This window comes from Passer domesticus, chromosome 18 (assembly GCF_036417665.1).
Source record: "Passer domesticus isolate bPasDom1 chromosome 18, bPasDom1.hap1, whole genome shotgun sequence".
In the NCBI taxonomy this organism is placed as follows: domain Eukaryota; kingdom Metazoa; phylum Chordata; class Aves; order Passeriformes; family Passeridae; genus Passer; species Passer domesticus.
The window spans coordinates 6,009,256-6,283,339 of NC_087491.1; the positions used below are offsets into that span (position 1 = coordinate 6,009,256).

A 274,084-nucleotide genomic window follows, 5' to 3' on the forward strand; every position below is an offset into this window, starting at 1 on the left:
GCTGTGGCATCAGCAGGGCTTTCCTTTGCCACACATCTCCCTGTGCCTCTTCCTCCCCAGCCCCAAGAGCTCAGAATGCAGAGTCACCCCAGCACAAATCCCACTGTGCAAGCTCCAGAGTGGATGGATGCTCTGACACAGATCTCAGATTTCTTTGTTGGCAGCTCCTGGCATCTTTCTTTTTTCCTATGGAGCAAAGCTGACACTTTCCCTGGGTGGGATCATGGAAATCCACCCCTCTGCCGAGCAGGGGTCACCCCTGTGGTGAGTGGCAGGCTCAGCATCTTCCCCGTGCTCAGTCTCACTGGTGCTGCACAGACAGAGCTGAAAAGCACCGCAGGGAGCCCAGCACTGCACACTTCACTCAGCAAAGCTGCTGCACGGAGGCAGTTCCTCCCCACAGCTTCAAACCAGACCCAGGTTTACTTCACATCTCCTTCTCCTTCACTCCCAACACTGTGGTTGCTTGAGCAGAGAGATTTTTCTCACTGCCCTCCCTCTGAGACATGGGGATGCTGAGATCCCCCTGATTGCTTCTTTGTTTTGCTGTACTTGTCCCTCTGTGGGAGCTGCTGGGGGCATCTCTGGGCATGGGGCACCATTATATCAGGTGGGATAAGACACAGGCAGTCCAGGAGTGGCAAAAGTTAGGAAAATATGCTCCCTTCCTTCTCTTATGTTGTACAGTTGCACAGGTATTTTGGGCATGGTATAAGCCTGGACATTGGTTTTAAGGGGTTGCTGAGCATTCATTGACATCCTCCACGAGGGGTAAAGCTTCAGTGCAGTCCTCATCTGGGAATGCTTTTCACTGTTCCTATAATACCTAAATTTACGTGCTGTATTTGCAAAGCATCTATCACCCCAGGATCTGAGTGCTGCTACTGAATTCCCCACCATACACAGGACAAATGAGTGCTGGATCCCCACAAACAGCCTGTGACAAGTACTGACCTCTTCCAGGCTTTGTTTCACCATGCACGTCACCGGTGAGCATGAAAAGCTGGAATAAAGCATGAGGGGAGAGGAAGGCAGGGCTTTGATGGGAAAGTTGATGGAGTGGGAGGGAGCTTGGTCCCAGTTCCCATGAGCTCCTCCAGCAGCTCCAACCCTGGCTCTCCCACCCTCTCCAGCACCCTGGCTGGTGGCTGCACACCCAAGCCACTGCATTCAGTGGGTTTATGGGGGTGGGATAGAAAAGATCCCATTGTTTAAAGTCACTTCTTTCTCAAAAATGCAAATCTCAAGGTTATATTTGTTTAGCAGCCTTGTTCTGCAAGTTGTGTGACAGCAGGAAGAGTTTGGCTGTGTGTGAAACCATCAGCAGCACTACCTGAGCTTGGACCCAGACCATTTTTCCAAGTACTAAGATAATAAAGAGGTTGAAAATAAAAGAACTGATTCCCCAAAGTAAAGCCAAATCCATCTCCTTGGGAGGAAAACTGAGCCTCAGAGACAGTCTCCAGAGCTTCTTCATAAGCCCTAGTCCCACTGGAGTGTGAGTGCAGCAGATTCCCTCAGGCACAAGGTTTCAGCCAAAGTGGGGTTTTCTTTTTGACTTAAATAATCTTGGCTGACAGATGCAAGTTTTTTCAAGAAGTCATTTCCAGGTGACTAAGCTCCGTCCTGGGTCTGCTTCTAAGTTTTGCTTTGACACTCCTTACAGGCACAGGATAATGGAAAGAATCTCGACTGGGTCTCAGAATCCCCACACATTTGGTCACATTTCTGGGACTGGGTTAGATCTGTAGCCTGTCAAAAGGAAGATGAAGAAATTGGTGCACAAGGGAGCTGTGCAGCTGCAGCCAGGCCAGATCGAATGCCCCTCCCAGGCAATGTGCCTTGCTTAAGTTCAGTGGCCATTTGTGAGGGATTTCTGGACACCACCCACAGCTGGAATGATGAGAAATCCCAGATTTTGATAGAAGTGTGCAGGGGTTTTGTGGGCAGAGGAAATATGTCATGGTTAAAGCAACAGGCCACTGGCCTTCTCGGAATACCCAGCAGAACAAAGCAGAAGGGCAGCTTGATTTTTATATCTTAAATAAATAAACCTTTCTGATCCTTCAGGCAGCAGAGCCTGTGATTCTGCAATGTATCCTTGTGAGCTGTTGTTTTACTGTAAATATCCTTTGCTATATTAAATCATACATCACTTCCCAGTGCAGCTAATTTTCCATTCACACTGATGCTCGTGGGCAATATCCTCATGCCCTGATGTCCCATAAAGCACCCAAGCAGCATCCCTCAGTCACGTCTCATTTGCATACTCCCAGAAGCTCTGGGTGAGCATCTCAGCCAAAGGAAGGAAAATGAAATATTTACTTTTTGTTTCCACATGCCAGTAGTGAAAAGATATTGATGTGGTGAGGATAGGACATTAAAATCAAAATTATGTTGGGAATAAAAAGCAAGGCATAAATTAGCACTGTTTGCCTCATCTCTGTTTTAAGAGAGTTTGCATTACCCCAGTGCCATATAACATGCCAGAGATGTTTGGGGAAATCTGCAGCACTGTATTTCAAGAAAGCTTTGGAGCCAAGATGACATTACTAAAGGCCACAGCGAAATTAATAAATGGCCACCAAAAAGTCTTTGTCAAGGGCTGGCTGTGGACGTGCCATGTGAGAAAGTGGAGAGGAGAGCAGAGCAGATCCTGACAGTCTGTCAAGACAAAAGGAAGAAGATCAGCAAGAGGGGAAGTGCTTTTTATGTTTCCCTGCTGGTGCCATCCTTCAGCTGCTCATTTTCTTTTTCTCACTGTCTATCTTGGCATTGTTTCCAGGGAATTTCTGCCACCATCTTGCAAACCTTGCACTTGGCTTGACACAAAGGTTTTGGGTTGTCTGCATCCACCTTAAATTGTGAGCTAGAGGGGATCATCATCCTTGGTTAATCAGTCAGTGCAGTTGAACACTTCATAGCCCAGAAGGTGACTCTCACATCAGAGGAGTTCATGGCACTGCCTGCCAGCTGTGCTTCTTCAACCATGGTCCAAATCAGCTGCCACTGAAGGCATCATCCTTCCTGAGCTCCCACAAAAATTGGGACAAAAAGGTGAACGAAATCTGTTGTGTCATCAAATCCAGTTCTTTGTGTTCTCAGGCAGTCACACAGAGAAGCCTGAAATCTGAAACACATTGAACACCAACTTACAGAGATTCCTGTCCCCTTCCCCTTATTCCAAGAGTTACTCCATTCCTTCTCATAATACTCCTTCTCATAATACTTCTCTTAGTCCTTGGTCTACCTGTGACATTTTATATCCAGGAACTACTGTGCTACTAATGCTGCTTAACCTAAACAGCTTTTCACTCTCCTGTATTTTTATACCTTTCCCATTTTACTCTGAGGATGCAATCATATTTGCTTTCTGGTTCACTGAGTTCCCTCCATCCTTAATCCCTAGAAGGAAATATAACCGGCATAACTGGAAAATATTTATTTAAAAAAAAAAAAAAACAAAAAAAAAAACAAAAAACCCCAAAACCATACATATCTCCATAGGGAGGAATGAAAAGTCTCCATTTCATAGCTCTCCTTGCAAGATAATGGAGGATAAAGATGTTTGCTGGAAGCCCACACTTCATGCAAGGACTGGCACCTGCTCTTGTACAGACAATACAGTAAAAAAAGTCCTTGGCCCAACATCGGCTCACTATGGCAAGGAAAGGGAGAAAATCTGGAAAAAACCCACCCAACAATTCATGAAGCATAAGATGGCATGGAAACACTCGTGCTCAGTGTGACAGATGGAGGGAGCAGCCCTGATCAGAGGCTCACTCCTGCAGCTGGGCTCTCTGAAGCTGGAGGGGGGCTGAGGAAGTTAATGGACCTGCTCGCACATGTAAAGACTCCTGGATGAAACCATCAATTTTCTGTAGGTCACTGGGACCAGACACAGCTTCAGAAGCAATGAGAGAGCAGAGAAGTAGAGCTATTAGCACAAAACCTGTCACTTTTTTTATTAAATCAGAACTCATGCCAGAGGGCTGAAAAGTAGCCAGAGTTGTATCCATCTTTAAATAAAGGTGGAAAAGGGGGTGAAGGAATTACAGGCTGGCAAACCTTTCTTCAATTGAAGAAAAGATAAGAGGAAAACTATTGAAGACAGAATTACAATGGCCCCAAATGCTTGGGACAAATCAGCATGGAGGCTGCCACAGTAAATCATGACGATAATTTTAATGCATTTCAAAATGTTAGCAAAAATAATGGCTATCTCTGGACAAGCAGAGGTGAATTATTTAGGTATTCAAAAGATTTTTTTTTGAGACGAGCCCTCACAAGGAGCTATTAAGGAAAGCTTAGTGGGCTACCTTGATTGAGATGAGAGGTAAAAGTTCTTTCATGGATTGAAAACAAACTATGACATAAAAATCAAAGAGCTGTAATAAAAAGTCCAATTCTCAGCATGGAAAGAGGTTAATAGTGGGAGGTGCTCCAGGGACTGCTCCCAGGACAAGCATTGTTAAAGAGATGTTTCAAGAGCCTGAGGATGTGGCAGAAGAAGGGCATCATTTGTTCAAAGAACAAAATTTCCTCTCTCCCCCATCTTCCTTTTAGGTCACTCAGGTCTGGGGAAGATGGCAAGAAATTAATTTAAGAGAGACCTCAGAGAAGGATGCAAGTGGGCAAAAAACCCTCCTGCTAAGGATTGCATACACAACAAGAGGTTTTGGGAAGAGCAATTGGAATTGTTCACATCCAAATGAATTGTATCCTCTCTGAGATGAAAGAAGATGTTGGCTGCTGTGGGGAGTCCAGCATAAGCTACATGTTCAATGCAGTGATCTTCAAAGGGCTGGATGAAATGTAAAGCTGTTTGGAGAGATATTGTATTTCCTCCCTTGTTTTCTAACAGCAGCTGCATGTTTTTGCCCTGGGAAACATCATCACATGGAAGCAGCAGCATAAGGAAAGCATTGTAGAAATAGAGAAGGGCCAAAGGAGGTAAGGGAAAGAAAGGATTTCTGCAGATATGGGGGGAGGTTTAGTCATCCATAGGAAAAATGTCAACACCAGCGTGTCACGCTCTTGCGGGGGCATCCAGATGGTGAAAGTACAAAAGAAAGAAAAGGTAAAGAATTGAAAAGTGCTCTTGTTGTTTTTCGTTTGGGTTTTTTTTTTTTTTTGTTGTTGTTTGTTGGTTTGGTTTTTATTATTTTTATTTTGTTTATGTGAAAACAAATAGGCTGAATTCCCAGAGAAGTCAGCTGAACTGTGTGTGAGTGAGCACCTGGGTTCAACAGCTCAAGAATAAAGATATTCAGGTCAATCAACTGCTCTGTTTGTCCTTTTCAACATTAAATGGAGAAAAGGTCACTTGAGAAAATTAAGAAGAAAACAGAGTAAATAAAAGAAAACAATTTTCCTTTTTAAACATAACTAACCTGTGCCATTTCCAGCTGCTTGTTAGCTTGGAGGCAAAGAACCACAAGAGTTTCCTGAATTTCTCTGAGGAAGAAAGCACAGGCAGCAATGACAACCTGAAACCTCAGAACAGTGGGCACATAAAGTTCCTTCTCATTTTATTGCTTCTGGACCCACAGCATGGAAATGGGACAATGCTTCCCTTGGAGGGGACACATCCAGGTCTGAAGATTTGGGATAGCAGGGAAACTAGGAAGGAACTTGCCCAGGCGATTCAAAGAGATTAAGTACCCTAAGCTGTACTTCTAAACAGAGCCAAAATTGACCTGTAGTTCATGCAGGAGGCAGAGACCCATATAACCCAAATAACCCTTATAGCCTCTATAACCCTTATAGCACAAATAACCTGTGTAACCCACACAACCCAAATAATCCATATAACCCATAAAACCCCTTTAGCCCATATAACCCATGTAACCCAAACAACCCTGCAGTCTATATAACCCTTATAATATAAATAACCCATATAACCCAAATAACCCATATAACCCCTATAACCTCTACAACCCATATAACCCAAATAACCCCTATATCCTCCATAACCCTTATAACACAAATAACCCAAATAATCCATATAACCTCTGTAACCTCTATACTCCATCTAACCCAAATAAACCCTGTAGTCTATATAACCCTTATAATACAAATAACCCAAATAATCCATATAACCCCTGTAACCTCTATACTCCATCTAACCCTAATAACCCCTGTAGTCTACATAACCCTTATAACACAAATAACCCATATAACTGAAATAATCCATATAGCCCCTATAACCTCTATAGCCCATATAACCCAAATAACCTCTATAGCCTACATAATCCATAAATCCCATATAAATCCTATAACCCAAATAACTTCCCCACCTTCTGGCTCTGGTCCAAATGTCCTCTGTGTGCTCCAGAACACCACTTTAACAGGAGATGTTGTCCTGAGGGATTTGTATCCATGAAGGAGCACTGGTGATGTGAACTTTTAGAATTAACTTACCAACCATGAGATTTAAGGTCTTTTAAAGCCTATCAGAGACCCCAGTGTTCCAGGTGCCCGACAGAGTTAGAAATCAGATCTGAGGTGTGGTGTTGCACAGCTCTTCTCCATGGGCTTCCCAATTCCACCACCTTCCTTGTCCCTCCTCTTCCTCCAGACTTTTGATCTGACATGGGAAAAGTCTAAAAACTCCTTTGAGCAAGGACAGTCAGCAAGAACCAGAGAGTGACTCCTTCTTGCCTTTCTGACACTAATGGGGGAAGAATTCTTGCATATTTTCAGCCTGGATCACAGAGATTTTCTCTTTCTCCAGCTTCTTCCACAAAAATCCCCAAGCTTCCCACAAATATTAAAGGTTGGATTCTTAGCCCCTTGCTCCTGATGAGTAATTCTTTGTTCAATGTGAATGCACTCAAGTCGATGGGATTGCTCATGGAAGAAATGCTCCTGACTGTAAGTGCAGATATCCCAATACAATTTATTAATTTCGCTTTACGGTGCATTTGTGAGGCTTAACAGATGGGAATATTGACATTAGAAGTTCATGTGATTGGCTCAAGGTCAGAAAGTGACAGGGCTGGGAACTTGGCCAAAGCCTTGATTTTCTTTTCTCTAGTTTCAGTCGCGAGAATTAAAAATATAGAAACCAGCAGCACCAGCAAGTCTGGAACTCTTCAGTTTGCAGAAAGGAACTGCCAGATTGAAGGAACAGCCCCACGTGTGGCAGGCAAGGCTATCAGGCTGAGCACAGGGAGGATGTGGAGCAAAGTTAAATATATTGAGGAGCTGGGAAGAGAGAGGAAAGTCAAGCACTGATTTTTTTCCTTATTTCACCCCCAACACTTGAAAAAAGTCTGAGAATGTGCTTGGGATGATTGTCAGGGTACTGAATTTTCTGTTTTCTTGCTTAAAAACTGTATTTTAGAACAAACAATGGTTTTTAAAGCCTCTAAAGGGATGGAAGAATCTCTTTGCTCCTATCAGAAGACTTCACACCATTGTGTTTGACCCTTCTAGGCTGAAAAGAAACTCCCTGAAGGGACAAATCCATATTTGACTCAGGGCAATCACCCTATTGTGGGGGTCTGCACAAGCCTAAGACTTCCCTAGGATCCCACAAAGGCTTTCTGTGATATCTTTTGGTTCCAGAGGGCACCACTTTCTCATGCTCACTCCTCCCTCATCTCTCACCTTTCCCCCTCCATTTCTCTCTTCTAAAAGGATAAAAACCAAACCTCTCAAAGAGCACTTTTTTCCCCACCCCTCAAAGGCTTTCTCACACCAGCCTTGATACTCCAGCCACCACATCCATCCTGCAACATCTCCATCCTAAATGGTTTGGGAACTCTGTAGCACCTGCTCAAACACCTGCTCCGGGGGGGTGAGGACAGATAATTAGCACCATTTTTCTAATGACCAATTTGTAGCTGATGAGGCAAAGCAGAGTAAGGATGGTGTCCATGAGCCCTCACTTGGAGCCATGGCTGCAGGAACTGCCCCAGATGAGCCATCCATTCATCTCCAACTCACCAGGCTCCTGCTAAAACCTTCATCCTGCCCGTGTGAGACCTGGAAAGTCCCTGCTTCCATCGTGTGCGAGGCTTTCCTCTTGTCTCCAGTGGCACGAGGGCCAGGTTGTCATTTCTCCGAGCAGCAGGGAACAGAAGGACCCAAATGTAGCTGAGACAAATCCTCAATCTGGCATTAATCACCTGCTTGGAGCTGGCGGCAGGCAGTGACATTTTCTCAGTGGCACACAACCAGACATCTGCTGAACGAGCCAGCAGCTCAATCCAAGGGGAGGTGGATGCCTTTTTGTCTCCTCCCTGTAGGAAAGGAAAGGTCATGGCAGTCCCAGGGAAGCAGGGAAGGAAAGGTTATCCATGGAGTCAGGGTCCCTTGGCAGCCAGAGGTTACTTGGTGGGGAGCCCAGTACCTCCATGAACAGCACTCAGCACACGTGGGGGTGAATCAGTGTCACCTCAGAAGTTGTAGGGAGAATTAGATTTAAATAGAGAAGTTAAGGAATGTGAATGGCTCTCCAAAGGAAGCAAGTGTGGGAATTCACTCAGACCAGAATCATGGAGACCACAAGACCACTCATGAAACTTCAGCTGCATCATGGCTGTGAAGGAAATTCACCCAGAGAAGGAAACTCCATCCTGTGCTTCTGGTGATGGATTCTGAAATGACCTCTCTGCTGCACTGTCAGATGCAAAATATGAATCCAATCGAACTATGGATCTGAGCCAGCACAGCAATTCACCCGTTTCTGAGGCTGCCCTGCAACACACATTTCTCTGAAATATAACACTGATCAAAAATAAAATAAGAATAGGCAGACAGATTTTCTATTGGAAAATGCTGATTTATTGGAACCAAGATGTTTAATAGGGATACATTGATTTCTTAAAAAAATTTGAGGACTTTTATTAAAAGTTACAAGATGCAAGGTGGGACAAAGCAAGAAGCCAAATTTAACTCCTTAGTGTCATTTAAGCTGAGCCTGAAGAATAACATCTAAATAAGGATTTTGAAGTGGGTTGGAAAAATACTGATTTTTCATTTCCCAATCCAGATCACTGCATCTCCCTTGCATATTGGCAAATTTGTGATCACATCACATTTAACACTTCTGTAGTATCTTCAGCTGAAAAGACATAGAAGGATTCAGCTTATGGAAGGCCACAAAGATGATGGAGGGACTGGAACATCACTTCTGAGGAAGGGCTGAAGGAGCTGTGACTGTTCAGCCTTGAGAGGAGACAGCTGAGGGGACCTCATTAATGTGTATAAATACTTAAAGTGGGTGCCAAGAGCATGGCTGAGGCTCAGCCATGGCACAAACGGAATGGGCAGGAATTGATGCCCAGGAAGTTCCACCTGAACATGAGGAAGAACTTCTTCCCTGTGCAGTGCCCAAAGTCTGGACAGATTGTCCAGAGAGGCTGGGGAATGTCCCTCACTGGGGATATTCCAGAACCCTCTGGATGCACTCCTGTGCCATGTGCACTGGGATGGCTCTGATGGAGCAGGGAGGTGAGACCAGATGACCCACTCTGGTCCTTTTCAACCTAACCCATGTGTGATTCTTATTTGTAGGAAAAAAAACCAAAACAATAAAAGAGCACTACAACTGTTATAAATCCTGTTTGCCAGAGCTGGTTGAAAGGCCCCTGTTGCTTTGAGGGTGCTGGTGCTGTGCAGGTTCCTTACAACAAGAATGGGGGTGGCATGTAGTGACACAAAGTCTTTCCATCCTTGGGCTTTGCCCAAAATCAATATGGAGTGTCAACCAACCTGGCACCCCTTGCTAAAGAAGACTGTTTCATGTCAGCTCCTGTTTTTATATCATCCAGTTTTCCTTTTGATTTTCAAGGGACATTCCTGTTGATTATTTTTTTTTAATCACAGATACATATCATGCCAAACGTCAGCCCCAGCCAAAGAAAACCTTTTTTCTGGCAGGGTTTGTGGATTTTTATCACTCTTGCTCTGTTGATCAGATTAGATAGGATGGGGCCAAGATTTCTCTTGGCTCTGGTACTTTCACATCATTCAGTGCACCGCTGGGAAGGGAGCATGAGGGACAGGATGCAGAGTGTGCCAGAGGAAAGCTGCCACCTCCAGGATGGCTTGAGAGGGTTTTAATGAAAATCTGCACAGTCCCACAGGCTGGGTGCAGCCCTGACAACTCTAGAGAAGATTCTCTGTTTACAGCATTCCTCCCTTCCTTCAGGAGCTGGATAAAATGTATAATATGGACAGGGAAGCAGAAAAGGGTTTCTTTATGAGCAGCCATCTTCAAGGAGCAGCAGAAGGATGATGATCCAGTAGCTGGGAGCAACACTTTGTTGGGCAGCTGGGCACAAAAGAGTGACAAATGTCATTATGCATTTTGATTACATGAGGAATTTGGGGATTTGGAAGGTTAAAACTTGGCTGGTACAAATTAAAATTTGGCTGCTACAACAGCATTGTCAGAGTCTGTTCTCGGGAGCAGTGGAAGCATTTCCTTGGTAGTTGCAGTTGGTCAAGACTTTGATGTTCTCTGTAATTTCAAAAAAGGTAAAATGGAGAGTCAGGCATCATTTAAAGCAAGATGAACCACAAACACATGAGAATGAGACCTCATATTCCCACCCATGAACAACATATGAATAAGTAAGTGTGTGTATATGTAACTTTCTTTATATATAGTTATATGTATAAATATATATATACATATCAGAATCAGAGAGGTGAAAACCTTGGATAGATTTCAGATTCCTGGCTTCTTTCCAACAACACTTGAGAAATACAGTACTAAATTTACATTGGTTTCAGTAATGCAAGACTAGAATTTGCCCCTGGAGATCCCATCTGCTCCTCACTTACATGAATCCCCCAAACTGGAGAACAGCAGGGCAGACATCCTATTAAATCACTGGTTTTATCACACCCATTCAGCTTTTCCCCTGGATCAGATGATCTGCCAGGACAGAATGCTGCATCATTTGCTTCATCAAAATGTACAACGTGGTGTGCAGTAATCCAGGCAGCAGTGAGGTGTAGGCACAATGGCTGGTTCCTGAAGGATGCACCCCTGTAAAGCTTTAACTGCTGAGTTCCTGGGAGCTGACACACGCTGGGGTCTCTCCCTGATATCCAGGCATTAACAAATTAACTATTCAGGCTAGTTGGGGATAGGGGAGGGAGTAGCTCAGAAGTTTTCTTGATGGTAGTGGAAGGAGAATAAACTCGTGAAAAATAAGTGAGTCATGGATGAGACATGGCCAGGCTTCCACAGAAATGGGAAAATCAGAGCAGACCAAGGTGGATGCCTTCCAGGATCTGAAGGGCTGGAGAGGGACTTTCTACAATGGCATGGAGTGACACAGCAAGGACAAGGGGGAATGGCTTTCAGCTGAAGAAGGGTAGATTTATGTTAAACATGGGGAAGAAATTGTTCCCTGTGAGGGTGGGCAGGCCCTGGCACAGGGTGCCCAGAGCAGCTGTGGCTGCCCCTGGATCCCTGGCAGTGCCCAAGGCCAGGCTGGATGGGGCTTGGAGCAGCCTGGGATAGTGGGAGGTGTCCCTGCCATGGCAGGGGTGGGATGGGATGAGCTTTAAGGTCCTTTCCAATCCAAATGATTCAATGACTCTGTGATCAATATGAGGCTTAGGTGACAGGAGCTCATTAAGGGGCCACACTGTTTCTTATAGACTCTGCCTAAATAATTACTCATTTTATCCCTTGACTATTACAAGGGATCCCACAACATTTTCCAAACACTTAATTTAAACTATTAAAATACTGTGTACTTGGCACCGTGCTTAGCCAAGAGCAAAGCAGGAAGAATCAAAAAAAAAGAAAAATCATTGTCTCTGCATGTCTTGGTGAGGACACCACAGCAGCGCAGGGCTGGTGGAGACGGAAAACACCGGGCCTTACAGCGAGGGTGGGAAGCAACGGAGAATCCTTTAAAACTGCCCCAAAGGGCCGTTTTCCACGGCGCAGAAGGCGGAGGAAGGCGGGAGGCTGCGGCGGGCGGCGATGCCGTCCCCGGGCTCACGGGGGCGGGTGCGATCCGCGGCTGCCGCTCCGCACCCGCGCCGCTCCGGCCGCGCTGCTCCGCCGCTCCTCCTGCACCGAAAGGGGACTCAGCCTCCAGGCAAGGCTGTACCGGAGGGGGAAAGGCCACAGGGTTCTTTTTATAGATGCTCATATCCATAAAGGTTTCCCAGCATCATAGCCCAGCCCTCCCATAGCTCCGCGTGCCTCTCGAGCAGCTGCCCGGAGAGTGTTAAATTTTCTTCCAGCATCTCCTTGACAGTTTGATTCCTCAGTTCAGCTGAGGATCCTCAGTTCAGCTGAGGACCCACCCTGGAGGAAGTGGAGGAGACCAGGTCCATGGCAGCCATGGCTGGCACCCCACAGGTGCCCTGAAGTCGTATCACCCTTGGCGTTCTCCTGGCAAAATCCATAGCTTTGCCTGAAATAATCCAAAGGCAAAATAATTGGAAATACAACATGTGAAGAGCTCAGAATGTCTCCACCTAAGCCCAGCTCTGTTTCCTGTCCTACCACACGTGGATGTCTGACCTTGACCAAGTTGGTTACCTTCTTCTTGTCTTCAATAAAATCTGCCTCGTAAAATCTGGATAATAGCATTAATCTTATCTACATCAGATGAAGGTTTTGATGCTTAATCAATAAAGATTTGTAAAAAGCTCTGAGATCCTCTTTAAAAAATGTCCACAAAAGGTTTCAGCATAACCAAAACTAATGAGTGAGTGAGAGGAGGCACAAGCTGCCCCATTGATAGGTCGGTGCTGGCAGGGCTGGGTGTTGAAGCACATCAGGGAAAGGCAGCCTTGGCCATGCCATAGGAAAAGAGAGAAATTTTAAGCTCCAAAGGGCTCAGCTGGAAGTGGAAGCCAAGCTCAAAGTGCCAGTCTTGCAGCAAGCACAGGCTTCTACTTTTGACAGGGTTTGGATCAGCTGCTTTTAATTTCTGACACACCAAAGACTATTTCTCTCCAAATTCACATCTCACCTCACCTTTTCTTTACTTTGCCCCCTCAGGCTCTGGCAGTCTGCTGTAGAGTCGAGTGAATTATTTTTTTGGCAGCATAAGAGTACCCCCAAAGCTTGATGCAGTGCTGGGTGATCACCAGAATATAACTTTATAAGAATATATAAACATTGTGTTTACCCAGGGACATTTGGAGAGCTATCCCTAATTTTTTGCCTTTGAAAATAACAAGAAACTGAAGAAAAGGAAAGACTTTCAGATCTCAAATCCTAGCAGAAAAAAAAAATCTGCAGAGCAGAGAAAAGGTCTATTCTTATCGTGTCTCTTGTCTGAGCAGAATTAGGAGATCTCAAGGCAGATACCAACCTGCTGAGAGCAATTTCAGCTCAGTCTGAGATGCTCTGCTGAATTTATACTATAGAGAGTTTCTGATTAAAGCTATCTGAATTAAACCTCTTATTCCAAACCTTCCTTTCAGATGCCCATGTCTCCTGTACCTGGGTGCCACCCCTGGAATGGCAGTGGTCAGTTGCCAGCCTTGGATGCCCATCAGTCAGGTCCCTCAGGTCCAGGACAATTTCCCGCTGTAATATTTCACTCCAGTGTTTTCTTGGAGGTGTAGGAACCAGGCAGGTGATGCCCTGTTCCTCAAACAAATGAGCCCTGGGTCTGCCGAACCTTCCTGCCAGCAGCCAGGGGAGCTCTGCATGCTCTAATTCCCAAAGATGAGCTGGGGATTCACATGTTACTTACTGAGGTATTACATGGAATTTTAATAGGCCTTTAACAGGACTCCTGTGAGTTCCACAGCTGATCCAAACAAGATCTCTGCTCCAAGGCCTAATCCCCTCATAGCCTAAAAGGATCTCCTTCAGAGAAATTGTTTTGTCTTCAGGCAGTGCTGCTGAGAAAGAGGAAGAAAGGGGTGGACAGAAAGAAGCAAAAGAGAGGCAAGTTTAAAGAAAAAAGTTATTTGAAAAGGAAAAAGTGATGTTAATGCAGGTAGAAAATGCTAGAAAGATTTCTTTTTTAAAGAAGTGTACAGCTCTTTTTTTTTAATCTCACTAGTTAGCACTTTATGTCAAAATCCCCTCATCTTAACAATCACTAGAACTGAGTGAATAATTTAAAAGGAATAATTTATTCAAAGAACATGGCATACTGATGCATATCCACATATTGTCTGAAGAGATCACAAAGTTCTCCAAATTTCATATGTTACTCAGATCTATTTGCCAGTTCCTGCAGCTGACAACTCTTTGCTTCCATATACTTTGTGACTTAACCCATGAAAGGAAATAATTTATTCTAAGCACAGATTCCTTTTGTTTGTATACAAACCCTCCAAAATCAATCATTATTTCAGTAACCACTCAAGTTATTCTGCTGTACAGTCAGGAGTGTCTCATAAGGACTCTGCTGCTTTTCTTCTCCTCAGAGGTTAAGTATCTGAATTTTGTGTGACTACATGCAAGCACTTACTTGCCCATACAAAATTGAACGCAGCAACTGCATTTCTTACTCACAGAGTTCTCAAATCCAGCCAAGAATTCAGACAAAATCTTGTTGTGGTGTTTAAAGGTGGCACAAATGTCAGTGTGCTTTAGGAGGTGGGCAGGCAGCAGAGATCTGTGCTCATGCTCCTTCTTTCTTTGTGGTTCTAACCCAACCTGATGGAGCTGGTGCAGCACCAGAGCAGCTGCTTGGATGAACAGATGTCATTCCCACATTTCCCAGTGCTGAGGAGCTGGGAGCTTTGCTCTGATGATCAGGCCAGTTGTCCAGACATCTTAGGCACAGCAGTGTCTGCACATACTGCAAATGAAGACACTTTAGTAAAGAGTTAGAAGAGCAAAAATAGATTTGAACCCACAGGAAAAGTCATGGACCTGAATAAAAATGCACATATGGCAAAGGTCTGGCCTGTAAATGATGTGCTGCACCACTCACCCCTCACACTCACAGGTTTCATGGCTCCTGCTTTGACTCTGGTGCCACAGAGGAGCATCCCCAGCTGATTCCCTCTCTGACACAGCCTTCCTGGAGGTGCAGCTCCAGCACATCAGAGCTGGTGTTTCTGGGGCTTTTAGGACTGGCAAAATGCACAGATGACAACTTGGGATAAACTCCTTTAGGGATCATTCACACATTAAAATAAAGTGAGACATCTTGGCTTGTTGGATTAACCTACTCACAAATCTGTGGCTGAAGGTTTAGTCTGTAGGTAGAAATAACCAAACTGAGTGCATTTGTCCAGAATCCTTTGTACATCAATAAACCTGCAAATGAACCCACCCCAATGGAAGCCAGTATGGGAATTCAGGTCAAAAATAAGCTGAAAAGTTCCCTGGTGTCAGGAGAGGCATGATTTTTATTTGGCAGGCAGTAGAAGAAAAGAAGGTGAGAGATTTGGGAACTGAGTGAATTGAGTAGCAGATGGGCTTTTCATTAAGAGAAGTTCCAAACCTTAATGAAATCAGTCAGGGCCATTTTTTACTGGCTTTGGTGGCCTTTGGAGGAGGCCTTAATTCAGGCACCCCGAGCTGCAGGGGTGAAATCACTCCCTTGATCTGGAGGCTGGATGTGAACAAACACTTCTGCCACACTCAGGGGGCTGACAGGAATTTGGGCATCATTTCTGAGTCGCTTTTTGTTCTGAGACTGGCTTGAGCTTTGAACTCCAGCCTCAGGGCAATGCATAGAGATAATGGATTTCCCTTCATCTGATAGACAGAGGTTGCTGCTAGTTTTCTGGCTGATGTGGTATTTGGTTACTGCAGTGTCCAACCATAATGTTTACAGACTGCAGCTCAACTGTACATGCCCAAAAAGACTGGAGCTGTTTTGGAGTGTTACTATGATCCGTGGGCTTGATTTTGTTCTGCTGGAAATAAACCCAGTTGTAAAACTAGCCCAGCTTCCTAAATAACCACATCTAAATTTAACTGAATTTATGAAAGTGCACAAAAATCTCCATCAATGTCATATTGTTCCCATTGGCATTTCTGAACAAAAGTGGATTTACACTTTCTGTTTAGAAATTCCAATTTACAGCACAAAACCCCCAAGCTAGGATGAAGGTCAGCATTGGTATGGAATGCAAAGTTTCATCTATCTTGATTGTCCATAACCTATGTACCCTCTCAATGCAGGTGTTTTTTGTTCATGGTTGAGGTTAAAAGGCTGAATTTTCAATTTACAATTTCTTTTTTCTTTAGAAGAATTTTCTAGAAATAAACAAATTATTTCTCTGCTATCCTAATTCAGATGCCACTTGATCTTCTCACTTCTCCACATTCTGATGTCTCAAAGTAAACTTTTGTTAAAATGAGAACAGCAACTCTGGAGGTGATCTTGGCCATTGGAGTTGATGAGGAAGGAAGGGAGCAGAAGAGGGAGGCTGAAAATAGACTGAGATGTCCCTGCTGCTGCAAGAGAACAATGTGCTTTGTCAGAAACATGGAGCTGTGTTCTATTTTCATAAGAGCCACGACCATCACAGACACTAGACTTGATTTTTTCTGACTTGCAGGGAGACTGGAAAATAAAGGAAACCCAAAAACCTCCCTCAACACAACACTACAGTAATTGCTTGGTGTAAAATAGTGTTTGAAAAGAAAATTAGCAATAGCAGCAGAGAGAGGTGGCCCATAGACCCTCCTGTTCATCTGTTGACTGAAAAGAGAAAAAAAGGAAAAAGAAAACCCTAACAAAAAGCCAATATTACATCCCCAAGCTGCCAACACATTCCACTAAGCATAATTTCTTGCCTGAAGTGAACACAAGATGGATATTCACTGTGTGTCATCACCTTCCCATCAGCCCTTCCTCCGTCTGGCAGAATGTCTCAGGGCCCAGGGACCAGGAGTGACACGTCCCAACAGCTGTTGTATTGATTTTAATTCCAAGTCGAGCTCTCTGTTACATACCTGATCCTACTGTAATATTAATTACAGAGCCTCCCTCGGCTCCAGCCCCACTCTGTCATCCGTTATCAAAATGCAGCCACGCAAGTGGCTGTCACCTGCAATCCATTTTTCATTAACACGAGTGACCAGCCCCGTGTTCAGCATCTCTGGGTTCTGGATGACATTGGTTAAACGCTGCCTGCTAGATCGTAAATCACTGCAGTGTTAAAAGAATTCCTACTCTGAGCAGCAGGGAGCTAATCTGTGTCTGCAGGTTTTTAATTGAGTAAAACAAACGACGATGAAACCCTCTTTAGGTGCACTCGAGCCCTTTCCTCTGGATTAAAAGGAGCTGAAATTGTTCCCTCTGGGACCACGTGCTGGCTGCTGAGGGAGGGTGCCATCAGCTGAGAAGGGGCACATTGCAATAATTCTCTTTCTGTCCATCACCTCTGCCTGTTCCAAGGAGCAGAAGATAGTTTGGGATGGAGTAGGAACAGAACCAAGAAACTCAACAGGTATTTCTGAGGAGGCAGTCCCCAGTACTGAGCTCCATGGATCCTTCTCATGATCTTTCTGAGAGCTCTTCTCCCCACAGCCCTGAGTCCCAAAAGGACATGTGGTCATTATTCATTCTGAAAATTAAAGCAGTGCACAGTGACTTTAATGTTAGGAACTAAAAACTCTGGGCTAGCACCATTGTCCAGAAAATGAACAACTAAAGGTGTTTTGTAAGTGGCCCAAAACTGGGAGAACACCTTTGGTGCCTTTGAGTGGCCACTCTGAGTCCCAGCACACATCTAAAACACCACACATGGACTTCTGCCTGGGCTCAGAAGCTTTCATGGCCTTGCTGAAAAAAAATATTGCTGAAGTGGAATAGGTTGGAGGAGGACAAGGTTTAGATGCAGAGAAATTGGCAGAGCTTGGCTCAAGTAAGGATGGGGATAAAGCCTTTATTTAGGAAAAAATTACCAAGTTGCTCTATCGTGCACTTTCCAATTGATATTTAGGGCAGGAATTAAAACTGCATTCCTTACCTGTCATCCTGCATTCCCAGAGCCACAGTTTCACTAACAGGGCCTGACAGACCCAGACTCTGAGAGAACAGCAGGAGGTGCTTCCAAGAAGTTATAACCAATGTAGTTGGGAAAACCCCTTTTCCTCCACTCTGGAAGGAAATTCTCAGAGTAATGAGAATCGTAGATGAGCCAGGTTTGTTGGATTTTTCTTCATGTTGTCTCTGCATAATATAGAGCAGTAGGTGCTACAAGAAATAAATATGTTTGGCTTTCTACACATCTTTTTGATATTAATGTGGACCAGAATGATGCCATGTGGGGAACCCTGAGTGTGTAAGGTGCAGTTTTAAGACAGGAAATTATGAGAGTAGTTTGTTTTATTTTAAGCCTCAAATTCCATGTTCAGAGATACGTAGCACAGCTCCTTTTTATGATATAATTAATCATCATTGCATTCAATGGAGTGAGAGGATCTAATGGGATATATTGTCCCATTTTAATGATAAGCACGTCAGATAACATAAATAGGTCAATTGACGTAATTGCAGTAAATACAGAAAAAAACCCCTCAATATTTCGAGATGAATTATGCAATTTACATAATTATGGCTAAAAATGGCATGTCACCACTCAGAGTGCTTATCCAGCCCTACCCTCTGCCTTCCTCCTTCCCGTTTGGCAGGGGTGCACTGCTAGACCATGTCATATGTGACTGGAGGTTTCTCCAGCTTCTGCAGCTCTGTCAGAGCAGTTTAATGTTGTTTGGACAGCAGCGCTGGCCTGACTCACTGGGTGCAGGAGAATTGCAGGCTCCCCAGCTGTCCAAGGCATGCAGGAGGCACGAGGGAGGATGGTAATGAGGGAAGGCACAGGGCTCAGCCAAGAACTGCCTCTCCTGGAACAGCAGAGCTCTTGTAACATTTTATTTTCCCCAGCCGTGTCACTCAGGATGATGGGGGATGAAAGAAGGTGATGCCACTGTGGGATTCAGTGTATTCTCTTCACAGGGCAAAGGTTTCAGCAGGAAAAAGTAATGCAGTCAGGTTAAAACAGTAATTTGTTGTAAATTTAAAAATATAAATATTCAAGTGGATGACCCCAAGGTGCCCAGCAGGAAAGATTTCACTGAGTGTATTTTGTGGACAACATTCAGGCAGCTATTGGCAAACTTGGGGTGCTGCCAGCCTTGTGTCCCTTGCAGCCCTATTTGTTCCTTGATGGTTTCACTAATCTTAAGGCTTTTCCCTAAATGATTCTATGATTTGCAGCTGGTTACAGACACAAGATGTCCCTGAGCTAGCAGGAAAAACTCTGCCCCAGACTTCAGTGTCTCTGCTCAGGTGAAACTGCCTTGAACAGAATAGGGAGAAAAAGGCTGGTGAGTCTCTCTGTGTTGAATTTATAAGGACAAATATTTTATTATGGGAACATCCCCCAAGTTATTCCACACATCAGTTTAACAGCACCTCCATGCAACACCTCCATTAAACCTGGGTTTGCCTCCTTCTCCTGCCTGGGCCATACAAAAAGAATTTACCCCCATGGATGTATTTTAGCTCAAGTACATCCTTAGACCCAGAAATCCAGGTTCTGCTCCAAAGGGACACTAATGGGGGAAAGGGGAAATGTATCACCTGTGTAAGAATGAGGATAACGTGATCCAGATCTCAGGCTGTTTAGGGAATTAGTCATTTGGGGGCAAAATAATAATTTAAATCATGTTTAAAATTTAGGCAGACAGGTTGACACAGGTCTGCTCTTGCAGCACATACAGCTGGAGTCTCCTTGCTGGGGGAGGAGAGGGGGGTGAGGGGGCTGGGAGCGATCCCCCCTCCCTGCCTGCAGCTCCTTTTGACTTTCTCCTGCTCTGACAGTCTCTGGGCATGTCCTTGCTCAGTTAGCTGTGCACAGAAAGCCATTTCCATTGCCCCTGTACATTTTACCCAGCCACGTCTGAAAATCAGGAGAGAGAACTCCAGCTGCTGAAGTGCACAATTTGCTTTTAGCTACAGCCCAGTAATTGAAAACTGTCATTCTGCAGGAAAATGGCAATGGGAGCAAGAGCAGGAGCAGGCTGGAGTTTGTCACACTGCATCTGGAGGTTTTGTAACTAGTTTCTGCTGAACTTTTCCCCCTCTGGGCTCTGATAGCTTGGCTGCTATTTACCAGCCCCTCGGAGAATTGCTTTAGTTATTTTGTTATTGAAATACTTTAGAGGTTGTTGTGTTTGTTTACACTTTCTCTTGTTCCAGGGCCAAGGCAGGGGAAGGGGGGGAGATGGAGCTGGGGTTGAAGACAAGGAATATTGGGTTAGTTCAACATCCTTGGGAACTATTTATGGGTATGAGGGGGCAGAATAAGGGGGAATGGCTTGAAACTGAGGGTAGGTTTTGATTAGATTTTAGACATTTATTAGATATTAGGAAAAAAATGTTCCCTGTGAGGATTGTGGGGCCCTGGCACAGGGTGCCCAGAGCAGCTGTGGCTGCCCCTGGATCCCTGGCAGTGTCCAAGGCCAGGCTGGACAGGGCTTGGAGCAGCCTGGGACAGTGGGAGGTGTCCCTGCCATGGCAGGGGTGGGATGGATGAGCTTTAAGGTCCCTTCCAACCCAAACCATTCCAGGATTCTACAATTCAATGATTCGTTGTTTGTTTCTAAGTACAAAGACAGAGGGACATTGGAGGGATCAACATCAGCTTGTTAAAAACCAATATAGATGGCATCCACAAATTAAAATTTCCTAATTCAAAGCTGAGATGGAGCAGAATTATTTTTGTTATCTTAAAAAAATAAACTGGGAGATATGAGTGGTTTTTTTTTTCTTTTTTTTTTCTTTTTTTTTTTGGTGTGTGTGTGTGGTTTTGTCTGGAACTTTGTTTCACAGCAAAGTTTAACTCAATTTTTTTTTTTCAAAGTGAAAAGAATATGGCAAAACTTTAAAACTGGAATAACTTTCCTACCTTTAAAGCTAAGTAGCAACCTGTCTGGAGAGCTGCCAAGCCCTGATGGCAAATGCTAGGTGATGTCTGTTCCATTCCATACAACACTAGTGATAATGTCATTTCTCCACGTTGAAATGTTAATCATAATTGACATTTGTTACAAATTTTTTTTAAATTTTTCATTAAAAAGCAGAAATTTATTGTCTAATCCAGATTTTTATTCAGGCACTTATTTTAAGAGAAAAAAAATACCAAAGAGGAGTGATGAAAGAACTACAGATCTTCTCAGTACAATTCTTCTCAGTAGGTGACCCAAGACCCTGGCTGGAGGTGTTTGCTGGGCTGCAATAAAAGAGTTTGGGCTGAGATTCTTACCTTAAATCCCTTCATGGGGAGGGGGAGGAAGGAGGGAGCTGGAGATGTGTTCCCATTTAGGACACCGGGATTTGATGCAAGGAAGAACGTAAGCAAGGAACATTAGCCCTATGTACAAAAACTGCTCAAACCCTGCAATTTTCAAACGTTGACAGTTAAACTTCTGGCCCTGCAAGAGAACAGGCTGAGTTTGGTTAAAGGTGCTGTGGGCTGTGCAGGGTTGGGAGCCTGGGGCAGCTGTGCAGATTTTGAATTATCAAAAATATATCCTTTCTAAGCCAGATATGTCAAAACCTGAGCTGCTGCAGTTCCTTACTTGTTGGTTTTTTTCCTATCTCTCAACAACTGTTTTCTCCTTGCTGTAGTCAAAATAAGCTTCTCAGAGCACACTTGTGGCAGATAGGACTGGGATCAACAGGTTGCCTTCTGAAGTGTCATTCAGTGTGAAGGAGAGATGTGGCTGCTGACGTGTGATAGCTCTTCTCCTCTGATGGGAGGAAAAGGCCTCCCCAGCTTGCTGAGCAAAGATCAGGGAGAAGAGCTTTGTACAAAGAGCTTTGTACCCCTATCTCGAGAGCTGAGGGGGCCCTGCTGTCTGCCACAGTTTTGTCATCCCCAATCCCAAATCTTCCTGCCAGGAGTAAGGATTGCTTTTACTGCTGTGTTTCATGTCCCCAGGCAGGTGAAGTTTTTTCCTCTATAAACACCTCCTCTCCTCCAAACCTGAAGTGGCTCTTTTGCCCTCCAGTGGGACACTGAGTAAATTTTGCAATGAGGGGCCATAGACAAGGCAAAGGGAAAGGCTGTGGCAGGAGCCTGGGAGGAGCAGAAGGTGATGCACTGTGACAGATGCCCTTTTTGATGCTGTTTGTTAACCTTTTTTGATACTGTTTGTGAAACATGCTGCCACTTCCTTCTGTTCAATTCCCCAACTTGCCTGTGTGCTCCTGACATGTGCAGGGCCTGGGGAAGGAAACTTTTCCAGAGATGGAGAAGAGATAGAGGTTCCTGCAATCACTTCTGACCATCCCATCCCAGCAGCTGAGAAAATGCAAACTTCCAAAACCCATCCCTTTCTCACTGCTACCTTTTGTGGTTTGTAGTGAGATTAATCCCTTCAAAACCTTAGTGCTGTGTCCAGTTCTGGGCTCCTCTCTCTAAGAAGGACATTGAGGGGCTGGAGCATGTCCAGGAAAGGGAATGGAGCTAGGAAAGGGGCTGGAGTCCCAGGATAGGCTGAGGGAGCTGGGAAGGGGCTCAGCCTGGAGAAAAGGAGGCTCAGGGGGGACCTTGTAGCTCTGCACAGCTCCTGACAGGAGGGGACAGCCGGGGGGATCGGGCTGTGCTCCAGGGAACAGGGACAGGAGGAGAGGGAATGGCCTGAGGCTGGGCCAGGGGAGGTTTGGGTTGGACACCAGGAGGAATTTCTTCACTTGAAAGGATTGTCAGACATTGGAGGGGGCTGTCCAGAGAAGGGATGGATTCCACATCTTTGTAGGTGTCCAAAGAATGCCAGATGCACTCAATACTGGGTGACAAGGTAGGGACTGGGCACAAGTTGGACTCAATGATGTTGGAGGTCTTTTCCAGCCTAAATGATCTGTGATTCTGTGAAAATAAACTGCAGAGCTCTCTGTCTTGAGAGCATCTCCTAAGGATGCTGGGCTATTTACCTCTCTACCTTCAGGAGATGTTACATCTCATGTGTAACCACCTTCCTTCCATCCATGCATCTCCTTGATCTCTGCTACCTTCACTCTGAGGATGTTCAGTGCCTCTTGCTGTCTCTGAAGACCAGACAATCCCCCCTTCTCTCTGTCCCATCAGGAGAATCCCTGCCAGCTGAAACAGAGGTGCTGGGAAAAGCCCAAGCAGCTGCCTCTGTCTGTGCTTTTCTCCTTCTTCCTGCTTGGGGGAATACAGAGGGAAAAAGCCATTGTGGCTGGCACCAAGGCAGATGGCAGCACTAAAACTAAGAGCATTAATTACTACTATTATTTTTAGTAGAAACATATTGGAAGCAGTGTGATTCAGAGCTGTCCAAGCCCCTGCAAGAGGCTGAGCACTCCAAGCTGAGCAGGAGGCAGCTGGCAAGAGCAGGGAGAAGGGGTTGGATGCTCCTCCAAAACTTTGAGACACAAGCATTTATTTAAGGTGCATCCTAAAACAATTTCAAGAAGGAGGTGTGCATTGGATCTGAATTCAGAATTTAATTCCCAGAGTTAGGAATGGAAGCTGGGTGGGATCACACTGTTGCTTTCACTGGCACGGTTCTGTGGGCATCAGTGACGCACAGCTTTGGTGCTGGAAGTGGGAGACAAATCAGTCCATGTATTTAAATTTCTAGCATTTTATTGGCCTCATAAAACATGGAATGAGGTGCTGTGTGAACAAGAATTGAGCAACAGTCCTGGCTTAAAGAATTTACAAGCAGGAAGACCAAACAATGGTTGGAAAGAAAGGGAATACTTTTAGAGCTGGGGATGGTTCAGAGACACTTGTGCAGCTCTTGATCCCAGGAAACTTGGAAATAATTTCAATTTTTACTCCTAATATACATGGAAGGGTTATAAAGAGGCAACTGCAAGAAAACTAACACTTCAGTGATTTAAGCACAAGGTTCACCTTACTGCTAAAGCCTGTGGTCCAGCAAGGTTTCTCAGGTAAGATCTAAAGGTGGGCTTAAAGAAAACACTTGTTCAGGTGTCTTTCTAAAAAAAAATAAAATTAAATGGAGTTATTGTCAAAGTTAAGTGTGCTCTCCATGAGACAAACTGAAACCCAGCCTTGTTGTTGGAGTCAAATAAAGTACTGAAAGCAAATACTTGTCAAATATATTATTATGAGAATTCTGTGCTCCCTCATTAAATCATTTATTAATGACTCCTGAATAAAAAAAAAAAAGAAAGAAAAATATCACCAGATGAGTTATTTAACAGAGCCCTACAAATTCAGCATGTAACAAATTCATCAGAATCTATTCAAGCAGCTTCAATGCTTGGATAAACCACTGTTTTTTAATCTAATTTCCTAGGCAGGAAGACTGCCAAAAAGTGCAAATGATGCTGTAAGAATGAAGGGAAGCTTTTTGTGGCCAAATACCTCAATGATGTTTACACAGACACTCAGAATCTCACTCCCTAAAAGTCGCATTTCTATGTGTCATTTGGACACAGGATTTACTTTTTTTTAATGCTTATTTCAGAGTAGGGGGGAGTTAAGGGTGTATTTGTCCACAGGACTGAACATATCACAGTGGATTCATTACAGAGGGATGGATTGGAGGCAGCAATTCCTCTGTGCTGAGCTATTGAAAGTGAAATGGATAATTGCCACAGTTACAACGAGACTGATCAAGCTGAGAGAAACAAGTTTCAAATTGTACCAATCAGCCCTAATCCGAAGGAGTTATTAACAGAGCTCTACCCTGGTGAGCCTGCATCTGCTAACTTGAGATAATGATTTGTATAACCCTTTATGAAAGTTCCAATTTATTCTAATTCAATAAGTGAAAGGCAGCGATCATGGAGGGAGCTGGGGACAAGGATTCAGTGGGAGCCCCTCTGCCACTGTGCTCCTCCCAGGCAGGGCCAGCAGCTCCTGGTGCCATCCTCTGGAGGACAAAAGGAGAAAAAAAAATCCAGCTTGGAGTATTTTTTTTAAAATATGTGACATATTTTAAAAACTGTCAGGTGCTTACAAAGATCAGTGTGATGGTTTAGCTTTCAAACCCCTTGAATAAGACCAGCAGTGAGGATGTGATACAGAAAGGAAAAGGTGAAATGGCTTCAGGCTGAAAAGGGATACGTTTAGATTGGATATCAGGCAGAAATTCTTCTCTGTAAGGTGGTGAGGTGCTGGCCAGAGAAGCTGTGGCTGCCTTATCCCTGGAAGTGTCCACAGCCAGGTTGGATAGGGCTTGGAGCAACCTGGGATAGTGGAAGGTGTCCTGCCCATGGCAGGGACGGGATGATGATTGTTGAGGTCCCTTCCAGCCCAAACCACTCTATGATTCTGCAAAGGACAAACAATGTCCCTTTCACAACAGAAGAAACAATCCAGAAAGCTGGGACAAGGGAGATTTTCCTGGGTGCTCAGATGCAAAAACCTGCTGCTACCATAGCTGTGGGCTCACCTGGCACCAGCACCCACATTTTTGCGGACACAAGGCTGATTTGAACATAGTGGGAGATGGCCATTGGGGCCACACCTGGGAGGTGGCCTTTGGAGACTCAATAGTGTCAAGGACACAAGCCAGGCACTCATGAGAAGTCATTCCCTTGAAATAACAGATGGGATTTTTTTCTGTTTGAAAAGGGTGGTGACACCATAGCTTCGCCTATCCCAAAACACACTTCAGTAATCCATGGCTTCCTGGAGAAATCCTCCTCACAGCCCAATCCAGAGCTGCCATGAGGCTGCTACAGCTCATACAGGACAAATGTCCTCACTGCCTTCCCCCCGTCCCTTCCAGGTGCACACACAGCCACAGAACCCGATTCCCTCAGGAATTTAAAGGTGTTTAACAGCTGGACACAGCCATTCCCATTCTCTGCTGGGCCCTGCACTAAGAGAACAAAAGCATCAAGATTTCTGCATATTGTTCTTCTCCTGAGGGGAAGCTTTATGTTATTTGCTGTGTTTGCACAGTTCCAGTACCTGAGATGTTTGCTTGGCTTTCTTTTATTCAAACACATTTGTTCCAGTTGCGTTTCTGACCTATTTTACTGTTACTCTGTGAACACTCACTGAGTAATAGTTTTGCCTTTGTTTCAAGTAAATGCCAAGGAAGTAAAAGTACCACAAGCAATTCAGTGACTGCTCTTGCAAAGTTCCATAGGCTAAAGGGCTTTTCTCCTTTTTTTGTCCTTTTAATTATGCCTTAATATTTGACAGACTTCTGATTGTAAAATGTTTGGTTATCTGCTCAGAGCAGGAACACCACCTGAGAACAGAGATGGTCAGCAGTGCTTTTTTTGGGAGTGACAGAGCTGGATACAGAGATGATCACAGACAGCCTGGTACATGAGATTTATTTGCTGACCTAGGAGTTCCTATTCAGTCTTATGCTCCTAAAATGCTCAATGAACAACGTTTCAATGGGAGGCACTGCTGATACCCATTAGTAGGCCAATCCCAAAGAGTTCCTGCTCCCTTCTCTTTCAGAAAATACAATATTAGTCATAATTTCATATATAAGCTCTAGATTTTCTAGGTTTCACTGTTTTATACTTTATCTATATATCTCTATATTTTATGGCTACAGCATCTGCCTTGCACCTCCCTGAGGTTACTGCCTTGACACCATGGGAGTTCATTAGCTGCTGAGCAGGGAATGTGCTGCCTTTCAGGAGCAATGCAAGTTTTCAGTGTGTCTTCTGAGCAACCTGTTAAAATATTGACAGAAGACTATTTTAACTTGAAGTTAAAACCATCAGTCTTCCTTTTCTTTCTTTTTTTTTTTTTTTTCTTGTTGAGGACTTTAAACAATATCTGAGTGAGTCCTCAGCTGCCACTGTGGCTTACCCTGTTTGTGTCAGGCTGTGTGGGAGCATGATATGCTACCCCAAAGCTGGCACCTCTTAAATTCACACATAAAGTCAGTCCTGAATTCCAGCTGAGCCTGGTTTTCTGCCAACTTCCACATTGTGTAGCCTGAAAAATAGGGTAGCAAAGTTTCAACAAAAGAAAAAAAATTGAATGTAGCAATGGAGAGTGAAAAGAGTCACTGTCAGATGTTAATGACACATTCCTTGCAGTGTGAATGAGACAAGGACTGGATTGGGTCAGGGGGAGGAGGGAGGCATGCACAGCTCTGAGTGTTTAGAGGCATAGGCTGAAAGGAAAAAAAAAAGTGAACAAAATTCATTTTTCTGAGCAAAGAATATAAGAAAGTTATTTGTTTTAAGACCAGTTTCTACTCAGGACAGAAATCGCATTCTGGAGGGTCTTTAGGCTGCTGAGATAGGGATCCAAATCCCTGGGCTGCCCATCCCAGAGCAGGTCTGATTGCTCCAGCACTCAGGGGGGGTGATGTATTGCCAGGCCACTACCTTGGCATTTCTCATCTGCTGCACACACTTGGGTCATGCAAAGCAGTGAGTGTGGAGCTGGATTCTCCTCCTTTTGTCACAGTGATTCATTTCTTAATCAAGGTCATTAGTTCTTCCATATGGAGATCCATTACTGCCAGCCATTTGCAGAGCCCAGCAAAATCCTTCCTCCAGGTTCTCCATGCAGTGAAAATGAAATCAAGACCTTGTGCTGCACATCTCAGAGTTGAATTTGCCTATGAAAATGTGCTAACCATGTTCCTCTTTCTCAGGGCACCCCAAGTTTTGTACTGATCACAATGAATCAGTGCATGGAAAACTGAAGAACTTCCACTACATTTTAAGTGTTCATCTGCTGGGGAAAGACGGATGATTTCTTACCAGCTACTAGGAGGAAATGTCCAGCTCACTTAATTGCCAGCAATCCTTTAAAAGCACAGCTTGCATTTGCTCTGCTATAACCACCTGGCTGGCTGAGAGGATTCTGAGGTCAAAAATATCACCACAAGTCTCATTTAATCTCCCTAACACTTGCTGCAGCCTGGAACTAGTCCAGAAAAACCCACCAGGACAGAAATCCATCTTCAGTCCTGTGATAAACCCACTGAGCCAAATATTCCCTGCTCCTCTAGAGGATAAAGGCCCACAGTGACCCCAAAGCCACCAATCCTGACTGTAGTGCATCTTATTTACCTCTATGTCATTAATTAATCTGGTTTTTAATTAAGTCACTCACAGAGGGATGAAGGCACCCAGAGGCCTGAGGGTGATTTACTGGAGCTCACCTGAGGCCTCTCTGAGTCAAAGCAGATGGGTGTTTGCTGGAAGCAGCTGCTCCTGTGCAGCTAGGGGGGTTTTTGAAGGAACCTTGAACAAGTTAGAGCTGGGACCTCTGAGGTTTTTAGATGATGCAATTTATTTTTCTTATCTTATACATAGGCAGGAAAGGTGAGTTTGGCTCACATCTCTACTCCATGGCTCAGAAGGTCACAAGCCTCCTAGTTACAAGACCTTTTAAGGTTTTATTGACCAATAAAACATTGCCAACAGGGATATTTCTGGTTTTGACCCAATCCTTAAATATTTCATCTTATGGACCCATGGTACAGAATAAACTTTCTTAGCCAATCATGTTGTGACATACAAACCTAGAGTATTGATTTCTAAACTTCTTGTCTACCTTTCTAATTACTTTTATTTCTATGTCTTAAAGTCTAAAACTCTAAACTTTCCTCCACTTAGCTTAACATGACTCTGCTTTAAAGTACAAATTCACATTCTCGCTTCTAGCACCTAAGTTTGGAAGCCCTTTCCAAGGTCTCAGATCAAATCCTGGTTTAATTCTAAGCTTTGGCTTACAGACCCAAAGTTCTGAGAATTCCCTGCATTTTGGATTCCAACATGCAACCAGCAGCCAGGCTCTGCAGGGAAGTGGAGGGGGCTGAGCTGGTGGCATCAGGCTACAAGGGACTGTCGCCCACCATGTCCTGCTCTAGGTGAGGCTGTGTGTGCTCCCTCCCTGATGTCACCAGTGTTAGACATTCAATCTGTGGCAATAAGGGAGACGTGAAACCAGTAACTATTAAATATTTATCAAGATTATCAGCTCGACCTTTACTTTTACTGCTATCTGCACACCAGGGAGGAGCTGTGGGGGCTGTCTGTAAAGAGGGGCTGTGGCAGCAGCTGTGCCATGGCCCAGCTCTTGCTTTTACCTCCTCATCTTCCTCCTCTTCCTCTCACCTTCTCTCCTTCCTCTGGCTGTGCTGGGAATGAGCCCAAGGCTCTGACAAAAAGCTGGAGTGGCTGCTGTGGTTGGCAGCAGCAAAGCTGAAGGAGATTTCATCTTTATTGTCCAATTTAACCAATGCACATCACAAGCCATCCAACAAGGCACCACTTCCCAAGCTCATTCCATCTTAAGGAGACAGAACAAGAGCTGAGCAGGACTGAGGAAAGATCCACCCCCATCCTGCTCTGTATTCCCCTCCTTTTCTCCTGTTTTCCTCACTGTAGTGAGGGCCCCTGTGTAAGCACCCTCCTTCTCCACATCCTCACCCCACAAAAACTTCCAAAGTGAGGATGGACTTTTGCACCTCCAGATTCAAGATGAAAATAGAGAGGAAATGGTCAGGAGGAGGAAAAAAGAGATTTCAATTGACCCTCGGTTTCTGTTTGACCGTCACAGCTAATTGAATTGCCTTCAGTCAGTGCCAGGATTTGATGGCTGCTGTAAGAATAGGGCTGGCAGAGTAACAGGGGATGACAGCTGCTTTCTGCAGCTGGTTCCAAACCAAGGAGCAGGTCAATGAGCATGGATGAACTGGGGCTTGAAAGCAAAGGAGTACATGTGCACTCTCCTCCCAGCACAGGCTGAGAGATGGGAGGAATTGCCATTTCTCTCTTTTTTCCCAATTCAGCACAAAATATCTGGACAAATGTCACTGCGTTGCGGAAGCTGTTGAATTTTTGAGCATTTTTTTTACCCCTTTTTCCTGTCTATAATTTTCCTAAGCCCATTTTTCTGCCCAGTGACTAGGATGGAATCAGTAATCGAAAAGCAGCACTGCTGAAATCAATTGAAAAAGCCATTAAGCAGCTGTGGTGTAAAAAAACCTCCCCTGCCCTGAACTCTGGAGCTGGTCCCATTCAACCAGTTCTCCTCCTCAGCTTGGTGCAGATGCCCAGCTGGGACAGCGTGTCCTGCAGATCCACCAGCTGCAGCCAGGAATGGGGGGAGCAGTGGCCTGGTAAATTTAGATTTCTTGAATCTGCCACCAGGCTGACACATTGATAAACAGCCCTGGTTTTAGCAAAGGTTTGGAACACTCACTGCCCTGCTGTGGTGCTGAACCACAAAACCTGCTGTGACTCAAGCTGAGCCACCTCCCTGTGATGCTGGTGGTGAGCAGCCCTGGGAACATCAAGGTCCCTCCATCCCTCTTCAGCCACTTGATGGTTCTCAGCACAAATCCCACCTGGATTTATGGCTGGCCCAGCTGCTGTGTCAATAGAAACAGCAGCTGGGGCCACCAGGCTGTCACCAACAGCCAGACCTCGCTCCAGAGGCCACCAAGGTGTGGATGATTCAGTGCCACAGGGCAGAGGTGCCCTGGGTGTGGGGTGTGCTCAGCTGATGGAAAAGGAGAGCAGAGCACTGTGGATGTGCTCTGTATGTTGAGAACTCCTCGCTCAGGCATCTCAAAATGAACCTGTGCTGTGAGCTCAGGGAGGAAGTGAAGGAAATAAAGCAGACTTAGTGGTTGGCTTTCTGAAAAGGAATAATTATAATAAAAAATGTTGTCCTTGTCCAGCTCTGAACTCTGGCCCTGAATGCTGAAAAAGTTGGGCTATTTTTTTAATCTGGCCACAGATATTTTGATATGTTATGTGAGGACTATAAAACACCTCACTATGACAGGCTGTTCCTCTCTAAGCTGATGCTCAAATACTTTATGGAAAACAAAGGCATAAAACACAGGGAACTGATATCTAAAGAAAGAGAATGACCTAACTTGTCAGTGAAAGTTATCATGGCTTTTTTCAACAATGAGTATTTTTTTCCAGCTTTCATTAAAAATGGAACAAGAGCAAACCCACTCTTAAAGGAGACAGCTTCCTTTTTTGCCTTTTTCCTTTTTTAAAATGGGGTATACCACACATTATTTCTGATGGATCCAATCTCATTCTCAAATGGAAAAAAATTAGCATGACAACAAGTGACTTCTCTATAAATAGAGCAATTATCAGGAGAAAAATAAGGTCAAAATGTATTTACTACTAATTCAAAATCTTAGTGAGCCACTGAACAAGTGATTTGCTATAACATGGAAATGTCCTGGGGGGATGAGTTGAGAAGCAGAGTTGTACATGTGGCTGCCTGCAATTTTATGAAGTGAAAGTATTTGAAAATGCTGTTTTTCAAGGCTGTGGGCACAGGGCCAGCTGTCTTTCTGGCATGTAAATCATATCTATCACTTTAAACTTTACAACCCAAAGGTACCCCTTTCATCAGGGGTAATTAATTAATGAGAGACAGAGATTAGGCAACAGAAGATACTGATATAAACTGAAGAATGTCTCAGCCTCGTGTTTAAGCACTCATTACTTTTATTGTCACAAGAAGTGTAACAGGCTGGCTGAATTTTTGGACAGCACTAACACATCTCTCACTAACAAATTTCCACCTGGTCCAATGGGGTAAAAGGACAAATCCAAGGAGCCACATTTCACTCATACTATTCATAAGCTACTCTTGTATTTATGGGTTCAAGCACTGTGGTTACTCATTCTGTTGGGATTTGTAAATAATGGAGATTGATCCCAATACAGGGCAGATTTCTGTCATGACACTGGCAAGGATTAAGCTGTACCTGGGTTTCTGTCCATGCACACACAAAAGTTAAGGAGATGAGCAAGAATAGTCTAAAGTCAGCCAGAACACTCGCTCTGCTTGCCTCTGAGAGTGAAAAGTGGTTTTGCACCAGACACTGAGTTTTTGGAGGTGCCCTGAAATTTTCTAGAGCACATTCAGCAATGAATGATATCTGGGAAAGATTTAAGATGTGGATGGGGGGAATAGAATGTTCCTTCTGCTGAATAAGAGGATGAATTGTTCCTTTTAATCCCCTCTGGTAACAGTGGGCTCCTTGTGGTGAGAGAAAAACCATCCTGAGCATCTCGTGGGGCTCAGCAAAGGCACTCCCTTGTCCATAGTGTGTGTATCCATGGCTCCTGTGAACCCCTGGGATCAGAGGGTCCCCAAACCTTCAGCAGCACTGCTGGGCTGTGAGCAGGGCCTGTCTTTGTGCTCAGGGTGAGGAGGCTGCAGCTCCACCACAGTGTTCACGTGGGGGAGGGAACTTTTCCCTCTCTCTGTCCTCCCTGTCACCGTGCCAGGTCACAGACTGTGCATAGCCCCAGTAATTAAGCCAGATAAATAAAATCACATTGCTCATAATTACTGTGGACAATTTTGTATAATTAGATGTTAAGTGTGGTAGCCACTCTCCTTTATGGCCCTAGATAAGTACCTGCACCTTGACTTAGAAGAAGCCTGGTAGGAAATATAACTGCTTTGTTGCTCTCTGTGTAATTAACTACCATTAAAGCCACTAATTAGATCATAAGTTTTAAATAAGATGCCCTAATAATCTTTGGTACACAGTGAACTGATTTGCCAGGGCAAAGCCTTTCAAAAGTAAAAAAGAAAAATAAATCTTTTGGCAGCTCTCAGGGTTATTTTTCTATATATCTGAATCTGCATGCTCCAGGTGCAGAAGGTGATTTTGGTGGTTCTTATCGTACTAGAAAACCCAGACTTGGGGAAGAAGGGCAAAGCAATGAGTGGAAGCCCCAAACATACAGCAGGTGATCTACAAATAGGTGCAAGAGTGTGCACATGCCGGGGACATTCTTTTTCCCAGGAAGGAATGAATTTTGTAGTGATCATGTTCTTCATCTGTCTATTTTGTTTTTCTTGGTGACACTACACTATAAAGAAAATTTGGAGGATCACAGTAAAGTAAAATATCTCTTAACTCTGATGTGTTTTAGGCACTCTTTGAACTGCTCAGCCAGCAAACTTTCTGATCTGCCTGCCCTGGGAACAGAGTCCAGTGTGCACAGCAAAGAGAGTATAATCCAGCAAACACCTGCATCTGAACCCTGATTATATAAAAGTTTTGCCTGGTTGAAGAACAAATATTCCATGTGGCTTAGCATTCAAAGCTCTCTGACTTTGCATTTCATGAGTTTCTGCTGTTTGAGCAAAGGTGAGGCAAAGCCAAGGCAATTCGTGGGGTGAGAACCTGCACAGAGATTTCCTGGTGTAAATTCCAGCCATACAGACCCACTAAATATTCTCCCTAAGCTTTTCATCCATTCTAATTGGGAGAGAAATGTATTCCAGCCTGGCACTCCACTGTTAGCTCAAGGTTTAAGTTCAATCCCATCTTGGATTTTGAAGAATGACAACTGTGAAAGCCAGAGAAAGCTAAAGCAGGGGCTGAGAAGGCAAGGGAGGGCAGGACAGAGCAGCAGGAATGAGGGAAGGCTCAGAAAGAGCAACCACATCAAGCCTGCAGCCCGTTTGCTGTTTCCCAGGGTCAGGTGAAGCTGGAAAATCCTCAGGGTGGGACTGAGTCAGGGCAGGGTTGGACTGCTCTGAAAAATTAAAACCCTGTGTGCAGTAGAGTTGGAGAGAAACTGAGATACAGAGACAACTCTAAATAGTTTCATAATTTTGTGCCTGTAGGACTAACCCTGTTCCTGGCCCGAGGTGAGAAGAAGAGCTGTGTTTGACACCAGCAGTGTCCCCAGGGCAGACACAGAGAGCTGCTCAGCCTTTGTCCCAGTCTCTCACAAATTGGGCTTTTCCAAACTCCTTAAATGAGCCAAAATGCTGCAGACCTCAGACTACTGACCCTTTCCCCAGGCAAGTGCCCTCTCCTTACCCCCCCTCAGTGAGTGTCAAATGAGAGGAGCTCCTCTGCTCTCAGAAAATCATGGAAATCACTTTCCCCTCCCATGGCATCCAAGCAGAGCTGAAGTCCATTCTTTACAGAGCCTGTGCTACAGTAGATTTCACTCCTGCCACAACCCAAAGTTTCTCTGAATAAGAGAAATATGAGGAAAAATTTTGATCCCTTTGCAGATATAACTCTGTGAATGCATGAACCTTCAGGTTTTGAAAGAGGCAAACAACTGAAGATAAATGAGTCTTTCTTTTCCTTACAGGCTTGTCCATGGTAATGGACTTGCTTGGACCTAATCTGTTTATACTGAATTAAAAGCAGTATTTCAGCTTTCAGAAAGGTCTGAACATCCAGGGCCATTTCTGAGAGTCTTGGGTATTATTTGCCTTTGCTTCCTGCAGCTGCCAGACCCTTTTAGGGGTCTGAGCCATGGTTGTAATTTAATGTTTCTTTCCTGTGCACACCTTTGGCTCCCAGGAACACTTTGAAAGGTGAAAGGAAATTTCAAGCAGTTCTTCACATCTGTTGCTGCACCCAAAAATAAAAAAAATAAAATAGAAAAATAGAAAAATAGTCCCTAAATAACAATATTTGGTCTTATGCCTTCAAGGACCCAACAGATTATGACATTTCCTCTGGGGTGGGGAAGCTTCTCCCCTTGATTAGCTGTGTACAGATGTCTGAGATGGTGCTGTTCTATTATTCTTAAGGCAGCTCCAATTAAAGTCAAATAAAATTGCTTCTTGCCTACTCCAGAGTGGAACAATCTTCCTCACCACTCCTAATTTTGCTTAGAAATCTTTGAGTGTTGGAAAAAAAAAAGAAAAAAAATACTCAAACTCATCTGGCTGTTCTGTTTTTCTTCTCGCTTGTCATTTTCTCCCTCATCTTCTCTCCTACAATTTTGTCCTGCCAAGATCTCTCCTTTACCTGCTGCTTGAGCACAGGGAGAGCAGAGCCAAGGAGTAACTTGTGCACATAGGTAGCAGGAAAAAAAAATCACTTTTGGTACAATCCGAAGTCTCAGAACAAATAGTTATTTGCTACACCTTTAATTTCCTAAATTAATCAAGAGAAAAAATAGTCTTGTGTTTTTATCTTCTGGTACTGCCCAGCCACTCAAGCCCAGCAGCTTCATGTCTTTCATAGAGAGCTAAAATAATACAAGAGATGATGTTTTGTTTGTGAATAACCAACAGGTGTCTGTGCCAAGCACACAGAGCAGCAGCAGTGACTCCAGCCCCTCCTGCAGGACCCTGAATTTCTGCTAGGAAAGCTTTTGACACCCTCTCTCCAGGCTGTTGCCTCCTAGAATTTCAATATAAGATTAAATTTGAAAAGTGCAATTAGTTGGCTTAAAAAAAAAAAATCCCATTCTCTACAATCAACACCAGTCACTCGGGCCTTTTCTGAACTGCTGCAGCTCCTCTTTATTTGGGGATAGGTTTTAGGACCTTTTGAAAAGATACTTTTCCAATATCCCTGTGTGCTAATAATAGGCATCACATTATTAGCAGAGTGTATGGATGGGATATTCAGTGAAAGGAGCTTTTACAGGGATAGAAGTCAGGAAGAAGCCTCGGAAATAATATTAACTTTTGGAAAACTACTTAATAAAGCATTTTCTTAGAATAGATAGGGCAGAGCTTTTCTGGAAACTCGACTTGTAACACAGAAGCTGAACCTCTGTCTTTTTTTTGAATAAAGCTTGATATTTAACAAAAATGTGCCACTTTGCAGAATTCCTATATGAAACCTACCATTGAAATTTGGCAGTGAATGAGATGAAAATCAGAATTTTAAAAGTTGAGCTGTTGAGGGTTTTTGTCCTTTTTTTTGTCTTTTTTTTTTTTTTTTTTTTTTTAGTCTGGGGGTTTTGTTTGTCTGGTTTTGAGGGCTTTTTTGGGGGATGTTGGTTTGGTGTCTGGTGTTTTTTTGTTGTTGTTGTTTTTTAGGTGTTTGGCTTTCATTTTGAGGTTTTGGGGGGATTGTTTTTTTATGTGGGGGGTTTTGGTGGTTTTTGGTTTGTTGGTTTGGGGGTTTTTTGAGTTATTTTTGTTTGTTTGTTTTTGTGGCTGTTTTGGTGGTTTGGCTTGATATTTTAGGTATTTGTTTTGTTTGTTTGTTTTCTGGAAAGCACACAGAACAAAACTGAATTGAAAGCAAGTTCATCCCTGGCCCAGGGCAGTTCTCCCCCTGCATGTCATCCTCAGCAGCCCAACCACACCATCACTTTTTGTCCCCCCTTCCCTTCCTGCCCTACTCACATCGGAGCTGGTTGCAGCTTTTGGGGACCAAACTGATCCCTTTGAAGTCTCCTTAAAAGACTCCCCAGAACTCAAATATGTGGCAGCAGCTCTCTGACCACAGAGAGAAACAACTTTCCCAGGCATTGTCCTGGGGAAGGCTGTGAGAAGATCAGAGAAAAGAATGAGAAACAATTCTTATCTTCACTTGCTGCACCTGTTGTTGTGAACATGTAGAATGTGTTATGGAGATTTCTTTACCAAAGGATGGTTTCTTAATTAACCAATAGTATTTCTGTTTGGATTGGAGGACTAATTAGGTCTAGGTGTATCATAGCTGTCTATAAAAGCAACAGGTTTCTTAATAATAACACATATAATAATAAAGAAATTAATCAACCTTCTGGAAATCATAAAGTCAATACTAATTATTGATTAATAATCAATAATTATTAATCTGGGTGCCCAGAGTGACGACACAAATAGATGTGGCACCAAGCTCCATTGCCTCTTGCTGTCACCAGGGCAATCACTGAGTGGGAATGAAGGGAGGTGATCCCTGTACCTCTGGTTTATAACTCCTGCAGGAACAGGCAGAGCAATTACACACAGCTCAGCCCGCTGAAAGGCTGGGCACTGAACCCTCTGCAAAGCACTGGAGTCTGAATATCCTCCAACAATCCTCCTGTGCTATTAAACGTCCACTCTGCCCACTGCCCGAGCAAGATAAGGATGTGGATTGCACGGGCAGCCCGCCCTACTGCGAGACGGGCTGTCAGCTCCACAGAGCTATGCTCGCTGGAGCAGCCCCAGTAATTACAGAGGAAGGGTAATTGAAATAAGGGGAAAGTAACACTTGAAAAGGAAGCAAATGATTCAGAACATGCAGAGCCATCCACCCACATCAGCAGGGTCGGGAGGTCTATCAAGCTTGGAAGCAGAAATGCTTTTGTCTGGAAGGAAAGAAAAAGAAACCTAATAGGATGCATTTATAATCTGGAACTTTTTTTTTTCCTTTAAAGCAACCCCTCTCACTTTGTAAAATGAGAAGCAAGGGATGTATCTGAGAGAGAAAAAGCCTCAATGAGCAATTACAGAAAATGCTGGACAACAAGGAAGGGAGCAGGAGAGGGGTCTGGTGCAGACACCTCCAAAGGATCTGTCTCTGCCCAGTCCTCCTGCCTTTCAAACAGACACTTAGTCCTACTCTTTTACCTCCACCCAAATAAAACTCAATAAAATATCTTTCCTTCTGCCTCCACCATAACAAGCCAGAGCTTCCTCTGAAACCTATTCCTTCAGGATTTGCAGTCCAGGTGTTGCAGCTGCTGTGCCCCAGGTCTGCAGACTAAGCAGGAGCCTCAGAAGCTGTAAATTGACGTTGCTCCGCTGATCTCAACAGAGCCAAACCCATTTGCACTTGCAGATGATCTGGACCACTGTTTTATAGGCCCATTTTCCCCTCTACTGCTTTATAATCACACTCATGCCAGAAGTGTTGTAGACTCCTTGTCTCTCTTGGAAAGATTTCAGAGCACCTTCCATTCATGTGACACTAAAAACAGGGAGAGAAACTGGAAAGGTCCAGGTTAACCAGATGAATTTGACAAAGCTGGAGAGCAGCACAGACCTCCCAGGCCATAGCATGGCACGTGCTTCAAAAACACTGGAATATTCTCAAATTTATCTGAAATAATTGGAACATTATATTTACATTTTTTTGGACCTTCAAATACTGCTCTGCTATCAGCTTCAGATTGAGCCAGAAGAATCAGCTATCAGTCTGATTTACTGCATTTTGAATCCAGTTTTCCCATCCATCCCATCAGAGAACAGAGGGAAGCCTCTCAGAGAGTTCAAATGTTAAAAACTCTGGAATCAAAAACTCTTATGAGACAAATCCAGAACACATAAACTGTGAATTGAAAATCTGCTTCTAGTGATTTTGACAAACTTAGTTCAGACATTTCCTCCTGAACATGGGTGTCCCAGACAATCTGGGATGGATTAGATCAGTGTCCATGCTTACCTGGACAGGATTATTTCCCTCTTCATGAGACTCCACATTTGGGACAGTTTCCTACCACACAGAAATACAGAACTTGGGAGAAAATTTCCTTGTCAGATAACACTTGTAAAAAAGCACTGATGTAAGTTTGGGTCAACCAGCTCATTTAGTGCCTTGTGAAGTATTTTATGTACACCAGAAAACTTCTGGCTTTCCAATCACGCCTTTTTCATAGTCTGATAGTTTTTGTTTTTAGAAAGAACAGATATTCTGGTAACATTTTTTCTTTTTCTCACTTCAGCAATTTTAAATACATCTTGTCACAGGCCAAATATTTTTCCCATCATTCCACTTTAATAATTTGACAGATCTGTGGGGAATGTTGCCCTCAAGTTAGATTATTTGTCCCAGGAGTTAGAAATAAAACTAGAAAGTACCTTCAAATTGTGGATTTTTTCTGCCCAATTGTTTTCTCAGCTGGCACCATTTTGCTCATCAGCCCTTAAAATCCAGGAGGGATGGGCAGCAGTGCCTCTAGAGAAGCAGGGAGTAGCAGATTTTTTCACTTGGTCTTTTTGTTTTAGTGGTTTTTAGCATTTATTTTCTTTAGGGTTCTATTTTCTATAAGCAATGAATTTTAAGACTTTCTTGATGTTCTTTCTGTGTCTTTTAAGAAGAGTTAGATTGCCTATTATTCAGTTTATTTCTCTAATATGCAAATTTATTTTTTCTATCAGGTTTTAACCTGGAACTAGGAAGTGTTTTATATAGGCTTTGTTTTGTTGAGACCTGAAAACTGCAGGATTTGCTGGAAGAGGGTGCTAGGGAGCAGGAAGCTGGGAAAAGCAGGTCATGGTTGCTCATATTTTGTTCATTTTAGGGGATGTATCAAGATGAGCAGTGAGGTTTGTTAGTGCCTAAACAGGTCACTCCTATTAATGACTGCCAGACCAGGGGCTTCCAGTGCACATTCTGAGCCCATCACTAGCCAGCTTGCTTCTTCCCTGATCTTTAGAATACTTTCAGCAGCTGTTACAAATTTGAGGGGTTATTAAGTTGTGGACTACAAGCCCTTCCCAAAGAACAGCTCCTGCTCAGGAGGGATCCCTTACTCTGCTTCCTGAAGGGAGGGGAGGTGGAGAGTCCCAGGGCTGTGCCTCAGGGCTGGGGTTATTCCCCTTCTGGGGCTCTTCAGGGGGTGTCAGGACAGTTCTGAGATGGGTGGCACCAAGAGCTGATGTCTAAGAAAACTCTCTCCAAGCTGCAAATGAAGAGAGGAGGCGGCTGTGGCACAATCCAGCCAAATTATATTGATAATACGTAGTAATTATGTAGCACTTCACACAAGCAGAGCACTTTACAAACATTAACTAATTTACAGCATTTACAGAAAACAGATGTGCTTTTTCTGGGAAAACAGAGGGAAACACTGGCTGTGCTGGCAGAGGGGAGCAGTGGCCAGGCTGAAGGCTCTGGTTTGTGGTGGTACAGGGCTCCATGGAGCACCTTTGTGTCTGCCTGGACCTCCTGCTGGACCAGGAAAGGAAAAATATCTTCCTTTTCTGTAGTTACTGAGAATGAAGGGTCATTTCATTCTGCTGGGTGATATTTTAGTGACCAAGAAGAACACAGGCTGCAGTTGAAGGCAAAAGAACTGCTCTGCTGTGGTGACACTCAGCCTCTGATAACCATGGAGCAAGCAGGTGAAGGAGCACACTCTGTCCCCTGGGGAGCTACAGACAGGTAGGATTGCTTTGGTGAGCCTAAGGCTGTAATCTGATATTTGAGTCTTAATTTTTGTCTTCATTCTTGGTTTTGTTTAACACCCTGTGTGCACCTGCCCAGCCTTCTGTGCTCAGAACACCAGCAGCTCCTCTGACATGGTGCCTTTTATTAAACCACTGTTAATTCAGCTATCAATGACACCATGCCAGGTGTCCTAGAGAGGCACAATAAGGATGTGACTTTGCCCCTTTACCTTGTTTGGTCACCAAGATGAGAGGCATCTATAGGGAATCATTTTAAAAGGTTCTGGAAGAAAAACCCTACCAGCCATGGGTATGGGTGCACAAATAGCTGAAGTTCCTGTGATAACTTTCTTTTCCTGTTCTTGTGATCAGCCACTGTTTGCTTTGCCTCCTAATTTCTTTGCAGAGTAATTAAAAGAAAGATGTTTACATGGATAAGTGTTTTGCTACCAATGCCATCCATATTAACCTTATAAATTAGCCTTTTATGTGGTACTGTATCAAAGGGCTCTTGAAGTCTGATTGAATTATGCTTTATTTCCTTGCCCAGTCCCTTGTCATTGTCACCTCCTCAAGGAAATTAATCAAGTTTGTTAGGCATGACCTCCCGTTAGTAAATCCAGGACAACTCTCTAAAGTCTGTACTTGCCAAGGGTGCTCTGATGTCCCTGAGCAGGGAATGTGGACTTGTGCACAAATATAGAGATTTTGAACCTGTGTTTAAGGGGTGGAGGGAGGGGTAAAGCTCCTGGGACTGGAGGGCAGGATCTGACTAAAAGATGCGGGTTGTCTTGAGGTAGGAGGGGAATCCTTGTAGAACCATAGGTGTGGGTTAAAAAGCATCAAAGATGGTCAAAAACAAAGCTGTGGGATTCTCCAGCCTGGTGTTGAACAGGGAGAGCAGTTAGAAAACGGGAGCTGTGATGCTCCAGGGCTGGGCTGTGCCATGGAGCACAGGACAGAGGTGGCAGAGCCTGGGGATTTGGTGGTGCTAGGGTGGAAAAGCTGAACCCTGGAGCTGAGATGAGGGAGATGGAGGGGATGGGTAGTGGAGCAGGACAGACTGGAAGGCTCCAGTGTAGGAGAGAGCATGAAGAAGGGCTGGGAGTGCTGGGTTTGGCAGTGCTGCAGTGCAGAGGAGCTGTGCAGAGCCGGGGGAGGGAATGCAGGGAGGGAGCCTCGTGGAATGATGCAGCGCAGAGCAAGGAAGAGGGAAAGCTGTGCTGCAGATCTTAGAGCTCAGGTAGGATTTGGGGAAAGAGCAAGGACTGGCTGGATGCTGAAAGGATGGAGCACAACAGCTCTGGGCATTCTTTTGCCTCTAGCAAGCACAGCAGGAGGGAAACAATGTTTTTTAGGGAGGCTCAAAAATAATTTCTTTCCTAAACTAGTCTTTATATTTTATTTTTAAAAATAATTGGGGTTTTTCCAAGCCTTTTTTCCTTCCCTGTGAGAGTGAAATTTGATTTGACATGTGACTCTTGTGTCATCAAATGATTGCAGGATCTGGGGCTTTAGGAAAAAGATGAATGATGGGATCTGCAGATGTGAGCTTAGGAAGCACAGCCACAGTGACAGCAGGAGCAGAGCTGTGTTCCTTTGGGACTTGAATGACTGCTTCCTTTAATTCCTTTAATTTCAGTTTTCACTTTCATTTTGTGTTTTGCTCAAGAAACTTTTTTTTTTTTTTTTTTTTTTTTTTTTTTTTTTTTTTTTTTTTTTTTTTTTTTTTTTTTTTTTTTTGCTTAGAAGTGCTTTCACCCAGTCTTGTATAGCATTCTTCCATCTTAAGTCTGCTGTGGTAATGGCTTTACTGGACAAGGAAACGTTCAGTGTTGCTACAGAACTACAGGAGGTCCTCATCAAGCAGATTTTTTTTTTCCCAATTCCTTATGTATTTATCTTGCTTGTTGTGTGTTCTGTTGATGTTGATGCTTGGGTGGAATTTCAGCAGAACTTGAAGTTAACCTACTTGAAGTCAGGAGAATGTGATTATTCTTTTTTCTTTTTTACTTGATTTCTGTTTCCTTTCAAATATCTACAGGGTTTTTCTGCTTTAAAGACTACGGGGTTACAAATTCCGGTTTAGGAGAAAGGCTCTACTTGAGGGACAGGAACAGATTTTGAAGCACAAGTGTGTTGGTTCCTCCTATAGCACTTGTCACAAATCAAGACATTCACTGAACAAAAAATGCTGAGCCTTGGAAGTTACTTGGATTTTAAACTTAGAAGAGAAATGTGTTTAAAAATATCACATGAGATCTGTGTGAGGATATCTGGTTGTGTGGTGGGCAGGAGCTCTGCTGAGGATGCAGAAAGACAAGAACTGCTGATGGGGCTGGGACTGTGGGCATCAGTTCCAGGGGGGCACCTAAACACCGAAAGGACTCCTGCCTTTCACACGTGGCCCAATAAATGTCAACCCATCCCAGAAATCTCATCTTGCACCTGAAATGCTCTTCTAAATTTTGCCAGGAAGTGCCTAGCCTCCCTCACTATGTTTCTGGATAGGAAATGGCTTTTCTCCTAATTATTTCCAATGTTTTAAAGTTCTAGTTACTCGTGGCTGAGACAGTTTCACCAGGAATCAGCACAGGAAATCAGCACTATTCAAGCAACACCCTTAGAAGGAAGCCCAGTGCTGCCTGAGAGCAGGTCTGCACAACCAGCTGGGAAAAGTGCTGTTATCTGCTGTCACCTCCCAGAAATTACAGCTGGAGCTGTTATTGCTCCCTGCCACAACGTCCCAGATTCAGAGGGACACCTCCCCTGGAGCCCTAGGGCTGTTCTGCAAGGAATTATCCTGGACGCTTCCAGCAGGTTGGAGTGTGAATTGCTGTCATCTCACTCAACCCCTCCTGAAAGGGGAGCAGGAAATGCTCAGCTCTTTATCCCGTTGGATCTAGGAAAAAAGCAGGGAGGTTGATCCCTCCTTTGATTATTCCCTGATTTAAACATTACCCAGGTCTTTCCTCCATTCTGCTGCCTGCTTTCCCTATTCTCTCCTCACCAGGATTAGCAGATAAAAAGATGGAGTGCTCAGTGAAAACTGAGAGGTTTTGTTGGTAGATCTGTTCATCTATCAAAGTCCAGGCTGCAGCCTTTTTTAAATTGACTCTGCTACTTTTCTTCTTTCATAAATTACTCTAAAAAAATAGAGACAAAAGGCTGCCAACTGTGTTAGTTCCCGGAAAAAATCCTTCTTCTGTTTAATATACAACTCTTGAGAGACATTTAAAAGTGAGATGCAGCCATGTGTGAATGCCTGCATATATAGAGCCACATCACACCAAAGAATTTCAGCTGCTCACATGCTGACTTTGCTGCAGATTCCAGCGTTTTTGGTTTTGTTTTGTTTTGTTTTGGCTTTTTTTTTTTTCTTCCCTCAAAAATGCTGGTTTCAGTTTGGGCAGGTCTTTGTGGTCAGCCCTTCAGAGATAAGGCTCTTTACTCATCCACACTGACTGCATCATCCAAGGGGATGTTGGCACCCAAATCTACCACCTCTTCCCAGTTATTTCAGCTTGTTTGGGCACAAGAGGTTTGCAGACACGTTGTTGCCACATCTGCAGCCTTGTGGTTTGGGGACTTTGCTATAATGACCAAAATTCAGAATTTCTTTTTGTATTTATCTATTGCCATTTCCAAGAAGCTTTCCCTAGGTCTTGGGAACTCTGCAGAAGAATGGGTGTTTCTGCTGGTTCTATGCATGTGCACACATCTTCGAAGTCCTGTTGCAATGGAAATTTCATTAAAAATCCCACACTTCCAGTGCCATGGTCCTGGCACAGGAAGTGTGGAATTGTTGCTGTACTTCAAGTCCTTTTCCAAGTGTGGTGGCAGGAATTCAGCTGGGAGCTCATAGGGAAAACCCAGAGGCAGCTGTTATTCAGAGCAAGAGCAATCCGGAGGTTCATTGATATAAAAATCTTACACCTTCTGAATGGCTAGGAACCACTCTGACCTCCAAAATATCACCCAAACTGGTAATGCCATTCCACAGAATTTTGTTTTCTTGCTATTTCCTCTTTGTTTTTCCCCATTATTAAGTCACTGCTGCTGTCAAACATCCACAGGGAGATGGGAGCACTGAACAGCTCATCTCTCTGCTGGAACAGGTGGTGATTCACATGTTCTTTAAAACTTGAACTCACTATTTCTGTGTTGCTTTTTTATGTCAGAGGATTTTTTTTTTATACCTGGCATGTCCCTATTAAGACTCTTCATTCACTGTCATGGCACCACCTCTTAATCTTTTGCTTTAACACATTAAGTGTCTTTAACTGCTCTGAAAACAGATCTTCAACTGAGTACTTTGACCTCTCTGTGCCTCCATTTGTGCTGGGCTTTAACATGATGCAGAATGTCAGTGGGAAAGCACCAGGAATCCATGATGTGAGGCTGAGAACCCAAATGAGGTGAACAGAAAAAAAAACCAAAAAAACCTAAGCCAAAGTATTTTAAATTCTTGATTTCTAATGTCTCACAGAATATATAGGAAATATTAATGAGAGGGAAGCAGAAACAAGAATTTCTCATGCAAAAAACACCTTAAAGTATTTGCAGAAACTGGCAGGGCTGGTCCTAGGACATGGCTTGGTTGATGCTGAGCTGTGCATGAGAGCAGCACCTTCAGCTGAGATAAATTAACTTAGAAATTTCTGAAAATCAGTGGGATGGGAGCAGAGCCTGAACCAAAACTTTCCAGCTGGAACAGTTGCTTCTAATGGTCACCAGCTTTGTGCCAGCACTTCAACCCCCCTTCTCCCAAGCAGCAGTGAGAGGACGTGTCCAAGTTTTGTTTTGTCACCTGGGGGAGGCAGAGCCCTGTTCAGCTCCCCATTGCAGTGGAAAGGAGCAATGTTTGGGCTCACACTTGATTTTGTTCTGATTTGAGAGTACAGAGCAAAAGGAATAAAATAGGAAAAAGGACATCAAATATCCAAGGTGTCCAAAGGAGTGGGGAGTGGTCATTACAGAGCAAGAGATGAGAAGAGAAAATTCATTCACCTTTTGCCTTTAAAGAATAAATTAGAGGGTTGAGTGTTTGTTCCCTCAAATTTTGCTTGCATTATAACCCACCATTATAACCCAAGACAGATTTGACCTGCAGCAGACACACAAAGACAGACTGGCATTGGACCCGACTGAAGAGTTGGAGCCCGACTCTGAACTCTTGTGGATTCTCCTTCTGAGCTCTCCATAAACAAGTTGAGATTTTCCTCTTCCCAAAGGAGTTTTATCCTTCAGAGATGCTCTGTGCCCTAGAGGCAGCAGCCCAGGCTCCTGGCTGCCAACCTTCCCTCCGTGCCCACGTCACAAGATTGGTCCCCTCCATCACATGGTGCCACCTCACCCCTGCCCTGCCACCACTGGGGACTGATGTCTGCATGCCGTGGATTTTGTCACAAATCTTGATTGTATTTTATGCTCCAGTGCATTCAGTTTACAAGGGCAAACCCCCGCTTCTTTTGGCATTTTGACCAGGCAGCCTTCCCTTACAGAAATGGGTTTTCCAACAGGAATAAACAGATGCAAAGCCAAAGTTGTTCTCTGCTACTTGCAGTGCGAGAAGATTTTATTTTTCTTGCTTTTTGCCCAGTCCAAGGAGAGAGATCAACAGAAAATATTTATTAGGCAATTCTTCAGAATATTTCCTTTCACTAAACACTGAAAAAATTGCAAAGGTGAGCATGAGAGTCAGGAACTCATCTGTGTTACCAATGAGGAAGACTCATCCTTTTTAGCTGTCATGAAGTTTCCAAAGTTGCTTATGTCGGCTTTGGTTTCATTGTCAGACGACTTAGTTCCAGTTGAGCTCTTCCATTTAAGCTGTTAAACAAATGAAAAGTAAAATTGTCACTTTTAAATAGAGTCCGCACATAATCACATTTTGAAAAGGTCCTCTGTGGTAGGAGCAGGAGTTGTGTGCATTATGATATTGAATTTTAAATAATATATTACACAAAATAGCTTCCAATTTGATTTGGGAGGGATATATTTTCATGAATTATTGAGTATTTGATTATTGTAGAAAGCCTTTGCTGTTATGCACTGAAACTGTCACTCTCCCAGGCCTATGATAGATGAGTTTGGTTATCAATATTTAAAGTTCCGGTCAGCCCGTGTGCCTGGCTGCTGATACTGGTGACACAGACTAATCAGTAGTAATGTATATGTGCCTCCTGTCTCTTGTTTGCCAGGCAGAGCTGGAGCAAATTGAGTGGAGAAGATTCCCAAGTGATTTGTGGATGGGTTTGTCATTCTGAGCAGAAGCCCCTTTGACACCACTGCATAGAAATGAGGTGGAGAGAAGTTTGCTGGGCTCTGGGAGTGGAGGTGAGCAGAGCCCAGCAGGCAGCAGATAGGAGCCTTTCTTTTCTGGGGTGATAAGAGCTGAGCAGCATTTACAGATAGGAGTATTTAATGTGAAAAAGAGAAACTGGCAAGCATCAAGGGAGTAAAATTTTACTGTCATCTACCAAAATATTCTGAGTTGCTGAATATGAGCCCAAACTTCCTGGAGGGTTGTTAACCCCAGGGACACCTTAGAGACTTGTGCAAGTAGGACTGGGACTTTTTAAGGTGTTTGAAAACCTCATGTCTTTCTGTGGGGAAGCAGCCTGCATGCACAGGACCTTTATTTTTATTGCTGTGTCCACTCAGAGCATTTTGTCAGGGGAATTGCTGGCACAAATACTCCTGCTGCACTTCTAAAGTATTGTGCAAACCAAATATTCCACAGGAATGAAGAGATTCATCATCTGCTGCTTGAAAAGCAAAGCCTGGTACTGAGTGACCTCTGTCCCTTGCTCTAGATAGTGTGGAGATGACAATGACTCCAAACAGGTTAATTAAATCCAAATTGCCTGGCTCCAGTGGGAATGCTGCAGGAGAAATCTGCACGCAGAGGTTTGCAGTGTTGGGCTGTGGTTGCAGGCAGGAGAGAGCCAAAATAAAAGAAGCACTCTTGCAGTTAATGTGCTGACTTGTACTTGTCTAATTAAGGCTGGATATGCCAGTGGGTAACAACAAAGCAAATGACAAATATTGTGGTAACTGTCACTCTGTGGAGTCCCTGTAAGAATTGAAGAGCACTGTGGTTTGGCTACCTGCTTTACAAAAGGGGTATTTAGCTTTAATTCAGTGATTTAGCTGAGATCAGAGGCCAGAGGAAAACACAACAGTTTAATTTCTGTAGCTCTCATGTAAGAATGGCTGACAGTTCTGTTTTCAAAAGGGAAGAAAGAAGTAGAAGAAGGGAGAAGTTGCTGCTACACAAGTATTTAAAAAGGTGAAAAGAGCAACACAAGTTTGTTCCCTAGAGCAGGATGCAAGGCTTATATTATGGGCCAGAGGAAGCCAAAGAAGACCCCTGGCTTGGACTTGTGTTACTCCTGTATTTAGCAGGTGTGTATTAATCACAATGAACAGTAAACTGCAGCACACAAAGCCACCCATGGCGAGAAGCTGTTAAAGGCAGCCTAATCAGACTGGTCATCACTGCACCTTGGCAGCCACTGAAAGGCAGCAAAGATGTCACAAACCACATCAAAATCACCAAGGCCACTTCAGTTCCCAGGGGCCTTTCTGAGCGACCTCTTTCATTCTCCAATTCCATGCAGGGGCAGGAGGCAGAGAAGGTTTCAGAGCAGGCTGTGCTCTTTCATTTGTGGGTGAGCAGAGAGCTGGGGCAGCAAGGCAGAAGCAGGATGGTCTAGAGGAGAGGGTTGGCTCAGGAGGGTAAAGATTAATTTTGTTATGGCCCCATTTCCCCCTTCTTTCTTCTCATTTCTCTTTCAAGAATCTCATCTTCTCTCCTGGAGAAGGGAATATCTTTGTGTAGAGCTGTTAAACCTTTATCATTTCTGCTGTCTCTCTCCAGAGATGTTTTCCCTCTCACCACTGATTGCAGTGACATTCACAAAAGTTAAACATGTTTCAGGTTAGGAGATATAATGAATCAGAAAAGCTTGGTGTGGTCAGAGAGGATTCTCAGGGCATCCTGTACCACAGATGTTTCTCAATAACTGCACACCTCCCTAGTCCAGATCCTCCCCTTCCCTCCCCCTCCTTCCTTGCTACTATTAGATGGATTTATTCTGTGTCTGGGGTCAGTTCTGGCTGTATTTATCCATTTGCATAAGGCTGCAGTAAGGCAAGGAGCTGACAGGGAGGTGTTCCTTTCGTTGCTCTTAGTCTCATAATTTAGCTCAGAGCTGTGCTTGGCCTTTGGGGATGGCAGGTTTCCAGCTGATGTGCTGTAATAACATCCACACAGGTTTCATATTTAAAAATTCACAGAGGCTGAATAATTACAGTGTCCTGCCCAGCAGTGGCTGGTGACATGTCCTGAAGAGCCTCGCTGACCTGAGGTGTTTTAGAGACCAGGAAGGGCAAAGATGCCGTGAGCTTTTGTTTCCTATTAACTTTGTGCACTCAGAAGAGGTCAGGTTGTGCCCCCAGGTGACTAGCAGGGGCACAGTAAAATCTAGAATTTCTCAGTTTCCTTGCTCATATCCCTTATCTTCAGGAGGGTTTTAAATAAGACCACCTGCATTTATAACCTGCTGTGGTTCCTGCCTGCCTTCATCAATAATGTATTTCTCACCCGTTCTCCTGACTTTGGGGAAATGTGAGATTTGCCTCTTGAATACTTGAGATTGGACTCATCTCTGATTCCTAGACAAGTTCTGGAGCAGCTTTTATCTTTACTTCATTACAAGGGTTGTCATTCATGCCTGAGAAATGACAAAGCCATCCCTTTCCCTTCAGCAATGCCTGGCCTCTGCTGTCAGAGCTTGCCCTGAGCAAATCAGCAGCTTCTGGGAGGGGATACTTTTCTCCTATGTTGCTCTAAATATTTTTCAAGAAAATTCTTCCTCCCCTGCTGAACTTCCATGGATATACTGGGACTACTGGGTTAAAACTTTACTTGAAAGTTTCAAGAACATCTGAGGAGAATCTTAGTCCTGAAGTCATGGTGCAAGGACATGCTCCTAGAGCAACTGGGGACCCTCTTAGCTCTCCTCATTATCAACAGCCAGGTTAAAAGGGCATCCCTTGATGTACTTTGGAAGAAGAATTCCTAAAGTTCTGTCAGGAACATAAATCCAGTAAGAATTTGAATCCATACACCTACTGTCCTGCAAAATGCTGATGCTGCTTTGTCTTGGAGTATGGGAGGACTTGGGCAGTAACTGTGCAAATAATGTTGTCTAGTATTGTTCTAATCGCTCATGTGCACTCAGCTTAGTGCTGTAGCTATAAATATTTCAGCCCTGTTCCTCTTACCTGGGTTCATTAAGCACTTAAAGGCTCATAAGCGAGGCAGCAGTGAGGGAAGCAGACCCCAATCACGCTCTGCAGAGCAGCAGAACTTCTGTGCTGCACCACAGCCTTCATCAAACACTGCCTGGCTGTGGGGATGGCAGTGGCTGAGCAGTGTTTAGGACGCCTTAACTCCACTTCTGTGCTTTAATAGATCTTGCTTTAGTGAACAATTTCTCGCTGCATTAAGAGGAATTTTTGCTGTTCCTTTTGTCTTGACTCACTTCATATGTGCAGAACCTTAACCACAGTAAAACCAGGGCTTTTGGGCTGCCTGGCTGGGTACCCAGCTCTGTGCCCACATGATAACTGCAGAGACTGAAACACACAAGTACCAGTCGTGTTTTAATGGTCCAGGGCCATTTCCTAGCAATTAAGGGTGAGAACTGAAGGCATGAGGCTCTTCCTACAGGATATTAACCCCAGCTGCCCTTTGGCTGTTTGGGAAGCAGGCTGCTTCCCACGCACAGCTGCAAAGGACAGGTGTGGCAAAACAATTGCAAGAAATATCTCCTAAAACATGGGGTTTTTTCCCTTCATTTGTGGATGTCTGGAGTGATACTCCCTTATGCATTTTGCAGCCTGGCTGTTGTCATGGACCCCTTCTGGTGGAGGAATTTCCTCGGGTGGTCTGGAGGGTGAGGCTGTTGCTGGACGAGTCATTCTGGTTATGATGGTGGTGGTTGCAATGAAGGAAAAACCTCACTGTGGATAAATCACAGCCATAAATCCTGTCTGTGCTGCAGGGATCACATGGGATCTTCTCCAGGGAAGAGTCTCCTGAGGAGCCTCCTGTGAGAGATCAGGAGCAGTCCTGATGTTTTCTCTGTTTGAGATGGGACAGTCTACTGATGGCACAAAGTGAGGAGAGTTTTATTTGCTGGGAAAGTGCTGACTGGGCCATCAATCAGCCCTCGTACAAGCCTGGAGTTATTAATAAAAAACCTGGTAATCTAACACCTGCTCTCAATCTTCCTTTCGGAGGGCATAAAAAGCCACAAGATCAGCCTCAGCAGTTTTGTGCATCTCCTGGACTTGTTAAATCTCTCTCACTTCCTTTAACTCACTTCCTGAAATCTTAAGCATCAATGCTTTATGCTCTGCCTTGTAAATGAAGCCTGTTATTATCATTGAGATAGTGTTTTTATGGCATAAATAATGAGCTGAAACAGGGGAAGAGGCGTTGTGTGGAATTACTGCCTGAACTGAGATGGAAATAATCAATATGTCCTCACTTACAAATCTCATCTGCATGTCGGCTCCATCTCCCTGCCTGTCTCACTCCCAATTCATTGCACAGGAGGCCCCATAAAACATGCTGGTGTCATTGATCTGGTTTATTCATAGCTGGAGATAGAAATGCATCATTCAAAATTAATGGAAGGCCTTCTCCTTACTGCCCCATCCTGATGGGAGTATCCTACACCCCAGCATGGCTGCAGGGTAGAGGTGAGGTTGAAGATTCAGGATTCATCTCTGCCGCTTGGAGTTTGGGTCACTGTGTTTGGTCCTATCACATGTGGTAGAGTAAAAGCAAAAGGGCTTTTCTTTAAGTTACTTAATCCTAAAATCTTAATTTTATTGAGAAGCTTGCAGTGGGACCTGGGTCTGCAGTTTGAGTAGTTTGGTCTGGAAACATTTGAGAATCAACACAGGGCAGGACAATAATGGCTTAAATTGGGTATTTTAGTATCCATAGAGAAAATTTGACTCATGATATATTGAACATATTTAAAAAAAACAAACTCATGGACATTGTGGTGGCAAAGGATGTGTTTATCAAATAGTAGGTTTGGACGTGAGCAAGTGGAGAAAAAAAACCAGCACTGAAAATATTCCATTGGGAGGGAGAAACTCTTGTATTTCTCCACGCTTGCAGCTCCCTCTCTCTGTGACAGAAGGTTCTGGTTCTATTTCTATAGGAACACCTAATTCTCTTGAAGAAATGTGTCTGATTTGAAGTTCAGGTGGATGAAAATAATTATTTGGGATTTGCCTCTAATGGATTTAGGGATAAGTGTAATTAAAAAGTGAGAACCTGAACTGGTCTTCCATTTCTTCTGCAGTCAAAATGACTGATCCACCTGCAGCACTGCCTCTTGTCTCTATTGGTTCTTTGGCAAAGAAATTGCCAATTATCTGCTGAGGAGAAAATATTCCTTAGAAAGCAGTTTTTTCTTTTTTTGGGTATCTCATGTGTGACCTAGTTAAAGCCTGCCTATTGATCTTGGAGGTGGAGAGCAAAGAAAATCATCTATTGGATCTTTTGCCTCCGAGGGGAAGGAAATTTGGTTAGTAAGCACAGCTCTGGAAGAGTTTCCACTCTTGTTTGCTTTGTCATCCCTTTTTCTGTCCTCAGCTCTAGTCAGTACAACTGCTGAATCCCAGAGTGTCTTTTTACTCTGATAATCCAATATTTATCCAGAGGAAAACATGGTCTTGCAGTGTATAAGATCTTCAGTCACTATTTTGTCCTTTGCAGCCAGTTTTGAGATGCTGCAAAACCGAAACCTGTCCAGCCATAACAGTTTCACAGATGGAGTAAAGGGAAAAGGAGATCAAGGGAAAACAGCTGAGGAAAAGCCAGTTATCTCTTAATGATAGAGGGGCTGGAAATGGTTCAAGTTGCTCTTCCCTCTGAGAGGGAACAAGACCTGAAAATAGTACAGGGAGCTAAAGACTTGAGTCAGATTTACAGGACTGAGCTGGCTGCCAACAGGCTCTCACAAGCAAAGCCTAATTCCCTTGGCAAACAGCACCACCAGGACCTGGGTTCTTCCCATCCACACCAAAGCCCACCCTGACCTGCCTCACAGAGCTGTTCCCAGGCTCAGATTTCCTGGATCACTGCAGAGAAGCAAGCCAGGCCCTCTGGCATATTGGAAAACCAGCTCTCAGACACAAATAGAGTTCAATAATTGCTCAGCCAATTGTTATTTTCTTTAATTTACTGTGCCCAGTACACATAGAGAGTATTTTAAGAGTTTTTCTCTAAATATCTGCCTTATTAGGAACCAAAACCTCAGCCTCTATGGCAGATCTTAAGCTGGAATAAAGCAAGGGATACAGTTCAGCTGCTTTCATGGAAAGTGTGGCATGAGAAGCTGATAAAACACTTTGGTACCCAGACAAGCTCTTGTTTCTTGGATCTCAAAATATTTTCTAGTTTAATCTCATCTCCTTCAAGCTCCACTGACTTTGATTTCTACTGAACTTTAAAATTAAGTGGAAAACTAAGGGTAAGGAGTAGCACTGAGAATTTTCCCATCTCCATTGTGTGAGAGCTTGAATACAGTAAGGCAAGAGGAAGGTGCAGGGGAGAAGGGAAGGAAATAACTGTGAATCACAAAGTTTGTTCTTTCCCTGTTTTTGTTAGTGCTTGTCAGAGTAAATCAGTGCCCTTGCTAGGTCTGCTGGAAGGCAGCCCCCTTGGCAGGAGCCTTCCCCTGCTCCCTGCAGAGTGCTCAGGATCCATTAAGGAGCTGAAGGACATGTTTGGAGGGAAGTTTCATCCTTTAACATGTTTAATATTGTTGAGAGTCTTAGAGGAAAGCCAAGTTGGGAATCTTGCTGCTTTGTGTAGCTTTCTGAGCAGTTTTCTCCCTTATTCCCTGATTTAGGTTAAATTAACCTGTCATCCAGAAGGGGCCCACTGCCAGCTGGGACTTCATCACAGATCAGGGTGTGTGCATTGTGTTTCTGAGGAGTTTTAGCAGAGGTGAGCAGTGCCTAGGCACTGGTCTATCTACGACTGACTTTGCATTCCAGCCTGGCACAGCCTGCTCTGTGCCCTTAACCTGGCAGGATGTGCTCCAATCTAAGACTGCTCCATAGGAATGATGGAAGAGTTAATCTAATTTTTTTTTGAGGTTACAATTAACAAAACGTAAAATTTTCATTGTGACAGATCCTGTATTGAGGTTTATATATATATTTTTTTTTTTTCCTACAATTTCTTTGAAATATTTAGAATCACAGAACTCTGGGATGGTTTGGGTTGCAAGGGACCTTGATGATAATTCTGTTCCATGGGCAGGGACACTTTCCACCGTCCCAGGTTGCTCTAAGCCCTGTCCAACCTGCCTTGAACAGTGCCAGGGATGGGGCAGGCACAGCTTTTCTTGACAGATTGTGCCAGGTCCTCACCACTCTCACAGGAAAGAATTTCTTCCCTGTATATTTGGAGAAATGAATGCTGGCAGAGATCCTGTTAGATACCAGAGTGAATAGGACAATTAATGCTGTGGATTTTAGCCTTTCTTTTATGAACCAGACTGAGGAAATAACTTTGAAAACAAATCTTTTTGAATCATTTCCCTATTTCCCTGAGTTAATTTTTAGTATTAAGAGAACTGCCTTTTATAAGTGTTTGAGCACTAGAAAACATCAGGTGGGCTTGTAGAGATATTTTAAGGATAATCCTTTGGGTTATATTTTGCTTTCATGAAGCTATCATAACCCCTGTAAATGTCAGTGGAAATTAGGTATTTATATTAATGGAGGCTCTCCCCTCCCTTCTTCATTCTTAAAGGTGGGATTTTTGCATCAGTGATTCAAAAGCAAGATTGAATTTCATCAACATTTCCTCTGAAGGAGCTTGTGCTTGTCTGAGATCTGCTGGCAAGCAGCAATTGTTTAGAGGGGCTCCTTAGAATCTAATTTACAATGAAACAAACTCAAATAATATGCAAAAATAAAATTAAAAAGTGCATCAATTAACATACAAAAGTAGAACTACAACACATTCAGCTTTAACAACTCCTCAGAGGGTACAGCAGCCCATGGAAGGGAAACAGCGCTGAGCATACCAAGTGAGCAGGGGAAATCAATGGGAAAATAAACTCAGGGGTCCTCTTAGACAGCCAAAACCAAAGATTTTGGAGTGAACTTTGAAGGTGAGGTGCAAAACCAGGGTAATAATCTTTGGAAAATAGGCTGTGCCTACAAAAAAAGCTTGGGTTGGCTGGACAGAATGTTGTCTGGAAGGTCTGGGGCTGTCCCTGGGGACAGCCTGGTGTTGGCAGCTGAAGTCACAGCTGAGTGTAGATCCCACTGTGCTGCACATCTTCAAAGTTGCCATCATTGCCCTGAGCAAGCCAGGGACTGGAGTTTTTACAGATTTTCTAAAAGCCAACATGAGACAGACAGACAAAACTATTGCCCCACTGCCCAGAGGACAGAAGGTGCCTCAGAATCACAGAGTGGCTCGGGCTGGAAGGCACTCAGTGGGGTCACTGATCCAACCCCTGCTCCACAGGGCCACCCAGAACTCCTGGCATGGCATTGTGTCCAGGTGGGTCTGCAATATCTACACTGGGGGAGACTCCACACCCCCTCTGGGATCTGTCCAGAGCTTGGTCACTGCAAAGGGAAGAAATTCTGCCTCCTGTTCAGGTGGGACTTGCTGGGCATCAGTTCCTGCCCAGTTGCTGGGCCCCATGGAGCTGAGACTCGTCCCTGTTCTGAGCCTTCCCTGCAGACATGGATGGAATCCCCTCTCAGCCATCTCTTCACGAGGCTGAACAAGCCCATCTCTCTCAGCCTCACCTCTCCCCAGCCCTGAACTAGAAGCAGTCACTCACCTCAGCCTGTGCCTTACCATGGGGCAAAAAGCAGGGACACTGTTCTCCTGCAACCTTAGAAAATCAAAAAAAATTCTCAGGTTTGGGGTGCATCCCCTCAGAAAAGCTGACACTAGGTGGTGTTGGCCATGACTGCAAAGCACAGGGGTGACATTGATCTCTGGATGTTGTGCAAATGTGGGATACCTGTGGAGGTGCTGTCATCCTCACGTCAACTCAGCTCTCTGCACCACCTTATCCCAAAATGAGCTGAATCCACCTCTGGGTGGATCAGCCAATTAGTTAAAAATCCTCTGCTGGATTCAGGAGGATTACAAGCATGGGAGCACAGGAGGGCTGGCTTTGCAAAGTCTGGGGGAAGGCAAGGGGGGAAGGATTTCTCCAACGTGTAGCCAAGCCCCAAAGGAAGTGCATTGGTGCTTGTCTGAATGTTAAGTGCTTGATTAAGCACTTTGCTGAATCAAAGCTTTAGATCATTCCTGTAGGCAAGGATTGTGGCTGTATTTTTATCTCTTGCACAATGCATTAATACATTCATGTGTTTTTCAAATTGCAGCAGATTTTTTATTGGATGTTTTGGTATTAGAGCATAGCTTCTAGGGATGCTGAAAAGTCTTGGATGGCAGTAATAATGTCATTGTGCAGTGCATACAATTAGTAAGGAAGCGATAATTAAGGTTTATGCCACGTTTATATTTCCTGTGGACTTCACTGACCAATTTGGACAATTAATGACCCAATACACGTTTTTAAAGGTTCTGGGAGCATTTACTCAATGTCAGATTTCATCTTGGAACATTTGTTTTATTCATTTCTTTCTTCTATTAGTATTTCAACTCAAATTCTACTTTCTTTTTTTGCTGTATGGAAAGTACAGAAATGGGGTTTCTTCTTTACTCACAGGTGCCTGCAATTCAATGAATGACTGAATGGTCTTTATAGGAAAGGTTTGCAGTAGGCTTTAGGATCTGTCTGCTTGAGAAGCACTGTGTATTATGTGCTGTTATTAATATTGCTCATCATGCTGAAATAGTTACCTTTTCCAGATGAATCACCACTGGCATAGCATTATTCAGGATATTGAAACTACCAGAAAATAGTGTTTTTCTAGGAGTAATATTCCCTCAGCACATTAGTTAGTAAATGTCACACACAAATTGCTCATGATTTCCCTTAGATCAAAGGAATATTTCATAACAGGTGCAATATGCTTTTTTGCCTTCAAAAGAGAATGTGAGAGTCAGCATGTGATACATCCTATGGAAAAGCTGTCTGGGATAAATCAGATTATTATGAGGGATGTGTAAAAGGAAGGACAGTTTCTATTTGAGATCAGGCATGTTGTCCATGGTATTGAAAGATGAAATATTCTGCTCTGCTGAAGGGCAGCTGAATGCAGTGACTGCAGACGTTCTTGCTGGCAAGTCAGGAAAATGACTTTCCATCCTCTTCACACCCAGTCACACAACAACACAGAACTGATGATGCTGTCGTGTCATTCATTCCCTTTTCTTTCCTTCCACCCCATCAGCAGGCAGTGCTAAATTGCTCACCCTGCTGCATTGTGGGGTGCAACTGAAATGGGATAATAAATAAGGATTTTTCATAGTGAGACTGGAGGTGTGCACTGCTGTGTAAAGGGTCTTTAAAGCTGAGGATTCATGGGATGGTTCTAGCATCTGTGTTTCCACATGAAGCCCTGGAATGCTTCAACACAAGGGCAAGAAAGGAAGAAGATGGTGTTTGGGTCAAGGTGTGGGATGTTTGGGCTTGGAGCAAGGTTGGATATTCCTATGGATAAAGGGAAGGTTCAGCAGTGCATTTCACCAGCTACAGAGTAACAAGTTAAATTTTTGCACGTGATACAACCTGGTCTGTGAGCCAGCAGGACACATCCACCTGGAGCAGATGTTTGTTCTGGATGAGATTCTTGGTTTTTCACAGGTTTGGGGGTTATTGCTGCCAAAAAGTGTGAATCCAGAGTGAATGGCAGTGTCTGCAGTCCAGGGGCAGTTTGTGTGCTGATGATGAGCAAAGGGCAGTGAAAAACCGGCAAATCTGATCATTGTCTGGGCTGCACAGGTGGGGAAGCCCCAGTGCTCAGACTGAGACTGCCTCAAAGCTGCCTAGTGAGGGCACGGCAGGGTGGAATGGAGCCAGCAGCTTCTGAGACCCAGATCAGCTCCTTCCTCCCACAGCAAAAATCTTCCTCCCACCCCACTCCTGGAGTTATTAACAGCTGTTTCCAAACTGAAAGCGGCTTTCTGAAATTGGAGCATAAAAATAATCTTTCTCCTTCTACTCAAGCTGAATGCAAGCCTCTGTGGATAAAGGGTAACGGAGAATTAGGGAAAGCGGAATATTCCTTTTTATTTAATCCTAGCAAAAATACATCCTTCTTAAAACCACCCAACAAACAGAAAACCTGTGCTGCCATAGATCTTGTTGCTAAGAAGGAGTCTATCCCAGCAATCTGTCCTCCTGCCTTTCTTGCTGTGCTGGTACTTTTCTGAAAGTGTTGACTCTGCATTTTTATTCCTCCTCTCACACTGTACCCAGAGTAAATGATGCCAGACTCTATCAGCTCTCTGGACATCTTTCCCATAGCATTTGCAATCTTGGCTGGGGGAGAGGGATGGGTAGTTATCTGCTTCAGTTTAAACACTACAAAATAAAACAATTCTCTCCAAGAAAGCCACAGAGATCATCTGAATTTACATAACTTAGGTGGGAAAAAAATAACTTTACTGTCATTGAGATTGCCTATTCTCCCTTCACACTTAGGTTTGTTGTCAAGGGATCATTTACCAGCCTAAAATGCAGGTGGAGCAGAGAAACATCATCTGAAAGGCTGGCGGGGAGGAAATGAGCATCATTGCTTGTATCTCAGTGTTTTCCCAGCCCTCTTCCTTATAGCTTAGCTTTGATGGTGAGATCCTGGCAATAGGGCTGTTTATAGGGACAGTTTTAGTATTTTTAAAAGTCTCAATCCTGGGCTGGACCTGGGAGGTGGGGCTATTCTAACTTGTAACAAGGTACCAATTAGGCAGGTCATAGATAGCAAAATTTGCCTTTTCTCTCCTCATTTTTCTTCAGCTGCAACAAACAGCAAATAGGAGATCCTAAAAATAAAGTTTAGGTTGATTTCTCAGCAAACAGAAGTAAAAGTGCTGTGCAACATGTTAATATATTACTGAGTGTTTTGGTGCAAATAGTGATTTACGTTCCCCCAGTACCATGGCACCACTGAAACTCCTGAACTTGGTCAGCTGTGGATCCTTGAACCCCTGGCATGGCAGAAATCCCCTGTGTTGCCTCCTTCTAAATCAAAACATAAGATCCTGATATTTTCCTAAAAGGAGGAAAGACACTGTCCTTTATTTAATGGTAACTTCAGACAAAGTTGCTTTCCTTGAAGAGCAAATGTTCTTGAGCACATCATTGTTAGAGCACAGTGTGCTTTTATAGCAGGCACAGCCTGTTTGTCCTTTGCATTTAGCTCTCACTTGGCTGATATCAGTTAAGGAGGAAATTCATAAAGGTCAGTTCATAGAATCCCAGGCTGGTTTGGGTTGGAAGAGACCTTGAAGATCACTTTATTCCAACCCCCTGCTATGGGCAGGGACACCTTTCACTCAACCAGCTTGCTCAGAGCTCCTTCCAACCTGGCCAATAGGACAGGTAGTGGTTCATTATTCATACAGCCCCAAAATTGTGAAACTATGAGTAATTTCCAGCTAGAAAAACTTACCTCACTGTAATTGTTGGGGCTTTTCTTTTAGCCAAGGGTAGGTTCTCTCTCATTTTCATATGCAAGACCTTCATGACACCCTCCTGGAAATTAGCCCGTATTCCTATCCCCTTCATTCTGGGAAAAGTTCCCCATGCCACCTTGAGTCTTTTATCATCTTATCTATAAATCCAAATAAAATAGAAATATCCAAATAATATTTTCCTGCCTGCTAGTGGGCAGGTGGCACAATCTTAAGGCGATTAAAGGCTTTGTCTCCTCTTTAGCAATAGTAATTTCCTTCTATTTTTAGAGGTGGAGACTGTCTCTGTGTGCCTCTACCCGGAGAGTTGTCCTTTACCCAACGTACGCAAATAACAGTGAGCATTAACAGGAAAATAGAACCAAACCTCTTAAGTCCTGCACAACTGGGACACTTCCACAGCAGTGACCAAGCCCTGTGGTGATGTGTTGTCCCCTCCTGGCAGAAGGAGTGTGGCAGCAGATCTCTAGCCACAGAGAGCAACAAGCACAACTTTCCCAGGAATTGTCCTGGCTGTGAGAAGATCAGAGAAAAGAATGAGAAACAATTCTTATCTTCACTTGTTGCAGATGGTGTTGTGAACATGTGGAATGTATTATGGAGATTTATTTACCAAAGGGTGGTTTCTTAATTAGCCAATGGTGATGGTGTTTTAATTAAAGGACCAATTAGGTCAAAACTGTATCAGACTGTCTGTAAGGGCCATGGCTTTCTTAATAAGTATAGTATAATAAAGTGATTGATCAGCCTTCTGAGAATCATGGAGTCAATGCTAATTATTATCCAGCTGGAGATGCCTGCTACAACAAACAGGGTCTTGGGGACATGCAGGGCACCTGGAGCATCTGTGGTGTGCCAGCTCTTCAGCTGGAGTCCCAGGAAACGGGCAGCCCTCGTAGTCATTCGGCTCACGCCACATCCCTGTCTGGGAGTCCCTCATTTAGCGATTTATGGGCCATGTCAGCGTAATTTAGTGTCTTAATACTGCTGGTCAAGGACCATCAGCATCTTCAAAACCCCCGCTGTCCTTGGTAGGGAATGGAAGCAGAACTCGCCCGGAGTCAGCTCTCTGGGCAGCTGAGGGACAGCTGAAGGCAGAGCTGATATACACCCTTAGAGATAAAATTATTTCCCTGCTGGAAAAAAAGGGCTTTAAAAGCAGCATTAAAACTAGTAGCAAGGGAGAATGGGCTCTGAAAGATCCACTTTGTGGGGTTGTGCTCTGCCCTGAAGGCAGCACAGCTGGGGGTGTTGCAGGACAGGCACAGGAGCAGGTGGCTGCTCTCCAACTGGGCTGTCCCCAGACCCTGCTCCCTGGCCAGCCATCCCTGCTGGACAATCACTGCCACACTCTAGGACAGGAGATGAATGCTGAAGTGTTTCACACCTGCACTTTGGGGTAAAATATTCATGGTTTTATACTTTTCATGAACCCTCCTTTCAAGGCAAAGAGGTGATGCCTGATTTCTCAATCATCTGTGTTCAAGACTTTCAGCATTTCTCTAAATATAGCAGAGATATTGCCTGTAATTCAGAGGTTCACTCACCAGGAAGAATGCTAGAGGTGACTTTCTATTGGTGAAAAGGGACATTACAAGAAAGAACGGCCTAAAAATCCATATTAAAAAAAGAATAATAGCTTAAATGAGATATTTGTAAGCAAAAAGTAAGGACACAGTGGACTGGAGCTAGCCTGGGTGTATGGCTCTGGTGGAGTATTGCAGGAAAAATGAGATTTGATTCTCTTTCTGAAGGTTTTGTGGGATGGTTTCATCCATTTTGTCTCACACAGAGTGTGAACACCCTGAAGTCTCTGCTGGTGTAGTCAGGTCCTCCAAGCCCTTCTGCCAGGTTCCCAAGGGTATTTATTTTTTTTTTTTAAGAGGGCTTTTTTCTGTTCAGATGCTGAGTAAGTTCTGAACAGGATGTAGCACAGTGGAGATTCACGTGTGATTGTTCTTTCTGACTTCCAATAAGGAAAATACAATTATTGTCCTTATTTACAGCAGTAACATCCTATGATAAAACCTTTCTCTGTCTGATCCCTCTTCCAGCTCCTCTGCTCCTGTGCCCCTGCTGCTCTTCACAGAAGGCCCCAGAAGGAATCACTTTGCAGGTTTTTAGATATGTTTTTCTCCTGTTGAAGCTTGCTGCTCTTCTCTTGTCTTTTTGCAGGGAGTCCAGGCCAAGGACATGTAGTGAAACTGTTTTTCAACCAAGGTTCTTAAATGGGGGTACAGGGAGAAAATAAACAACTCTGGCTTTGAAATTCCTCATGCAGTGAGAAGTGAGAGCAAGGCCTGTTTTTTGGTTTTTTTTTTAGTTTTCTTCCAATAAGAAATGTTCAAGGAAAGGAGTGAGGAGCATTTTATCTTGCTGATAGGAGAATATTAAAAACACAGGAGGATGCCATGAGAATGTGAAACCTTCATTGCTCTGAACCCAAAGAGAGGCAAGAGATGAAGTGCTAGTGCCTTTGTCCTATTAGCTGCTCCTGTTTACTCCACTGTGCCAGTCTGCTGAGGTGTTTAATGACTTTTCACATCACCATGGGGGCACTGAGACAAGAGAAGCATTCATTTCCAGTCTTCTCTCTTTCTCCTCCTTTTTTTCACTCCTTTGCCTCAGCCTCTGATGTGACACATTCTTCCAGGGTGTCCTGGCTCCCCCAGTTCCTGTGTCACCCTTCTATTTGCAGTTTATTTATTGCAGGCAGCACCTCTGGGGCAATGGTGCAGGTAGGGAATAAGAAAGGCAAGGAATTGGCTTGGAAGCCAATTTGAAAGCAAAGGAAAAGGTGCAGGTAGGAGTAGCAAGCAGAGAGAATTTCATGGTAAGAGAAAGGAAATCATGAGCTGGTGTTACTGCAGCAGAGACATCCTGGCTGAGCATCGCCAGCTCCCAGGGGTTTCTCCAGTCCTTCTCCAGTCCCTGCTCCTGGTGAGCTGCCTGGATTTGCTGGTGAGAGCACCGGGCTGGCTGAGCTGCTCTGCAGTTTACAAACAGCTCTGCATTGCAAAGTTCAGCAGGATTTATAACGTGACGACGCCGTGTGAGTCACCAGTGATGGGGACTGAACTCGCAGACCTCACCCTCTAAATTCAAGAGCTGCCAGAGCCTGAGGTAAAAGGCCACGTCTCTGAGATGAAGGAGAGCCATGAAATACCCCATGGCCCCTCTCTTTGGTGTGGAGGACAGTGCTGGCTGTCCCCTCAGAGCAGTGGGAGATGTGGGGCTCCATGCCCTGCAGAAGAATAAAAGCCATGTATCGTAGAAACAGGCGATCCCCCAGCTGGGGAATAATGTGCTCTGACTCCATGATTTCAGAAGGCTGAACAATTGCTTTATTAAACTATTCTATATTACACTAATACTATACTAAATTGCATGCTAAAAAGATACAATACTATACCAAAAAGATACTACACTAAAGAGCTACAAAGAAAAACCCATGAGTGTCTGAGACAGCCAGGACACAGCTTTGACCCAACTGGCCAAGGAATCCAAACAACCCTCACCAGTGTCCAATAACCAAATCACTTTGGGTAAACAGTCTCCATAACACATTTCACATGTGCAAAACAGGAGCAGCAAGCAGAGATAAGAATTGTTTTCTTCTCTGAACTTCTCACTGCCTTTCCCTAGGAGAAATCTTTGAGAAACTTGTGCCTGGTGCTCTCTGTGAAGAGAGCTGTGGCCACAGCCACATTGCTCATGGTCCATCCCCTGCCTTGTGCAGGGCAGAGCAGTGACCAGGAGGGAGCAGAAGGGCAGTGAAGCATTCCAGAGTGAAGCTGGAAGAAATGTGCAGAAGTGGCAGTGAGGGCAGTTCTGTGATGGATGTGGTGGTGCCTGGAGCTAAAAGCCCTGGGGATGTTTGTTGTCTCAGCAGTGGGAGCTCCAGCAGGCAGGGCTCCCTCCCTGCAGCACCCAGGAGCAGAGGGCCTACAGTGCTAAAAGTGGCTTTAGGGGTCTTCTCACTACTGACTCTTCAGTGGATCCAGGCAAAAATGTGAACTCACTGCTGTTACCTCCTTGCTTTGGGACTGCAGGTGAGAAAGGCAAATGAAGGCAAATGCTGAGAAGGGTTTACTACAAAAGCTATTTCCTTCCCCCTTTATCCTGCCCCAGACAAACAGTGCTGGAGGCACAGAAACACTGCTTGGCAGTCAAGCAGTAGCAGTCTGTAGCCTTTAAGTTGTGTGGGGTGTGGATGCTCCTTATTTTTTCTGCTTTTGGATTCTGTCAGTGTCCCTGTGCTTAATGGAGAAACTGAGGATGGGAGGGGATGGGAAGTGAATAACCCCTCAGGTTTTGCCCTCTGGGAAAAAAGAAAAAAAAAGAGCTTTCTGTTGTCTTTCTCCACAATCAAAATATAAAGGTTTGAACCTTTGTTTTCATTCTAATGATGTGGGAAGATGGAGAATTGGTTTGTGGCTGAGCTTTGCCCTTTCATTGCCCAGAGATGAGCCATCTCCAGAGCTTTGAACATCTCTGCATTCCTGATGGCATCAGACAGGTCACAAATGACTGATCAGTCTACCAAGCTTAAGGATTGTAGAAATCCTATGCTGAATTTGATGGACCAGAATTAAGGGGATTTCCTCAAGGATGCCCATCCCAGGGCACAGAATCCCACAGAGGTGTGGATATTCCCAGCCTCTATTAGTGCACTCCCACTGTAACCAAAGGTAACAAAACTATTGATTTGACTCCATTTTCCTTTAATCAGAGCTCAGATCATGGCCAATATCAAAGATATTTTTGGTATCTTCCACTCTGCATCTTGAGAAAATAGTATGTGGTCCAAAAATTTTTGTTTTGTCAAAACCAAAATATTTTGCTGGAAGGATTCTGTTTCAATGATAGTTCCAGCTGGGAACAGTTGAAACAAATCATTTAGATTTTGTTTTCATGCCACTCCACTGTTTTGATGAAATAAAAAATGTCAACTGCATTTATTATGACAGTTCACACTGTAATAAATATAAATGTCTACGGCCAGAGTTCTGTAATATATTATGCTGCTTCAATGTAACAAAAATGAACCATTTCCCTATTAACATGTAATGTTGCAACACAATTGAAATAAAATATTTTAAGCAACAAATCATCTCTAAAATTTTAATTCAATAAGTAATATAAAGATTTCAACTTCTTTCCCTGAGTCAGATATAAAAAGACAGACAATTTTCTGTATAATTCGTTCTCCCACCCAAGTAATTTTGGTTTGGAGAAAGAGGTGAGAAATAACCTACTTGACAATTCTGAAATAATTTATTCTACAGATTAGAAACTGATGGAACTTGTGCTTCTGTAAAGTTAAGTGGTATGGTAAGGCCACAAGTGTTTGTGTGAATATGGGAGTGGATATATATATTATCACTTACTGTAACTGACATTTGCTGAACCCCTTCTGTGCTAAATGTTCCATGGTTCCAGTGTTTAAAATCTCAGGAGATGAGGCAAAGGAAAGCTGGAGCTGCCAGCCAGGTGCAGGTATGTTTGTGACAGCCTAAAGGCTTAGACAACATATTGCCATTGAAAAATGAATTTATTGCAGGTGCTAGGGATGAGTTTGCTCGACCCTTCTAGGTGGCAGCAGTGTGTGGAGCACTGGTGTCTCATCAGCTTTGCAGCAGGTTAAAAGCTGTCCTCACATCATCCAAGTTCTTGTGGTGTATCTTGGCCATGACATCTCTCCTGCATGTGTGGTTAGAGGCTGCTCTCTTGAATGGAAGAGGGTTTGGGAGTTGATTTCAAAAGCTGCCTTTAAATATTCTGAATTTTTGTTGCAGGGGGGAAGCAAAGGTGCAAGCCCTTTTCAATGAATAACCTCAGCACACTGTGGAATGTAGAGGTTTCCAAGGATTGTAGAGTGGTTTGGGTTGGAAGGGGTCATAAAAATCATCTTTTTCTGACCCCACTGCCATGGGGGGGCAGGGACACCCTCCACAATCCCAGGTTACTCTAAGCTCTGTTTAAAGTGGCCTTGAACATTTCCAGGAACACTTCCACAGCTGCTTTAGGTGAGAGAGGAAAGGAAAAGGGTATGAATCCTCCCACGGCTGTGTAAAAGCACAAGTTCTGTGTGAGCACGCTGGCTCAGCCAGTGATATTCAAACACAAGTGTATTTTGTCAAGTACATTGCTTCAAGGCCCTGAGTCAAAACAGGAGTTATTTATGCACACATAAAATTAATCCTCAAATGATTAGCTTGGAAATGCATGTCCTGCAAGTAATCGCTGGTAGTATTTTAATAATGAGAAGCTAAGTCAGGAGAAATTCTGCTCTTAGTTATTCTGCTAGAGAATGTGGCTGCTAGTAATGAAATAATTCAGTGAGTTATACATTTGCTTTATTTATGGATGTACTCTTTACTTATACATATTTTTATTACTTAATATTTAAAATGCGCTAAGGGCATGGAAGATGCAGCAGCAGAACCCTGGTGCTGTTTCAATCCTATGCCAGGATTCCATGGAGAAACAGCAGCAGGAGGGCTCAGATTCCCCAAGTTGTTGTACCTGCTCTGTGGTCACCTCAGGGATGTCCGGGTGGGAATGATGGTGAAATCTCAGATCGCACAGGAGCCAGGAAAGGAACAGAACACAGCCCAAAACAAAGCTGCTTGTCTGGGCTGACAGTGACACATCCCTGCTGCAGCACTGCCAATCCTGAGCACACGAAAATCGTGGTGTAAAACATCAGAATCATGAAATGTACAAAAAAATATAACAGCATATGGAAGATTGCTTTTATTTGGCACAACACGCCTTGGTAAATGTAGGAGCTGCATTTTTAAACCTTTCCCCTTCCTCTTACTGAAGCAAGGAGAATTAGAATTGTGCTGTTATTTTTGCAAAAGAGACAGCCAGAAAATCCTTTAATGCTTTGGTTTAAAAATACCAGGTTATTACCCAACATGTGGCACAAGGAGAACTTTTTGATCATTTGCACCTCGATGTCCCCAAGTCTTTGCACAAGCAAAGGGTCAGCCCAAGTAGATTTTTTTTTTCCTTTTGAGATACAAGGAGGTATAATCTATCTGCAAGAATTGAGAGGAAAACAGATGATTTCTCTTTTCCCTTTTTTCATTACCCCAAGAGGTTTACAGTCTGGTCTCTGTGTAAAAATAAATGGGTGAGGCCAATAGTCTGAAAGCACCAGTGAATGATGCAATGATGTGTCTTAAAGCAGTAATATTTCATGGCAAATCATCTTGCTTTAAAACAGAGACAAGATGCTTCTGTTTTTCTCCAAAATACATCTGTTTTCTTTTTTTTTTTTTTTTTTACCCTTCCCTTCCAGAAACGTGGTTCAAATCCAACCCATGGCTTGGAGGCTGTACTGAGCTCATTTTGGAAAGTGATTTTAGCCTTGGTAGCATGAGTTGGGTGGTTGCAGTTCCCTTGCATGATGGGAAGTCATTTCTGGCAGAGAAGAGCAAAAATTTGGGGTTTTGGATCCCAAACATCCTCTCAGTGGTGGATTCAGCCTTAAGAGCTGATGTTTGAAGGCAGAGCTGAGCTCTCTGATGCACAGGACACCAGGCCTGGCTGCTGTGAGAGGAGCCAACAGTTGGATGGTATGGCAGGAAGACACTCCAATATTTTCCAACTAAGAAGATCCTGAGAACAGTGCCAATTGGGATGGGCAGGGAAAACACAAATATTATTGCAGGGTTTTCTTCCTTTCCTCCTTCCTCCTTTTTTTCAAATACAAAAGAATTGTTTCAGCAGCTTATGGAAACACCTATAGGTTTGCTTTTGGTTTTGGGGTTTTTTTTTTAAATTTCTCTTCAATAAATCATTTGATTTTGAGATAATTGCTTTGGAAAATTATCAAACTCTAAAGAATTGGAAGAATGAAAATCAGCAGCAATGGAATTTTCTTCTGTTTTTGTTTTGTTTTTTAATAATAGAAAAAACTAAAAAAAAAATCAATAAAAACTTTAGAAAAAAGTTGCTTAAATAATTATTTTATGGTAGAGGGAAAAGAAGTTCAAACTCTCCCAAATTCTGCCGATGGGCCCCTCGGTGCCTCTTGCAGGTGGACAATGCATTTTGACGAGTGAACTCAGAAAGGTGGCAGTGGCTGCCTTTACTGAGGTTTGCTTTCCTCCAGCTGCAATTCTCACAGGAGTAAAATCAGACACAAGTCTCCCAGTCTGAGCCCAGGTGGCTGAAGTGCACTACAGGTTTATTTTCCCTTCCCTGTCAGGGTCAGGTGTTGGCCACTGCCCGTGGCACAAACCCACCCTGAGCTGCCCAGCAGTGAGATCCTGTGGCTGTTCCCTGGCTCAGGAGTGGGATTGGATTGCTCCAAACCCTCTCCTTTATTATTATTGCTTTTGGATGGACAGAGAGAGGTGGGTTAGGAGTGGGCACTGTGGAGCCACTAATCTGTGGCTGCAATTGGGGAAGAAGGGACGGGCAGGGGGTGACACAGCCCCTTCACAGAGCTGTTGGCTGTGGGGGGATTCAGCCCTGCAGTGAAGTGCAACTCATGTGAATGTGGATGCAATGATGAGTAAATATGACTGGCAAGCTCCTCACTCAGAAATGTTGGTGCTTTTATTTTCCTTTTCCTCACCTTTCTGTGAGTTTGCTCCATTGATTGTTCTGTTCCAGGGGTTCTTCACCATGCTGCCCACGTCCAGAAAATTACCATGGCACCTTTCAGTGCCTCTCTGTGGCTGCTTGTTCATCATCATCCAACTTGTGAAGGGAGTGAAGAAAACCAACCCAGCCCTGCTCTGCACGAGCACTGGGGGCTTTATTGTCTCCTGCTCCACCTAACACTGCTCATTAGCTTGGATTTTTGCAGTGTGTTTGGTAGCCTGGGCAGAGGGCATTGATCTTTCTGCTGCCAGGCAGTGGAAAAGGGGGAGAAGCAGAGAGGCATGGACTGGCCTGCAGTGGTGACTCAGCTGGAACTGCTTGGCAGGGCTGTTTATGAGCTCAGCAGAGGTGATTGCAAGGCACGTTTTCCAATGAAATTTGCAGGAGGGCTTCCTTTCAGCCCGGGAGACCTGTGGCTGTGCTGATTGTTGTGGGGTTTGGGTCAGAGCTTTTGCAAATCTGTCTCGTCTCTAAATAGTCCAAAGGGTTTATTTTGCCTCCCCGCTTCAGCCAGAAAGGGTCTGGATATTTGTGTGTGCATGTGTGTGGTTTTATCTCCAGCCCTGCAGTGGTTTTCAAAGCTGAGCGAATGGTAAACACAAGTGCTAAAAAGGTGTTGGGATTTTTAATGTCCCTCTGGTTAAAAGGGAAACAAGTAAATGGGAACAAAAACAGAACAGAAGAAAATGCTCTGTGTACATGGGAAAGAGAAAATGTAAAGAAAATGGATGTTTAAAATGAAGTGCCCCAAAAGAGTACCTCTGCAGACAGGAAAGTGTCTACACCACAAGACTCTCTTCTTCCTTTCTTTTTCTCTTTAAGAGATGTTCCATTTGTAGCTGATGGACTGATGGTCCATTATCCTTATTTACACTCTGGCAGAAACAAGTCAGGGTCACTCACAATGGTACCCCCATCAAAGGCCCTTAGAACAACCATAGCAGTACAAAAAGGATGTGGGGGTACAAAAGGCTGGCTTGAGAAGTGGCACTGCCACCATAACACACCCCCAAAGTGTCTGAAAGGCCTCTTCAGTGGCTCATTCCTGTGATTCAGTGCTGCTGCCTCCAACAGCCATTGCAGCCCTTGAGATTTATGGGTTTGAACAAGCTTGAGGTCTCCATGCCCTTGAGTGAGAGTGAGAGAAGGGCCATCCTCCTCTGGCTCACAGATCCTGACTTTGTCCCCCCTATCCCACTGCTCTGTTTGTTTCTTTCTGACCCACCAAGGAGGCTCAAAGGCAATGATTTGGCCAGGATCTCATCCCATCCTTCCCTTCCTTTGGCTTTGTCTGATGAGCCAAGGCTGGGGAGAGGGCCTCCAGCAATGTTGTCTTTTCTCTCTGGTTTAGTGTTTCCTACAAGCACTGCAGAGCTCCTTTGCCATCAAAAGACTTTTTACCACAGGGAAATCCCTCTGATACCACTTTGGATGGGGTTAAGTCTCCTCTGCACTGCCAAGAGCACTGCCAAGTGACCAGATGGCACTGGAGAATCAGGCCACCAAATATTAGTCAAAAAGCCCATCTCCTCCTCCCCTTCAATTCCTTATTTGGCTGCTGGCACAGGGAAGATTCTGTGTTCCCAGAGTTGGACATTTGTCAGCATCCTCCCTGCCCACCCATCCACCCACATCCACCCCCAGCCCTGAGCAAGCTGCTTGCCCTGCAGATGTGATGTGTCTCCAGCCACGGAGTCCCCGTGACTGAGGGATTTGTATTCAAGCAGGGTTATACATCTGTGGAGCCTTTCCCCCCCGTCCCCTTTTCTTTAGCGCACCTTGTATTTAATTTGGCAGAAAGCTCTGTTGAAGCTGCTTTACCTTTCCTACATTATTATTCAATTGTATTTCCCCTGATGAAAAGCCTGGCAGTCTGCTGCTCAGTGACAGATGTGCTAGCTTTGGTTGAATCACCACCACTAGGCTTATTATGGGTTTTACTAATGTTTGCTGTTTTACACTGTAACAGGTAGGGTGATTCACTCAGTCAAGGCAAACACACAGACACACATATGCACACACAATTTAGAGACGCCCACACACACACAGAGAGGTGAATCAGCCTAAAATGATCCTTCCTTTTTGCATCTCTTTGACAAAATGTTCCTGAATCCCCTGCCTGTGTGTTGGTTCCTCGCTGAGCAGCCACCTACCAGGAGTTATCACTGCCCAGAGGGGCTGGGCTGCAGGGGCTCTGAATTTTAGTTACCAGCACAAAAATTATCCTGACTAATCACAGGCAGCTGTGACTGCTGGTTGGGTCACCTGTGTGTAAGATTAATGGAATGCTTCCTCAGTTAATACAGGTTGCAGGAATTCATATTATTCAATCCAGAAGTCCTGAGGCTGGTTTTAGCAAAAGGCTTATCCAGCAGTCCCAGTGCCTGGCATGGGCAGCAAGGATTTGTGGCTGCTGAGGTTAATTGTGTGGGGTTAGAGGGGTGTGAGCCTGAGCCTGTTTGAACAGAGCAGATCCCTGTCCCTTGCAGTGTAAACCCCAAAGTCTCTGTGAATGTGTGTTAGCAGCCCAGAAATGCCCCCTGCCCTGGGCTGAGCCCAGCGTGGGCAGCAGGGCAGGGGGATTGTGCCCCTGTGCCCTGGGCTCAGGTGAGACCCCACCTGCAGAGCTGCCCCAGCCCTGGCCCAGCACAGGGAGGAGCTGGAGCTGCTGCAGAGATCCAGAGGAGGCACCAGGGGATCAGAGGATGGAGCAGCTCTGGGATTGTTCAGACTGGAGAAGAGAAGGCTTAGGGGTGACACAGTTGCAGCCTTCCAGCACCAAAGGGAACCAACAGGAAAGATGGAGAGAGATGGTTTACAAGAGCCTGGAGTGCCAGGACAAGGAGGAATGGCTTCTCACTGCCAGAGGGCAGGGATGGATGGGATATTGGGAAAAATCCTTCCCTGGGAGGGTGGGCAGGCCATGGCACAGGGTGCCCAGAGCAGCTGTGGCTGCCCCTGGATCTCTGGCAGTGCCCAAGGCCAGGCTGGACAGGACTGGGAGCAGCCTGGGACAGTGGAAGGTGTCCCTGCCATGGCAGGGGTGGGATGAGGTGAGTTTTAAGGTTCTTCCAACCCAAACCATTCTATGATATGCCAAGACCTCTGGAGAAAGTGATGCTGCCTGAATATAGAGCCCTAGCATCACTCCAAGCTTTCCAATCCAGCCATGTGATGAGCGTGCAGGTTACAACCCAGTTCAGTGCTCCAGAGAACTGCCTTTTTTATAGTGATTTTCTCGACTTGCAATGCCAGGGAGCCTGAAGTGTTTGCAGATTTAATTCTACACTGAAATCCATACACTGAAATCTCCAGTGTTGTCCTGAATTATGTAAATCTCCAGAGGCTGCAAAACTGGGCCAAGAGTCTCCCAGGAATAGTGTTTCTTGAGGGCCTGCACCCTCCAAACTGCTTTGTCTCTCAGTTTTCAGGGTAGAGTTGGCCATGCACTGTGCCACAATAGAAAAAAATGTTTAAACTAGGAAAACTTTGGATTCATACTTAGTGAGATATTAAGGTACCACATGAGGCAGTTTATATACAAACTGCCTGGTCTTTTTAATTAAAACTCACAGGGATTAGTTGTAGAATAATGAATGTCCCACTCTGCAGTACTGAAACTTTCTCTAATGAATTCTTTGCCTTGAGTGCCTCTGTTCCCACCTGACATCCTGTATTCATTCACAAGGTGTTCCTCTTAATGAAAACAAGGTCACTCTTTCAGCATTTGATGGCCAAGAAAGGAAAAGGTGATGGAGCTGCAGCCTTACAGAGTGTGTTATGTTTTTTTCCCTCATTCCATAATTGCAAAAAGCTTCCATTGATGTCGACGGGACTTAGGCTTGAATAGGAAGAGGAGAATAGGTGCCAGATTGGACACCAGGACAAATTGGAGCTCAGTCCAAATATTCAGTTCCTTACATCGATTTTCCACTTTTGTCTGTCAGTGCCTTATGGGACAATAATCCCAGTTTGTATGAAGGAAGCATTTGTTCTCCTCTGCTTACAGGCTGATGTCTAATGCTTATTAGACAGTAATATTGATGTCACATTCACAGACTAAATTTGAGTCCTGCACCTTGCAGAGCTGCTCTCTGTACAGAAACTTGATAGCAGGTGTGGGCCCTGACAAGTAGAACAGCCAAAGCAAAAGGAGAGGAAGAAAAGTTTTATAAACTTCTCTCTCAGGCAGGGAGCTGGGGAAGGAAGGCAAAGTACTTTTTCATGCTTTTCATGTGGCACTAATAGAGCCTAAATCCCTGGCCCCCTGTGCCTGAGGGTACAGCCAGCACTGACTGGAGAAAGAGGGGTATAATTAACCCAGCAGTTTCCTATCACCTCCTTCCTCAGGGTCATTTCTTCCACCACTTCTTGGTGCAGAGTCATGCTTTGAAGCAGCAATGTGCCAACTCTTCACACCGTGGGGTTTCCTGATCTCTTGCCTGCCTCTGGCCCCTGTGAAGCTCCTGAGCATCCCCCAGGCTGCTGTTCTGCTGGGTATGTGTTCTCTTTCCCAGCTCCCCACAGTGTAAAAGGCCATTCTCACCTTCCCCCCACAAGGCACGACTCCCAGAGTGGTTCTCCACTCAAACAGGAGAGGATGGCACCTGAAAGGAGCCCACAGGAAAGGTGGAGAGGGATTATCTACAAGGCCTGGAGTGACAGGACAAGGGGGAACGGCTTCAAACTGAAAGAGAGTGGGTTTAGAGTGGATATTAGAAGAAATATCTTCCCTGTGAGGGTAGGGAGGCTCTCACAGAGAAGCTGTGGATGCCTGGAAGTGTCCAAGGCCAGGGCCTGGGATGGTGGGAGGTGTCCCTGGCATGGCAGGGGGTGGGATGAGATGGGCTCTAGGGCTGTTCCAACCCCACCAGTGCATGATGGCACTGTGAGAGCCCCACGATTCTTTGTTCCAGGTCCCATCTACCAGAGTGTGTGTGAGGCTGTGGCAGAGAGCTCCCACTCTGCAACCCCACCTTGTGTCTGCCCCACTCAGCACTTAGGAGTTCAAGTAGAAGGAGTTTCCTGTTTGTGAGAGTCAAGGCAAGTTTTTTCCTACTTCCTTGCAAACCTGTGCTTAGAACAGATTATTTTTTAGCATAAATCCACAGAGCTCCCTGATCTGTTTCTAAGAAAAGTAAACACCTCAGCACACGTGGCAGCTGCAGGAAGAGCTGGCCTGCACTGTTTTCCCCAGAAACACCCTGGAAAATAACTTTGAGCAGCACATGATATTGAAGATTGGAGGGGAAAGAGGGAAATCACAGTCTGCTCACTGATGGCTGGCAAAAAAAGGGGGAAATTAATAAAAAAGTATCATTACAAATTATTTTTTGACCTCTATGGGATGAATACAAACACTTTGGCACCTCTGGAAAAGCCCCAACATGTAGCCCCTGCCCACTGTAACAAATCTGGGAGCTAATCTGTCCAGGAGGTGAGTGTCACTGCCAGGGGGACACATCAAACTGCAGCTTTTAGTGACATCCACCTTCTGGGGACATTAAGCCAATTTACCTAATTCCAAAGAAATTTCAGTAATAAAAGTAAAGGTGGCGAGCAGAGCAGAGGCTGGGGAAGGATTAAAGGCATTTGCATTAATAAATAGAGATGTTATCATGGAGAATTAATGTTCTTTGATCTGGATCTTGGCAGCATTAGGAGATGCCAGGTACAGTGCCTCATTATCTCTCAGAGGTTATAGGGTCAGCCTGGGACAAGGGGAAGTGATTTATGCAGTCTCTCTGTCAGAGGGATGAGAATATGTATGAAATAATAAGACTTGCAGAGACCATTAGTGAAAATCTCCCTGGATCCCAAGGTCTCACATTGCACTGGATTCCCTCTGTGCATCATTCAAGCACTTTCCTCCTCAGCTGTGTCCCCTCTCTCTCTATCACCATTTTCATATCTCAAATTAGGAATGTTCCTTCCCCTTCCAGTCTCTGATGGGCAAATGTCATTTTTAAATGGGTGGTTAATCCAGAAGAGAAAGCAGGATTCCTTAATTTGAAAATTCTCCCCCTTCTTCTCACTCCTTAGGAGAGACTGGTTTGGGAGGTGACATTTGAATGAAAAGGACAAGTGAAGAGGTGAGTGTTGAATGCTCCAGGTACTAATTAAACCATCAAGGACAAATGCATGGGTGTGTGGACCTCTCCTGTGTGTGTGGGAATTGAGAATCCTGCAGGTGGACATGGCAGGGAGAGTCCAAACCTGCCACATCTTGGCTTTTACTAACAGAGCAATCTAAGCTCCTCACTGAAAACAGCTTTTGGGCAGGATGAGCAAAATTTATGATTTCAATTCCTGTCTTGCAGGGGAAAAAATTAATAAAATATGACTTTTAAAAGCATGTTTCTCAAAGAAAATGAAACTTATTTGAAAGCATTGTTTGGCCATGTTCTTCTCCTGATTATTGTTTGAAAGAGTCCCATTTAAAACAAAAAAGGACTGGAAGATGGAATCCTAAAAGCTATTGATTTCTTTATTCATTTTGTACAAAGAAACAAGTGAGAAGAAGAGAGATATCTCTAAATAAATAAATTTACTGGAGGAGAGGCTGAGACTGAGCTCAGACCCAGAGAAGCCGCAGGAAAGAGAGGAAAACTCCTCTTTACAAGGGAGTTCTTGTGTGCCACAGGTTTCCCTGGAGTGCTCAGAGCTAAGGGTGCTCATTAAACAAACACTGCAATGATCTGCAGTTCTGGGCTCCAGAGACACCAGCGAGCCCAGGCCCATCCCAACCCTCCCTCCTCTTCTTACAGCAAGAACCACGATGGATTTCAAGCACCACCATCAGGAATTAAGCATTTCATTCTCATTCATATTCTAAGGGAACTGGGCTATGAACTGCTCCAGCTGCTTTGGAGCCTTCTCATCTTCCCTACTCTCTCCTCTACAACATGAGATTTGTCAATAACTTTCCCCATGCAGGATCAGGGTAACAGGTGAAGTCAAAATTAAATTGGTGTGTGAGAGAAATGGAGCAAAGAATCTGGATCAAATCAGATGAGATCTTCTCTTTGCACCTTTCCATATTTTGTTCTATTTTCTTCTCTCCACTTCTTCCCTACATTTCAGGAGGCTTTTGACCAAAACCACCTGAACTTCTCATTTTTAAAAATACCCTTCTCTGTGCTCCCATCCCATTCAGTGGCATTTGCCTGTCAAAATGTGTAATTGAAAAGTTGCTGTCCAGACTCATAAAAGTTACCATTTCTGTTAGCAACTATATTTGGGGCTGTCTTGAGCCTTATTTATGGACTCCTTGATTTTTCAAATGGAATGCTGTCAATTGAGTAGTATTTTTTAAAGTCAGTGAAGAAAAAATCATAAAGGAAAATAAGAATGGAAGCTATTATAAAGTTATAAAGGCAGAAGGCAAGCACGGGACTGCATAGGAGGCAGGGAAAATACAGCAGAAGGTTTTGTTATAATATAATGAATGTCCAAATAATTTGGCCAAGCCATTATTTTGTGTGGGTGAGGGTGTGGAGGTTTGGATTGCCTTGGTTTGTGCACCACTCTGGTTCAGAGGAGATAGGAAACACAGTGCCAGAGTGAAGGAAATTACATCTTTGTACCTGTTCTCAGCACATCTTTGTGCAGGAATGCACAATGATCAATAAAGTATGTGTATAATGAGCAGCCTCCTCTCTCACCAGAGAACAACTGTGTTACCCCAAAAAAGATAAATTGGGTGACTTTTAATCCTCCTGAGGCTGAAGGGGAGGGAGTTTCCCCAGCTGATTCATCCTCCAGTGGGTGCTGGCTCCAGGCTGCTTTGCTGGGTGCTGGGGCACAGCCTCCCATGTGGGGAAACACCACCCTGGCCATTGCTGCTTCTCTGCAGAGCCCTGAGAAGGCAAACGGGCCTACAAAAACTGCAGGTCTGCTTTCAGACATCCTTTCAACACCTGGCATCTTCAGGAGCTAAGAACTTCTTTTTACACTCTGGATTTTTTGTCTGCCATGTTTATGCATGATGAGCTTGTGCCAAGGACCCAATTACGATTTTCTTATCTCTCTCCCCTCCTTCTTCTCCACTTCTTCCTCCACCCATTATCAGGGACACCTGGAAACAATAAAGAGTTGTTTGTTTGGTTCCTCCTGCTCCCCCTTATTTTCTGTTGTATTTGATGTTGTGAAAGCAGGGCTGTTAGAGATCCATTAAGCAGTGTTTGTAACGGAGGGAAGAGTTCTCTCTGGTTTGAGGAAGATAAGGCACATAAATCGAACTCCCCCTACATCTAAATATTTCTGTAAATAGCTGAGAAGGACTACAAACATGGAGCAGTTTTTTCCTATATGCTGCGTGTCCCATCTTGTCACCACTGGAAGCCAGGAGAGCTGAAGAATTGGGATCAGAACCTTCAGACAAGACTGATGAACCATTTTCCAGGCTGGAATCAGGTATTTACAATGAGATAATGAATTTATTTGCCAAGGTATTGTTTATTCAAGGAGCATCCAGCATGTTCACCCAGCCAGTGAGGTCATTCTGCAGTAATGATCCATTTGGGAATTGCCTCCTCTGGGTTTAGGAAAGGCCTGTGAGTGCCAACTACCTCAGTCATGGGGCTGCAAAAACCACACAGAGACTTGTCTTTGTTCTGTGAGATTCTGCAGTGCAGGGCTAGAGTCTCCTGCTCTAAGCAACCCTCTACTTTGTGTTTTGTATGTGTTCTGCTGCAAGTAGGAAACCAGTCGGATCCTATGCATCCCTGTGGGATGTCCATGCCATTTTCCCCTTCCACATATTCAAGATTTTTCTCCCAAGAGGTACTCCAGAACTTTTGCTAATGATGCAGTTCACAGCTCATAGGGGAAGGAACACAGAAAGTCTTTTTTTTTTAGAGCTCTTTCATCCTGGATCCCTTGGCTTAAATGATACTCTTTCCTTTCAGCAAGCTTAATACGGATTGGAAAGACTCCCAGACATAAAATGTGTAAATTAAAACTCCCCTGGAATGATAAGGAAGGAGAATATTTATTCTCACTCTTGTCCCAACATCTCAAAAACCCAGGTCAAGAAGATGATCCCCTGCTTCTGGAGGAATGAAGAAATATGGGCAATAGCTCTTGACAGACAAAACCTTCATGATCTGAGCTCAGAGCTGAGGCCCCAGGTGGATGAGTTCCCTGCCAAAGGATAAACAGTCCCTGGATTTAATATGTACTGGAAAGGTTTTGTGGGCAGTTCACAGGTCAAAGGCTCTCACTGAGAACTCCAGAAATCTTTCTTTTGGGTCTTCTGGTGACATTGTTTAAGGAACATATTGCTGTTGGGTGGACAATCAGGTTTAACCCTGATTAATTAGGAACAACACACCTAATCATTATGGAAGCACTGAAAAGCTGAAGGAGAAGGGGCCAGAGCATAATGAAGCCACACTAACAGAAGTCCTGTGGTTTTTCTCCAGCTCCCACTCCATGGCACTGAGGATGATGGTTTTGGACATCCTTCTACAAATTATTTTGTGTTTCCCTCCAAATACAGTCCCCCGTGGACTTTTGTGGCCCTTATCTGATCCCCCTGAGTGAAAAGCAGAGGCCACAACATTAGCAACTCCACATTGCCAACTTCTCTGTTTTATTAATAGGTGGGAAAAGATTTTGGAAGGGAGGAGGGAATTGAATGATTCTAAATAAATATTTCAGCAAAAGAAGAAAGAGCTTGAAAAGCCGAACCAGTCCATTAATCCCTTGCCAAAGACAGTTTAATACCCATTAGGAGGCAGACACAGGGTGTGTTTCCCTCCATGGACACACAGATTTGGCTCTGGAGTTAGAGACACTGACTTAGTATTTCAGGGACTGACACAGGACTGAGGACTCCATTCCCCTTTGGAGTGTAATTTCTTAATATATTAAAAACAAAAGACACATAATGTTAAAGATGACTTTAAAAATGTTACTAATAACTCCCTGGGGTCAAGAGATCTTGAAGCACTCAGTTATTTCTGACTTTGAGCCAGAACTAGTAGGGTTTTTCACTTTAATATCTCTGGTGTTTGTGGCTGTGATGTGCTGCCTCTATTTTAACAAGAGATTTTGACAATTTTGCCCTCTGAGTCTTACAGAAATCTACTGTCCCCAGGGAGTGTGGCCTTGCAGGCGGTTTATACTTAATTTGTTTTTCTCTTTAAACAGAAACACTTTCTCAGAGACATTTGCTAGGCAACCACAGCGTAACTGTTCTTTTCTCCAGAACATTTCATCTAGGCCTGCTAGAAAAGCTTTAAAATCCTGTGAAGAGCCACATTATGCTGCTGTTCTGTAATTTACATGGTGTAGGTATGTGAAAAATCAAAATTAAATGTTACATAACAATTTGCTAAAGGGAACCAAGGGAAGTTCCAAACATCATGTTCCTGGGATATTTTCCCTAGTTTTGAGATCATTGAATTGGTCTTGTGCTTTTATTTTTGAGAGTTACATGAATTACGCTTTTTCAAGTTTTCTACCAAAAATTTGGAATTCAATCTGTGTGTTTCTTTTCCACTGCCCTCCAGCTTCTGATATCAGCTCCAAATTCTCACCCTGTTTGCTTCCAAATCCATATCAGATGGAGAGGATCCATTTTCATTTCACAAGAATTTTGCCTGCTGTTTTAACATCCATCTCACTAAACATCATCTCCACTTGTCCAACACTACTGAGCTCAAGCCCGGGTGAAACAGCACAATTTAAAACCAGATCTGTCATCTTGATGCAGCTTAGTCCATTTAATGATCACAAATTATATTCTTTAAAATTAAAGATTAGTCACATCCAGCAGAAAAAATTATTTCCCAATGGATTATAGGTTGGAGAGAAAAATTGTAATAAAAATATACAGGATTTACATTTCTTGGTTAATTTATATGTTAAGAAAAAATTATTTTTAAACAACTCCATGGACATTTTCCTTTTAACACCTAGTTCTGGACATTCTGTATCCTGAAAACATGGTTGCCTGCCCTTAGTGGGTGTTAAGATGTGGAAATTATAAAAGTTATGCCACATGCCAGGATCAAAGACTTGGTTTCTGATCCTGGTTTCAGGGGCTGGTCCAGCTGTGAAGGTTCCCATGGGAATCCTTGGTCAGACCAGGGAGAGTCTTTTTTCTCTAACTGCTGCCTCCAATAGGGACTGAGCAGAGTAGATTCAGATCATCAGCTCCCCTGCTTCATGTCTGCATTTTCCAGAGTGCCCTTGCTAAAGGTTGGGGTTACACCATCCAACAAGGTCCTGTGAATCCCAGCAGCTGTTCTTCCAATGTGAAGGTTATTAATGGGCATAATCCATCAAGCAGGAGACTTGAGGAAATGAGACTGCAGAAATGCAGCTTTATGACTTGTGGAAGCTCAGTTGGCTGTTGACGGGGCTGAGGAGTCTTAATAAGCGGGGTAGGAAGAAAAAAAAAAGCCCTTTATGAGGAATTAATTTCCTGTCTCCATTATGAAGTGCTGGGATGTTCATTTAGCATGCAGGAGGTGGGTGTTAAGATTAGAGCTGGGAAGGAAATGGATATCCAAACGTGCTAAATCTTCCTCAGTGCCACAGCAAGAAGCTCTGAGAACATGCTGATGATCCTTCTTCATTTGAGCCAACCCTAACAAGATCTTCCTGGAAGCAGGAGGCCACTGCTTCCCATTAAATCTATTCTTCCTATGTTTCAAGCCCTCAAAAGAGATGTAAAATATGTCAAGACCCAGAAGAAGAGACATGCAAATGTTACTGATGAGAAAACCTTCAAGAAATCTTTACAAATCCATCCTTGGAACTTTGGGATTCACTCTGTGAGATTAAACCTCTTTATAACTTCTCTCTTAATTATATTGATGCATTTAGTCTTAAGTAAGAAAATGGAGGGGCTGAATGTGTGTTAGAAGACTTCACATCTGCAGCCCCCAGAGCTCTACTGATCTGGTCAGCAAACCTAAACTCACCTGATCTAGCAACCTTGGTTCCTTTGAGAAATCTTACTCTAAATCTGATTTCAAATATAAAAAGTGCCCCTGTTTTCCTCAGGCAAAAAGAAAACAAGTTTGGGTCATCTCATGGAGAGCCATAGCATGTTTAGCACTTTCATTTCTTTCTGAGTGCTGGAAGAAAAACTTATCCAGGTGATATGTGAAGCCAGAAAAAGACAACAGAGTTGCCCATGAAGTTGATCTTTATCAAGGTTTCCAGCACCCAGCTTTTCCCAGCACTTCAGTCACACTCTCTTTTCTGAATACAGCAGTACCCAGGGCTCACCTATGTGAGAAAACAAATACCACCTTCAGTGGGTGTGGAGAGAGCATTTTCAGGAACTTTGAGAGCACTCTCAGTTCTCAGTGGACTGGATGTTTGCTCTTTGTGAAACACTCCCCCCCTCCATAGTCTGTAATAGTTTCTGCTTTGATTTTCATGAAGAGTTGGATATCCAGCAACTCTAGTACAATCTCACTCCTCCTTGGTCTGCCTTGTCTGTTGATGATATTCACACACTGGGAGATTTTAGATATTTAGGGTGAAAGCTCTCTAGAGAAGACCATTTATATTCCAGAGTGCCCTTCTCCAGTACCTGGCACAGTCCCAGCTGGAGATGATAACAAAGGACACCCCTCTCTGCAGCTGCTGTAACATCTTGTCACCATCAAAGCCCTGTCCTTCACATCTCATGCAGTACACCTGCTCTGCCTTGTTCCCCTCTTGCACTGACAGATATTGTTTGGTGTGATAATGGAACTTAAGGTCGTATTTTGCCTTCAGCCATCAGCATGTGCAAGCGCTGTATGACTAATGAGGCAGTCCCTGATGACTCCCTGTGCTGTTTGCCTACAAGATGCTTTGTTGTGTTTGCAGTCCCTCCTGACTGCTGCTGAAGAGCTGTCTTTTCCCTGGGCTTCTGACTTGAGCTGGAAATCCAATGGCAGTGCAGGTTTCTGCCCATAAGGGATTTCCTTCCCCTGCTCTTCCAGAAATGTGCTGAAAGGAAAATCTGCTTTTTGGTTAGTCTGTCTTGCTTTCAATTTGTTTTCTCCCCTTTTCCTCAGGGGACTCTTCTGCTGGCTTGGGGAAATTTTGTTCTCTCAAGGATGTCAGGTGGTGGCTTGGCCAATGCACATGCTGGGGATGAGTGGGACAGATGTGGAGAAAATGGGGCAGCAGCAGGATTGGTGCATGGCCACAGTGCTGGGAGATGAAATAAGGTTCTTCTCCCTTCCTCCCTGTTTCATGGGCAGAAATGACTCAGCTTAACACCACAGAAAGCTCTTGGACAAGAGAGGTTCAAAAATGATGGATTATAGGATGCAACTCACCAGTGACTCAGCTTGTCAGTGTTCATCACTAGAACTCTGACCCTTCTTCTTCTCCTCTGGGGTTTGCTAGCCCTGGATCATCGATAGGGATTAAAGGGGAAAATGGACAATATTTTCAGATGCTGAGCACTTTTGGAGAGTGCACTCCCAGTGTGTACTTGAACATAGACACTTCTAGAAAGGACTTGCTTTACATGAAGCACTGATTGCCTTCTTGTCTGAAAAGCCAGGTCTCATTAAGGATACCCATACTGGGCATCCTTGAAATGTGAAAGGTAAGGGGGGAGAAGGTGGTGAGGTCCTGGCTCAGAGTGCCCAGAGGAGTTCTGGCTGCCCCATCAGTGGAAGTGTCCAAGGCCAGGTTGGACAGGGCAACCTGGGATAGTGGAAGGTGTCCCTGACCATGGCAGAGGGTGACAACAGATGAGCTTTAAGGTCCTTTGCAACACAATTCAGTTCATTATTCTATGATTCTATGAAAAACTAACTCCGGACTCCATTTGGAAAAACACTCTAAGGAGCTGCAAGGGACTTTTCAGGATTTTTAGAGAAGTCTCTGCTGGGTCAGACCAATGTGTCTGGTACACATTGACCCAAACAGGCAAGCAAAATTTCCCTTTCTCCTTTCAAATGTAGTTTGCAAAACTTTCTCATTCCACCCTACATTTCCACAATTTGTTCCCTCCCTGACATCTAAATCCACACTCCTGCTTTGCTCTGAACTAGAGAAAAAAAAAGCACAGATACGATTTTGTTTTGATCGGATACCTGACCCTCTCTCCTCATCTCTTTTTTTCTTTTTACCCATTGAAGGGGATCCATCAAGATAATTTCCTGTTATTAGGCCTGAAGTGTTTTGAATTTGGAATGGCTTCTCACTTAGAAAGAATTGATGCCTATAACTTGTAATGTGCTCGCAGTTGCGTGCAGTGCCTGACAGCCCAAACTCCATTCCAGGGAGCTAATCCCAGTGGCTGAACTCCATTAAAGCCTAGATGGTATCTGTTAATACAGCCCTGCAGTTTGGGTCATTGTGCTGATGTAAGGAGCACAGCTGCCTGGAGACAGATTATGATGTGAAAGGACATCTTTATTCTATTTTAAACTGAAAAAAAATGGATGGGAGACACACTAGTCATGATTGATTAAAGATACGAAAAGGACTTTATGAGTTTTTTTGAGTGCTCTGTGTTTCTCATTCTGTTTGTCATTCCTCTGTGTTTGGTAAATAATAAATACATAAACCCAAACCTTGAGGATAATAGCAAAGAGAGAGACTCCTCATGTTCAGTGGGTTTTGTCATCATGGGCTGAGGACTGTGAGTCTTAGGAATCAACTCACAGCTCTGGCACTGCTCTGTTATGTAGTCCTGGGACAACTTTTCCCCTTATATCTTCTCCAACTATTATTTCAACCAATTTGTTTAAAATTATAAATACAACATGGTAGTGCCTTTGCTCTCCTGGGTGTGTAAGCAGACCCAATCACACTGGCAATCCAGTTCCTGCTGGCTTCTCTGGGTGTCATCCAAGCAATGTCTCATTCTCCATCTACTGAGTTTCAGAGCCATGTGCCATTTTACCAAATAAATATTGATCCCTCATTTCCCAGCACTGGTTATTCCAGGTACACTCTGAAGCCTTCAACCTCCTTATCTTCCTTCTCACTGCATTATCAGTAATATCCAGGGTTGGAGAATGGAATACTTTTGTTCTTCATCTCTCTCTATGTGGAGTGGTTCCTGTGTATTGTGCTCACCTGACTCCCTTATCTAGGAGAGGCATAAACTGGCCTGGCTCTGCATCTGGATCCATCTCACCACTCCTGCCACGGCTGCTCATGTCTGAGGTTGTACTCTGACAGCTCCATGTACTCCTTGGCAAGCTTGGAAAGGAAAGAGTCTTATTAAAAAAAAATCACATTAAGCATAGCATGTGTTTCATGCTCCTTTAGCATCTTATCCTGCTCCAGAGCATTGTAATTCCCCTGGCTGCTTTTGAATTTCATGTCACACTTTTAAATGTGGTTTGGTACATTCTCTACATGCTCTGTCAGTAGAGTTCTGCCAATAACCTCAGCACATGAGCACTGGGAAAGCAGTTCCTGGCTCTGCTTCCCTGCGTGCTGGAGTGTGGGGATGTCACAAATGGGGATATTTGTCACATGGGAAGAAACGCTTCCTCCTGCTGGGGCTACACAGGAGCGTCTTTCAGCAAGGCAGGGTTTTATTAACTGGGTCAGTCATCTGAAATTCTGTCCTGAGCAAGGAGCATCCACAGGACATGGCTACAAAGGGTTGCCTGAGTGTGTTAGTTGGAATTAACTTTTAAAGCAAACAAGTCAAAACTTCTTGTAGCAGTCTTAAACATTCTTGCATGAATTATATAGACTTGTCTTGAACCAGGTTTGACAAATCCACTTTGAACCTTCATTCAAATAAATGTTCAGGAGTATCTTCCAAGGAGACACAAAAGCCTTGGCTGTTCTTACACTAAGCCAAATCAACAACTACATCTTTGCTGGGAAGCAAGAGAATGAAGACTGTGGAAAGAAACCTTTGAAAACCCTGAATTACTGGTGGAGTTGGAGCTGTGCACTGAGAGACAATGCCAAGACACAGAGACAACAATAATCTTTGGGAAAAGATGAGAAGGAAGGGGTGAAATTCTGCTTATTATAAGTGAAAATTGAGGGTAACACAGATCTTGTATGAGAGCAATAATGTCTATTGACTTCAGCTCCTCTTGAATCAAGGGTGGGTTTTTTTGCTATTTGTCTCACAGCAGCCTCATTTATCCTGTTTTTCCTTGCTCCTCTTGAAATTTATTCATCGTTTATATATGTGCCCAGTGTACCGACATGTTGCCTTTAAATTGATCATATGGGTTTAAAGGAGCTAAAGTCTACTTTTCCCAGGTACTTAAGTTTATGTTTGATTTGAGGGCAATGTAAAGGTGAGATTTCAGACCAGACTTTCTGATGTGCATTGATTCTTTAAGCCAAAAAACAGCAATCAGAAATTTCAGTTTTGCCAAGAAAGGCAGCAGACACTCTTCCAAAGAGGGAGCGAATGGATTTTTAAACTGAGGTTTTAGTTTAGCCACATCCATTCTTCAGGGCAACATCACAGCTGCAGATGCAGTTTAGATACTTTGAGGTGTTTGCAAAGATTAATTAGTTGCCTAAATGGGAACTAAGTTCTGATGAAAATCTGGCCCTTGTGGGCACTGAGCCTCGGGCTCGGTGTGCTTTTGAAAAATCTCACCCTAGAGGACTCAGTGGATGCACTTTCCTGACCCGAGCTCATGCATAGAGAAGAACCTCAGAGTTATTTCAGTGCTCGCAGGAGTTCAGCTTCATTCTTTAAAGTGAACAACCTAAGGCTTCCCAAGTTTGCTGGGAAGTGGTGAAAATCCCCAGAGGGTTCCCTTTTTGGAGAGAGTTCATCTGAGGTAACACCTCTGGGAAGGCAGCAGACTGTGTGGGTGGAGATGTGTATTTTAATAACTACAGAGCAGGATCTGAGCCACACCTCACACCTCCCTTTTGGTGCCACCCTCCCTCTCCTGCCCACCTCGTCCCTCCACAGCCACCCAGCCCTCTCCTCTCCTCAGGCAGTGGTGGGATCCAGGTCCCCTCCCTGCCCATCTCCCACCTTGCTCCTGTTCCCTTCCCCTTGCTGGAGCTGCTTTTCTGCTGCTGCTGACTGAGTGTGTTTTGCAAACTTGCAATTTCATGCTGCATTTGTTGCCACGGCAACATAAGGGGGAGTTCAAAGTAGGGGAAAAGAGTAAAAAAACTCCCCAAAAACTCTTGGATCAGCCCCTTATTTTGTGCCTTGCCCATATAAATTTGGCCATGCAGCTACATCAGCAGTGGGGTCTGCCAGGAATCTTTTTACCCCAGGGACTTCAGAGAGTGGAAATCCAAATTTCTTGTCCTGCCCTCTTCCTCCCTTAGAGCTGCCTTCTCCCATCTCTCTCTTACTGGGTAGCCAAGAGATTCCAGCAGCATCCCTGGACATTCCTGCTCTCAGTGGCAGCTTTTCCAGTGAGTCCTGCTGTCTTTGCAGGGAATGGTCAGGCATTTGGAAAGCTGGCACAAGACTCCAAGAGCACAATGGCAACGCTCAGTGGCAGCACAGTTTCACCTTTATCTTTCATGGCAGCAGCAGATCTGTCAGCAGAGATGATGGAGCGCTGGTTTCAGCTGGCTCCCATCCCTCCACCCCCTCCTCTTCCCCGTGACTACAGCCCTTAAATGAAAACTTTATGGCTAAGAGCTGCTGACACTTCTTCATGGAGAAGATACATGGGGTGGCTGGTGGCTAATGAGTGTCAGTACTCCAAAGGATAATCTCTGCTTCTCTCTGATACAATTTAACATCGTATTTCCCTAATTTGAGGCTGATTTAGTCGCTGGGGTATTTGGATGCCTCTTCTATGGTGCCGATAGTTAATTAAACAGATGTTGCAGAGGGAATCATTAATTTTAGTGCTGCAGATGGGAGCAGAATGACTTTGTGAAGTTAATGTTTCAGCAAAACAATAGGCTTCTGTCATCAGTTGCTATAAACCGAGTAAATTAAGAGAACAAGTAGAGTAAAGGAGATAGCTTTGAAGGAATATCAATTATTCATTTTAGAATTGTACTTTCCCCCCCATAAATCATCACAGGAAGAGAGGAGGGGGAAAATCTGCAAAAGCTGGGAAGTGGGAAAGAGAGGAATGCCCAAGTCAGCAGTCTGAGAGTTTAACCCTGCTCCCATTGGAGCACTGCAGGGTCCTGCAGGAGCGCAGAGAGCCAAGGGCTGGGGCTGCAGCACCTGGGACAGCACCCGGCTCTGAGCCCTCTCTGAATAAGGAGAGATGTCCATCCCCATGTTTAAAAAGCAGGTGGGCACAAATACCTTCCTTTTTTGAAGGCTGTGACACTTTCTGCACTCCAGGCTGGGTGTCCCATACCTGTGGATGAGGTTTGCTGGAACAGCTGGCTGGATTTTTGGGGTATGGTGAGAGGTTCTAATGGCAAATTGGCATGTTTTTATACCTTTCAAAAACCTCAGGGCCAGTGTAAAAAGCCCCTAAAACTCCAAAAAGACTTGTAGGGCTGCATCTCTGTATCAGCTGTGGCTGTTCTGACCCAGAAGTGGAAACAGTTTAAAAATTCAAGGTTTTTACAAGTTTCTTACTGGCATTAAATATCAGTAATTTCTGCTGAACAGAAGTTGCTATTTTTGATCTAAAAGGAACAGAGGTAAAATCCAGCCACCTTTGCTCCATAAAAAAAGAAGAGGATCAAGGAAACAAATGAAGTCCATCCATCGTGCTGGAGTGAAAGCACTACTGACTGCTGGAGTGCCTCATAATATGAAAATTATGTTTCTTTTTTCAGATAAATGAGTCATTTGACCACTCAAACTTCTCCATGAACACATCTCTGACCATTTATGTTATCTTTCTCTTTCTCATATGTGCATGTTTTTTATCTTATTACCAGCTACTCCTTTCTCCAAAAACAATAATCTCTGGTTATTCTCATTTGTTTGGTAAGGCCAAACAATTTCAGTGCCCAGAAGGTAATTATGAACTTGGCAGTTCTGATTAATAAATCTTTCAAGAAGCATGCTGCATTTGGTCTATAAACAGCATCTTCCAGAGATTCATTGAGAAAATATGAAGAAATAGAAAGACACAAAGTGAAAAAGAATTTTTATTCTTCTTGTCAGTGAAGGCCTGAGGTCAATCTCAGATATATAAGGTGAATTTCACCATTGGATCTATTTCTTTTGTACCCACTTTGTACTCACATTTTATTTTAATGGATGCTGTTTATATTTTATTCTTTCTGGCTTTACAGTGCCACATACTCATGTAGATCCAACTTCAAAATCAAAATATCCCAAATTAATTCCAGAAGATTATTTCTGTCCTCAAACTGCAGCATTGTACAGCCCTTGTCTAGCATAAAAACTGAACAAGTTTTTTGCATCAAACATCCACCAAACTGGCCAAGTGCTGGTTATTTTCAACTGGCTAAGAAGAGGTGTCCAGTGCATTTTAGGAAACATCAAGTACCCCAGATAGCTGTAGGGATACCATGCAGGTATTAGGATGCTGTAGGGCCCCTCAGATTGTGCTACTGATCTTATTTTCAGCCAGCTGAATTGGCCCTCTTAGGCCTTGCAGAGAAATCTCTGCAGTGTGGATGTCAATAGTCACTGAAATCACTCAGAGCCAAGGAGAATAAATTCAACCCCTCCCAAAGTGTCCTTCTGAGGGACATGGAGGAGCAGTGATTTCTGCCTGGCAAAGACTGAGTCTCAGGGTTCTGAGAATGCAGGATCCTGAGACCTGTCTCCTGTTGCAGAATATTAAACTGAATTGAAGGACTTTGGCTGCTTCCTTTAGGAAATATAATTCTCATTAAAGGCATGAAATTGAGCTACTTGGAGACCTCAGTTTTGCTCTGCTGAACAATCTGTACATAAGATTTCAGCAGCAGCAGCTCCTCGGTTGTGTGCTTGTCTCCACACTGTGCCATGGGGATTTGCTTCTCTGAGAGTCCTTGGGATTGCTGTGTTTGTTCACTGGCAGCTCTTCAATTCCAGATCCCTGGCATGGAACTACAAACACAGAATTCTCCAGAGATCTGCATCCCAGCCATGAAAGTGCCTTTGTTTCCCTCTCCCTCAGGACAGGGCACCAAACACCTACAACACAACAGTTAATGGGTTACCCCAATCCTGCTCAATTAAGGAATAGGATGTCTTGAAGGGGACTAGACCCCACCAGAGCTGTGGGAAAGGATGTTCACAGAGCTCTCTGTCAAGTGTCTTTATCTCCTTCTCCAGAGCAGATGATCCCATAGGACAACAGAATTACAGAATCCCTGGATGAACTTGGTTGTAAAGACCTTTGAGATCATAAATCCAACCTATGACCTTAACACCTCCTCATCCACTAAACCACAGCACCCAGTGCCACATTCAGGCTTTTTTTAAACACATCCAGGGATGGTGACTCCACCACCTCCCTGGGCAAAACATTCCAGTGCCCAATCAGTCTTTCAGTGAATAATTTTTTCCTGATGTCTAACCTAAACTTCCCTTGGCACAGCTTGAGGCTGTGTCCTCTCCTTCTGTCAGTTGTTACCTGGGAGAAGAGCCTGACCCTCACCTGATTACAATCAGCTTCCTGGGAGTTATAGAGAGTGATAAGGGATTGTAAAGTTTCCCCAGGCACAAGGGCAGCCCCAAGGCAGGGTGGTTCAGCAACATTTGCCCCTGCTCTTGTCCTTGTGGGTGGTGTCACAGTGCCATTTCATGGCAAGCTTCCCTGGAGCCACCAAGAGCATGTGGCACACAGGACTCCCCAAGGAGCACCCCGGCCTCTCCCCTTCAGGGAGCCTCAACATCCTGCCACAGCTATTTTCTCCACACAGCATCATCTGCCAGTGGTGTCGGCCCCTGTGAGAGGTAATTGATTCCCTTCCCCTTTCCAGCCCTAATTAAAACACACCATATTAAACCTGAACGCATTGGAAACAATTAGCTCCCTCTTTTGTCTCCTCGTTCGAGCCGGCAAGGCGAGGCAGCCAGGTGTCACGTTCAACAAATCTCCATCAAGTGATTTCTCTGGAAGGAAATGAAGTTTGAAGAACTCCTCTGCTGCTCCTGACGCTTTGGCTCTGACCTTCTCCTGCTCCCAGCTTATCTCCATGGAGATGCTCATTTTGCAGATTGGCTCCATCTTCTGCCAGCAGCCGCTCGTGGAGGCAGGAGGCAGGGCCTGGGCAGGGGAGCGAGGCTGTTCCAAGGATTCAATCCCATCCTTTTCCACACTCCAGCACTTTAAAATGGACTGTGGTATTGATCATCCTGCAGGAAAGGTGTGGCCTGGCCACTCTGACCTCATCTAAACCCCGAAAAGGAGAATTTTAGCTTGAGTTAGAAGCTACCACTCTACCACAGCAGTGACCCTCACAGCCTCAAGGACAGGTCTGCACTTTGTTTTGGTAAAGCCTGACCACATCCAGGCTCTTGCCAGAGCTGGGAGAAAAAGGGGGTGTCTGTTCCACCCTACACCCAGGAGGATAACTCGTGTCTGCAGGAGAAATTTGCTGTGGAAGCACAGCATCCCTGCTGGGGTTTGGGACACAGGGCTGCCTCCACTGCTGGAGCTGGTCATGCTGGAGGTAAAAAATAATGGGGGAAAGGGGGGAAAGTGAAAAAAAACATATAACAATAGGTTACATCTGCAGAAGTCTCTAGAAAATGGGAAATCCAGTACAAAAATCCTGCTCCAGATCTCATGCAGACTTTATCTGACCTGATACCCACAAACATCTCCTGTGAGGGCTGAGGGGGACCCACACCCTCCACATGGAAAGGAAGCATTAGCAGGACTAAGCTCAGTGCTCTCAGGAAAAGCACTTGTTAGGAAATTTCAACAAACCATTTTTCATTGGAAAATGCTGATTCTTTGAAACAGGCTTTTTGTGAGAATAAAAGGGCAATTTTTCCTCATTTTAGCAACTCTAAATATTGCGGCAGCTTTAAGTGAGAAGAGAAACTAAGAAAAACCCTGCTTGAAAGTTGGTTTTTTATCCCCTTGTTTCAGGTTGTAACTTTATTATGATGAAAACCAAAAGAAAATCAAAACAAATGTTGTTAAAGAAAAGGGAAACTTTTAAGACTGCTGTAAAAATGAAATCCATTGATCTGACTAGAGGTATTTTTCCCCAGTGTTTGTTCCTACCATTTTTATTTTAACTTCAGGTACTTGAGAGAGAAAAGGGATGGAGAGATCCCAGGAGAAGGGGAGAAGGCTCAGCTGAGCCTGTGGGCCAGGCTTTGTGTCTACAGCAGCAGCTGTGGTGAATGACAAATTACAGCTTCTCAGGACTTTGGGTACCACAAGCAGAATTCATTTAGGGGCCAAACCACTTCCCTGGCATGGCTGGGATCAGCTGCAGGGATGGAATGGGGTCAGCAGGGCTCAGGGCTTGTTCCCCAGCTCACCTGTGGGGTGTCATGTAATGTGGGAGGAGGGAGAAGGTGGTGCCTGAGACTTTGCCTAAGTTTCCCCTGAATTTCAATGCCAACTCAAGTGCCAGAGCACTTGCCAGCCAGATGGCACCTTCTGAAGCTCTTCCACCATCACCCAGGCTCCAAGGGGTGCAGTGAAGCTGCAGGCAAGTGTCTCTTCCTTCTGTCCTCAGGGATTTCACAGCCCAGAGCAGTTCTGTTCTGGAGTGAGCTGAGAGCTCCAGGGCTCTTGCATCTCCTTTTCTGTTGGCAAGGGCAAATCTGAGCATTGACATGAGGCCCCCTCCTATATGCAGAAACCTCTCTCTTTTTTCTCAACACTACTTCTGCTTCCTTCTGCCTTGCTTATGCTGTCACATCAGCCATCCCTCAGGGAGTTACAGCACTGTCTCATCTCTCCATCAGTCCTGTGCAGTCGTTGGTAGAAGCAACAAGGACTTTCCTTGTTTATTTGTTCTGCAAAGTTTATTTGGAGATGGATTTGTTGTTGTTGTTGGTTTTTTACAAAGACTTATTGAAGAAAGTAAGTTGGAGTTGGAAATATGCACAGCAAGGGGGAAACTTCATTTCCCATGAACTCAGCATTTGGTGGAGTTAAAACAATGAGTAGCAAGATGAAAAAGCAGAATGTGTTTGAATCTTTAGGATACAGCTTCTCTGAGAACAGGCTGTAAGGTGGAGTGGGGCACAACCTCAGCCCTTTTGATGCCACTCACATCTGCCAGTCCCTCTCCAAGGCAGGTTCTCACTACCCAGTGGGATCAGTGAGAAGGGATCTCGTTCAGTACAAGCCAAAATCAAATGTGTTGCTGTTGTGCCAGGAACTGTAAGCCTTGCCTGTTGCAAATCAGCTCTAGTTCTTATGATTTATGTTTTTCTGGCAATTTCTGATCCCACATAAAGCTGAGACTATGGCTGCAGTCTTCAATCCCCTCTGAAGAGGAAGTTGTCTCCTTTTTAATTAGCTTTTCATGTCAGGACAACATGGGCTGGCAATAAAAACCATAGGAGAGATCCTTCTCAGTGAAAATGTGCTGGTGATGGAGTGAGTTGAAAGAGAGGAGAGGGATGGGGAGTGAGGGGAAGGAGGGAATAAGAAGCAGGAAGATCCTAGTGAAGAGGCAGAAAAATGCAGAGTTCCAGCTCTGACACTGAAGAAATGCTGGCTGGAGACCCAGCAGAGGGGACAAGCCAGCCCTTGTTAAAGGTCTCTTTGCAGGGTGATAATCTGGAAGATCAGAGCCTGGCAATGGGGCCTGGATGGGAGCAGGAACATGCCTTCCTTCCTCTCCAAAGAGCAGAGGGAGCCACAGAACAACCATATGGAGCTGCAGCAGAGTTTGCCAGCACCTTCTGGTTCCTGAGGTCAGAACCAGAGTGAGGCATGGAGCTGTTTTCTTATTAAGCACATGAAGTGAACTGAACTATGTATTTTGAACTTGGATCTAAAACACCGGTGCTAAACCAGGAAACCTGTGAGCGGGACCAAAGAATGGGAATTTCTGGTCAAGTTTAGAGAATCCAAAGGCCTCTTTGGCAATCGCCCTTGGGAGTGAGGGCCAGAGCTTTGTGCAAGGCTCTCTCTTTTTGTTTGAAAAAGCTTTTGAGACCTCTTTCCTGGTGGAAGTGCTCCCTTGGGAAAAGGGAGCCCATTGACAAGATTGGGTATGGAGATGTGTCCCAACAGTAAATTCTCCCTTCCAGGCAGGATCCTGGGCACTGTGCAGAAACTGGAGTCTCTCCATCCTTCCTGCTGAAGCCAGACCTGATGTGCAAAGGATGTGGGAGTGAGGGACTTGAGTGAGCCCTCACAGGGACTGAATTACTGTAAATCATGCAGGAAAAGCATTGATGGATTCTGGACTGTGCTCCATGAGTTCTTTATCCACATTTTTAGAAATTATTGTGTTAAACACCAGTGATGGAGAGGACAGGACTCTCAGGTCCCTTGAGCACCCAGGTCCCTGTGCACATTTACCTGCTGCAGTGCTGCTGGTGGTGTGGGGAGGGATTTACATTTATTTCAGCTTTGTGCTGAAACAAAGAGCACTGTGTAATCCATTTATCACAAACTACTCCAATTCCTATCTTAAGCAAGAGAGGAGTCAATTAACAAATGAAAACAGAGTGCCAAAACACTCTCTCCATTTAGATCACAAGATGGTCTGTAGTGGCACAGCATGAACACTGTTTTCCAGAATGTGAATTTGGAGATCACAGGGGAAAGGAATTCATTCTGGGATTCAAGCTTTGGAAATGGACTGTTATCTTTCCAATGATCTCCCTGCTTTTGTAACTCCCTCACCAACATTTTCTGGCTTCATGGATTTGTCTGCCCAACAGATGTGACAGAAAGAAATATTAGCTTTACAAATGGGGATAAAAATGACATATACTGAAAGCTAAAGGCAGTTAATGAGAAAGGATTTTCAAAATGTCACTCATCCTGTTTTCCACATTCAGTTTATATTTCTAAAAACTGGTATCCCTTTTCTTCCCATGGAAAGTCCATTTTCAACTCAAACTTCCTTCCATCGACTTCTAACCAAATAATTATCAGCTTCCAAATTAATTTAACTTGTTAGTCAAATTACAGCCCAGCAAAAAGGAAACCACAAATGTATTTATGGCTTTATTTAATCTTTATTAAGACTAACAAGGCTTGAGCAGAAATGATCTCTTGACAAAGCCATTAAGAGCACAGACAAGATCACAGGTCTGTAACGCATCTGAAAGGGTACAGCAGAAAAGTCAAACGTTTGTCTTCTGGGAGGCAGTCAGAACCAGACTATGCTGGAATTAAAGAAAAATAGAGGAACTGAAGGACCAGTCCTGCAATAGTTTGATAATTATTCATTGCTTTTTAAAGAAAGGCAACGGGTTTTTCAATGCCATGACTGATGGCCACATTTCAAGGCACAGAGAAATTGTGCAAATCAGAATCTCAGAGTGGTTTTGGTTAGAAGGGACCTCAAAGCTCATCCATTCCACCCCTACCATGGCAGGGACACCTCCCACTGTCCCAGGCTGCTCCAAGCCCTGTCCAGTCTGGCCTTGGGCACTGCCAGGGATCCAGGGGCAGCCACAGCTGCTCTGGGCACCCTGTGCCAGGGCCTGCCCACCTTCACGGGGAAGAATTTCTTCCTAATATCCAATCTTCACCTCTTCTCTGTCAGTGTGAAGCCATTCCCCCTTGTCCTGTCACTCCACACTCAGGGTTAATGTTGGCTGTGCCTGTATCAAATCCCAGCAGTTCAGGGTCCCTGGGTGATTTGGGCAAAGCCAGCTGTGCCAGCAGGGTTTGGTGGCCCGAGGGGGGCACATCTCCTTGTGTGGCACCAGAGAGAGAAGTCCTCTCTAGCCCAGTTCCCACCAAATCACCCCCAGATCCATATCTGACAGCACTTGGACAGAGGTGTCCAGGAAGGAAAGTGTCCCATTCCAAATCCCACCTGGCTCTCTGGCTCCAGTGTGCACAGCCTTGCCTCTGAACCTTTGACTGATGGGAGGAGCTGCCAGCTCCTCTCAAAACTGAAGTTGTTCTTGCACTGCAGGGACTTCCAGCCATGTTCTCTTCCAGGTGCAAACCTGGGAGGTCACCGTGTGGGGTCATCAGCTGAAGGGTTATAAAAGCTGCTGGTGTGAGCACAGTGCTGGGCTCTGAGATGCCATCTGCTCAGCTGCTTGTCTTCAGGGAGACATTAACACAGCCTGAGGGTTTCCCTGTGTCTGACCTCCCTTCTGCTCTCTGCACAGAAACACAGCCCTTGGGCAATCTCTGCTGCCTCAGTGTAAAATGGACTCAAATCCAGGACAGAACTGCAGTGGAAATCAAGCAAAAGCATGCAGGCCTTGCCTCAGCTTCAAGGGAATCTAGATCTCTGCAGAGCTTCCAGAGCCTTGGCTCCTCTGCCTGATCAAGCCAGCAGGAGCTTATTGCCTTGACCATCACAGGATCTCATCCTCTCTGCCAGCTCTGCTGCAGGCCAGTGAGGATGGGAAGATGTGAGGTCTCTGCAGGCCCACAGGGAGGGCTGAGATCAGAAGGGATTTGGGAAAAAGACAGGCATGAGCATGGGGCTCAGGCAGCCAGGATGTTAGCACAGCCAGAGCAGCCCCTTGTGAGTCTGGCTCCTTTTTCTGCCATGCTCTCTCTGCTGATTTTCACACTGAAAGCTCCAGCTCTGCCAGCTCTTCAGCAGTCTAATATTTTTTCCAGTCTCAGCTCGTGCCTACTAATGTGTTTCAGGCAAAGAAATTTCATTAAGGCTGCCCTGATGTCCACAGGCTTTAGCCATGGACTTTGTATTAGGTGGGTTTCATTGCAGCCAGTAAACAAATCACCCTCTGCTCCTGGGTGGGAGCGGAGGGTTGGGAATAGAGGAGGCACAAAGAAGGAAAAGAAGGAAAGAAAAGTCCTTTCCATCCACCCAGGGCTGATACAGAATAGCTACCCCCATCCTCAGAAAAACAGATCACAGAGCTACCTTTGAACTCTTTTGGAAAAACCCCTAAAGTCTTCCCTAAATTTTTATTGTTTTTACTCTGAATTTAAATCCAACCATGGTTTTCCAAACAGTCCTGGGCAAAAAGAAATCTTTTTTTTCAAGCAGCAGGAGATCTGCTCCCACATGGAGTGTCCTCAGTGGAGCCTACAGAGCTCTGTGCATTCCCTACGTGGAGGGCCAGGGGTGAGAGAGAGCACCTTATCTGAGGCTAATCAGAACAGCATGCAACAAAAGGAGCAGCTGTCATCTTTTCCTTTCCCTCAGCCACTGCTTGATGGATCAATCAGATCAAAACATTTTCAGAGTCACTTTTTAGGAAGGATTTTTGAAGTATTTTCTTTTCCTCTAAAATGCTCCCATTTAGAAAGGAAATATGTAAAACTGAAACAAGTCCTGTAGGCTTGTAACAGAAATAAACCTCATTTTTCTCTCTGAGAGGACATACATTTGGCAATGGATGCAGCTCATCTGCAAGAGACAGAAGCTTCCTAAACATCCAGAATGAAATTCTTTCAAAATTCAGACAGCGTCAAGCCACTGAGTTCAATTTGCTCTTTGTTAGTATAATCCTGGTTGCATTTCCTCGAGAGCTGGAGCTGCAGAGCCCTGTTCAAGACCAGACAGTCCCAAAATAGATTTTGGATTATTATTGGGAGCAGGACACACTGCTGGGGCTGTGGTACCCCTTGTAGACAGGAGGCCCTGAGATTTTTGTCTCTGTGTCCCACAGGAGAGCCTGAGAGCTGCTGGCTCTGGGATCACTCCTCTGGCTCTGGGCACTAAATGCTCTCGCTGTGACCCTCTGGTTATCAGAAATGCCATGGGAATGCTGGATGCAGGGATGCAGTGGGGCTCTGATGTGTTACAGCCTTTAGAGGGAGAGGAGAGTGGGTTTTTTGCCTGAGCTCTGCACAGTGCCCAAGGAAGAGAAAAAAAACCCCAAAATTTGTCTTGCTTTTTTCTGGCCAATTGTAACTCCATGCCTGGGCCAGCTTACTCTGTGATCTCCAGATTTTATCATTTAATCACACAAACTTTGTTTCATCTGCCCATCCTGTGGGCTGGGGGTGCTAATTTATAAACTGAAACAAGTGCCTGTATTTAGCTCACCCTCATTCTGCCTCTCTGGGGTGTAACATCCCGGCAGCATTCCAGCCTGGAGCTGCCTGAAGGTGCTGATCACTCCCAGCTGGAAAATAAACAAGGAGTCTGGGACTCCTGGCTTAGGCATCTCACTGGGAGGGAGAAGGGGCAGACAGCAGTGCTGGAGGTGCTGCTGGAGCTGGGAGTGCCTTCAGGGAGGAGATGGGATCATCCTTTAGATTTGAGGAAAGACAGCAGCTCAGCTGGGATGTCCCTGGTCACCCCCTTGGCATGGGCAGCAGAGGACCCTTCACATCTGTCCATCAGCTCTGGAAAAGTAAATAAATATGTATAAATCCCTCAGGATGCTCCAGTGCCTGATGCCTATCAATTAAATAATATTTGACCTTATAGTACAGTCCTTATACCCTAGTCCTTATACCCTAGTCCTGCTCCCTGGGGGCCCACAGGGCTCATCCCTGCCCAGCCCTGCCTTGCTCTGCTCATATCATCGGGATTTTGCCTGGCTGCTGAAGCTGTGCCAGTGCAAGCCGCTGTCTGCAGGCAGAGACTGTGTTTGCATTGATTCTTCCAGCTGCCAAAGCAGAGCACGGCTTTTCCTTGAGATGTTTCCCCTTCACAGAGTCCCCTTTTTGCAGAGTTAGAGCCATGGAAGGAGAGGAGGGATGGGGGAGAGAGGGAGGAAAGGGAAAGAAATGAGCAGAGCAGTGCTTGCTGATGGGGAAGTGCCAGACAAGCTCTCCAGAGCACTGCCTAATGTGACCTACTTCAGTGGTCTGCAGAGAGGTATTTGTCTTGCAGCAGTTCTTTTTGGAGGAAAACAAACGATGATCTCAAGCAGCTCCAGAGCAGGAACTTGATTTCCAGAGGAAACTCTGCGTTTGTTCTGTGTTCAGCAGGGAAGGGAGGGATCAGGGCTTACCCTGGTTTGTCATTCCCCCCTTCAGCACTGCTCAGCACCACAGTGACACACACAGGAGTGCAGGAAGTCTCTGGCTGTGGTGTAATCCCAGTGCAGTGACATTTTTGAGTTGCTGCAGTTTTGTAATTCACAGGCTGTGTGTGCATAGAGGTCTCCTCTGTTGAGGGTCTGCCCAGTGACCTCAAATCTCCTTCCAGACTAAGAAAAAGTGAAAACTCTGAGGTAGCTGGGTCAGTGGAACGTTATCCTGTGTTTCCAGCACTCTGGGAGACCTGGACTCAGCTGGAATTTTTAGCAAAATCACTGTCTTTCTACCCTCTCTCCAAAAAATGCCGGGACAGTGAAATGGGTTGTCCCTGACCCACAATTTTAGGGAGATGTGAAGAGGACCCAGGACTCCAGGGCTTGTGTCTCAGCCTGGGGAGCATGGTGAGGCTCTGAGAGAATCTCAATGCTCCTCAGTCAGGCAAAGACTCGTGGCAGATGTCCTGGATCCAGCAGGATACGAATCCCTCCAGCTGCCAAGAGATTTTGTCAATGCCCCTGGCCAGAGATTTATTTTAGCCTTTTAAACTTCCTGCATAACATTTTGTTACCCTTCTTCCTCTCTCTGTCTATTTTTTTTCTTTTTTTTTTAATTCTCTTTTCCTGGAGCACTTTGATGTGCTCTCTGAATAGAGCTCCATGCAGCAAATGGCATCAGCAGACTGATAAATTAGGGATGAATTGGAGCCTGGGATTAGCTCAGGCCAGTAATTTAACCTGATACAGGAGATGTTTGCATTTGTTCTGTTCATGCACCAATAGACAGCAGCTATCCTGGAAACCTGACACTTGTGGGCACTGCTCTCCCCATAAAGCACCCCTGTGGCAGCCCACAGTCGCTTCCCATTTGTCTCACCCCGGGCCATGCCGGGTGAGCCAGCTCTGGCAAAACCTTTTAGGAGGGGAGGGAATGGGAAATGAAATATTTACTTTTTGTTTTCGCTTGCTGGCGGTGAAAGGGTATTGATGTGGTGTAGATGGGACATTACAACCAGAATTATGCTGGGGAATAAAATAAGTAAAAACAGAAAAAAGCCAGGCATAAATTAGTTTGCTTCCTGGGTGGCTGAGGGCAGTCTGCCTTACACCAGTGCCACATAACACACCAGCATGTGCTTGGGAGCTGCCGGGCCATAAATCACAGGTGGCATTTAAATGGACAGGAGGAAAGGCCACAGAGATGGATGGGTGTCCGAGGAAGGGACTGCCTGAGGGGCAGCTGCAAACGTGTCAGGAGGTGAGGCAGGATGGGGAAAGGGGATTTTGAGGACTGGGGGCAGAGGTGACTGCTGGCAGGGTGAGTCAGGGGAGAAGCCGACCTCCAATCCTCGGCTTTTCAGGAGTACAGGCTGAGGATGGCAGCCCTGTTTTGCCACACTTCAGGATTTTTAAATTACCTCTACGTTTCCCTCCCCTGTGAAACAGCAAAATGTTGTAGTATTCATTTTTCACTAAAAAGGTCAAGTTTTCGATTCTGCTTTCTCTTTCTGACAAGAGCTGACCAGAAAACCCAAGGCTAACATACTTTTACAGGATATCTTCATCCTATCCGAGGTGTTGATACAAAATCTTTTCCCTAAAATAGTCTGCCAAAAACTCTCAGTGATGAGGTTCATGCCTTGTGCCAAACCAGGATGACAACCTGTGATCTTGAGAGGTGCCAAATTCACCCCAAAGGGGAGAGGGGCCTTTTCTTCACCTCAACCTCTGTGTGGGACACAGAGATGATGTTGCTGTGACTCCGAGCACTGTAGGACTCCAGGGGCTCTGTTCAAGGAGCCCTCTTGACTTTAGCAGGATTATTTCAGGAACAATGTTGTGAAATCACTCTCAGCTTTCCACCCCCTGGATATCACAGTTCAAATGTGCCTGCAGCCAAGGGAGAAAGTCCTTGTGTGACGGCAGCTTTTTGCAATGTTTCACTGTGCTCTACAAACATGCCACTGAAAGGTTACTGATTTCTTTGGCATGGTCACCACGCACTTTCTCACACTTCCAATAACAAGAGAACAACAAGGGCATTTGCTCTTTAGTGAAGTGCTGCAGTCGTGCTCTTTAGAAAGAGGACTTGAAAAAAGGAGTGTGACTCGAGTCAGACTTAGGATCAATAAACAGACTTAGGGTCAGGGCTGGAGTAAAACTGGGGGATGGAGAAGGCAGGAAAATCTCAAGGAGAAGGGATTCAAGGACAAGGACAGATGGTTCTTCAGAGGAAAAGTGAAGCCTTTTGGCAGAGCTGGTGGGTGGCTGGTGATGAAACAGGCTCAGGACAGGGACAGCCAAAGTGCTCCAAGTCGGGACTGGAAGTGTTAATTCTGTTTGGAAAAAAGCTTAATCCTGGCAGCTGTCAGCCTGGAGTGTCTCAAACTCCAGCACAGCTCTTGGCTCTGAGGTTTCCCTCCCGCAGGAACACAAGTCCCCTGCTGCAGAGGCAGATGCACGGGAGCCTGTTCCAAGAGTCAGGACAAAGCAAGGGATGTGTCACAGCACCAGAGGACCCTGACTCTCTGCACAGGGAAAGGCAGAACTGCTTCAGAGAAAGACTAATTCATCAGTAAAACATTAATTATCCTGGTGACTCCCTTCATTAACCTCTGAAGTGAGAGGAACTGGTCCCTCTCCCACTCTGGAGAATTTTAGCCCTTCCCAGCTTCAGCACAGGAGTTCCATTTCAGACATACAGCTACATGAACCTGTTAAAAATGGGGCAATCTGGGGAGCAAATATCCCACAAGGTCAAAATCCCCCACAGGCACCAGTGTAACACCATTAATGTCAGCAGAACTTCTGCCTTCCCCAAGCACTTCTGACTCCAGGTGTGAACATCAGGCTTGCTCTCCAGCAACTGTGCTTGTATGCCCCAGTTGTACTCTACCAAAAAGAAAATCCCATCTTTTGGCCAGCAGAATAAATGGATCAGTCCCACTGGGACTGCAAATAATATTCTGTTTAAGAGTTGGTCTGGAGAAAGGCTTAATTATGTGCACAAATATTGCTTTGGCAAGGAGCTCCTGCTGTGAAGGCAGTTGATGTGTACGAGCTGATCCTGCAGTTCCCCCTGTGTTTGTAAGGGCCTGCATCTGTCAGATAATTTATCTGAGAAGCTTGGAAATGGATGGAAACTCCTCTTCTTCAAAGAGGCTCTGGTCCTGCTCCTGCTCTGACACTGGCTCCCAGCTCATCCTGTCTCCTCTCTGCCTGGGTTTGCTTCCACGCAAACTGCTTTATGGTCTATTAATTAGAAGTGCTGCATGAGAGCTGGAAATCAACATTATTTCTGGGATGGAGCCCACCTCTGCCCTTGGGAGACTCCATGGCTGCTTCTGAAGCCATGTGCTGATTAAATTCAGCTTCATGGTGTGCCCAGGTCATGAACCAATGCAGCCTGCAGCTCCAGGGGTCTCTGTAAGGCATTTCCAGCTGGGGCTGACACTTTGTACTTAACTCTGAGCTCCTCATACATGTATAGGAGCCTGTCCTAGGCTCTTCCAATGTCTCTGTGATCCTTTCTTGGACATCAGTATCTCCTGCACACTGCATGTCCATGCACCTGGGATGTCCTGGGTTGGATTCTTTCTCTGTTGAGTGCCAGGATCCCCTGCCATCTCTGCCTGCCTTGCTGGATTGCTGTTGAGTCACTGGAGCTGTGACAGACCTCTCCTCAGTGCTGGATCTGAACTGGATCCATCCTGGATTTAAGATGTTTTCCAGAAGCCTCAGCAGAGCCATTCCAGAGTCCAATAATTTTATTTTTAAAAAGCTTTCAATTTCTTTTGACAGGGCTGGAGTGTTTAAAGATGGCAAAGTGAAGGAGATAAATAGATTATTGATCAGACAGGCTTGTAATTCCTTAGTGAATTGGATTTAGCTCCTTCACAGAGATCAGGTCTCTGCCATAAATCTCCCAATGAATCAATAGGGTGGAGAGTGCCTGGTGAGCAGGATTTTCTTTGTTACCATGGCCACAAGAAGGGACTGGGAGCAGGTGTCCCATGGGAGTGGAGGGCAGGAACGTGGATCCACACATTTCTGCTGAGGCAGCCTTGGCACAGCCTTACCCTGGTGCTCCAACACAACAACTGCTCCCAGGGCTGCACACGTGGCCTGTCTGTGCCATGTGGAGGCAATTCCAGGTACAGTCAGTGCTGCCACAAATTATCCTGGCATTAAAGAACAGTTCAGCTGCAGGGGCTGGAGGTGGGAGTGTGCCCTGACTTCCTGGGGGCAGGAATCCAGGCACAACAGGATGGAAAATTCCCATCAGGTGCCCATGCTGTCCATTCTTTGTCCCCTCAAGGCTCCTGTGTGCTCAAGTCCTTTCTCACTGCTCACTGGAGGTAGCTCCAGAGCCTTCCTGGCTGAGCTGGGCAAAGATTCAAACCATGATTAGAAAATCAGCAGGAGCTGTCAGCAGTTAAAAATGCCAAAACCCCAAACTTCTGTTAACTCCCCAATGCAGCAATAGTGCCAGGGAATAAAAACTGGCTGCTGGAGGAGTAAAACCTCCCTGCAGTCCCTCCCAAGGGTCTGTGTGTGCTCTGTGCCTGTACCTGGCACCAGCTCAGCATCTGTGGCTCCTGAGAGCTTTGAGACATGAAGGACTTTGCTGTTTGGAATGGCAGGAGTACACTTGGAGCCTGGGGTCCAGAAAAGCCTCTGTGGCCTCATGTTGTGAGCTAACTGGAGATCTGTGTCTGGAGGTTTGTGGGTATCCAGACTGAGGGTGCATAAATGTCCTGTACACGGGGCTGGTGTGCAGGTCAGCCTGTCAGTGCTCCTGCTCTGTGCTCCTCCTCCTCTTCACCAGCAAATTCAGAACAGAGACAACCATGACTTCCCTAAAATAATTTATAATCGTGTTTATCAGCATTCTCATAAATGAACTTGAGCATGACCCTCCAAGAATATATAAATTCAGATCTTCTGGACTAATATTTTTTTTCCCTCAGTCAGGTATACACTCTTCCAATTCCCATCAACCCTGCTTTGCTGAAGTCTTTGGGTTGTATGTGGCATTTCCCAGAAGTTCAGCCACTCTGCAGAACCTCTGGAGCCTCAGGCCCCGACAAAGTGGGCTGGAGGTCTTCCAAAGCTGGACTTAGTTGGGAGACTTCCAGTGCTTCCCGGTTCCAACTGAGCTGGCAAAGAACAAAACAGCTTTTTTCACTCATTTCATTCTCCTTCTGGTGCTGGCTACACCCCAAAAGGCAGAGACAATGAAAGGGAAAGGAGGAAGGAATCAGCTGCACCTTTTCAGTGCTGAGCAATGGATCTGTGGGCCCTCAAGGTGGGATCCAGCATGGGGAATGTGGAAAGGGGTGATACCTACACACCTTGGTCAGTTGTGGAAATTGTGGGGAATCTTATTTATAGCCAGTGAGAAAAACTCGTTGGTTTCCATCCTCCATGGAAAACCAACACAGAAACTGGTTGTGGCTTTTTTTTAGTTCAAAGAAAAAAAATCCCCAGATATGTCATTGAGAGCCTTTCAGGGGAGGGGACAGAGAGCGTTCTGCTGAAAAAGTGCCTTGAAGTTTGAGTTGAACGTTTTATAGACTGATTTTATTTTAGAACAACTGCAATCCAGGAAGAGATTTTGAGCTGAACAGATCTGTTTGCAAACTTTTTATCTCGCCAGAAAATCCACAACCCATGAATCACATTTTCCATCATGAAAAACTTTCCAAAAACACGAGCTGCTCAACCAAAACTCATCTTGTTTGACCATTCCCAGAAGCGAGTGATGCAGAAGAAGCTGAGCTATCTAGAGCTGCAAACCCACAGCCAGTCCAATTTTGTCATTGTGTACAAACCACGGAGCTGCAGTGGGGTGTAATCCAAGCAGGCATTGCTCCCAGCCCTTCCAGCTCACCCAGCAGAAAGCTGTGTTTGCATCCACCACACTCAGCCCTGTCGCCATGATATTTTATGAAAAATCCTTTGCTAGGATTTTTCTCCTATTCTAGCTGAGAAGCCTCAGAAAAGAAATGTAAACAATTAACTGTCTGATGGCTGTGCAATGTGGTCTGGACATTGTTTACCAACAGGTGCATCTGTGATTGGTTCATGTGAGTTTTTTCTACTTAATAACCAATCAAAGATGCAGCTGTGTCAGAATCTGAGAGTCATGAGCTTTTGTTACTCATTCCATTCCTCTCCTGTCCTTTCTAGCCTTCTGACGAATCTTTTCTTTCTATGCCTTTTAGTATACTTTTAATATAGCATTTTAATATAATATATATCATAATATAATAAATCAGCCTTCTGAAACATGGAGTCAAGATTCTCCTCTCTTCCCTCGTCCTGGCACCCTCGAACACAACCATACAGGCCTGGCTGGGGGGGGCAGAGGCAGCAGCAGTCAGGCTGCAAACTCTTCCTGACAGATCAGGTGAGGCAGACTCAGGAGCTGGGTGGTTCCCTGTGGTTAGTCAGGGCTTACACAGTTATCCCTGGCTCCAGAAGTCCTCTCCTAGCCCGGATTCCCATCTCAGCAGCCACAAGATGCACTGGGGACAGTGCTGGCTGATGGGGCTGGCGCCTGGGAGAGGCCAGCAGGGAAGGTCTGGAAGGGGCCAGCTGGGATCTCCTGGGCAAAGGAGGTGCAGAGGGAGGTGGAGATGGATTACAGTGTGGGTTGTGTGCTCCAGTGCAAAACTGAAATTTATTAACAGGAAGGGGAACTGTTCCACCCTAAGTGGAACTAAAGTGGAGAAAGTGGAGACTGAAGGGGACAGAAGACTCCAAGGCAGGCTGTGTGATCACCACAGGCTCTGTACGAGCTCCACACCCAGTGTCAGCGTGAAGCACTGGCACCTGGCTCTCACGTGTCCCTGCAGTGGGTGTCACCCCTGGGCAATCAGAGGTTGGAATTTAGAGTGTGCGGGATGGTGCTGGTGGGGAAAGAACTGTTCCCCACCTTGCAGAGGGGAGGCACAAAGCAACACAACCCCCTCTGAGCTCTCCTGAGTGCTTGATAAGCAGAGCTGTGAACAGTGAGACAGGGAGAGCTGCCAGCCTGGCCTCCTTTGCTGGCTGGGATAAACCATTCCCAGTGCTCCTCCTGAGCCCCTGCACCAGCCTGCCCCTGTTCCTCAGCATGGGAGCCAAAGCAAACATTTCCCTTGCTGGTGAGGCAGACTTCCCATGGCTGGAGCTCTCCAGAGCTGCCTTCCCTCCCCTCATTTAGCACCTTCATTTGTCAAGCACCACATGAACACTTCCCAGGCTGCCTCTCCCTGGAGCCCCAGAGCTCTGAAAAGGTCACCTGTCGACAAGGAGAGGTGCTGAAAATGAACTCGTGTGTTTTCCCTCTTTTCCAACATCCAGTGTGATGTGGGAAGATGAGCCAGCTGCCAGGGCCTCTCTTGGAACATGAGGTGCTCTGCAGGGGTTTGCCCAGGTTGCACCTCCACAGACCCTTGGCTGTTCTGTTCCCAGGCTGTGCCTCTCCAGGCTCTGGACGCCTTATTTCTCCTTGGAAACAAGAACCTCTGGGTGCATCTGAAACCCAAAGAACTATTCAGATGCCCAGCTCATGGATCACCTGGGAGATCTGACCCATCCAGACCCACAGGTGTGCACATGGAAGGAAAAGTTTTGTTCCTCCTGGGGCACTGAGGATGCTGAGCTGTGAGAGACTCCCTGTGACAGGGAGAAGCAGCTCCCTGCCTGCACCAAGGGCAGCAAACCCAGCCTGAGCTGTTATCTTCGTGTGCTGTCAGAGCTCCAGGGACTATGACCTTGCTTTGAAAGGTATTTAATGTCTACAAGGAAGATACAGTCAAAACAATTCTCTTCCTCCAAAGTGAAACACAGCAGAAAAAGAAGTGAGGAGAAGGAGTGAAAAGAGACTGGGCAAGTTCTCCAGTGAGGCTGAGGAGCAGCTCTTTGCTATTTTGAGCTGATGTCTGCTCGAGGCAGCTCTGGGGGCTGAGCTGGGCCTGGCTGCTCAGCTCTGGATGCTGAATCTGAGCCCCTCTGGGGATGGCACAACTGGAAATGGATCAGGAGCCAGAGTTCAGAATGCTGGTAGTTCTGGCATTCCCCCTCCCTCCTCACCAGGACATCCCATTTACTGTTTGCACAGTCCCTGTGTGAGACTGGGACAAACTCTGTGCTCTACAGCAGCTCTAGAGACAAGCCTTGCAATGGCCAGGTGGCTTAGGAAAGGAATAAAACAAGGGAAAATCAGGAGTTAAGACAGGCCTGAGCACAGGAAGCAGCTGTCCAAAGATATTTGAAGCTGCTTTATTATGTCCTTCCTAAGATTCATCCATTCCTCCCTCAGCAGAGGAGTTTGGACTTGTTTCCTCTTCTGCATCCAGTACTGAGAGGAAATATTTTAACCTTTATCAAAGATGAAACTGCAAAATGTCTATGTCCACTTGACAAAATCAAGAAACTCAGTTCTGTTAAAGTATTTAATTTTAAAACTTTAAATCTTTAATTTTTGTTAGCGGTGGAACAACAGCATTTTGAACACTCAGATGTTCCTTTGAAAAACTAATTAAAATATTCCACTTTTAAATTTAAAACAGACAGAATAGGAGCAATGCTTTCCAGAAGAAGGGCAGTATTTGAGATCATCTACTTTGCAATGGACCAAGAGAACAGAAGTGGAGAACACAGCAGGAAAACTGAGGCACAGCAGAATCCACACAACTTGTCAAAGACACAGAAGAGCGTCTTTGGGAGTGACACTTGGGAGCCACAGTTCAAATCCATGAGGACAGAACTTCTGGAGCAGTCTCAGCTGACTGGAGCATGCCAATAAGAAGCTGCTGCATCTGATGCCCTGTACACACCTTCAGCAGGGTGTGATTTATGTTCCAGGGTGTGGGAATAACCTCTGGATTTTAGCAGCTCTGCAGTGACCCCAGTCCCACAGGTCTGTCTGTGCTGTCTAACCCCCAGCAGCCTGTGCTAATGAGGGGATGAGACCCCCAGGCACTCACTTGTGTTGGGGGGGAGCTGTTTGCCTGGGCATGGCAAGGGGACTCACTCTTTTCAGTCCCTGGTGGCTCATTTCACCAGAATTTTTCTGATTGCTGTGTCCTCTCTGCCATCTCCCAGATTAGACACTGAGTTCTGCATAATCTGTGTGGTGCCTATGATCATTCTGCTGTTTGTGGAAATTAGAAGTGCTGAACACACCAAAATTTTATAGATGGGAAGGAGGCTGATAGATCCATGAGTCCTTGACAGGTTTCTCTGAAGATAATTTGGATTAAGAAGGGAGGGAAGAACTGGGGTTGCCTGGAGACCCAGAGATGTCCACCCAATCTCCTTGAACAATCTCAGACTGAGGTAGATGCACTGTTAGGACATCAAACTCCTCAGACCCACTTTCCACCTGTAACAGAGCCCCTGAGAGTGGCTGAAGGGTGGAGTTCCCATCCCTCTCTCCAAACTTAGTGTGCAGCTTGATGACCCATCTGGCTGCTATCCAGAATGGAGGTTTTGGGATTCCCATTCTAAGCCCTGAAGCCTTTTTCATCTGCCTTTAAATAGAACAGGGCTTTGAGGGAAACTGGAACTGGAACAAAGCTCCTTCCCCACTGTGGGGCCAGCGGGGTCGATGAAGAAGCAGCTGAGGGTGAAATCAATTAATTCATTCATTACTGAGCTACTGCAGTCACAAAGATATTTCAATTGTGCTTGCTGAGAGGTCCTCATGAGAGATACATCTCATTTTCAGAGAGGTTCCCAAGGGGAGGGCATCGTCAGACAATTTCATTCCTGCTGACTTGAGGGTAACAGACGTTCTAAGGAAAATGTACCCTCTTGTCACCTCAAATTTTACTCCAGAACAAGCAAGAGTTTGAGTGAAATCAGATCTCGCTTTAATCTAGGGAGATTTGTAATAGAAAACCACAAAAACTTGGGGAGATAGGACATAGTGAATGCTATTTTCAAGGTTTAGAGAACAAGAAAGTGAGGCAGAGAAGTTTGCCGTCAGGCTTCTGTTGCTGGGCAGGACTTCTGAGATGGCTCAGCACTCACAGGGAAACCTTCCAAGCCTCTTGATGATAATTCCACCAGAAACCAAATGCTGTGGACTGTGGCCTTGTGCCCCAAATTCCTCCTGCTGGCTTGGTGGGCACAACCTGCAGCTGTATTTGAGTCCATGCCCATCGTAGCCCTCCCTGTGCTTCACACAGCCCTGTACTGTCTGATCTTGTAAGGGAAATTTAATGATTTTAAATATAAATTTAGGTCATTTTAAAAAGACTGTGAGGTCTGATCACTTAACAGCTCTTATAACAAGGTATGGCACTTTTTCCATGCACTTTTGTGCCCCAAACCAGAGAACAGGATGTCAGTAGCTTAATCACAGTCGTGATTTCAAACCCTTTGCTCCTTACAGAGAGATTTTTCAAGAGTCCTACAATCAGTATCTCAAAATCTTCTGAAGATACAGCTATTTATTGCAGGGTTTGGCTGGGTAATGTTTCAGAGAAAAAAATGTCATCCTGTCTGGATATTCCATGTTAGCAAGAGAGAAAATGCACCTACTGGCAGATGAATAGACAAAAAAAGAGCCTACAATTCTGGAGAAAAAACAGAGCTTTTCAATCATTTCTATGTACCTGACAGAAAAGTTCACCTGCAAAGCAAGGGCACAGTCTAAACACCTACAGCATAATCCAAAAAACACTGAAGGGAGCAGGGCTATGGGGTAAAAAAGAATAAAGTACTGATGAATTTAGTCCAGTCCTTTAATATAGTGAGGATACAGATGGCACAAGCTGTCCCTTCCCAGGCTGGGCTGAAACCATGGCAGGAGCAATGGATCTTAGGAGGGAAAGACTGAAATCCATGGAAGGGTCAGTGACAGCAATGGAGCAAAGTAATAACTGCTAGTTATTACTTGTCTTTCCAAACAGGGATCATTCATAAAGCAGAATCAGCTTTGTCAGCTTGGAAGATGGATGGATGGATGGATGGATGGATGGATGGATGGATGGATGGATGGATGGATGGATGGATGGATGGATGGATGGATAATGGATGGATGAGGGATGTATGATGGATGGATGGATGCACGATGGATGGATGGATGGATGGATGGGAGGAAGGGAGGAAGGGAGGGAGGGAGGAAGGGAGGAAGGGAGGGAGGGAGGAAGGAAGGAAGGAAGGAAGGAAGGAAGGAAGGAAGGAAGGAAGGAAGGAAGGAAGGAAGGAAGGAAGGAAGGAAGGAAGGAAGGAAGGAAGGAAGGAAGGAAGGAAGGAAGGAAGGAAGGAAGGAAGGAAGGAAGGAAGGAAGGAAGGAAGGAAGGAAGGAAGCCTTGGTTTTGCAATTCTGTGTAAAGAAATTTCATGTATCTGATGTCAGCATAATGTGAAATTTCATCAGGAGTTTGGTTAAGTATTGTGGGGTGTGGTGTGAGTCATACCTGTAAAAATACTTCTGAAGGGATAAAGATTTAGCAGAGTCTGGAAGTTTCATGTTTCCGTGTCCCACATTCAATGCTTTTTTATTTCCCCTTTTTTTCCAAAGCTTCAATATACATATAGAGATATTTTCTTGCTTCCATCTCCATTTTCAGGCCTCAGCCAAGAACCAAAAGTGCTCTAAATACTTCTGAGGGCTGTCTGCATAGCCAATTGTCCAATTTCACAGGCTTTAATGGCTTTGAGTGGAACTCACACATCCCTCTCTGTCTGCCTGCTCCAACCCAGACACAGCTAATGACAGTGACAGAAAGCCAAGTGGCCAAAACAAACCCTTTGATATACAGGAGGCTGAAAGGGATCATTATTTTTACTATTTAAATTACTTTTCTTTTTAAACATTTTCAAGATATTTTGTCCTTAGTATAACTACTTTTTAGTGATAGAAGAGAAGACATCAGAAGTGTGACACAGACAGCTCTGGGGCTGATTTGAATAGCTCTTCACTGACGTATGTCTTCACATGAAAATCCCAGATGGTCACTTGCTCAGTTCACTAAATTTGCAAAATTCAGCAAGATATGGGGGAAAAAAAACCTTCTCCCTAAAACTTATTCATTTGTAGCTCTCTCTGGACTGATTTTTTTCAGCTGTTCAGACACTTTGTCCCCACAGCCAGATGCAAAGCCCCTCTGTGAGGAATGGCTCCTTACCTCACTTCATTGTCTGACTTCTAATTTTCAAAAAATACACAGAAAAAAAAAAAACAATTAACAAGAGAACCTGAGAAACAAGGGGGATGATTCTCCTGTTCCAAGCCTATCCTACATTCCCTGTGTCCTGCAGTGGGGACTGCACAAGGGAAGACAAGTGGGAGTTGCCTGTGAAAGCCTCAGTCTCTGTGTTTATTTAAGCAAAGCTTCAGCTGGCTGATGGGGATCAGTGTAAAATGAATGATTCCACATGGCAGCACAGACATATTCCCCCCGCTTCCTTGATTTCTTTCTTTTCTGCAAGGAGAATGAAATCCCCACACTCTGCTGCTGCTTTCAGAGGTTGGGTTGTTTTTCTGCTGAGTTCAACTCTCATGTTCTCAAACTCCAGAGAAAAAGTGTAATTAAATTACCTGAAAAGGCCTTCTGATTCCAACATGTGGATACATTTTCTGAAAAGAGAGTGTTATAAAAGAACTTATTTTCTGTGTTCCTGCTGCAAGATTTAAACCCTCTCTCCTGGTGGGATTCTGCTGTGTCCCAAAATTCAGACTAATGTTCATGACATATTCACTAGCTCTGTGCTGCATTATCATTGCCTTGCAAGACTGTGCAGGAGTCTAGATACAGGAATATGAAATCTTCCTCCTCATTTTCTTTATTCCCACTTCCAGCTGCTCTGATTCTTTTCCAGCTTTGCTCTCTGCTCATTTCTGGTTTGTATTTGGTTGCAAAGATGGGAGAGCAGTGGGTATGTGCCTATCACACAGAGAGAGCACCAGGGGTAGGGACAGGTCCCTTTGGAGCCCCAGGAGCCCCAGGTCAGTAGGGTTTTTCCCTCTGGCAGGTTGTCCCTGGGGCTGCAGCACAGCAGCCTCCAAAATCCACATCCTGGGAGCCAGGTGTGTGGCCAGGATGTCTGGAGAGGCAGCTCTGTGCCCTCACCACTGTCAAACATGTAATTTATGGGAATAAATTGTCCAGGCTAAACCCTACAGTTAATGACTAAATCAGAGAGGGAGAAACCCTCCAGCACCAAGACAGAGATGTAAGGAAACCAGCGGGCCACAGGAACAAATTCAGGTAAGCTTACAACAGGGAAATAACCAGAAAGGCAAAATTTTCATAAGCTTTTAAGAGAATTTATCCTACATTTAGAACCATAGAAGAGTTTGGGTCAGAAGGAACAGTGAAAGATCATCCAATTCTACCCCTGTGTTTAGGACTGCCCTTGGCAAGGCAGGACAGTGGCAGTGCAATGGCTTCTTAGGGGCTGTGCTTGCAACTTTTCCTATTGAAATACTCTGCTTTTAAGTGCTTTTAATTATCTGGACTCTGGTGTGTCGTGCTGAACAGCTGCTGCAAGTTGGATTCTGCATGAACAGTTTGAGATAAAGTGAAGCACGGTTCTGTTCTCCCCCACCTCCACCTTGGAGATCATGCTCATCTCCTACCCATTAAAAGGAAAAAAAATTCTCGGGTAAAAATAGCGTGAGATGATGTCATTGACAATTATCATAATGCACCTGGAAAGAAAAACCATTGGGGATACCTGGGTGATCTTAAATCTGACTTTTTATTATTTTTATTTTAAATCCCTGATTTATTAATTTTAACTTGCTTCTAGTGGGAAAGAGGACGTGATTTGTATTTGCAGAGGTCTGGCTCTAACCTGAATAGCGTGGGAGAGTGGGAGAGGAGGGTGTGGCCTTGTGTGATCATTTCTTGTCCCCTTCCCTGTCCAAGTTTCTCACAGGTGAGAGCACTTTCAGGGGTTCAGCATGCCCTCCTCAAGAAGGAAAGTAGAAGCAAAAAGATCACCAGAAGCTTCAGGCACTGTGCCATCCCCTTAATCCTCCCCAGACTGAATGGAAGGACCGGCAGAAATGAGGACAGGATGTCCAGGCAATTTATATCCATCCTTTCCCTGATAACATCCCTGCTTCCTCAGGAAGGCCCCATTTCTGTGCTAAGAAATAGCCTAAGCTGGTGGCTGTGCAGCATCTTTTCCTCCTGACGAGCTGGGGCCATTCCAAATGAGGATAATAAACGATATAAGGAACAATATAAGCGCTGCTATAAATAAGAATGCTGCAATTCCACTGATGACTTATGGTGGCATTATAAATGATCGGAGCAAAGTCAGGAGGTCTCCTCACACCACCAGAGCCTCATGGTAGAATTATAGATCTAATTTAAGTGCATTTTGGGGGTAAATTATTTATTAAAGTGTAAAGCTTATGGAGACAAATGTTCAAGTAGTCAGTCTCCTGGACTAGGTGAGCATTCCTGGTCCTAATAATTACAGGTAGAATTTGCTCCTGGGCAAAAGGACTAGATTAAGATTTTAGCAACATTTTAGGTGTCCAAAAGCCCTGCAGAACACTTCTTGGCACAGGGCTGCAATCTCTAAACTTAGAATGAAATGGGCTCCTTGTACAGGTGATCAATCCAGAGCACCTACTGCTCATAAATCCATTTTAATGATTAAACTGAAGCTAGGAGATGCGAGCAAGAAGAAACTTCTCTCAGGCTCATGAAAAATCACAGGTTGTTGTCTTACAACTTTTGTTCTAAGTTTTCCTGCATTTCAGCCCTGAAAAGGAGTCCCATTGCTGGTGTTTTCTTTCATATTTCACTCTAATTTCAGTCAGGATTTGTCACTGTTGATAAACCAGGAAAGTGCTTGTAGCAATTTCACCATGGTGAAATTTCTTCACATGAGGGGCTGTGAAATACTGGAAGGAGCTGTCCAGGGAGGATCCCATCCCTGGGGGTGGCACTCAGTGCTCTGGGCTGGGTGACAAGGTGGGGATCAGTCACAGGCTGGACTCGATGATCTTGGAGGCCTTTCCCAACCTTAATGATTCCGAATGGAATTTGCTTTTGTCACACACTTCTTGAGTGAAATCAGGCAACTCATTAAAGCCTCACAAAAAAAAGCCACCTTAAAATGTCTAATTTTGTATTTAAATACAGGTTGCAAGGACCTCTCCACACCAGGCTGGCTGATCTCCCTGTGCCCAGAGCCTGCAGGTCCCACAAGGCCGAGGCAATCCCAAGTGTAACATGAAGTCTGCTTTTGGCAGGGGAAGTAGAGGAAGACTCTGCTTATAAATCCTCCCCAAAAGACTGAATTTTCTGGAGCCTTCTGCACCACAAAATTAGCCTATGGAGCAGGAGGCTCAACACTCTTGCACCACTGGGCTGCATCAAGGATAAACACATTAAGGCGAGGCATTAAGATCCTGTGGTAATTAGGAGCCATATAAGTAACTTAGATATAGAATGAAGCTACTAATAATGCATGAATGCAAAGCCTTAAGAAGTTTGCTTCATATAAAGCACCCAGCTATTCGCTGGCTTAGCTCAATTCTCTGAAGCTGCAAATTCAGGCTGAAGATCTTAGGAGAATGTGCTCGTTCTGGGAGGTTTTTTTTTTCCTTGTCATACTTAAAATATTGCTGAGCCCAACTTTTTGTTGTAGGCAAGGTTTCTCCCATAGCTGCCAGCCAGACTAGAAAATGTAGAAAGGCAGGGATATTTTTTAATTTTTTTTTTTTTTAAAAAAGCACATAAAATTAGGCATAGGGCTTGGGGGAAGATTCAGATTAAGGGAGTGTATCTAATGGTCAGGCCAGGGAGATGGAATCAGTATTCCTGCCACTAATTCACTCTGTAACCTTGTGCAGTCGCTAAGCTTTTTCGTGCTCTATTTTCCTCGTCAGTAAAATGAGTATTATAATAGTTACCTTCCTGATAAGGGTTTCAGTTAATCAATTTCTAAAGTCCTTAAGCACAGAGAGACAAAGATATCATATCAACAAAGTCCAGCATTTATCTGTGCCTGAATATTCCCTGAACTGCACCAGCTGTAAAGGAATAGAACCTGAGCTGTTTAAACCCAAAAAATTCCCATTGACTTTGATGAATAAACACTATTTCTTGCAACTACTACCTGTGTTTTTTTGGTCACAGGCAGGATTTGCTGCTTAAAAATGTGTTTGAAAAGCAAATTAAAAAGGTTTCATGTGGGCTGGAAGAATTAAACTCCCCCATGACTGAATTGCTTGCACAGTTTACCTGTGCTGCTCCTTACAGTAACTCGAGTCAGTCTTTGTGCTACTGCTGGTAGCAGGAGACAGGAAAAAAAATGCTCAGAGGTTTTGCTCAGGATTCTGAATTTTTGCCAAGGAAAGAGGAGGAGGAAATAATGAACATTTGACGGGTGTTTTTCAAACAATAGAATACTAAATTATGGTCTGGGAAGGAAGATCTTTTCTTCTAAGAGCTGACTAAGGAGCTTAGCAAAACTGAAGGGTGAAAGAGAGGAGGGATTGTTGTGTATAAGTAGATCAGGGTGTAGCAGCAGGGAAGGAAAAGAGCCATTAAATCAAAAGGACAATGCTGAAAGAACAAATGGGTATAATAAACAGACCTTTAATAAATTCAGGTATTAATTAGAAGAATGCATTTAAATATCAGAAGAGCTGGATTATAGCCAGCAGGCACGGGCAGGAAAGGAGCCCAACCAGCTATAAGCTGGGCAGGAGAGTGGACCTGAATCCAACCCCATCCCTGTCTGATGCTCAAGCAAATAAGTATTTCACAGTTTTTCCTTCAGTTTGCTGCATTTCCAGGAAAATGTAGAAGATATTCTCCTTTCTTCAAAGTACCTTCCTACACACATCACAGCAGATTTTAAATAGAGGAGGTAGCTACATCACCCCTGTGTCATACATACCTTCCTTCTATCCCACTCTTTGCTCCACACTCAGGGTTTGTTGCCTTCTCTCACTTCTGTTGCTGCCCAATCCTTATTTCCTCTTCCTCATTTATCTTGCAGCCCAAACCCTTTCAGCCCTGTCCTTCATTAAGACAACAAACAGCTGCAGTTGATGCTTATAAGCTTCAGCACATGTGGAGCAGCTTGAACTGAAAACGTGTTTGTCTCCTTTCTTGCCCTGCTCACTTTGGGCTGCCTTGGCTTTCAGTGCACCAGCTCGACACTTGAATAATTGAAGTGATTTACATTCCCCAAAGTGCATCCAAACAGGTTTATTATGAGTATTTGTGACTTGTTCTTTTAAAGCACTTCTCTGACGTCTGTTCTTCATCAGAGTTCAGCACCAAAGTCAGTTCACAGTGCTAGTAGCAAGGTAAGTGCTGTTTCTTGAACTTTATTGTGGGAGCTAAACCATCCAGGTCGGCTTAAATGATGGGTCTTTGTGTTCTTTGAGGCTGTAGAATGTGCAGGTATGATAAAAACAAAACACACTAGAAAAAAAAAACTAATTTCTCTATGTGGACTTTCTCATTTTCTACCAAGAAATTGCACATGCTACTTCATGAGCTTTTACCTTCTTTTGGGGCAAAGTATTGTTATTTATTTGTTTGTTTATTTATTCTTTGCCAGTTTGTCGTATGCCAGCACATCCCTTGGGATACACAAATCATCCTTGTGCCACTCTGGTCTGGCAGAAGAGGGTGTCCCTTTCTGCAGGCCAGCAGCTTTCCACTTGGCAAAGCTTCTGCTACCCTGAGTTAGTTTATTTTTATTCCCCCAACTCTCCTCTGGTCTCCTCCACACCAAGATGGGGCCTCCTGCAGCTGCCTGCAAAATTCCAACAAACAAATTTTATTCTGCTGCTGGAAAATCTTCTCTTTTCACTTTCTGACCTGTGTCCAGAAGGTATCAAGTCCTCCCTCTGGATGTACCTTAGGGGCTGTAGTGTCCTTGAGGGGGACAAGGAAAGCATTTTTAGAGCTGTTGTGGAACTGAGGAAGGCTTTATCCAAGGCCATGTGGAAGTTAGTAGAAGAGTTTGTACAGAACTGGCACTCCAGACTCTGTCCTATCATTCAGTCCTAAGTTTGCCCTTCCTTTTGAATTTGTGCGGGTTCCTCAGGTTACTTTGTCAATCTCAGTACTGTGTAGTCAAAATTCCTCTCTATGCTTTCTTCCATCCCCTTCTTCACCATTTCCCTGCCTCACTGCACTGTTGGTCTCTCAGCTTTCCCTGCCCTGCTTTGTCCATCACTCTGAAACTCCACTCCCTGTCAGAGGAGTCTGTCTGCTCACATTTGAACACATACCACTCATGTTAAGCAGCAAATCAATCCTGCATTCCCTGTCCTAACGTGGCATGTGGGAATCTCTCTGGAGCCCACAGTGAGGGTTACAGCTTCCTCCTTGACCTGTGAATTCCCTCCTGCTGTGGGGACTGAGCACTGGTCCCTCATCCACTAAAAGAAGATTTCAGCCTCATTTTTCACTGGCAGTGACCAGAATGACCAATCTGCTGCCTGCTGAGGAGCAAAAGGTCAGGCCAAGTCCACTTTGTGGCTACTTGTTTTTCTCCACAGTGACCAATTTCAGGCAGTAATAGAAGCATCAATAATGTCTCTGTCTTCCCTGACTGCTTCATTTCTGCTTTTTCTTTTTCCCTATTGATTGAAATATTGCAGCCTCCATTTGTTAGCTGGGCTCCTGTGAGGAAAGCTGAGGCACTCACAGCTCATCTTCCTCAGGAGAAGGATGTGAGGAGCTGAAATAATTTGGTATTGTGAAATGGTGGCCACAGAACACAATTTGTGATCTCCTTGGCTTAGGCTCTTCTGTGGCTGAGCTTTTGGTGCTCTGGGGAGTCACCTGGCAGCAGGAGTTGGTCTCTTGTGTTTGCATGCTGACAAGTACAAAGGAAAGGCCCCTCAGACCAGAGGAAAAACCGTCTCCAAGGGTTGATCACTGCAGTTCCTGCTGCCAGAGCTGCAGGTGAAGCTGAGGGCAAGAGGGAGCCTTAAGGACAGGAGCTCTGTGGCACATGTGTCCCCAGAGCCACCCCAGCTGTGTCCCTGCTCAGCTCCATGTGGAGCACAATCCATCTAGTAGGAATTCTGTGGAAACCAAGTCTTCCTTCCATCTAGGTGGGGAAAACAAACCAAAAAAAACCCAAAGCAAACAACCCCCAAAATCCCAAACTACCAGAGAGCTTAATCAGAGGCCATGCTTCTTCCCTGAGGCTGGGTCAGGACTAGCAAGATCCCTCAGCCAAGAGCTTTCTTGAATTTCACAGCTCCCTTTTCTCAGGATAAGTTAAAATTCAGCTGTGTTCCTGCACCCCCAGCCCAAGACTCGTTTTTTTGAGCCGTCACCCCTGAACATCTCTCCTTGCACAGGCACAAGGAATGGGAAGATGATGCACTCATTTTGGATTTTGCCAGGCAAATCCTGCATTGCGCAGAGTCAGACCCTGTTTCTTGCTATTTTCCTGTAATTCTACTTCCAATTTCTAATTGTAAATTAGAGTTAAATCCAATTTCTCATTCCCCACCTTATAACTGCCCCCACAGCCTGTCCTACCTCACCACAGACCCCAATGGCATCCAATTGTCACTGGGATTGCCTTTGGGTGGTGTAGGACATGTCCTGCTTCTGCACTGACCTACTGCTCTGCAGACTCTGTATCCCATCAGAATCCTCCTCTGGAATACAGCTCCTTGCTGTATTCAGTCCTGATTGTTGCTGACAGCTGAAAACTTGATGGAATTTGGTGGGTTTAAACAAATCTGTTTCTGCAAGCACAGGCTTTTGACTGCAAGGGCTTTGTAGTTTAAAATTACTGAAGTTAATTGATATTCAAGAGTGATTATTCAATGGTAATGCATTCATAAACAATGTCAGTGCTCGTTTGAAAAATTAAAACATTAATTTAAATTAAACTGTAAACAAGGGAAAGATGTTGTGTGAGTAAGGATTGAGAAGGCCCTGCAGAACATATGACTGCAGTGATATTGCACCTATATCCCTATGGGACATGTGCATTTTTAAATCTGGAGACTCAAAATCATTTCAGGCTCTATTTTCTACCTCTTCTCAAAGTCTTTTTTCTTTACTAAGAGGAGATGATACCCAGTGGTCACTGAATCTTCAGAAACCTCTGTCAACAATCTTCTCCATCAAACACTTTGTCTGACTGGGACGTGTGATCACCCAAGCTGGGATGTGATGGCACTCCCACTCCATGAAGCTCTTGCTGCAATTAAAATCAACCCATTTGGGGCTGGAAAAAAAATTACAACTGCCTGTTTTCATGATCTTGCCTTATATCACTTCCAACAGGAAAGGTTTCTTGGGTAGAGTGTGGCATTTGCTGAGACATTTCCCTGTCCTAATAAATCCCTGCTTTATAGATAGATGAGACAGGTTATAAGCCTGGGTCAATAAGGGAGGCTACAGAAGTACACAGAGCAGTGAGTTAAATCTTGGGTGACCTGGGTTCAGGATTCTGCACTGCTACAGATCTCTCTAATCTTGAATAAGTCACCTCTTCTCTCCTGGTTTTTTTCCTGTAACTTGAGTCTGTCAACACTCTCCTGCATCATAGGATTTTCAGAGTATAAAAAATACTCCAAAAGTGAGGAGGCAGTCAATGCAGGGGTAACGAGGGTCATCTAAATACCATACTTAGATAAGTAAGGATGATTATTTTCCATCTCCTTTATCCCTGCATGATAAAAATGTTCCCAGAAATCATTATATACACCACATGAGCAAGCAGCAGCAGGAGAGTAATTCCCTGTCCCCAGCTATTTTCTACACCTGGATGAGGTATATTTTTGGAGGGGGGTGGTTATTTTATTCCTGAGCCTTCTCTCGACACATTGGTAAATAGGTTACATTTTGCACAAGTTTGTTCATCATGCCACCCCAGTAATATTAGCAAGTAAAATATATAAAGTTACTTGTGATGAGTGAGAATCAAATCTCCTCTCAGGGATTACTGGCAATAGAAGAGGCAGAACGACTTTAATCCTGTCCAGTACTGAGAATTCCCAGTAGTTTCAATGTTCAAAGCTTTTGTTTTCTAGAAGTTTACCTTGGGTTCCCCGTGGATCACAGCAAACTTGATTTGGTGGAATCTGATCCCTGACATTTCTTCTAACACAGTCTCTCTATCAGCTAGGAATCCCATTTTTTTTCCTTATGAGTGCAAAGCAAGGAGATTGTTCCTTAAAACGAACAAGAAAATGTGAAATGTCTAAATCAGCTTTCTTTATATGGCAAAACATATTTATTATTTATTTGTAGAAAAAAATACAAGAAGCAGAACTGCTAGGCTCTATCTTTAGCAGCAAATGACCAATTTTACATTGTGTCCTTTCATGCCTCAGTTTCCCAGAGTTCAGAAAACCATAATTAATTTTTAAGGCAAGATATCCCCTATCTATGCAATTCTATATTCCATTATGCTTGGTATAACCATTAAATTATTTTTTTAAAGCAAAATGATTTAAAACTGATAGTAAGAAATACTTCTCCTACACAGCACATAATTAACACGTGGCACTCAATGCCACAGACGTTATTGAAGCCGAGAGCCTTGGAGGATTCACAAAAGGATTAGAGATTCATATGAATAATGGGAAATTCTATTAGAGAAAATAAAAAATGCATGAAGGATGGAGGACGTCATGCTTTGGGGTTATAAAGCAGCTGTTAATTGAGGCCAGAGACGTGCTGGGTGCACAGGACATCCTGGGATGGTTTTCCACAGGGTTTCTTGGGCAGGACAGCAAAGCTGGGCTGCTGAAGGGATTGCTGGGTTGCCTGAAGCTCTTCCCTCTTCCAGTGAGGCAGCTCCTGTCTAAAGGTAACAACAAAATAAAACCCAGAGCCAACTATGGATGAGCCACCACGGCCTGGTAGCCCATGGCACAGAGGAACTGGGATTCTTGGCTTTGCTTCCAGCTGTTCCTGACTTTCCAGCTGTGCTGGGAGGTTTTGGGGCACCACAAGCTCCCAGTGCAGGATGATGTCCCAGGCACCTTGGGACAAGTTCCAGCACACTCTCCCATCTCCCCTTTGTGTAACCCCACAAAACCCCCACGGGTGAATCACACCTGGCTGCTCTGCTGGTTTGAGGCCATTCCTGTCCAGCCTCCACCTGTCATAGCAGGAATCCCTGAAGGGGCAATAATTAGCATTGACTCCATGATTCTAGAAGGCTGCTCAATCACTTTTTTTATATTATACTATTAAGAAACCCATTGACCTTCCAGACAGTCTGATACAGGTGGACCCAATTGGTCCTTGAATCCAAACACCATCACCACTGGCCAATAAAGAAACCACCCTTTGATAAACAAATCTCCATAACACATTCCACATGTTCACAATACCAGGTGCAGCAGGTTAAGATAAGAATTGTTTCTCATTCTTTTCTCTGATCTTCTCACAGCTTTCCCCAGCACAATGCCTGGGGAAGTTGTGCCTGCTCTCTGTGGCCAGAGATCTGCTGCCACATCCACCTGCCTCCTGATCCAGAGCCTTCCACAGACACCTTTGCAGAAGTCCTGCAGCCATTTAACAAACACCACAGGTAGCTGACCATGTCTGCAGCTCCTGAGCAAGCAATTACAGCTCATCCAACCAAAGGCTTTCATTTGATCCAGTCTCAATTAGGAGCAAAGGCATTGCCATATCTGCCCACGAGTTCAGAAGTGTCCACAGTCCCACTTAGATTATTGCTGTATTTCTGCAGCCTTTGATAGACCAAGATTGATTACAAAAAATAAGAAAAAAGAGTGACCTTCCTCAGACTTTTCCAGTGGTATTTCCGTTAGTATTTTATAATCACTGTTTAAGGGAGAAATTGCTCTCTGGTTATTAAGGTAAAAATTATCACCTTCTTTGACTAATAAAATCAATAAAGGCTTCTACCCTTTGAAAAGCCCAGAAACCTTCTCTCTCTTCATAATTAAACATTTCAACCTAATCTGGAGCAATAATAACCTTCAAAGTTTTATAAAATTCCTAATAATAATATCTTACAAACCACCTTTCTGCTCAGCAGGTTTCACAAATTGCAGCCCAGATTTGGAAAGCATCTTTATTCATGGCTGGACTGAGATACACATGTCAGGTTTTACGGAGTTTTTTGTGGAGTTTCATCATCAGTGGTAAACAAGTCCCTGTAGGATGCCTGAATGCTGCATTCCTGGCACAAATTAAGGGCTGTTGTTTCTGGGTTTGCTATGGAGCAGCCAGGGGATGCAATTTTTAATTGCTGGTGCCTGTAGCAGGGCATTTGCACTCACTCACAAACCTCTAAGGGAATCATGGAATGGGTTGGGTCTGAAGGGAGTTCACAGCTCCTCTAGTTCCAAACCCTGCCATGGCCAGGGACATCTTCCACTGGGCCAGATTGCTCAGAGCTCCATCCACCCTGGCCATGGGCATTTCCAAGGTTGGGGCAACCTGTGCCAGGCTCTTATCACCCTCACAGCAAAGAATTTGTTCCTGTTATCTCATCTAAACCTGCTCTTTGTCAGTTTGAAGCTGTCCCCCCTTGTCCTGTCACTCCAGGCTCTGTAAACAGCCCCTCTCCATCTTTCTTTAGGTTCTCTTCAGGTACTGGATGACCACAATGAGGTCACCCCAGAGCCTTCTCCTCTCCAGGCTGAACAGTCCCAACTCCCTCAGCCTTTCCTCACAGCAGAGCTGCTTCATCTCTCTGATAAACTTTGTGTCCTCCTCTGGACTCTCTCCAACATGTCTTTGTCCTTCCTGTGCTGGGGACTCCAGAAAGAATCAGGCTGTCACAGATATTGACACACAGATATTTATAGCTCACTTCTATTAAAAACATTTTTTTTCCAAATGTTTTATTTTTTATATGTGTATTGGAACATAGTGGGCAGAAGCCTTTTTTGATGTCCCTGGTTCCAGCAGGGTTAGCTGTGGATTTTGAGAGTCAGTGAAGGTGCAGTCAGTGAGGATGAGAGCACTAAATATCTCTTAGGCCAGCTGGAGTGTCAGTGTTCACTTACACAGTGGTAAAGGGGGATCAAAATTCCTAATCTCACATGGAGAGATACTGCTCCTGCCTCTCTAATTTCTCCTGTCCTTTTCTGGAGTTCCATTTATCAGGATTACTTGCTCCTCAGACAAGTTATCTCTGTCAGGCTTGAATGGCTGCTCTCCTGGGCACCGAGAGACATCCCAGCTAATTAACTATCATCCTACATTTGATGATGACGAGCATCCACTGAGAACCTTCCATCCCAGTGGATCTCTTGGAGCTCCACATATTAAACAATCCTGCCTGTGCCAAGCCCAGGGATTTCCTCCTCACAAATGAGTGGCAAGCAGTTTGGAGCTGAGTTTAGGGGCAGGCAGAGGAGCTGTGCTCCAGTTCATGGCAAGGGGAAGGAGTGCCCTGATGGAATGATTAACTTGTCTAGGAAAATGATGTCTCTGCAGGGATTTTATTTCACATGTAGCTGCCACCAGGAGCCCTGCAACAGAGCAGGAAATACAGTTTAGGAATCCCCCTCTCAGCAGTGCCCATGTATAGAATTCCTGCAGGTATCATAGGTGTGTGTGTCAACTTAGAGTTAGGCAACCAGAACTCAAAATTCCTCATTTTGATCTAATCTAACCCTTTTCTAAGCATAAACATTTCTAAGCATGAGTGTTTTCTTATGAAAGAGTGTCCTTTCAGTGCCTGTCCTTGAAACCTCTTAGGCATTCCCAAGGGATGACTGGGCTAATGCTGGACTTTTAAAATCCATATTTAAGCCATTTCAGTGAGGATGAACCAGTGTTCTGTGGCCCTGAGTTGTGCTGTATGGACAAGTCCTCTGACTCCTTTAGGCATCTGGGAAATGCCTGTTTTGGGGCAAACCTTATCTCTAGGGGTCAGTTTTGTTTGGAGATGGCTTGGCTCTGGCTTTCAGCAACATCCTCAAATCCTATAACACCCAAAATGCACATCTACATTTACAAGAAAAGATGAAAATCCCCACGACCTTTGTACCCCTTCCCTTTCTCCCTCTGTGGGTGAAGACAATAATTTGTGCACAGTACCAACAGATGAAAGAGCTGCCTAAACACTGAGTGCTGTGGTGAGCAGGACTCAGTGAGTGTGAATCTGTGCAGCCCCACTGAAGGGAATGAAACTGTTGATTTTTACCTGCTTTGGACTCAGGCCCTCTCATATTTATCACTGTTATCACCTAAACCTGAGTTGCAGCTCTTCTCCATGTTTACTCATCACTGACCTTATCACATCTCCTTTCATTTGCTTCCTATCTGAACAATTTACATTTCACCTCCTTGGAGCTTTTTTTTTCTTGGATGAGACTCCTTTCATCTCCCATCATAATGTTCAATAATGACATTTCCATTTGCTTTCCTTTTCATGAGGCTTCTTTTTGAAAACAGGATCTGACCTCTCTCTTTGTATTCTCCCATCAGCCAAGAATCACATTGAGCATGAATTTAATTGACTTATTACATCTTTACAGAATGTGGGTCCTTTAGGTTTGTGTGTGTTCTGTATGTTTGTTTGTTAATTCCTGGGTCTTTGAGAAGCAGATTATGCAATTTCCAGAGCTTATTTCCCATTACTGTTGAATCTTTCAATTGAACTGAATTTCATTGTGAGATGGAAAATAGAATGAACTGAAAATTCAACTGAAAACATGTCAGTATTGTTGATACATGTGCTAGTGCTATTATAGACTTTATCAGCTTATTTTCTCTTCTGGGGCTGAGTAGGGAGGGGAAACATCAAATAAACAAAAGCAAGCAGAGGTTTTTTTTTCTTTCACTGAAAGAAATGTCTATATTACACAGAATAAAACCTTATTTGCCCTGTTTTGATGAACATGAAACCCAGCTGATCCTGTTTTTCAGTTCTCAGATGGAAAACTGCTCATTTCAAGAAATGTCCAGCATCACTTTTATTTAGCAACCTCCTGATCTGGCCCCCCACTATTGACCCAGAAGGAATGCCATTGATTTTGCCTGCAGAGGATCTGGCCATTATGATAAAAATTGACATTGGTGCTGGTGGCACCTTGTGGCTCATGCCAGCAGGGTGCTGCTGTGACACACAACAACACAGGGAAAGGACCAGCGGGTAAAAAACCTTTTTGCAATGTTTAGGTTGCATAAACTAATGTTGCTTTGTTGCTGGGGTCATGGCAAAATGCAATATTCCCCTGGAAGCAGAGTATGGTGGAGAGCTCAGGGGACTGCAGTCCCTCCCTGCTGTGCTGTACCCCCAGAGAATGGGATGTGTAACCACTGTGCCTCCTGTCTTTTTCTCTGATATTCCAGCACTTCCTGCAGGCTATTTGCCTTTTTGAGCATTTCTGAGCACTAAACTAGCATTTTACACAATGTAATTACAATGACTCCAAGATCCCATTCCTGACTGGAAATGTGGAGTTTGGTTATTTTCCCTGTGTACATTACTTAGCACTTATCAAACACTGAATTTCATTTGTCATCACTTATCTCTTAATCACTTATTCTGTGATTCTCAGTCAGGTTCATATTTGACTATGCTCAGTTATTTTGTGTCTTCCACAAACTTCATCTTCTTTCTACGAACCCTCTTTTCCAGCCCAATTATGAATATATTAAATATGTTTATTCCTGGATTTTTGGGTGCTTTAACAAGAAAATGTCTCTCATCCCATGAGCTCAGAGCTGCTTTAAGAGTTTTGAGATGCTACCATGAGAGGTTTGTTTTGTTTTTTTAATTTCTGAGCTCTGCATTGACTAAATCATCCTTATTGATATATTCCTTAATCACTTGGAAGAGCCTGAAATGATTTGCGAGAGATGACTTCACTCTACAACTGCTGTATTGACTCTTCCCAAAGAATGATGTGCTGCCCATGTGTTCACTAATTCTGTTTGGGTTATTTTGTAATAATTTGGTTTGGTGAAGCAATCAGACGTGGTGATTTGGGCTCCAGAGCTGGTTTGGGGTTTGTTTTGTTTTGTTTTTAAGGCTGGAGTTATATTTGCCAGTTTTCCTTCTGGTGTGGAGACTTCTTTCCACTGAGGTCGGGAGGTGGCTGGCACAACTCTGTGTGATGCCAGCCAAGGAAGGATCAACATGGGCTGGAATCTCTTTATTTCAGGCTTTGAAATCTCCCATTTGTCCCAGTTTTTCTCTTCACCACCATTTTTAAGGTTTGGGGGCAACCCTTCTAATCCCTACATGGAGCTTTGTCACTACACCAGGTAAAAGCTGCATTTATGGAGTCTGAGCACGTTGGGATCATGTGAGGCTTTTTAAGGATAAAGTTCTGCCTGACAACCTGGAGTCTGAACAAGCAGTACTTGTGCTCGAGGCTTCCTTCTGATGGGAAGAGAAGCAGAGCTGTGAGCAGCAGGAGAGACAAGGGTCCTTCAAATCACAATCCTGCTTCAGTCCCTCTTCTTTCTGAATCATTTGTCCAGCAAACTCAAGAACCAAACAAATGTGGATTATCCTCAGTGGAAGAGGATTTTACCTTTAGCTGGTATAAATCAGAACAGCTCCAGGGAAGGGTTTATATTTTTTTTCCTGAGCTAAAGATCTGGCCACTTTCACACTATCCAGTTATATCTGTGGATCAATAAAAAAAAATTGAAATAGTTGGGATTTTTTTAAGTGACATAAATCCCACAGCTCTGTCAAAAAGCTTTGTATCTTTCTAGCAATCCCAACCAGCATTTAACTTGTACTGTCCATCTGTCTTTAGGAGAGGTTTGTGTAATTTGGATTGCTGGGTTTGTTTTAATACTGGTTCCCTCAACAAAATGCCCAGGTGGATCAAGGTATGGTACAAACCCAAGCCTGAGTATGGCCAGTTCAAATGGACACGGTGATTTCATGTCAGCAAAATCCTCACTTCTGACATTAACTGAGGAACAATCTCTCTGCACAGCAAAAGGTTAAATCTGGCCCCTTTCTTGTCTATCTTGGTGGATAAATTGGGGACTGCTGCCTGCAGAGCTGTCCTGCCCCTTTTCACCAGCATGTATTTCAATCCCAGCATTATATAAGATTTTATTTTCTTAATATATTAGATAGCCCTTAAATGAGAAGACAGGCCCTGCAAAATTGCTTTTCCCTGCAGGCCAGGATCAGCCTCACCAGTCCTTCCTACCCAGTTCTGCTTCTTTCCCAGCTGCTTTAAAGTCTCATCACTCCTGAGTAGGAAGCCTTAAATATTTCCAGTGACATTTCCTTGGCCTGCGGTGATTTAATATTATTAACCTGGTGTGTTATTAAAGTGACAGGAGGTGTCTCCCCTCTGCAGGTATATTTTCCTGAAAACTCATTTGAATTTTTATTACTTTATTCTGAGGGGCAGCTGATGAAGCGCAGAAGGGGCAGAGAGGGCATAGGAGGGAAATGCACCTGGTTTTGGGGATGGAGATCTCCTCTGTACATATATTACAGGTTCTGGTATAGCTTATTCCACCAGAGTTTACTTCAGATTTAAGTGTATTTCTTAGCTGCAGCAGTCAAACTAAAATATTTGCAAGAAAAATGTCTCTTTCCAGAGTCTGCAGCCCATTTCAACAGCATAACCTGGGGGTAAAAGGGCTTTTATGTCCTTTGCAAATCCCACAAATTTTATGCTTTACCCATGTCTCAGTCCAACCCTGCTTAAGTTTCATCTTTCAGTTGTTACTGTAGGAAAAATCTAATGTGCAGAACTGAAAAATCTATAAACTTAGGACAGTGGAGAAATAAAGCCAGATTTTTAGCCAGCATAAATCAGTAACACTAAAATCATTGCAATGGACCTGTATTAGTTCCCTCTTGCTGCACACAGTCTACAGGGCTTTGTTTGCACAAATATGAGGGGGAACTGATTTTAACCACTCAAAAAAGCAAAAGTATTTCCACAGTGGTTGGTATCCCTGTGTAACAAATGTCCATAAATTTTCAAGAATGTTTTGAAAACTGTCAGTTATAAAGTGTTCTTTTTGGTTCTAGAAGTGAAAAAAAGATGAGATCCTTTCTAGCCACTCATCCAGAAAAGCCAGGTTATTATATCTCCATCAGCTACTGACACTGTTAGAACTTAATTTTGTCATGCTTTTTTCCTGCCCTGTCCAATCTGTCATGGATAATTTTTAAGGAAATTTGAGCAAATTCCAACATCTCCAAATTCTTTGTGAAACAGCCCCTTTGTGTTGTTCTCCAACAGGTAGTTGGTTCAGTACTTTGCTCCAAGACCATCTCTTTGCTTTGTTCATTAAATGATGTCTCTCTGAAAGGTTATTTGAAGATATTTCTTTTGTCTCTGGCTTATCAGCTCCTTTCCATCTGCCTATCTCGGCAGCAGCTCATTGGTATTTTAGACAGTTCACTAAAAACTTTGCAAGTTAAGAAACGATATCCAATCCTGCCAGGGCTTCATTCTTAACCAAGGCATTCATGACTTTTCTGTCAGGCTATAAAACTGGTTTTGTAACAAAACCCTCCCATTCAGGTTTATTTTTACCTTTTCCCTCTATATAATCTTCAAAATCACTTTAGAAAAATACTGTATCAAAAGCTGATATTAAACTTTCGAGTGCCTGGCAAATGATTCAAAGCAACGGCTCACACTGGGGTAAACCCAGAGATTTCTTTTGTAAAGTTCCACCTACATAATCTCTTAGAGGTAGGTTTTTAGAGCTTACTATTTACTTTAGTCTGGAGACATTTTCTTGCTTTTATGGCTTATCTACTTGCTGTCCACCAGTCCTTTTAGATAGGAATGTCGCTGTTTTCCTACCCTTTAATCTTTTTCTCTTGCTCAGAAGTTGCCTTTGCTGTCACCCACCCCAAGATCAGGCAAACCACGAGCAGCCCAGCTGCTCTGCAGTGGATGGCTGGAGCAAAGGCTGGCATGCAGCCTGGGAGGGAAGGAAAACTGTGCTGGGAAAGGCAGGATGGGCAAGGCTTGCTTCCAGCTGAGAGTGTTTGGATTAGAGATTGGGAATAAATCCTTCCCTGGGAGGGTGGGGAGGCCCTGGCACAGGGTGCCCAGAGCAGCTGTGGCTGCCCCTGGGTGCCTGGCAGTGCCCAAGGCCAGGCTGGGGCAACCTGGGACAGTGGAAGACGTCCCTGCCATGGCAGGGGGTGGAATGGGATGGGCTTTAAGATCTTTTCCAACCCAGGCCATTCAATGATGCCTGTAGGATCACAGAATAGCAGGATGATCTGCTGAAGTTTTTCTGCTAATCTGTCACTGGATTGCTGAGGTCTCCTTTAACTGAGTGATGTAACATTCTGGCTTTCAAAAGATGCCTCTGGGACCTGTGCCATCCTCCCTGTCTGTCCTCTCTCTCTCACAGGGACTGAGTTGCTGCTCTCCCGGGCCTCCCTGGGAAGCCAGGGCTCCAGCAGCATTACAGACATTTGTTCTCCCTGGCCTGCAGCAAACACTTCTCTATAATTCATGGGATATCTGGGAGTGAAGCAAATGCCATGTGGAGCCCCATGGAGGAGCTGCAGCTGAACATCTGGAAGGTTTTACAAGCAAGAACAAGCATGGGGTTTACAAACCTCACTACCCCAAATTTCTCTCACAGAATTCTGCTTAAAAACAAGTCCTGTCATGGGGTTAGGGAGGGGGCAACACAAGGTTGTGTCGTGGAAGTGTGGTGTGGTATTCCCCACAGCATTTATGTAGCAGGCGTGGCTGATCTCTGCATCCACATGGGAAAATTTCACCACCTATCTTAGTCATAGTGAGCTAAAACATAAAGCCCCCCTACCCTTCCATCTGAAATAAGGTTTTTATCCCCTGTGAAAAGCCATGATGGTGTCTCTGCCTCCTGCAACAGTTTCTTCTGATTTATGCACAAACCTCCATGTCATTGCAGGGTGTTATCATTTATTATTTCTGACTCAAGATTTCTCAGTCCTCACCACCTCATAGCATGACCTGGTTCACAGCTCTTCAGAAAAGAGACAGAAGGAGGGAGTGTTTAGAATTTATTCTTCTGTTTTGTTTGTGTTTAAGGAGAGGTTACAAAGTTCTTTGTGGTCTTTTTTTTTCCAATTTGATTTAAACTCCTTTTCTAGTGAAAACCCTGACATTAAAACAGATGCATTTCTATCAGAGCAAGTAACTTCCATTAAGTGTTTACATCTTTAAAAATATTCTCCATTTAAATGAATGCCTTGTGATGCACTGAAAAAAGTCTTTGGTGGGAAATTCTCATTTATTTTTAATGCTGAGTCCCTAAAAAGCCAGACTTTGAAAGGAACAAAGGACTGAGTGGAAGTAAAATGATATGTGTTCTTTCTGAATCACTCTGATGCAGACATTAAGCAATCCCACAGCCAGTTCCAAACAGACCTGTGCTATTCCATGCCACGTGCTCTCCAGGAAGCAGTTTAGCTTGGTTTATATTTTCTTCTATTTCCTGGGCTGTGAAGGTGGGTGGCCATGAGCCTGACCTGGTGGTCCACAGGCCCTGCTGAAAGCCCCTTTTTTATCCTCTGTGATTTCCTCAGTCCAGCAGTTCTGTGAGTGTGAACCACCCTTGGGGACTGAGATGGATCCTGTGGAGACTCCCCAGACCTGGGAGCCCTCACACCCCTGGGTGAGGCATTATTTTCCTCCTGGGTATCCCTGAGTTACCCTTTGGGTGAAGAGCTGTGACCTTCTGGGAGCCCTGGGTTGAGAGACCTCCCCTGTGTGCAGGTGCAGCTTTGGGACATGGTTCTTATTCCTGCAGTAACCCCATCCCCAAGACGTTCACCAGACCTGTAACTATTCCCAGAGTGCTGGAGTCACCATCCCTGGGTGTGTTTAACAAAGCCTGGATGTGGCACTGGGTGCCAGGGTTTAGTTGAGGGGCTGGGGCTGGGTTGGACTCGATGATCTTGAAGGTCTCTTCCAACTCAGTGATTCTGTGAATTCCTGTCGCTGGCTGTCACTGTGGCCACCCTGCTGGTCATTAACTCAGGCCATTGGTTTGGTTGTGAATTAGTTTATTTGTTTATTTGAAGTTGTTTCCATGTATCTCAGTGACAATGAGTGTCTGCAGAGCAATCTTTTCCCTGCTATGCAGAGGGAATTATTTCTCACCTTGCTCTTGCTCAGATGCACACATAACCTGCACACAGTTCAGGCATAGGGACTGGGCATCCCTTTCCTGCTGCTCTTCCTTCCACAGGCACTCAGCAAATGCAATATTTCCATCTCCTTGTGACTCTCCCACACCTTATTCCCAGGTCTGACCACAGAGAAGTTGTTCCCACGCTCACCACTCCATCCTGGACACACTTTGCCTGCTAACCCTTTATCCAGCAAGGATGTTCACACACCCAGGTGCTGATTGCCTCCACCAGCCCAGAAAAGCTCCCCTATCCCAGTTTCTCCCAGCTGCAGCCTCCCCAGGCACATCAGTGCTACTGACTGCTTCAAACACAGCACCTGCAACCCCTCAGCCACACTTCCTTGCCTCTCCTGCTTCACTCCACCTACTCCTTCAGCCTCCCAGCCATCCCTGTGGCCCACTAAAGGGATTTTGGTGTCCAGGTGATGCTGCACTCCCTTCCCAACCCTGCTGCTGTTACATAAGGCTGGGTGCTGGGTGCAGGAGCCATCCCTGAGCACATAATGGATGCTGCATTTGCCTACGCTCACTGTACTTCCAGTCTCTACATCAGTGCTTTGTAAAGCCCTTTGGGATACTGGGAATGTGAAAGACTCTATAAAAAACCCAAAGCCTATTCTATTCTAGAACAGTGCTTTTAAGTCCTTTTATCACAGAATGAGGCAAGGGTTGAATTGAGCCCAGAAATAGCAATTTAAAGTTTTCATGAAAGACTAGAACAGTGTATGTTTGGTATATTTTAACATAATCTGAGAACACTAAGTGCACTAAAAGCATTCCACTTATTTGTGGGTGGGGATCTGGAAAGAAGGGTGGGGGGGAATATACCTACTTGTTTTTTTCTTTGGGAGTGATTTTTATAAAGAACTTGACAGAGATCTACCAGGAGGACAAAAGAGAAGGGTAGAAAACACCCTCAGAAAGGTCTCTGATTGTATGGATTCTAGAAGATAGTGGCCTTCTTCTGCTGTTTGAGTGTGGAGAATTATTTGGGATATGATCTGGAAGAACACAAGGGGAAGGCTTTGAGATACCAAAGTTGTGAGGTTCTGAGTTAAACACAGTCATTGGTAGGATTGGTAAAGACGTGGCTGTCAGCAGGTGCCAGGAGTTTAACCAGGACATGGGGATCTAAGGGCAGGCAGGAGGAGATGGCACTGGAAAAACTAGAGCAGGCATCAGCCAATCCAGAAATCAGGCAGCTGCCTCCAGCAGCACATGGAACACTGCAGTGGGATCCAGGAAAAAGAAAAGGGGATCTGCAGTGACAGGATTTTGTGTCCAAGCCCATCTCATATCTCTTCTTTTGCCATGCCAGGTCAGCTCTGAACGTGGACACCAGAACAGCCCCCACCATGGCTGGATATTTTATTACATGGACCTGTCAGACAAATCCAGCACAGTGTGGAAGTACCTAGAAGCACCCTCTCAAGCCACTTCCCCAAACTTTGCTGCATTGACACATTTTGGCAACAGTGAGTGTATACTGGTATTAATTTGCGGGTCTTTGCTAGAGGTATTTCATAGTGCCCACTGCAAATATGTGTATACATAGAAATTTCCCAAGGAGAAGATGCTTGTAATAAAGCCCTATTAATTAGTTCTTGCTGAACTCACCAAGTTTAGTCTGTTTTTAATCTGTTTTGTCGCTTTTCTATTAGTGTAGCTCTAACTTTTAGAATCAAAACATTTTATGATACTGAGTCAGAGAGGCTTTGCTGAAGCCAAGCCCATCAATGTGATTATCAGTTCGACTTGGAATCTCCCCAAATAATTAAATCAGGCTTATTTGATAAAACCTATTTTCCATAAAATCATGTTGACAGTCATTAATTCTATTTCTATCCCTTAATTCTTTATTAATTGGTTCCTCTATTAGCTCTTCCATTATTTTCACTGCATTTATGTCAGGATAAATTAGCAATCCAAAGTAACTTGTAATCCCATACAGTGAGTTTTATTTTTAATGTAACATTGCTATCAGACCATCCTGTTACCTGTAACTTTCATATTATTTATGACTTTTATTTGTATTTATGAGTTAGATATCTTCCAAACTGTCTCTTGATTTTGATTTAAAGTACCCAGACTGGTCTACAAATAGTTGTTGTTCATCTACTGGTGAACTTAAATGATCTCTTCACCTTCCTTGCCATCAGCAGTTTTCAGTTCAAAGGTTGTGTCCCAGCAAGATCACCTTCTCAGCTGGTAGTTTGCCAAAGTCATTCAGCTGATTTGTCCTCTCTCTGTGGAGATCTCCATGACTCGTAAGCCTGGTCTTCTCTTCCTTCTCTTCCTTTTTTCATTCTTCACTTCCTTAAAAGACCTTCTTTTCCAGTTAGTGAGCCTTTTTTCTTTTTAGAACATCTCTTTATCAGCCTTGGTTATCAGCCCCTGGCCAGGGGATTTGGGCTGTGACCATCCACAGCCCTGTTTCACATTCCTGGAGAGCTGGGTGGGGCAGGGAGGAGCAACAGCTCATGGATTTCCAGGACAGAATTCAGCACTTGTGGATTCTTCCCTCTGGAAGAGGTCCTACCCCTGCAGCCAGAGGAGATGCTCATACACAGAGCTAGCTGCTTGAGAGCAAATTCTGTCTTTTGGATAGAATTTTGATGCCTCTTATTTTCCAGATCTTGACTGTGATAGACACAACTATTCCTGTGCCTCACTTCCTCCTCACACTCTGTGCACATCAGCTGCCTTGATTTATTTCTAAACCTAGACACAAAACCACTCTGAAACCTGCTCAGGTGCTCCTGCTTTTCCAAAAATCATCCGTTTTTGTTTTTTTTTTGGTTTTTTTTTTTTTTTGTTTTGTTTTTTTTTTTCTGCTAGAGATGTTATTTTTGTCTCAGAGATATAAGAGCAGAGTTCTGCCCTCCTACAGCAAACAACCTATTGGGAAATTCTGGGATTCCAGAGGAGTACACCAGCTTGTAAGTCCTTTGAGGAGTAGCTGGGGAAGATGGAGTTCTTTAGCCTGGAGAAAAGGAGGATCAGGGGAGACCTTCTCACTCTCTACAACTCCCTGACAGGAGGGTGGAGTCAGGCAAGGATTGGTCTCTTTGTCCTGAGGATAAGTGACAGGACTTTGGGGACATTGTCTCAAGTTGTACCAGGGGAGGTTCAGGTTGGACATTAGGGGGAATTTCCTCACTAAAAGGGTGTTCAGGCATTGGGAAACAATTCCAGACCTCCCAAACCAGATCTGGATACGGCACTCAGTGCTCTGGGCTGGGGACAAGGCAGGGATTGGTCAGGACTTGATGGTTTTGGGAGCAATCAAAACTTGGTGATTCCGTGATTCATATTTTGAATTCCAAATCAACCTAAACCTCACTTCAGGCATCCTCTAAATCTCTCCTCAGAGCCATCTCTTTATGCTGCAGTTTACAAACTGATACTGAATAGGATTCCATTTTTTCCATCATTATTAACAGTTTGTCATCTCTGCTTTACCATCCCTGGCTGATGTATAGTGGAACAGGTTGATACTTTTGTTAGGGTTTGCTTTATCCATTACATACTTTAAAAACCATCTTCATTTTTTTTTGGCTCTGCCAAAGATGGATTTTCCCCTGGTATATTTTGTCTATATTAAAACATATTATGTTTAAAAGGGCCAATAGGCAGTTAATTTCAGATGTGGATTCCTTCTTTCATATAACAGTAATCATCATCATAATAAAAATATGGGGAAATAGCACTTATGTATTTTTATTTCCCTTGTCACTGCAGGTCTCTGTACAATATTGTTCAATACTATTATCTTGGTTAATTTTTAATATCACAAGCGCTGGAGTTTCTACTGTTTCTCCACAATGATATGTCCAGAATCTAACAATATTCCTTTTCCATTTTTTTTCCCTAATCACGGCCTTACATTTTTACTCCAGTGAAGTTTTGCCACATCTACACTGTTGTAATTGAGGGCAAAACTTGGCCCTTTGACATCAATGGAATTATAGTAGAGATGAATCTATTCCACTTACAGCATAAAATCTTTCCTTGTAAATCAATCCCTCCAGTCCCTAAATCATCTCTGAAGATGTTCTTTGAGTTCCCTCCAAGTTGTCAATACATTGTTGATGCTGAGATACTCAGAACTGACTGAATGTTTGTCTCGCTGAGCCCAGAGGGAGAAAAAAAAATGACCTCACTTGACAAGAATTTATATATATCCTAAATAACCCTGTTCTCCTGTTATTTGCTGCCATATTAACCTGATGTACTAATGTATGATTTATTCTTATCCTCTCTGAATAATTCACTTCCTGAATAGCTGCAATTCAGGTGGTTTGTGTTGGTTCATGTCGTTGTGCAGCTCAGATGTTGCTGCCTCTCCTGATTCCAGGCTGACCAGCTGCTTTACTATTTTTGCACTTGGGCTTTTTGCTGATTTTTCACCTTAGACAAATAACCTTCCCTTTTTGGCTTCACCTCCAAAATGAAGCTAATAATGTGGCCAGGCTGCACTTTCCAATTATGGCTTAGCATGTTTGCATTTTTAAAGGATGTTTGGGCCTCCCCATGGGAAGTATTATGACTCTAGTTACTTCCCAGTGCTCTCAGAGCCAATCCAAAGTTTATTTAAGTATATAATGACAGTTTAATTGATCTGGTCTTTCAGTGCCTTTGTCACCATGTTCCTCTCCCCTTGTGGGCACATGAGACATTGGTTGGGACAGAGTCAATTTTCTTCTCAGTAGCTGGGCCAGTGCTGCATTTTGGATACAATATAAGAAGAATATTGATAACAAACTGATGGCTTGGTTGCTGTTGATTCCCTAAATCCAGAACTTTTCAGCATTTCATGCTCTACCAGTGAGGAGGTGCACAAGAAGTTGGGAGGGAGAATGGCCAGGACAGCTGACCTACGCTATCCAAAGAGACATTCCACACCCAAAGCTTCTTGTCCAGTAGAGAAACTGAGAAGATTTGGCTGGAAGGGTTGATATTGCTCAGGGATGGGGTGGGCATTGGGCAGGGGGTGCTGAGCAGCTGTCTTGGGCAGTTGTGTTGTTTTTCTTGGGTTTTAATCCTCTCCTTCTCTTTTTCATTATTATTATCATTAGTAGTAGTAGTACCTTTTATTAGTATTATTAGTACCTTTGTAATATTTTACTTTGTTTCAGGTATTAAACTGTTCTTATCTAAACCCATGAGTTTGTTTGGTTTTGTTTGGTTTTTTTTTTTTTCAATTCTCCCAATCCCACTGTGGTAGCAGGGGATGGAGTGAGCAGCTCTGTGGTTCTTCATTGCCAGCTGGGGTTAAATCAGGACAAGGGACAAATCCTTGTGGTGTAAATCAGCACCCGTGTTTTAACACTGGCTGAGGAACTGCCTGGCTCAATGAGTCATTAGCTGCAAGCCTTGTTTAAAGGGTGAGATTTTTTTTTTCTATTATTTTAACATTTACATGATTTTTCCATGTTTTCCATCCTACTTGAAAGCCTTGCTTGGATGAGCCCAGCCCCAGACTGTCTCTCCTTGGCTGGCTAAGTCAGACAGTTTTATTTCTGCTGCTCATGGTCTTTTTTTAAGCTGAGTGCCAGAAAGCACTGAGGTGAGCAGGGTGAATGGGCTGGGAAGAGGGAGTGGTGAAAGAGAGGAAAATTCTGGGACTTCTCTTTGAAAGAGCAGTGATGAAGGTTAAGCTGGAGCCAGCTGGCCCTGCTGGCTGGCACTGCTGATAGACAGAACCTTTATCAAGTGTCAGCAAAGACATGTGACATTTATCACCGTGGAAAGCCGGATGCTGCTGCACTGACAGAGTTATTCAGCACACGCCATCTCCACTGCACCAATTCCCTTAATGACACCATTTCTCCCTGAGACTGGGACAGCTCTTCCTCCTCCTCATCTCTGCTTCTCCCTCAGCTTCCTTATGATACACTTCCCTCCATATATTTTCTTTCTTTTATTTCCCCCTACTTTTTCTTTGCCATTCCTTGTCATTCCATCAATTTTCTTTTCATATCTGTTTTTTCCTGCTCCTTTCCAGCACTTCACCCCTTTCCTCTGGCTTTCCTCCCTTTTTTTCTCTGCCCAAACAGCCCAGGAGAGCCCCACCAAACCCCCCATCCTCACACTGGCCATGATGTGACTGCAAAATAACAACCTCCAGCCTTAGTTTATAAAATATTCCAGATCACTCCAGGTCACAGGGAAGTTACCTGTCAGCTGCTGCTGGTGAAATTCCTGCTAAAAGGCTGATATTTCTTCATCAACAGAGCTAAACCTTTCCCAGGTACATTAGGGCTGGGAGCAGACCGTGCGGGCGCAGCGCTGGCTGCAGCGAGCTGCTCAATGGGAACAAAAGAGATGTGAGGCCCTGCAATTAAGTGATTATGCAAATCTGAGCAGGGATTTCGTTTTAAAGCATTTTCCAGCATGAACATGATGTGATTGCAGGCGACATGTGAGCCATCCCCATAGCCAAGGAGCAGGGCTGGCCGGCCCCTATGGAATGCACACCTGGGAATAAGTGAGCCAGTCACTGGATGTCACCATTGAGCTGCAGAAATGTGGCTTCGAGTTCATTATTCATCTGCTTTTAAAAGTACTGAGTTTTTAAGGGAAATCTGCTGCTGGCAGCCCTTGGGTGAGTCAGCACCTTGCTGGGGACTGGACCTTTTGCTGGGACTCAGCACTGGTGTCTTATCCCTGAGTAGGTGGAGTTAAAAATCTCATCCTGGAAGGGAACAGAGGGACCAGGGACCACTCTGAATTTTGTAAGCTGAGTTTGGAGGTGGTTGGGTGAATGTCCTGAGAACACAATGACTCAGAGCCCCACAAAACTGTTCCCATCTCTGCAGCATTTACACAGTGGAAGGTGGAGGCTCCACTAATGGAATTTGAATTTTGGTGAGACCACACCCCCAGACCTGCATCCAGCTCTGGTTCCCCAGCACAGAAAGGACAGGAGCCTGTTGGAGCAGATCCCGAGGAGGACACAAAGTTTATCAAAGGATGGAACAGCTCTGTTGTGAGGAAAGGCTGGGAGAGTTGGGAATGTTCAGCCTGGAGAAGAGAAGGCTCCAGGGTTACCTAATTGTGAACTTCCATTTCTTGAAGAGCCTACAAGAAAGATGGAGAGAGACTCTTAACAAGGGTCTGGAGTGACAGGACAAGGGGGAATGGCTTCAAACTTACAGAGAGGAGGTCTAGATTATAGATTGGAAATAATCCTTCCCTCTGAGGGTGGATTAGCACAGGTTACCCAGAGAAGTTTTGGCTGCCCCGTCTCTGAAAGTGTCCAAGGACAGGTTGGATGGGGCTTGGAGCAACCTGGGATAGTGGAAAGTGTCCCTGACACAGCAGGAGAGTTGGATCTGGATGATTTTTGCAAGTCAAACTCTTCTAGGGTTCTCTGATATTAGTATTGCACAGAGTCCCTTGAGCTTCACAAAAGAGCTGAGACCAGAACTACCCAACTGGACACTCAGCACCAGGAGGATTTGGTGACCTAATGCACAACTACTGTCCTGAGAATGAGAGCTCCAAACAGAAGGAAAACAGAATAATTTTCACTTAACTGGAAATGTTCAGTTGTTTCGAGTCTCTTAGGCTGTTATGTAGGAAATTATCTCTGATGATCCAATTAGTAGAATGGAATAGGGATCTGCATGGGACTGAGAATGTACTCAGAGCATAGATTAAAAGAAAATTGTGTATATCTATTAAAAAAAATTTAAAAAGAGGTGGGGGGAGGTGAAAAAAATGCAAAGAAAAGAGAGATCCTTTCTCAGGTTCTCCCGCAAGAAATCATAGAATCTCCTGAGTTGGAAAGGAGTCAAAAGGATCACTGCGTCCAGCTCCTGGCCCTACACAGGCCACCCCAACAATCCCACCATGAAAGACCATCCAAGGACTGATTAGATCATTCCCAAAACCATAAAAAAATAGCAAGACTTCATTGCTGAACCCACTTGACAAGTGTTTGGTGAGCCTTAGGATAAATAACTTGCTACACACAAGTCTGGACACATACTGGGCTCAAACATTCTGGACATGAAATTGCTGTGGGACTGTGTTAAATATCTGTGATTTTTGTGAGATGTTGGTCATTCTGTGTGAGCATGAGGCTGTGCTGCTTGGAGAAAATCCATTCCAGTGGAGGAGAAGGCAGTGAGAGGAGGGGCTGAGCAGAGCACTCATAGCAAAGGGGAGGAGGAAGAGAAGGGACAGGGAGCACTAATTTAGCACAAAATCAAGATGTTGAGAACCCGATTAATTGAGGTACCAGGAGAGTTGGAGGAATAGAAAATCTTTAATTGCCTGTACACCAATGTGAAGATTCTGGGCAGGAAAGGAGGAATAGGAATTCCTCACATAAGAGCACAAATTCGACCTACTTTGGTGCTACTGAAGCCTGATGGGAAGATTTGCATGAGTGGAATGTTAAAAGCACTGGTTACAATGTCTTCAGCAAGCAAAACCAGGCAAATAAAAGTAGGAGGACAATATTCTTATGTCAAAAATGGCATTTCCTGTTTCTGAGTCTCTAAGATCTCAGAAGCAAGTGATCTGAATTAATATTCTCACAAATAAAAACCAAATCAGGTCCTTTCTGCTACCCACTGCAGACCAGAGAGAAACTTGATTTCTTGTCTGGCTCTTTACACACCTCTCTGTTATACATAGGAATGAAAAGACTTTCATCTCCATGGCCTATGAAGGAGATCTCATGCTGCTAGAACTAAAATATGCTGGATTTTTATTCAAAAACAAAGATGAGAATTTCCCAAAATGTTGGATAAAGTGTTTTATGCAACAGGAGGATAGTGCTAGACCTCATCATCTTGACAGATAAAGAGAATTCAGTCCCAGAATTTCAAGTCAGAGAGCTGTTTGGATGCAAGTGGCATAGACTTTAACTACTGCCACATGCAAATAGAATAACATCAAACCACACAGATACACTCATAGCCAGAACTGATTTCACAAAGATGAAAGCTATTATGAACCCAGTGATTTGGGTAAAAGGAAAAAAAGGTAAATAGCTGGGAACTCTCTGACAGTATTTTCTGTGCTTCAACAATACCATCAGCATCAGCAAAAGAAAAAGAATTTTTAAAAAACAAATCAAACAAAAGACAAACTTGAAGAAGGGCTGGCCTGATGTCTAGAGGACAATTGAGAATGTAAAAAGTGACCTAGAAAACAAGTGCAGGTACCAGACTGAAGCCTCTGTGTTGAGGTTTGGTCAAGGTGTGAGTGCAGAAAGTGCAGCTCCCTCTCAGAGAGCAGCAGTTCTGCACAGGCTGTGAGAGTCCAGTTTCAGTATCTTCAGACCAGTGACTGAAGTGTGTCTGGATGAGCCTTCAGTCATTTAGCTGCTCACTGACATTGAAATTCAACTTTGCATCCCCTGCCAGCCCAAGAGCAATGCACCATCTGGTGCCCACATCCGCTCTGCTGAAGGGACACCAATAATTCATAGCTCAGGAGTGAACTTCGGAATGAATGGGGAGGGAAAGGCCAGCAAACACAAACAGGTCCTGAAACACAGAAGGAATTTGTAAGAAGTGGGAGCAGGCTTTAGACAGAAACCTTTTTTGCTCTCAGAAATGACCTTTCAGTAGCTTCTGATTTCCTCCAGCCTGGATCCTCGCTGATACCTTTTCAGTGGGGGTTTAAGAGCCTGAGCACATGGAATGTCTGGGCCCAAATCTCTCTGTGTCTCTTCTTTCCCATAGGATTGGCAAGGGTTCAGTGGAGACTGTGCAGTTGAGACTAGAAATAGCATATAATGGTATTTTTCTGCCTGTGCTTTAAAACACCCTAGGCTTTAATTAGGATAGCAGCTGTGCTAGAAATGTTAGCTAGACTTCGTGATAGGGAAAATTAGAGGGGGACTTTGTCTCTTACAATCCCTGTCTTTTTTTTTTCTCTTTTTTATGGGTTAATCTGAAATACAGTTCTCAGAGTTCTTGTGTACACTAACATGTCTTTAAAAAGAATCTGCCATCCATCTTCTCTATGCCAGGTTGATGGATTGGGAACCTCTGAGCAATAGCTCTTGAATGAATGAGCCATCTTTGCACCTCCATGGGGAAAAGAGACATCACTGGGTGAAGCACAATGGATTGATACTTTCCTTTTTTGCCAGCAGCAGAATTGAGATGTTTTCCATAAATTTCAGATATTGCATAATTACAGAATGTGGATGATACTCAGTGAAGAAATGGACAATTAAAAAAAAATAAAATTACTATATCCTCTGCTAAAACACATCTCTAGATATCCGGGAGAATCTTGTTATGAGCAAGACAGAACTCTTTGCCTTCAGTGTGCATCCCTTTAGTTTCAGAGCTGTCCCATTCCAAGCTATGGGTGAGGAAGGGCCTCACTGGCTCCTGCTGAAGTTCATGAAATGAAAGCCCCTCTCCCAAGCATGGTTTAAATGTTCTGCCTGAGTTGTGCAACCAGAATTTTCACAGTGGTAACTTGGCCAGAGCCCAAATTTGAATGTGGATTATTCAGCTCTGCTGCTCCTATCTGCAGGTCCATGCTCCAGCAGTCACAAGAGCTATTTAAAATAAGGACACAGATGCCTAAAACTCTCTTTCAAACTCCAAGATGCAGAACTGTGAGTCTGTGTTTGCAAAACTGGTTCCTGCTTAGGGGGAGATTTACAACACTGAAGTTTAGACAACTTGTCTTTGTGGTGGTCCTTGAAAATTCAGAAAAAAAGAGGGGCTTGTGCAAGGGGAGCTTCAGATCTGCTCTGGAAAGGTCTCCTGGGAAAGGTTTTTTTATTTTTTCACTGACCATGTGTAAAGGCTGAGCAACCAAGTAAACCACTGCAGGTTAGAGAGAGAAAGGAAGAGGCATGGATGTTCCTCCTGCTGCTTAAAACCTCACTCACTGTCTGCAAAGTGGCCAAAAGGCACTGTATTATCAAGTACCTCTCACCCCATGGACCAGAACATCCCCCAGACCACAGCTCACCAGCACAGCCCTCCAGTGGCTCCGTCAGCCCCAGGCAGCTTCTGTCACTGTGTCACTGTGGGCTGTGTCACAGCCCCTGGCACTGCCAGGGACCCCTTTGGTCAGGAGCCTTTCCAGAGCAGCATCTGGTCCCCCTGGAATGGCAGTTTTGTTTGGGGCATCCGAAGAGTTAAATCTTGATGCTGTTTTTCTCTTGGTGGGAATGAGAGAAGCAAAACAACATAGAAATTTAAAAAAAAAAATAGAGCTAGGGAGGGAGAGGGGAAAAGAAAATAAAAAAAAACAAGCATAAAACAAAACCCTGGAAAGAGAGAAACAAATATGGTTTAATAACTGGGACGCAATCTACAGTTTGTGAAATTAAAGCCCTGCTTTCTGCTGGCTGGCTGCCAAAGTTAGGCACAAACAAATCCAGGGAAAAGCAGGTTAATGAGAGACATCCTGAACAAAAAATAGCAAAAAAAGGGAAAGCAACAAACTCACAGAGCTCCTACTGATGAGATAAATAAGATTTGAACGGACATTATCTGTTCCACTTGCTGTGCATATTTTATTTGCTGCAGCCAGTCTTTAAGTCTCCTAGACACACTTTTCAGCCTCATCCTCTCAGCAGCCATCACTGCATCCATCTTATCCATCCTTCAACTTGTCCAGCCCTGATTACAGTGGGATTTGGTTGCATCCTGAGCCTGTTGCTAGGACAGAGGCAGCTGCATTGGGAAGGCATTTGCTGCACGCTGCATCTGTCAGGAGGCTGCAGAGCCAGAAGATTTCTTGATATGATAGACCAGGTGTCAAAAGCAATAAATAAAAATAATAGTGAGAATCCCTGATGAGAAAGGAACTCAGCTTTTCAGAAGCGTCAGCCTGTAGCTGTCTTTGCTGAAGGTATTTTTAACTTATTTTGATTGTTTTCCAATCTCCATCTGATGTTCCAGCTCAGTTCTTCTGCAATTATTTCTCCCCCCGGTGCAGGCTTGTTTGAACTTTCAAGACTAATGGGATGCTGTAAGGGACCAAATCACAAAATCTGTAATTTCCACCAGGTTTTCTGAAACTGCAGGTATGAGTCCCATGACCTGACTTAGGATTTAAATTCAGGTTACACCGAGGTTACAGCTAAGCTGCTGCAAAAATCCTTCTCCTCTGGAGCTGTTGACTTCCAAAAGGATGGAGAAGGAAAAATCCAACAAGTTCTTCTACCTCCTGCACACACCCACGTGCCTGAGTGAAAAGAGCAGTCAGGGGCCCTTGGTAATGAGACAAAGCAAATTAAGAAGAAACATAGAAACTGATATAAAAGTATTTAACAAAGCTTTTTCCTTCCCTTGTGGTAGACTGCAAGAACCATCTTCCTCACAAAAACACACTGGACAGGTTTTTTTCTCTTTCCCAGTTCTACAGGAATCTGTCTGGGCAAAGATCTATGACCCCACCCAGAATAAAATCCCAAAGTCTCTAAAAACCTACTCTGATTTCACAGACAGAACCTCAGTATTTTGGTTTCCACATTCACAAGTCCCATCCTCTGTTTCCTAATGATTGCACCTACCAGCTTTTTCCATATGTCCACTGGGCTGGTGGCCAAAGGCATGGAATAAAATGTACATTCAGCAGGGTTTGAGCTCATGCTTTGAGTATGAGTCTTCCAGAAAACAACCTGCAGCTTTCCTCTTTCAGCTGCACATGTTCAGCAGTATTTATCTGTTGGTCAAATTTCATTCCAGAAGCACAAACATCCTTCATTTGGGCTTGAATATGGACCCAGCATCAGCAATGCATTCATTTACTCTGCTTAAAAGCTACTAAGGGCCTGATAAATTACAGAATTTTCTTAGAGAAGGGATTTTTCTCTATGATTCAGGACTGCATTTCCCTCCCCTTTCCAAGCTTTGGATAATTGAGGCTGTCGGAGGTGTCCAGTCTCTGCTCATATACAGTTTGGTCTCCTTTTATATATACTCAACACACAGGAAAAATTCCAAAAGGGCATTTTATCCCACCCATTTTAATAACTATTTAGTCAGGGATGACTGAATTTGGGTTGGTAGGTCAGACAGAATGCCTGACCTTTCGGCTGTTAAATTTAGGGGAAGTAAGTCTTATTTTCTTAGACAAATCCCTTTGAGAACTCTGTATTACAGAAAATCCAGCTCCAGCTCTCAACCAGTACAGTGGAGCATCCCAGCCTTACACAATCAGAAGATCCAAATCTACCAATTCATTCATTTCACAATCCTCTCCTTGGATGTAACCCCACAGAGCTTGTCCATTTTCTGTGCTAATGCATCATAAAAATCCCATGTACAAAAATAAATAAAAGCATATTATTTTCCCTTTCCTTTTCTTCAAGTTGTATGCATTGGAGGCAAAAAGGTTTCTCCACACAATGTAATTCCATGTTAGTTCCAACAGACACACAGGGAAATCTACACTGAAATCTACAGAGGTTTTAGAACGTCTTCCTGCTGACAGGACAGATAGATGGCCACTGAGGTGCTATTAATTAGCAGAAGAAAGAGTTTAGGAGATTAAAAATTCCTTGAAACCACAATCTCTTTTTCTCTGATGTCTTTCAGGCCTCAGTCTAGGCTTGGAGCCCTGTGAAGCTCTCACCACACCAAGAACATCAGCATGCTTTAGGATGTTGCCAAAGCCTAAACGATGTGTGGAGACAAATGCCTTTGATAAGTACAAGGCAGCCCACACCCTCACAACTACAGTGAGAAATCCCACCAGGAAAGCCAAGAAATGCAAGGGCGAAGAAAAAACAGATGAGGAAAATCAGGAAAAGGAGAAGAATCAGACACCAGCTGTGTGTGATCTTCCCCAGCCTGAGGAAGTCATTGCAAGTCTCCACATGTCCCATTGCAGGGAGAGCGCTGAGAGGAGATGAAGGAAGTGTGATGTGAAGGGAGGCAAACAGAGTGGTGGGTGATAAGAAACAACTGGTGCACAGGAACAAAAAAATAAAAGCATTAAAAGGATGACATTAAGTTATTTAATTTTAAGGGGAAATGGATGTCTTTTACAGGAGGAAAAAAAAAATTGTATGCTGAGCTTTGGACTGTGATGTTTTCTACTCTGTGCACTTTGGTTCCCTTCAACCACAAGACACAAAGATGCAGTGATTAGCTGAGAACTCCAGTACGTAGATTTGTACATAATTCATATTTTGACTTCTCTAAGTTTGCATAATAAATAGTTTAAACACTGCAGAAAATGTCTGAGAGAGGAAATTAGGATTCTGAATGAAAAAGTTAATTATACCTCGAAGGATATTTTTTCAGATACATACGGGCTAGAAAAAAAGAGCCTAGAAGTGGATAATTTAGGAGATGGAAATGCAGAAAATTATGGGAGTGGTAGCAACAGGAGAGTTATCGCCTTAAATAGGATAATTAGACTAATTTAATTTTTTAAACTGTGGCATTGCATTATAGACAAACAATCCAATAAATAGCAGCCTGAACATTCTTGCTGCAGCTCCTGATGCTTCTCGGGGCTGTGGAGAATTTGGCTTTTCATTTTCAGCAGAGTTGTCTGCAGTAGGAATACTGAATTATCATAATGGGTTGCTTCCTATAGTAAGTCATAAAGGGCAGGGACAGGAAATTATGGAGGAGTGGAAAGGAATATTGACATCATTAAATCAATCACTGCTGATTGGACCCAGGGACTGATGAAGCAGTGATTGGATCTGAACCTGGAAGACACTGGGGACCAGCTCTTTAAAGATATTTAAGGACTTAACTTTTGCTGATTAAAATAGGAATTAGTCACCTAAATAGGGGTTAGATGGCTGGTATTATGAGGAACCCAAAATATCTTAGGCTTGAATATCGATCCTGAAGGAGAGCATGTTCCTTCCAGTTCTCAGCAGTGATTACACCAAATTGTGCTTTAGGATATGCATGACAGTGCACCTACACCCCTTGTGAGTGAGGGGAGGAGAAAGAGCACAAAGAAAATATCAGACATATGAGCTAAAGCAGACATTAGCCCAAGAGAAGGAGATAAGAGTTCTTGTCCCAGAAGTTTCTTTCATTCATTTTTTTCTTGGGTTTTCTGCTTTTGGGATGACCCAAGAGTGTCTTTTTCCCAGCCCAGCGGCCGAAGAAAGAGTCAGGATTCTTTGGCCCTGGTTCACAAGGTTGTTTACTATCTATTATCTAAAATATTTTCTCTCAGACCCACAGAGGTCTGATCTGCAGGTCTGTCAAGGGCACACTGCTCTGCCCTGAAGCGGTGCTATCTCTTTATACTAAAAACTATGTGTACTTTATTTAGTTATTTTCCAATACCTATAATCTATGTTAGACTGTCTTCTACTTCAATCTAAATGTGCCAGCATCACCCAGAACATGGAGGTTAGGAAGGAGAAAGAAGAAGGACAGGGAATGCCCAAATTCCTCCATCTTGGGACTCCAAACCCCCATTCTAAAAATCCCAAAATTCTACTTTACACCCTGTGACAATTACTATTATGCTACTTAAACTTTTGTGACTTGTAACTCTTCATACAAGGTTAGTAATTTGCTCCATGGGTTAAGATTGAAATCCCAAGTGTCTTTGGCTTCCTGTCAGGGTCTCCAGGCCCTTGCCAGGATCTCCAAGCCATCCAGGGCACCCAGAGGGATGTCCTGGGTTCTGACAATTTTTAGTCCACATAGTGGAAAGCCTCTGTACACCCCTTTCCTTCCTGCCAGACAAGCTGGGACAGCAGTGCTGGGAGTTTCTCTGATGTCTGATAACACCTCAGTGCACGTCTGAGGTGCCTTTCAGCTCGGGCTGCCTCAGCTGTCACCCACACACTGCTCTGCAGGGAGATAACTCCTGCATGCTCCTGTTTGTCCCCCCTCTGCTGCTGTAAGTCACACTTCAGGCTTGCATTGATTCTCCAACATATTGAGGAGACCAGGGGCAGGGGTGCAGCAGAGCAAGCTGCCTCCAGTTACACAGCCATGAAGTGACACCTGCCAGCCTCTCACGCAGCATCTGATCACCAATTAAAGGGATGATTTATGGGCTGAGGAGAGGATGCCCTTCCTGTCTCGAAGGCTGTTTGGGGAAGTCACCAATTCGCAGGCAGCAAGGAGAACCTGGGTTCTCTTGGCAAACTCAGCTTTGGCTGCAGACTTCGCTCATCAGCTCATTAGTGACAAGTGTGGGGTAAGGAAGCTTTAAAATGTTTTGCTTGAGTGTCATTTGCCTTCCAGGCAAAAAACGTGTGGATCAACTTGTGCCCAAGGGATGGGGAAAGGCTTTTCTGCCAGGAGAGGGGCTTCAAAGTGGCTCTGGGTTTGGTGTGCAGAGAATCAAAGGGTGTTCCCTGTGCTCCCAAACCTGCAGTGTGAGAGGAACAAACCCCCCTGACTCCAGCAGGGTACTCAAAAATTCTCCTCTTTTATTTTTACTATTATTTTTCTGTGCATATTAATTGTGGTATAATAGCAAAAGTTTAAGAGACTCCAGAAGGGGCAGCCAGATGATTGTGAGGTGTTTTTAGCAAAGGGGTTTTTTTAACCTGATGCAATTTATATGGTTCTTAAGAAACTTAACATAAAGGAATGCCAACCTACAGCACATACAGCAACAGATCCAGATGGATGAAAACATGGAAGAGTTGAGTTATGCACCTGCCAGACTTGAAGAAACTAATTATGCAAGTCCTAATTTTTATGGCATATCAAATTAAAATTGTTCTTGGATGTCTGATAGGGAATAACATTTGGTGGGAGTTGTATGAGGACCAGAGAAGGACAAACATAGTTCCTACATTTGGAAAGGGGAGAGGCAGCCCCAGGGAACTATAGACCAGTCATTTTAACCCAGAAAAATAATAGATTAAATTATTAATTAATTTATAAGCACCTGGAGGATAATAAAAATAAAAGGTGCAGTCAACATGGACTTGCAAAGAACAATTTCTGTCATATTAATCCAATTTTCTTCTTTATAAAAGCCACCTGCCATAGTGGTTTAGGAGGATGCAGCAGCTGTAATGTATCTTGGTTTTAATATCATCCCACTGCATTTTCTTAGAAGCAAACAAGGAAAATATGATCTAGTGGAAGTCCTGAATCAGGATGGGTCCTCAATTGACTGAGGAGTCACACATGAATAGTTCTCCTCTAAACTGGAAGGACATTAGGATTGGAGTCCCACATTACTTCAATATTTTCATTATCCATGTGGATGATGTACTGAGGTGCACATCTATAAAATTTGCAAGTGACACTTTGCTGGAAGGGACTGCGAGCAGTTTGGGAGACAGGATTGGAATTTAAAAGTATTCTGATTCATCAGAGGAGCAGCAGGAAATCAACAAGATGAAATTCAATAGGACAATGGTGCAAATGACTTCTCAGGAAGGAGAAACCACAGCTGTGTCCATGAAAGGGAGAAAAACTGCCCTGTGGAAAAGGCTCTGGGGTTATGATACTTCCCAGGATCAATGTGAATTCCCAGTGGGGAGAGGAAAGTCTTCTCTGGAAGGCAACACCAGGCAGGTCATCCACCCTGTCTGGCTGGGACTGGGGGGGCTTCAGCTGGAGAGGGGGGGCTTGGGGCACCCCTATCCTGATGTGCACAGAGTGCAGAGATTCAAACAGAGGCCAGCAAGAAGGGGAGAAGCTCCAGGAAACAGGACCTGTGAGAAAAGCTGAAGTAGTTAAACCTTAATAAGAAAAGACTGAAAGAGGCCACAGTGCAGCTCAGTGATGGGCTGCAGGACCCCTCAGTGGGTTCTGAGGGTGTAAGAAAAAAAGGCTGAGGTTTAATTCCCAAGAGGAAGGAGAACTGTGTTCAAGTAAGAAATTTTAGCTCTTAAATCAACTGGAAAGGACAGCCATGAATTATCCTTTACTGTGTGCTTTAAAGAATACTTTAATAAGCTTTCTGTTGATGGACATCTAGATCAGGGCTGTTATATTTCTTTAAGCTGAGAAGTGACTTCCATTTCAATTGGGATCACAATCTCTGTCTTTGGAAGTGATCAGAAAGCCATCCTGGAGATAAATCTCTCTGCCAGAAGCCCCATCAAAATCAATGCAGCTCCATACAATACTGAAATAGATTTAAGGAAAAAATAAATTGTGCTCAGAGGAGTTGTAAGTACAACATTAACAACCAATGTATGCTAATCCATTCCTATCAATCCAATGGTAAAATAATAACATCCAAAAAGAAAGTTTTGCTGCTCCTATTTCAATTTTGAAAAAGAGTTCAGTGTCTGTAATCTCTTCTGGCTTTTTTCCCCCCCCTTAAATTATATAATTTTGGATAATAAGAAGTAATACTTCTCACAAGCCTTCCTCACTTAAACCTTAGTAGCTACAATATTCTTCCTACTCTTCCTACCCACAGCAGACTGTTTCATAAATAAAGTCTGTGGGAGTCTGGTACTTCACACATGAATATCCTGTCTTTCCCCATGCTCCTCACAATGGTAATCCCTGCCATGGTTATTATTTATTCAAAAGGTAATGAATAATAATAAATAATGTAGATGATTACTGAGGTGTGATTAATGAATAATGATAAATAATGGGGGGGAAGTATTGTTGCTTGTCAGATAATATCTATTTATTACAAACCATGAAGTAGAGCAGGAAAGCCTCATGCAGTGATGAAATAACCATATTCTTTCACCATTTTCAGAAGGGTCTTAGAGTCAAATTTTCTCCAATATGCTCCATTTTCTATGCATTGATTCCCCTTAACAATCTGCAACATGGTAAAACTGCTAGAGGCAGGTAAATGGCACAAATTTACCCCTCCTTTTGGGTGGTTAAATAAGCAAGAAACTCTTCTGAAAATCACATCAACATTTCAGGTGCTGAGGTCTTGGATATTTGATTCTGAGGGTTTAGTTTGAGTGCATTATTTTCCTTAAGATTGGTCTCACATAGCCAATTACACACATCCCACAGTCTACCACAGTGACAGAAAGATCATCAGCTGAAAGAAAGAAGGAGGAAAAATAAGGAAGCAAATCCTGCTTTTGATTCTCATCTTAATGGTAATGAGAAAAATTGTGGCTAATTACAAGGGTTAATTGGCGTTTGCACAGGTGCAGATGTGACATGTAAGCACACACTCTGCTACAGATGTTGAAACCTACTGTTAATTTCCTAAGGAATTATTTTGATTTAACAAAACACAGGCACCTGAACTGGATGTAAACAGGCTCAGTGGTTTAGAACAGCCAGGAATCTGCTCAGGGCATCCAGGTCTTGCACTAAAACCTGAAATCACATTCCTGGGGAAGAGACTGAGCTGGTTCCTCTCTTACAGGTAAAAGTCTGGAAGAATAGTGAGGAAACTGGAACTGCAGTGGCACAGAGTGCCCAGAGCAGCTGTGGCTGCCCTATCCCTGGAAGTGCTCAAGGCTAGGCTGGATGAGCTTTGGAGCAACCTGGGATAGTGGAAGGTGTCCCTGCCCATGGCAGGGGGTGGAACAAGATCTTTCAAGCCTTTTCCACCTCAAACCATTGTGTGATTCTGAAACAACTGGGTTTTCTCAAGCTTTCATCCCTGGCCTGAGCAGAGGTGCACTTTCCTCTGGTTGTTGCCGAGGCTGCAGGAGCCCTGGCCAGGTTGTGTCTGCAGCAGGCAGGTGTTTGTGTCTGACACCATGTAAGGCAGTAATAAAAGAACACTTTTCACTTTATTGAGGTGCAGCAGAGAATGGAGCACGTTGCTGTGTGAGCTCCCTCCTTCTGTTCCAGAGGGGAGTTGGGCAGCACCATTGGGTTCCTGATAAATATCTGGTGGTGATTTACTGATGTCCAGATTTTACTTCCATTTCACAGCTGGATCAGCATCCACTGCTCATCTCTAAGATGTGCAGCAGAAACCTTTGGTGTGTAAACAGCCTGGCAAGAAATCAGCAAGAGAATGGGTTGGGAAGAGGAGGAAAATTACTTCAGATGATACCAGCAAACCCTGCCAAGATCAGTTTTCCTCCTTTGGGATTATTTGATGCATCACTCTGAAAACTCAAGCAGAAAAGACACGAGAAAAAATATGGAAATTAGAAGCTGGAGGGTACCAGGCTCTTCTGGTGTTCTACCAGTTCTTTGGTGAATAACAAGAAACTCACTGAGCTTCTTGTGAGATTTGCCACCTCTCAGGCTTTGTGCTCTTAATCCATTTGGTAGCCTTTAGGACACTGTTTCTCTTTTCAAATGGAGAATTAATTTATTTTTTTAACAAAACAAAAATATTAAATTTCCACCACAATTTTAATGTACAGCTGCACAGAAATAAGACCAAACCTCTGAGCCTCATTAATTTTTTTCCTCCCCATTTTACTTGTTGAAAGCACATGGAAGTGCATTTTTATTTCTCAGTTCAAATGCTTTTTGCCATCAGTTCATGCACCATGTCCAGGTGTTGTGCAGACCACAGGATGAAAAATAGTTCTTCAGAGATCGTGCCATGAGAGAGCAAATGTGATAAACAGAAGTGGGAAAGTTCCTGAATGACCTCTAGTCAACCCTTTTGCTTTCCAGTAGGGTCAGGAAGATCAATGCTTTTGAAGACATGAACTTGCCTGGTCTGTTTTTAAAAGCCTCCAGTGATGGTGATTTCACATTCTCCCCAGGCACAGCAGAAAGAGCTCTGAGAGCTCAGCTACCTTGAAAATTGAGGCTGAGCAAGGCAGAGTTTTCTTTCCATCCATGAAGACCTTGGAAAAGCAGAAAAGCAAGCAGGAAAAGCCCAGAGAGAGCCATTAATGACTCCTGTGGGAAGGCAGCAGCTGGCAGCCACCTCAGCCTCAGCATGTGGAGATGAATTGCAGGTGCTTCCATCCCATAAGTCTATGAAGTTTCCTTTCACTTTAATATTTATGGGAAGCCACTCTAACATATCAAAGGTGTGCTCATCTTTACTCCATTACTCATGAGAGAGATAACTCAATACGTCAAAGATGCCCTGATCAAGGGGCAATTTCTCTTCTCCCCATGCCAAATGCAGACCAGGTGTAAATGGATGCATCTCCATGAAAATTGTATCTTTTCATGCTGGCACTGAGCAGAGCCCTCTTGCTCAGTCTACTGGAACATTTCCCAGATCCAGTGTCAGCTCCTCAGCTCAATCCAGTGCACATCACATGGCCCTTTTCTTTAAGCAGCCCTACAGAAAGAACAGACTGGAATCGTGCTTTCATGCCTTAGTACTTTGTTTAAGAGCATGAAATTGTCTCTTGGTGAGAAAGATGGAGGCTTTCAAGCTGGCAAAGAAGAGACATTTTTAAGCACTTTAACCCAGAGGGATGTAATAGCTGCTGAGGCTGGGATTCATCTCCCTTCCCTTCAGAAGTGGAGCAGGGAGAGGGCTGGGATAATCACCCCAATCTCTCTTCAGGCTGGGGCTGTGGGTGCCTCCTGAGAGGATTCCACTGACCCAGATTAGAGCCTCTTCTGGAGAGGGAAATTAGGCACCTTCCAGGGGAGCCTTCTGCTGCTGGCTGCAGAGGCAGCCTGGTGTGACCACATCAGCCTCAGAGGCTGAACACCTAGATGTTTAAATTAAGGAAATGAGTCTCCCTCTGCTTGGCATACAGGATTCCAGAAGTTTAAATCCCTATGCATTGAGAGCAGTTTATGAAATTCGGCTTCAACCTTGAATTAAGTTCTGAGAAATAAAAAATGGGGGGAAATATCCTTGTGAAGCCATTTTATTTCAACATTTTAAAAAATGGAGAAATTCTGGGGTGCTCCCAGCCCCAAAAGTTGCTTTGGAATTCCCAGGGAAATTCCATGCACAAGCCAGGCTTAGGGAAGGTAACCAGAAAAAACAACAATCTTTGGAAATAAAATTGCATAGGGCATAGAAAACGAGCAATGAAGCTTCAAAAAGTCTTTTTTATTTTTCTTCCTTTTTTGCATCTCAGAGATCTCAGAATTCGTCTGGCTTCATCATTATCTGTCATACTTAGGAAGGTTTAGTATGGGTTTTCATTGACCTTTAGGGTTTTGTTGTTGCTGTTGTTGTTTTGGGGTTTTTTTTAATGTTTGGTTTTTTTTGTTTTTGTTTCCTTGACTTATTACACTCCCCTCTTTCTGTACTCCTGCATCTCCAAGTAAATCCAAGAGAGCTTTATTATTTATAGAGCAGCATAAATATCTCTGGTGCTTTACACCCCAGTACAAATGCATTATCTGCCCACAAAGTGTTCTCAGTTTCCAGAAGATACCAAAGCCTGTAGCACAGGTGGAGGAATGGGAACATCACCAGGGCATGGGGATGGTGAGGTCACCACCACCAACCCTTCTGTGGGAGAGGATGATTGCCTTGTGGTGTCCCTGCCCATGGCAGGGGTTTGGAATGAGGTTGGCCTTAAGGTCTCTTCCAGCCCAAACCATTCTGGGATTCTGTGATCTTCTCTAAAGGAAGGACTGTAGATTTTATAGCTTTCAGTATGAAAAGCAAAGAAAGAAAGAGAAGCTGAGGACCAGTGATCATTTTATCATAGAATTATAAAATTCTAGAATGGTTTGGGTTTGAAGAAAGCTTAAAATTTATCTTTTTCCCAACCCCTGCCATGGACAGGGACACCTTCCACTGTCCCAGGTTGCTCCAAACCTTGTCCAACCTGGCCTTGGACACTTCTAGAGATCCAAGGGCAGCCTGTGGGCAACATTTTATTTATGTTTCATGAAGGGTTACTTCAGACAAGCTCAGTTTTGTCCTGAGGGCTGAGTGGCAGCTGTCACCTGCATTATTTAATCAGGAGAATCAGAATCCAGCCTCCCCCCACAATGTGAACCCAAGATCAATGGCAACTTGAATGTTCCATGGGGACAAGAGGAGACTGGAACACTCCAGCAGAGCTCATTTGGATGCCACCTGGGTCTGTGCAATTCTAATCCAGCACTGTCAGTAGGAATGTTCTCCCTCTTCTCTGAAAGGAACATTTTGAGTGTTGCCTGTGTGGAAGGTAAAGAGGCCCAGACAATCAATGTGTTGAAGTACATGGCTTTGAATGGAGTGGGGAGATGTAAAGTCACTGAGGAATAAAAAATGTTTCTGGGTACTGATGAAGTACATCCTGTGCTGTGTAGTCTTGGAGCAAGTGTGATCTATTTTGGCTAAAATGACTATGAGAGGTTTTCACAATGCAGAAAAGGAAAAAGCTGGAACTGCTGCTTTTAAATCAGAAAGTGAGAAAAGGAAGATGATGTACACAAGTGAGGCAGATACCATCTGAAACACATCTTTGTTGGCTCTGTGTTATGAGAATAAGCACTACATCACCTGTGGACACAAAATGCACCAGGCTGCACGCCCCCATGGCCCTGCACACCAGCACATGCACACACTCTTCCTACATCCCACATGAGTTCTGTTGTATTTCCAGCCTAGGAGGCTCTCCTGACTACACACAGACAAGATATACATAGGCACAAACTGCATTCTGCTCAGTGGCACAACAATTTGCCGTTTAATCACTACTACAATAATTACTATGGGTGCTGGGATGTATTTAATCATCCTGCATGAGGAGGTGTGAGGGGAAAATGGAACCACCCCAAAACCAGACCCAATAAGATCTCCCTGGGTAATACACGGATATTCTCAGAGCTCTTCCACATGCATCTATCACCCCAAAACTCACATGGATACATATCCTGAATTTCCATTCCCTCCTTCACCCAGGAGCAAACCTCCATCTAAACTTAGGAAACTCTGCCCAAACCTCAGCTGCCATCTATTTACTCCCACACACTCCCTTCCATAGACAAAAAAATTTCCCATCACCGTATTCCTTCTTACCCTGCAGTCAGAAATAAGTCCCAGGAAGCTGCCAGAGGTTTAGAAGCTAAGCCAGCCATGCACAGCTCTGCTGCTGCTGACATTACCAGACAGCATTAATTTAATTCCACTCAGTTATGCTTTTAAATTTGATTTGAAAAATGTGTCATAAAATACCATTAAGTACAGTGCAGCATTTTGAAGCAGGCTGTGATGTTCCCTGCACTGACAAAGTCATGGGGAAGGGAATGTAATTTTCATAGCTAAGTACTGGGGGGCATGTTGGGAGAGATTCCTTTAGAGAGTGGGTTGAGTGAATCAAGAATCTTAAATAAACATTATAGTCACTAAATAATTTCATGGTGTAGCAGATTCAGAGACCTCTGATTTTGTGGTTTAAGGCCAAGGGTTGATGGAGAAAGAAAAGGTAAATACAAGAGGAGAGGAGAGGAGAGGAGAGGAGAGGAGAGGAGAGGAGAGGAGAGGAGAGGAGAGGAGAGGAGAGGAGAGGAGAGGAGAGGAGAGGAGAGGAGAGGAGAGGAGAGGAGAGGAGAGGAGAGGAGAGGAGAGGAGAGGAGAGGAGAGGAGAGGAGAGGAGAGGAGAGGAGAGGAGAGGAGAGGAGAGGAGAGGAGAGGAGAGGAGAGGAGAGGAGAGGAGAGGAGAGGGTGAAGAAGATTTCATAAAATCATGGAGTGGTTTGGGGTGGAAGAGACCTTAAAGATCATCTAGTTCTATTCCCCTACCATGGGCAGGGACACCTCCCACTGTCCCAGGCTGCTCCCAGCCCTGTCCAGCCTGGCCTTGGGCACTGCCAGGGATCCAGGGGCAGCCACAGCTGCTCTGGGCACCCTGTGCCAGAGCCTGCCCACCCTCACAGGGAAGAATTTCTTCCTAATATTGAATCTAAAGTTATCCTCTTTCAGATTAAAGTCATTCTTCCCTGTTCTATCACTACATGTCCATGTAAACAGAAAAAATCAACACCTTTTGATGGCAGGGTGAGTTTTAACTGGTGCCCATTTTAACTCCACATCCACTCTCTGGGAAGTTACATCCCTTACAGCAGGCACTAGAGTCCAGTATCATTTTTGGTTTTCCAAAACACAACTTTTCCTCCAATTTCCATAGGCAGCCCATTTGTTCAGCCTTGTGCTAGGCATCCTCAGAAGTACCTGCACACAGAGCTGGCTTGTCATCTGTAGAAGCTGGCACATAACACCTACAGACCCATACCTGGTAAAGAAGGAGCAGATGGCCTCATGAAAGGACCGCGTTGGAAGCATTTTCTCCTATCCAAAACCTCAGACTCATTTTTCCTCTGTGCTCAATCTGATTTTTATTCTGAGAAGGCAAAAAATGTTGCTGCCTGATTTTAAGAAAAAAATATTTGAGTGAATAAAAAAAATCTGTTAATTGTCATAAATCTGAGTTTCAATTTTGTTGTGAAATTGGCATAACTTCAGACAAAAAGAAACACTAATAGGGGAGTTTTTAAAAAAGTCCTTATGCGCAATAGGTCAGAATTTCCTCCTGATGGTTCTCCCCCTGAAGGATGGGGCTGATGGCTGTGGCACCCCACAAGGAGCTGGCTTAGGGGGCTGCATTTCTCTGTGAAGGTCCTTGGCTTTCCCCCTGCTCTGTTGTGATCCTGTGTGTTTGTGGGGATGAATCTTTTATCACAGAACCTAACACTGACCAACAGCAAAAAAAGATGTGATAATGAGTGTATCTGGACATCTTTGCTCTGGGTTCTTAAGTCAGCCTTAGAAAGATGGAATGCATTGCCTTCACCCTTTTAATTTAAACCTAAAGTGTGGCTCCTGCAAAGTACCCAGTGAGGGGCTCAGAAGTCTCATTTTCTGAAGTGCTGCCCTTTCATCACTCTCCCTTCTCATCTTGCCCACTTCTCTCTCCCTCTTCTCTCCATTATAATTTTCCCTTTGACCCTCTGATTCTCCAAGCAGAGAATGGGATGGCTGCCTGTCCTCAGCCCTTCCCAGGGACACAGAAGTGAATACTGAGGGACTCTCACCCTGGCCAGCACCCAAGTGCTCCCTGACAGCCTTGAAGCACCTGGAGCACGCCTTAGGAATGCTGCGCCATCCACAGCTGCACAGGCCTGGCTGCTGGTGCTGGCACACACCTGGAATACTGAGCAACCCACTCCTCACACTGGAATATTGAATGACCCTCAGCCTCCAGCTCTCCCTGAATACCAAACAGTTCTGCACCTTTACAGCGTCTGGAGGGAAACGTGGCTCAAAACCAATCCTCCTGCAGCAAGGGGGAAAAAAATAAAAAGGTTTGAAAAGATACAGAGTCAGGCTGAAGCTGTGGACTTAGATCCTGAGCTGGGATTTCCAAAGATGGTATGGAATATAAAGTGCCCAAACGTTACTGGAGGATGTGTTGGGAGCTCAGCACCTAATAAAGTTCCTCCAGATATTTTTGTAAAAATCCAGTTTAAAATTGAACACGTTTCCTGGTGCACATAGAAGGGCATTGCTATTCTTAGCAGGTCTGGTGTCAGCAGCACAAGGACAAGGAGCATCTCTGCACTTGGAGAGGGTCAGAGAGGCTGCAGACCTTGTTTGTGAACTTTAAATGACCTACTCGTGAAGCCAAAACACTTGCTGATTTTTCCTTTCCTGGGGTACCTTAGACAGGAAATGCATAACAAAGGTTATTTGGAAACTCATTTTTCCCCTCCAGGGTATTAACAGAAGCTTTACAAAGGCTTATAATCCCTTTAGACAACAGCAGCAAGAGCAGCAGCAACTACAAAGCCCTCAGCTTGGAACTCAATCCCCTGGTGACGGGCTGAACCCTCTGCTGAGGTTGCAAAGGAAAAGAGAAAGGTGTGAAGATATTTACATCAAACACATGGAACAAGAGGGGATTTTAATCAAACTTCTCTTTTTCATCTCTTCTTTCTTCTCTTGGAACCTGCTCTTTCTTTATCCTGATGAAACTCAACGCTTGTATTTTTTTTCCTTTTTTTTTCCTCCCCCCTGTATAAAGGAGGATTAAAAAAAAAAAGAAATTATCACAATCCCGCCTGAAAACTCCAAGTATTAAAAACTCCAGGGCAATGCATCTCCAAAATCTGTAAGACTGTAAGAAGATAAGAGACAAAACCCCACAGAAATATTTCCTCTCTGTGTCTTTGGAAGTTGCAGATGCGTGTATAATACCCCTAAGCCAGGGTAATCTGCTTGCCTCCTCCTGCCTTTCCTGGTGCACGAGGATGTTCTTAGCATTAATATTCCTCACACTCCAGCAAATGAACACCCAGGAGGCAGCTGACTCAATCAGTGCTTGTTTTACTTACTGTGTATCGCTGGGAACAAACCATAAACCAGAGCACGGCAGATCTGTAATGCTCATCTCAATCTGCTTCCCCTGCTTGTTCCAGCCCTGATGAACCTTCCTATGCAGCCAGAATCAAAGGAAAAAGGAATTAAGAAATACATTATAACTAACACATTAACAACATGTGGTAAATTACCATCAGAGATTCCAGTTCCTCGTGGTAGGAGGGTTTGTGGATAAACACATTTGTTTACTTCCTTTTTCCTGCTGTCTCCTCCAGCATGTGATTATTCCTCAGTGACATCACAGCTCCCAGGTCTGACGTCATGACTGTTCCCACGGCAACAAAATTGAATCAAAGACCCATTTGAAACCTGGAGGAAAGATAATTTGGAAAAGGTATTTGACCATTCTTTCCCATAAAATTGATGAGCTCCTACGACTGCTGTTTGAAGGTTGGAATTTGTTTTAATTAGGATGGCACAATCACAAAATGCAGAGGAGCTAGCTGTTATTTTTGGAACAGATACAGCTGCAGGGGAAATGAGAGAGAAGCCTGTACAGACCATAGAGATGAGCTCATTTCACACAGACAGGACCAATGTCCAGGTGGATGGGGTGTGATACGTGGCCCTTGGATCTCTCTGATCAATCCCTGCTATCCCTGATGGAGATCTCCAGTGCAGTCAGCAATTGGAGGGTGCTGGCTGAATCTCTAAGGACTGCAATTGGAGCACAGACACTTTAAAATTAGGATCCTACACTGGGCATCCTAAGTGAGGAGTGATGGATTGTAACTCTCCACCTTCCCAGCATCAAAGGCTGCCTTCCTATCAATTCCTCACAGATCTACTCACTCTAAACCTCACTTTAACCCATCCTACCATTGGTCACTGTATTGACTTGCTCATGAGTCTCCCAGAGAGCCTTTAATTGAATTTGCAGCAGAAGATATAGATCCAAAGAGACAGAGAAGGAGATGATGCTGGGGCAGTGGAAAAAGCTTCAGGAGAAAGTTGCCTCTTGGGAAAGTGATGCTGTGGAAGTTCCTTTGATCCATGGAAAGTAGAGAGGGGCTGAGGGTGGTGAAACGAGCTGTAGGCACAAACATGACTGTAAAGTCATGCAGAAAACTGTTAATACAGAGAGAAATTTGAACAAAGACTTGAATCCAAGACATGAGATTCAGGTGGGGGGATATTCTCAGTGAATTTCCTGATACATGGAAGCCTTTCAGAGGGAAGATGGTAAGTGAAGGGCAACTCCTAACAAAACCTAAACTGGGTGTGTGTAGGGGGGATGGCTGGAAGGTGGTGTCTTATGTATAAATTTTGGTTAAAAGTTCAGCCACATGACCACAATGGCAAGAATTTTGCTGATAGTGAGATTCCTCTATGCTCAGGCTCTTTATCCTCAGGGAAGGGATGGAGGTGGCCATGGCCAGCCAAAGTTTAGTCAAGCCAGCCTCCATCCAACAGCCTTTGCTTGGCTGACGGGCAGGAGAAGGGAATTTAATGCAGCTGCACTTGGAGGGGGGGATTTCATGCTCTGGTGATTCTCCATTCACTGCATTCATCAGCTCCAAAGCCAAGAGCAGCCTGTGGGACCCCTGCCTCCTGCCCTGGGACCTGGATGTGCCTTTGCCCACCCGCTCTGAGACATTGTTTTCCAGCAGTGTGTTCTTGGAGCAGGCTGCACTTACAGCAGGGCCTGGGCAGCAGAAGGCCTGGCAGTGCCAAGCTCTAATCCAAGGACTGGGCATGGTCTTTATGTCTGATAAACAAACAGGGAGTTTGTTTTCACTTGTTTTGTGTTTTAAGTGAGTCTCAGCAAAACTGTCTCAGTACTGTGGGATATGCCTGATTCCCAGGAATTTGTGTCTCATTTTAGGACACAGCGTTCCAAAGTGTTCTACCTCATGCTGGGTGATGCTTGGTTCAAGTGGATCTCCTACCCATAAGAAAAGGATTCTGGGGACATTGAACCAAGCTCTGTTTTGATAATTCTGTTTTTCCTCCCCTCAGGTTTTGTTTACTCACCTCAGTCTCCTTGCCCAGAGCATGCAAATAATGGCAATGCAGATAGGTGCCCCAGGTTGCTTCCTATCCCATCCTTCCTGAAAGGACATCCCCTATTGTTCTTTCTAGGAATTTGAAGTGGTTTCTAAGGACCTGGAGGGACATGCAGTAGCGGTGACACAATGCCTGAGTGCTGCAAAGCAAACAATTTGCCCTCCAGCAAGCACCAGCTCCAGCAGGACTGGGGCCAGTTCTGACTTCACTCAGAGGGGTTTCTTCAGTGCATTGTTTGGAAGGTCAAGCACCTTCTCCTTGCTATTCTTTTTGAATCCCAAATAAAAGAGGCAAAAGAAAAGGGGGCTCTGTAGGATTAGGTGCTCTGAAGAAGGTAAAGACTGGCAGGTCACAGGGAGCTTCTCTGCCAGTCTTGGCCCATGTTTTGAAATAATCTCTGGGCATATGAAATATTGGAATATTTGCCCACCTATAGGATTTTAAAGATCTGGCTTCCTTCTTATAAATGGAGTTTCAATCACTTGCTGCCTGCTCAATATTATGGAGCACACACTCCTCCAGCTGAGCCATGGTAGAAACAGGGATTACTGAGGAGTAAGCTCAGTGCCAGCCCACTCCTGGCTCTCCTTGGCTGGTGCTTTAGGATCACAGGATCATTGAGGCTGGACAAGACCTCTAGGGTCACTGAGTCCAGCCACGGACCTTATACTGCCAGGTTGACTAATCACCACACCTGCATGTTTTTTGAACAATTCCAGGGTAATTCCAGCACTTCCCTGGGCAGCCTTTCTCACAGGCCAGAGCCTCAGTGATGGAGAGTACCCAAATTATCAACGGGAATTGTTGGGAGGATGTGAGTGCTCTCAGCCACTTACTGTCACTTCTTCAAGAGATTCTTCAAGTGACATCTTCAAGAGATTCATGATGTGCCCTCAACCTGCCAGATAAATCCATTCTGTTGTGTCATATCCCTCAGTGATGCTGGAATCCCCTTCCTGCTCCAGCTGGACCCTTGCAGCCCATCCAGATGTCCCAGCTCCCACTGGAGAAATCCTTGCACCCTTTCCAGTGTATAGCATGTATTTTGCAAAGGCTGGGGAAAGAAATCCAACTTCCACAGTCAGATCGGGAGGATTCATGGCTCCAGAGCAGACAGCCCTGCTGATCTGAGAACCAGGAACAGGCATGCACTTGGTTTTCTTAAAATAGAATGGTTTCTCTGTGTCAGCATCTCCTGCTTCTCCATCCCCCACGATATTTTCTGATTACACCCTTGAAGTGTCACCTGCTCATCACGTTTTGGGGAATGGCAGCTGAGTCCTGGGTTTGGAGAGAAACTGGGAATACTGAGGAGGAAGAGAGAGGCTTCATCAGCAGAGTATGAGAGGGAAGGAAAAAAGAGGAAGAGAAAGAAAAATATCAGTCCCAACCTCTTCCCTTCAACAGCAAGGCTCTTGCCTTATTACCTGATGGGGCACAATTGCAAATGTTGGGAGAAGTGCCTGGGAGCCATTGGGTCAGAATGAAAATCAAGGACAGCTATCACTACCTGTTCTGGGGTGAAAAGAGTGGAGGAACTGTGATATAACCCTCAAGACCTGGCAGTGTGTTATCAGCAATGCACTGATTGCTGCTTGCACTGCCTGCAGAGGTGCTGCTCACTGCTACTGCTCCCCTCACCACCTCCCCTCCAGATCTGGGAAATCTTTAAGGTATGGGATTTGTATCCCTCAATGCAGGGACTTTACCCCACACATGCCACATGGGCCCAGAGCCCCATTCCAGCCCAGCCCAGGGCCAGCAGTCCCTGCCCCAAAGGTTCTGTGGGATGCTGGGGTGCCCTGCCTGTCCCCATCACTGTCCTGCTCCCTGGCTGGAGTGGTGGCATGGATGACAGGCTCTGGCACTCACCCTGGCAGGTCCCAGCCTCCAGGTAGCCCCCAGCTCTGTCTGCCCCCTGATACTCTCTCTGGAGGTGAGAAGTGCATGTTGGATTAACCAACTCCAAGCACAGACCCCTTGGAACAGAGACTCTCCCTTGTGTATATACAGCACTCATATTTCAGATCATCTTGGCTTCCTAAAATAATACTAAGTAATACTTAAAGAAAGTTCCCACCTCCTCTGCATACCAAATATTGTCTGCTTTTGGGATCAGATACTTTTTTTTTTGTTGTTTCCCTGAACGCATGTTGTTTACCACACAATCCATAATGGATCGTACAAAAAGATGCTGTTTTATTTTTCTTACAGGCATCCAGCTAATGGATGAAGTAATTTAGTGAGGCTATTGTATTTCACTCAATAGCCTGTATGTAGATTTGTTGGGAAGGATAAAATGTTCCCTCTTCAAACACTAACAATGAGAGCACAGTCTACCACTGACCTTGTACTCTGCTGCTGTGCTGTGTGCAGGGAACAATGGGAGCCCTGGTGATGGGCAATGCAAACACTGGGATGTTTATTTTCAATAGCAAGGACCCATCCTCTTCCACAGAGCATGTGTTGGTGCTCACCTTTGTACAAGGTACAAATATTCACAGTGTTTTAAGTGAATGCCTCTGATTTCTAACTGTCCTGAATATAAAAGTTGTTTGTAAATACCCATTTCAGAGGTCTTCAAAATTTAAAAACTGTGAGCTTCCACTGCTCTTTGTGTGTGGGTATGTGTGCTTTCAACAGCTCGGTTGTGAGGGACAGAGAGTGCCTTCTCTCCTCTCAGAAACAGTTGTATTTCTAAAGGGTAACAATCAGTCCACTCAGGATTTTAAACCCAGTATTTCCTAATTATGGGTACGGTAAGTTCTGTTGAACCTGGCAAACATTTTCATATCTTCTGAGGTGCAAAAAGATTAGCTGAACTTCTGATGGTATTATTCTAGCCTGTCTGTGAATTAATAGAGAGCATTAATGGAAGTGTTCTCCAGTGTTCTGGGATGGGATCCATCCCATTTTATTAACCACCTGGGAGTTACAGATCTTGTCTGGGCTGGTTGTTCAGCATCTGTCTAAAGGCTGTGCACAGCACTGTACCCTTCACAGTGGTTATGCTCACACCAGCTCTGGTATCCAGAGAAATGGGACCAATAATCTGCACAGATGCCTGTCACCCTCTGGATTCACCTTCTAGTGTTGCTGAGACTGAACCCCTAAATTTTAGTTGGCTACATGTAGCTCAGAAACTTTCCTCCAACTAATTAATTAATGTGTCAGTGGCCTGGGGGTATATGTGGCCTATCCTTAGAACTCAGCAGAACATGAGTGTTTCCTGGGCAGACATCAGTTTTTCCAGTTCTTGCACCATCCCCGAGAAGGAAACTGCCTGACAGGTTCCCTCCTTCTGCTTTGGCTTGAATGCAAACCAGAGGAGGTTCCACCCAATTGGAACAGTTGGAAGGCACCAGGGATGACACTGTGGCCACATTCCTGCAGGCTTTCATACAAACAGAGCTCCATTTCCACTCTGATGTTCCCTTGTGTGCCTCTTCTGGGAGATTCCTTTCAGGCCACTGGAGGGTACCAGCTCAGGAGAGAGCACACAGGTGTAATGGTAATTCCATGTCCTGTGGCTCCTCCTGGTCCTTGGATAATGCCTAACCTGAAGCCATTAAATGCAGCAGGAGAGCCCTGCTGCTTTTCAAACACTTGGATTTGCAGATATGAAAAAACCCAAGATCCTGTGAAGCTGTTTGCTGTCTTAAGTTCAGACATCTGACTTGGGTGTCTGATAGAACTGGCTGGAACCCCCAAAGCTCCTTGCAAAACCAGCAGAGAAAGGCTTGTAGGGGAAAAAAAAGGAATCCATGCCAGAATTCTGACTTATCTGTTCCAAATCTGGACGAGTTAATCCTCCTTTGCTGGCTACAGAAGGAGCTGAGGAATCTGACCCAGTAAACTTGGATGGCCAGGATATCTCACATGAGTCAGTGTGAATGAGAGATGATGCATTAAGACTTTATTAGCATCTGACAGCCTTTTGATCATGGCAGAGAGCAGTTACAAGCGAAGACAAGAGGGTGGGATGGGTGCCAGCCTGTCTGACTCTGGGCTTGTTCCAGCATGTCTCAGCTCATGGCTGTCCTGCAGCCTCCTCTCCTCAGACCTCTTCCTCTGTTAATTAACAGACAGAATCCCAAAAGTATTAAAACTGTGCCTTACTCTCCTGGAATTTAATTTCTCTAACTTTCTCAAAATAAAGTTTCTTTTTTGCTCTTGCCAAGATAAACCTCTTTCTTCCACAAACTTCATCCTCTTTTTGTCTTTTCTTCTCCCTGAGCAGCAAAAGTCTACCAGGCCTCAGAGAGATTCTCCTCCAAACCTGTTCCTATCTGCACTCCCCACACTCAGAATCTTGCTCTCCAGAGCAGTATTTTCCTGGTCCAACATTGGAAACCTTCAAGTCTCTACAAACTTTGTCCAACCAAGGCCCCCACCAGGCTTTCCACCACTCAAATGGAATTTTTTGTAGAGCACAGGGTACCAAATTTCTCTCCTGAGAAGATGAGGTTTGTCACTTCCACTTCAGGCCCCAGAGGTCTAAAAAATCTTCCAAATAACCCTCTCTGAAGAGGCTGGCCTCTCCTCATGTAGGCACTGATGGTTGCTGCTGTCCTGTACCATTCTGAGGGTGTAATCATGGAACCATTATGGTTGGAAAAGACCTCCAAGATCCTCAAGTCCAGCCTTTGAGTGAATACCATCTTGTCAATTAACCATATCACCAAGTGTCTCATCTACTCATTTTCTGAACAATTCCAGTGTTGGTAACTCCACCGTTTCCTGGGGAGTCTGTTCCAAGCCATGCCACCCTCCTTCCCAACTGGGAAGGATCTGGATTTTCCACTGGTTTTTCCTAATTGTCCTATGCAGGTTTTCTTTTGTGGAAAGATGCCTGGAGAGGGGCACAGGAGGGAAAGCATCCAGAAAACCTCGGTAAGTGTGTTTAGGGGGAAAGTATTCCCACAAGGAGCTCTATTTGACTGGTGGAAAATGTCTTCTTCATTGATAGCAGGTAATGCAAAGCACACTGCCTGCAGCTTTTTCTTTTAATGTAGACATCTGAAAGTGACTATATGATGGAGGGAGAGAGGGAAAGGTTATGTGTCTTCGCAGGCCCAAAATGGCAGTATAATGAATATAAAAGCTATCCTCTCCTCCTCTAATATATTCACTCGCCATTCCACCCTCTTTTCTAGTGACTGTAAACAACATTTGTCATCAGCAATGGGCTACTTTTCATTATAAAACTGATCTGGAAACTACATTTTTATTTCACGTACATCAGCAGTGACGGGAGAAGAAACAGGCAAGGGGAAAATATATGTCCCTAGCAGGAGAGGGACCTGGGACAAGTGTTGCCTGCACAATTCTGGGATCATTCATACGTCTGGCCTCCAAGACAGAGGATGGTCTAATGCCTCATTAAATCCTACTGAGCCAACGATGATGTATGGGATCCTTTCAATCTTCCACGGAGCAATGCAGTAAAAAAACCCTAATTTGCACGTTTAATGCATTCATTAAGCTATTAGTCTTTCAACAAGAGATTTAATAGCAAATTAACAGTTTTTATGAAAGAAAAAAACAACAACAAAACTCGCCACTTAGTAGAATTACTTTTGTGTCAGAGCACAATGCAGGGTAATGGGCAATTAGGGGTTTCGGAGGGGAGGATGGGAAGATGGGTTTAATTTGTGTTTGGTTTATAATTAGCTGATGCTTGGTGCTTGGAATGAAATGAACTGGATCCCCTCAATGGGGAAGACACTGACTTGGGCAGAAAGCACAGGGGGCATGAAAAAGAAAATAGGAGGAGCTGGAGGAAGTCAGAGGTTCATCCCTGAAAATCATGGGACACATCCTTCCATGCCCAGGGAATCCTTTCTTGTGGTCAGACACTGGGGGCTGAGTTTGTGGTGCCTTGGGATTCATTCAGGTCTTCCTGGACACCAGCTGGCAGGACAAACTCCTTCCAAACAGGTACTGCCAGAACACTTATAGCACAGCAAAATTGCTGTCTTTCTATTGAAAACTCTGCTTAAAGGTGTGCAAACTCTCAAGTGCTTTGCCTAATAAAGACGGATTGTTTATTTAGGTCCAAAGCCTGAATTTCAGGCTGTGTTCAGCTTGGCAGATATGTGCCAGTGCAGATGGCTGGCACAGGGGCTGTTTTGTAACTTTTAGTTTGTGTAAGTCTCTTGGAAAAAAAAAAAAAAGTCTTAATGAGAACACTGAATTCCAGGGAAGAGCTTGGTGAGAAAGAGAATTGCAAAATCAAGTAGTTGTCTGAACTTACCGAAAATAAATGCTACTTTACTTGAAAAGGAAAGAAAGAAGTGGAGCTGTGTTTGTTTGCTTGTTTGTGTTTAAATGTCATTTCTAAGTTTTCTATTTCTTTGAAAAGTCAGTTGACAGAATATTGAACACCAAATCCACAGGATTTTGGGCCCTTTTTTCCTATCCACACAAACTTTGGGGAAAAAAAACCTCTTTTTCAATTTTTTTTTCCTGTTTCAGAAAAAAATTCTTTAAGGGATCCTACACTAAGCTTTGATTTTCAGCTGGAGTGAGACAGAAAAAGGGAGAATAGTCTAAAATCAATTTCTTAAAGATCTGAGGAATCATAAATACAGTTTGAATCAATATCTCATGTGTGAGAGTTTGTATGTGTGTGTATTTTCCCTCACATATATTTATTCAAACAACTGCTTTCCCATAACAGAATATTCAATTCCGTAGATTTAATAAATTGGCTTTCCAAAGTGGAATATTAGCGTCAGGCAATGGATCCTTTACATCTGCTTCTCCAAAACTTTTCTCCCCACAGAGGATTCTCTTCTGTTCCTGACACTGATTTTATGTAGCTGCTCATGCATTGACATTCAGGGCAGGAAAACACCCCTTACAAAAGGACTTTTGTGCAAATTCTGAGAACCAGCCTAAAATTAAGCAGGTGCTTAAGTCTTGTCACAAATAGGTAATGCAGCAACATCTCAGTGTCCTTGAATTTCTGTAGGTGAGGATGAATCAATTCTTGTACCACCACAGATTCAAAGAGCAGTTTTCCTTCCTAAAAATTCAGAAGGATCCTCAGGATATGAGGCTGACCACATTTACATCCCAGAACATGATGTTATGTGAGCTGCTCTTCCAAAATTTATCCAAGGTAATGGAAAGCAGCACTAAGACTTTGCACTGCAGGGAGGTGCAGTCAGAATTAACCAGCAGCATGTGCAGCTTGGCTGGGGGAGTTCCTGGCAGAAGATAGCAGAGGTTATTCCAGATGTTTCAAAGTCAGAGATTGTGGGCTGCTGTTTGGTTATAAAGCAGAGGCACAGAGCACATGGCTTAGCCAGGGCTCCTCCCTGGAATGCAGCTGGGCTGTTACAGAATCACAGAATCTTAAATTGGTTTGGGTTGGAAGGGAGGTTAGAGCTCATCTCGTTCCACCCCCTGCCATGGCAGGGACACCTCCCACTGTCCCAGGCTGCTCCAAGCCCTGTCCAGCCTGGCCTTGGACACTGCCAGGGATCCAGGGGCAGCCCCAGCTGCTCTGGGCACCCTGTGCCAGGGCCTGCCCACCCTCACAGGGAACAATTTTTTTCTAATACCCAAACTTTACCCACCCTCTCTCTCAGTGTGAAGCCATCTCTCCCTGTCCTGTCTGTCACTACTGAAAGGTGCTATAAAGTCTCTCCAGAGCCTTCTCTTCCCCAGGGTAAACAACCACCATTCTCCCACCCTTTCTTCATAGAAAGGTGCTCCAGCCTTCCAATAATCTCCGTAGTCCCCTCTGGACCTGCTCCAACAGTTCTTTTTTCCCATCTGTATCAGTGCCAAAGGGTCCGTTGCTCTATATTCAACAACTTCTCAGACATGATGCTGAAACACCCCTTTGGACATGGATCTCCACATTGTAGGCTCCTGCCTGTCTGGTCACTGGCAGCAGAAGCAAGGGATGGATGCTCTCAGTGCTACCCTGAACCTTGTGCAGCAAATGCTGTCAGCTCCTTCTTTTCATGCACTGGAAGCCAAATGCTATTTTCCCACTAGTCCCTTTCCCTATCTGCCCCCATGGAGCCACTCCAGCAAGGTGGGGGTGGATTCTGCCCTGCCCAGAGCTGTGCCCACAGGTCCATGGGAGCTGCAATCCATGACAGGGGACAGGAGCCTCATCACAGCCAGCTCCAGCTCTCTGTGGGGAAGATGCATCTCAGTCTCATCATGTCAGCTTTTCCTCTTCAAGCAGCTTGGTGTGTGGGCTGCTGCCTGCTCTCTAAAAGCTTCTGAGATATTTGTAGCTGCTCTGCTTGTTCTGATTTTGCTGGAACAAAAATAATTACTGAAAGGACAGGGGTAAAAAACTGTATGTGTGCGTACATATATATTCTGAAAAAACAGTTTGAAGTGTGCCACAAGACTGCACTGGGTTTTTAAAGGGGTGTCATAAAGGAGACAGCTTTTATTTTGCTGTACACTGAAGGTCATGAATTAGGAAAATACCACCAGAGAAACATTGCAGGTTTTGGAAACTACACCAGGACCATAGCTCTGCCCTGGAATTTCAATACAGTCTCCTGTGTACCCGGCAAGCAACGGTAAGGAAATGAGAGTCCTGCCAATTTGTAAAGGTTATGGTTGAGTGTATGGCTGGAGGGCTGATCCAATCCAGCTAATGCATATTGCTGATATAATACTGAATATTTCTTCTGTCTGGTCTTCAACTTTCTGGGATTAATTTCATATATGCAGAGAGAACTTGTGACTTCCACAACTTTTACTTACCTGGGAGTAATGACAGATAAGGCAGATGTGCCCATTTCCCTACTTGCCCTGGTGCTATGACTGAAGATATTTTAAAGCCTTCCAACCTCAAATCAAAGAACTGTTTTAAATTTAATCTCTGAACATTTTCAACTGAGTTTGAGGGTGAAATTTGCCTAATGGGAGTCCTCAAAAGTGAGCTCAGGTGGGACTGAAATGAAGTTTCATCTTTTGCAATGGGTCATATCCCAGGAGTTAAATTCTCCCTGTCTTGGGAAAACTTAGCAATCACTTTGCCTCTGAGAGATCAGCAGCAGAAATTACTGCACACATGTGCCTACAAAATCTGTCTCCCTGTTATCCCTCCCCCTTTGAAGCCCAGCAAAAAGCTGGGACTGGCACAGCCAGCCTGATGTAATTGAATTTCCCTGCCTCTTGCATTATATTTTATCAGGTGATGGCTTGGAGGGATTTACATTGCACAGAGCTGCTGAGGAGAGTGGCTGAAAAATGGTGTGAAAATGCTGATAAATAGTTCTAAATGAAAGCAATTTTAGCAAGAGCACCTGTAGGCAGCCGTGGTCTGCTTTTTGTTAACCATCCCTGCAAAGTGGGAGCTTCCAGCAGCAACAGGCACACAGAGAAAGGTCCCACTCAGCACCTGAGGCTGCAAGAGCCAGGGGATGCCTTCTCTTTGCCTTGCTATTGAGCTGGGTAGAATTAGTGGCCAAATTAAAGCCCCAAATCTCTGCTGCTGACCCATTCATGGCTTTCTTTCATTCATGGGGAAGTAGAGGAAGGACATTGGTGTTAACAGCCCTGGGTGACACAGCTTTTCCTCTTCACACTTATCTACTGCTTGGAATAAAGGTGGGGACAACCACAGCTCCTGCCTGCTGTACCTGAGCTCTGGCTCCTGAGCCAAACACCTTAAGGGCCAGGAGACTGCTAGAGAAACTCCGACTTTGGTCTCCTCTGTTGTGCTTGAAGTTTTATGCAGTTTATTCTGAGATCAGAGCAAGGAACCCATAAGAGGGGCAGCTAAGACACCACCACATCAACTGGTCACTGGTGGGTGGAAAAAAGTTTCTTTCCAGGCTGTTCTTTCTTGATATTTGGATTGACACCCCTTTCAAAGCTCTTTTGAGGTACAACTTAACACAAGAAGAAATGGCTGGGAAGGTTTCTAGGCTTGCACTAATGGAAATGATATATGGGAACGTGAAGCTAAAAGTACTTTCTGTTTGTTTGGGGTTTGTGGTTTTTGGTTGGTTTTTTTTTTTTTTTTTGGTTGTCTTTACCTCCAAGTAAACATGGAAATAGCTTACTCCAGCTCCTTGTACTTAAAGATCCATTTGTGCTGCTGCCTCAGCTCCTCCTGTGGAAGGCAGTGAGTTGAAAGAGTGATTTAGACACTGCTAACACAAACGAGAGGAGACAGGCCAGTACTTAGCACGACAGACTCCTCAGAAAGTGTGGACAAGGAAAAGCTGTTTCTTTTCTGTCTGTCGTTTCCCCTTTGCAGACTGCAGATGAGAATTTCATAGCAGACTAATTCAAGGAGCACGAACCCCCAGGTAATTCAATAGGTGCCCTTTGTGGCACAGCTCCGTGTGTAGGAGCAGGTGCTGTGTATCAGCATATAAAATAAAGAGGGCTGTGAAGAATGAGTGACAAGGCACATTCTGAGTATCCACTGCAAGAATTCAACAGGGAAACACAGAAAACATGAAAATGAGATGGGCTGAGTGGTAAAGTTGCTGCTCTGTCCAAGCTGTGTCCCAAATTAAAGGAGATACTGGAGGGTGAAGTAAGATGGGTTATGAGGCATTGGGCTGACTGTAAACCATGTCTAAAGTGTAAAAAAACAAACAGCAATTCAGATCCATAAGGTCTGAATTAAAATCTAGAGTGGATCTCAGGTTTTTCCCCAACCAATAAATATTTAAATGTAGTTCTTAGAAGTGTATTTCAGTTTAAGACCAAGCGGCCAAAAATGGCTTTATCTGCTAAAGTGAGATTCTCATCTCTGTGCAGAACACTAGGGGAAAAAAAAATCTTTGCTCCACATGTTAGAAATTTATTTTGGGTAAACTTACGTAATTCATGAATGAATGAATGAGTATATTTCTGCTTTCTCTCATTTTATAGAAGCAAATCTGACCTTGATATTCAAAATCATGTTTTTTGGATTAACCTGACCTGTGTTACAGTGTCCACCCCTTGGATGCACAGGAGAAATCCCTCCAGCTGCACTCAATACCCTGGGCAGCACCTGAATTTCTGATTAGAGCGAGTAGCTCTTTTTTTTAATTGTCATTATTTTCCCTCCCCTAGAATTTTTGAGGAATAAGATTATTCTCCTAACTCTAGAAATTATTCTATTAATATTTCTGAATGTAACTGATTACATTGACACAAGGGAAATGGTTGGAGATTCTGGGATAAAACAGAATCTCCTGTGCAATTCTCTAGATTAAAAACCATCAGACAACAAGGTAGATTTACAAAGTCAAAAGGAGAAATGTCCTGTGACAACAGAAAAATCAAAGTTTTCCAGATACCCACTTGGGTGATGAGTAAATCTATAAAGAAAGGGACTGATCAGCAATGAGAGCAACATCTCAGATGAGCAGAGGAGATAAAGTGAGACTTGTAAAATGTCAAGGTTTTAATTTCCTCGTGAAGGAGATCCTTTGTAGAGGAAATTAAAACAAACAGTAGAAATTCCTTGCCCATAGTAATAAGGAGTTTATAATGAGACAAGAAGCACTGACACCATGCAGGAAGAATGGGACCAAGTTAGAAAGTGATCTGCATTTGTCCTCAAAACAAAATGAATAATTTTCTTTCAAATTCAGTGAGGATGTTGATAATGACTGTGGCATAAAGGCAGGGTGTGAATGGGAAGGAGTTTATGGACATTTAAATTACTCTAGCTGAGGTAAATTTTACTTTTACCTTCTTGATGTGATGATAATAACAGGAAAAAACTGCTTTTGTCTCTGATTTCTGAAAGAGCCCTTTACAGAGTGTTGGTGCAGTAGCAGGCTGATATTATTTGATACAAGATTTGTAAGCACATGTACTTTAAAAAAATGATCAAGGCATATGCAAGTCCATTAGTGTGACCTCTGTGGTTTGCAAAACCAACTTGGAATGGCAGAGTTACTTAAACGGTGTCAGATGGATCACAACACCTTTTCTGAGAAAAGATCAGCAGAGAACAATGACCTACCTTGCTTTGAGAAGTTAACTAATTTCTATCTATTTGCTGTAATTTAGATCTGTGTACCAAATAAGCCAGAAACATTTGAAATGTGCAGTATGAGAAATTCTCCCTAAGGTAGGTGAAATGAAGTTACATTTGATCAGAAGAGTGTTACAAAAAGAGAATTTCTCCAAGAAGGGAAGTATCTCTGTGAGGGTGATTAGTAGTGAAATTCTTCAAGCAACAGTGTTGTCTGATCCAAATTCACATTTTCATTAATAATGGGAATTATCAGTGATGAATGGTGTTGGGAAACGCTGGTATAAACTGGGTGGAATTTGTTCATGCTAGAGTCCCAATGAATGCTGGACAAGTGACCTGAGAAATCTGTGTAGGAAAAATAAAGTCTGTGAGCCTGAGGAATACCTGGAGATGTTAGATAAGCTTAGAAGGGTGTGCTGAGGGATCAGGGTGTGATGGAACTGTGAAAAAGGCAAATTCTAAGATGCCTAGGGCAACGTGTGTCTAATAAAGCAAGAGAAATGGAAATATTTTTGTATCAGAGCCTGGTACACATTTGTCTGTAGTGCCAGGTACTGTTCCAGACATCTGTGCCTAATGGAGACAAATCCAGATAAGGGTGGGTACAGAGAAGGACTGATGGGATAATCAAGTGGATGGAGAGGCAAAGACTGGAATTTTTAAGACAAGTAAACAACTGCTGTTACTAAACAGAGAGTGTTGAGGGGTATGTGAAAAAGATGAACAGAAGGATTCAAAATGCCAGAGAAGGAGATGATTTGTTAAGCTCAAGGGTAACATTGACACAAGAAGAAATGAATGTCAACAAGCCACGATTAAATACAAGCTGAAAAACACAAGCAGGCAACTCAAAGTCAGAAGAGAGAGCAAAGCCTGTCCAGGGGAGAGAAAAGCTGAGATTCTTCCCACCAAACTACAGACACCAAATGAAGGTATTTACTTCTGGATTTATCACACTAAAAGACACCCTTTAATTAATGTGAAGAGCCTCCTCAGGGTGTGACTCAGATCTTGGGTGTGTTCAATCAGCTCAGAGGGGTCTCCTCACACTGAGCTGAGGTCTAAGGCGGCTCATACCCACTCCTGGTTCCTCAGATCCTTAAAGAATCATTTCCTGCAAATGGAAAGGCCCAATTAATTCTTAAATGAATGATGATTATTTTAAGGACATTACAAGGAGTGACTGCACAGTATTATAGATTACCTGCAAGAGCAAATGCACAATTTTGAAGGCTCAGTTCTGGTTTAGATCAGATACTGCAAAATTCCTACATGCTGATAGCATGTGAGGCACCTTCACAGCCAGCCTTGTCTTGCATTTAAGGCCCAAAAACATTTCAAAAGGAGGGTTAGCCTGCCACAGATACTTTGTCTCAACTGTGTGGAGTCTCTGGATTCTGCTCTGAATTATAACATGGGCTCAGGTGTCACAGGAAATCATGGAAGTTTAATTTTGGCAAGAAGGATGGGCTGTTCAGAGTGCCTGTGGGCGATAGGTTTTGTCTCTGTTGGAGAAAGAGGAGAATTATTGACTTCCAGCTTCTAGAAATGGCTTCTAGATTTATTACAACAAATTTTCTTAATTTTACCTGGACGGCTGAGCTATTTATAGCAGGGGTGAAGTGGTGCCAATCTTTTGGCTGTGGGTGATTCTGTCACCCCTCTATTTCACAATGGATAGTGACATCTCTTTTGGGATATACGAGCGTGGCTGGTTCCTGATGGTAAAGAAATTACACTTGCTTCTCTCAAGCCTAACTAGATCAAGCCTCTGTGACTATGTTTGCTACAGCAAAACATTAAAATGCTTCTTTCCAGACCTCTCACTGATCTCTTTCTCCATTTTATAATGTGGTGTTAATTTGAAGGCATTTTTAAAGCACGCAATGAAGAAAACTGCAGGTGGAAGTTTGGGGGTGATGGGGCCTCCAGTGAGGGTGAGGAGGAGGAAAGGAAATCTGGATAATGCTGCCCTTCCAGGGATTCTGCCATTAACTGATGCATTATTTTTCTAAGCTCATTAAATAACCCTTAGAACTGTGAAAAGGTCAAAAGAGAGGGGAAGGAGCTGAAGCTGCCTGTGGATTTTTGTTGTACAGCAATTTCCTGACCAAGCTGAGGAAGGAAGAGGGGGATGGAAGAATCAAGAAAAGAGGGGAGTGGAAAAGAACTGCTGATTTTTCTGTTGATCTTTTCATGTAAGTAATTGTTTCTCCTCAGACTTTTCCCTACAGTTGTCATCAAACCAAATCCCATTGTAGCTCACCTGTAGTAGCAGCTCTGTGGTGAAGCCACAAGCTGTTGTTTACAGCAAACAACAAATTGTAATCATCTGTGGATCAGCTTAGATGTAGGGCTGATGTCTTTGGCCATCTCTCAATGTCTGGCGCAAGAAGAGTTTTATTGTTCTTGCCCTAAGAAGCCCAGAATCTCATTAGGAATACCACATGCAGGAAGGTCTGAGGAATGAAGATCATTTGTCACTTTTTAATGCATTTGTATTTTAAATCACGTTCCAAGACGCACAGATAGGTCTTTGGAAATCATAAACTTTCTAAAGAGATAGAGAAAAAGTACAGAGGAACAAGGTCTTCAACTCCACTGAGACGTGAGGAACATCTTTGGCTGTTCACAGATCTGTCCCTTAGGTACTGCAGTCAAATTCACTTGAACAAACAAAATGTTTCCTTTTAACGGGTTGTTGTTTCTTAACTCATGGAAGAGAAGATGTTTATTTGTTTCCTTTCTTTTTTTGCCTTTGCTTTGCATTGCAAGGTGAGTTTCCAAACTGAACTAATAGAAAAATCAAGGTTAATGCTGCCTGGCCAAATAAGAATCCTGACGTTTGCCCCTTTGTAGAGCAATGGATGATATCTTTAGTGCTTTTTATGATGTTAATATGACACCAAGGTGAAATGTGAACGTGGAACATCATATAATCAAGAGTTTATGATGAATCAGTGAGCAAAGAACATTATTTGGGTCCGCTACTCTAAGAAACTCTCAAAAAAACCCTCAAATCCCTTCACTTTTTTGTATAATTCACTGAAGCTCATCCAGTGAACCAAACACTGAAACTGACACAAGATTTGATGGAATGTTGTCCCCTTCCTCAAAAAGAAATTATTCAAAAATTCTGCACAAATAAGAATACAAGAAATTGGATTATATATGAATAAATATATTGTGTTGTGACATTTAAGAATTTGAGATTTTTTCCCAGAATGAAAGAATATAAAGTACAAATTTTTGCCCTTTGCCTTTAGAAAGCTGGGAAGATGTGTGTTTATTTATCTCAATGCAGAAATTGTGTGAAAGCCTCATTTGTATGGGTCAGAAAGGCAACAGGATTGTTTTCTAAATTCAAGGCTATTCCCATATAGGACTAGATTTTAGTAACTGGTGTTCTAGTGCATTAAAGTGAATCCACAATGCTGCTGATGGGATCTGTGTGCAATCATTTCTCCTATCTGGGTGTCACAGCACTCCATTTTGCCTTTTTTTAGGCTTGTTAATCTTGTTACTCTGCTGAGCGTGCATCAGTGTAGCAGTTGGACTCTGCAAATCCCACGAGTAATTTCACTCAGCTCCACGAAACACATTTGTCTTTGGCAGCCCATGTGTAAGAGCTGCTGGGATGTTGTCAGTGTTCAGTGCAGATCTGCTCTTTGCCGTGTCTTAGTCCTGGACTGGGGAAATGCAGGCAAACATTCCACATTTCTGCAGGTCTGTGGGCAGCTCCTGGGCCGGCAGGATGGGGGCCAAGACCTTCCAGGGATCTTCTTCCAAGCCACACACACAGCAAGGGTCCATGGAGACAGCACAGGGAGGATTTGATCACTTGACCCCAACAGGGAATTGGTTCTGTTCTTCCATTTCTGTCCACGGGGATTCCAGAGTGCTTAACCTCAATTTATCCACCATAACTCCGTGCAGCAGATCCTGTCAGGGGTTCCGAGAGCACAGAGCAGGGAGGGGATGCTCGTTGTTTACAAAAGGATTGAGATTGAGGTCAGTGGGATTAGGGTGTTCAGCCTTGCTGGGCACAGTTACAAATCCCAGCTGGCACTGCTTGTCTGAGCTCACACAGAACAGCAGAGCCATGTCTCAGTGCTAGGATGTGGATTCCTCCACCTAGCAGAGTGTGAGGGCACAAGCAGCACATCTGCAAAGCGGGGTAAGTGTTTGGCAGGCGTTCCCCTTGGGATTAGCACTTGAGCAGAGTGGTGTGTGGAGCCAGAGTAACACATCTCTATTTACTGAGCAGATTTTGCATGTTCCGTTGTGTGAGCGAGTAAGTACAAGAGCGAGAGGAGCTTTTCCAGAATTGGAACGGTTTCTTTGTCAGTGCTGAGACTCCTCCATTTAATTCCACAAATCTGCTCTAATCAGAGTGGCTTCACCCATCAGCTCAACAGAGAGCAAGCACGGGAGGGAGGAAGCATGTCTCTCTTTCCAGCTCTCTGTGTTCTCAGGCATTGCATCAAAGTGGCACAGAGCCTCCTGGGAAGGGGATTTGCTATCACTCATGTCAGTCCCAGCCACATTATGTTTATGGATATGATAGACTGAATACTAAAATTGCCATTTGCACAAATGATCCCACAATTCCTTCAGGCCTACTGTATCCCTTTAATAGTCCAATCTTTCAATAATGAAGTGGAGATCAGTCAGGACTCCCTGAAAATCCCATCTTTTTCTTTCATTTCGCTCTTTTTTTTTTCCTCCTCCTTTTTTGGGGGGCTTTTTATTGCACATATTATTTTCATCTTTTCTCTGAGCTGGATCCATTTACCAAGAAGTTTTAAGGGAGATCAAAAATGAGATTCTCAATATTCTGTTAATACCCCAGAAGTAGCAACGTGGCAGACAAATCATTGCTGCTTGAGGCAGTGAGTCATGCAGAATTCAGAAGTTTGGGAACTACACACACGGAAGAGGGATGCTATTCATGAGGCCTCAGGAACAAATATAGTGCAGGAATGATACCTCAGAAAGCAGGCTCTCCTTCTTTAATGTTCTTCATTGCATGCTCTGCTGCATCTCCTTTCCATGATCCTGAGGCTAATATCCAGGGAAAAAAAAGTCACCTGATATTGCTAAACCCAAGAAATTATTAATTGCATGGATCAAATGAAGGCCTGGACTAAGGTCTATGCAAAAACAAGGAGAGTTTGACCCACTTAATTTTGTTTTAGAATGGTTCTATTAGAGCTTTATTCACCTGTTTCTCAGGAAAATAAAAATTCCCTGAGAATCAAAGTGACTTTTTGTGAAGTGAGCTTTTAAAGACTCAGCCATGGTTAAATGGTGTAAGGGAGAGTTAGTAGGAGTGAGGTGTATGAGGCAGGTTAGAAGATAACTTTGGTCTGACAATTCAGTGGGCATGGACAGACACTGAAATCATGGCTACGGTCCTTGACACAAGACGTGGTCTGGAGAGGTGATGGGAATGGGAATCCTGCTGGCAAGGACAGAAATTCCTGTCAATCATATTTAGCAAACAGTCTGGGATTAGGGAGCAATAAAGAGATTGTGCCCTAGGAAGGAATGGTGCTGTGTGTGAGGTATCCTTGCTCAGGCTGGCCTGAGCCACAGGCTGAGGTGCTGCCAATCCATAAAGCTCTATGAAATCCACAAAGCTCCATAAAAGGAGCTTTAGAAAAATTATTTTGAAAAATTTCATTGCCTAAAGAGTCACCAAGCACTAGAACAGGCTGCCCAGGGCTGTGGGGGAGTCACCATGCCTGGAGGGATTTTAAAAATGTGTAAAGGCAGCCTTTGGGGACATGGTTTGGTGTGGCCCTTGCAGTGCTAGAGGAATGGTTGGACTTGATAGCCTCAGAAGTCTTTTTCAGCCTCAATTTTTCTGTGATTCTAAGTCAGAGAACTGGATTCTTACTAGGGATTGATGGAGCTGTACCAGCACATATGAATGGAAAACCTGGATCTGGCTTTTTCGCTCTGTATTCATGCATTTGTTTGTTTTTGTACCTCAGCATTTCATTCTGTCCTCCCACTTCCCCATTTTTCTCCTTCACTCTCCTTCTGTTGTCTGTAGTGCTTTTTTTTCCTCTCTCTCTCTCTCTCTCTTTTCTCCTAAAATCTTCCTTTCTATTTTATTTGACACACATTTTTCTTTTATCCCTTTTCTCTTCACCTCCACATTAGTATGGCATTACTGTTTTGAACCAAAACATGGAGATGGTCCTGCTGAGGGGAGATGATGTCCTGGACATAAGACCCACCCAAGACTATGGTCAAAGCCATGAGATTTCAGCCCCTAAACATCAAAGTGTTGTGCTCAGGGACAATTTTCTGCCTGCAAATCAGTTTGCTGATTTCTGTGGGAGGCTCTGCGAAGTACAAGAAGCAGCTGCAGAAATTGGGAAGGTGCAACTCAGAATTTCAGCAGTCCCTGGGTGGAAGATTCCACTCGTAACTCGGGAAGCCCCCATCTCCCACCTGCCTCTCCAATGGTAGGAAGCTGCTGATGCATTTTTTTGTTAATTATTTCCCTTGTTGCATTTGCTCTGTTTTCTTGATTATATTAACACCGTTCTTCTCATTGCCTGTGCTCAGCTGCCTATTTCTCATTTGTGCTGTTTGATGGGTGGTGGTAATCTGTGTGCACCCAGCCTGCTGGGCTGATTGACTGATGGAGCTCCTTGTAGGCTGTTGGCACTAAAAGGATAATGAAAATAAAAACCCCCTTGACCCTGGCCAAGCAGCAGAAATCTCAGCTATGGACAGTGAGCTCCACCCTCCTCCACGGGATGTGCAGGAAAGAGCCAAAAGAGGAAGGGCGAAGTAGAAAGAGGGGGAAGTAGGGATTTGGGGTGTAGAGGAGCTCCAGCAACTGCAGAAATGAGTGTGGAATTTGAGCAGAGAGACTGCTGAGAGCAGCCACCAGGGGCTGAGGCATGTCACCTTCTCCTGGGCAGCACCATAAGTGCTGGGAAACTGTGCAACAAACCCAAATTAGATTTAAGTGCCTAAAGCAAAGCACTTAAATCCATACTTAATGGCCCAATTCCCAGAAGAGTGCAGTCCATGGACCCAAAAGGCTCACTCTGACACACGACTGCAGCCTTGAGTGTATTTCTGTGTGTTGTAGGATGAAGGATTTTAGGATGAGTTATGGCCATGGCTTAGCCACAGTCAGCAAATCAGCCCCCCACACTCACTCACTCTCCCTTGGCAGGATGGGGGAGAAAATTGGAAGGTGAAAGCAAGATAACTCATGAGTGGAGATAAAGACTGTTTAAAAGGCAAAGAAAAAGTCACAAATACAAACAAAGCAAAGGCAACTCATGCCATGTTGGATTATGGGTTTTTGGTTTTTTGGGGTTTTTTTGGGTTTTTTTTGGGTTTTTTTTGTTTTTAATTTTATTTTTATTTAGAGATGGGGTAATTGAGAGGTGTTTTAAAAATGTTTATTTTAGTTTTAGTTTTATGTGAAGGGTGAGCCAAGTGCCCATCAGAGCCCTGCACAAAGACATCCCAAGGGGCATCTGCTGCCCTCTGAGTCCTGGCAGCACTCCGTGCCACCCAAGAACTGTGTTTGTAATCCTCCTGCAGGGCTTCACAGGAGCAGGAGGAACAGGGCTGAGCTGAAAGGGATTAGCAGCAGCAATTTCCAGGCAGGGATCTTATTCAAAGATATTCCTTCCATGGGTTAGAACACACCAGTCTGTGGCTTTTAGAGCGGCAGTTATCAATGACCCAGTCCAGAGTAAGAGACTGCAGTGCCTGTCACCTTTTACTCACGTTTGAATAGCCAAAAGTTTTTTTAAACTACTTGTTCCCCATTATTTGACTGTTATAAACTTGAGCAGCTTGCTGTTGGAAGCTAAAGGTGTTTTTTTACAAGGTTTCACAGAACCAGCTCAATTGAAATTAAATGTTTGATGAAGAAAAGTTAAATTGTTTTGACTTCATTTTGGTAATGACAAAAACTTTTTTTTGAGCACAGAAAACCACTTGATTTTCACATTTTTTCTTGAACCTAATTTGTATGGATCTTATATTGCATTCAGCATTAATTTTAAATAGCTTGTAATAGCATAGAGTGCCACACATTATGGCATTTTCATGTCTCCATGTGATTTTTTCTTTTAACACAATTTCTCTTCTGTGGCAAGGTTTAAGAACTTAGGCTGTTGCTTCCCATTCGGAAGAGAAATTTCCTGTAGAAATGGAAGTTCACTTTTATTAACTACAACTACTACTGCAGCAGCTCATTCTTTCCCTTCTCAAAATACTCACTATTCTTCTTCCCTCTGTCTTTAGTACTTCTTCCTCATTCTTCTTTTCTCCTTCCTTATACTCAGTAAAAGTCGCCTGTGCTTCAAAGGAACACTGAAGGTGTAGATAGAAACCAAATGTAGTAGGAAGAGACAAAATGGGGCTATGGGAACATCAGGTTAAGATTTTGTGCCAGTGCTCAAATTTTTGAATCTTGAATGCTGTTTCTGGGGACAACTTTGTGAGACAGTGTTATTGCAAACAAAACCTTTCTTTTGATGAAATGCACATTTCACAGGGACATTGCATTTTGCAGGGTTATCTTTTGCAAGTCAAAAGGGAGGAAAAAAAATTTTAATTCTACAATCCATTAATTACTTGAGGCTGCTAAATGTTGGTGAAGACAACACCTGGAAAACCTCCCTGGCTGTGTAACTAAAAAGGACTACAGCAAACTTGCCCCCAAAATAAATTGTTTGCACTTTGTCTTCTCAAATACATTAGATAGCTATTTGAGAACAGTGGAACTCAAATATAAACAAACACATGTAAACACATGTAAATATATGTATACACACACACACACACACTGTGTGTGTATTTATTCAAACTGTAAATTCTGTTTGTTGGCTACCAGTGAATTCATCGCTTGCACAGATGCAGCTGGGAGCCCTCTACCCTGGCACAGCCCAGGATATTTCCTCTAGCAGAGCCCACCTTTCCCTGCAGCCTGGGAGACAACCATCTATTATAAAATTCCTACTACCCAGCCCGTTCCATCCCCCAGCTCCAGACCCTTCTATCCTGGTGAAAGGGCCAAACACCTTTGCTCATGTGGAGCCCATCCCAAGGACCTTGTGAGTGTCTCCCATCCTTCACCGGCAGCCCGGCGGCCGCGCTCCATTTCCCGCGGAATTTCAGCTGCTCGGTATTTATCAGGAGCATCTGTTAAACAATCTGGAGGGGAGCAGTGCTGCTGCCATTAGTGTGGGGGTGAGCAGGGAGCTCCTCAGCAGCACAGAGAGCAGAGGAGATGAGGCTGTGCCTGCTGCTTCGGGGGTGTCGTGACCTTGACTTCTCGTTGATGAGCGATGCCGAGCGCGTCTCGGAGCAGAACTGACGGGGATAATGTTCCTCTGAATGGATGTGTTCTGGTCATGGGGATGGAGAGGGATGGAGAGGATGGATCATTAGAGAGACACAAACAATTAGAGCCTCAGTGATGAGTTCTCACAGAGGTACTGGCCATGAGTGTAGTGAAGAAACAACATGCAGGAATGTTTATCTGCTTTTCCCTAAAGGTCATCTTTCATTTGGAGCCTTTTTTGCTCTCCTTGACTGGCTTTTGGTACTTTTAGGGTCCACAGAGGGTGAGCAGTAGTGTGCACAAGAAACTGAAACCCAGGAAGATGATTAAATGATGCTCATGGAAGGCAAATCCCTTTGGAAATAGACCAGTTCAGCTGGACCTGCAAGGCTCCTGACATTCCACTGTTGGGCCCTAACCCTTCATGAAAATTTACATCCACAACCTCTATGCCCTTCCCAAATTTCCAGCAGCTTCCTGCAAAATCAACATCAAACTTCCAGTGCCTCTAGTTTTGTGTTCAGCCTGATGCACTCTGCAAGGTTCTGTGTACAACTCCTCTTTACCCAGCCACCACTACACAAAAACACTTGGCAGAGCAGATCCCTTTATTTTACCTCAAAACCAACCCTGACGGGATCACTCAGTCTCTATCAAGGGCTGTCCAGAGCCCCACAACAACAGCCCCACTTCCTTTCTGGAAAGGAACTGGATTCTAACAAGTCAAAGTTTTGCCTATGACATACTTTTTCTCTTTCAATTTCTGCATCTGCACACTTCTAGAGCCCTAATTCATTTCTTTAATGGCCCTTCAGCTGTTATATTTTTGCTTGTCAGGGTGCTTTTTTAATTCCCCCCCTTATAAATGTATAAAACATTTAATGAAGAAATAATGATATTTTCTCATGTCACTGCCTATTTTTCCTGTCATATTTGATGTGTTTGTAATGTGGGCGGACATATTATTTATGACCAAGGAAATTAAATATTATTTCACTTTTTTTTTTCCCTAATGCAATCTGTGTCATCTTCCAGTTCCCAATTTCTTTCCATTAAAGTTATTGTCTTTGCAGTTCCACTTGACCGTTTGCTGCTGGTTTTGCAACAGCGCTGCCAGAAGATGCAGAAAAACATAATGGGGAAAAGAAATGGCATAATTTGCAGGAGATACTTTTCTCATCTCATTTAAATGAAGATCGTTTGTTCCTGGGTGTCAAAAACATCAAGAGCAACAAAAATATGGAAATTGGTAATTCTTGCACTAGGAATACTTCCAAATTTTTGGAGATTCTGTCTTATTCTAGCAACTACTAAAGATGTGTCCAAGCCAGACTTCCAGCATAAAATAACTTCAAATCTCAGAAGCTTGAAATCTGGGCCTGAATTTTTAAAGTCTTTGGCCCCAAATGCTTCTCTCATCTTCTGCCAGAACGTCCTCAAAACTGGGAGAGGAATCACAATCCCTAACATATTCCTTAATCATTTGGACGAAATACAGACAAAATGGAGCTGAACAAGGTGATCATGGGCTGTCTGACACAGCCTTTCATGTTTAGCTGTGCTTGTGTATTTTCCAGTCCTTCCATAACACCGAACATGGGATGAGAGCATGGGGCAGGAACCCTTTGTGCTCTCAGAATCTGCTCCAGCCATGAAAGACTTCTTAGAGGCTCCTGCATGGGGTTTTTCTGACTCAGGAGAGGTGGGATTAGCTCTCCATTCTGACCTCATCCCGTTTGATTTTCTTTAACCAAAGACAGATGAGCTCCTCTAGAGCTGAGGCATCTCTTCCCTCTTCACTGGTCACTTCTTTTACTATGGGTGGATTTGGCTGTTGTGGCAATGATTCCTCCACAGACCCCAGGAAGCCTGGAGAACTCCTTGAGTCTGTCAGTTTTAATTTGTATAGTATATAATGGGGGACAAATTCCATCCAATTTTCCCATTTGTCCCATTCCTGTTTTCAGCCAGAGCAGCTCCAGTACCAGTCTCCTGTAGGAATCAGAGGTGAAGGCCATCAACCTCGAATGCTAGAGGAATAAAGAGCACCCTGACTCATTTTACACCGAATATTTTCCCCCAAAGCTTGTATTTTTCCACAATTTTCCCCAGCTGCTCCTCATTATGCCTTTGTATTTTACACAGGATTTTTTTTCCCTGCTTCCTTTGCGGTGTCAAGGCTTTGTTTCACAGTTCCAACTCCTTGTACCCCAGTCAAACCCAAAGAGCCTTCTATCACCTTCTTCTTTTCCTTCCTCCCCCCTCAACATCTCAGCAAGGCTGCCTGTTAATCTCTTCTTTTGCAAAGATTAGAAACGTGGCTTTTCTATGACCTTTCTGAACAATCAGGATCTTGGAGTCCCCAAGATGGGTCGCCATTATCTCATCTTTGGTCTGTTAACAATGATTAAGCAGGACAAAGGATGTGCTCAGAGCTACGGAGTTTCAATCAGTCCTTAGGGAGTACCTGGAAATAAAAGCAAGCAGAGTGGGAAAGCTCCTGCAAAAAGAAAGGTTCGACCTTTAGAAAACATCCTTGCTTGGTGCTTTCTCGCCTTTTCAAATATACATAAGAAAAATTTGCAAAAAGAGACCTGTAAGTGCAGGCTAATTCCCCAGAGGACTGCTCCCACAGCATGTGCCACTGGACTGAACACTCCGGACTTGGGAAAACCAGGTCACAAACAGAAATGCAATTTTAAACTGTTATTTTTGCTTATGATCTATCTCACTGTCTGTCCACCTGTGTGCCACAATCTTTACAAGTTTTTCCCCAGGTTTTGATTACATGAGTACAGCAGCTCTGAGCAAGGGATGACTGATATTTCCACCACTCCCAATCCATCTCACAACAGAGCTGGGGCTCTTCAAGGTGCAATTGCTTTACCAGCTCCTATTTCCAGCAGTTTCTCATCTGTAGCTCACCTTTCCCAGGGATAAAGAACACCAGGCAGGGCCGGGTAAGTGAGCAGTAGGTGAGTTACCATCATGGAAGCTTTCCCATCCAGCCCAAGGTTTCAAAGTGCTGTGGTTTGGTTTTTTGGACTCAAAACTCTTGGAGTGCATGTGCAAGAACCTTGTGTTTGTCACATGCTGCTGTCATCTCACAGAGGGCAAACAACTGACCAAACAAACCAAGAAGTGACTTGGAATATTCTGTTACCTTTCCTTGTCCACAGAGGAGGAAACTGAAAGGCAGTCACATCTCTTGAGAAGACCATGGCCAGAGGTTGTTTGAACCAGACCAGATGGCAGAGGGATGTGTATAAAGTGAGCTGGCTCACACACACATCCATACTTGGGTATATGATGGGATGTTCATGGAGACACAGAGAGAGAGAGAGGGAGATCTGGAATCACAGAGCAATTTGGAAGGGACTTCAAAGATCATCTCATTCCACCCCTTGCCACAGGCAGGGACAACTTCCACTATCCCAGGTTGCTCCAATCTGGCCTTGGGCACTGCCAGGGATCCAGGAGCAGCCACAGCTTCTGTGGTACCCTGTGCCAGGGCCTCCCACCCTCACTGAATGAAACTTCCCAATATCCACACATCCAATTCTCTATGTCTTCTCCAACAACCCTCTTTCTGCCTCTTTAGAGCATCTCTGCCAAGTGGCTGCAAGGGAAGCAAAGGCAAGGAGGGGAGTCATTAACAGAAAGTTTAGAAGAGAGGAATAAAATATTCTTTTTTTTTTTTTTTTTAATGGGCTAAAGTGTGAAGAATGGCCTTTGTGAACAATTCAGTCATTTATCATTATTTCATTGGCATTGTATGAATTATACATTCGAGACTATAATGGAGTAATATCTCATCTCCTTTCCCCCTCAGTGGGCACTGAATGAATGGCCAGGTGAGCTGCACTTGGACCAGCACAGTTCTCCAGGAGAGTCACTGCTCACCTCCTGCTGCTCTCCTAAATTTCTGTTCAATAAGTGCATGTTGATCTTTTATCAATCTTTTCTGGGTGTTAAAATTAATGAGTATTTAGAAAATAGCTTTTGTCTTTTTAATTTTTTTTCTTGTTTTTCTTTTCCTATGGAAAAACAGAAGAGTGGAGAGGCAGAGAAGCATGGGGAAAAAATGCTGGAGCCAAGCAATATGGTTTAACAGTTTGTCCAAGAGCTAAGGGGTAAGAGTGGACACAATCTTTGTTATAGTAGCCCAGTTGATGGGTGGGAAAATGCTAAACTGACTTAACTCACCAACATTTTTTTGAGTGGTTTTGTACTTGCATAGTTGCCTGTAAAAATATTAGCTCTCAGTCATGATGTAAATGGAATTTTCCCCTTCAAAACTGGTGTTTCACTTCAGAGAGATCTGACTTTTCCCCCAGGAGAAGGGTCAACTCAAAAGCACTAAGAGGGTTAATAAAAGTATTCCTGCTTCTAGAGATCGGAGGAGCTGTGAACTCTGGTCTAAGAGGCAGGCAGTGAGGTGTCTGCTTAGCAGACTATCAAGATCCATCAGAAACTAACAGTAGCCATAAACCTCAATGGATTAACTTCCATCCATTTTGATTTCCAGCTGTATTACACCTTGGCTGTGTCACTGCCAAAATAAGAGGTCCTAAATAGAGTATCAATTATCTCAATATCATTAATTCTGTAGGCACTTCTGTCAATTTTCTCCGTTACTTGTTGATTCCTGCACCTCCTCCCTGCTCCCAGATTTGTTTCTCTCTTCCGTGGAAGGGTATTTCCTCCTCCCAGGTGACCTGTTAGGGAGATGGAGCCCTGAAGCACTGCAGATTTTGGGAACAGAGGTCTCTGATGCAGGGTATGTAAGAAGGAACATCCTGTATTAAAAATAAATTCCACAATGTACCATAAGGAAATACTGTAGAATTGTATTTTCCCCTGAGAATGTCACTGAGCCTGACTCTCAATTATGCCATCTTCTTTCTTGGAGCAAGAAAAAGGTGGATAGGGAAGGAAAACAGAGTAGGAGCCTTAACCCAGCTTTGTGATCCTTGAACCCCAGGGCTTTAAAGACGCCTGACATCTGCATTTGAAGAGGTCATTCCACTCAACCTTTGTTTCTTAAGTACATCGCATTTACACAGAGCTCCTGAGCACCTCCACACAGAAGCTGATAAAAGGCTGGCAGCAACACAGAGATTATTTTGTTTGAATTCGAGGTTTTCCAATAAATACACCTAGACCGTGTCCTTTCAAAAGTCAAAGGGTTAAAACTTTCCATCAAGGCAAGGTATTCCCCAAGCAATCTGCATCGAGGGCTCTCTGAAGCACAAGAACATTGTTGACCCAGACATCACTAAGTTCCTTGCTTCTGAAAAGTTCTGGCTGCTGATAAACCTTTGTCCTTTTTCTTTGATTAGCTTTACTCTGGCTGTAAATCCTATTTTGTTTTGTGCTGGGGTCTAGCCAAGGAAGTATTTCTATTAACCTGGAGCAGCTGGAGAGTAGCTGGCTCTTACTGTCAGGGGACTGCAGCCTGAGTATCCTCTAACACTAATGTTTTTCACTGTTGAAGCCCCAGTCTAAAAAGAAGGAGATCCATGTTCCCTCTGAGGTTATTTTTCTGCCCTGGAAGATGGCACAATTGTGTGGGCAGGATGTCATTAGCTTAAAGATGTGGCAGCCGTTAGCATTTCCATCTAAAATCTGCTCCCCACCCAGACTCCGTGTCTGCCGTCTTTGCTGGGAGCTTTCATTTATCCATTCATAGAGTGGGAACATACTCCTGCTACTTTCATTACCCAATTGGCTTTAATTAAAAAATCTGTAACGCCTCCTGTCTTGGAGGGCTTTGAGTTTGGTATCCTGGTGCCAGGAGCCCTTGGAAGAGAAGAGGATAGCAGTCAGCTGCAAGAGCAGCAATTCCCATGCTGGGAGCAGGGATGGGCTGCACCTGGGTGCAACACCCTCATTCACATTCCTGTGCAGCCACCTGTGAGCCCCTGGATCTTCCACATCTCCTCAGCCTAAAGGAGGAAAGAGAGCCTACTTTTACTCCCTGATGCTCTCTGCTCAGTTACAGCATTTATTCTAAGCCTTCCTGCCCCGAGGCTGTGGAGCCTTGCTAAGTTCACTACCCTCATTACTGGAGCATCACAGCAAAGAAAAAAAAATCTCTCTCTGCCCGTGTCTTTTGCCCAGGGTCTGTGACATCCCTCCATATCTCACAGGTGTAAAATGAACACCAAGTAGAAACAGGAAATGTTAAAACCCTTTGTCCCCAAAGGCAAACTCTGTAGTACTAATCCCTGGGAGAATCTGGGATTTTAAAATTGGTGTATTTTCTCCTTTCTCTTATCTCTACTCCCTGTGAGCCTTTTGCCATGTATTTACTGTCCCTTTTCCCCTTTCCCTGTGCCACCTCCCCACTCTGCATAGGCAGTGCCCTCAGCCAGCAGCATTTTATCTGCTTCCAATGTAGCGTGTCCCAGAAAGAATTATAGCATTGCCTTTCTCTCGACAGCCAGTCATCTCTCAGTAACATACAATAAGCTGTACTTGGGCCAAAGGAAATGGGTTTAGCCTGGCGGGTAATTAATTTTCTCAGGGTTCAGTTTCCCACACTGAAATTGGTCTCCGTCTGATCAATTAGAAGAACATTTTGCAAACGAAACTGATTATGAATCATGGTTTCAGCTCAGCTGTGGAAAACCTGATACATGGTTATTGGAGCAAAAAGTAGAGGGAAGCTTCAGCCCATTTATCCCAGCTACTGCTCAGGAGCAAAGGCAGCACTCAAACACACCCCATTCACTCCTTTCAGGAGGAAAAGATGCTGGGACTCCACCAGTTCAGAGCATAGCTCTGAAAATGGTCCTCAAATCTCCAGAGTTGTCTCCCTGGACATGGAAGTTTATCCGCTGGCTGAATGCTGTCCTGGGAACTCTCTGAGCACTGGCATAGCTCAATTCTGGCAGATTCTGTTTCTTTTTGATCCCAGACATGCAAATAAAAAATGGAAAAAAATTTTGGATGAGAAGCATCCCAAGACATCTTTAATTCAGATGTAATGTCTTTGAACAAGGAAAGGAATGATCTCAGACTTATGAGGTCTCTGTATCACAGTGAGCCTCCCTTCCCATTTTCCTCTGCTGATAATAGCCACAGAAATGATGGCAGTTGAAATTTAACTTTTAAGAGAGTGACATTTCCATTCCAGCCCTGAGCAAGCCTGCAGGATCCAGCTCGCAGTGGGAGCAGTTACCCACTGTCCCACATCAATAAGGAGAACACTCTCCATCCCCTCTGCCCTTCTCTCTGCCCCATGTGCCCCCCAGCAGCAAGCAGAACCATTAGTTCAGTTTTTCCTGCGTCTTTAAACCATGCCCAATGCTTTAAAGGAAATAAATAACGTCAAGTGTTCAAATGAAATTTTGCTGAGAACCCTCTTTTTCTCCTGAAAAAGCCATGACACTAAACTTTCCAGCCATCTCAAGCCTTGAATAGTTTTTCATTTGTGTCAGATTAACCAAGTTAAAATTCCCTCTCACGAACTCGGCATTTAGAGGTATTATGCCAGAAGTAGCTTAATAACTTTCACTTCAAAAATAAAGGAAAAAAAAAAGAAGGGAAAGAAAGGCATTTCATGGTGTCATGCAGAGTAAACAAAGAAATGCAATTTCACAAAGCAGGACCTGCTAAAGTGGACGTGCTGCAGACAGAGGGGAGACTGAGGCTGGACTTTGCAGTGAAACAAGGCTGAATATGAAAAATTCATCATCTAATATCCCAGGCAGCAATCATGTCTGTTTTTATACACCAAACTGGGTCAAGCCCAGTTAGAGGCTGGACAGGACACTGTCTAGAAAAACTACATTAGTAAAAAGAGGAGCCACAGAAAGTGGTTCTCAGAGGGCAAGTGTGTACACGGTTCCTATAGTTTTATATTTTTATGTATATATATATATACACACACACATACATATAAATATATATGTAAAGAATATGTTTCTATTTTATACATCTCCTTTTCCCTCTGTCTCCCTGACACAGACCTCTCATAGATGGAAAATTGCATTTGCAGAAATAGTCTTAATTTGGAGTTGAAATATGTAATGCATTTGCTGCCTCGTAGACTGACCTTTACTCATGCTGGAGAAGTGGATTTAGAAGGGAGAAAAAGAAGGCTTTTGATGCTTAAAAGCTTCTGCAGGAGGAAACTCTGCACACCTGAGGTCACACCTGGGACAGCTTTGTCACCAGCATGGTTTATTCCTAATGAAGGAAGTCTGGTTGTGCCAAGGAAATGGAGGTGTTGACTGTGGCTTTTAGTGTAAAATATAATATTTCTGTAAACCCTCAAACTGTGGAGCAAGACCTAGAACATAAAGAAAGACAAACCTGACTATTATCCTGATAGACTCAAGTGCAAAGAAAAGAAGGACTATTGCTCCTGTGGTAACCCCTGTTAGAGAATGTTTAAAGATGAAATTTCTGAACTGAACAGTCTCAGCTAAAATAGTATCCTAGCTCCAGGCTCTTTGAGATGTTGCTTTTAAGATGCAATGGAAAACTGATGCCCTGACCTCTTGTGGTCACTAAACACACAGAGCCAGATTTCCCAAGCATATGATTGTTTTCAACACAGACTCCTTCCGAGATTTTTATTTGCTTTAGTGAATAATGTTCTCTCCAGTGCTCCCTTCACAATTTCACCAGGGCAGGGACTTACTCAGCATTCCCAATTCTTTTGTAGAAGGCACAGTGTGATGTGGTTGGAGCTGCCCACCCCCAACAAATCCCAGAACCCACTGCAATGGGCCACAGACAAGGAAATCATGCTGGAACATGACTTGCCGTCCCTGTATAGCTGCTTCCAAGGATTCCTTGGGAGCAGTTCTGCCTTTTGGGGCATCTGAAATGATCCTTGAATGTTACTTGACAATCAAAGTTCAGAAGTAACAACGAGATCTTTCAGAATGAGAGGATGCAGGCTGACTGTAAGAATGTATTTTTGTCACTGCCTCAAAATGTTTCAGGACATTTTCAGCACAGAAACCATTCTTGAAGAGCTGACAAAAGGAGTAGGGTGAAGGATCCTTTGCATGGGTGTCAGCAGTCTAAATTATACGAGAGTCGATTTTCCAACATATCTTATGGTTACTGTCTGTGTCTAGTGAGTTTTGCTGTAAAGAAATGATGGGTTTTGAGCCAACCATCTGGTGTGACCACATGGGAAACCAGAATTTGATTCACACCTCTGCAGGCAAGAGTCAGATGCTGGGAACATTGAGGACCTAACTGCAGGGCTTGAAAAACATCATTCTTTTCACTCCCTCTTTGCCCAGTACTGATGGGGACCTACAGATACAAATACAGACCATGAGATGACCACTGACATTTCAGAAGAGGCTGAAAGCTTTGAGGGTGAATAACTTATGCTGCTAGGGGAGAATTAAAAACAGTCAGAGAGAAAATATAATACATATAATACAAATTAGTTGTTAATATGTTTGACCTACTGCCTTTTGGGTTGGCTTCTGGGTCTTTTGTGGAGAAGGTCCCCAGTGTGAGATGTGGTTTTCTTCATTCCATAAAGCTGCAGGAATAACTTCCTTGTATGAAGACACAGTAGAGGGAAGCAGGATGCTTTCCAGGGGGTGATTAATTGACAATGTTTTTTTTTCTTTTAAAACCAAAATACTGGTATTTACTATGACCATGATAAAGTGGACACAGCCTGAGCTTCCTTCCTCCTTCTTTCATAAAGCTCCTCTCTCATGGCCATCACCAGAATCTGTGATTCCTGTCTCTTATGCCCTGTGACCTCAGATTCAGGGAGAGGATAGGATAATTCCCAAGGTATTTGAGTAAGGTGCTTGTCTGGATGAGACTGCTGAAGGACTCAGCTCATGCTGCTGGGGTTAAGAGGATGTTTGTAAGTGCAAACCCAGTCCAGCAGTTTAGAGGTTTCAAAGAGGGCAAATGTGAGACAAAGTGAGGCTGTCATTCTGGGTCCAGCCAGTGAGCACATTTCCCCCTGTGTGCCCAAACCCAAAGCCAATGGCATTCCCCTTCTGGAAGGCTGGCTCAGGAGAGAGTGATAGGGCTGGAGCTCTGTGGTCATAAAGGTCTGTGCTGCTGCTGGGAGGTCACCCCAGGATGAGGTGCAAACACTGTAAAATGAGGGAGGAAGAGACCATTGCCCACCACAATGCATTATGCACAAACAGTGAACAGATACCCTCAGAATGCTTTTGCCTGAGATGGGGAATAAAGCAAAAACAGTCAGCAAGACAGAAGCAGAAGCCTATCTCTCCTTTAACAATCTGCACTCAACCATGTTCCAAATAGCCACTTGGCAACAATTATCTCAGAGGGAAAGTGGCGTGGAGTGCAGAAAATAAGGGCAGAGCTGTCACAGCAGCACAGAGGCGAGCCAGGATGTTGTTTTTGTTCAGTTCTCCTCCTGAAGCCAGTCCAGGTTGGTTTTGCCTCAAGCTGGTCGTGCTTTGGGAGCTGCTTTAAGACCCAAATGTTTTTAAAATTGCAGAGTGGTGAGGCAGGGGCTTGGTGGCAGCACACAGGGCTGCCAGAGCAGGGCTTTAACCAGAATCTCCTTCCCTGCTGCAGCCAGGACTTGGTTGTGCTCCTTGGGAGTTCCTCTCCAGGAGACAAAACCTGTTATGTGGCCTAATGGGTTACCGAGGAAAATTCCAAAATTTTTATCCTTGTTTGACAAGAATTGAAAGGAAAACAAAAAGCCCACCGGGACAAGGAGTTTTCCTACAAATTTAATTTCCATGAGATATTTCAAGATATCCCTGGCATACTTGACTTCTAATATCAAAAGACTATTTAAGTTAGAAGGTGAAATGAGGTATATGGACTGTTTAGAAACTCTGAAGAAGCAGGCTGAGATAGAGACTAACTCACGGTATGATTTTATTTACTGCACATTCTGTGTTGAAGGTGACAGAGAGTAAGAGAAGAAACATGAAAGAAGCCCTTCTCTTTGCCACAGCATTAGAGTGATTTGGCATCCTTATCATCTTGTGACATGATGCAGGAATAAGCAAGATGAGGCTGAGATTACAGTCCATTAATGCCTCTCACATTCCTGGTGAATCCCCACCAGTTTTGTAGGCACTCACACAGCCAGGAATGGCTCCTGACCAGGTCATTGGGGTGATATTTCAAGCAAGGATAGAATAATTTTGAGAATGGTTTATCTGCTTTCCAGCCTGCGGTCAGATAGCATCCCTGTGGCAACCATTTCAGTTGTCTATGTGGAAAAGTAATGTGCAGAAAGTAATTTAATGTAATGGATTGTTTAGCTTTCTTTTAATTAAATGTAGCAGCTGGAAACAAGGAGAAGACAACTCTGAGCAGGTCTCTAATTGCAGGCATCCTCCAGACCCTACTTAGTGTGCTGCCCTTTCAGCCCAAGTTGAAAACCCAATACTATTGAATACCCCAAAACCTTATGATTTTTTTCCTACTTTTCATGACATTTTTCAATGGGTTGATTTGTTTCTTTTGCTACTTCTCTCTCTCCCCAAAACTCAAACTGCTGATGGTAAATATGTGTCAAAGCAGCTCAACCAGCTCCAGAAATCATCTCTCAGAGGAGCCCAGCAGCTAGACAAGGGAGGATAGTGCTGAAGTTCCTTGGGAAGCTGTCCTTTTCAAATGACTGACTGAGGATCTCTGACTGTTTATTCCCACCAAATGATTCTGGCTTTTTGAAGATGACTGAACACATTGCTGGGCCTTTCAGCTGAGCTCCTTTCAAGTGAGAACAAAAGGCTGCTTGTAAAGTGTATCAATGCAATTGTGGCTCCCATGGTCATTGCAGGTGTGATGTTATCCTGGGAACAACAGTGACTTCAAAGCAAGACCATTTAATGGCATTGTTTGCTCCGTAATTTTGAAATGGATGGCTTTGGGAAGTATGTCAGCTAGAAAAACTGGGGGTCTTTTCAGTATAAAAAGGTCAATATTCCACTGGTTTATAAGGGCAGGGTAACCAGGGTGTTAAAAGTATTTTTTCCCCCTATGGCATTTCCAGGGAGAGGCCCAGAGTGACAGCTCAGATGGAAGTACCCACATGGCAGATGGCTAAAGGCAGGTGACATAAATCCACCCTGTGCCTTGCTCTACTCATTTCCTTTTTACCACTCACACTCCTTTCTTTCCTCCTCATTTCAGAAGGGTTTTGTGTGTAAATAGAGATGGAATAGCTTTTGCGAGGTTTCCCTCAAAAATCTTGGTACAAGGAGGTCACTGTGTTCTCCTGGCTTGCCCCTCACCCTGGCTAATGGCCCAGCACCCAAGGCCATGGGCAAGGAGCCCAGTAGGTCACACTAGAGCCTACCTAAGTCTAGGTCATGGTCTCTGTTCCTGGAGAACAGCTTGCACTCCTCCTCCTGCCTGGATCCCCACGAATTTCCTGCTGGCTGTGCACAAGGCTAAAGACAGGTTTGGAAGCAACATCTGTACTCGATGGGAAGCTGGGCCAAGACTGAGAGTTTGCCAAGCAACCCTTTGTCTATGGTGTGTAAATCTGCACCTCTTGCAAAGGGAGAAGAGCAAGGAGGGAAAGGCAGTGCCAACTTGCAGATTTGTAAAAAAGGTTTTTAAGCTCTCTAGAGGGGTAACTTGCAACTGCTAAATATACTTCAGGAGAAATACAGCCAGATCATTTCTTTCCTCAGCCTCACTGCAACTCTTTGTGTTTTTCCTCTTGAGAGGGGACAGGGATGCAGCATTGGCAGGGAAAAGGCTGGGAGGAACAGTGGGTTTGGTCTATTTGCTGTTAACTCCACCACATGCCTAATCAAGGATTTTTCCAGTTCTCCTGTCTCGATCCGTAGGGACAAAGAATTGAGAGGGAAAGATGTGGAAAAGGAAAAGTGAAGGGTTTCTGTGCGTGCAGAGGATGATATTTTGACAGAATGGGTGATGGTGACTAAGAAAAGGGGGGAACAGGCAAGTGTTAAATGAGTTTGTGTTCCTGGCTGCTGAGTAGCCCCAGGAGGTTCCCAGCAAGGCTGCCGCTTTTTTATTGGAGTTTTGTGCCGGAGTTATAAACCCTTTAAATGAGCCTAGATCATTAGGGAAGCTTGGCTGATCACTGATGAAAAAATATAACAATTAAAACAAAGGGCTGGAAGAGGGAAGCAGAGGGAGAAGGAGCTGGGGGTGAGCAGTTTTAATACTTAATAACAAATACTAATAATGGCGCTGAGTTGGGGACTAATTAAAAGTTTCTAAAAAGAGAGAGAAAGAGAGTGGGATTAATCTGGAGTGTTTTGTCTGACAGCTCCTGTGAGTGCCTGAAAAGCTACCCTGGCCAGGAAGACGGGACACAACACTGAGGCCAAGCAAAGCTCTGGAGAGAGATGGATCTGAGCCATGGTGGAGCCTGGCTCCACCTGCTCTTCTGAGCTCTGTGTTTTGGTGTCTGCCCCGTATTTCAGGACCACCAATGGTCATGCTCCCACATGGAGCAAAGGGGCTGGGGAAGAGGAGCAAAGGAGGGAGTTTGAAGGGTGGAGAGTGAAAAAGAGACTGCTTTGGGCAAAGAGAACTGGGTGGCAGCAGCATGGATCTGAGAATTGTGGTGTAGTGACACCCATAGCCATGGCAGGAGCCAAGGAAACAGGACCCAGAAAGGACCACAGGTGGAAACAGCTCAGGGAGCCACTGCCAGGTAGTTTTGCCGGGCTTGGAAGAGCATTCAGAGGAAGAACTGCTGCACACTTTCCCTCTTGCTGTGCTGCTCTCAGCTGATGTCAGGACACTGTGGCAGATTAGATGGGTTTCCTTGGCTGTTCCTCTACCATTCCTTTTACCAATGCTGTGTCCCAGTGTACCTTTAATCCCAGAGAGATTAATGCTCCCCAAAGCAACAGTCCCACAGGTGTGCCTCCAGCTGTGCCTCCAGCTGTGCCTCCAGCAGTGCCCTGAAGTCTGGGGCTGGTCAAGCTTGAAATAATCAAAGTGACAACTATTGCCTTTCCCTCACCACTTCAGCAGCTGCCTGAGGGACAGTTCAGCCTGGAGAAACATCTTTTGGGGGTAATTTCAGCTAAACTCTTGCAGTACCACACTGCCATCTCCCATCCTTATCATTCTCTATATCTCCCTGAAAGGTGGCTGTGCTCAGGTGGGGCTGGCCTCTTTCTCCCAGGCAGCACTGACAGAACCAGAGCACACAGTCTCAAGCTGCACCAAGGGAAATTCAGGTTGGATATTAGGGAAAAGTTTTTTACAAAAGGAGTGATAAAGTTCTGGAATGGCTGCCCAGGGAGGTGCTGGAGTCCCCATCCCTGGGTGTGTTTAACAAAGCCTGGATGTGGCACTGGGTGCCAGGGTTGAGTTGAGGGGTTGGGGCTGGGTGTGACTCGATCTTGAAGGTCTCTTCCAACCCAGTCATTCTATGATTCTGTGGATTCTGTGAATCCTTGTGGACAAAGGACGTGGCTGTGGGGAATGCCAGCCTGACACCATGCTCCTGACAGCATGAGCTCCTTCTACTTCCTCATCTGTGCAGGCGACTCTAAGTTTTAATTATTATTGCTTTTTTGCTGTTCTTTGTCTTAATTAAGTCTGACTTGCTGACTGTTTCAAGGGAGATGATGTCTGGGAAATGCCTTCCTGCCTTGAGTTTTGGGTTGTGGAAGGAGAGATATGAAGCCCATTGTCACTGGATCTGCCAGGCGGCAGAAATGCAACATCATAGGGACTGGGGGTGCTGTGGGACTGGGCCAAAGCTCAATTAAAATGGGACAATCCACCTAGGAATGAACACAGAGCAAGAAAACCACGGGGATGTATGCCTGGCAGGTAGAACAGATTTACCCAGAAAATTCCTCTGTATTAATCTACTTGGATCTGACTTAGAATCAGAGAATCATTAAGATTGGAAAAGACCTGTAAGATCCAACTGTTAATATCACCACATCCCAAAGTGCCACAACCACATGCCTTTTAAACTCTTCATGGATGGTGATCCCATCACCTCCCTGGGCAGCCTGTTCCAATGTCTGAAAATCATTTCAGGGAAGAAATGTAAGAAATGCTTCCTGATGTCCAACCTGAGCGTGCCCTGGCCCAGCGTGAGCCGTTCCCTCTCCTCCTGTCCCTGTTCCCTGGGAGCACGGCCAAACCCCCGGCTGTCCCCTCCTGTCAGGAGTTGTGCAGAGCCACAGGGTCCCTCCTGAGCCTCCTTTTCTCCAGGCTGAGCCCCTTTCCACCTCCGTCAGCCTCTCCTGGGGCTCCAGCCTCTTCCCAGCTCCATTACCCATCTCTGCATATGCTTTCTCCCCTTTTTTACTGTAAATCAGCACCAGGTACATTCAAGACCAACACCAGGTCCATTCAAGACAACAAAGACCAACAGCACTCCCTGATTCCTCAGCCACCCAAAGCCCCCAGCAGCCACAGACAGCTTCCCATGGGGGCATCCTTTTATTTCCACACAAGAAAAGTCGAGGTGCTTGTGGTGGGCTGTGTTGAGAACTTCATCCTGGTTCCTGCTACAGCTCTGGAGTATCCATGAGGAGCTTTGCTATTTTGCACCAGGGCTTTCCCTGTCTGTCTGTAAATACTTCCCTTCCAGCAGCCTCTCTCCAGTGTGACAGATTTGCTATGAGGAACCTGGCAGCAAAGGTTTTTCCTCCTCTCTCTCTCACTTTCTGACAAATGTATAAAATGTATTAGCTTTTCATGTTCTAATTTATGATATAATAAACTCCTCTGTGTCCTGGCCTCGTTCAGGAATTGGAAGTGAAGTGTTCCACTTGCCTGCATTGGTGAAATTTTACCAGACTTGTGAGCTGGAGAGGGATGGGGCAAGGGCTGGAATTGCAAGGAGGAAAGGGAAAAACAGGATGTAGAGGATGTGAGGCTTCAGGGGCAGAAGGGGGAAAGGAGAGGTAAAGATAATTTCTATTTCTTTTTTTTTTTTTTCATTGGGCAGGGTGTGTTTCTCTGTGGGATTTACATGAGTCTGCCCCTGGTGTTTGAGGAGCTTCTCCAAGTGACAGAGCCATGTCCACCTTTGGACCTTTGAGGGAAAAATAACATAAATGCATAAAAAATATACTGCAAGAAGGGAATGAGTCTGGTCAGCCTCACTGAGGATGAAAGCATGGGATGCAGGAGTAGGATGTGGGAAAGAAGAAAAAAAAGCTGCAGTGAAGGATTGACTTGACAAGACCGCTTTGAAAAAGAAAAGGAAAGAGGCCCCGTGTTCCATCCAGTGTTGGTGTCTGGGCACACACTTGGCAGCACCTTGGACAGCTGCACCACAGAAACCAGAGCTGTGAGTCAGATCTGCTCATTCTGTCACCAAAAATCTGCTTTTCTTCCCAAGCTTTTCCTCTCTTTTGTTTGCAACTCAATCTAGAGGGACCTTCTGACAAGGCACCTTTATCCATCAGACTGCCAAGAACTTAAAAACCTCTCATTTGTCCACTTAATGAAAGGGGCACTGCTGGCTTGGTTGTTTTGGTTTTCTTTGCTCTGAATAAATGATTGCCCCCCATGTGTAATTTTTTCTCTCAAGTAAACAGATTTGGTCCTGATTACTGCTAGGGAGAGAAGGGGGTATTTTCAGAGATGATGGATACACACCCATGATGTGCAGGTAGCTTTACACCATAGAAGGCTGCTCTATGATGGACATCCAGAGAGGATGAGAAATCACATACAAATGGGGGGAAAAGGAAATTTTCACAGGAAAAACCCCAACATCAACATACCAAAATGGGAGAAAAATATGAAGTGAGCAGACAATAAAAATGAAGAACAATGGTCTACAAGGGCCCAAAGGGCCCATCCTCATCTTGATCATCTCCAGATCTGTTCAAATCAAGGGACTGGATAATCAAAGCCCCAGATCAACCATTTAAAGTCTTAAAGCTAAGACTAAGACCTTTCTGAGTATACCTGTAAGATTTGACTGATCTTTGCTGATGCCAGCTCATTAACAGGTTTGTGGCTCTTCAGCACTGAGCTGAGGGTTCAAAGCTGAGCACATTTTTCCACTGCTTTTCTCTTCAAGGCAAAGCACAAGGTGTCCAAGCCAGGGCCTGGAATTACAGGAGCAGCCTGTGTCAGCATCTCTGTTAGCAATTACATCCTTGACCTTCTGGAAAACCCAGCTTGTGGCAGGGCTGTGTCCCATGCCAAGCCCACTGGTGGTGTTGTGGTGCAGAAACAGAGTGCAAAGTTTGGGATAGCCAAAGTTGCACTCCTCACCTGCAAGGATACCACATCCCTGCTCATTCTCCTTCACCAAAGGACACAGAAATTCCCAACACTGCACAGGAACTTAAAAAAATACCCTGCTCTATTTTGGTTTTTTGGTTATACAAACAGAAAGGTGGCAGAGTTATCACTGCCAGACCTTCTGCAGGGAGGAGCCCATCCATCAGTCCCCAGGGACAAGTTTGCTTAGGATTAGCTCAGGTGAAGGGCACACAAAGGTGTCTGAAATGATACAAGATGGATTTGCTGAAGGATTTGCTCAGGCAAGTGATACAGATTGAGATGTTTGGGGTCCTATTGATGGATTTGCTGTAGGATCTGCCAGAAAATAAATCTACACCATTCATACCAAAGGCCTCAGGTACAACAGTCTTGTAGGGTTTTCTTGGGCCATACAATAGTGTAAAACTATATAGACTATATAAAAACTATGTAAAATAATAAATAAATACTTGAGAACAATTAATGCTGTAGGATTTTTCCAGAAGAGAAACAATATCACAGGCCAGCCCCTCTAAGTGCATTCTGCGTTACCCCAGCACGTATTGACAAACCAAGATGACTTGTTGCTTATGGAATTTCTTGTGATCATCAAACCAGCTGAAAGTCTGGCTTGAGTAATTAAAATGCTAATTGGAAATTCACCATTCATCAGAGGAAATAGCAATGAGTTCCTTTATTTTTTTTTCATTTTTTTTTCCTCCAGCATTTTCTCTCTAGTGGTGGCAGATGTTGGGGTTGTGAATTCATTGTCTGTCAGAGACACAGCAAAATCCTCTTTCCAAACCAGTTTTCTGTATTTTTGTTGATTGTCTGCTTAAATTAACCTTCTCTAATGAGATGAAGATACGCAGGGTATGCCTGTAATTTACGGGCTGTGAAATTAGTGAGCACAGATATAACACATCCTGATGGGTGACAGGGACTGGGGAGCTCCCAGAGTGCCCACGCAGAGGAGAGGATGCAATGTACCTTTAATGCATGGTTCCCAGTGGTGTGGAGGATTATCAGGCTGCCTGCTGGCACACAAACACTCAGGACCATTAGGCACAAAGGCTGGTGCCTGCCCTATCCTCTCAGAAGGCCTTTACACCAGGAAAAAGTGAGTAAAATGTGGATGTAAAGGGCAGCCACGTTTCTCAATTTGGATTTAAATTGTAAATGCTTCCCTGGGAGGGTGGGCAGGCCCTGGCACAGGGTGCCCAGAGGAGCTGTAGCTGCCTCTGGATCCCTGGCAGTGCCCAAGGCCAGGTTGGACACCGGGGCTAGGAGCAGCCTGGGACAGTGGAAGAGTGTGAGGCTGGAATCCCCAAGGAAAAGTGGATGCCTTCCACTGAAGGGCTCAAGATCAGGACTGGACATATCTTCCTCACTGCCCACCATGCCCCACAACTGCCATAGCTCCCACTCGGAATATTTGTATCAAAAAGTCAGAATTCAATATTTCTACTTGATAAGAAAGTGGTGTTTGAGTTATTTCTCACTCAGGCATGGATCAATGTACAAACAAGTGAAGCCTCCTCTTGAGATATCACATCAAGAAATCCACTGGCACAAACCCACACAGGCCAGGGGGAGCACAAAGTGTCCACATCTGTGTTTGTTCTGCGGACTGGGCAAGAGAGATCAGAGAATGGCAGGGCTGCCAGCTTCCAATATTTTAGGGCTAATTTATGGTAATAGATGTCTGAAACACTCTCAGCCCTCAAGACATTAGTACACACCTCAGCTTTCATCAAAAAAAGACAAAAAAATCATTCTTTGTTTTCATGCTGAGCAGATAATCTGGATATTGTCTGACAGATTCAATTTGAAGTCCATAACAGAAAGACAAATAAAAAACCTCCTTCCCTGCTACCCCTGACAATTTTTTCCCTGTGTTTGGGATATTGTGATAATGGATTTGTGCCTGTAAGACCCACTGGGGGTTGAGAGCCCCTGGGTTAGTGTATATGCCAAAGATGTAGAACAGAATGGTGAGAGTCTCAAAGAAAATGAAGAGTGCTGAAGTTCTTTCTAACAATATCCGTTGCTTTAATAGAAGATATTATCACTGTGTGTGAATCTTGTCACACATTAGGCCTCAAATTAGATAAATTCACAGCCCTGTATTTTAAAAAGGCAGAAGAGAAGCACTATGAATTTGAGTTTGGGGTTTTTTTTACATTTTTAACATAGTTATTAAAAGGGTAAAAAATATCTCTTTGCTTAAATTCAAGTTCAGATGGGTTCTGGATCAAATAGCCATAGTTATATCCTGAATTTTGTGGAGATGAACATCATTCATATCTGTGTCTGTATTTATTAGGTGAAATGAAACAAAACACATTAAAAAAAAGCTGAACAAACAAATGCACAAACAAAACTGGAGCCAGATCCCTGAGCCTGCTGCTGAATCTGAAATGAGAGCAGACCTAGGCAGAAAATTCTAATCCACCCTCTTATTCCCCCTAATTGTCATTTTTGTTTTTGTTTATGTTTTTAACATATGCCAATTATTTGTGCTTTTACAAACTCAGTCCTTGCCCAGAGGTGAACAAGCAAGAAGAAAGACAAGGAAAGGATGGCTCTGCATTACAATTTCCCTGGCAGCAAAGGCAAATTCACAATATCCCACCCTTCTCCAGCCAGTTGTTCCCTTTTTCCCCACTGCTCCTCCTGCAGATGTGTCACTTCAGTTCTGTGGAGGGAGGGGCTCAAGTGAATCAGTTTATAAAGATTTTTTTTTATTTCAGCTCCCTTCATGGGTCTGGAGTAGAAAATGGAGCTGCAATGCAGAGAAGCACAGCCAGGGTGGGAAACTCTGATAAAGTGGTTTTGTCCCTGAGAAACAAACACCTGGTGGGGTGGGAGAATGGGGTCCAGAAGGAAAATGGTTCACTTCTTCAGAATCCTGAATAAAATAAAGGAAATCTACAAATTTTTCGCTACAATTGGATATTTTAAATATTTTTTTCTGATTTTTTTACTAATATAGATGCTAATGAAGTTGCTTATGCTTTTGTTCTGATGGGGAGGAAAGGAATCAGCTTTTCTTCAAATCTTGTGGCAGAAATATTGAAGGAGGAGGCAGAGGACTGATACCACTGCTAAATAATAATATTGCTCAGGTGGTGTAAACTGGTTTACTTCTGACAATGTCACAGTAATTGGCATGAGATGTGAATCAGGTTGCTTTCAACCCAAGAGTGGAATCAGGGAAAATGTTCTAGTAGGAGGTGAACATCAAAGAGGAAAATCAGAGGAAGGTGCAAAATAGAGTTACTTTACCCTTAATATCAGTGTTCATGTCCTACAAAATTACTACAAGAAACAGCATGACATGGAGCTGCTTGAAAAAGGTCTGCATGTCCCAAGGAAAATATCCAGACAGAAACTTGAGTTTTTACAAAGCTACATTCTGGTTAAGGCAACAATAGAAACATGTCTGTGGAATTTTCTTTTGTCCTTTTTTGCCATTTTAGGAACATTTTTGAGGAATTTTCTTTTGGTTTTTTTTTGGCCATTTTAGGAACATTTCTGTGGAATTTTCTTTTGTCCTTTTTGGTCATTTTAGGAACATTTTTGTGGAATTTTCTTCTGTCCTTTTTGGCCATTTTGGCATTTTAGTTCAGTTTTAATTATTGGGAATGCTCTAAGAGAACTTGTTTCAATCAGGGGAAAAATAAGAGAAAACTTAAAAATTATGTCAATTCTCTTTTTTTTTTTTAAAAAAAAAAAAAAGGCAGGAAAGGATTTGTTAAAGCTGATTCTTTGCTGCAAATGGCTCTGATTTCCAAGAAATGGATTTTTCCAAGGAATAATAGGTCTATTGAAGGTACCCAGGCAGCTCTTGTGCTGTCTCTGGTGTGGGTGCAGCTCTGTTTTCAAGAGCTCTGCTATCTGTAGCCCAGCCAGCCTTGAGAGCCAGGGCACGTTTTGTGTGGCTCCCCTCTCACAGGGGAGCTCTATTCTGCCTCCTTCTCTCCTTCTCCTGGTGCACAGTAAAGGTCACTCTTCTTGAAAGGAGATATTTGCTCTTTGTGTTCAGGCTTGACAAAAAAAAAAAAAAAAAAAAAAAAAAAAAAAAAAAAAAAAAAAAAAGTAAGCCTTGCATATTACAGAGGGTTTAGGAGGCATTAATGGACCCTCCCTGTAAAGTTGCTTGGGCATGGATTCCTCTTTTATTATTTTTTTTGCTGTCAAATCATGGCCAGGAATGTTCACACCTCCCTGCAGGAGGGCATGGGACTAGTTTTTTTAATTATTTTTTTTTTTTCTGGCAGTGATCCTGGTGCTCTTCCTGTGCTCGGGGTTGGGGGTTGTGCTGTAAAGCAACAGCATCTGTCCACGTTGTGCTTGCACTGCAGGGTTTGCAGAAGTTCCTTCCCTTGGTCCCACACTGAATTCCCTCTTGAGCCCCCGGAGTTCTTGTTGTATTACATGGATACTCTAAATTGGATAACAGCTGATCAATAGACACTTGTCCTGAAGATGAATGACCCTGGATCAGGTGCAGCACCTCTGAGGAGTGGAACTTGAAAAGCTGAATTTGAGGCGTGAAATGAAGTGAGATAAATAAGGATGGACAGTCTGCCTTGGCACTTCATCGTGTTGCCAGTAACTACAGAGTCCTGCTTTGCAGACTGTGGGCAGCTCATACTGACCAGAGCAGGGACAAAAGGGCCTGGAAAATTGGATTATTGGGATGGAGGAACTGGAAAGCCTCATATCTTCAGATTGGGACATGAATCAAGCTTAGATTGGTGAATACACACTGTACCAAACCTGTACCAAACCTCTTTGGGAGGGGGGATAAATGTTTGGAATGCAAGGCCTGAGCACAGAGCTCTGCTACTTAAATGACACAATTTACCCTGTTAGATAAATTACAGCAGGATTTGGATGTCCACGTGGCTCAGACACTTCAGAGGAATGCTTTGCAGAAGTTGCATGAAATCATGAATACAGTAGACTGAGTTTCCACCCAGCCTGATCAGTCTTGAGTTTAAATCACAATATATCATCTTACTTAATGAACTGTCAGCCATCTCCTGAGGGACACACTTTAATGAGTGGCAAATCATGGCCAATGCTTATTTATCTAAGTCAGAAGCACGGATCTGATAACGATTTCTTTTCACCTCCGTGCCTGAGTCGTGTATCTGTCAGGCCACTTCCTGAGCCAGACAAAGGTAATTTGCAAAAGAAAGGAGGAACAGGCTGGATGGTCACAGTTTCAGCCTTCACAGGCAGGGAACTTCAGCCTCTTAGCAAAGTGGGCTGGATGTCAACTCAGAGAGGCTGAAAGGAAGGGAAAAGTGGAGGAGCCGAAAAGGAAGGAAAGGGTAGAGACCAGGGCTTGGACTCCAACTCAAGTTAGTGGGAAGAGCTCAGAGGGGGAAAATGTTTCAGTAACTATAAAAAATTAGCTCATCAGTGATCCAGGTCCTCATGATGACAAAGCAAGAAGTTCAGAGTGGAAAGAAAATGTTTTTTTTAACTGGCAGGTCTGAAATTCAGTGTCTGAATGATAGCATGTAGGGAGAAACCACAGGAGAAAGAGAGGGAAATGGAACTGAAAGATACAGGCTGGGTGTAATTGATAACACAGAAACCAGGATTCTGGCATGCACTTAGATCAAGGAAGACACATAAGAAACATTCAAGCTGCCTCACTTCAGATATTATTAAAAACTCTAATTAAAACAATTATTCTCCCCTGGAACCCTGCACAGGCAGCAGCAAGACCATGTTTCTCTCTGCTGCCTACAAAGGGAGCCAGCACAGAGAGCTTTTAACCAAGGGAGCAAAATTAGGGCAACCTTTTGATGGAGGAACATCCCCAGTGCCTCAGATAGTAACTGAGCCCAGCTGAAGCACAGGAGTGACCTGCAGCAAAGCTCAGGGTTGGTGCAGAGAGCAGCAAGGGTTTCTCCACCAGCCTGCTCATGTGCAGCCTGAACAGAGTTCATATGGAGTGGGAAAGGCACCACAGGTCCCCCTGTGTGAAGCCTGTCTTCCAAAACCTCTATGAAAATGTCAGGATAACTTCTGAAAATGCAATTTTCCGACAGCTCCTGTCACGTGTGACATTTCTTGTAGCTCTTCTACAAAAGGAAACATGATGTGGAATAAAGATGAATTATTCTCTGTGCTGGAAACTGATTGTAGCTAAAGCAGTGCCTATTGAGTCACAGCAAAAGGGATTTCCAGGGACCCTGGGAGGCCTCCTGGGCTGTCACTGCCAAGGCAGGATATCTTCCCTCTGCTCTGGGATTATCCTGCCACATCCATTCTTCCATCCATGGATCTCTGCTCTTGGATTTTACCTGACTGGGTAAAAGAGCAGGTCAGAATTCAGAGTTCTCATTACTCTGAGGAGGAAGAATTGAGTGAGATCCTGAGTCCCTTTGGCCCAGGATGATTCTGTAACTACAGCTTTTGTCAGGTGATAGCCAAATTCACCCACTGCTGAGGACAAAGCACTGGCAGGAGTGGAAGTGCCACGATCTCTGTCACGGCAGTGATGGTGCCAGCTCAGTGTCAGGGTTTATTTCCTTGCTTTCTTCCACAGGCACAAAATCAGTGCCTCAAATTTTCCTCCTTTTCAGCTCTGAAATCCATTTACTAAGAAATCTCTTCTTTCCTTCTTTTTGGTTTTATTTTTTTCTTCCCTCTTTTTTCCTTTTTCGTTAATGAGTTGCAAGAACTTTTTGGACAATTTTCCCTATTCTTCACTTATCAGATGTTTGCATAGTTGAGAAACTCTCAATATGGGCAAACAGAGAATTGTGACTAGTAATAAGTACATTTGCTGTCTCAAAAGCAATAATTTCCAAAAGTTGAGGAAAACTACAAGCAAAATTGATTAGAAAAGTAACTGTAGGCAGAGAAAATGTTGATTGCAAATGGGTGATTCTGTAAGAGGAGTTTATTAGACTGCCAAAACCCCAAACACCACAGTTTCATATAAAATAAGAACACAACATTGGCTGGAATCCAAACCTTGCTCTGTTACAAAACAAAAGGATGGAAAATCTACATCCAAACACAAGGATTACGCTGGAAAATTCAAGATGGGAAATGGAAAACTTGCACCAAGACGCTTTGAGGAATTAGCTGAACTTCCCCTTGGTCTGCTAACTATAGTTTCTAATAAATCTCACAGCATGATAGGTAATTGTGTGAACTTTATATAATAACATTATTTTTCAAAAAGGCCAGAAGGTTGTAGCTGTGTAATAGGTAACGTGTTATCAGTCAGATCAAATAATGGGGCCACATAATCTGATGCTAATTGATAAAGAAATCAAAGAGAAACCAGCATTGTCAACATGATTTTGTATAAAAATATCTTTTCAAAGAGAATTAGTTTTATTCTTTGAGACTGAGGCTTTGATTGATAAAAGTGTGGATGAACATAATGGATTGACTTTTGTTGAAGCAATTCCCAGGCCCCTGGCTCTTTATGGTGCTAATTTCATTTGAGATTAAGAGCATTTACACATCTGAAACTGGATAACTGCAGGTTTTATGGACACTGGGTAACCTGGAAAAACAAATAAACAAACAAACACCAACAAGAGTATTTCTGAGGTTTTACACAGAGAGCAGTGCCAGAACTGCTCTTTTTATACGTTCCATGAATGATTTGTATTTTAAAGTATTTGAAAAACACTAACTGGGGAAGGAAGGGTGACTTGGAAGCTTGGAGTTCTTTACAGGCACTTGTACAGGGAAAAGTTCCTGGGTACTGAAATGTTCTTCAGTCTGGAAAAGGCATAAGGAGAATCAATGGCTGGAAGCTGAAGGAAATAAATCCAATTTAAAAACTAGATTTCCTTTTTTTTTAGTTACTTATTCATTGATTTGCTTATGTAAATATTCAGGCTGCTTACAGCAAACTGTTATGGGAAGAGGTAGGATCTTGATCATAGTGTGCTGGTGGTGGGGGAAGGTTGGAAAGGCCAAAAGTCAATCACCATCACCTCCTCTGCTTGTCAGCTGAGGGAACAGACTCCTCCAGCTCACACAAGCCAAATTCCTGCTTTTTGTACTGCAGAGAGAATTTTTTCCTCTCCCCTGACTACAAAGGGAGCTTCACTCAGCTGAGTGTTAGCTGGGGGCTGCTATCCAAGCCCTTTCTCCCAATTGATGGCAGTTCAGAGCCAGGGAAAGGGGATGGCCTCTCTTGGGGTTTTCCAGGTGAGTGAGGAAAATCTCAGGGAATGGGTTTGGCACTAGAGCTGCTCACAGAGGACCTGCTGCAAATGGCAGAGGGGAAGAGGGAACGGGGTGAAGGGAAAGAAAACATAAAGCTGCTAAAACCTAAAAAGACCAGAAATAAATCTGACCTCCCAGTCTGAAGCTTGGATTGTGAATTCCACACTGCCACCAAGACAGGCTTGTGAGGATCACTTCTTCCTTTGTACCTGGGCCCAAGGCAGCACTGTTTGGGTACAGATTAAATGAAAAATGAAACAGACAGAAGGAGGCTTCTCTTCCTTTTTGGCCTTAAAAAGTTTGCATCCAGCACAAGACAGAGCTGGGAAAATTGTGTCCATCCTGTGCCCTGCTGCCACTTTGGGGCAAATGCTAATGAGTGGCTGCTGGGAATGTGCCTGTCTCCTTGTTCCCTGGCTGCACTCCTGCCTTCCTCACTGAATGGCATTAATCATGTCAGCCCACCTTTCTACAAGAGTGGCTGGTTTAATGGGAAACTTCATCCAGCAGCAATATCCTGAGGGGAGGAGGAAATGAAGAGAAGAGGAAAGTGTGTAGCAGGGAGGCAGCTGATGGGGAAAGCAGTCACTGCCTGTTCCAGAGTGTGGATTGGAGAGGGGCAAGGCAGGCAGCAGAGGCTGGATTTACTCTGAAAGTCCAGAGGCAGCAGGGATGTCAGCTGGATCTGCAGTGCTGGAGCTCAGAGAGGGCTCTGGAAAGCAGAGAGGATGGAGGATGGTGTGGAATGGCTGAGATCCAGAGGTGCCTGCCAGGGAAGGTGGGGGAAAGCTTGAGCACAGATGAAACATTTGAACCCAAAGCACTGGGCTTGAAAGTGGCTGAGGAAGGGGCAAACAGTGCTTCTGGCAGGGGTCAGGTCAGGGGTGTGCAGGAGAGGGAACCAGCCTGAGCACACCTGAAGGAACAGCTCTTGTCAGAGGCAGCTGCTGGTGCTCATCGTGCCATTCCTTTCACGTATTTTCTACAACTCCTCAGGCTTTTCCATGCCTTGTGGCAGCATTCCTGACCAGAGCCACAGGGCTGCGCCATCTGCTGCTCCCATCTTTGCTCTGAGGTGTGTCTGGGTGTCACCTGACTGTGGGATCTCCAGGGGCTGGAATTCCTGAGTTGGGATATTCCCATGAATTTCTGTGCCCATGGGAGTGCAGGTAGCTCAGGGAGGGTGATTTAACCCAGAGTCCACCATCACCTTGGTCTGCTTCTCCTTCCTCCTCCTCCTGTGTTTCCCTCCTCTCTGTTTTCCTGTGTGTTATTCTGCTTCTCTGACAGCTGGTTATTACAAACATTGCTGCATATTGGCTGAAATTAGGTTAAACATTGCTTTGTCACCCCTGGTGTGGCTGACAGGGCTCTCTATGGACCTGAGCAGATGAGCTCCATTCTTTCACCTTGGCTTCCACAGTGACATCACATTCTCCTTGTGTTGGAGCTTCTCCATCTCCTTTTGTTTTCTCACCCACTTCCCAGCTGTGATGAACAACACATTTACTGCTCAGTGTACACAGAGAACAAGCTCCCTGCAGCCTTCTCTTGGGATGCTTCCTCTGAAAGAGAAGCCCCTAATCATGGGTAGTATTGTGAAGAAGGTGATCATCTTAGCCTATAAAAACACTCTCCTTTGGAGAAATCCAGCCCCAAAAAAGCTGGCAGGATTTCACACAGCAGAAGGAAATGAGGACAACAAGGTATAGGTATGTGCTGGCAGCATGGGAAAACTTTCCATGTATGGGATGAACTGAACCTGTGGAATTTATTGTCACAGGATATTACTGAAATGAATAATTTAGGGGGAATCAAAGAGTTTGCAACCTCATTGAGAGCTGTGTCCAGCCAAACATTATGCAGGTTGAAATTGATAATGACTAAATCTGTACAACATAATCTAATTATCAGACGGGGTTAGGCAAAAATGACCTCCCATGGGAAGAAATGCACAATTAGATGTGTTAGATCTGAGCTGATGAGCAGGTATGTTAAACCTTCTCCTGAATCACCCAGCACTGAATTTTTTATCAGAATAGCAGATCAGACAACGTTTGCATTTCTCTTCTCCCCATTATTCTCTGATCTTTTGAAACAAAATATTTTATTCCCTTTCACATGGGTGTTTTAGCAAATGATATCTCAGAGGTCTTAGTAATCTGATTTCACACACACTTGCAAAAATATAGCCTCAAACAGACTCTCAGTCTAGTAGTGTCTGTGTAGCTGATCAACATGCTACATCATTGTTTAAGTTCAGTCTTGGCTTCCAATAAATTTATTTCCTCAGTATAAATTTTGTGGGCATCATTTGTTGATTTTGGTATATACAGTGATCCACTGGAGGTGCAAAAAAATTCCTATTGACCTCAGATATATCTCACTTTCTCCCCTTCTCTCTTTCTCCATTTCTCCCTTTCTCTCCTTCCCCTCCTTTCCCATTCTCCCTTTCTCAATTTCTTCTCTTCTCCTCTTTTCCCCTTCTCCTCTTCTCCCTTTCTCCTATTTTTGAGGAACATTATGCTCACTGCTTTTTCCATGAAGAGGTTTTTTGGTATCAGGAAGTCTCCCTGATCTCCCTTTCCCTGTCACTCTGCCCCACAATCACTAAGTCCTTGCCAATGTTGATGTTTTCATTAAAGGTGAAAAGATTCCTGCCTTTGAGCCACAACAGGACAGAGCATGAGAGAAACCCTCATGCGTGTCTTGCAGCACTGAGCATCATGACCTCAAATCTGGCAGTCCCTTGTCTAAGGTATCAATCAGAGCACACGTCCCATCCCCTCCCCTGGGGGTTAGAGGTGTCCCATCCTGCCAGCACGGAGTCTGGCTGTGTAGCTGTTCATGGGACACTGCTCCCACAGAACATACACCCAGAAAACACCAGAAATGCCCTGCCACTGAGAACAACATCATTCTCCCAGGAAGAACGTGACCTTCCTCTTCTCTGTGTGTCATTCCTTACCAGAATGACAACGTGTTGGCTGGAGCAGCAGGGAGGGGGCTCTGGAGGAGATCCTGACATGTTTGCAGTCAGTGCCAGGAGCAGAGGGCTGGGGCTGACCCTCTCTGCTGCCCTGTGCTCAGAGTGCTCCCACCACCACCACTGACTGCAAACCTGCCTGCTCTCTGCAGCAGCACAGGGCCCAGGTGTTGGGTTATTTTTACGTGTATTCTGGACTCCGCTGCAGGCTGTGAACTGGCGTCAGCAGAAGGACTGAAAAGCAATGAAGTGCTGCTCTTCACTTAGAGAGGTCATTTTCCTCCACATAACCTCCCTCCCAAGAATCCTGCCAGGTCCTGGCTGCTCGGTACACACAGTGCCACAGAGGGGCTGGGAGGGAAGAGGGAGCATTCAGAGATCCCCAAAGCATCACTCACTGGCACCCCCACAATGCTCTAATGGGTGGCCACAGCAAAAGGGGGATCACCACAGCCACTTTCCACCCTTTCCTCCCTAAATAGTTCTCCCTACACACCTGTTCCTCTCCTCCAATGCCCAGACCTGCATGCATGGGGGTAGGATGCAAGAAAAGGGATGCAGAGCTGTAAGCAAGAGACGTGGGGTGTCCCTCCCAGCAGCTCAGCCCCTCTGTCTGAATGCTACCCTGACCCCACAGGTTCAACAGCTCTAAGAACAGCCATTCCTGAGACACCTGGGAGAGGCAAGAGGGATGTGCCACAACACAGAGGTGCAGAGCCAGCTCTGAGTCTCCCCCCTCAAATGTACAAGGCTTGAACATCTGCCCCTGAATTTGAGAGGTGGGAAAGCAAAGTTAACCTGCCAGAATGGCTCACACACAGTTTTGGGAGCCGTGGAGGGGATGTGGCTCTTTTCAGACTTTATTTCCCAGCAGAGGCAGCTGTAGGTGTGGGCAGAGCAGGCACTGCCCATGACAGCAGGCTGCTCACAGCAAGGACGTGCCCGTGATCCTGCAGAGCAACTCAGCTGTGCCACAGCCAGGCTGGCTGTGCTGGACACTGGGCATCTGTGAGTGCCACAGCCACACAGGGAAGCAGGCTGAGTCCTCACACAGTGCTCCTCACTCCCACCTTTCCCTGCTCACCTTCTGTGCAGCAAAAAATCTTCTAATTCTGATCTCAGGTGTGATTATCGAGTTCCAAAAAAGTTTTTGGTGCTGGCTTTGCTCCTAATATATTCTGCAAGAGCTGCATCAGCACTAGTAGGATTTTTAGTCTAATTACCAGAGGTGTGTGTAGACACATTTCATGTCTCCAGAAGAGTGTTAATAATAGCTCTGAGTGATGAGAAACAACACAAAATGCTGCTGCCAGCTCTAAGGAATAGGAGGGAAAAGACAAATGTGTGTATAACCTTAAAAAGTACTGCAGGACAGTCCTGAGAAGGAGCATTTTCCACTGGAGGTCAGTGATATTCTCCTTAGTGCAGGTAAGAAACTGAGACACAGAGGTGCCCAAGCTGGCTCAGCCTCCCCTCAGCAGAGCTGGGATATAAACCCTTGTCTGAGCTCCATCACACAGAGTGAGTGAATCAATGAATGAATGAATGGCCCTAACTCCTCCTTTCAGTCATTTTGGGGCTGCTTGGCACAAAGAGAGCTTTTCCCACATCTGCTGTGTGAGACAGGTACAACTGCCATGTTTGGGGGTTGTTTTTGGGTAAAGATCCCCAGCATCAGCTGATCTGTGTCAGCCAGGGAGAATTTTCAGCAAGTCAGAGGAAGACAACCTTGTTCTCATGGGCCTGCTCCCTGGCTACAAACACATTTCCACCTCTTTCTCCAGAGGTTAATTTCATAGAACTAACTGCAGAATTAACCAGGTTGGAAAAGACCTTTTAGATCATCAAGTCCAACTCATATTTCTTCCCACTGCTCCCTAGTAACTGATCACTTTAGACTGGATGGGTTCTGAGGATCATTCAGGTGAAAAGCAGGGACATCTCTGTGGATGGGATGCCTCTGGATAGTGCAGGCAGTGCTGCAGTTGTGTAAGTGAAAGACAGATATTAGAAGTTATCAGATATCAGATTATCAGCAGACCAAAATGGATTTCAGCTAATTCTTCAAAGGATCTTGGTGCAAATTTTTCCCTTTCCCACCTTGGATTTTCATATGTAATCCTTGTGTGTGAAGAGAGATTTTTTCCATTGCCTTTTCTTTTCAAACGGAGAAAGGCTTGGATTCCAGCTAAACTTGTGTTCTTATTTCACATGAAACTGTAGTGTTTAGGTTTTGACTTTCTAATAAACTTTTCTTGCAGAATCACCAATTTGCAATCAGCATTTTCTCTGCCTACAGTTTTTTTTCCTAATCAACTTTGCTTGTAATCTTTCTCGACTTTTGAAAATTATTGCTGTTGAAACAGCAAATATACTTATTACTTACTTACAATCCTGTTTGCCCACACTGATTTTTTCTCATCTTGCTGCAGTGTTTTCTTGCTGGATCCTGTCACATTCACCTCTTCTCCACAACCTTCATTCCTAGCAACATTATTTTAAAATTTAGAGCTCTATCATTCTTGGTATTATTTTTAACAGCCAAGTGGATCAACTTTCATGATGGTGACAATTTTTATGTTTCAGTTTGCCTCAATTTACTTTCAATGTTTTCCAAACAAATCACTTGGGTTGTTTAAAAACTTGCTCTAGGGAAGTTGTTTTGTAAGGAGTTTCAAAACTTTGGCATATCTTCAGGAATCAGATTTTCTTTGAAACAAAATTACAAAAGCTCTCATAGAAATAGAATTCTGACTCTTGTCCAAATCTAATACTACCTGTGCATGGGAAAAAAAGAAGAAAAAATGAGTGGAATTATGTTTAAAAATTTACTTATGAAGGTCATGGCAAATTGAAGAGGAAAGGAAAAACAAACTTGCAAGAAATTCCGTAAATATTTTAAGCAAATAGCAACAACAGAAGTGAGTCTTATCTATTGAACACAATCCAAATAAAGGGGTTAATAAGGGAGTGTGAGAACAAAGTTGTGAGCAAAATGTTCAGAGTATATCTAAAATATTAAAGAGGAATGTGGAAAAAAAAACCAATCTAAGGACCAGTTAGTGGCTGTGGGAAGGCTCACAGTGATGCCAGAAGCAGTGGAGCAAATGGAAATGCAACCCCCAGGCCCTGGAGGGGGAAGGACACCCACTTAATGTCTGTAAACCCTTGAGTGAAACGAGAGAGAATCTTACTGGAGATAAAACTACACAGGGAAAAGTGTATGTCAAACACAGAACAAGGTGGCAATTGGTGTGTGAGGAGAGACTATCTAAACACAGCCTCAACTGCTCAGAAAATGGGCAGAGAAATCCTGGAGTGAGAACCAGAATCACACAATGCTAAAGCTGCAAATTCGCAGCAATAACCAGTGTTTACAAATAGCCCTTATTGAAAATTAATAGGAAAAAAATAGCCCTTATTGAAAATTAACAGGAAAAATATCCCTTACTGAAAATTAACAGGATCTGCAAGGTTGCAATCAAAGCAGGCCTTTGGGGAAAGCCCAAACTTTTAGTAAGGCAAAGATGGAACTGAAAGCTTGGGCAAAGATGGGGAAGTTGTAAATATTTGGGCAGATGTGGGAAACACTAGTGAGAGAATTTATTTGAGGAATGATGGTGTTTCATGGTTAAAAGGAGTGGGACTGAATCCCCTTCAGTCCCTCAAAACCAGACAGTTTTCTGTAGTCATATCAGGGTAAAGGAGAGGTCATGGATTTGGGAATTCTAGCATCAGAAACAATCCTAGAAGCAGAAACTGCTCTCTGCATAAATGCTCTGATAGGGAAAGGAGCTGTCCTCATCCTCTGAGCTGAGCCTGAGTGCTTCAGACAAACAGAAAAACCCAAAGAGTGGCTGAAGTGCCACCAGGGGAAGCTCTCTCCAGCGGGAAGCCTCTGTGTCCGGCAGGAGAGTGGTTTGCCTGGGTCTCTGCTCAGAAAATGGCACACTGTCATTTCTCAGCTGTCACTGCAGGACAGGGAGGACAGTGACTGCCCTCAGCCTCTGCAAAAGCACAGGGTCAGAGTGAAATGGATCCCCCAGGGGAGACCTGCTGGGAGGGGAGCACTCCACTCCTGCCTGTGCTGGCCAAGAGCAAAACCTCCTGGGACACTCCAGCTCTGGGCTCAGCAGTGCCTTCAGCACACCTGGCATTAGGCAGCAGGGATGCCAGGCTGAATAACACAGGATTAACTTCAGAGGAATTAAGGGATCCTTAGTCTGCCAATGGGGAGTCAGTAATGGGAATATTATTTGCCTCAGGTGGCAAAGTGAGTTAATAGCAAGAGAAAAGGAGCCAGTCCTGGGTCTTACCCTTACCCAGGCACCAGCTGGAACTTTTCTGCCTTAAACCTCTTAATTGTCCTGAAGGATCTTGATTTCCAACCTCATGTCCCAGCTGGAGCCAGTTTAGGAGGTGGCATGAGAAGACTGGTTAAGATAAGTTTTTTAACAAACTCTCTAGGCTCTTATGGAGGGATGAGGTTGTTTGTTTTGGCTGGTCCACTCTGATTTTTACCAGGAGGACTGGGGCTATTGGGGCTTTCCAGGTTGAAAACACAGCAGGTGAGTAACGTATGGAAAGATTTAAAAGTGTGGAAGTGCTCGTTCAGGCATTGTTTCCAGAATGTTGGGGAGGCTTTAAAATGAAGCATAGTGAAATATGGATATGGTAACTTCTTTGTGCTCCCTTTTCCTATCCTGAGGCTTCCCACTAAGTGATGACTTTGTGTAATTAAAATGAACAAAGTAAGTGGCAGCAATCCATCTTCACAATCACAGCATTTTCTCCTTCCCTTTGTTGAAGTGCTTTGTTCATCTCAAATTGGTTAAAAAAAAAGTAAAAAAATAAATAATAAAAAATACAGAAATAGAAGTTGAATGGGTGCCTGCAGGGGCTGTATTTTTAGCAGCTCATCAGTTTGCAGAGAAGCTCAGAGGTTGCAGATTCTAATTGCCAACCTGGAATGTGGAAAGCAGGACAACTGAAAGAGTGTTTGTGTTGTGGAAAGAGTGACGATTTCAAAGCAGGGAAGGAAGAGATAATTGGCACCTTTGCTACGGACAAAATGTGGTGGGGCACCACGTGGTGAGGCCATCTGGCCAGAGTTTGGGGCATGAGAGCCTGGTGAATGGCTCCTGTGGAATCCAACTGCAGGAGGGATTTTGCCTTTTCCCTGGCTGGAGCTGGGAATGTTTATGCGGCCACTCTGGGGAGGCTGGACTGGGATATTTGCAGATGGAGTGTGTCAGATCCAACTGAGATGCTGGCTGGGAGGAGGAAGTGAGCAAGCAGAACATGACAGAACAGATCTCAAACAGGAAGGTAGAACAGAGGGTGATCCCTGAGCACAGATCCAGGAGCCAGGGCTCTGAGGAAGGTGAGGTGTGAGCTGCTATAGCCTTAAAGCAGTAACTTGATTCAGATCAGCCCTGGACTTATGCCCAGCAATGTCCATCTGCAGAAGACTGCTGTGAAAGGGGCTGATGGACTTTTCTTGTGCCCTTTCCCAGCAGATCCCCCTGTGGGATCCCAGAGCCCTGCCCAGCTCAGAGGAGGAGGTGCTCAGTCTATCCTTGCTGACATGGACCTGGTTGCTGTCCTCCCCCGTTCTGCTGCACACCCCCAAAACTGGCTGTCATGATTTGCAGTTCTGGGTCCTGAAATGGATGTCCTGGAAGTGCTGAGTGTACTGACAGCTCAGCTGATGGCTGTGGGATGCAGGAGCTCATGGTTTGGAGTACGGGAGAAGGCTGCCGTGTGTTTGTGTGGTGGAGGAGCTTGGCAGGTTTTTGGCTTGCTTTCCTGATAGACTATTTTCATCTCCCCTGTCCTACTTCCTTCCACACAGGCCTCATTTCCCCCCAGGGACTATAACTAAACTCTTGTCTGCAATTCCAATTGGTTCATCAGCTCTTTGGAGCGTTTCCAGGCACACAGCAGAAGAGGATCACATGGGTAGCCCATCTGATGCCATGTACATAAAAAATGAGCTATGTACAGGCTGGACTGTGCTAAACAGGACTTGCTATGGCTGCAGATTTGCTGTCAGGACTTTGCCACCTACTTTGTCACAGGCGGGCAGATAAATAACACTAAAAAATAGACCTTCCTCTGCATGGAAGACCCAATCCTAACACAAACAAAGCCAGAAATGTCTGGCTGAAAGGACTTAATGGGTAAATGCTAATTTGCTGAGGTAATGGGTTAGGGGCAGAGAAGTAGGACAGATAAATCAAAAAACATGGGTAAAACCATATGTAAACAGTGCTGCAAGAACAGGACTTGAGGGGGAAATGGAGACAAGCATGGCCATGGCTGATTGCAAATCACATCTGATGTGCAGAATGCTGAGTGGAGCTGGTAAGGTCATCCTTCCATATGTATGAGCTTGCTCATCTCCTTGCTGGTTACCCCCCAAACTGGATGCTCCAGATCTCCCTTTTCCCAGCCCTTTGAGGGCCTGGAGGCAGCTTGCAGAGCTTAGCAGTGTGGAGGACACACTTGATCCCCGTGAGGGGACAACGCAGCCCCTCCAGCCCACGCTCAGCACCCTCTTTCCCCCAGCAAAGCTGTGGGAGCACAACCTTGACGCTGGCCTTTGGGATGCTCCCAACATGGATTAGTCACGCTGCCGTGGCTCGGCTGCCTGCAGGGCTGTCACTTTGCTCTTCTTCAAGGAAGAGCCAGTGGGCTGAGGAGGCTCCAGTTCCATCTGCCAGCAAAACCCGTAGCAGGGAAAGAGCAGCAGCAAAGGGGGGAGGTGCTGGAAGGGGGGAGCAGTGGATTCCCTTGATAATTAGGATGGCTGCATCATCCTTATGCAAATAGGGGGAAGAAGGAGGCTTTTTGCAGCAGGCTCAGTGGAGGAGAGAACAGAAAGATGGAGCTGTTCTCCATGAAAGAAAATACCTGGCCTGAACAAAGGGTGTGTGGTCACTCCCACACTCTTCTCCTGTCCAGAAAAGGCAAAATCAGGAGCCCTTCAGGACAAGCAATCCCTTGTTGGAGTTTGGCTGCTGCCCTGTGTTGCACACTTGTGCAAACTGACACAAGGACTCTTGGGCAAAAGCAAGAAAATTTTATGTCTGGTTACTCCTCAATCCCTCCCATCCCTCCCCATGTCACAGGTGTGTCTCTGTCCCAGCATTCTGACAGGCTCATGTCCATCCCTCTACTTCCCTGTTTGCTCAGAGGGCTCTGGTTTGGTGGCAACACAAGGAGTGAAGCTGAGCCCTGCTGGAATTCACAGCCTGAGCTGTCCCTAGGCTGCAGAGCAGTTTCTCTTTCCCTTTCTCTCCTGATGCCTGGAGGAGGTAGCTCTGTCACCCTCAGTGGGAAGAGGGTTGAACAACATTGCCATCCTGCACCACCAACATCTTCCCGTGTCTGACACCAGCACAGATGTGTTTGCATTCACTGTTTTCCACTTGTGCTCGTTCAGCTTGGCAGGACAGCTGCCTCCGTGCTGCAGAGCAGGAATCCAAAGCAAAGCTGCTCCTCAGCCCAGCTGTGGCTGCCCTCTCCTCTCCCCCCCACACTGCTGGGCTGCCAGGCAATGTAGGAGTAGGTTTTTTTTCAAAATGGAAATGTGTGATTCATTGCTTCCTTACCAAGAATGGGACAGACCTTGAAAAAGCCTGTGGTGATTGTTGGGGGTGTCCTGTGCAGAGCCAAGAGCTGGAGTTGATGGTCCTTGTGGGTCCCTTCCAGCTGGGGGTATTCTATGGTAAGCCAGTGATATGAAAGCAGCAGCAGATTGTCACCTTCTGCAGGTCTCTCCACTGCTTAGTGGGTAGAGTCTCGTGCAAAATGGTCCTGCAAAGGAGCTTTAATACCAGAGAGACAAGGGGGGATCCTGATCTGGCCTCATCCTTGCACATCCCAGGCTTACAGTAGCAGCTAATCTTACCTTACATACTGATGTCCAAATTTGGATGTCAGCAGTGTTTTGACAGGCAGGAATCAAGCTGTTCTATTTCCAAAATGCAATAAGAATCTACTTCCAAATGCAGTTAAGAATCCCCATCCCTGGAAGTGCCTCAAAAGAATAGCACAACCCTGGCTGCCTTGGGGCTGCTGTCTCTGTAGGAGTGCTGGGTATGATGTTAGGGTTGGACTTCAGCAGGAGATCCACAGCTCTGATTGCTCCCAGTGGAGACAGAGACACCTTTGGGAAGGCTGCAGAGCTCCTCCCTGAGCCTGTGTGAACTATAGGGATGATGGGAAGCTTTGGGCTTCAAATGATGCTTAGTGAAGCATTGGGGGCATCTCAAATCAATCCAGAAAGTTACTTTTCCCAGGATGTACCTTGGCTGTATCCTAATAGAATCACACAACTTCTGTCTGCTTTAGAAGAGCAGGAAATTCTCCCAGCTCTGCTTTATTCAGTTGAGCAGCCTAATCAAAAAACATTGTCTTGTTTGCAGGCTTGACAGGCTTTAATGCAGGGCAAAGCTAAACAAACAAGTGGAAGAGGAAAGCACGGGAAAATCAGTGCTGCCAACTAACTAACAGGGGATCTCGTCAGGACTCATACATCTCCAGCAATTTCTCAATCTCAGTGGAGTCCTGCCTGCTGAATGTGGAATATCTCCTCATCCCAGACCAATTAAGCCATACCAAGCCACTTTTTTTTATTCCCCCTCCAACACAGATAGGCAGACACACTAATGATCTCTCAGCCCTCCTCCTTTTATTGCTGGCAAAGAAGGATCAGCTCTCCTCTTGCTGCTCCAAAAGTGGAGTCTGATTGGACTGACATGAGGGCAAGAAAACCCTGGCTAATGCTGTACCCTTAGCTAAGCTTCATGTGCCACCAAATGGCACAGCTGAACCAGGAATCCTGGCACTGGGGTAGCCTGAACTACTCAACTCCTCAGGTAAAAAGGGAAATTTGCCCAATTTATGGTTCCTCTACTCCAGGCTGGGCTGATTCAGTTGTACTTGGGCAGTGTCAGCCAGTGGCTGATGTAGGCTTATTCTAGTCTTGGGCAAATTCAAGTGTGAGCTGGAAAATGCATCTGAGCAGGAAAATAGTTCCTCGGGCAGCACTCCTGGAGACACCAAAACTTAATGTTTCTCCAGTGTGGGGTAACAAAGGCACATTAAGGCTGGATGGGTTCTGCTCACACCAGAGATTTTCCTACAAATAAGGAATTCATGTCTGTAGCAAATGAGTGTTTGTGGGTTCCTCCCTGCCTCTGCCACCCCACCCCAGCAACAGGAGAATCCCACAAGAGCACTGTGCTTCCTGATGAGAGCAGCTTTTTTGGGGAAGGCAGAGCTGATGATTGCCTTGACTTCCATGACTTGGGAAGGGCCGTTACCTGAAAACACCGCAGAAAAGGTGCATTTATGTAAACATTAAAAAGTGAAGTCTGTGGAGTCCAGGGCAATCTGTCTTTTAAATCTGGCTTTTATAGCATTATTATGTGAGACAGCCTCGTAAAAAGCTCTCTGTAGGTGCCATTACTTCGCGTTGTGGCTTCGGCGGGCGAGCTGGAGAAGCTGTGAGTTTGTGCAACAGCCACGTTGGAGTGAGTTATGGGGTGTCAGGGGCCCCGTGTTAACGATCCCACAACCCATTCAGCTCCTCTTAGGTTAATCAACTCAGCGTTTGTGTCAGGTGTAATGTCTAATTAAAATGATGGAAGAGGCGCGAATGCCTCCTGGCAGAGGAGGGAAATGGCACAAAGAGGCAGCGTCAGTGCCATATTGGTTTGGAAAAATCAATAAGAGGAGCTCATTTTATCCCAGTGTATCTCTGTGTTTGCCATTCAGGGGCTCGTTTGGAAAAGAGCCAGCTGGCTGCCCAGAAGCCTGGAAATGGTGGCATTGGGAAACACCTGAAGACAACACTGGTGGGAAAAGGAGAGGGAAGTGGTCTTGGTCAGGGATGGGGGACAAGGTCAGTGTCCTCACATCTGACAGGAGGAAAGGGAACAGCCTTAGGCTGTGCCAGGGGAGGTTTGGGTTGGACATCAGGAAGAATTTTTTCACTGAAAAGGTTGTCAGGCATTGGAAGGGGCTGCCCAGGGAGGTTTGGAGTCCCCATCCCTGGAGGTGCCCAAGGAAGGATTAGATGTTATTGTAATTGCCAGGCTCCCAGACAAAGGCAGGAATGATGAATCTGACTCCATGTTCTCAGAAGACTAATTTATTATTTTGTGATACTATATTATATTAAAGAATACTATACTAAACTATACTAAGGAATACTTACTGAATGCTAAAAAGATAATAATGAAAACTGGTGACTCTATCCAGAGTCCTGACACAGCTTGTCCCTGATTGGCCAAAGAGTGAAAACAACTCACAGCAGAAGCCAATGGAACAATCACCTGTGGGTAAACAATCTCCAAACACATTCCAAAGGAGCAAAACACAGGAGAAGCAAATGAGATAATTACTGTATTCCTTTTTCTCTGAGGCTTCTCATCCTCCCAGGAGAAAAATCCTGGGTGAAGGGATTTTTCAGAAAATATGAATGTGACAGGATGTGGCACTCAGTGCTCAAGGGTCACACTCAGTGCTCTTGGAGACCTTTTCCAACCTAAATCATTCTGTGAGGGCAGGCTGGACCATGGGAGCCTCTGTGGAGACCCACTGATGGAGAAGGAAGGGATGGGCAAGCAAAAAGGGAAAGGAAAGGCCTAGGAATTCAGAGGGTAGAAAACCAAGAGTGTCTGGGCTGGGAAAAGGAGGTCTTCTGAAGGAGACACATGGAGCACCAACTGGATGGAATGGGGAAAGGAAATAAAATTATCTTGGGCATTTCTGCATTCCCACAAATTCCAGCTAGGTTATTTACTCCTAAACTGTCCCTTAAACTTCCTATCTGTTACGAGGAGCTAAAAAATCTGAAAGCAATTTTTGCTCTGTCAATATTTCTGTTGAGGAGAAGCAACTTTCAGACAAACTGAAAGACTGAATGGAGGTTTGTGAGATTTTTTCTTTCCCTCCTAAATTTTCAAGTGGTTTGAAAATTTGGGGGTCAGAGAGAATGACATGGATTCTGTTTTTAGATTTCTTCTCTTAAGGAATAGCTCTATAAGACACTAAAAATAGTTAAATTTCCCTGGAAATAATTTTTAATGTGTTGTAGCCATTTTTCAGGATGTTACAAGTCTTCCATTGCTAGTTGTGCAGCCAGCTGGACAGACATCCATCCAAAGAGCTCCACAAAATGTGTGAAAGCTGGGGCTAAATCAATAACTTTCCATCCATGCAGCTACACTTCTCTGCAAATATAAACATTTGCTCATTATCACCACACACAGTTTCATCTCCACTGAATTTTTAATGAAAAGGAATGATAATTTATTCACTAGCATTTTTTTAAGGAAAATTATATCTTTGCTTAATGATTTTACTCCTTCTGCTTTTGTTAGAAGCTCCCTGCTTTCTCTCAGTCTGTGTTGGTTTTTGGGTGCACTGAAAATGCCTGCAGTGAAATATCCACCTGATAAAGCACCTGACAGAAGAAGCACAGCCACTCCCAGAGCAGTAAAGAAAGACAAACTCTTCTAGGGGGCAATTTAGGCCCTGCAGGGGCTGAACTTCCCTCTGGACAGGCTCCTCTCCCCATCTCCAATGGATTCAGCTACAATACTGCACTTTCAGATTTGTTGTTTGACTGAGCTGGGATCAGTGCAGTCCTGGAGGACATCTGAGTGCAGCAGCACTCAGCTCATTTGTAGCACAGTTCTCGCCTTGCTTTTCAATGTCCCACATTCAGAACTCAGCTTTCCTCCTCCTTTCCCCTACCCCAAGAAAAAAGCCTGTGATATTGCTGGGATGACACATATTTACATGCTCTGGAATCTCAGATTGGGCAGGAAATGTTCTGGGATTTAGATCCCTGATTTAGGACCTTTAAGTACACTGTGCAATGACAGCATCTCAACCTGAAAGCTCTTTAAGGAGAAATTAATTTATGCCTGACAGTGATTAAAGAAGAGAGGAGATGGAAATTAGCAAATCCATCTCTATTGCTGAGATCCCATTATGATTATAAGGAGAGGGGAAAATCAGCATTATGGGTGTCAGCTGCAATCTGGTGCATTCATTTAGCAGCCCATCCTACCTGGGAATTGTCCTTGAATGGATGGATATACCTGTCACACTGGCTTGGCCTGAGATGAATCAATTGTCTCCATGGTGGAGCAGAGATGGAAACCACTTGGCAGGGTAATAACTCCCATTTGGGGTTTAATGCAAGGACCTGAAGCAAGGCCCACCAAATAAAACCTGGTGGGAAAGCTTGTGGATCCTGTAGACCTCTTGCACAAAGATATCAGAAATGACACGGTCACAGAAATGGAGCTGCTTTATTGTGGCCAGGCAAGATGGCCAAGGGGCCATCTGGATATTGAAATATGGTCCAGACATTAAATGGAACTGCCCTTCCTTTGACAGGCAGAGTAACACATTTTTCTTCTATTCCAAGATGGATTGCAGCAGTTGGGATGCAAGTTGGCAAGCAGCAAGTGAATTTGCCTACAAACAGAAGTTGGACAAAATTTCTAATGCCTAAAACTTTCAACCCAGTTTGGAGTGTGAATGTTTCATCAAAGAAATCTCTAGAACACTGGAGAAGAAAAAAATGCTATTGCTGTCAATGATATGAAAATTGTCCTACTGTAGATATTTCAGTGTTTACACAAAAGTGATCTTGGTTCTTTTTCCCAAGGCTAGTGGTAACCAGAACCATCTTGTTTGAAATAGCTTGAAATTGTTTTGAAAGTACCATGATTCTTCTCTGTTGTTTTTAAAAAGAACCAAGAAATTCTTTTAATTTCTTTCTTTTGGGTAGGAATTAACTGAATTTTGAACACTAAACAGATACTGCAAAGCTTTGGGCAAAGACAGAATGTGATATATAAAAAAGTAGATCTTTCATTTAGTTTGTCTGATACTGTGTTGAATAGGAGGGTGGCTCACTCCTGCCACTATTGATCCATCCCACACCTACTGATTTCACAGCTCTTTTCCTTGAAAAATTTACTTGGAGTGTGAAAGCACCAGGAAGTGCAAGGAGAAACTTTTTGGGCAAGGCTACAGGACCCCTTCCCCACCTGCTTCCTGCACCTGCTTCCACTGGTTTGTGGTCACTGTTAGTGCTGCTTGTTTGCACTTTGTGGACTCTGATTGCCAGCTGGGAACTGGAATCTTGTTAGAAAAAACTGGTTAATAAAGTAACAAAGGTCTCTGACCTCTTCAGCAGTTTCATACACTTATAAATATTTCTTCCAGCTCCAGAAGGAACAAAGAATCAATACTTAATGTGCCGTAATATACCTCAGTGGAAATAATACACCCAATATTCAAAGCACAATCCCTCACTCAGGTGTCAAAATGCCTGGTTAAAGCATTTTCTTCCATTCCCTCTTAAGATCCACATTTTGGAAAGATGCCTCAGCACATCTCCAACAATGATTTATCCTCCTGCTCTATTCAAGGAAATAAAGTGACTTCAGCCTCCTTGTTTAACAAAATAAAATAAAATCAGACACAAATCCAACCTGGCAGGATAAAAAAATATATGTACATATAAAGAGAGAAGTTCTGCTTTAGAGGAAGAATATGAAATTATATTGTAAATTAAATTACAGGAACAGAGAATAATATGAACTGAAAAAAAGATTAGATCCAAGGCTGAGTTTCAATCATTGGCTTTCCTGGATTTTACTGGGCCCATGAGTCTGGCTCAACTGCCCTCAGACAGACACAAGGGTCTGGTTAATTCATCTCTTCCTTCTTCTGTAATAAATATGACTGACAAAGAGGAGAAGAAAAACAGGAGGAGGAGGAGGAGAAACCTGCTTCAGACTGAAGCGTGGTAGAGCTGGAGGGCAGTTACACCATCGATGGGAGGGATGTGAGGGGGTTTTGCCTGGAGCCACCCTTGGAAAGCTGCCTTGTGGGGAAGGGGATGCTGAAGTACTCCGGGCTAGGTGGGAGGAAAGGGAGAAAGAGAGTATTAATTATCTAGACAAGGTAATTAATACGGAATTGGAAGGGAAGGGGCTGAGCAAATGAGCAGTCTGTGGAGGAAGATTAAGCAGCTGCAGTTACAGAGGAGGGGGCAGTTGAACAGGCAGGTACTAAACATGATATAGGGAAGGGCCAGGGTGGGGATTCTGCAGCCTTTTGTGCCATGCTCTGCTGTGTGGGGAGCAGACAAGGGACACCTGGCAGGCTGCTCTGGAGAAATTAAGGCATAATTTTTACATCTTATTTATCTTAAAAACGTCTTTGATTCAGTTGTACTTAAATTTTCCTGCAAAAGAAATTGAATGCTTGATTTGGGATCTTAAATAGGAATATCTGCTTTTCAAGGAAGCTGAGCACCTCAGCAGAAATCTGCTGAGCTTTGAGCAGCTACTCTGTTCTAGAGAGCAGCCAAACTCTTCCTAGGGGAGCTGCCTGAGAAAAAAAGGGGGAAATAAATATATAATATTTGGATGAATTCAGTGGGATGTGTTCATCTCCTAGAAGGAGATATGAGGAACAGGCCACCTTCTAATGCTGGCTTCAGGTCATTCCCAGGGTTTATGTGAAGGTACAAAAAGGCCACTGTGCTGGTCTGAGTCATTGTAGAGATGAGGGCATGATGTAATGATGACTCTGTTTAGGTTTTCTTCCAGTGAGGAAGAAAATTGACTTTATTTTTTTCAATTGTTGCTGTGCTGGAGAGCACCTGCTGGTCCATAGAGCAGAAACACCTGAGCTGCTCCACACAGGATGCACTGGGTCTTCAGCCATGACACAGGGGGACAGCCCAGGTGGATTTTGGAAACCAGTCCTGGTTCCCTTCCATCCCTCTGCTGGCAGAGCAGATGGGGGAACCTTTCCACAGCCTCCATCAGAAGAACAGTTTTGCCTCGGCTACTCTTGAGCTATATTTTGGTGCTTTGAAAGCTGCTATTTGCCCAAAAACGAAGCCATCCAGTCCCCTGCAGGTGCCTCTGTGCTCCTGGCTGGAGGCTGGGCACAGCACAATGGGCTTAAGGGATGGCAAGAAGGGAGAGGCAACTTTTCCCCCAGGGAGGTGTCAGCCAAAGGGGCTGGCACCGCAGCTACATCCAGAAGAATAAAATGAAAGAAATAAATAAAGGAGGCACAGCGCGTCCTACAAACAAGAACATGTGTCTGCATTTATTAACATTTCCAGCGCGGATTTAATTCCCAGCAAAGTGCTCCTGCCTACATGGAGCCCGGGCGTGTTGCAGGAAAGCTCTCGTTAAGTTCCACACAAGCCATCTTCTCAGCGCATCCTCCTGGGGAATCTTCAAACGGATTCTGTAATTTCACTGATAAATGGCTCTTTTGCAAAACACTATTTACATTCCAGCATCAGAAAAGGCTGGCGACTCTTCCTCCCTCCACCCCTCTCCATCGTCTCCTCCCAGCGCCTCCAGGGACGGAGCTCCCGCCCACTCCAGGGATGTAATAAAGCATCTGTAGGTCCTGGAAAGAATGAGAAGCTGGATTTTTCCAGGAAGAAATGCAGTTGTAGAACAGCAGCAGTGCCTTAACAGGGATCTTCCTGGATTCTCGTGGAAATAGGGAGGCATAGCCAGATTTGTGTCAAAGACTGGTATTAGGATTCTGAGGCTGTGTAGGGGTCTTTTTGTTTTGTTTTTTGTTTTTAGCTTGGCATTGCCACAGGTTTTCTGGGTGGCCTCAGGCAAGCCACTTAATCTCTTTGGGGTCCTGTTTCCATCGGCGCTCACAGGATGAAGACGGCGACTTTATTTCATTTGTTTGTCCTGCCTATTCTGATTACGGCTCCCTGGGGGCAAGGACTGTCTCTCATTAAACAAAGCTGCCTGTACATGGGGATCCCAGCTTTGGTCTGGCTCCTGGGCATACAGAACAACACAACAACATCTGACAACCAGTCTAGACAGGAAAATAATTTGCCAGAGAAATGCAGTTTGGTCAGTGCTTCCCTTTAGTGCTTTAAGGGCCTTTTTGCTTTTATTGGTCACATATCTGCTGACCTGCATTTAGGAGAGACAGAGTTTGGGGTGATTTCAATCTTTATCCACTTGCCTGGAAAAAGGAATAAAGAATCAGATAATGGCAATGCTTCATGTTCTCTCCCTCCCCACCACTGGGTGTTTGTGCAGGGCTGTCAGGGAGCAGCCAGGCCCCCTGGACGTGTTGGATGGGTTGTGACTGAGCTTTCAACAAGAAAAAAGACCCGAACGGTGAACACAGTAGAAATGTAGACTTCTGCATGGTTTTCTTCATGACAGATCTCTGTGTTTCTTTGCCAGCATTTTGTTTTTGTGTTGCTGTGATGCCGTGTGGTCAGCACAGCATCAATACAGCTGATTTTCAGTGGGATTAGTTGCAGTCTGAACATGTCTGGAGGTCCCTGTTGGTGCTGGTTTGGAGCACTGTCTGCACGCCTGGCTCATGTCCCTCCTGTTCCTAGGGACAGGCTCACTCCTGGAATTCACAATAAGCAGCACCTTCCCTCCAAGCCTTCTAGCTCAACTGTTCCAAATTCAGTTTCATTCCCACCAAAAAGAAAGAAATTAAAAGAATTTCTTGTTCTTAAAAACAGAGAAGAATCATGACACTTTCAAAGCAATTTCAAGCTATTTCAAACAAGATGGTTCTGGTTACCACTAGCCTTGGAAAAAAGAGCCAAAATCACTTTTGTGTAAGCGTTGAAATATCTACAGTAGGACAATTTTCATATAATTGAGAGCAATAGTTTTTTTGGGGTTTTTTTTCTTCTCTGCATTTTTTTTTCTTCTCTGCACATTCACTCTCAAATCTGCATTTACAGCCCTCTGAATGGAGTTCAGCTAAATTTCTGAAAGGAAGGAGTGTCAATGCACCAGAAGAAGGTTGGCTGCCTGCTCTTTTTGCAGGAAAAAATAATGGCCAGGGCTCCAGAGAGCTTTGCAGGTTTCAGCACTGATTGCTCTCCCTTCATCCCCTACACGAGTATCTCAGCTTTTGCATCTCCGTAAATCTTCATCTTCAGGTGTTACTGGTTTTAAACCCAGTGAATGAGGAGAACACGTCTTACCCAAGGCAAAGGAAAATTGCAGATGTAGAGACCCCTGGAGTCTTGAAGATGGCACCACACACCTAGCAGAAATTTGGTTTATTTTCAAATTGGTCCCTAAGGAAACCAAGTTTCTTTTTCTCTGTCAGTTCTTCCCAAATAACTTTTTCATAAATTTAGTTTCAAGTACATTTTATACAGTGGGAAGGAGTAATGAAACTCCAACTCAACTGGTGAAGCTGGCAGAGAAAAGAGTCTGAAACTGCTGCTGCTCTTGTCCTGTGCAGGAGTTCAGCAATTCCCAGGTCAATGAACCTGCTGTCCCCTGCCCACCACTACTGCAAATCCAAGAGGAGCTGGAGTCCTTCTGAGTCACTGGTGGGAAATCCAGGTTACCAGACTACAGGACAAAAAGGAAACTTGGCTTTCTTCCTACTGCCTTGGGAAAAACTTATTTGTTTGATGGATCACGATGACATTTAAAACCCTCACTAGGATTTATGGCTAGATGTAGGAGCTTCTGCCTTTTTCCCAAGTGCTCAGTAGCCAAATGAGAGCTCAGCATGTGGGTTAAATGGTTCTCAGGAGAAGATCCCATTACACCAAGGCACCACGCTGTGTGTTGTTTCAAGTTCCCAACAGAAGGGTATCCAATGGACTTTATGAGGCCAGCAAATCACACCTGACTGCAGAGAAACAAGCTCAAAAAGAGAATTCAGCCCTTTCCTCCCAAAACAAGAGTGTTCAGCCCAGTTGTGTCTTGTGAAATATGATGGAAATGTTCAGCTTTAGTTCCAGGGCAAGGAAACACCAGGTGTTTGGCATCCTGAAAGAAGCTGTGAAATTGAATTTGTGTTCTCTAAACTACTTTACTCAACAGACTGGAGGGGAGGAAAGCAAGCAGGATCCTGGGCTGGCACTGGGGAGAGCTTGGAGCTGGCAGGGGAAGGACGGGGCTGTGCAGCTTCAGTACCACTGTGCCAGCCCTGCTCTGTCAGAGCCTGGCCTGGGCAGGCAAAGGGGAACCTTCTCTTTTCCTTCTCTTTTCCTTCTCTTTACCTTCTCTTTTCCTTCTCTTTTCTTTCTCTCAGTCTCAGATTGTTGCTTCCCTACCAAACCGGTGGGATGTGTTAGCCATGAATGAACTCAGGACAGCTGTGCTGTTTCATTTTCAGGTCAACCACTTGTCTCAGGGGGGAAGAGGAGTGGGGGTCGTCCTGGCAGGAGGCAGAGCCTGATCATTATCTGTTAATGGGGAAGTCAATTAAAAGCCTGCCATTGCAGAACGCTTTCTGATGACTCTAATTAGCCAATAATTGTGTTATCTCGTTCAGTGGTGCGATATGGTGCAAGGCTCCACAAAATGAGGTGGGGCTGGGCAGGCTTGGGGAGTCCTTCAAGCAGTGGCTATTCATTCCAAAATTTGTATTTCCTCACAAAACCACCAACCAGTGCAAGATCTTTTCGAGACTGGAGGCAGCTGTTTCCCTGCAGCTTGGACTAAAGCTCTAGAGAGAATTTGGATTCAAATTCACCTCCACGACTTTCCCAGCTCACATGGCTCCCAGCACCATGTACTGCCTGTTCTCAATCCCACTCCTGAAAGTTAATTCCTCCCAGATATTGTACAGGAAACTTACACTGCTATGGTGGCCTGGACTCCACTGGTGTGCTGAAGTTCCTTTATTAGTGCTAAATCATTAAACTGTGAGCAAAGCATCCCTGAAATCTACTCACAGTAGTAGTAATAATAGTGCTTATAATAACAGCAGTGACACCACCTTGGTCTCCTGTGGTAACTTAGTGTGGATAATTTCAAAACCTTCAATAAGTATTAAGAAATTCTTAAAATGCACCCTGGGACTGGTAGGAATGGTTCTCCTCTTGCAGGTGGAGAGGTGGAAGGAAGAAGCATTAGCAGGCAGGAGCTGGGATGCAGGAGATGTGGCTTCCTAGAGCGAGAGATTATTGGTACCACATTTGCCAAGTCCTCCACACTGGAGTTTTATGATAGGAATTTTTATCCCAGCACTGCAAAAGGAAGTGCATTCCTGAGGAATATCCCTCACTGTGGGTACCTGCCTGGTGCTCACACACTCTCAGAGGAAGATTGCACAACAGCAGGGCTGGGCTGCAGCATCAGCAGAAGAGAGGAGGAAGCAGAGGCAGCCTGGCCATGGCATCTTCCAGTTCCACTCTGCCACAGCCCATCTCTTCCATCTCTGCTGCACCATTCCCTTCTACTGACCGTGTCAACCCTAACTTTGTATCTGTTAAACCTCAGGTAATTGCTTTTAGATGGGTGTAATTAAGAAGCCATTAGTGTAAAGTTTCATTTCAGTTTATGCTTTGGTCTCCATTTGAGCAGAGAAATATGAAATTAAGGTATTAGCTCCTTTCAGAGAGATGAGTCATGAGCTAATAAGTTTCAAGAGCTGTTTCTCAGCTGTAATGATTTTTTTTTCCCCCGAATATTTTCCTCCTCCTCCCAAATTCTTGCTTCTGGATAATTCCTTTTTAAAAGAATAAAAGGGGGAGTATAACTGAGTCAGTGAGGAGCTGCTACTAAAACAACAGCCAGAGAGACACAAGCAATTGTGCAGAATTTCCCCAAAGCAGCCAGGGCTGCACGTGGTGACAGCACAGGATCAGGGTGACGTGTCCAGTGTGAAGGGGACATCCAACATCCAGAGTCCAGCTGTGCTTTTGGCCAGGAAGGAGGAGAGCAGTGACAGCACAGAGTGCCCAGGGAGGGGAAGATGCCTGAACTTCCCAGAGTAGAATAGAAAGGAGGGATGGGATTTTGCCCAGGTGTGTGGTGTGGGAGAGCCCAGCCGAGCTGCAGTGCTGGGGCAGAGGATGTCCCACAGGGACAGAGGTTCCAGCCCCAGCAGGGGCTGAGCAGGGAGTGCTTTTCTCATTGCTCCCTCCCAGGCTGAGCCAGCAGCCTCTGCCCAGCCCATCCCTGCAGCTCAAACCCTTCCAAGCTGAACCAATGCCTCACTTTCCCCACTCCTGTGAAAAAAACGTTCACTCTCCTGTGAAAATTTAAAAAGTTTAATAAAGGACAACGGGAGACAAGGACCACAGAGTAAAGGTTATTATGGCCAGGTGCATTTGGCACTCTGAGCCAAGAGTACCCTGTTATTTTCGGGGATACCCTTAAATACCTTTTAATCACATCTGCCTGTTGCATACTCATAGACCCTTATGCATAGTAAACTTTTCCCCAAACTAGTTTACATATTTTTACATGGCCCCTCCTTGGGTGCGCCTTTTTAGAGCATGTGTTTGTTTGTGGTTTTAGTCCATTTTTATCATCGTCTTCAGTTCTGGGCTTTGGTCCACACTGCCTTCAGACAGTGAGTGCTGATGGTTGGCAGATCTGTACAGGTGTCCTCATCCTGTGTTCACTGGATTTTATCCCATCCACGCAGGCATTTTAACACAAGCAGCTATTTAACTATGCTTAATTAACAACAGAAATGAAAACGATATCTTTATACTCTAACACCACACATATAAAATCCACTTTAATATTTGCAAAAAGCCAATATTATAATACGTATCTGTAACATTCCCCATCCCTGCTGTCCCCAAGGAGTATCATCTACCTGGCTGGAGCTGGGGAGCAGCTGGGCTGTGCCAGGGCACCCTCTGGGCACACACAGCTGGCCAGATGTGCTGGCACTGGTGGGGAGCAGCTGAGACACCCGGAGGGGACATTCCCTCCTCCAGCACAGTGCTCAGCTCACAGCAGTGGCATTCCCAGAGCTCAATCAGTGACAGTCAGGCGTGTGTGTGCCGTTAATCACGGCTTAATTAAACTGCTCACTCTCCAGCAAAGGGTGCTGCATGAGAGGAAGGGAGAAGGGGAAGAGGTGTCCTTAGTCTGAGGCAGTGAAATGCTTGTGATCATCAATAATGCATGGCAGTAATGTTCCTGTATGAATTGGAAATGCCAAGCAATCAAAGGCCATATGTATTTAGCTTAGATCCACATGATGTCCATGTATTTTTAATAGTGTGGCATCTTTGAAGTGTGTTTATGAAGCACAGTGTTCCTCTCTGTGGCTGTGGAGTAAAAAAAAATCACCCCTGGCTGGCAGGAATGCTCTTCCTCCCCTCCTCAGGGTCTGTGAGGATGAGGATGCACCACTCCTGGTAGGAAGGAGTGGAGAAGGACCACACTGAACCCCACACTGGCATGTTCCTTCTCTTTGTACAATGATGAAATAGCTTGTTAGAAGTTGGTCTAAAATCTCTGGTCTAGTGAGGAGCAATGGGTGATTCCTTAATATTTTCTAGAATATTCTTCTCTGTATGAATCTAATGTCAATCTGCAGTTGGTTTGATCATTTCCAGTACATCTGTAGGACAAGTTTAGTTCACTTGTTTTCAAGCTGGGAAATAAATGGGAAAATGGGAATCAGAATATGGAACTGGGAGCATCCATCTCCAGGTCAGTATCCTGAAAAAGGGAGGGAGAAAAGGAAAGAAAAAACAAATCACATACCTGCCCAGCAAGGCTTTTAAAATGGTAGGACAGCTGACAGGGGAAGTGGGAGTCTTTAAATCAGTGCTAGAGGTCTGTTTTAAAGCAATGCATTCTCATTCATCTGGGAAGTTTTACAGTAGTGCCAGCTTATGTCTTTAAAATGAAGACCCAGATGCCTGAGGTTTCTTTGAGAGCTGGCAAGTTGAAATGAAAATTAAATTCACCTGATTCCAGCAGTTCCGTTTGGTTGGGTTGGGTTTTTTTTGTTGGTTTTTTTTGGGCTTTTTTGGGTTTTCTTTTTGGTTTTTTGCTGCTAATGTGATGTTAAGCTTATGTTTACAAACAATTCTGGGGAACTGCTGACCTTTGCTAAGTCACCAGTCACACGTGATAGTGGGACCCTTGAATATATCTCTTTTTCTGAAAGCATTTCTGCCCAGGTCAGATATCACAATATGCCACTGGTGATGCTCCCTGTGGCACAGCGTGGTTCCAGCAGAAACATGGGGTTTAGCAAAGCCAGAAGAGCTCCTGAAAGCTGCAAATCTCTAATTCCAGCAGAGATTTTGGAGAACAAAATAAAAATGACCTTGCCATTGTAAAGCATTGGTGGGGAGTGTGCTCTCTCACCTCAGTTAAGTCACTGGGGAGACCTCCCTGGTTTTTTCCAGCTGCCTTGACTGTGGCCCCTTGTCCTGCTGAGATAATGGAAAAGGCACAAATGCCTCAGACACTTCCATGGATGTGCTCCAGAACCAACAAAAAGTAAAGATGGGAGAGGAGGGTGGGGAAAGGGCAAAGAAGGTGTGTTCATACAAAACTAATTCTTTTGAGTTGTGAGCCTGCTGAATTGGCTGTTGGGTTATGTAAGAGGAGTCATTGTGCTGGTGTTGAAAGGGCAGCCTTGCTCCCAGAGCTGAGCACACCGCTGGAATTTTAAGCAGGCAGGCTGAGGGAGGGAGCAGGGCCCATCCAAAGCCATCCATCCTGCTGCCTTCCCACTCTCATCCCAGCTGAGCTGGGCACGTGAGCAAGGTCATTCCCTGCACGGATCCCTGCCAGCCCGGCCAAGGCTGCTGTGTTCCTGCTCTGCCTCCCCCTTCCCCTCCTTCCCTTCCCACCCCAGCCCTTCCCCTGAATCACAAACACCCCGTGCTGCTGGCACTACAGCAAAATTAACAAACAGCCTATAAATTTTACATGAGTTCCTGAGACCAGACAGAAATTAATTTGATGTTGTCTTTTGATAAAGATGTAGCCCCCTTTCTCTGACTTTAATTTGTTGCCTCCCCCCACCACCGCCCTTCACAAACACATTTTTTTTCTCGAAGGTTGCAATTTGGTTCTTGTGATAATAGAAGTGCATAAATAAATAACCCACTTCAAATAACCCCTGGCTTGTAAATAGGAAAAGAGAGAACACCATCCCCAGAAGAAAAAAAAAAAATCAAGTCCAATCACAGTTCAGTTGCCTCTGGTTTGGATTAGCTGGGGATATTCTGTGCACAGGCTCTGGTTGCTCCCCAAAAGGCCCAGATTTTCCAGGCACAGCTTAGAGGGCACAAAGGATGAGCAAACCCAATAATCTCTGGATTCAGAGGCAGGAGAAGCTGCACAAGGAAGAAGCTCGAGGCCATCACCAGGTGGTCATTTTGAGCACAGAATTACCTGGGGCTGCGTTTCTCTCCTAGAGAGGCAGCAGGAGCTATTAAAATGTGTTGGCATTTAAGGGATTGGGAAGGAGGATGTGCAGAGAAGGGAGGGAATTGAGGAGTGTGATGAACCACTTTCAATACTCCAGTGGAAACTTGTGTTGGAATTTGTCCTTGAGTGTTCCCCAGTCCCTTTGGCCATTTCATTAACAGTGTTACTGAGGCCCTTTCAAGCACTGTACAAACAACAGCTGGTATTCTCTATTTTTCCAGCAGTTATCAGTGATAAGAGCTAAATTAAGAACATTTTTTAAAAATGTATATTTGCAAAAGAAGCTAAAGAAAAGTGTCAAAGGACAAAATGCACTTTAAATCATTTAGAGTTTGAAAATATATTTGAAAGGGGAATGAAAGGAAAAGAAAGAATTTAAAGAAAAGTGTAAGCCCATGTTTAATCTTGAGCACTGCATTTGCTTAAGATCTGAAGGTCTCTTCTCAAAGTTATTTAACCTCTTCACCTAGTTTTACTTTAAGCTGATCTTTAAAATGAAATGCTGATGTGAAACAAAGAAAAGCTTACTATAGAACACTTAGAAATCTTTTAAGAAAGTTTTAAAATGTTTAAAGATTTTCAAAATTCTTTCTGTTCCTTTTTTGGGTTTTTTGGTGGGTTTTTTTTGTGGTTTTTTTTTTTTGTTTGTTTGTTTGTTTTGGGTTTTTTTGGGGTTTTTTTGTCCAAACCTCCTCACTGAATTTGATCCCAGTTCACTATGATTTTCAGTTCTTTGACACTAAATGTTTCCTTTAATATTTCTATCATTTTTCAGAGGGTACCCAGATCATGCCAAGGCCTTCCATGGCACAGAATCAGCTGCCTCTGCTCTATTCTGCCTCTGCTCTTCAATATGCAGCTACCTTCCCCCAACAGATTCTCCTCTTTGCCTCACATTGGTTTTACATGGCATTGATTCAGTCATTTGGCCACTTAGAGGCTCTCATGTCTTCTGTCCTCACACCTCTCCTTTCTTTTCTCCACAGTGCCTGGATCACCTCTTTAGAGCACCACAATTGAGTCCATAAATCCAGATTTAAGGGTTTTAACCACAGATGGTGGCTGTGCTGATGGACATTGCTGTCTCCAAGGATTCCTTCCAGCTTTGCCTCCTGGAATGGCTGAGGTTTCCATTCTAGAAGCTGACTCCCCCCTGCACTTACATACCTTTCCTTTCCTTTAGAGACAACAACATAACTGCTGAAAAGAAGATTTTAGATATATATTTTTAGGAGCAGAGTTTAAAGGACACTTTGCAAGGCAAAAAAGATAAGAGCGCGTAACAAACGTGTGGTGTCTGACTCTCTCTTGGAAACTTGGCTTTGATTTTTCTTGAATTGTTTTTTGTCTGAATTTTTAATATAAAGTGTTAGGCAGCTTGTCACTCTTTATGTATGGAAAACATAATACTCTTTGATGTTCTCAGTTACTGTGTCATGTTTATGTGCTCTGACAGTCTTTGAACCGTGGCTCACTGCAGACAATGGGAAGGAATCCTCAGAGGGTTGGAAGAAGGATTTTAAAAGAGCCTCATTTCCTAATCCCAGAATGGCAGTGTGTCACCAACATCCACACTGGTGTCCAGTGCCTTCAAAACAAGGGAATATTTGACTGACTAAGTTGCACAAGTGAGCCCAAGGCGTGTGACATCACTCTGAGTTATGTCAGCACTTCAAGGGTTTCAGTGAACATTAGAGCTACTCAGACACTTCCAACCATTTGATGTAAGGAAAGACAAACTTCTGGAGCTTCACAAAATTATTGTCAATTATTTAAAAAGAAAACAAAATTCAACGAGTATAAAAAGCCATATTTCACCCCCGTGCTGATCACAATGACAGGATCTGCTAGTAAAATAAATACATCCCTTCTGTAAGGGCTTTTGTAGGTACCCAAGAACATAAAAGTGACAGGCGGCTGTTGCAAAGAAATTAGGGATGAACACATCCAGATCTATTCCTGCTGAATACTAAATACACACCTGAGATCCCTGGTGAGGATGCCCAGAAGCTGTCCCTGTTCATTCTCATCACCACAATGACACTTCAAGGAGCCACCACAGAGCTGTGTCCTGTGGAACCCTTTGCATGGCTTAGTGTGTTATTAAATGATTGTCAGGGCAGGAGGCAAAGTGTAGGAATTCACACTGAATTTTTCTGAAAAATCAAATATATCTAAAATCTTTTCAGCAGTTATGTTGCTGTTTTCTCTAGAGGAAAGGAAAGGTATGTAAGTGCAGGGGGGAGTCAGCTTCTAGAGTGGAAACCTCAGCCATTTCAGGAGGCAAAGCTAGAAGGAATCCTTGGAGACAGCAATGTCCATCAGCACAGCCACCATCTGTGGTTAAAACCCTTAAATCTGGATTTATGGACTCAATTGTAGTGCTATAAAGAGGTGATCCAGGCACTGGGGAGAAAAGAAAGGAGAGGTGTGTGGACAGAAGACATGAGAGCCTCTAAGTGGCCAAATGACTGAATTAATGCCATGTAAAACCAATGTGAGGCAAAGAGGAGAATTTGTTGGGGGAATGCAGCTGAATTTTGAAGAGCAGAGGCAGAATAGAGCAGTGGCAGCTGATTCTGTGTCATGGAAGGCCTTGGCATGATCTGGGTGCCCTCTGAAAAATGATAGAAATATTAAAGGAAACATTTAGTATCAAAGCCAGATCGTTTATTCAGTCATTTAAGTGAGGATTTAAATGATCTCTCTTTGCAGACCCTGTTAGGGTTTGTTTTAACAGTTCGGGGATCTTTTCCTCACAGGGAATGTGTCAAAACACGCATTATGTGGTTGTTTCAGTAATGGCAGTGAACAGACTCCCACCTCTGCAGGCTTGGCTGTGCCGGGCTGGATGCCAGGGGCAGGGAGGAGCAGGAGCCATGTGGAAGCAATGGCACAGAGATGCTGAGCACATAGAGGTGCTGAGCACACAGGCTGGGCACACAGGGATGCTGGGCAGACAGGGATGCTGAGCAGACAGGGATTCTGAGCACACAGAAATGCTGAGCACACAGCTGGGCACCCACCACCCTCAGCATGGGCAGCTGTGTGCTGTGCTTCAGTCATCCTGACACACAACCCATGGGAGGTTTGTCTTTTCCTTGTCCTTATTGTGCATTGGAGACTCTGCACGCAGAGGCTTTGCCTTTCACACCATCCCTGATTTGGGAGAGATGTGAAAGGTGAGTTTTGTCCTTATCCCCTGCATGGCCAGCAACATTGCCTTCCACTTCATCCCCACCCTTGCCACCTCCCTAGGGGTAACCTGCTCTTCATGCCATGGGAAAGAGTCTCCCAGCTCCTGTTCAAAAGTCAATTTGGCAACCTGGCAGGGGGACTAAGCAGTCAAATCCATTTTCTTCCCCTTTTTCTTCTGAGCACAAAACCTAACAGACCCCTTCAGAAAAGACTCCCTTGTCACAGGAAAGAGTTCCTTTGTATGCGAGTTGCAGCTTCTATTTTTCAAGATAACCTTTATTTCATGTACTGAGTGTTAGCTTTGCTGGGAAAGAGAAAAGCTGAGATAACTCCTTCACCTGTGGAACATTATTACGCTTTCTGGTAAAAAAGAAGAATGAGTTGTTCTGGTGCATGATAATGGAGGTGGAACGAATCAGGCAGGAGCAGGAGCTGAATTGCACCTCTCTCTCTTTCTCCCCACCTGTCTATCTTTGCAATCTCACTCTCTTTTCTCTGCCTGTCTTCCTGTCTCCAACACAGAGTGATTTTTCTCTCTCCCTTCTCTCATTACCTCCAAATTCTCTCGTTTTCTTATGCACACTATAACTTCCTCTGGGGCTCGTCAGAAAATCTCCTGACCAACAGCTCTATTATTTGTGCTTTCAGTAGAGAGGGTGCCTGGAGATCTGTCCTGCTGTGCTTGGAGCTGTACCACCAAAGCACAAAGTTCTGCACTGAAGAGTTTCCAAGCTAAAAATTTTGTGGTTTGCACTCAGTTGTAAATTGGTCTATGGAACATTTCTCCTCTGGGAAAAAGCTGTTCTTCCTTAGGTAATAGGTAAAATTGTGAATGCTTCATTAGAGTACTCTAATTCCAATGACATTTCAAAGGCAAAATATTGAATCAATTTGAAATCAGAATGGATTTTAAATTTTTTATTATTTCAACTTTTTCCTGCTCCATTTCCCACTTGTTTTCACTTCTATATTAGAATCTTAATGTTATTCTCTTACATAGCCATATCCCATCCAGTATTGCAGTGCTAAACTGTGTTTCAATAATATCAAAATGAAGCACTTTAGGAGATGGTGGCATAACTTCTTGTCTCGGTTTAGAGACAAATTTTAGGCGAAAATGCCCTGGAATGATCATTTCCTCTAAAGAGAAGGGCTTTGATAAACCTATTTGCCAATGAGGAAAATTAATACCAATGGGTGATGGTGGAAAAAAAAAATACAACCAAAACAAACAAACAAAAAAAGACCAAAAAAAAAGAGAAAAAATGTTTGTTAAGTAAAAAACAAGGGTGCCTACAAATAAATTCTGGATATTGAAATTTTAAAACCTTAACTCCCATCCCTCCAGGGGGCAGAGATGGCAGCTGTCCCTTTTGTTTCAGGGAAGTGGAGGCACAGCAGTTCACCTGCTGGGCAGAATAGATGGGAACCTTTCTGGCATTGGTGCCCTCCTCACAGCAGGTGAAGCTGATGGGTTTTCATGTCCTCCCTTGTCTCAGTCTCCTGGGGCCCGGATCATCTGGTGCAGAGGGAAAAATACCCCAAAACCCAAGCAGAAACAGTTCAAGGGAAAAAAAACCCAAGAAACAACTGAAGGATCTCTGCTGGAGTCCAGGGGAAAAGTTGGGGAAAGAAAAAAAAACAAAACAAAACAAAAGGTTCTTGCCTGAGCAAGCAAAAAGGAATCCAATAAAAGGAATAATGTAATATCCCAGTTTGTGCCACTCAGAGTGCACCGAGGCAAGAAGGGGCTTGAACCGAGCTCAAACCTCCCTGCCCCACCCCTGAGTCCATCTTAAAATTACAGCAGACATTTCTGGGCATAAAGCAGATGATTAGGGAGTAAAGTATCATCATAAAATCACCCCAAGGCACTTCTGAACAGAAATATTTCAAACCCGTATTTCCTGATTTGATCCTATCTGAGACATAAACGAAAGTTTAGTTGCCAGATTTCTCTGGAGACCAAATGCCTGTTTTCTCATCAACTTTAATGATGAAGTCTAAGAAATTCTGAGTTTGATCAGATGGAACAGGGCACATTTAAACTTATCTTCTGAGCGGGATGCTGATATTGCTGTGTGACAGTGATGTATGGGAGAGATTCTAGTTGTCTCTTGGAACACCCCATCCTCCTTGTGAAAACAAGGAATCTTGCCTTCCCCTGCTTCCAGCTCATGGTTAATGCCTCTTTCAAGAAATTATTTGAGTAGAGGAACGAGTTTGGTGTCACAAGTACAACAAGCAGCAAGCCAGGCCCCACACCAGCCCTTTTATATATCCCAGCCCTTGGTATCCACAATAGGGAGCTGATGCAGGAGGTGGCGTGGTCTCCTTGTGAGAGAGAGGGCATCCCAGATGGGATTAGGGCTTTGATTGAAAACCAGGCAGGTGAACTCCTGTGCCTTCCCCTTCTCTGAGACAAAAGAGACAGCTCCACAGGCCTGGGGGGGGTGTTAAGGTTTGGAAATTTCAATATCTAGCATTTATTCAATCCTTATCTGTGCCTTGTGGGTTCCCTTGTTGTTTTGTGTTTTTTTGCTTAACAAACATTTTTGGTTTGGTTTTTTTTTTCGCTATCACCCATTGGTATTAATTTCCCTCACTGGCAAATAGGTTTATCAAAGCCCTTGTCTTTAGAGGAAATGCTCATTCCAGGACATTTTCTCCTAAAATTTGTCTCTAAACTGAGACAAGAAGTTATGCCACCAGCTCCTGAAGTGCTTCATTTTGATATTATTGAAACACAGTTTAGCAGTGCAATACTGGATGGGATATGGCTATGTAAGAGAATAACATTAAGATTCTAATATAGAAGTGAAAACAAGTGGGAAATGGAGCAGGAAAAAGTTGGGGCCAGTCACGTATCCTGTTGCTCAGGAGGGCTGTGGGAAGCCTGGCGGGGTTTGTGCTCTAATCATGGCCAAGTGTTTGCAGGTTCACATCCAGAGGATCCTCCTGGCAGGGGAAAAGTTCTGCAGCTCATGCACCAGTGAGCTCAGCACAGACAGAGCAGCTCTGAGAGCTGCTGCACCGAGTCCATGCTGCACCATAAATTACAGGGTAGTTATTTCTTAGTTATTCAGCAGTTACAGTGTAATTAGTTCCGCTTAATGTCAACTTTTGTCAATACGTCTTTCATTAGCCAGAAAATTAGAGCTGGGTTTTGAAGCAATGGCAATACATTACTTCCTCTGAGCTTGGGCTTGTAGAAAGGAGGAGAAGAGGTACTGTGGGGAGGGGATGGGGCTGGCAGGTGAATTCTGGGGCTGTCAGGTGAATTCCAAGCCTTTCTCATGATTCTGCATTCCTACAAGGTTGCACATCCTCCTATACACAAAGCTTCCATACACAAAACTCACATCTCTTCTCCAACACACAGACACAAAACACCCATCTCTTCTCTAGGATCAATATTCCAGCCCAGACTGCAGAGTGGAATCAAACAGGTCCCTGGAGAAGTTTTCTTTGGCTGCTCAGAAACAAACAGACAAATAAACAAGGAAATAAACCCCAGGAGCTGCCTCACAACAGCATTTGTTGCTTGTGTTTTGCAGGAGAGCCTAATTAAGCAGGATGCCTTTAGATTTTGGGGACTCCAGCTTTCATTTAAAGGGGGCTTCATTTCAGTCTGCAGGTTCTTTATTCTTGGACATCACAGGTACTCCTTCTGCCTTTCCTTCCTGTTTTTCTTTTCTTTTTTCTTGTTTCAAAAATGTAGACATCATTAGGAGATTGACTTTTCTGAGTTTTGCCATTGCTTTGAACAGCAACAGCATTTTAGTCCCTGGTCCAAAAATGGTCTAAATCAGGGGACTTGGCTTCAGAGGAAAAACAGACAAAGATTTTCCTGTGTCCTGATTCACTGAGAAGTGAGAGACAAGGTAAAATAGGTTTAAGGGTGCTATCCTTCCCCTAAAATAACTCACTTTAGGCCATTACCAGGTTCTGGAAGCAGTTTTAGTGTGAAAGATCCTTCTACCTGTTTTAAATTTGAAACCCACGTGAAAGCACATTGCACAATCTGGCTGTGGACTGAGCTACTAATGATGGAATGATTAAGAAATTGTAAAATAAATTCTTTTAAGATTACTTTGTAATGGTGCAAATCCAGCTAATTTGTTCTTTATTTGTACTGCTCACCCAGGTCTGGATAAATAGCTGGAAGCAGAAAGGAGTCAGCATGGGTCTGGATTTTTTTTATGTATAGTTTTCATAATTCCAGCCTCCATTACTCCCCTCCATATAATTTTCCTCTGTGATTATGCTGTGTTGATTTCACACAGGGCCCTGCATATGCTAAAGCTGGTCCTTGAAGAAGAATTAAGTATTCAGTTCAGGAAAAAATATTAGACAGAAAGAATATAATGGTAACGTTGGTATAAATGTATCCTCAAAATATATAATGAAATTCCTTCGGTTGTCTTGCACCCCTCGGTGTCCACCAGGAGACCAAGGACAATGGAGCTCCTCCTGCTATTATAAAATAAACAGTAATAACAACAACAGCAATAAACATTCATCCCACAGAATTTTTCCAGATGAACATGAATTCCAAAATTAATGTGCATGGCTATTCAGTGGTTATTGCAACTTCCTCCTATTGTGAATAATAAGACCAGGGACACACGATTCAACTCACCCATTACTACTGAACAACTAAAACCTCTTCAGAGAAACCTTTAGAGATTTCATCTATACATATATTTTTATATATATATGTAAAATCCCCAAGTATGCTTGAATAATGAAGGGCTATAGAAAAAAAAACAACAAAAAAAACCAATAAAACCACAACAATCTGAGGAAACCATGAGCAAAAAATAGAAGATTAACTCCTCTGATAAATTATGTATTGCAAACTACTCAGCTGAGTCCATTCCACCTTGCACAGGTTGGAATCCATACAGAGCATTCCTTCTCTCTGTGGGCAGCCTCTCCCCAAATGCACTGAAGGAAATATATGCAGAGATTTGTCTGTTCCTCTTGAATATTTCAGACCACGTTAAGACAATTCTGCCTTACCAAACTCCCTTGCCTCAGTCACCCAGGAAAATATTAGCTATGAGTTAATGCTTGGCTACACCAAATCCGGAAATGTGTGAAATTATTGTAAATGCAGGGTGCCCTGATGAAGGAAGAAATTATGAGGAGGACTCTATCTTATCAGAATGCTAATTTTTTACTTTATTATACTATATTATACTAAAGAATACTATAGTATACTAAGCTAAAGAATACAGAAAAGATACTTACAGACTGCTAAAAAGATAGAATGAAAACTTGTGACTCTTTCCAGAGTCCCAACAGAACTTGGCCCCAATTGGTCGAAGAGCCAAAACAACTCACAGCAGAATCCAATGAAAGAATCACCTGTGGGTAAACAATCTCCAAACACATTCCACATGTGAGCACAATACAGGAGAAGCAAATGAGATAAGAATTGTTTTCCTTTTCTCTGAGGCCTGTCAGAGAAAAGGAGAAAAATCCTGGGCCAAGGGATTTTTTCAGAGAATGTGAATGCCACATGGAATCAGGCAGGGGGGTGGGCACTGGAAGCTGTGTTGGTTTGACTGGAGGAACATCAGCTGGGAATCATTGTGGGGTGAGCTCTGAGCCCATGTGGGGTAAGAGCAACCTGAGCACATGAGTGAAGCCAAAGGTCTGGTGTGGTGTCTGGCTGTGGGGTATGGTTGTTGCTGGATCAGAATGAGAGCTGAGAGTGATCTCTTCAGCAGCAGCTTTGGAGTCCCTAGCCAGGTAATAATTAGCATTGACTCCATGATTCCAGAAGGCTGATCAATTATTTTTTATATACTATACATATTAAGAAACCCATTGCCCTTACAGATAGTCTGATGCAGTTTTTCCTAATTGGTCCTTTAATTAAAACACCATCACCATTGACCAATTAAGAAATCACCCTTGGTAAACAAATCTCCATAACACATTCCACATGTTCACAACCACAGGTGCAGCAAGTTAAAATAAGAATTGTTTCTCATTCTTTTCTCTGACATGTTCACAGCCTTCCCCAGGACAATGCCTGGGAAAGTTGTTCCTGCTCTCTATGGCCAGAGAGCTGCTGGCACACTGTTTGTCACTGCTCAGATCCCCAGACCAGCTCCCCAGGGTGGCTCCAGGTGTCCCTGTCCCCCCCCCAGCCACTGCCATGAGGCCAAGGGTGCTCCTCATCCCCTGCTGGCAGGGACCTGCAGGAAGGGCAGGATCTCACCCAGATCTGGCCCTTCCATCCCTGTGGTATTTGGTTTCTCCCAAGCCGTTTCCCACTGTCTTTCCCTGGGTAAACACACAGATTTCCTGTGTGAGAGATGGTTATTATGGGTTATCACCAACTCCCTGCCCACACTGCTGCCTTTCACTGGCTTCTGCCCTGTGTCCCTGGCTGTCCCTTCAGCACTGCCCCAGCCTCCTGCACCCCAGGGACACAGAGCTCTGCCAGACAAGCAGCACGAGAGGGGAGAAGGATTAAGGGAGTGGACAAGTTAAGAAGAGCACTTCAAAAAGTGTTAACACAGAAAGGAGAAATTATGACAAACTCCAGGATATTTTCTGCCTCTGGACAGAGGCTGGAAGGTCCTCAGTGATGTCAGAAGAGAATTTCTGATGGCATCAGGTGTTTGTCATCCCTTTTTGTCTCCTACACAAGCCCATGCCCACTGACACTGAACCTACGTCCAAGCTCTGCTGTTCCAAATCTGGAAGGTGTTGGCTGAGGAAGGGGAGGATGTACTGAGTCATGGTCTCCATGCTCATCCATGACTTGTGGGGCTCACTGATGGATACAAAAACAAGCTTCCACCCACAAAAGACTTGTGACAGAGGCTGTGGAGTCATAACTCAGGCCTGTCAGGGAGGCTGGTGGGGTGTGAAACACCTCACAGCCTCCCTATTCTCTGGAGTTAAAATCTGGCCCTAAGAGATTTGAGCTCAGTCCAGTGGAAACAGGGATGTCTTGGTTGAATCACTGGGATGGGTCTTCAGGGTTACTCAGAAAGATTTTTGTGCTTCTACATCCATGGCCCAGCAAATTCTTTGGCTGCTCTTTCAATGAACAAGCAGCTGGGTAAGTTCTTTCCCAAGTGGGAACTCTCTGCTAACAGCAAGTCTCTACTGGGGCTGAAATTTGGGACTGGGAAATGTAGAAAAGAGCTGCTGCTTCTCCTCACAGAAGAGTAATAAAATAAGAACAAGAGAAAGAGGAGACTGAGTAGAAGAGAGCAAGCTGCAGTGGAGAACATCAGCAGAAAGAGGGAGTAGAGAGTGTGTGCTCTTAAAGAATCAACAATACTCACAGAAAAGGGAAGCACCCAGGGGAGCAGAGTGTGAGTGTGGAGCTGGGAGAAATGTTATTGAGAAAGACATTAAGGCAAAGCAGCTGATATTTGAAATGTTACTTGAATGGAAGTTTTCATCTGATAGGGCATAGACAGAATTAATGGGTTTTCAATGAGTTGCAAAGCACTTAGGGACAGCACTGGGAGCAAAAGGGAAAGTTGAAAGTTCTGCTGCTGGAGGTCAGCACTGCATCCCCAACACAGCTAAAGTCACCAGAGAAAGAATAAAAAAGGGATTGAGAAACCAATTCCTGTGTAAATTCCTCAGATATAAGGGAGAGTTTTGAAAACAAAACAAAAAAACCTTGCACCTCTCATATCTGCTTTCTTTTTAATTAGCTGAGAGCTCGGTTTGGATGGCTGGAATGAGGGATGGGGAGGTGAGAATAGAAAAACAGGTGTCAGTGAGGCATCTTTCATGTCCTTCAGAAGATGGATGGGTGTGCCAGGCAGGGACCTGCATTTGTGTGCAGGCAGGAGTGTGGGAGGGACTGGCTGGGCTGCCAGAGAGGCAGTGATTTGGGGAAAAGCGAGTCACAATCCAAAGCCTGCTTGGCAAAGCTGGCTGGGAAGCATCCACTGTGGTGGCCTGCATGGCTCAGTAAGCCTGTGCAAAGCAGGAGGCCTCCTTTTTGCTAGTAAAGAGCAATGGAAAGAAAAAGAGAAAGAGAGAATGGAGCCAGGGAAAGGGAAGGAAGCAAAATTGTGTTTACATGACAGAGCAGCATGATCCTCATTCAAATAAACACTCTAGGCCACCCAAAAATCTTATCAGGTCTGTAGCTCCCCTGAGGTTTTGGGTTTTTTTTTGGTTTGGTTTGGTTTTTTTTGGTTTTTATGGGGTTTTTTTTGTGGGGTTTTTTTTTTTTTTTTTTTGCTTATCTGCTTTATTCTAGCTTGCTTTCCCCCTCTTTCTTTTCTTTTCCCAGTTCTATTCCTTTAATGTGATCAGAGGCTGCAGGTCTCTTGTGTTTCCCAGAATCCTGGTTAAGATCTTGTTGGCGTCTGGAAGGCAAAGAATGGCAGGGGTCAGGAAGGCAATGAAACAGCAAAGTTGAATCATTCCTATTATTTGAGTCTTTCTGGGAAATGCAGACCATTGGGGTTTGTATTTCTGGATTTTTTTTACCATTGAAATTTGCTTTCACCCAGGGAAATAGAGTTTGGCTCAAAACACTGAAAAGAAAGTGATCTCATTTTTGCTTCTGTTTTTTGGACTCAGACTCAGCTGGATGGAATCAGATCCTCTAAGAAGTTCCTGGTCAACAGAGAAGCTGCAGCATGAGATCCAAGACTTGAAAATAAAAACTCAACAGGGAAAAAGGTATTTTAGAAAAGCAAGCAATAAGATCCTCCACTGGAGTAGAAATGAATCCAAAGCCAGGCATCCTTAATTCTTCCTTCTCATATCAGTGCCATCACTAGTTATTATTTATAACCAATTTGCCAGAGAAATGTGTCTCAGCAGCAGGTTGAATTCTTTATTACATCTGTTTCAGTATCAAACCATCCCAAGAAACCTTCTGAGACTGTGTTTCTCCCAGTGCATTATGGAAATGCAGAGCACCTTTTAATCAGGAGGGACATCTCTGTTTAGTCTGCAGACTTCAAAATGCCTTCTGTTCAAAATGCTGTGTTGCTACCTGAGTGAAACCAGAGATAAAACTCCAGCTAATATCATGACTTCAGGAATTGGCAGATAATTAATTTCTAAAACTTGACACCACGTAGTGCGTTTCCTTTGTGGTTTGATTTTTTTAAATCAGTTTTCTTACGGAGTGAGTTTCACACCCCCCCACCCCCACCCCCCCCAACCCCCTGTAACAAATTAAAGCCATGTATTTTTGGAAGAGGAGGGTGTCAGGACTAAAACACTCTGCTGGGGACTTCTTGACTCCTCTACAGTCTACTGCCATGATCAATTTTGTTTAGATTATTCTCAGTCTCTGGGTCTAGAATTAGGAAAGCAAGATCCAGAGAGGTTCAGTGAAGTTCTAGATGGTTATTCAGTGTCCTGTCTTCAGGGGCTGAAGTATAGGAGAAGGACCACAACCTCTCAGTGCTGACTTGTCCAAATGAGACATCTCTCACATTGTCATTTTTGCCTCTGAACTGGAATCCTAAAATAACAAATAGGCAGTGGGGATGATCCAGTGATTCAACCATCAGCATTCACAGTAGTCACCCAAGATAGCTGCTTCCTTTAGCATCCATAAAAATACCGACCACTCTTTGGGACAGCTTGGAAGCCAAAGAAATGGTCTGTTTATTGAAATTAAGTTGCCGTATGAGCCCTAATTCTAATGTATCTCTGCTCCTTTGTGGCTCATATGCACAAACCAAACTCCATTATTCCCCACCTTCCCAAAACAGAGTAGATGTTTCTTCAAGGCAGGAATCTCATCTCTCATTTTGTCCTTGTGCACCATCAGAAGAACATTTGTGTCAGAGCTGGGCCAAGACAGTCCCTGGGTGTCAATGACAGAGACCAATGAGCTCCTGTCACATTACAGGAGAACAAAGGAGAAAACCCTGCTCGAGCTTAGGTGTGACACTTTGGTTTTCCTGCCCAAACAAAGTACCTGGATTTAATGGCACAGAGCAGGGAGGAGTTCAACATCCCATCAGGAGAAGCTTCACTCTGCTCCTATGCTGCTTGCCCCTGTGTCAGAGAGGCATTGAATTAAGTGATGGAGGAAGGTGGATCTGCTCTGCAGTGCAAAGAGACAAAATTCAGGTAATAACAGTAACTCCCAGTCCTGAATCTTTTCAGAAAAGCATTTACAAGCAGCTTTCTGGAGCAGTAAAGATTTTTCTCTTTTTCTTCTTTTTTTTTTTTCCTTTTTTCCTTTACTACAGAGAAATCTTTAACAAATAATCATTTTACACTGTACAGTTCATCAATAAAAGCAATAACATCAGGTTATGCAATAAATTAAATATGATGTGTAGTTGAAAGTAATCGTTCTTTCAGGCATCAGCTTCTTGTCACATTAAGGGCTCTGGCAAACAGGTTTAATATTCGTGGAATGAACAGAATTATTGACAAGCAGAGGAGGAACTAGACAGCAAGTGAGCATCATATTAATTTTTCAAAGCTTGATATTGCTTTTCCTGCTGACAGTGCAACAAACTTCCAGGGCTGGCTTTTGCTGAAGTGAGGTTTGGTAGTGGTGGCTGGTTTCTCCTTGATCTTGGTTTTCTGCCATTCTGTCAAGTTGGAAGAGAGAAGGGAAGAGGGAGAAAAATTGTGGTGGCTCAGAGGTAAGGGTGGTTTTATCCTTGGGTTTATTCTGGATAACTCAATTCAAGGTGAACTCCAGTTCTACTTTTCACTTTATCAATGGACATCTTTTATTACTTCAAAAAACAGTCCATAATTCCTATCACACTTCTGGAATTTAAGTACTGCTCCTTGGCCTAGAGAGTCTGGTGACTGAAATATTGGAGATCCTTTGGGACAGAGTTTCTCAGAATGGACAATTAAATCAGAGATGCAGTTACAAAGAGAGGTCTGCTGGGTCATCTGAGCTTCCTGATACTCGGAACTGCTCAAGGGTTGCATAGAAATGGAAACTGAAAAGCTGAACTTCCTGAGGTCCAAGTGGCTCATTGATGAGGTTGGAAATGTAGAAAGTGATGACAATTCACCTTTTTACCTAAGCATTCCCAAAGTGCTACAAAAACAGCTGAAAGGAAAAAATAACAAGTGTGAATGACCTCTATGAGGCATGTGCTTTGTCTGAGGCAGAGGTAAAAAATAGGCACTGACATTTCTCTTATCTCATATTTGAGCCTCAACCACCACACCCTCCCTCTGCTTGTCTCATGAAATTTGTCACCCAAAAAAGTATTAAAAAACGTGTTAAAACATGTATCTTTCTGTTGATGGGCTATGGAGAAGCAGAGGAGAAGGTTTCTGTGGAGTGGTGGTCAAGGACTGTTCAGGTCAGAGGTGCTTTGTATAAACTGTCATTGGAGATGCTCTCAGAGCATACATGGGACAAATACTTCCCAAAGCAGCTCTCTGGGCTGCCTTTTCCATTGTGGATGGGATGGGACTGAGCTTGTCTGCAGCATTTCTGAAGCAATGGATGAGATCTAATGCTATTAAATTAAAGGCAAGGATCCTTGCAGGTGGCAGTTTGGGAATACTCTCGTTCATCTCTATTAGGGTGGCCAGCACATTGTTTTTGAGCATTTTCCATAACCACAGGAACATGAGGAGGAGAAAATGGGAAGAAGGTGTAGGTAAAAGGCTGGTCAGTGATGCCCTATGGGCTCTGTTCAACCCTTTCTCTCCTCTCTCATCTCTGTTCAGAGCTCTGAAGGTGTTTTAGATCTGGCAAGGCATGGCTGCTGCAAGCTGGACAAGCTTTGGAACCTGGCACAATTGTCCCTTGATTGTCCCGAAAACTCTTATTTCAGAAGGGGATGGGTTTGCAGGCCTCATCAATTAACAGCCAGGTCAGGTTTGCCCAGCACTCGGTGCCTTCACGGGCTGACCTTCACACATGTGGCCAAACTTTCAGTCATGACCTCGTGTATCTTCAAAAATCAATCACCACTGAAAATTGCCCTGGCCAGAGCTTCCTTTCAGCTCTGAAATGTGGCAGCTGCTTTCTTCCAAAATACTCCAGAATGACCCCATTTCTGCAAAGAAATGTCAGAGCGTGAAAGAGCCAAAGGGGAATGGGGAGAGAGCAGAGCTGTTCCTCCTGATCAGCCCCAGCCTCCCCACACATTCCCATGGGTGGAATCAAATCCAAACTCTGGAAGGGATTTCATTTTTAATGGGAGGTGAGGGAATATGTGGGTCCCAGAAAGCTGCACAACTGATGGATGTTGTCACCTTTAAGATTTGTCTGTGAATCACTCCTCACTGCTCTCCTGGGATTTGTTTTAAGAATTTTTGTGTCTAATTTGTACTCAAGACTGGAGAGATCACTGGGCTGACAGAGTCCAGTAAAAAGGTGTAACATGAGTGGAATGGTCTCAAGAGCAATAGGAACAGGTTCCTTTTTTACTTATGAGCAAATCCTCTTCCACCCTCTCCATGCAGAAAAGAACCCAGGAATGAGAGGTATTAAAGCGCCAAAAAGTAGTCAAGATTTTTCTGAAGGTCTGGGAGAAAGTGAGAGAAGAACCCACAAGAGAAATGTCACCATAGGAGCACCCTTTGGTAATGAGCTGTTTCAAAAAACGTGGAAAATGGTAGAATTTCAGGCATCAGCTGTGTATCCTAATGGTGCATCAGTCACCTAAAAGACCTTGGAAAATGTTGTTAGAGTCAGGTAACAGAACAAACACAGGAGCATGAAGATTTTTTTTTTTTTTTTATTTGAGGCAGAACCTGGAAAGTGCTGGAGGGTTGAAAGAGGGAGCCAGGCAAGGACTGCTGAAAGGATGGGAGTAGTTCTCTTACAGTGATTAGAATTAGCAACAGATTTGTTAAAGGAAAACAAAGCAAAGTACAATCCTTTGTGTTAAATCTTGCACAAATGATACCCTGGGTTTCTTCCAGATTTTTATTATTGTTAAAATAAATAATATTTGGGTTTATCCTCACACTTTGCCCATTCTATTGAACCAAGGTGCTATTTTTGAGCTGAAAGCATGCACACCAAAAATGCAAATCCCACATTTCAAAGGCACCTTCCACTTGGAATGGGCTCTATTTTTGTCCCTGTGACTATCGTGCACAGCTCTAATTGTCATGCCCTGCTCAGAAACCCACAGTACACACCTCTAGCCAGTGTATTTTTGGATTATTGCTCATTGTGATCAGCCTTTTGTGTTCCTCTTGATATGGGCCAAATTTTGACATGAGCTGCTGAGTCATACACAATGTGGATCTTATGTATGTCTCAAAGAAATCTTCCTTTTTCTATTCCCCTGTACCTGGGCCAGCACCTGGCAGAGTCTTCCCCATTTCCCAAACAGACAAGGGAAAGAAAACCACCTGAAACACATCAAAGAGCTGAAAAGCAGCTTCTGAGCAGCTCAACACAATTAATTTAATTATTGTTATGAAATGTCTTAGAGAGTGCCTGCTTGGCATTGTGGTTTCTGTGCTCATTTGTATTGTGAATAAAACTGGGAGAGGAGAGGAGAGGAGAGGAGAGGAGAGGAGAGGAGAGGAGAGGAGAGGAGAGGAGAGGAGAGGAGAGGAGAGGAGAGGAGAGGAGAGGAGAGGAGAGGAGAGGAGAGGAGAGGAGAGGAGAGGAGAGGAGAGGAGAGGAGAGGAGAGGAGAGGAGAGGAGAGGAGAGGAGAGGAGAGGAGAGGAGAGGAGAGGAGAGGAGAGGAGAGGAGAGGAGAGGAGAGGAGAGGAGAGGAGAGGAGTCCAAGGGCACACAGGTGGGGGGTCAATCCCATATTTCCATCCAGCTGAGGATCTGTGTCTTTGGCTGCATCAATGACTGGAATGGAGTTAATCTTGATTTACCCAGGAGACAGAAGGGGTAGAATTGAGCACAGCAAGCTGAATCCTAGAATAGAAAAAGGCCACTGGAAAGGGAAGGAGAGTGCAAGGAGGAAAAGCTAACACCTCGGCCTCTGTGATTCTGTCTTTGCAGGTCCCTCAAGCAACATAACCATAAACAGTCTCTTCAAAAAATGTGAATACTGTGCTCCTTTCTGACAGTTTTTTCCCCAGTTTCTTCCTGTCTTTACAAGGAGCTGAGGAAGAGAAATATTTAATGACAGGTCTTGATATTTTAATGTAGGCTCTTGGTTAAAACACCACAAATCTCTCTGTGAAAGGGCAATAGAATTACAAGGGAACATGTTGCAGCAAGTGAGAAGTTGGTTGGAAAGGGGAAGGAAGTGGAAAGAGGCAAAGCTGCAGATCTCATGAGTATCTTCAGGTGGAAATCACCACTGACCCATTTTGGGAGCTCCTTTCCAAGGCTTGCTGGGGAGGAAAACCAGGCTAGTTTGGTGTTTTACCCTTCACCTTTCTGTAAGAGCAGAGGAGAGTTCCCTCCTCCATGATTTGCCTGGGATGTGTTCCTCTGACAGGAATTTCCTTGCAGAAATTCCTCCTAATGTCCAACCTGATCTCCCCCTGAGGCCATTCCCTCTCCTGTCCCTGTTCCCTGGGAGCACAGCCCGACCCCCCCAGCTGTCCCCTCCTGTCAGGAATTGTCCAGAGACAGAAGGTCCCCCCTGAGCCTCCTTTTCTCCAGGCTGAGCCCCTTCCCAGCTCCCTAAGCCTCTCCTGGTGCTCCAGCCCCTTTCCAGCTCCATTCCCTTCTCTGGACACACTCCAGCTCCTCCTTTCTGGTCACAAGGGGCCCAGAACCAGACACAGCACTCAAGGTGTGGCCCCACCAGTGCCCAGCACAGAGGGACAAGGTCAGATGTGAAGGTCCCCATTGTGTCACTGTCATGAAGGCCACGTTCTCACTCATCCTGATCTACATTTGAAGTTGTTCTCTCACCCAGGTGAGGGAGTTGTGCCGTGCACCCGGTGTGTGGTGTCAGTGGCACTCATAGGAAGGGACACACAAAAATCAGATCCTTGATCCACTGTGGCATCACTGTGTCCTCACACACAGGCTGCCACAAGCAGCAGCCAGTGCTGGGGCTGGGCCCAGGCTGCTCTGAGCAGCATCCATCATCCAGTCAGGGCTGCAGTGTCAGCCTGGTGCTTCTGGCACAGGGCTGGAGCCCAGGGAATGTGGCTCTGAGTGGTCTCTGTGCAGACACAACCTGGGACTGAAATCTTGGCCTGGTAGCTGCAGTGAATAGTTTATTCTGCTCTCTCTCCCTCCCTCCCCTGTTGGATCTCAGCAGCAGTCTCCAGCCAACATAATTCTTTGTGAGTTACTTTCGTTAGCAAAACCTTTCACCCTATGAAGATGTTCTACTTAATTAGTAAAAGTTCAATTTTTTTGTCACCGACAGAGCTTCATACATCAACATGTCTGGAGAGTCATTAGCTGGAAAATTAATCAGGGTGGGTAGCAGCTGAATAGAGTCAGAGCCCTTTAGGTTCCTTCTCACATCTCTGCCTCCAACTTGAGAACTTTTTCTCGAGAAAGGGTATCCAAAAACCATCCCCAAATGTCCAAGAGACTCATTCCTAGGGAGCAATGGAGTCAAGGGTGTCCCTGAGCCTGAAGGAAAGGATGAGAAACCAGAATCAACTTTGATCCACCTTGGTCAGACGGGTGAGAAACCCCTGCTGAGCACTCTGAAATGATGATGGAAGGCTGAGGTTTTCCTTCCACCTTCCTCTGGGAGCACATCAAACCAAGGTGCTTTTGCTCCCATGCATTGCCCTTTATATTTATTGTGCAGGATTGCTGCCAGCAGAGTTTGCTACAACCCCTTGTGGCTCAGCCTTGGATTCCTTCCCCATTGTGCATTCATTTTTACTTAGGAAAACTCTGCTTGAGGTGTCTACTGCAATTTCCTACAATATCACCTTTTTCCAATTGGGTTGACAGTCACAAGGAGTCCAAATAACCAATGCTCAGCACAGATTTGCACGTCAACTTCTTCTTGATTAGGGTTGGGTTTTTTTCATCTTTTTACCGTTCTATTCCCTGGATATGGAGCCTGGGCTTTTCTTCTGGCAGCTGGAGTCCATCCATAACTGCATGCAGGTGGGGAATGTTGCATCAGGTTGTGCTGAGGGTGTTGGATGCTTTGCAGCAATCTTGGGATGTGTAGAGTGGTCTAAGATCTAAGAGACTCTAAGAATAATAAAATCTGGTGTTGTTCCTGTCTCCTGAGCACAGGACACTGTACATCTGCCAGTCTCAGATCACTTTTTCCTGCTCTGAGACTTTTTAAAATTAACAGGGAAGTGCTGGTAGCAAGTTGTGGTGAAAAACACTGATATACTTTATTTCCCTTCTGTTGCTGCTACTACTACTACTACTATTATTATTATAATTGTTATTGTTGTTATTGTTGTTATTGTTGGGGGGAGCATAGTAGCTGTCTTTACAGTTTGATCAGTAGTAAAGAGAAATAATTATGGACAATGCAGGTGACCACAATTTTGTTTAAAATTTTGCATAACTGATCTCCAGACCTCATTAAAATTGAACTCCTCATGTTACATTTAATTTTCCTAAAGAACAAGACCAGAAAGCAGAAGAGGAAGGAAACATTTTGCTTGCACAAAAATATATCTTCCCACTTTGTAATTTCCCTCCTCAGAAAGTGTCTGAGGGGTGAAATTACAAAGATTCTTGGGAATGACTTCCTGGGCTCTGCTCTGCCTCCACGACTTGCCAGTCCTTTGTTGGCTCTGCTGATGCTCAGGGGGCATTCTGGAACCTTCTCTGCCGAACAAGTGGCTCAGGGCTGCCAGCTCTGAGCTCGCACTCCTGTTGAGTGTGGTTAAGGGAGTGAATTCCCAGATGGAATGTGATTTCAATGCCACATTCCTGCTGGGGACGAGTCACACCCAGATGGAATCACTGACACCAAGCCTTGTCCCCAAGAATGAGGCATCAGGCACGCGTGTCTGGTTTAAAATTCTGTCCTTGGTGTCTGATTGATTGATAAAGCTTGTTTTCAGTGTGTTTGGGAAGGGATAAAGGAGAAAAGAACAGAGCCTCATGCCTCAGAACTCCTTGATTCCTTGCAGTGGGGCATCCTGTAGGAGCAGTGTCTCTGCAGAGCTGGTCTTGTGCTTCCCTGGGCAAAACAAGGGGTAAAACAAATTGTCGTGGTTTGGCCCGGAAATGTGTTTTTGGAAAGGTCTAAGTCGGGCCAATCAGGGGCCAAATTCAAAATTGGCATTTAAGGTAGCCACTAAGGGTTTGGGTACGCCTCTGAGAACACACGGGGGTTAAAAGCAGGAGATTCCCAGAGAACTTCCTCTTTGGGAATCCGGCGTGGGTGAGTAGAGTCTGGCCTCTCCCCTGCCCAGCTGCGTCTGGGTGGGGGAGGGGGAGGCCATGACAGGGAGGAGGCCGGGAGCCCCAAAAGGTGCAGAGGTGGAGGAGAACATGCAGGGGTTGATGAGAATTGAGATGTCTGGGCAGCCCCCCCGGAGAGAGAGACAGAAATTGCGCTGGCAACTCAGCCGGCCAGAAGCGGGGGATGTGTCGAGAGAAGGTGCCCGGCAGATGTGGGAGTCCTTGGGCAGGCAGAGTTGAAGATTTTAACCCCTTTGTAGACTAATGGAAACCTTACAAATACTGAATCCTCCTGAATCAGGATGAGGTGAGAGAGAGATGAGAGATGGGCAAGCGTGAGGAAAGCTGGAAGAAAGAAGAATCCTGAGTGGAAGAGATGATGGAGTGGCCTTGGGCTGGACTCTTTCTTGTATAGCCATGGACAGACCCGTGTTTTTTCCCTGTGACCCAGAGACTGTATTTAGGGGGAGGCAACACCCGGGAGTCAAGAGTGAAGCAGCGGCGTGAACAGAGACGGCTGAAGGGGGTGTGGGATGCCCTCTGTCTCCACGGAGAGAAAGATCTCTGTTCATGAGGCCCCTCGGCCCCAGGGGGTGAAATTTGGGGGGGACTGGTGTCCCAAGAGTTGAGAGACTGCTGCTTCTGAAAGTGGGGTGGAGCATCTTTAAACGGGGAGCCCTAAAAGCAGTCCTGGCCCGTGTCCAGTGGTGAGAGCACTGGACATGGGGGGAGAAGTCACGAGGGCCGATGTTCTTTGGGTGGGGCCATGGATGACGCGGAAGCACAGGAGGTTTCAATTGTGCTTCCGGGGGAGGCCCATGAGGCAAGGGAGGACTCCTCTCTCCCTGATGGATTTGAGGGTTGATAATTTGAGGGGTGGTGGATCTCTGGAGAAAAGGGAGGGGGAGGAGAAAGGTATCTGGAAGGTTTTCATTCTTAGTTTAGTATGTGTTCCTTTCTAAATTTGTAATAAATAAAGTGTTATGTTTCTTTCCCTCCATCCCCGAATGAGAACCTGCTTTGTTCTGTTCCCGGGTCACATCTCACAGCCACCATTTTGAAAATATACCCTTCATGGGGGCCCTGGCATTGTGCCAGGGTCAAACCATGACATTTTTGGTTCCCTGGACCGGGAAATCGAGAGTTTTAAGTAAGTAATGAGATGAAAGCTGCGAGATGGACCAAAGGGAATAAGAGCAAAGCACGTATTGGGTAATAAATAGGTTGATGATAAAATCGGGGGATGGAGGTTTGGTGTATGTCATTGTTGTATGTAGAAGTATGTTGAATGTAATTTTAGTAATATTTTAGAATGAAATGTGTGTTCTCAGAGGCGAGAGGTGGAATGTCGTGGTTTGGCCCGGAAATGTGTTTTTGGAAAGGTCTAAGTCGGGCCAATCAGGGGCCAAATTCAAAATTGGCATTTAAGGTAGCCACTAAGGGTTTGGGTACGCCTCTGAGAACACACGGGGGTTAAAAGCAGGAGATTCCCAGAGAACTTGCTCTTTGGGAATCCGGCGTTGGTGAGTAAGGTCTGGCCTCTCCCCTGCCCAGCTGCGTCTGGGTGGGGGAGGGGGAGGCCATGACAGGGAGGAGGCCGGGAGCCCCAAAAGGTGCAGAGGTGGAGGAGAACATGCAGGGGTTGATGAGAATTGAGATGTCTGGGCAGCCCCCCCGGAGAGAGAGACAGAAATTGCGCTGGCAACTCAGCCGGCCAGAAGCGGGGGATGCGTCGAGAGAAGGTGCCCGGCAGATGTGGGAGTCCTTGGGCAGGCAGAGTTGAAGATTTTAACCCCTTTGTAGACTAATGGAAACCTTACAAATACTGAATCCTCCTGAATCAGGATGAGGTGAGAGAGAGATGAGAGATGGGCAAGCGTGAGGAAAGCTGGAAGAAAGAAGAATCCTGAGTGGAAGAGATGATGGAGTGGCCTTGGGCTGGACTCTTTCTTGTATAGCCATGGACAGACCCGTGTTTTTTCCCTGTGACCCAGAGACTGTATTTAGGGGGAGGCAACACCCGGGAGTCAAGAGTGAAGCAGCGGCGTGAACAGAGACGGCTGAAGGGGGTGTGGGATGCCCTCTGTCTCCACGGAGAGAAAGATCTCTGTTCATGAGGCCCCTCGGCCCCAGGGGGTGAAATTTGGGGGGGACTGGTGTCCCAAGAGTTGAGAGACTGCTGCTTCTGAAAGTGGGGTGGAGCATCTTTAAACGGGGAGCCCTAAAAGCAGTCCTGGCCCGTGTCCAGTGGTGAGAGCACTGGACATGGGGGGAGAAGTCACGAGGGCCGATGTTCTTTGGGTGGGGCCATGGATGACGCGGAAGCACAGGAGGTTTCAATTGTGCTTCCGGGGGAGGCCCATGAGGCAAGGGAGGACTCCTCTCTCCCTGATGGATTTGAGGGTTGATAATTTGAGGGGTGGTGGATCTCTGGAGAAAAGGGAGGGGGAGGAGAAAGGTATCTGGAAGGTTTTCATTCTTAGTTTAGTATGTGTTCCTTTCTAAATTTGTAATAAATAAAGTGTTATGTTTCTTTCCCTCCATCCCCGAATGAGAACCTGCTTTGTTCTGTTCCCGGGTCACATCTCACAGCCACCATTTTGAAAATATACCCTTCATGGGGGCCCTGGCATTGTGCCAGGGTCAAACCATGACATTTTTGGTTCCCTGGACCGGGAAATCGAGAGTTTTAAGTAAGTAATGAGATGAAAGCTGCGAGATGGACCAAAGGGAATAAGAGCAAAGCACGTATTGGGTAATAAATAGGTTGATGATAAAATCGGGGGATGGAGGTTTGGTGTATGTCATTGTTGTATGTAGAAGTATGTTGAATGTAATTTTAGTAATATTTTAGAATGAAATGTGTGTTCTCAGAGGCGAGAGGTGGAATGTCGTGGTTTGGCCCGGAAATGTGTTTTTGGAAAGGTCTAAGTCGGGCCAATCAGGGGCCAAATTCAAAATTGGCATTTAAGGTAGCCACTAAGGGTTTGGGTACGCCTCTGAGAACACACGGGGGTTAAAAGCAGGAGATTCCCAGAGAACTTGCTCTTTGGGAATCCGGCGTTGGTGAGTAAGGTCTGGCCTCTCCCCTGCCCAGCTGCGTCTGGGTGGGGGAGGGGGAGGCCATGACAGGGAGGAGGCCGGGAGCCCCAAAAGGTGCAGAGGTGGAGGAGAACATGCAGGGGTTGATGAGAATTGAGATGTCTGGGCAGCCCCCCCGGAGAGAGAGACAGAAATTGCGCTGGCAACTCAGCCGGCCAGAAGCGGGGGATGCGTCGAGAGAAGGTGCCCGGCAGATGTGGGAGTCCTTGGGCAGGCAGAGTTGAAGATTTTAACCCCTTTGTAGACTAATGGAAACCTTACAAATACTGAATCCTCCTGAATCAGGATGAGGTGAGAGAGAGATGAGAGATGGGCAAGCGTGAGGAAAGCTGGAAGAAAGAAGAATCCTGAGTGGAAGAGATGATGGAGTGGCCTTGGGCTGGACTCTTTCTTGTATAGCCATGGACAGACCCGTGTTTTTTCCCTGTGACCCAGAGACTGTATTTAGGGGGAGGCAACACCCGGGAGTCAAGAGTGAAGCAGCGGCGTGAACAGAGACGGCTGAAGGGGGTGTGGGATGCCCTCTGTCTCCACGGAGAGAAAGATCTCTGTTCATGAGGCCCCTCGGCCCCAGGGGGTGAAATTTGGGGGGGACTGGTGTCCCAAGAGTTGAGAGACTGCTGCTTCTGAAAGTGGGGTGGAGCATCTTTAAACGGGGAGCCCTAAAAGCAGTCCTGGCCCGTGTCCAGTGGTGAGAGCACTGGACATGGGGGGAGAAGTCACGAGGGCCGATGTTCTTTGGGTGGGGCCATGGATGACGCGGAAGCACAGGAGGTTTCAATTGTGCTTCCGGGGGAGGCCCATGAGGCAAGGGAGGACTCCTCTCTCCCTGATGGATTTGAGGGTTGATAATTTGAGGGGTGGTGGATCTCTGGAGAAAAGGGAGGGGGAGGAGAAAGGTATCTGGAAGGTTTTCATTCTTAGTTTAGTATGTGTTCCTTTCTAAATTTGTAATAAATAAAGTGTTATGTTTCTTTCCCTCCATCCCCGAATGAGAACCTGCTTTGTTCTGTTCCCGGGTCACATCTCACAGCCACCATTTTGAAAATATACCCTTCATGGGGGCCCTGGCATTGTGCCAGGGTCAAACCATGACACAAATGCTGAGTATTCACCCAAACCAACAGAGATTATTCATTTCCCTGCCTCCCTAGTCATTCCTTCTGCAAACAGAAAGGAAGCAGAATTTCTCTTTGGCTCAGTTGAAAATTTTTGTTTTCCATTAAGCATAAAGTTCTTTTCATCCTTGGGAATCCTTAAGCTCAAAAGAAATACAATTTGGATAACAGAAAAACCCTGTTTTCTTTTGAAGAGACTCTTCATTTCTAAAGTGCCAAAATGGGATATTATCTGTCTTATTTGCTCTTGTTTCCAGATTAGCTATTTGAGGGAGTCAAAACAAATTTGTGAAAATCTTCCTGCACCCTGAAATTACTTTTACAGCAAACAAAAAATTGACCTCTAATATTATACCCAGCTATAGTTACAAAGATTTGTTTCAGGCTTTTCCTAAGCACGTTTCCCTCTTCAGCTTTTATTAGCAAGGACAGAAAAGCTCAGTTTCCAAATGATCTGGACTTTCACACATGGTCTGTAGTGTGGGAGAGCTGGTGGAATGCTGGTAATCTCACATACACAGGCAGAAAATGCCCCAATCCCCCATCAAGATCCCATCTTTAAAGCACTTAACCATGGACCATTAGCACTTAAAATGTGGTGCAGATCATCAGGGCTGATTTAGACAGAAGAATGAAATGGTATTGATTCAGGATTATGGCCAGGTAAAGACACCATCATGCTGTTTGTTTTGTGCTTGATGTTCATTAAATGAAGTAATTTATGGGTAGGATTAGTGTGATCTATAGGACAGAGGCCTGGAATGGAAAGCAGTACCCTGAGCTGCATGAACTGGAGATTGGATTAGGATTCAGAGGAAGAAAAGAAAAGGAAACACAGGTACCCTAGGTTCATTGGCCTGAATTCTACTGTGGTGAGGAAAAAATGGATTATCATGAGCATAAATACACAACCTCAGGCTGCCAGTTTGCAATGGGATAGATCAGGAGAGGGTTCAGGTACAGAGCTGTAAATTGCTCCCCCTGTATGGTTGGTGCCCCGTGTGAGGAGACACAAATCTTGACTCCATGTTTCAGAAGGCTGATTTATTATATTATGATATATTAAAATTCTATATTATATTAAAATTCTATATTAAAACTATACTAAAAGAAAAGAAAGAAAAGGATTCATCAGAAGGCTAGAAAGAACAGGAATAACAAAAGCTCGTGACTCTCAGAGTCCAATGCAGCTGCATCTTTGATTGGTTATTAAGAAGAAAACAACTCACATTGACCAATCACAGATGCACCTGTTGGTAAACAATGTCCAGACCACATTCCACAGCCATCAGACAGTTAATTGTTTACATTTCTTTTCTGAGGCTTCTCAACTAGAATAGGAGAAAAATCCTAGCAAAGGATTTTTCATAAAATATCATAGCTACACCCCTGCACCCATAAATTAGCCCCAAATACCCCCAGTCTTCCTGTTTCTCTCCTCTAAAACATCCACCAGAACAGCTTTCCCCCAAAGGTGCCCTGTTGCCATTTTGCACTTGGGACAGTCACTAATTTTCTCCCCTCCCCTGTGAACCCAAATGTCGCAACTGGTTTGATGTTTACTTAGGGAGCTGATGAGAACATTTTTAAATTGCTGCATCTCAGTGGGGAAAAAAAAAGAGTGAGTTTTGCATATAAGCATCCACAAGACACAGTAAATTGGTTTCCAGATTCTCCTCGCTTCTCCCACCCTCTGACAGCCAGCACCACTCCTGGGCAGGGGAATCCTGCAGTGTTGCTGTGAGTAGATCTTGACAGCCTAAGAGACAGTGGTACCTGAGGGCTTAAAAACCAGCCTGTGCCCCAGGAGACACATTACCAGCCCCCTTTGTGATGGCAGCCTCTGCTGATCCTGGCTCTCCTTTTCCCATCTCACCTGTTCCATGCTGAGTAACCATTTTGAGACAGGGACAATCTCTTAGGTTCACAGGAAAAAGCAGCCTTGACCTCATCAGAGGTATGAAGTGCTGGAATAACACCTGTGAGGAAAGCAAAGGCTCTCCATCCCCCTTTCTTTTGTCTGAAGGTGAGAGAGGAGTAAGCTGGTGTCCTCAAGAGGCTTGGAAAACAAATCACTTTGGTGTTTGTTAAGTGCTGAACTTCACACACGACAAGACAGGCAGGCAACCTGCTCTGCTAATTAAGGCCCAGGGTAGGAAGCAAAATGGGTGAAACTTCCACGGGAAGGCTGGAATAACTCAGTAGTTATTAAACGCTGTTAAGCCAAAGAAATGCCAGCAAAGTCCCCTTTTCCTGCATCTCACAGCCCAGCATCATGCAGATATCACAGAGAGGAAAATCAGGTTTTCCCAAGTGTTTTACATCTTCACTGCAGCATCTGCCCCAGGCACACAGCACCCAGGCAATTTGATCCAATTTGTTAGCAAGAGATACCAGACTTCTCCATGGTGTCTTTAGCCTCCCAAGTTCCAGGACGAAAAACCTCTGAGTGCAATTCTGGAGCAAAAAATGGCTCCAAGGCACCCAGGTTAGATGAATGTGCTTTAAAAGCATCTGTTAACTCTGTACTTCTTTTCAGCTGTAAAAATTACTTCATATGCTGTCTGCAATCCCCATTTATAGGACTTCAGTACTTTGGTGGATGGATGGAAGAGAGGAAGCCTGGAGCATGCAGAGGGGAAGGTACTGCAGAGCACATTTTGTAGTAATCACTTGAATTTTTCTCATCCTCCTCCCTATGGAGTGATGCCTGTGCAGGAGTCTGAGCCTGTGGTTTCCAAAGCATCACTCAGCCCCTGCTTGTTCACTAAACACAGCCTGGAAGGATTTGCTTTTGCTGCACTGACCACAGAAGGCTTTGCAAACTCACATTTGCTTTATGGGCTCCCATGCCACCTTTAGTTTTGCAGCTGGCTCTGCCTGTTTTGTGGTGGGAGGACTCCCAGGGAGCAGGGGAGCCCAGCTTGGCAGCAACTTTCCATCTGAGTGGCACAGAGAGGCATGGAGGGGAGTGGGATGTTGCTGCTGATGTGGAGCTATAACCCTTGGGGGATGAATGTGGCATGTGCAGCCCACAGGGAGATGTGAGGAAGCAAATCCATGATCCCAGGGTGATCTGCTGGCCCAGCTCTCTCAGGACTCCTGTGCTTCCACAAGCAAACATTTCACTGCCTCTCACCCAGCAAGGCTCAGTGGGCACTCACCCCTTCCTGGTACAAATATCTTAAATTATCATCTGTTTCTGCTTCCCCAGCCCACCAAAAATACTTCAAAAGGCTCAACTGCTCTTTCTTTCTTTACTATTGTCACTTCTTTTTCCATTGCTCCTCATCACACAAAACCAGAAGTAAATAAATGAACCCAAACTTAATTTTACACACACATACGAGCAGCACAGAGGAGCCATGAACACAACCAGCAAAAAGCACTAATTCCAGCAATCTTTCCCAGGGCCCTTCATGGCATGTGATGTTGGAACAGCCACTGTCAAACTGTGCTCCAGGATGGGGCTGTTTCTCCATCTCTCCCTCCCTCCATCCTTGTCCAAGCCCTGGCCACCCTCTTTCCATAGCTCTTCCTGGCATCCCAGGGCTGTTTGCCTCTCCCTGGGCTCCCTGTGCACCCTCAGCTGCCCAGGGTGCTGGGCATGGAGGGGGCACCTCCTGCCAGTTGGCATCTGGAGGGAGTGGTGGGGGCTGAACTGTTGCCATTGGAGATGGCAGCAGATGCTTCCTGATGGAGGCTGCACTGCCTCATTCAGGGCTGTGTGGTTTGAGACAGAATCCAAATCATTTCCAATTAGGAGATTGCAGTGACAGCTGCTCTGAACAGGGCCTTCTCTCACAGCTGAGAACCTGCTCCACGTTCAGCTGGGGCTGGATACCTTCATTTCCAGCATGGAGAGCTCAGCCTGGGCTTTATTATCACATCTTTTTCTTCCACCTCTTGTTAAGCCATTCCTCTCTCCCACACAACACCACTCCTCATGAGGAATTTGGCAGTTGAAACGTCCTTATCTCTCCCTCGCCAAAGTCCATCCATTTTCTCCTTTCTATATGCAGAATTTAATTTTTATGTTGTGCTGTCCAGCTCCCCCTCTTCCTATCTCCCCCATTACTTCTGCCTGCCCTGAGATGTATGGGCCTTGTCAGGCAGTTTGGGCCTGACCCAGGCAGCCAAAATCAGAAGAAAACCTGGTTTTATTTTGCCTGGGGAGAATTCATCACAGAAAGTGTCTTATTTAGGAAAATTAAGGATGAAGGAAAAGGAGAGCTGGAAATTTATTCTGGTTTGGTGTTAAAAATATATCTATATACTGCTGTGTTAAAGGCTGATATTTTCTTTCCACTTTTCTTTCACTCTTGCTCGACCCTATCACACAGTCCAGAGGCAGAATTCAGGAGGAAGGGGCATTGGGACCCTTGCTGGCTGGAGAATTCTGCCTGTGGTAGGCAGTGAAAATGATAAGGCACTGTTGAACAAGACACGTCTCTCTCCATTCTGTGCCATAACTACTCATCAGAGGCAAATCTAATCCTAAAAATACAAACTAGACAAATCCTTTGGAAGGAAGGCATGGAATATGTGGGTGCTGGCTTTAGTTATGATTCAGCTAAATCCTTGTTTGTTTGGAGACTGAGCCTCTTCAATCACAGCAGGGCTGAGCAAACCCAGAGAGACCCTTCAGTGGTGCAGAGTCCTGGAGAGCCTCCTCTAGAGCTGCTCTCTGCCCTCCCCAAGCACAGGGACTTGGGTTTTCCTGGTCTCCCTTTTCTATCTCTCAAATGCAGTGAAAAGTTTGTGGTGTGCTCAGGGAGGATTTCCAGGTGTTTTCTCTTATAGGGAAGGTGTCATTTGGCACCCCACACCCATCCCACCTTTGCACTGTGGGCACCTAGGAGCTGTAGGACAGGTCTGAAATCAGAATTCCTGCCTCTGCTATAGAAACCCCACTGTGGTATTCACATGCCCTCTGAGAAGCTGTGAGAGAAGCAGAGAAAAGAAAGATCAAAACAATTCTTATCTCATTTGCTGCTCCTGTGTTTGTGAACATGTGGAATATGTTGGAAGATTATTTACCTGAAGGAATTTGGCAATTGGATTCTGATGAGGATTGTTCTGTTTCCTTGGCCAATCACACAAAGATGTGTCCTGACTGTCACAAGACAGTAACACGTTTTCTTTAGTATGTTTTAGTATTCTTTATAGTATAATATAGTATAATAAAGTAATTAATTAGCCTTCTGATATCATAGAGTTCTGTGCATCATTCTTCCCAGACATCAGACATCGTAGCACCAACACCCCACATCTGGAGGGAACCCAGCATCTCTGCCAAGAACTCTTGGCATGGGGGACACCACCCATGCTGAGAAGGTGACACCAAGGGAAAGCCAGGTCCTACCTTGACACAGGTGACACAAACAGCAGTGCTGGGCTGGGAACAAACCTCTGCTGGTGCCAAATCCACTACAAAGCTACCTACAAAAATTTTGACAGCAGTTTTTGGCACTTTGTGTTTGTCTTGATCCCTTCATGGCTATGCTTTTAATAGCACTTTTCATTTTCCTGGGATCCAAGAGGGAAGATTTTAGTCCGGGAGATTTTTCAGTGGTATTGGGATGAGTGTTGTCTATTAATTCATGTGGAGCTCTTAGGTGCTACAGAAGATAAGTGCCTTGTAAATACAGATAAATAGATCAGATTAGACCTTGACAGTGGTTCATGCAAAAGGCATTTTTATGTGCAAAAAATAATAACATTGTAGAGAAATAGCTGTTGTTTGAAACCTTGGGCTAGAGCTTCCATAATTGATATTGTTGGGGGAAAGATGAAGCTAATGGAGAAGAGCTGCTGTGATTGCCCTCTTGTCATTGACTAATTCTTCCAGCAACCAAAGTGACATTACCCAGCTCCCATTTAGACCTCCAAGCAAGTGGTCACATTTTTCAAGAGAGCACAGCTCAATGAGCACTGAATCCTTTCACAGCTCTCCTTGCCAGTGCAGTAATTGCAGGGATGAGGGAAGGGGAGTGATTTTGAAAATCTGCTCTCTCCTTTACATCCTGACTGCTTAGAAATCTCCACCACAGAGCTCAGAGAGAGGCATGAAAAATGTCACTGCCCAAAAGTCTGGATGTATCCAGGTCCCTGATGGAAATCTCATCCTCAGCAATTTCAAAGGCAGTGCAAGGAGAAGATTGTGGGTTCCTGTGATTATCCGCTCGAAAAGGGTTGGCCAAAATTTTAGTTTAACCCATTCAGGCCCAAACTCCCAGCACATGGGTGCTTCCTCCAGTGGCATAGGTTCACACCTTTCTAAGCTACAAATGAAGGAAAACCCTGGATTTCAATTTATCCATGCAAAAATAAAAACCATAAAGGCAGAAATAAACACCTGACTGATGCTGGGAGTCCTGAAACAAACAGCAGTTTTGTTCCTCCAACAAGTTACAATGAAGTACCAGCATTGCTCCCTCAGCCCCATCGCATTAGGTACAAAACACAAGTGCTTAAAAGCCAGGGGATAAATAATTAACAGCATCATGCATCTTTTATTCCCTACATAAAGTATATAAAGGGTGAAATCCTGACCCATCCAAAAGCAATGTCAAAGTTCTTCTTGACTTTGGATGAACTTATGTTTCACCTAAATTGTTCTGTCAAACAGAGTGAAACGTGTGGTAACATTCCTCCACAATCTTAATTCTGACCCAATAGAAATAATTTTCTATCATCACTTTTTGAATTTAAACAGAAAACAAACCCTTTTTAAAAAATGTGAAACACACCTACCAAATGAATGTTGATTTGAAGACAAACAACATTATGGATTTTTTTTTAGTATAAAAATAGGCACATATTCACTTATTGAAAATTCAGTATCACTGAACAGTAATGATACTTAGAAATACTTCAACTAACTAATAGTATTTGCCACCTAAGAATATTCTTTAAAAGAAAATGTTTGTACACCAAATTTAATGAAATAAAAATGCCACATAAAAGAGGAGGGGAAAAAAAGAAAAAAATTCACAGGAGGTTAAGCATGAGGTTGTTTTGTCAAAATAAAAAGTGCACTTCTTTGTACTCTGCTTAAAAGCATATATTTATTATGTGGGCAATATAGGGTTTCAGGAGTCCTTAATCATTCATTTCCCTGTTTTTAAGTGTGAGGGCTTTGCAAATGATGTGATAAGTAAGTACATTGTTGTCACTTAGCAACCTTAACTTGTTTCTGAAATGAGTTGTTTGTTTCTATAATAAAGGAGACACTCGGATACCATGGAGATGAGCAGAGACCTTGTCTGCTTTCCAGAGCCCATCCTGGAAAACGGGATATTGCTGAAAGGATGAGATCCTCACACAGAGGAGCAGCTCTTCATTCCTGTCTACGGCACACAGACGTGGGCACTGCTGTGGTTTGCTGCTCTGAGCACAAGACTCACTCTCCTTTTGGGCAGAAAACCTGGAATTTTGGCCTTAGCCATGGGCAACTCTCCAGTGTCCAGGATGTGGTGGGTTTGTAACTGGCCCTCAAATGTTTTTACTGTTATCAGCCTTCAGTGAGAAACTTTACTCTCCACACTAAGCTCCATGCTAGGAAAACAGCATCTTTTCCTCTCCAGGCAGCCCTGCTAGAACCACACTGGGCCTCTTCTTGGCCCCTAACTGCTCCTTCATGCTGCTTTTCTGCTGTAACACAGCTCTAAGGGCAGTTTAAGCAGCTGGAGGAAGATTGCTGGCCTCTGGGAAGGCTGTGATAAAGAACCCCCACTATGGTTCCTGCAGATGGGAACTGATGCCACACCTTGAGGGCTGTCTCTGGGGGAAAAGGGAGAAAAGACAAATAGCATGGCTGAAATAGAACTCCCTCCCTCAAATCTGAGCTTCTGGTATCCGAGAGTAAATTAAAGCACAAGGGTTAATAACAAATGTCAAAATAGATTTTAGACAGCTCTATATAGACAGATTTTAAACAACCCTATATATACTCTATCCCTCTAAAACTGAATTTAATTGTACAAGACTCCAGTAAATCCCTGGACACTGCTGACCTGCTAGAGCTCACCTGATTTTTCCAAATCTCCTCCCTCACTCCTTTCCTCTATTTCCTGACATTCCCACAATCTGCTTGCATGGCTGTTACAGCTCCTTGAGTTTAAATTAATCTTTTAAAGAAGGATGAACCACACAAACTTTCTTTTGGTTTTAGAAATCACATCCATATTCATAATCCACTAATCATGTTTGATAAATCAGGATTCATTGTGGAACACGCTAACCCTTCATGTTGCTTCACTTTTTAATCTCACAGGGGAAGCAATCATCGCTGCCAGGGGGCTGGGCTGGGCTGTCTCGGGTGTCTGCTTGAGTCAGCTCCCTTGTTTGTACAATGCAGCTTGTGCTCCTGGATCTAAGCTATCATCTAAAAACATAATTAAGTCTTCAGCACTTCAGTGGCGAGAGGAATCTTCACAGTGTGAATCAAACAGCATCTTCTCAGTGATGCTGGCCTGAGCCTGCAGCTCAGCTGCGAGAGCAGCTCGGAGCTTTCTTCTCATTCCAGTGGTGTAAGCACTCTGAAACCTTGAGATGCTTTGCTGCCAGGTCAGCCATGGGAAGAATTGCAGCTGCAGTCAAAGAATAAACAGAGAGATGTTTGTAGGGATCAGCAGGCTCTGTTATTATGCAGTGGCTGGTTTAACCAGGTGCAGTGTGTGGATAAGGGCGAGGAGGTGGCATTTCTGCCCCTCACACCGTTTGGAATGTGCATGTTTGAGTGTTTTCTGTTTGCAAAATGGGATTTTTTGGCAGCACCTAGGTAAGTGCAAGATTAGCTACATCAGCTTGGTTTTCTGTCCATATCAGTCCATTAATCCTGTTCTTTTCTCTAGAGGAGGAGTCTTCACATGAGTCCAGTTCCTCTGATCTATTCCTTCTGTTCCTCCTGCTGCCAGCTCCATGATCCCTTCTTCCCCACAGCCTGAGGCAAGAGACAAGCAGCCCACAGAGGGGGAAGGACAGTGACAAAGTGAAGTACTCTGAGCCATGAACCTCCTCCTGGGGATGATGTCAAGGTTCTGGCTCTGCTCCATACACTGGAGTGTCTCTGCTTTCCCACAGTCCCAAGTTTTGGACTTCCCTACTTTCCCAAAGAAATATAGGTGTTATTTGCTGAAGCAGATTCTAAGCCTGCCACACTTAATAATTCAGTGGTGAACTTTCGAGCTGTGTGCAGGTTGAAAAATAACTTGCTTTAGTAAGTACAAAATCTCCATTTCTGCTGCTTTTGCTTCTCCTTCCCTCCTCCTCTTGCCCGTGGCCCCAGCAGCCCCTGCAATCCAAACACTCCCCGTTATTATATTCTGGAGCAAAAAGGAAAGGCAGGAGGGGGAGAAGAAATTAATTTCCTCTCTGTGGGATGTTTATTGTTTTTCCTGCTCTCAGCCATCCAAGGTCTCTGTCGTTTTACGTGACATTTTATAATGGGAACAGTTCTTGTGGGTACCAATGAGCTCATCTGCAGAGAACATGGAGCCTGGAGATTTAAATTCATACCTCCCTGCCAGGGCTGTAATTGGGATTCCCAGGAGAGGAAACCCTGACAAGTGACACAAATAACCCCTGCCAGACCCCTCTCAGGTCCTGTAGCAGCAGGAACCCCAGGAGGACTTCCATGATCAAATTACCCTTAAACAAATGCTCCAGTCTCCAGTAACTAAGGATGTCACTGCTGAAGGTCAACAAGGTGTGTGTGTGTGTACCTTGATTACTGGGTTTAGTTCCCATTGCCTGCTCCCAGTCAAAGACCAGGAGCTGCAACACTGGCAAAACAGAAGTAGAAGAAGCTGCAAAACTAATTAAAACTCGTTACTCCAATTGTCTAGGAATACATTTATTTAGGCCTTCCCTACCCCTCTAGCTATGCAGGCATAATTACACCAGCACTGTTTCCCTGAATATAAATGAATAAAATAAAGTACACACGTTTTCTCTCCTGTGAATTGAAATTTGGCAATGTCTGTGATATTCATTTGGGGAGCTGATAAAAACATTTTGAAGATGTCAGCATCTCAGTGGAAAAGAGGAGGTTAAGAAAGATTGATAGGCAGATAGATATGGATATGCAGATATATCCATAGATATAGATGTATAAAAATGATTTACAGTTTGCTTCTTTTCTCCCACCCTTTTGCAGTAAGCTTTTTAGGGAAACTACGTACTGTATAAATAGATGTAATTTCCATGGAGGAGGAAAAATAATTAATACTGATGTGTCAGCTGCTAGGGAATGTATTTCAGGTGCTGCACTGCTCTAACTGTTGGTTAAAAGAGGAAAAGTCCCCATAACTGAGCCACAAACTGTGCTGGTGCAAAAATTCTGTATTGACCTTGTTCAAAACACAAATAGCTCCTTCTGATCAAAATAGTAAGACAAAAATTCCAGATGTGATGCAAAAGTCATGGGATGAAATTCTCAGACTGGATTATGTAGGAACTTCAAACTCGAAGAATAAGTGAGTTCATAATTATTGATTAAGTTATTATTATTATTATTATTTGATGCTAATTTATTCTGGATTTCCTCCCAGAATGTACTGGGTTTGAAACATAAACTTACTTAGTTAGCACAGAGCTTTTTTGTAAGCCCAAGGCTTGGGAGAATCTGTAAGTTCCATGACAGCTTGGAGGGACTCAGGAGCCTGTGGAAGATTTTCTTAGGAAAAATCAGTGGTGGTGTCAAGGGGCTGCTTTGTTCCTTGCCCACTGTTTGTCTCTCAGTCACTACCAAGGGCTCCTGCTCCTGGGAGAGCCCTGTTGACAGCCCTCCAGGGTTTTGTGTCCCTGTCACGTTCCAGTTGTGCTCCTGTTGGCCATCTGGACTCTCCCTATGCCAGAGGAGCAGCTCGTGCCACAGGCTGGCATTCCCTGGCGTTCCCAGGAACTGCAAATTCAGGACTCACCTCCATGCAGCTGCTCCTGTAAAGGATAAAGCCCAGGGATTTTTTCCTGCATGACATCCCAGGGGAAGGGCAGAAGATCTCCAGCCCTCATCCAGAGTATCCCTGTGGCAGCAGCTCTCTGGTCACAGAGAGAAACAGACACAACTTTCCCAGCATCATCCTGGGGAAAGCTGTGAGAACTCAGAGAGAAGAATGAGAAACAATTCTTATCTTAATTTGCTGCACTTGGTGCTGTGGAATGTGTTATGGAGATTTGTTTACCAAAAGGGTGGTTTCTTAATTAGCCAATGGTGATGGTACTTTAATTAAAGGACCAATCAGGTCCACCTGTAATAAACTAGAGTATAAAAAGCAATGGGTTTCTTAATAAAGTGAATTAGCCTTCTGTGAATGCTTTGAGAGACTGTGTCAGTTATTACCTGGGCTTGACTTTTATGGTGACATATCCCAGTGCAAGGAGATGCCCAAAGAGCCTCCTCAGGATGGAGGCTCCAACATGCCCTGGCAGGTGTAGCCACCCTCTGGTGCCATACACAGCCTGCCCAGCTCATCAACTCACATCCTTCCTAACGAGTTTTTCCAATATCCTTGCTCAGGGCTCCAGGCCATTCTGTTCTGGTGGTAAAAATTACAAGCACAGAATCTGACTTTTGTGTGTTACCCTCAGCTCACAATCACCAGCAGATTATTTAATTGCATGGGAAAATGTTCTCTTTAATCTTTTAGAATTAGTCATCTCTTCCTCAGTCATCTCTCTATATTTTTGGTTAGATAGACTGAAAATCTTAATATATCAGTGACATTTATAGCACATGTTAATATTATAAAACGTCAGAGCTCTATTTGCAGAAATGAATACTGATGTGATGGCAGTGTTTTATTATGTCAATGACTTTTATTATAAATATGATAAAACAGTGTAATCTTTTTTTCTTTTTTTCCCAAATAAAAAAAATAAAACCACCTAATAATTTATCCCAAGGTTACCGCTGTGCTACCTGGTTAATTTATTCAATAACAGTGCTAAAAAAATCCACCTTGCAATGGATTTTCACATTGTGTGGTCATTTGATGGATGTTATCATTGACCTGAAGGTTTGTTTAGGATTAGAGCATGACAACATGCACAGGAGCAGGGCTCACACAGCAGCTTCCTGGGGACACAAAGCCAGCAGGTGAAACCTACTTTTAAGGGGATAATTAATCATTGCCAGAGAGTGAAAGGTGGCTGGATGTCACGGAATCTCCACTGCTTTCTCCAGGAGTGCTGAAATTGCCGGCCTCAATCCCACCTGCCCTGTCTGCAGATGAGGCTCCTGAGGGGGTTCCTTCCTCCTCTTGAAGCTCCCCTGGCCCTCAGGTTCATTCCTAGAGATCCGGAAGCTCTGGGTGGTGTATTGAATGAACCCATTTTATGGGCTCTGATCCCATCTTACTAATTAATCTTTATTATTACAGCTAGTATTTACTGTGGTAAGTTGAACTGGTCACAATTGGTAGTAGCACTTCCAGCCCCAAAAAGTGGCAAATTCACAAAAAATTAGGAGTTCATTATGAGGAAAATTACATTTTGTGCAAAAGATGAGTAAATAAGGAGGGTTTCTATAAATTTGTACTCTGTCTCTGTTTAAATTGCCTCACTTGTCTTTGAAAATTGCAGGCCTGTAAGAATCGTCTTTAAAAGCAATAAAATATTAATGTATTTAAATGACAAGATGGGAAAGCTTGATTTGATTCATATTAAGTAACATGACTTCAAGTACTGGGGTTTTTCAGAATAAGAAGGAATATCGTGGAATACCCTCCAAAGACAGAAGCAGCCACAATAAAGAAGAGGCACATCCATGGTCTCTGAGCTGACACACAGCACAATGAGGGATCTGTTCCCTGGGGAGAAGCACAGGGAGGATGGAGATTGCAGCATTGAGGAGCTGTTGCTATGGTTAGTGGTGTGCAAGGCTTCAGGATTTATATTTCTTTTAATTTAAACTTTATTTTCTCCCCTCCTCTCTGCCCCTGTGCAAAGGGAAACCCAAGACTCAAGTCCCTGTAAGGAAGACATCTGTTCTGGTTGGTGGCTGGGAGGAGGTCAGGAGGAGGCTCTTGAAAATGCCTGTCATGCAGTACTAGATAATAAATCCAGAGGGAAATTTAATTAGTGGGTGTTTTTAATGGCAGGCGTCTCAAATGTCTGGTGAGACGCCCAGTCTGGTTTTTCAGAGCTCTCTGGCACTGAGACCTGGCAGTCACTGCTGGGAGGAGGTGGGCAGAGGGGTCTGTGGTGGGCACTGAATGAAAAGCTGAGGGGCCAAAGTGACAGCTTCTTGAGATGGCACCAAACTGAACAGCTGTGGGAAAGGATTTTCTAAAGCCGATAGACCAAGAAACACTTACAGTGTATTGTAATTAAGAAATAGTTGGCTTCTGATTGTAACAGCGTGAATTACAACTTCTGTATTATCTCATCCTTCACATAAAAGTAAAAATAGAATAAAAGTTTTTAAAACACTTCTCAGTTGCCCCATCTCAGCAAACAGCTTAATCCAGCAAATAACAGCACTGGGCAGAGAAGCTCCTTCAGCTGCTCCTTGAATGAAAAATATCCCCAAAGTGCCTCTGCTCAGCCCAGTAACGGGATCCTTTCTGGGAAGAGAATGCTGGTGTCCAGTCCAGAGAGTTCCCACAGGGACAGGTGTGGAGTGACCATGCCTTGGACACTGCCAGGGGCACAGGGTGGGCTTGTTCTGGCTGTGCAGGACCCTCCTGTCTATGCCTGAAATGCTGCCTGGCTCATTAGGCTCATGGTGTCCTGTGGGTGGTGTTTCTGGAGGACTCCAGCCCGAGGGAGCACAGCCAGAGAAGGCTTCTCCCTCCCACAAGTAAATGCAGGCAGAACAGCAGCTCCAAAAGAAAATGCTGCAGCTCCACTTTTAAATGTTTCACTGGGCTCTTGGGAACATTCTCAGACATCTGCAAGGCTCTGAGGGATGCAGTGATGAGCCCACTCATTCACAGCACTGCCCAGCAGCAAGAGAATGCAAAGTTTCTTTTGGGTGCAAAGCTCATTTCATTGTTTAATTTCTGTCATAAGCAGGGAGAGGGGATATAACCCTTCCTTCCCTGGATTGCAAATGGCTATGGGTAAACTCAAAGTAAGGAAGTTGTGACAAGTTATTTACCCCTGGATGAAATGCCCTGATGAAGAAGCATAAATCATGGTTTATTCAGAATATTTCCAAATTAAACCTTTGGAAAAGCCTCATGTCCTTCCATTTCTCCTGCTCTCAAACAAGCTTGACACTGATCTGAATTGCTCTCACTGCAGACTTTCACAGGGGTCTTTTATTGGCATTTAAAGTGGGATCTATAGAAACACCCTCTGCACAGCAGCCCTTTGCACTCAGGAGTTTGAATAAATAAAGAAATAAAACTGGAAACAAGGTGTCCTGAGGCATGTGTAGACTTTTAAGTCCCCAAGCCCCCTGTCACTTGGGCTGCTGAGATCTGCTTACAGCTCTGGCTGCAGATGTGCTGCTGCTCTTGGAGCCCAGCTAAAACTAGTATTGGTGCACTTCAGTGGGAGAAACGGAGAGAATCTATAATTATTTTTTTTTCTAGCTCTGTATCTATCAATAGATCTATATATCTCTATATACCTGCCGGGATATCTAACCATGTGTTTCCCTGCAGTCCTCTCTGAACTTTTGCCCTTTGGCAGGGGTGAAGTGCTCACCCACCCTGGTGCTCACCAGGGAATTCCAGTTGTGTCTTCCCTGGGGCTGGGGTTTGTTTACATCTCCCTTCCAAGTGAGGTTTTACACCTCCCATTTCCCCTAATCTCATGCATCAGGAGCTGGCCACTGGGAGAAAGATCGTGTGAGGGAGGAAATTCCCTTATGTATGTGCTGGGATTTCAAAACACAGCACTGGAGAGCAGAGCTGAGCCTGAGGTCACCCAGGAGATGCCTTTAGTGAGCTCCAGAGACAAAAGCGTGGCGTGATGGTGCATGTAATACCAAAAAACCAGCAGACCCTGAAGCAGAAGAGTGTCTGCAAGCTGGTGTTACTCTGGAATATAAAAAAGAATGAGTCTGGATGGCTAAAAGGGGAAGAGATTGAGGGGCAGCTCATGGAGAGAGGAGCATGGGCTGGAGGTGAAGGGCAGCCTGTGTGAGATGACAACATGGAAGAAAAGATAAAATGACAGAAAATAGAATTATTGGATGAAATGAGCAGTCAGAGGGAATCTCTGAAAGGTCTTCATGCAAAGGCAAAACTGCCAAATCCATCATGTTGGTGATAAATATGAATGGGGCAGGGAAGGAGTGGAGCATCTCAGGAACTGAGAGAGGGGCTGGAACAGAGGATTTTGAAGGAAAAAAAATCTGCAAGAAATGGTTGTGAAAACCAGAAGCATTAGCCTGAGGCAGGGGAGAAGGATAAAGGACATAGGACCAAAGCACAGAAATGCAAAATTGATTTATGGAGAGAGGAGAGCCTGCAAGAGGAAAGCCAAGGGGAAACACTGGCAAGAATTCATTTGAGGGAGAAGTAATGCCATGGACAGGGACAGCCTGCCAGATCTTGATACTCCCTTCATTTTAGTTTGTCACTTTGCTGCAATTTCACCTCCATCTCCACAACCACCTTACTAAGCTCTTTAAGGATGGCTCATTAAAAGGGAAGGAAAAAAAGGGAAAAAAAGGGAAAAAAAAAAAAACAAAAAACAAAACAAAACAAAAAACCACCCCAAAACAATAACCACCTATTTTTTATCTAAACTGAAAGGGCAAGATGTGTTTTTTATTTGGGCTTGAAAATACCTTTCAGAGCTCTGCTGGAATTTAATTTGTCTGCTCCTTCTCTGGACTCTCATTTGCCTCTCTCTGCTCCTTTGCTCACAGTTTCTCCTAAGTGAAAGCAAAGCCAATGATGGCCAGGTTGGAGTGAACTTTTAAACCCACAATTTCTGAGCAGCTTCAGAAGGAAACAAATGGAAGCTGCTCAGGCATAATTTAGGAAATGGCTGGAGATGGATGTGTGTTTGGACCTGAAACAAGAGCAGGGAGACCATGAACTTTGTTACAGCAGGAGGATTTTCTGCTGCTTTGAAGAAGCCAGGAGTGCTGGCTCAGGGATTTAAAAGGATGTTAACATCTGCAGGTGTGTGATGGAGCCCAGGTGAAAGTGGCCTTCCCCTTCCTGGAGATGTTACCTGGGCACTGTTGTGGCAGCGTGTGGCAATTAATGATGCCAGCTTGATGAGCACATCTGGAATGGTGAGGCTGAGCTCCTGGATGGCACCAAATGGGAGTTTTGAATGCCATGAAACCAGCTGTGCAGTATTTTGTGTGGCACCAGAACAGCAGTGAGAAGGTGTGTGCCAATTTCCAATGTGAGGGTGTGCATGTGGAGGTGGATATGTGTGCTCTGAAGCTCGAAGGGCTGCAGTGCTCTCAAGCTCTCCCTTCTTTCCCAAGGAGGATGTGGATGCTGAGAACTGGTCAGAGAAGAAAGTCAGATAAACTTTCCCAGGCATTGCTCTGTGAAGTTTTGGGAAAGTTCAGAGAAGGAATTGAAACAATTTGTAATCTTTGCAGCTGGTGTTGTTTTCTGGTAAGTTGTTTACAGGAAAGGTGGTGTTCCTAATTAGCCAATGGTGTGAGGGGTGTTGATTGAGGACCAGTCAGGTCCACCGGTATTGTAACTGTCTATAAAAACTGTGTGTGATTTTTAATAAAATTGCATTTGCCTTCTGAAGATCTTGGAGTCTGTGTGGCTTCATTTAACCATCCTCAATACAATAGTGGCAAGAGGTCTTATCTGATGTGAAAAGGAGCTGGAAACACAATGTCCTTTGAAAAGAGGAGCATCATTCCTGCTGTTCTTGTCCATGGAGATGGGGATCTGACAGAGAACTCTGCCTTACCCATGCCCTGCAGCAGGAATGGCTGCAGAGCAGCCAGAGCAGCAGCATCTCTTGCTTTGGGCTTGCTCAGCCTTTTCCTGGGGCTCCAGGGGTCTTGTTCCTATTAAGGTAATTGGCAAACACATTGTTCAAATATTAGCAGTGGCAGCAGAGCCATTGTGTGGGACGAGTCAAGACAAGCAGTGCCCTTACTCCCAGCACTCAGATCTGGGCGCTGTTGCCAGGCCTGTCAGGTGCTGAATGTGGTCCAGAAATGCTGTCCAGCTCAGGGGCTGCTTCAGCTACTCCAATCTTAGCCATTATTAATTTGACTGGGGATAAAACTACATTTAAAGGCCACTTTCTGAACTGAAAGCAAGTGAGGAAGCATTTGGCTGGCTTTTATCTGCCTCAGGTTTAGGGAGTGAGTGAGGCAGAGCTGTGTGGGAGCAGGGAGCTGGGTTGGAGGAGCCTTCCCACGTCCACGTGTTTGCTACATCCCCATCTCCCCTGGCTCCAGCATGTCATCCCAGGAAGAGGTGAAGCAGGAGAATTGCATACAGCTGGGGAAGGGTTTGAATCAGCAGCTTCCCCAGCACAGGAAAATGTCCTGGTGGCTTTGCTGCTGCACCATGGTTATGCAAACACCAGTAAGGAGGGTTTGCAGGCACTTTGTTGAGTAGGACTTCATGGGAAGTGTTTATAGGAGTGAGCCAAATCCCACAATCCCACTGAAATCAATGGCATTTTATGCCAGGTATGAACAGGGTCAATATTTTTATGATGATGTCTTCACTGATATATTGTTTGCCTTAAAAAAATTGAATGAAACTGATCATAAAACTCAGGTTATGCTTAAGCGTCCAGACATGTGAATAATGCAGTTCCTATATGACAATAAAAAGGATGGAAGGAAGATCTTTTAAATTCTTTATTGATGAATTTAATGTAGCAGCTAACACCAAGTCAATGACACAATGAAAGGACTGAAGTTGCCAGGGCCACATCTGTGATTTGGGCCAGTGCAACTCTTGAGGGCGATAATTTGGGTCGTTAACAATTCATCTCCCTGCTGAGGCTGTGAAAAGAAGTGCCAATAAGATCATCCATGGCAAAGGGGTTGGAATTAGATGATCTTCAAAGCCCCTTCAAGCCCGAGCTGTTCTGTGATCACGGAGATCTCCAGGTTGATTTGGTAAATCAGAGATCCAGTGAGAGGAAACTGGAGAGAGTATCCATGACACTGAGATTAACAGGAGTGCTCTTCCATACCAGTGCCCTGCACACAAAATCCCAGACATCTCCTCCTTCGTTCCACTGCCCAATGGTCCCAGCTTGCTTTGATTTTTGAGATAAATCCCCTGTTCTTAACAATGTATATTAAGGAATAGGTTTTTTCTCTTTTTGGTCAGCAAAGCATGCACTCCTTTTTTTTTGTTTTTCTGTGTATGCAGCTGGGAAAAAAACAAATTCACAGCTCCCTACCACGATGATCCCAGCATATCCTAAAGATTTAAAATAGACAAGACACATAAATGAGAATTCAAAACACGCTTCTGAAAACTAATGCATTTTTTAGCCATTCTCATGCTGTTTGAACACGGAAAGCTGGGCACACTCTGGCTACAGCTGACGTCTCTCCTGCTATAACTCTGCTGGAGTTGAGATGAGCTACATCAGCAGATAATTTGGCCCATAATTTTTCTCATGACCAGCAATTTAAAATACAATCTCTGAAGGCAGTGGGTGTTTGGCCACTGTTCCCTCCCTGTGGGCTGCTTGGAGTCTTGGCAATAGAGCCCCTGGAGATGGATTGTCCCTCTTCCCTGTCAAACCACCCAGAGCACACTTCCCAAACCACTGACACTGAAAGAAAATCCACCCAAAGTTGTCTCTGCTTCAGGTGTGTCACAACCTCCCTCTTCTGTGGATAAACTGAGCTATGGAGGGCACACCTGCACTTAAAAATATCAATAATAACAATACAGATTTCAACCCCAAACCCCATATCCTACTCATTGAAATAATTTTCTCCTTAAAATCAATCTTCTGCTTTAGTTGGAAGCCTGTCTTTAAATGAGGAGGAAGCAGAAGCTGTGGTTTCAGCAACATTTCTGCTAGAATTAAAAACCCTGGAGCTTCTAGTATATTGTTGTGTTCATTTAAAGTTTGTTATAATTAATGGGGGAAAATAAGAAAAAAATCATTACAGGAAGATTTTTGCTTCAATATGTATAAACTCAAAGAGATTGATGAACTGATTTTATTTCTTTCTACACAAACCTTCTGTTAATAAAGTATTTTGTTGTTTACTTACCTTTACAAATACCCAAGGACAGCTTCACAGCAGGGTTTATATTACTCCCTAGGAAGCAGAAAGATTGTGTGTCTAGGGAAATATTTTTATTTAACCTTCATACCAGACCACAGACCTGATTCACATGCCAAATTTTGCCCCACTAAGATATTTCAATGTATCCATAAGACTGGTAGCAGAAAAAGTGGAACAGAAATGCAATTTTTCTGAAGAAAAAAAAAAAAAAAAAAAAAAAAAGT

At 44.4% G+C, this 274,084-nt stretch overlaps 8 long non-coding RNA genes across 13 annotated transcripts; 4 read left to right on the plus strand and 4 right to left on the minus strand.

The window, feature by feature from the left end:
- Positions 1–38,522: 38,522 nt before the first annotated feature.
- Positions 38,523–50,068, plus strand: LOC135283155 (uncharacterized). 4 transcript variants are annotated; one of them, XR_010349022.1, is made up of 3 exons: positions 38,523–38,821; positions 39,587–39,715; positions 49,797–50,068. It is a non-coding gene; the product is annotated as an uncharacterized LOC135283155 (long non-coding RNA). The 4 variants fall into 4 exon arrangements; XR_010349023.1 differs by lacking the exon at positions 49,797–50,068 and adding an exon at positions 44,817–47,905; XR_010349020.1 differs by lacking the exon at positions 49,797–50,068 and adding an exon at positions 42,271–43,095.
- Positions 50,069–56,426: 6,358 nt separating this feature from the next.
- Positions 56,427–58,962, minus strand: LOC135283153 (uncharacterized). The gene is made up of 3 exons (XR_010349018.1): positions 58,773–58,962; positions 58,384–58,545; positions 56,427–56,953 (listed from the first exon to the last, which is right to left on the minus strand). It is a non-coding gene; the product is annotated as an uncharacterized LOC135283153 (long non-coding RNA).
- A 3,127-nt stretch (positions 58,963–62,089) lies between these two features.
- On the plus strand, positions 62,090–141,913 carry LOC135283158 (uncharacterized). Of its 2 annotated transcripts, XR_010349025.1 has the most exons (4): positions 62,090–62,457; positions 73,073–73,122; positions 129,303–129,459; positions 141,523–141,913. It is a non-coding gene; the product is annotated as an uncharacterized LOC135283158 (long non-coding RNA). The 2 variants fall into 2 exon arrangements; XR_010349026.1 differs by lacking the exons at positions 62,090–62,457; positions 73,073–73,122 and adding an exon at positions 127,904–128,196.
- A 1,685-nt stretch (positions 141,914–143,598) lies between these two features.
- Positions 143,599–150,489, plus strand: LOC135283157 (uncharacterized). Its single transcript, XR_010349024.1, has 2 exons — positions 143,599–144,115; positions 147,760–150,489. It is a non-coding gene; the product is annotated as an uncharacterized LOC135283157 (long non-coding RNA).
- A 4,075-nt stretch (positions 150,490–154,564) lies between these two features.
- Positions 154,565–155,306, minus strand: LOC135283154 (uncharacterized). The gene is made up of 3 exons (XR_010349019.1): positions 155,218–155,306; positions 155,041–155,139; positions 154,565–154,720 (listed from the first exon to the last, which is right to left on the minus strand). It is a non-coding gene; the product is annotated as an uncharacterized LOC135283154 (long non-coding RNA).
- A 47,646-nt stretch (positions 155,307–202,952) lies between these two features.
- Positions 202,953–205,211, minus strand: LOC135283286 (uncharacterized). Its single transcript, XR_010349129.1, has 4 exons — positions 205,019–205,211; positions 203,940–204,034; positions 203,268–203,355; positions 202,953–203,134 (listed from the first exon to the last, which is right to left on the minus strand). It is a non-coding gene; the product is annotated as an uncharacterized LOC135283286 (long non-coding RNA).
- Positions 205,212–240,933: 35,722 nt separating this feature from the next.
- LOC135283265 (uncharacterized) lies at positions 240,934–243,320 on the plus strand. Of its 2 annotated transcripts, none has more exons than XR_010349108.1 (3): positions 240,934–241,365; positions 241,813–241,914; positions 243,104–243,320. It is a non-coding gene; the product is annotated as an uncharacterized LOC135283265 (long non-coding RNA). The 2 variants fall into 2 exon arrangements; XR_010349109.1 differs by lacking the exon at positions 243,104–243,320 and adding an exon at positions 242,090–242,215.
- A 16,837-nt stretch (positions 243,321–260,157) lies between these two features.
- LOC135283264 (uncharacterized) lies at positions 260,158–266,066 on the minus strand. Its single transcript, XR_010349107.1, has 2 exons — positions 265,621–266,066; positions 260,158–263,286 (listed from the first exon to the last, which is right to left on the minus strand). It is a non-coding gene; the product is annotated as an uncharacterized LOC135283264 (long non-coding RNA).
- Between the last annotated feature and the right edge of the window lie 8,018 nt (positions 266,067–274,084).